The sequence below is a fragment of the Rhipicephalus microplus genome, chromosome 8, assembly GCF_043290135.1.
Source record: "Rhipicephalus microplus isolate Deutch F79 chromosome 8, USDA_Rmic, whole genome shotgun sequence".
NCBI lineage: Eukaryota > Metazoa > Arthropoda > Arachnida > Ixodida > Ixodidae > Rhipicephalus > Rhipicephalus microplus.
The window spans coordinates 127,482,494-127,770,851 of record NC_134707.1 but is presented as its reverse complement, the minus strand read 5'-3'; the positions used below and the strand labels follow the sequence as shown (position 1 = coordinate 127,770,851).

Sequence of the window (288,358 nt, the reverse complement as noted above, 5' to 3'; positions counted from 1 at the left end):
GGTCTCTATGAATTCAAGGCTCTCCCTTTTAGTCTCTGTTGAGCGCTGGCAACGTTCCAACGCATGAAGGACACTGTACTTTCCGGATTGAAGTGGCAGTGTTGCTCAGTGTACCTTGACGACGTGGTCATCTTCGCCGCTACAATATAGCACTGTGGTAGTGGTGCGTGGCTGTTGCCTCCTTTCTCGTATTTCCCCTTCTCGTCCGTTATGGCACCATCTTTCTTTGTTTTCGCCAGGCTTGCTCCACCCTGAGCATCCAAAAACTGCTCTGCCAGCTCAAGCATGTCTCCCCGGGTTTCCGCCCTCCTTTCTTTCAAATATAATGCCAGGTTCAAACCACATCCATGCAAAAACCTCTCTCTAATAAACAATGCGCGGAGGGACTCGAATTCTGTCTCAGTTTTGGACAGCTCAACCCATTTATCGAAGTAATGTCTTAAGCGAGCCGCGTACTGTGTTGCTGTTTCACCCCCTACTGGCCTCTCCTTATTAAACTTGTCTCAGAACCCATCCGCCGTGAAGCTAAAGCACTTCAGGAGGGCGGTTTTAACCTTGGTGTAGTCCGCTGCATCTGTAGGCGGTAGCCTGCCGTAAACACTTAGCGCCTCTCCTGTAAGACAGGTCGAAAGGGTCGTCGCTCATTGGCTTTCAGGTCACTTTTGGCCTCTGGCGATTCTCTCAAAGCAGCGTATAAACGCATCTAAGTGGTCCCTTCCTTCGTTAAAGGTGACTAGCAGTCTACCTGTGTGTATTCTCAAACTCGGCTCCTCCCCGCCATCGCCGTGCTCACTGCTGGATCGGCTAACACTGCTACTCTCACTGAGGCGAATCTTTAATTGCAGTAACTGCAATTCCCGTTCTCCGGCTTCCCTTGCCTCTTCTCGTTCTTTCTCCCTTTCTTCGCGCCCTCTCTCTTTTTCTATTTCCTTTTCCTCCCGGGCCAGTGCCCGCTCTTCTCTGGCTAACGCCTGCGCCTGTTTCTGCTGCTCCTTAACCCATTGTCTCAGTTCAGCGCCCTCAAGGCCTAACTGCTTACCGTGCGCGATACACTTATCGAATTCCATACACTTCATACTGCAAACTGTCACTATAACGCCACTATAAAAACAGCGCAATCATAATGTCTTGATGAGTCACAAGTACTGGGGGATTTATTGATCGACCGAGTAGCTAGCTCTAGGACGTTGCGTCAGTCGTGGCTGGCTCTCGAGCCGAGAAGAGGCACGCAATCTTCTTTCTTTCCTCCAGATGGTAGAGGCGCTCTTGCAGTCGACCCACTACGTGTAGGTGGCATTATCCCCCCTTTCGAAAAGAAGAAAAAAGTCCCAAAAGGGGGAAAGAAAAGTACATAGCACCACCACGATGTTACGACATGGGCACGTGGAAAAAAAAGAAATTGGAAATTCGGATAAAGTAAAAGTAGAAATTAACGAGCGTGCCAATATAGAAAAAGGAAAAATCAGTGAACGAAGAAGCAAGTTCACAAAAATAAATAAATAACACAAAGAACAGTGTACGGCAAGGAAAAAGTTATGAACAACGCGCAATAAATGGTTTCATGCGCAACACATGAACGACATCCGACCTCGGTCGTGTCCTACTCCGTGGCCTGCGATATTGAGTCCGGAACCACTTCGTAGTTTACGTCACTGACGCGACGTAACACTTTATATGGGCCAAAGTACCGGCTCAGTAACTTTTCACTAAGGCCATGGCGGTGAACGGGCGTCCACACCCAAACTCGGTCTCCGGGGTTGTAAAATACTTCACTGTGGCGGATGTTATAGCGCCGTGCGTCTGCCTGCTGTTGCTGGCGGATGTGTAGTCACGCGAGCTACCGGGCTTCCTCAGCGCGCTCTGCGAATTCATCGGCGTCAGTTGCCAACTCGTCTTCGTCTTGACACGGTAGCATAAAGTCCAGCATGGTCTGCACTTCGTGGCCGTAGAGAAGCCGAAATGGCGTGAATCGCGTGGTCTCTTGCACGGCGGTATTATACGCGAAGGTCACGTAAGGTAAGATCCGGTCCCATGTTTTGTGCTGTACGTCGATGTACATTGAGATCATGTCTGCGATGGTCTTATTCAGTCGCTCGGTAAGTTCGTTGGTTTGCGGGTGGTACGCAGTTGTCTTTCCGTGTCTGGTGTTGCTCAGTTTAAAAACCTCATCCATAAGCTGCGCCGTGAATTCCGTCTCTCTGTCTGTTAATATACTGGAAGGAGCACCGTGTCGTAACACGATGTGGCGCATGAAAAATTGTGCTACCTCAGAAGCCGTGGCTCGTGGGATCACCTGCGTCACAGCGTAGCGTGTCAAATTGTCGGTCGCGACGATCACCCATTTGTTGCTGGCCACAGACAGGGGAAATGGCCCGAGAATGTCCATGCCGACTTGGTCGAATGACGTGCAAGGTGCTTCAATGGGCTGAAGCAAACCAGCTAGATTAACAGATGGTTGCTTTCGGCGCTGACATTCCCGACAGCTCTTGAAGTACTTCTTGACGCTTGCCGAAAGTCCTGGCCAATAGTACCTCTCGCCCACTCTGGCAAGTGTCCGTAAATAGCCCAGATGACCGGATGTGGTTTCGTCATGGCAAGCGAAGAGGACGTCCTCTCGCCTGCCTCGAGGAACCACTAGGAGGTAGGCACGGTTGTTCGAACGAGCGTTCTTCTTGTACAGCACACCATCTCGAAGGCAGAACGACGGCAACGAGAGGAATAAATGACGTGGTATGTTTTTGCCCTGGCCCTCTAAATGATCAATGATCGGACGAATTTCTGCGTCATCCCGCTGCCGTTTACTCAAGTCTGATGCGCTAATGGCGCCCAGGAAGCCTTCGTCTTCCTCTGCTGCACGACTGACGACATGAAGCGGTGCGCGTGACAGTGTGTCAGCGTCATCATGCTTACGGCCGGACTTATGGACGATGGTGACGTCAAATTCCTGCAGCCGCAAGCTCCACCGTGCAAGCCGTCCTGAAAGGTCGCGCAGGCTTGCCAACCAGCAGAGGGCGTGGTGGTCCATCACTATCTTGAAGGGACAACCACAAAGGTACGGGCGAAACTTCGTGATTGCCCACACGACTGCGAGGCACTCTTTCTCTGTAGTGGAATAATTCGCCTCGGCACGGGATAGAGAGCGGCTGGCGTAGGATATCACCCTTTCGATGTCCTCTTGACGCTGAACGAGCACTGCACCAAGCCCAACGTTACTAGCGTCAGTATGAACCTCTGTGTCAGCATCATCGTCGAAATGAGCGAGAATGGGTGCTGATTGCATGCGCTGTCGCAGTTAATCAAAAGCTGCTTGTTGCTCGTTTTCCCAGACAAACGGCGTGTCATCCCTTGTGAGACGAGTCAGAGGTTCTGCTATCTGTGAAAAGCCATGAATGAACCGGTGATAGTAGGCGCACCTTCAGTTTTAAACAAGCTCCGCGCGGTGGCACTCGCGACCAACTCATTAAGAAGTTAAGGAAGTTAAGAGAGCCATAGCAAAACGTCAGGAAGCCTCTAAGGAACACAGACATGCTAAGCAGCGGGGTGAGCCGACAGATGATGTTGAAAGAAAATGGGAAACCTTTCTAAGCTGTAGAAGAGATGCATCCCTTCTGATCAATGAAAAGATTAGAAGAAAGGGAGCTCAGTGGCTGGCAGAAGTACATAAAAAAGATAAAAAGGCAGCTGCGAAATTTTGGAACCATCTAAACTCCCTAAGAAATGAGACGAGCCTCGAGCAGAATTTCATAACTACAGACCAAGGTGCTAGGCTAGAAGGGGACGAAGCTATTGAATATATAAGAACAAGGGTGACAGAAGAACGTCAACAAAGAAGTACTTTATGCACCACAAGAGACAAGGATGAATCAAGTGGTGCAATGGCTCCATTTTCCCAACGAGAGTGGGAAAGGGCTGAGAAAAGGGTTCCTAGTAGTACATCAACAGGCCCAGATGGCATTCCAATTATGCTGATAAAGACATTAGGTCCGAAGTCTAAGCAGGCTTTGAGAGAGGCAGTGAGCAAAATAATAATCGATGCTAAAGTTCCCGATGGATGGAAACTTAGCAGGATGAGCATGATCTATAAAGGAAAGGGGGACAAAGCTGACATGAACAACTACCGTCCTATAACAGTGACATCAGTGGTCTACAGGCTGGCGATGCAGATTATAAAGGAAAGACTGCAGGCATGGATAGAGGATGAGGGGGTGCTGGGGGAACTGCAGAATGGGTTTCAGAAACACAGGAGGTTGGAAGACAATCAGTTTTCACTGAAGCAGTGCATCGAAATAGCAGAAAAGGAACACAGGCCCCTGTGGCTAGCATTTTTAGATATCAAGGGAGCGTACGATAGCGTGGTTCAAGAGGAATTGCGGGGAATACTGGACACACTAGGCGTGGAACATGTAGTCACTAATCTTTTAAAGGATATCTACAAAGGTAACAAGGTAGTTATAAAGTGAGAAAAACAGGTATCCAAGCCTGCAGGGGTAAAACGGGGGCTTAGGCAGGGGTGTCCCCTGTCACCTTTATTATTCATGATGTGCCTACAAGGATTAGAGGCCAAATATAGAGGGAAGTGGACTGGGCTTTAACCTCTCTTTAGTCAAACAAGGAAAACTCATTGATCAGGCACTACCAGCGTTAATGTACACAGATAATATAGTGGATATGGCCTACAACAAGGAAGATTTGCAGAGATTGATGGACATCTGCGGTAATGAGGGAGATAGGTTAGATTTTAGATTCAGTAAGGAAAAATCAGCAGTCATGATTTTCATGACAACGAAGGTAGTGAGCTTAGAATACAGGAGGTCACACTAGAGATAACAGATAAATCAAATATCTGGGCGTATGGATAAGCAATGTGACCGAGTACCTGAGGGAACACGAAATATATGTGACGACTAAAGGCAATAGGAATGCAGCAGTGGTGAGAAATAGAACACTGTGGAACTACAATAGGTACGATGTTGTGAGAGGAATATGGAAAGGGGTCACGGTTCCTGGGCTGACGTTCGGCAATGCAGTCTTCTGCATGAGATCAGAAGTTCAAGCAAGATTAGAAATTAAGCAACGTGGAATAGGCAGGCTTGCTTTAGGAGCACACGGGAATACACCAAATCAGGGAGTACAAGGTGATATGGGATGAACATCATTTGAGGGCAGGGAAGCTAGCAGCAAGATAAAATTTGAGAAGTTTGAGAAAGTTGATGAAAAACTTTTATTACCTTTTAAAAAAAATAAATCTAGTTTTTGGTTTATTAAGTATTAAGACTTGGTGGCGCTAGCCACCGCCCGATCTAAAGGGTACAGCCTAATCCATTCATTCATCCATCCATTATCACGGCGACGGGCGGTACCAGCCAACGCAAGGAGGAAGGAAATGTAAGGAGAGAGCATGCCCAGCCGGCGCAGGGGCGTAAAAAATGTGGCGAAAATGACATCATGGCGGCCATATTCACTTGGCTATGGTGGCTATAACTAGGCACAATGGGGGCGTTGCTAAGGTTACGTGTTGCGCAGTGGAGCTGGTCTAGCAGTGAGCGGCTGTGGCTGGCGGCGGAATGTTCGCCTTCCCAGGTCTCGTGCTGAGCCGTGGCGGACATTATCTGTGCTCTGCTCCGCGTTATTGGTTACGCAGTGTTCTCCTGAATGTTACATTACTCTTAGCAACGTTTACAAATCCCTTTGTCCAGCACGGGGTTTCAACAGTGCGTAGAACAAGTGCATATTGTAACGCACTTTTCAATAAACTCTTTTAATAAGCTAACGTAGGCTGGGCGAACTTGTGCCCGAGAATTATAGCACAGCTAGATTGTCTCAAGGATTGCCTTCTGCCTCTTCTTCTACGTTCTTCTTTTCTTTCAACCCGGTTCGCGCGCAGCTGGGTCCCGCAGCCTCGTGCATCGCAAATCATCTAGAAAGCACAAGTATTTGCTAGCGCGCGTAATTTGAAGTCACATTGTGTCATTGCCCCCCTTTACAGAGTGCATCGTCCCGATGCTTGTGTTAAACTGGTTGCATGGCAGTCATTCACAAACCCTCGTCGGGGATGTCGTTAACGTCAGAGAACGTTGTATCTTCAGCGTTTCATTGCCTGTCGTGATATGGTTTCATCCTGACGACATGCACAGTTTCCGTGCGATGCCACCGTCGGCATGAAATATCCTGTCCCTCTGGCGTAACTTCGTTGTTGAGCGAGTCGACGCGGCGGAGCACTCTGTACGGACCGAAATAGCGGCGAAGCAGTTTTTCTGACAGGCCACGTATTCGTACAGGAATCCACACCCGTACTCTGTCTCCTGGTGCGTACTGGACGTCTCTTCTTCGCAGATTGTATCGATGCGGGTCGGTTTTCTGCTGTTGGAGAATGCGATATTGTGCCAGCTGTGTAGCCTCTTCTGCTCTTTGTATGTAGTCGTGAACGTCATAGTAATTCTCGGGCGTCTCGTCAATAGGTAACATTGCATCTAAAGGTGTCGTTACCGTCCGGCCAAAAAGAAGTTGGAATGGCGTCATCCGTGTTGTCTCTTGCATCGCAGTGTTATAAGCGAATGTTGCATAGGGTAATATTTTATCCCAACTACGGTGTTCTATATCAACGTACATTGACAACATATCAGCCAGCGTTCTGTTCAGTCGTTCCGCTAGACCATTTGCTTGAGGATGATATGCCGTCATTTTTCTATGACTGGTGTGCGTCAATTTCATGATACATTTCATCAGGTCGGCCGTAAATGCAGTCCCTCGGTCCGTGATCAACGCTTTTGGAGCTCCGTTCCGCAGTACTATGTTGGAGACGAAGAATTCGGCTACTTCAACGGCTGATCCTTTAACTAGAGTCGCTGTCTCGGCATATCTGGTTAAATAGTCGGTGGCAACTATTATCCACCGTTTTCCCGATGATGACGTAGGAAATGGCCCAGTAAGTCCATTCCCACTTGTGTGAATGGGGCTTCTGGTGGTTCTATCGGTTGAAGGAGACCTGCTGGTTTTAGCGGTGGCGTTTTACGTCTTTGGCAGTCCCGGCAGGTTCTGGCATAGTGTCGTGCAGAGCTAAGCAACTTCGGCCAGTAGTATTTAGTGCGGATGCGTGCTAACGTTCTCCTTACTCCTTAGTGTCCAGCTGATGGATCGTCGTGGCAAGCCTCCAAAATCTCTGGTCGCAGAGGTGAAGGGACGACAAGCAGGAATGTCGCTGTATTGTTGTCAAAGTTCCTTTTATACAGGATGTTGTTTCGTAGGACAAACGCTGACAAGGCGCGGACAAAAGGTTGTGACATCGACAGACTGTCCTTGTAGGTACTTGATCAAGAGGAGTATCTCAGGGTCGGATCGCTGCTGATGTGCCATCTCTGATGGTGTCACAGCTCCCAAGAAAATAAAATCTTCACCATCCTCGGTGGAAGCAGAAGCAGCAGGTTGAATCGGAGCACGTGACAAGCAGTCCGCATCACTGTGCTTGCGACCTGACTTGTACACAATCGTGATATCATACTCCTGTAATCGCAAGCTCCTTCGTGCAAGCCGTTCACATAAGTCCTTGAGATTAGCCAGCCAGCATAGCGAATGATGGTCGCTTATAACTCGAAAAGGCCTACCATATAAATATGGTCGAAACTTGCTGATAGCCCATACCACGGCAAGGCGTTCTTTCTCGGTCGCTGAGTAGTTCACCTCAGCTTTCGAAAGAGTGCGACTGGCATACGCAATGACTCGTTCTTGTCCGTTTTGCCATTGGATGAGCACGGCCCCAAGACCTAAATTGCTTGCATCCGTGTGGATATCGGTTTCCGCTTCCTCGTCAAAATGCGCCAGAACAGGATGGCTTTGAAGGCACTTTCGTAGTTCATTGAAGGCATCCTCTTGTTCGGCAAGCCATACGAAAGGCATTATCTCTTTTGTCAGCCGTGTCAGTGGTTCAGCAATTCGTGAAAAATTTTTAACTAACCGTCAATAATAGGCGCAGAGACCTAAAAATCGCCTAACAGCCTTTTTGTCTGTTGGCTTCGGAAATCTTGCTACGGCCTCAGTTTTTGCAGGGTCTGGGCGGACGCCTTCTGCACTGATGACATGGCCGAGAAAAAGGCGCTCACGGAAGCCGAAATGACATTTCTGTGGTTTTATCGTCAAGTCCGCTGATTTGATCGCAGTGAGCACGGCCCGGAGCCTTTCCAAATGTTGCTCAAAGGTAGCAGAGAAAACTACAACATCGTCGAGATAAACCAGACATGACTGCCATTTAAGACCACAAAGCACTGTGTCCATCATCCGTTGGAATGTGGCGGGTGCTGAACAAAGGCCAAAAGGGAGTACCTTGAACTCGTATAAACCGTCCGGTGTCACAAACACTGTCTTTTCGCGATCTCTTTCGTCCACTTCTATCTGCCAATACCCACTTTTAAGATCCAATGAGGAAAAATACCTGGCATTTCGCAGCCTATCCAGAGTGTCATCAATTCTTGGCAGAGGATAAACATCCCGTTTGGTGACGGCATTCAGCTTCCGATAATCAACGCAGAAACGTAAGGTTTGGTCTTTTTTTTTCACAAGAACAACAGGTGACGCCCATGGACTTGATGAAGGCTGGACTATATCGTCTTTGAGCATTTCTTTAACCTGATTACCAATAGCTTCTCTTTCTTTTGGTGACACTCGGTAGGGATGCTGGTGTATTGGCCTCACTGACTCGTCGATAATGATGCGTTGTTTAGCGACAGGAGTGCGTCGAACGTTAGATGACAACGAGAAACATTCGGCGAATTCCCTTAAAAGACGCTCGATTTGCTCTTTTTCGCTTGGTAGTAGGCCTGGCTCGATGTCGATGGCTGCAAGGACAGACTCCACGTCTTCGAAATCAGAATCATTGGTTTCAAAAGTTCGCAGCTCCGTAACCTGGACGAAATCAATCAGACTGGCGATGACGGTTCCTTTTGCAACGTGCTGCACCTCATTTCCAAAGTTTGTGAGTAGAACATTTACACATCCGTCACGTAACTTAACAAGGCCTCGTGCCATGCAGATTCCTTTTTGGAGTAGTAAGGCAGTGTTGTTGTCAGCGAATCCTTCGAATTCACTGAATGCTTTGTTGTTTACTGCGACAGATATGCTCGATCTTGGCGGAACCATGACGCCATCATCTGCAATACAAAGGTCATATACGTTTTCTTCCGTTTCAAAGGTACCAATCGCGTGCCTAGTCGAGAATGAGACGGAAGATTCTCGCAAGTTAAATACAGCGCCATTAGCTCGTAAGAAATACATGCCGATAATCAAGTCTCTTGAGCATTCCGGCAGCACAATAAAACTGGCGACGTACGTGAAACCCCGTATTCTGATTCTTGCTCTGCATATTCCAGTAGGGTCGATGAGGTGCCCTCCTGCTGTGCGAGCTTGTGGTCCCTTCCAAGGAGTCAGCACTTTCTTTAGTATTTTAGAAAGTCCGGTACTCATCACTGAATAATCTGCGCCGGTATCTACCAGTCCGATGACTTCGTAGCCGTCAACGAACACACGTAAATCGGAAGCAACGTCACTATCGAAGCACCGGTTTCTGAATCGGTCGCCGTTCAGAGTCAGCAATGGAGGCTTTTCTGCATTAGCGTCGACAGCGGCCTTGCCTCCACAGGCCGCTGACTCTAGTTTTCCCGACGCGGGCTTGGGGAACGAGACCTTGGGGAGCTTGCTGAAGGTCGGGGGCTAGGCGATCTATACCTCCCCGTTGTCGTTGCCCGAGGTTGGTGTCGTTGGAAGCCACTTGAGGTTTGACGACCTGACAGGTATTCTTCAATTTCGAAGGGACGTTCACCATTTCGTGGTCGAGGTGCATTAACAGGAAAACCACGGAGTCCTGCCTGGCGGTAGTGGCACGTTTGGCAGAGATGACCAGGCTCCCCACAGTGGTAACACAGCGGTATCTTGTCAGGAGTGCGCGAGACGTCGCTCTTCCTTAGTCTCCTCTCTGGCGTTGGCTGCAGGGTGCTCGGCGGCATCGGGTACTGCATAGGTGTAGCCGCCGCGACGTCCGCACGTCCTGGAGGTCCTCGTAGTAGCACATCAGCGTACGTCATTCTCGTCTTCTGTTGTAGTGGCGGCCCTGGCTGTGCGTTGCTCGAAGGTTCGCGTACCACCTGCCTGACCTCCTCCCGGATCACATCGGCCAGAGACGAAAGCATTGGAGCGTTCTGGTCAAGACGCTGCCTCTGCAGCTCTTCTTGCACAACAGACCGCACCAGCTCGCGTAGTGCTTCCATGCCGTTACCGAAGGCTGGTGGCAACATGTCCAAGGAAGTGACGATCGCATCCCGGTTGTATAACCTTGCTCGCTGTTGTAGCGTCCTTTCCATTGTAGTCGCCTCGGAACGAAACTCGGCGACGGTGCGTGGCGGGCTTCGAATTAGTCCGGCAAAGAGTTCTTGCTTCACGCCTCGCATCAGATGGCGCAGCTTCTTGTCTTCGCTCATATTTGGATCCGCTCGGCGGAATAAGCGAGACATGTCTTCCAGATACATGGCGACAGTTTCGTTATTGCGCTGATTTCTTGTCTGGAGCGCAGCTTCAGCTCTCTCTTTGCGGTCTCTGTTCGGGAAAGCAGCGAGCAGCTCCCGTCGAAAATCATTCCATGACCGGAAGGTGGCTTCGTGGTTTTCATACCACGTTCGTGCGCTATCTTCCAGTGCGAAGTAAACACTTCCAAGTTTGCGCTCTTCCCCATATTCGTAAGCCTTTGCGACGCGTTCAAAGTGCTCAAGCCAGTCCTCTGCGTCCTCGTAGCTTTCATCGTGGAAAGGCTTTGGTAGCATTGGCTGGTTTACGACAATGTTGGCTGGAGTGACCTGAGCTGTCTTGTCAGTTGCGTACCCGTTCAGAGCCGTTGATGTTCCAAGCAAAGTCGATAAAGGTGAAAATTCAGGACCCTCACCACGTAGGCGTCGACTGCAGCGCTGATGAACAGGCGTCAGCTCGTTGGGTCGAAATCGCTGTGGTTCTCGACCGTGCTCCGTCACTAGAGAGGGGCTTGGCCTCACACCCAGCACTTCCACCAGATTTGTAACGCACTTTTCAATAAACTCTTTTAATAAGCTAACGTAGGCTGGGCAAACTTGTGCCCGAGAATTATAGCACAGCTAGATTGTCTCAAGGATTGCCTTCTGCCTCTTCTTCTACGTTCTTCTTTTCTTTCAACCCGGTTCGCGCGCAGCTGGGTCCCGCAGGCTCGTGCATCGCAAATCATCTAGAAGGCACAAGTATTTGCTAGCGCGCGTAATTTGAAGTCACATTGTGTCAATATCCATGTGTCGTGCGGCGGATGACGCGGATGAAGCAGTTGGTGTTCAGCGAAGTTGCGTTTGGCACATGACGAAGCTGAATGACGACGAACGCCTTGCAGGTCAGTGACGGTTGAGCAGTGCTCCTGCTTGTGACAACGGACCACGCTGTTGAGCCCAGCAAGACACCGTGAGGACCATGTGCACATACGTAGTTTCGTGTTGTGTGTGTACAGTAACAACTTGCATGTGCGTATTGAAACACCTTTTCTGTTTCGCTTGGTACACTCTCCACCAGCATTGCATGTAATCTCAACGTAACAGTAACCACGTTCAACTGTCACTAGCACCGTGCTCAAAGTCACCATGGTCGCAGAATGCTGACGCCGGTGAGTTTAACGCGGAAAACGGACACAGTGGCAGGACGCTGCGTCGGCCGCGTGGCGGAATGCAACCGTAGAAGGCGCACGACCGATCGTGTTGTCTGTACAGTTGCTGGATTATAGACGTGAAAGCACTCGTCGTTGTCAGTGCATCTAGTGCGCCTTTTCTCGTAGTTGCTTCGTTGTCGGCGAGCTGTTACTCCCTGTTATTACTCGGACGAAGCGATTTCGCTGAAGGTGTCCCGCTGGCTCAGAGAGATGAGCCCAGTTCCATTAGTTTCGGATCGTCACGACCCACGCGCTGCGCAGCCCACGTGCTTTCCGAGCCGGAGAGGGAGTCGCGCCTTCTGCTTCGCATTCATTTGTAAACAAGAGAGGAGAATTCGCCTAGTCAATATGGCCGACTTCCGTGAGCCAACGCCTCCTTTAAACAATGCCTGGGAAATGGCTCGCGCTCCCAGCGGAGTTGGCATGCCTTCAGTTTTGAGCAAGCGCCGCGCAGTGGCGCTCGCGACGGGGACAGTTAGCCACGAGCGCGCGACCGTAGCCACGAGCGCCGAGCCAATTCAGACAAAGGATATATTAACATGCAGGGTTGTAGGAACAGGCTGAAGTGGGAAGAGATAGAAGAACAGCTAAGGGAAGAGAGGCCGATGGTATACGGTTTTGTAGAAACACATCTCAGGGACATGCAACAATCTCCGAACAATCCGGACTACGCGTGGGAATATTGTAATAGAACAGAAAGCAGCAGAGAGGGGGGTTGTATTGAGGCATTCATTCATAAAAGTAAGGACTGGCAAAGGGTCAAGCAGGAGTGAAAGGAACATTTATGGCTAAAAGGGAAAGAGGAAGGTCAAATGACACTCTTTGGTTTCGTGTACTTGTGGACGGGAGCAAAAGGCAGAGAGCAAAACCAGGCAATGGTAGAGTGTATATCAAAGGACATTCAGGAGTTAGGAAGAGAGTGCGAGATAATTATACTAGGAAACATGAATGAGCACATAGAAGATATAGATGGGTATATTGACCCGACAGGCAAAATGATCATAGATATGTGTGAAAGGCTTGATTTGATCATTTGCAACAGTACCGAGAAGTGTGAAGGGCAAATAACAAGGGGGGTAGGAAGGCTGCAGTCGGCGATAGATTATGCACTAATGTCACATAGGATGTATGATAAGCTCAGGGGAATGGACATAGATGAAGGTTGCTCCAGAGGTCTGGGTAGGGTTCACAAACGTATCAAGCTAAGTTTTGGAAGAGCAGTGAAAGTGGGAAGGAGACAACATGAGCAACTACAAGAAAATTTTTATCCAGAAAGGCAAATTGAAATAGCCACTAAACAAATTGAGAATGTAATCACGGAGGATAAGAGGACAGTGTGGACATACACGAATCTAATTAGACTCTTTGAGCTAGAGCTTGCTAAGAGGCGTGACAAACCACCGCGGAAAAGAAGACACAAACCCAAAAGTTGGTGGGATGAGGAAGTTAAGAGAGCCATAGCAAAACGTCAGGAAGCCTCTAGGGAACGCTGACATGCTAAGCAGTGGGGCGAACCGACATATGATGTTGAAAGAAAATGGGAAACCTTTCTAAGCTGTAGAAGGGATGCATCCCTTCTGATCAGTGAAAAGATTAGAAGAAAGGGAGTTTAGTGGCTGGCAGAAGTACAAAAAAAGATAGAAAGGCAGATGCGAAATTTTGGAACCATCTAAACTTACTTAGAAATGAGACGAGCCTAGAGCAGAGTTTTATAACTACAGCCCAAGGTGCTAGGCTAGAAGGGGACGAAGCTATTGAATATATAAAAACAAGGGCGACACAAAAATTTCAACAAAGAAGTACTTTATGCACCACAATAGACAAGGACGAATCAAGTGGTGCAATTGCTCCATTTTCACAACGAGAGTGGGAAAGGGCTGAGAAAAGGCTTCCTAGTAGTACATCAACAGGCCCAGATGGCATTCCAATTATGCTGATAAAGACAATAGGTCCGAAGTCTAAGCAGGCTTTGAGAGAGGCAGTGAGCAAAATAATAATCGATGGTGAAGTTCCCGATGGATGGAAACTTAGTAGGATGAGCATGATCTATAAAGGAAAGGGGGACAAAGCTGACATACACTACTACCGTCCTATAACAGTGACATCACTGGTGTACAGGCTGGCGATGCAGATTATAAAGGAAAGAGTTGATGCATAGATAGAGGATGAGGGGGTGCTGGGGGAAGTGCAGAATGGGTTTCGGAAACACAGGAGGTTGGAAGACAATCTGTTCTCACTGACGCAGTGCATCGAAATAGCAGAAAAGGAACACAGGCCCCTGTGGCTAGCATTTTCGGATATCAAGGATGCGTACGATAGCGTGGTTTAAGAGGAATTGTGGGGAATACCGGACACACTAAGCGTGGAACATGTAGTCAATAATCTTTTAAAGGGTATCTATAAAGGTAACAAGGCAGTTATAAAGTGGGAAAAACAAGTATCCAAGCCCGCAGAGGTAAAACACGGGCTTAGACAGGGGTGCCCCCTGTCACCCTTATTGTTCATGAAGTACCTACAAGGATTAGAGGCAAATTTAGAGGGAAATGGACTGGGCTTCACCCTCTCTTTAGTCAAACAAGGAAAACGTATTGATCAGGCACTACCAGCATTAATATACGCAGATGATATAGTGCTAATGACCAACAACAAGGAAGATTTGCAGAGATTGATGGACATTTGCGGTAATGAGGGAGATAGGTTAGATTTTAGATTCAGTAAGGAAAAATCAGCAGTCATGATTTTCAATGACAACAAAGGTAGTGAGCTTAGAATACAGGAGGTCACGCTAGAGATAACAGATAAAAACAAATATCTGGGCGTATGGATAAGCAATGGGACCGAGTACCTGAGGGAACACGAAATATACGTGACGAATAAAGGTAACAGGAATGCAGCAGTCATAAAAAATAGGGCACTGTGGAATTACAATAGGTATGATGTTGTGAGAGGAATATGGAAAGGGGTCATGGTTCCTGAGTGACGTTCGGCAATGCGGTCTTGTGCATGAGATCAGAAGTTCACGCAAGATTAGAAATCAAGCAACGTGGAATAGGTAGGCTTGCTTTAGGAGCTCAAGGGAATACACCAAATCAGGAAGTACAAGGTGATATAGAATGGACATCATTTGAGGGCAGGGAAGCTAGCAGCAAGATAAAATTTGAGAAGCGATTGAGAGAAATGGGGGAAGAGCGTTGGGCTAGGAAGGTTTTCAGCTACTTGTACATGAAGAATGTCGATACAAAATGGAGTAAGCGAACCAGGAAGTTGACTGGTAAATTCTTAGAAAACAGCAGGTGGCCAAACCAAAAAGAACTATCGGTTAAGAAGAAAGTGAAGGAAACAGAGACTGAGATGTGGAGAATGGGCATGATTAAGAAGTCCGCACTAGAGATTTATCGAACTTTTAAGCAGAAAATTGCCAAGGAAAGGATCTATGATAATACTCAGGGTAGTTTTCTACTGTTTGAGGCCAGGACGGGAGTACTGTGAACCAAGACATATCGGGCCAAATACGAAGGGGTAGACACAGTATGCAGTGCGTGTGGAGAGGAAGAAGAAACTGCCGAACACTTGATAATGTTCTGTAAAGGGCTTCACCCTATAGTTCAGGATGATGGCACAGAGTTTTTCAAAGCACTAGAGTTTAGGGACCGGGAGGGCAAAATAGACTTTAAACGGGTAGACTTAACTAGAAGGAGGTTATCTGATTGGTGGCTAAAGTCAAGGCACGAGTGAAATATTAACTTTTCACTGCAAAGTACGAATCCTCAATCTCACTTTTTAAAGGAAAAAGAAATAAATCTAGTTTTTGGTTCATTAGGTTTACCGCTTGGTGGCGCCACCCACCGCCCGATCTAAAGAGTACAGCCGTATTCATTCCGCCATCCATCCATTATCCCGGCAGCGGGCGGTACCACACCGCGTCGGCTGCTGCTGACGTTCGGCCGCGCGCTTTTTTTCTGCGCGCTGCGTGAGCGTCGTCTGCCAAACATTTTTCTCCGGCGGCCCATAGGGGCGCGTTAGTTGAGAGTTGTTTGAGACCTGCAACGGTACACCGCTATTTTGGAGGCTATGCAAAGTGTTGCGTTGTTGCACTGTCCGCCACAGGTGACGCTAGCGACCGAGAACATTTTAAAATAAAGGAGAGAAAGGGTGTGGCAGCCGTTTTTCTTCTCATGCGGCAGGTATCTTTAAGAGGAGGTGTTGTACTAGCTAAGCGTTTTTCATCTACGGCCCATAGGGGCGCGTCAGTCGAGAGTTGTTTGAGACCTGCAACTGTGCACCACTGTTTCGGAGGCTATTCAAAGTGTTGCGTTGTTGCACCGTCCGCCACAAGTGACGCTAGCGACCGAGAACAATTTAAAATAAAAGAGAGAAAGGGCGTGGCAGCTGTTTTTCTGCTCATGCGGCAGGCATCTTCCTGGAGGAGGCGTTGGTTTATTATTTATCACTCATCAAAGCTGCCCGCGCTTGTTTGATTTGACGTTCGGTCAGCGCAGTTCGCTTTCGAGTCTCAACAGAACGCTCGAAAACGTGCCGTGTCAACATGTTCACGAGTTTCGACATTCGCGGCGTCGAGCGAACGCGGTGCACGTCGAGCGGCTGCGATTGCGACGCCTTCACGCGACCCTCGGCTCTGGAGACGTACTGCACGCCAGCAGTGCAGTGCGGTTGATGCTGTTACTGCGGTCACTCGCCGGTCACTCACTGCCTTGAATCGTCCATTAATGGTGTGTCGCCGTTGCTTTTAGTCCCATATTTCTTTTACGATTGACACGCTGAGAACCTGTGTCATTCTCGGCGAGCGGGCCGAAATGTCACGTGGAAATGACTGCGGTTTCAGAACTTCCCGTTATCAGTATCTGGGGTTTTGCGTGCCGGAGCAAATGTGCGATTATGAGGCACGTCTTAGTGCCGTTGTCAGATGGGAAGAAGACGCGGCGCGAAAGCGCTTTGTCCCAGAGTCTCACGTAACTCATCAACTCATCATCTTCCGTACGTCTGTCCCGGCACTTCCTCCCCCCCCCCCCCCCCGCGGTCGTGTGAGGGGGACGCTTTGTTTTGGGCAGAAGAGACGGCCATGTCCTGGCACTGGGGCCACTGCTCGACGCCAGGTGCCAAACAGACGCGGCCTGCCTTCCGGCGTACAAACCAGGAGACCTGACAAAGGGACTATCCTTCGGCGAAGCAACTTCGGTTGACAGCTGCAGAAATGTCAAGCAGCTGGTTTTCGTGCACTGACGTCGTACGATGGGCGCTAGAATTCCGCTTCATCGAAATGCGACCGCTGTGGCCGGGATCGTGCTAACGACATTTCGGTCGGCAGCCGAGCAGCATAAACACCATAACCCTTTCCGCTGCACATTGTGACTTCACGGCTCACTAAAGGTGTAGCTTTGCTCAACACAAGAACGCGGGTGCGATCACTAGCAGCCGAATGTTCCACTTCTGTGGGATTTAAAAATCGAGAAAGTGAGCAAGCTTGTTAACGGTAAAAAACACCAGGTGAATAAAATGGAGCTGGAGTCGTCTACAACGATTTGTTTCATAATCATATTATGGCTTTAGCTAATACAACGCCAGGAGTTGATATAGGGAGCTTGCATGAACTGCGGCGACGCTGTGCACTCTGGGTAGGCAGCCATATTTTTGTCAGTGGCGGCCGGGGAGTGCAGCAGCGCAGTCGTGTTTCCAAGCGCTGGCGTAGATTAAAAGCGTGATCGAGTGCGAGCGCGACGCAAATTTAACTCCAGGAAGTATCGAGCAGGATGTCAGCCTCCCCGGAAAACTACACCGCAGCGCTGTGCCAGAAAGACCTCGAGTGGTACAAAGAAAAGACGGGAATTCACTCCGAGTGGACCCATTCACGCTTGGTACGGGCGACTGTGTTAGTGACGTCGACTTGTGACCATGCGTGGATAGCTCCGATATTCATGACTTTTTCGTTCCGAGGATGAGTTTGAAAACCCGGGAGCAGATGAAGTCCAGAAAGGCTCCCTAATCCACTCTGCTCCCTTCTTGTCTCTAATGGTTACCCCTACCATTTTTCTTTCCACTGTTCGCTGCGCTGTCCTCAATTTAAGCTGAACCCTCTTTGTAATTCTCCAGGTTTCTGCTCCGTAGCTAAGTACCGGCAACATACAGCTGTTATATACCTTCCTCTTGAGGGATAGTGGCAATCTACCTGTCATAATTCGAGAGTGCTTGCTAAATGTGCTTCACCCCATTCTTATTCCTCTAGTTACTTCAATCTTGTGGTTCAGCTCCGCGGTTATTACCTGCCCTAAGTAGACATAGTCTTTTAAAACTTGAAATAATGTACAACAGCCTCGGAAAAGAGCAGCGCTTCGAGATAGGTAATAGTGCACTTCAAGTTGTAAAAGACTATGTCTACTTAAGAACCAAGACATATCGGGTCAAATACGAAGGGGTAGACAGGGTATGCAGTGCGTGTGGAGAGGAGGAGGAAACTGCTGAACACTTGAAAATGTTTTGTAAAGGGCTTCACCCTACAGTTCAGGATGATGGCGCAAAGTTTTTCAAAGCACTGGGGTTTAGGGACAGGGAGGGCAAAATAGACTTTAAGCTGGTAGAATTAACTAGGAGGAGGTTATCTGATTGGTGGCTAAAGTCAAGGCACGAGTGAAAATTAAACCCTTCGCTGCGAAGTACCAGTCCTCAACTTCACTTTTAAAAGGAAAAGAAGAAGATCAATCTAGTTACGACTAGGTGGCGTTAGCTGCCACCCGATCTAAAGGGTACAGTCACATCAATCCATCTATAGATCCATCGTCACATTTTAACCACCAAAAATCATAAAACTATGTTAGCCACTTGCTTTTACATCAACGGCACAGCTGTCGGAAACAGGTGTGCAGCATTTTGGGGGGGGGGGGACCCGCTTTTGTTCATACTGTCCACTAACGTCTCTGACAGCAAAAGCTTTAGCATGAGCAGAGGTAGTGCTGAATATCTGCGGCTTCATTGCATCGAGTGCACAATTAGGAGGCAGCGCCGGAATGCTGATATTACAAAGCTGCCAGAATACACATTCACTGATGCATAAGTTGAGTGGCCCTGACTGGCAGCGGGGGTACGTAGTGCTGCTGTTGACTAACCTAATGTATAGATAGCGGAAAGGAGTGTCACTGTTTAAAATTTTAAGGATAACATAGAAAGTGTAGTGGGGAATTTTCAGTGTTTGTTTGGCCCGGCTATAATGAAAACCAGAAAGCCAGTGTAGTGTGTAGGAGATGTTAATTGCGCTGTTTCAAGTCTGTTGTCAATGTAATATAGATGAGAGAAAAGTAAAGTGGACAAAAAGATAACTTGTCGCTGACAGGAATTTAACCTGCAACACACGCATTGGGCACGGAATCCGAAAGATGCAGGTTGGGCCTTTGCCAGCAGCTAGCTGTCTTTTCATCGACCTTACTTTCTCTGCGTCTATATCACAATTACAATAGACTTAGCATACAGTACAACTAATGTCTTATATACTTATCTTTCCATCATTCTCTGCTCTTTTTCGTTCGGAGATATCAACTTTTATGTTGGCATTACCTGAGGTAGTGCCAATAAATGTATTTCTATGCTCAACTCTTCAATTTTCTGGGGAATCATTGCTTGTGAGGAATAACACACTGGCATGTTACCACCGCTGTCTTATTGTTTCGAATCTTGTGAAGCCTGCACATGTGTGCCTCTGCTTCGGGAGACCGAGAGTATCGGCAGGAGTAGTAGCGCATCGGTATGTCTGAGTAATTGGAGCCGTTTAACAGAAACACATTCTGTATTAGTGATACTACTGTTTGTCGTATTGCAATTGAGAAGCAGCTCTGTGATAGATGGCGATGATTACATTTTGCCAATACCAATGCTGTCGTGCACAAACTGTTTTATTCTCCAGGCTCCACTTGAAGTTGAAGTTTAGCATCCAACCTTTCTGTTTCCTACTAATTCAATCTTGAGCATTTGTTTGCCTTCATATTTCTAAAATATTCTTTTAATTCTTAAAACTAATTGTTTGAGAATACTCTGGGCATGTTTCAGCTTTCTCTTTGTGTTAACACTATCTTGAAAAGGAGTACCGTCACATGAATAAGTTTGGAGTGTGACAGAGAAATAGCGGGACATTGAGACGTGGATAAAGGAGGAGAGTCAGTGAAAGGGTTGTTGTCTTAGTTCTTCTGATGTGTCTACAGGTTTTCCCGCTCAATTTAATCCAAGCGCCAGCCAAATTAGTCTAGGCGCCAGTCAATTTATTCCAGCCGCCATTGAAATTAATCCAGGTGCCATTCATTTTAATCCAAGTGCCACTGAAATTAATCCAACCACCAGCCGATTTAGTCCGGACGCCAGCGACTTTAATCCTGATGACATTGTTACTTTAAAACGACCCAGAATTTTCGGGAATGCGTGGAGTGAATAGCTTTGCAGTGAATTTAACGGGGAAAAACCATGAATGAGTCACTCGTGACACAATGTGACTCGTGCGACTTTATGACGTCTATCACCCGCGTGAGCACTATTCACACCTTCGACATGCATATCACAGGAAAAGCCGTCCACACAGTAATAACTTGATAATTATTAACCAGGCCAATTATCTCATCACTAGTGACTTAGGTGACGTCCTCACGCATATCACCCACGCACACACTGTCTTAACCTTCCGTCATGCATATCAAATGAAACGTCTTTGAAAGGACGGGATTTTGATACCTAAAACTCGGCCAAGTCACCTGATAACCTGTTCCTCAGGGGACGTCATCACAAATATCACCCGCACACGTAATTTACTCGCCTGCCGACATGCATACCAAACGAAACGTCTTTGAGAGAGCAATAACGTGGTACCTATGACTCGGCCAACTGACTTGATCACTTGTGATTTAGGTGACGTCATCACGCCTATCACCCACGCACGCAATGTCTAACCTGCCATCATGTATACCAAACGAAACGTCTTCGAGAGGCTAATAAATTGAACGCTGTCAATCGGCAGAGTGACGTGATCACTAGTGACTCGTGTGACGTCATCGCGTTTGACACCCACGCACGCGGTGTCCAAACCTGTCTTCATGCATATCAAACAAAATGCCTTTGAGAGAGTAATAACTTGAACGCTGTCACAAGGCCCAGTGACGTCATCACTAGTGACTGGCGTGACGTCATCACGCCTATCACACGTGCACGCAGTGTCCAAACCTGTCTTCATGCATATCAAACGAAATGTCTTTGAGAGAGTAATAACTTGAACGCTGTCACAAGGCCCAGTGATGTCATCACTAGTGACTTGCGTGACGTCTTCACGCCTGACACCCACGCACGCGGTGTCCAAACCTATCTTCATGCATATAAAACGAAATGTCTTTGAGGGAGTAATAACTTGAACGCTGTTACAAGGCCCAGTGACGTCATCACTAGTGACTGGCGTGACGTCATCACGCCTATCACACGCACACGCAGTGTCCAAACCTGTCTTCATGCATATCAAACGAAATGTCTGTGAGAGAGTAATAACTTGAACGCTGTCACAAGGCTCAGTGACGTCATCACTAGTGACTGGCGTGACGTCATCACGTCTATCACACACGCACGCGCTGTCCTAACCTGTTTTCATGCATATCGAACGAAACGTCTGTGAGAGCAATAATGTTATACTTATGACTCAGCCAACCGACTTGATCACTATTGACTCACATGACGTCATCACGACTAACAGTCATGCAAGCAGTGCCTAACGTGCTTTCATGAATATCAAACGAAACGTCATTGAGAGAACATTAACTTGAAGGCCGTTGCAGGCAGCGTCTGCTAGTAAAAAACTAACTTCTCGCGCAGCACAGCCGTTCACCAGCTAACCGGTATACGTAGGCACCAGATCGCGCGTTTCGAATTCAGTCAAAGGCGTCTTTACATGGCTTTTGTTTGACGTGACGCTTTTCTTGACTCGTGTAGATGCGATGGAAGCAACAGTACCTTCAAGCAGCAGTGTGGTACAACCCAACAACAGTGTCACATCGCTCGTTGAGGGCAGCGCTTCTCCTTCATTCAATAAATAGAAATAATGAAGTCGAAATGACAAATAAGCATTTTACAAACCATACTCAATTACGCAACATTCAACCGATACCCTCACCTCCCTGCGGCACGTTTACTCCAGCTCGTCGTGTGGGTAGATGTACGCGTCTTTTTTGTTGCTTCTCGTGTTTTGTATAATGCCTTGAAAATGCGGGCAGCCAGGCCGCAATACTGTGAACGGACAGGCGTTCTACACTAAACAGGCAAGCTTATTCCAAGCACACTCACCTATAAGAAACGGCGTGGCGTAGAATGTAGAAAGGAAGGCACGAGTCAGTCACCGCATTGAATGGCGCATCAGCAAATGGCCAGTTGCAAATAGCAATAGTAGGTATCTCAAGAATGGGGACTGCCCTCTATTACAACGGATTTGTTTCACCGGATAACCAGATGAAATAATTGTTGAGCCGAAGGAGTGGTAGACAAATCTTTTTGTAGCAAGCTTTGGAGCAGACAGACCGTGCGTCTTATGCTTGATTAAGGATATACAGTGTTATGACTATAGCCGAATTATATGCAAACGCCTGTTTTGTTTCTTGTGCTCATATCGTGTCATTTTGACACGTGAGCACAAATCAGAGGGCGAGGAGAGCTTTTATAGTGCTTTTATAGTGCCTATATATACCTATTTCGGGCGTTGTAGAGTCAACTCGTATAGGTGCCTGTAAATGTCTGTTTTCAAAATCGATGCCTATATAAACGCTTTTTCACCTGAAATTTTGCTTTCAAGTACCACTGAGCTTGTATTCATGTTACCGGGCAAAATATAAGTTTCGGGACACTGTGTGGTGCAAACTACTCTTTATTTCACAAGTTACGTTTAGAACTGTCAAACTCAGAAGGCATTTTAGCCAAGAGGGAGGTAGACTAGCCTCTCCACATGTATACCATCCATGTCGCGTCGTCTGCTCAGCCTCTTTCCAGTGTGCGCTCAGATGCGTAGGGAGCAGGAGGTGCCTCTGTGCAGCGGCAGGAAGATGAAGACTGAATGCGAAACTGTGGAGAGTCATCAGGGGAAGTAAGAAAGTAGAGTGCAGATAAAAAAAGCAATATCTATGTAGCTTTTGTTTTTTGTTTGTCATTTACATGTGGTGCTTCACTGGGTCACCTGAAAATATTTATTTAGGCAGTGGAAAATGTTGCCTGCCCAATGAAAAGGTTTGTGTCACTAGAAATTTTAATTTGATCATTAGAAGCGACGAAAGCATAATCTCAGGATGTGAGCTTGAAACCTTCGCCGCTAACTCTAAGAAGACTTCGTAAGTTCAATTCCTTCCTCGCTATTGGTATGAAATTCACTCGGAGCTGGAGCATCACACGACGTGCATGAGCACGTCATGCACGCGTAACCTACACTCGCATGAGATGCCCATGTCAGCCCATGCGTGCAAGCGGTGTTCTGCCGTCTCGATGTTCTTTTGTATTGTACTTGCTAGTTTTTGTGGGATGGATCCCTATCTGCGCGCACGTTTGGAGAGGCTGGCTTGGATAACGTATCCTTACCCCGATACACAGCGTCACACCATTACATCTTCCGCTAGGGACGATACACCAAAACAACGCCCAGCGTTGTGCATGCTAGCCCCGACACAATGCGCAAACTGCGAGAACACCAATGCAAACAAAATGGAGGCACCTTAGTCTCGCGTCTCTCTCGATATGAAATTAAATAAATAAGGCGAATAGATTTCGCCTGTGTGTTCTAACATTTTTGTAAACTTTCATGCTTCTATTTAGGCAACAGGTTGTACAAATTACACACGTTGTCTCAAATAGTTCTCGCAGTGTCACGTACTACTTTGACATAGGCAGGACCATTCTATCACCTTCACCATGTTGGGGCGCACGCCCATGAGATGAAGGTGAAGCCGTGTTCAGTTTGGCCTATCACCTCTTTATGCCACGCGTAGTACTGGAAATCTTGGTAAATGAGATCTTGAGCGCTCAGTGCATTTATTCCTTACACTTCTCAAAACTCTTAAGTTTGTGTAACGACCCTTAAAGTGTTCACAGACAGAAGAAAAATTGAGCCTGTGTGGTTAGGCCAAGTTAATACGCCGCAAAAAAAAACCTTCTGGCGCCTGGCACTCTGACTATTTGCGCATGCATAGCCCTTCTAGCTATGGCACACAGAAAGAGACCCAGAAGCATATTTCTACGATGGTGCACACTTAACTGACCATGCAGAACTAGAAATGGAGAGACCGTAATCTGCGAACCCCGCGGAAAAACGCATGTTTATGCTAAATCATTACCCGTTTGTACAATTATAAACTAGAACATTTTTGCTTGCTTTCATGTCGTAGAGACAGATACCACACCTGTTTATTGGAAAATTTGAGTTTTGTAAAAGACTATTCTGCCTATATTCACAATTTTGGAAGCCTGAAAGAGTGTTTTGGCCACCTAATATTGGTGCCTAAATCCCGGTTTTTCAGTGCCTATAGAGCTGGCCTCTATAGTTACGACCTACCTGACATGTTTTCGCAACGCCGAAGCAAAGATGATGCCCGTTTAAAACATCTACCGTACCTCAACAAAAAAATTGTTGTTCTAATAACGTCGAGCTCGTCAAATCGGTTATGACATGGGTGATGAAAGAGATCTGGGGCAAGTCCGTGAGAAACAACATTTATTATTATACAGGCAAAGCAATTTTCATAAACACGCACCCATATATGTGCTGCTGAGCAGTGTTCTACATATCAAGGCAGTCGAGGGCAGCTTGTACAAAAGTGTAATTGTGCCTATCGTAAGCGGCACAGTCCACACGCTGGATGTGCTGCATAGAGCGCCCCGCGGCCTCAACCAGCAGAGGACGGCGATGTTCTTTCTTGGAGATCCCTTCCGTTGTCGTGAGGAGATCATCCCTCCGCTCGCTTAGGAATCCCTTTACACCTGCCTTGAACTTTGAGAAGAACTCCTCAATCGTATTGAAGAAAGGGCTGTATGGTGGTAGCCACTTGACTGTGTGGTCGCTTGCCGCGAGGACAGCCTGTTCGGCGCGGCGGGGCGGTGCGCTGGTGCGTTGTCAAACAGGAACACTGCCTGTATTCCTGGTTCCTGCTGTGAAACTTTACTCGACACTTCTGCAAGAAAGTCGTTGAAGACAGCCCAGTGGACCTTGTCGGCAATTGTCCAGTGGAGAAGGCCATTTGCTGACATGCAGGCTATAACATTTACGTTCGCCCCTTTCGCACTAGTTGACAAACGGCATGCTGGAGCACCTCGTTTCGCCCTACCGAAACTGCCTGAGCACCATACGTTGAAGTTGGTCTCGTCGATGTAGTATCGTGTTAGCGTAGTTCCCTCGCTCTGAAGCCACTGGGCATATCGGCACCGCAGCTGTTTCACGTCGGCGCGATTTCTATCTACTGGGCACGGGGTCAGCAGCTTTACCGAATAACCATGGCCATCGAGAAGCCGATCAATCGTCGACGTGCTCACTTCAATGTTAGACATCTCATCTTTGAGAGCTCTCTTTATTTGTTCCAGTGGGAAGGATGGGTTTCCCTGTACGATTCGTTGCAGGGCGTCCACCACGTCCGGTCCAAATTTTCTCGACGAACCACCACGTATTTTAGTTGTGTCACGATCACTAGCGGCAATAGAACGCACGGTATTTATATTGATTTTGAGTGTTTCAGAGAGCACTTTCAAATCACCTCCGCGCCTGTGAAGATCTATTTTACGGCAACGATCTACAGGAGAAACGCGAGCGTACTTTTTCTTCGGTTCATCAGGCACCTTCCGTGGCCTTCCGGGCCGCCGAGAGTCTCGGTCTTCCATAGCACCAGTGGTTGAAGCGCAAACTTTCTATTATTCTCAGGACTGCAAAAGCGCTCACCTAACGATGACTTGGGCGGAAACTTGAAACTACGCCGTCTTGTCGCTTGCGTCGCACAACGTCGTCTTGTCGTCTGCGCGAAAGAGACTTGCCGAAAACAGCTACGACACAATGTCGTCTGCTTCAGTTTTACTTAGAGCAATTGCTTTAATTCATAAATAACTAGCATTAGGGTATTCTAACACGAATTAAAACGTATCTTCAATTCTTCGATTCATTATTTCGTGGGATTGTCATCTGCATTGTAGAACGTCTGCACGTCGTCTGCATGACGACGGGCAGTCATGCAGACGACGGTGCACACGACAATCTGACGGTGCAGACGACGCTGCAGACAACGACAGAGGACGGTGCAGACAACGGTGCAGATGACTGCCCGTCGTCATGCAGACGATGTGCAGACGTTCTACAATGCAGATGACAATCCCACGAAATATTGAATCGAAGAATTGAAGATACGTTTTAATTCGAGTTACAATACCCTAATGCTGGTTATTTATGAATTAAAGCAACTGCTCTAAGTAAAACTGAAGCAGACTACATTGTGTCGTAGCTGTTTTCGGCGAGTCTCTTTCGCGCAGACGACAGGACGACGTTGTGCGACGCAAGCGACAAGACGGCGTAGTTTCAAGTTTCCGCCCAAGTCATCGTTAGGTGAGTGCTTTTGCAGTCCTGAGAATAAGTGAGAGTTTGCGCTTCGACCACTGGTGCAATGGAAGACCGAGACTCTCGGCGGCCCGGAAGGCCACGGAAGGCGCCTGATAAACCGAAGAAAAAGTACGCTCGCGTTTCTCCTGTAGATCATTGCCGTATAATAGATGTTCACAGTCGCGGAGGTGATTTAAAAGTGCTCTCCGAAACACTCAAATTCAATATAAAGACCGTGCGTTCTATTGCCGCTAGTGATCGTGACACAACTAAAACACGTGGTGGTTCGTCGAGCAAATTTGGACCGGACGTGGTGGACGCCCTGCAACGAATCGTACAGGGAAACCCATCCTTCACACTGGAACAAATAAAGAGAGCTCTCAAAGATGAGATGTCTAACATTAAAGTGAGCACCTCGACGATTGATCGGCTTCTCGATGGCCATGGTTATTCGGTGAAGCTGCTGACCCCGAGCCCAGTAGATAGAAATCGCGCCGACCTGAAACAGCTGCGGTGCCGATATGCCCAGTGGCTTCAGAGCGAGGGAACTACGCTAACACGATACTACATCGACGAGACCAACTTCAACGTATGGTGCTCGCGCAGTTTCGGTATGGCGAAACGAGGTGCTCCAGCATGCCGTTTGTCAACTAGTGCGAAAGGGGCGAATGTAAATGTTATAGCCTGCATGTCAGCAAATGGCCTTCTCCACTGGACAATTGCCGACAAGGTCCACTGGGCTGTCTTCAACGACTTTCTTGCAGAAGTGTCGAGTAAAGTTTCACAGCAGGAACCAGGAATACAGGCAGTGTTCCTGTTTGAGAACGCACCAGCGCACCGCCACGCCGAACAGGCTGTCCTCGCGGCAAGCGACCACACAGTCAAGTGGCTACCGCCATACAGCCCTTTCTTCAATCCGATTGAGGAGCTCTTCTCAAAGTTCAAGGCAGGTGTAAAGGAATTCCGAAGCGAGCGGAGGGATGATCTCCTCACGACACCGGAAGGAATCTCCAAGAAAGAACATCACCGTGCTCTGCTGGTTGAGGCCGCGGGGCGCTCTATGCAGCACATCCAGCGTGTGGACTGTGCCGCTTATGATAGGCACAATTACACTTTTGTACAAGCTGCCCTCGACTGCCTTGATATGTAGAACACTGCTCAGCAGCACATCTATGGGTGCGTGTTTATGAAAATTGCTTTGCCTGTATAATAATAAATTTTGTTTCTCACGGACTTGCCACAGTTCTCTTTCATCACCCATTTCATAACCAATTTGACGAGGTCGACGTTATCAGAACAACAATTTTTTTCTTGAGGTACGGTAGGTGTTTTAAACGGGCATCATCTTTGCTTCGGCGTTGCGAAAACATGTCAGGTAGGTCGTAACTATAGAGGCCAGCTCTATAGGCACTGAAAAACCGGGATTTAGGCACCAATAATAGGTGGCCAAAACACTCTTTCAGGCTTCCAAAATTGTGAATATAGGCAGAATAGTCTTTGACAAAACTCAAATTTTCCAATAAACAGGTGCGGTATCTGTCTCTACGACTAGAAGGCAAGCAAAAATGTTCTAGTTTATAATTGTACAAACGGGTAATGATTTAGCATAAACATGCGTTTTTCCGCGGGGTTCGCAGAATACGGTCTCTCCATTTCTAGTTCAGCATGGTCAGTTAAGTGTGCACCATCGTAGAAATATGCTTCTGGGTCTCTTTCTGTGTGCCATTGCAAAGAAGGGCTATACATGCGCAAATAGTCAGAGTGCCAGGCGCCAGAAGGATTTTTTTTTGCGGCGTATTAACTTGGCCTAACCACACAGGCTCAATTTTTCTTCTGTCTGTGAACACTTTAAGGGTCGGTACACAAACTTAAGAGTTTTGAGAAGCGTAAAGGAATGAATGCACTGAGCGCTCAAGATCTCATTAACCAAGATTTCCAGTACTACGCGTGGCATAAAGAGGTGATAGGCCAATTTGAACACGGCTTAACCTTTATCTCATGGGCGTGCGCCCCAACATTGTGAAGGTGATAGAATGGTCCTGCCTATGTCAAAGTAGTACGTGACACTGCGAGAACTATTTGAGACAACGTGTGTAATTTGTACAAACTGTTGCCTAAATAGAAGCACGAAAGTTTACAAAAATGTTAGAACACACAAGCGAAATCTATTCGCCTTATTTATTTAATTTCATATCGAGAGAGACGCGAGACTAGGGTGCCTCCATTTTGTTTGCGTTGGTGTTCTCGCAGTTTGCGCATTGTGTCGGGGCCAGCATTCACGACGCTGGGCGTGGTTTTGGTGCATCGTCCCTAGCAGAAAATGAATGCAGCGGTGTGACGCTGTGTATCGGGGTAAGGATACGTTATCCAAGCCAGCCTCTCCAAACGTGCGCGCAGATAGGGATCCATCCCACAAAAACTAGCAAGTACAATACAAAAGAACATCGAGACGGCAGAACACCGCTTGCACGCACGGGCTGACATGGGCATCTCATGCGAGTGTAGGTTACGCGTGCATGACGTGCTCATGCACGTCGTGTGATGCTCCAGCTCCGAGTGAATTTCATACCAATAGCGGGGAAGGAATTGGACTTACAAAGTCTTCTTAGAATTAGCGGCGAAGGTTTCTAGCTCACCTCCTGATATTATGCTTTCGTCGCTTCTAATGATCAAATTAAAATTTCTAGTGACACAAACCTTTTCATTGGGCAGGCAACATTTTCTACTTCCTAAATAAATATTTTCAGGTGACCCAGTTAAGCACCACAAGTAAATGACAAACAAAAAACAAAAACTACATAGATATTGCTTTTTTTATCTGCACTCTACTTTCTTACTTCCCCTGATGACTCTCCACAGTTTCGCATTCATTCTACATCTTCCTGCCACTGCACAGAGGCACCTCCTGCTCCCTACGCATCTGAGCGCACACTGGAAAGAGGCTGAGCAGACGACGCGATATGGATGGTATACATGTGTTGAGGCTAGTCTACCTCCCTCTTGGCTAAAATGCCTTCTGAGTTTGACAGTTCTCAACGTAACTAGTGAAATAAAGAGTAGTTTGCACCACACAGTGTCCCGAAACCTATATTTTGCCCGGTAACATGAATACCGGGCTCAGTGGTACTTGAAAACAAAATTTCAGGTTAAAAAGCGTTTATATAGGCATCGATTTTAAAAACAGACATTTACAGGCACCTATACGAATTGAGGCTACAACGCCCGAAATAGGTATATATAGGCACTATAAAAACACTAAAAAAGCTCTCCTCGCCCTCTAATTTGTGCTCACGTGTGAAAATGACACGATATGAGCACAAGAAACGGAACAGGCGTTTGCATATAATTCGGCTGTAGTCATAACACTGTATATCCTTAATCAAGCATAAGACTGCCATAAGTCTGCCTGCTCCAAAGCTTGCTACAAAAAGATTTGTCTACCACTCCTTCGGCTCAACAATTATTTCATCTGGTTATCCTGTGAAACAAATCCGTTGTAATAGAGGGCAGTCCCCATACTTGAGATACATACTATTGCTATTTGCAACTGGCCATTTGCTGATGCGCCATTCAATGCGGTGGCTGACTCGTGCCTTCCTTTCTACTGTAGCGGCCGGGAATGTCAGCTGCCGGAGGCAGCGAGAAAGGAGACGTGAAGCAGGTTTGGAGTTGCAGGGCAAGACTGTTTATTTCCACTCCGTGTGAGTGACGAGAGCTCCCCTCGACGAGGGAGAGTAGGAGGCACCCCCGCGTTCTTCTACAAGAAAGAGGAAACGGGGGCCACCAAGCGAGCAGACGTAGCATGCCGCCGGTCTAATCCCCGGAGCCGGCCCCGACAACACGTTGTTCCCCGAACACGGAGGAGGAGGAGCTGGCGCCGCGAGTAGGCGCGCTGTCGACGGCCGGCTGCAGACGGGATAGAAAAGAATGCGGTGGTGCTTAGCAGCTTCCGCTACAAAGGCTCCCCCCCTAGATTGCGGAGCTTTTAAAGAAGGACAGCAGTTACTGGCTGAATAGTGGAAGGCCACAGTCCAATGGTTAGCACTGAAATCGTACGTGAGAGGCTGCTTGAATGGAAACTTCAATATGAGCAGGCTTGGCGTGGTCAACGGCGACGACTTCTCGTTTCCCCCGCACGTCGATTGCGATGGTTTTGTTAGTACGTCCCAAAACTTTGAATGGGCCATCGTACGGCGGAGTAAGGGGCGGCTTCGTTGCGTCGTGTCGCATGAACACATGGGTAGCAGAGTCCATGTCAGGAAAAGTGAAAACTTTCCTATTGCGGGCGATGCGAGGTGCTGTTGGCCTGAGTTGCGCGAGCCATGCGCGCAGCTTCTCGATGTGATCGGAGGCTGTTGGGGCGGAAGGTGTGTGGTCGGAGAAGAATTCTCCCGGGAGGCGCACTGTTGAGCCGTAGACCATTTCCGCTGCGCTGAAGCCGAGGTCTTCCTTCACCGTTGAGCGTAGGCCAAGAAGAACGAGCGGGAGCTTCTGCACCCAGTGCTGGCGGTCGAGTTTCGCTGCCAGTGCGGCTTTGAGTTGCCGGTGGAAGCGCTCAACCATTCCGTTGCTGGCGGGGTGGTAGGCGGTTGTATGCTGCAGCTTCGTGCCGAGGAGCGTTGAAAGTACGGAAAAGAGGTTGCTCTGGAATTGCCGTCCCCGGTCAGTTGTTATGCGGGCGGGGCAGCCAAAGCGGGACACCCATGTTTGAATGAAGGCCTGCGCGACGGTCTCAGCTGAGATGTCCGCAATTGGTATAGCTTCGGGCCACCGGCTGTACCTGTCGATGCATGTGAGCAGGTACCTAAATCCTTGGCAGGGCGGTAGTGGTCCGACGAGGTCAAGGTGAACGTGGTCAAACCGCGACTCAGGAGTCCGAAATTCCTGTAGTGCAGCCCGATTGTGGCGAGTCACTTTCACTTGCTGACACGTTTCACATGTCCGAGCCCATCGTCGCACGTCCGCGTTGACTCCGGGCCAAACGAAGCGTTGCGTTATCAGCCGCTGGGTGGCACGGACACCTGGGTGGCTGATGGAGTGGAAAGTGTTGAATACCACTCGGCGAAAGTTCAGTGGGACAAAAGGTCGTGGTGCTGCCTGGGAGGTATCGCAGGTTATCGTGCTCTGGACGTAGGGAAGTGCAACCTCCGAGAGCACGAGTGAAGATCCCCCTCCCTTCAGTCTTGTCAACTCGGGGTCGTCCCGCTGAGCTGCGGCCATAGCTTCGAAGTCCAGGACTTCTGTGCTGGAAGCATTGACGCGAGACAAGGCGTCAGCTGCTTCGTTTTCGACCCCGGGAACGTGGCGGATGTCTGTAGAAAACTCGGAGATGAATGAGAGCTGACGGATCTCTCGTTCTGAGTAGGAGGAACTGTTGTTTTTGAATACGTAGGTGAGGGGCTTGTGGTCTGTCAAGATGTAGAACTCATGGCCTTCGAGGAAGTAGCGGAAATGCTTAATGGAACAATATATTGCGAGCATCTCCCTTCCAAAACTGCTGTACCGTGCTTCTGCAGGCTTCAGACGTTTCTAAAAGAAGCCCAGTGGCTTCCACTGGGCACCCTCCTGTTGCTGCAGCACTGCTCCGACCGATGTGGAGGAAGCGTCCACCATGAGGCGTGTAGGAGCTTCAGGCCGTGGATGAATGAGGAGGGTAGCCGTGGCTAGCTCGTCCTTAGCTTTCTGGAAAGCGTTCTGGTGTTCGTCAGACCAACAAAATTCTGGTGCCTTTTAGTCGTCTCGGCGCAGCAGGTCGGTCAATGGCTGGAGCACTCGAGCACAAGACGGAATGAAGCGCCGGTGGAAGTTTAAGAGCCCGAGGAACTCCCTCAGCTTGCGAAAAGATGTTGGAGCTGGAAACTTCTTGACGGATTCCACCCTCGATTCCAATGGCATAATGCCTTCAGCAGTGATGTGGTGGCCGAGGAAGTTGAGCGCCTCTACTCCAAACACGCACTTTTGAGGTTTCAACACCAGACCGTGCTCATCCAAACGCTGAAAGAGCTGGCGGAGGTGCTCTTCGTGCTCCGCAGGCGTTCTGCTGGCCACCAAAATGTCATCCAGGTAGACAAAGATGAAAGGAAGACCCCGGGTGACCTCATCCATGAACCTTTGAAAGGTCTGTGCGGCATTTTTCAAGCCGTAGGGCATGCGGACAAACTCAAACAGGCCGAACGGAGTTGTTATGGCTGTTTTTGGTATGTCCTGCGGTTCGACGGGGATTTGGTGGTATGCCGCTACAAGGTCGATCTTGCTGTATATTTTCGTACCTGCCAGCCGCGCGCTGAAATCGTGAATGTGTGGCAGAGGATACTGGTCCGGCGTTGTCGATGCGTTCAAGGCTCTGTAATCACCACACGGGCGCCAATCGTCGTCCTTAGGCACCATGTGTAGCGGCGGTGAATGGTTGCTAGACGAAGGGCGAACAATTCCCAGCTGCAGCATATGCTCGAACTCCCTGCGTGCAGCTTGAAGCCTTTTGCTGGACAGCCGTCGTGGCCGGGCGGTGACTGGCGGCCCGGTGGTGACGATGTGGTGAGTCACGTTATGTTTCACCGGCTGTTCCGTGTTGCGGGGCTTGGTGAGCGAGGGGAATTCGGCCAGGACGTGGTGGTAGGCTGATACTGGCTGGAAGGCGCAGATGCCAGATGAGCAGATGTTTGACTCCAAACCACGTACTTTGAGAGATGTGTTGTTATCCTTGAGGCAACGGTCACGTACGCTCACATCTAGGTTGAAGTGGCTGAGAAAATATGCTCCGAGTATGGCGAAATTAACATCCGCTACCACGAAGACCCAGCGAAACAGGCGCCTGAGTCCGACGTCTATTGTCAGCGAACGGAAGCCGTACGTAGCGATGGCAGTGTTGTTCACTGCCTGCAGCGACGATGTGTTCTTGCTACGTCGGCGATCCTCGGGGGTTGCCGGGACAATAGAGATTTCAGCTCCCGTGTCGACTAGCAGGCGCGAGTTGCTTACGCGGTCGACTACAAAAAACAGGCGGCTGGGTGGAGGGCCGATGTCGTAAGCCGCCGTTAACGACTGGCCGGAGCGTTTCCCGGAAACGAGCAAGGTTGAGTGCAGCGGCTAGCACCCGTGCCAAAACGACGGTGGTACCAGCAAACTCCGTCCTGTGTATCTCGTGCATGGCTTCTCTGGGAAGAGCTTGGGTGTATTGAAGGGGATCGGTTGCGTCGTTGCTCGTCCTGTTGGGGAGCGCCAGATAGCACAAGTTTCTGCATGGTCTCGGTAAGGTGTTGCAGTTTCTCCTCAAGGCGCGACAGTCGATCTGGTTGCTCATGTGTTCTTGCAGCAGCTATGGGCGCAAAGGTTGGAGTTGAGTATTCCGTGATGCGATCGGCAAGTTGCGCGAGTCGATCAAGGGACGTCTCATTTGAACCCGCGAGAACCACGCGAACCGACTGGGGGAGCCGTTGCAGGAAAAGTTCACGAAGAACTGGGAGCTGGCCGTCCTGACGCGCGTGCACACCGAGTAGTTGCCGCATACGGTGCAGCAGTTGGGAAGGTCGTTGGTCGCCCAGCTCTTCGCGACACAAGAGCTGCTGCAGTCTGCTTTCTTCAGGCGCCTCGAGGCGGTCCAGCACCGTCTTTTTGAGGGTGTCATATTCTTCTTGCGCGGGGGGTGAAACCAAAATGTCGTCGATAGCGTCGGCGATTTCGGGGGGCAGGGCTGCGACGACGTGAAGGTATTTTGTCGACTGCGAGGTGATGTGCCGGAGTTGAAAACGGGCCTCCACTTGGCTGAACCAAACTCTTGGATTTTTCGGCCAAAACTTTGGTAGCTTCAGTTCTGTGGCGATGACCGCAGGCGTGGAGGCAGCAGCGTTGTCGTCGGAGCTCATCGCGGCGTGTTCGTTGAAGCGTTCGGGTCACCAATTTTGTAGCGGCCGGGAATGTCGGCTGCCGGAGGCAGCGAGAAAGGAGACGTGAAGCAGGTTTGGAGTTGCAGGGCAAGACTGTTTATTTCCACTCCGTGCGAGTGACGAGAGCTCCCCTCGACGAGGGAGAGAAGGAGGCACCCCCGCGTTCTTCTACAAGAAAGAGGAAACGGGGGCCACCAAGCGAGCAGACGTAGCATGCCGCCGGTCTAATCCCCGGAGCCGGCCCCGACAACACGTTGTTCCCCGAACACGGAGGAGGAGGAGCTGGCGCCGCGAGTAGGCGCGCTGTCGACGGCCGGCTGCAGACGGGTTAGAAAAGAATGCGGTGGTGCTTAGCAGCTTCCGCTACACTACAATCTTCGCCACGCCGTTTCTTATAGGTTAGTGTGCTTGGAATAAGTGTGCCTGTTTAGTGTAGAACGCCTGTCCGTTCACAGTATTGCGGCCTGGCTGCCCGCATTTTCAAGGCATTATACGAAACACGAGAAGCAACAAAAAAGACGCGTACATCTACCCACACGACGAGCTGGAGTAAACGTGTCGCAGGGAGGTGAGGGTATCGTTTGAATGTTGCGTAATTGAGTATGGTTCGTAAATTGCTTAATTGTCATTTTGACTTCATTATTTCTATTTATTGAATGAAGGAGAAGCGCTGCCCTCAACGAGCGATGTGACACTGTTGTTGGGTTGTATCACACTGCTGCTTGAAGGTACTGTTGCTTCCATCGCATCTACACGAGTCAAGAAAAGCGTCACGTCAAACAAAAGCCATGTAAAGACGCCTCTGACTGAATTCGAAACGCGCGATCTGGTGCCTACGTATACCGGTTAGCTGGTGAACGGCTGTGCAGCGCGAGAAGTTATTTTTTTACTAGCAGACGCTGCCTGCAACGGCCTTCAAGTTAATGTTCTCTCAATGACGTTTCGTTTGATATTCATGAAAGCACATTAGAGAGTGCTTGCATGACTGTTAGTCGTGATGACGTCACGTGAGTCACTAGTGATCAAGTCGGTTGGCCGAGTCATAAGTATAACATTAATGCTCTCTCACAGACGTTTCGTTCGATATGCATGAAAACAGGTCAGGACACTGCGTGTGCGTGTGATAGGCGTGATGACGTCACGCCAGTCACTAGTGATGACGTCACTGGGCCTTGTGACAGCGTTCAAGTTATTACTCTCTCAAAGACATTTCGTTTGATATGCATGAAGACAGGTTTGGACACTGCGTGTGTGGGTGTCAGGCGTGATGACGTCACGCCAGTCACTAGTGATGACGTCACTGGGCCTTGTGACAGCGTTCAAGTTTTTACTCTCTCAAAGACATTTCGTTTGATATGCATGAAGACAGGTTTGGACACTGCGTGTGTGTGTGATAGGCGTGATGACGTCACGCCAGTCACTAGTGATGACGTCACTGGGCCTTGTGACAGCGTTCAAGTTATTACTCTCTCAAAGACATTTCGTTTGATATGCATGAAGGCAGGTTTGGACACTGCGTGTGCGTGGGTGTCAGGCGTGATGACGTCACGCCAGTCACTAGTGATGACGTCACTGGGCCTTGTGACAGTGTTCAAGTTAATACTCTCTCAAAGACATTTCGTTTGATATGCATGAAGACAGGTTTGGACACTGCGTGTGCGTCGGTGTCAGGCGTGATGACGTCACGGTAGTCACTAGTGATGACGTCACTGGGCCTTGTGACAGCGTTCAAGTTAATACTCTCTCAAAGACATTTCGTTTGATATGCATGAAGACAGGTTTGGACACTGCGTGTGCGTGTGATAGGCGTAATTACGTCACGTGAGTCACTAGTGATGCCGTCACGCGGCCTAGTGCCAGCATTCAAGTTATTACCCTTTCAAAGACATTTTCTTTGATATGCATGAAGGCACATTATAGAGTGCTTGCGTGAGTCTTAGGCGAGATGACGTCACGCCAGTCACTAGTGATGACGTCACTGGGTCTTGTGACAGCGTTCAAGTTATTACTCTCTCAAACACGTTTCATTTGATATGTAAGAACTCAGGTTAGACGCTGCGTGCGTGGTTGTCAAACGCGATGACGTCACACGAGTCACTAGTGATCACGTCACTCTGCCGATTGACAGCGTTCAATTTATTAGCCTCTCGAAGACGTTTCGTTTGGTATACATGATGGCAGGTTAGACATTGCGTGCGTGGGTGATAGGCGTGATGACGTCACCTAAATCACAAGTGATCAAGTCAGTTGGCCGAGTCATAGGTAACACGTTATCGCTCTCTCAAAGACGATTCGTTTGGTATGCATGTCGGCAGGCGAGTAAATAACGTGCGTGGGTGATATTTGTGATGACGTCCCCAGAGGAACTGGTTATCAGGTGACTTGGCCGTGTTTTAGGTATCAAAATCCCGCCCTTTCAAAGACGTTTCATTTGATATGCATGACGGAAGGTTAAGACAGTGTGTGCATGGGTGATATGCGTGAGGACGTCACCTAAGTCACTCGTGATGAGATCATTGGCCTGGTTAATAATTATCAAGTTATTACTCTGTGGACGGCTTTTCCTTTGATATGCATGTCGAAGGTGTGAATAGTGCTTACGCGGGTGATAGGCGAGATAATGTCGCGCGAGTCACATTGTGTCACGAGTGACTCATTCATGGTTTTTCCCTGTTAAATTCACTCCAAAGCTGTTCACTCCACGCATTCCCGAAAATTCTGGGTCGTTTTGAAGTCACAATGTCATCAGGATTAAATTCGCTGGCGTCCGGATTAAATCGGCTGGCGGTTGGATTAATTTCAGTGGCACTTGGATTAAAATGAATGGCACCTGGATTAATTTCAGTGGCGGCTGGATTAAATTGACTGGCGCCTAGATTAATTTGGCTGGCGCTTGGATTAAATTGAGCGGGAAAACCTGTAGATCTCGCGTTAGTGCTCTCTTACATGCCGACTTGAAAGCTGCTCTGTCCTAGGATTTAACTTCAGAAAGGAGGTCTCCACCCAGATAAATGAAGCACTGAAACTGATTGCCTCAGCGGCTAAAGAAATAGTCTCACTCAAACAAGGGTGTGGGCAGAAATTTCATTGGGAGGGGCACGACCCTGATCTGAAATGGGGGCCGGGTAAGCAGGCTTAGTTGAGAGTCATTTTGTGCTTCGTATGCTAAGGCAAAAATAAAAAATAAAAACAAAAATGGCTAGGGGGGGCGTCATAGTTTGCCACTTTCTGGCTACACCACTGCCCTCAAGTACTCGGCAAATGTTCTCCAAAGTCAGTATCACTGATTGCGGGGCTGGTAGTGTTTGAGGTCAAAAACGGCTGTCTTCTATTTTACCTGACTGTCGGAGTTATGTACTTCACATCATCCACAAGCATCGCTACCGACAGAGTCACCATATTGAAAGTCCGCGAACTTTCTGCTTGCGCAGAAAACTCACTCATGTCATGCCCAAGATGCATAGGATTATCTGGATGACCAGAGAGCTCCAGCACATCTCTTGCATACCAAGGCATGGACTGCACGAACGAACCTACAAAATGTTGCGGTGGTGGTGTGGCTATCTTGCATATCAAGACTCAGTGCGAACCCACTGTAGAGCCTTGCACTGTATCATTAGAGCACTTCGTTACAACTCTCTTCTCTTTGCACAGAAAGTCCTGTATTTGCAGTGCAATACATCTGTTGGGGAGATAATGTTGCATACTTAGTGTGCTTACACAATTTAAAAGATTTAGATACCTTACTGAAAATTGATAAACAGCTGCCTGTCTTATAGAAATTCAGACTAATACCCCTGTCATTCGTGGCAACTTAAGTGCACTTTGAGCGAGTGTACTTACATTCACGAGGTGTCATTTTGGCGGTTTGCTGCTGCATGAGAAAGCAATGTGTACTATGGAAATGATGGCAGTGGCAATTGACGGGTTTGTAGCACAACGTATATTTGTTATTTTTGCGCCTGTGCCTCGTCTTCGGAACACTTTGTCTTCACTCTGGCACATGCTATCTTAAATGACTGAAGAACAACTCACCTACAGATGTGAAAATCTACCTGGAAGTAAACAACGCGACGGTCACAGCCATTGCTGTGCATGGGCTGCCGCATCCCCCTAGCGGAAGTGGCCGCAAACAGCCCGACGATAAAAGTAGTGAGGTTATTGTTGTATATTATTACTTGTTTTATACTTAACAATATCCATAAAAAGAACAATGGCTTAAATATAGTATGCGTGCCGCTTTAGGCAACAGCGTCTTTCTGTACAAGCCACTGGTACCGAGGCTACACACTTCATCGCAGACGTCGCAGTGAAGTGACGTTGGGGAACGCACTTGCCAGCAAGTGTACTTTACAGTGAGTGACTCTAAACTTGCTCGTGTGACAGCACTCAAATGACACTCGAGGCTTAGTGTACTCGCTCAAAGTGCACTTAAATTGCTACGTGTGACAGGGGTATAAGAGTCCTGAAAGTCAATTGGCCATTATGCACTCCGTTTTTTAAATTTGTACTCTTGTGGATTTCAGCTGGCCTAGATGAAAATGGCATTGTTCAGATCGAATGCACGCCAGTAATCTCGAAAGTCCAGACGTATCCTGGAAATGTTTCGGCTTCGGGTAAGTTTCATAGTTCAATGATCTATACTCTGAGATAGCATGACATGAGATTTAGGAGCCGTACATTTTTAACGTTACATGCATCAGCCCACAGCACTAAACAGCACGTTTAATGCATAAAAGGCACAAATGGTATCGCAGCTATCTAAGTTAGTATCGTAAAACCTTCAGAGAAGCTATTTTGAACATCCATGTATATCAGGCTTGGAATGTGTTGATTTATAATTTCTATTTGATGCAACTTATGAACTAAGGGCATAATGAAGCCAAGGGCATTTTTTGTAGTTTCAATTTAAACGAAAAAGTGAGGGGTGTTACGGTGCAGTCACAGCCCTGTTTGGTTTCTGGTTCTGTGTGCAGTTTTTGCCAGTTTAACTTATTGTCGAGATGAACACCGAGAAATTTCATGTGATTAAATTCTTGCAAAGGAAGGCTATTGAAGTTCAACAGCGTAGTGTTCATTAGCGGGATGTTTTTTTGCAGTGAATAATATATAGTTACTTTTCATTGTGTTTGCGAGAAGGTTATTTGATAAGAGCCAGTTAGATAGCTTCAGCAGGACATCATTACCCTTTTTGTAAAACTCGGTCTCCATTTAAGCTGTGGGAAAGATATTGGTATCGTCCGCTTATAAAATGCAGTCTTCGGCGATAAGGCCGGGTAAATCATTTATCCATGTTAGAAAAAGAAATGGGCCTAAAATCGAACTCTGGAGAAATCTCCTGTTAGTTGTCATTTGGGATGATGCCATTTTTAACATTTGCACAGCAGATGATTCCAACCTCCACGAGAGAGCGAAGTCCAAGCCCTGACCATCCGCAAGCCGTGGAGCTTACGCCGGTGCACCAACGGATCAGTCGCCGTATTCGAGGGGATTCACCAGAATTTGGACCACTTCCCTCTGTGCCAAGGGCATCAGCGAAGGAAACAAGAAACGCCACTTTCATGACTAGCCAAGTTGCACCATCACAGCTCATTGCCAGCCAGCCCGTTACACCGAAGGTGTTCCATTATGACCCGTTCGAGAACGCCGAATACTGGCTGGATCATTTCAAGAAAGTGGCGAACATAAACCAATGGAACGAAGCAGGCAAGTTGCGCAACGTATACGTCTCTTTGGCAGAAGCAGCGCGAGTGTGGTACGAAAACCACGACGCATCTTTGACGTCCTGGGAAGAGTTCCCGCGGCAGCTACTGTGTACGTTTAGCAACAATGATCGCCGGGAGAAGGCAGAAGCAGCTCTTCGTGCACGGAATCAACGCACAATTGAGACTGTCGCTATGTACATTGAATACATGTCCCGCCTGTTCAAGCGAGCTGATCCCAACATCACTGAAGACAAGAAGGTGCGTCATCTCATGCATGGGGTAAAACAAGAGCTGTTCGTGGGACTCGTTCGGAATCCACCGCTCACTGTTGCTGAGTTTCGGTCGGAAGCAACAACAATAGAAACGACGCTGCAGCAGAGAGCCTGGCAATACAATCGTGACGTAGCCTGTACATCAGCAGGGGTCTTCTCAGCAAACGTTGTCAATAATCTTGACACTCTGCGGGAGCTCGTCCGGTCAGTTGTCAGGGAGGAACTACGCAAGCTGCAGCCACTCGTTTCACCGGAACTGTCTATTGCGGATGTTGTCCGAGGAGAAACTCGGCAGGCCATACGGGAGCCGCAAAGGGATGCACCACCGACACGACGCGCGGTAACTTATTCTTAGGTGCTCAGGCGGCCTGCTGTCCAGTGTGTGCCTATCGAGACACCTGGTACTTACGCACCAACAACACCTAGCCCGCGCCATATTGTAGAGGCAACTCGCAGCGCACCTCTTCCGACAGAGACAAGACCTCGGAAAAGCGATGTATAGCGAGATGCAGAAAGTTGGCCCCTGTGCTTCAACTGTGGAGAGGCTGGCCATCTTTACCGGTTTTGCCGATATCGTCAAGCTTGTCTTCGAGGATCTGCGGTCAACGCACCGTGTCCGCGGAACGGCGAAAGGCCGTCCGACATCGAGGAATACCTGTGCTCACGTCAGAGCTACGACCTGCATCGTCGTCATCAACCGTGGTCACCATCCTCTCTACATCAGCGCTCGCCAAGCCCACGTTTCTTTCCAAACGCACCTAGGCATCGTTCGCCTAGTCCAAACTTGGGAAACTGAAGTGGACGACCTGTGGAGGCGAGGCCGCTGGTGACTCGAAATACGAAGATCTTCCACTGTGATACCAGCGTGACGACGACGACGACTGTCTCAAGGTAAAGAAGTGCAGAATTGAGAAGATAACTTCAGACTTGCCGTCGGTAATTGACGGTTCAGAGCTCATGGCTTTAATCGATACCGGTGCGGATTACTCTGTGATAAGCTACAATTTAGCGAAGTGCCTCAGGAAAGTTCTGACCGAAAGGAGTGAACCTCAAGTACGTACGGCAGGTGGTCACCTTATTACGCATCTCGGCAGATGCGCCGCAAGAGTTGAGATACGAGGTTTCACTTACGTTGGTGACTTTGTTGTCCTGCCTGTATGTTCGAGAGAAGTTATACTCGGGATGAATTTTCTGCAAGCAAATGGTGCCATTATCAATTTGCAGAGGTCCAGCGTATCGTTTTCGACGGAACAAGCTATAAAGGTAGCTCGAGCAGACGAGCAATACACCACTCCACTGCGCATCGTCGATGATGATGTGACTGTACCGCCGCAGAGCAGTGTAATGGTTCTAGTCAGAAATGATACGTTTGGTGACTATGAAGGTGTGGAAGACAGCAATATGGATGTTTTCCTGAAAAAAAGGTGTTTGTGTGGCACGAGGAATTATCCAGCAAGGAAACGGGTATGCATACGTCCTCCTGACAAATTTTGGGAATGAATTTTAGCACATCGCAAAGGGGACAGCCATAGCCTTTCTTCATGAGGTTAGTGAAGCCACAGAAATATGCAACCTTGAAACAACGTCAACGGATATGAAACTAACATCTGATGTCTGCGACGTAATATGCGTAAATCCTAATGTTTCAGTGATCCAACGTCAACAGCTATACGACCTAGTACGGGAATCGGGCAGCTGTTTCTCCAATAGTTTAAAGATACGACGTACAACCATAGCAAAACACAGGATCGTAACAGACGAGACAACCAGGCCGGTATGCCAGCACCCGTACCGCGTTTCACAAAAATAAAGGGAAGTCATCAAGAATCAAGTACAGGAGATGCTTGAAGATGATGTTATTCAACCTTCTAGCAGTGCGTCGGCATCTCCTGTAGTACCTGTCAAGAAGAAGGATAACACGCTAAGGTTTTCCGTCGACTACCGGAAATTAAATGCTGTGACTAAACGGGATGTATGTCCCCTCCCGCGTATTGACGACAGATTAGATAGACTTCGGTGTGCCCAGTTCTTTTCATCACTAGATCTGAAAAGTGGATACGGGCAGATCGTAGTTGATGAACGTGATCGCGAGAAGACTGCTTTTTGTTACCCCGGACGGTCTCTATGAATTCAAGGCTCTCCCTTTTAGTCTCTGTTGAGCGCTGGCAACGTTCCAACGCATGAAGGACACTGTACTTTCCGGATTGAAGTGGCAGTGTTGCTCAGTGTACCTTGACGACGTGGTCATCTTCGCCGCTACAATATAGCACTGTGGTAGTGGTGCGTGGCTGTTGCCTCCTTTCTCGTATTTCCCCTTCTCGTCCGTTATGGCACCATCTTTCTTTGTTTTCGCCAGGCTTGCTCCACCCTGAGCATCCAAAAACTGCTCTGCCAGCTCAAGCATGTCTCCCCGGGTTTCCGCCCTCCTTTCTTTCAAATATAATGCCAGGTTCAAACCACATCCATGCAAAAACCTCTCTCTAATAAACAATGCGCGGAGGGACTCGAATTCTGTCTCAGTTTTGGACAGCTCAACCCATTTATCGAAGTAATGTCTTAAGCGAGCCGCGTACTGTGTTGCTGTTTCACCCCCTACTGGCCTCTCCTTATTAAACTTGTCTCAGAACCCATCCGCCGTGAAGCTAAAGCACTTCAGGAGGGCGGTTTTAACCTTGGTGTAGTCCGCTGCATCTGTAGGCGGTAGCCTGCCGTAAACACTTAGCGCCTCTCCTGTAAGACAGGTCGAAAGGGTCGTCGCTCATTGGCTTTCAGGTCACTTTTGGCCTCTGGCGATTCTCTCAAAGCAGCGTATAAACGCATCTAAGTGGTCCCTTCCTTCGTTAAAGGTGACTAGCAGTCTACCTGTGTGTATTCTCAAACTCGGCTCCTCCCCGCCATCGCCGTGCTCACTGCTGGATCGGCTAACACTGCTACTCTCACTGAGGCGAATCTTTAATTGCAGTAACTGCAATTCCCGTTCTCCGGCTTCCCTTGCCTCTTCTCGTTCTTTCTCCCTTTCTTCGCGCCCTCTCTCTTTTTCTATTTCCTTTTCCTCCCGGGCCAGTGCCCGCTCTTCTCTGGCTAACGCCTGCGCCTGTTTCTGCTGCTCCTTAACCCATTGTCTCAGTTCAGCGCCCTCAAGGCCTAACTGCTTACCGTGCGCGATACACTTATCGAATTCCATACACTTCATACTGCAAACTGTCACTATAACGCCACTATAAAAACAGCGCAATCATAATGTCTTGATGAGTCACAAGTACTGGGGGATTTATTGATCGACCGAGTAGCTAGCTCTAGGACGTTGCGTCAGTCGTGGCTGGCTCTCGAGCCGAGAAGAGGCACGCAATCTTCTTTCTTTCCTCCAGATGGTAGAGGCGCTCTTGCAGTCGACCCACTACGTGTAGGTGGCATTATCCCCCCTTTCGAAAAGAAGAAAAAAGTCCCAAAAGGGGGAAAGAAAAGTACATAGCACCACCACGATGTTACGACATGGGCACGTGGAAAAAAAAGAAATTGGAAATTCGGATAAAGTAAAAGTAGAAATTAACGAGCGTGCCAATATAGAAAAAGAAAAAATCAGTGAACGAAGAAGCAAGTTCACAAAAATAAATAAATAACACAAAGAACAGTGTACGGCAAGGAAAAAGTTTTGAACAACGCGCAATATATGGTTTCATGCGCAACACATGAACGACATCCGACCTCGGTCGTGTCCTACTCCGTGGCCTGCGATATTGAGTCCGGAACCACTTCGTAGTTTACGTCACTGACGCGACGTAACACTTTATATGGGCCAAAGTACCGGCTCAGTAACTTTTCACTAAGGCCATGGCGGTGAACGGGCGTCCACACCCAAACTCGGTCTCCGGGGTTGTAAAATACTTCACTGTGGCGGATGTTATAGCGCCGTGCGTCTGCCTGCTGTTGCTGGCGGATGTGTAGTCACGCGAGCTACCGGGCTTCCTCAGCGCGCTCTGCGAATTCATCGGCGTCAGTTGCCAACTCGTCTTCGTCTTGACACGGTAGCATAAAGTCCAGCATGGTCTGCACTTCGTGGCCGTAGAGAAGCCGAAATGGCGTGAATCGCGTGGTCTCTTGCACGGCGGTATTATACGCGAAGGTCACGTAAGGTAAGATCCGGTCCCATGTTTTGTGCTGTACGTCGATGTACATTGAGATCATGTCTGCGATGGTCTTATTCAGTCGCTCGGTAAGTTCGTTGGTTTGCGGGTGGTACGCAGTTGTCTTTCCGTGTCTGGTGTTGCTCAGTTTAAAAACCTCATCCATAAGCTGCGCCGTGAATTCCGTCTCTCTGTCTGTTAATATACTGGAAGGAGCACCGTGTCGTAACACGATGTGGCGCATGAAAAATTGTGCTACCTCAGAAGCCGTGGCTCGTGGGATCACCTGCGTCACAGCGTAGCGTGTCAAATTGTCGGTCGCGACGATCACCCATTTGTTGCTGGCCACAGACAGGGGAAATGGCCCGAGAATGTCCATGCCGACTTGGTCGAATGACGTGCAAGGTGCTTCAATGGGCTGAAGCAAACCAGCTAGATTAACAGATGGTTGCTTTCGGCGCTGACATTCCCGACAGCTCTTGAAGTACTTCTTGACGCTTGCCGAAAGTCCTGGCCAATAGTACCTCTCGCCCACTCTGGCAAGTGTCCGTAAATAGCCCAGATGACCGGATGTGGTTTCGTCATGGCAAGCGAAGAGGACGTCCTCTCGCCTGCCTCGAGGAACCACTAGGAGGTAGGCACGGTTGTTCGAACGAGCGTTCTTCTTGTACAGCACACCATCTCGAAGGCAGAACGACGGCAACGAGAGGAATAAATGGCGTGGTATGATTTTGCCCTGGCCCTCTAAATGATCAATGATCGGACGAATTTCTGCGTCATCCCGCTGCCGTTTACTCAAGTCTGATGCGCTAATGGCGCCCAGGAAGCCTTCGTCTTCCTCTGCTGCACGACTGACGACATGAAGCGGTGCGCGTGACAGTGTGTCAGCGTCATCATGCTTACGGCCGGACTTATGGACGATGGTGACGTCAAATTCCTGCAGCCGCAAGCTCCACCGTGCAAGCCGTCCTGAAAGGTCGCGCAGGCTTGCCAACCAGCAGAGGGCGTGGTGGTCCATCACTATCTTGAAGGGACAACCACAAAGGTACGGGCGAAACTTCGTGATTGCCCACACGACTGCGAGGCACTCTTTCTCTGTAGTGGAATAATTCGCCTCGGCACGGGATAGAGAGCGGCTGGCGTAGGATATCACCCTTTCGATGTCCTCTTGACGCTGAACGAGCACTGCACCAAGCCCAACGTTACTAGCGTCAGTATGAACCTCTGTGTCAGCATCATCGTCGAAATGAGCGAGAATGGGTGCTGATTGCATGCGCTGTCGCAGTTAATCAAAAGCTGCTTGTTGCTCGTTTTCCCAGACAAACGGCGTGTCATCCCTTGTGAGACGAGTCAGAGGTTCTGCTATCTGTGAAAAGCCATGAATGAACCGGTGATAGTAGGCGCACAAACCAACAAAGCACCGGAGGGCTTTCTTATCGACAGGAGCTGGTAATTCGGCAACAGCGGCAAGCTTGTCTGGATCGGGCCGGACACCTTCAGCGCTAACTACATGTCCAAGAAATTTTAGTTCTTCATAGCCAAAGTGGCACTTCTGTGGCTTTAGAGTGAGGTCCGCCGATCGGATAGCCTCCAGCACGCTGCGCAGGCGCTGAAGGTGCTGCTCGAACGTGGCAGAGAAGACCACCACATCATCAAGGTAGACAAGACAAGTCTGCCACTTGAGCCCTGTGAGGACAGTGTCCATCATTCGCTGGAAAGTTGCCGGCGCTGAACACAAGCCGACTGGGAGTACTCGAAATTGGTATAGGCCGTCTGGAGCCACGAAGGCTGTCTTTTCACGGTCTCGCTGATCTACCCCGGTTTGCCAGTACCCACCTTTGAGATCGAGAGAAGTGAAATAATGGGCACGACGAAGTCTATCCAACGAATCGTCGATACGACATAGCGGGTACACATCCTTTTTGGTCACGTTGTTAAGCTTTCGGTAATCGACGCAGAAGCGTAGCGCCCCATCCTTCTTTTTGACAAGCACAACCGGAGATGACCACGGGCTGTTGGATGGTTCGATAGCGCCATCGTCAAGCATCTCGCGAACTTGCGTACGTATCACTTCACGTTCTTTAGCCGACACGCAGTAGGGGTGCTGGTGTATTGGGCGTGCGTCCTCGTACGTGATGATCCTGTGTTGAGTGATGGACGTCTGGCGGATCTTTGAGCAACTTGCGAAGCAAGACCTGTACTCGAACAAGAGCGCTCGCCGCGCAGTCTGGTTATCGGTGGACAGATCAGGATTGATGTCAATGTTGCTCATTGATGTGGCTGCGTTATCCACTATTTCTTACGTGAGACAGTTGGTTACGTTTGCTACTTCGTGGGCAAACGCTATCGAAGTGCCACGGAAAAGGTGTCGATGCTCGTTGCTAAAGTTGGTAACGAGCAATTCAGATCAGCCGTCACGAACATGTATTACACTTCTTGCTACACATATGCCTTGCTGCAGGAGGTGTTCTAAATTTGTCTCGACCACCACATCCCCATCGCTCAAACCACAGTATCTTACGTCACCTAGAACAGTGGCTCGGGGAGGAAGCGTCACGCTCTGTTCAGAAATACGGAGTACGTCGACACGCATTCCGTCATCCTGCACGTTGATTGCTCGCTGGGCTGAAAACGTGACGCGGCGCTCTTGCAGATCAATGATAGCTCCATTTTCCTGTAGAAAATCAACTCCCAGAATGACGTCACGGGAGCATTCACGTAGAACAAGGCAGCTTGCTACGAATGTGTACCCTTGAATCTCTACTCTAGTTGTGCAGGCGCTCAGTGAAGTAACGACATGGCCACCAGCAGTCCGAATCTGCGAGTTATGCCACGGCGGGATTACTTTCTTCAGCTGCTTTGTCAGTTTCCCGCTCAGTATGGAATAGTCTGCGCCGGTGTCCACTAACGCATGAACTACACAACCATCAATTGTTACTGCTATGTCGAGTGAAAGCCGGCTATCCTTTGCAGCAGCAGGTGTTGTCGGACCAGTTTCTGTAAAATTCTGCGTCAATAGGAGGTCTTCAGCGCTTCGGCGTTCAGCGACACCGCCCCCAGAGGTCGCTTCGGCTAGTTTTTCCGGCGGGGGCTGGGAGATCGTGCGGTAGAATACCGCTGGGGCGTTGATGAAAATCGCCTCGGTGATGGCGAGCGCGACTGGCGCCCGGCAGACGGTGGTGCACGCTGCTCGGAGAGGTAGTTTTGGATGTCGCGTGGTCTCTGACCGTAACGGGGTGGCGGCGAGTACGCAGAGAAGCCGCGAAGCCCAAGACGCCGATAAGGGCCCTGGCGGTACAAGTGATCAGCTTCTCCGCAGTGAAAGCATAGAGGCCGGTGATCGGGTGTGCGCCAGACATCAGACTTTCGAGGAGACGAGTGCCGATCGTCAATGTACTGGACCGGTTGCACCGAACGATGGGCGACAGAAGCACCACGGACAAAGGGCAGGGGCGGTGGCGTGTGTGTGCCTTCGTAGTATGGTATGTGCTGCGCTGACTCGAGTGAAACTGCAGGAACAGGATGAACGAACAATGACGGCGATGCAGCAGGGCGCTTCAAGGCTTCCGCGTAGGTTGTCCCACGGTGGTATTCAGCAGGAGCTGACGCAGCTGTATCAGGAGGCAAAGTGTCCCGGAGGACTTGGTGCAGCTCATCCTTGATCACAGTTGCAATAGAGCTAACCGTAGGATGAGGTGTTACACCAGCCTTTTGAAACTCTTCACGTACGATATTACGGAGGAGTTCACGTAAGGAGTCATTGCTGGTCCCAGCGGCGGCGAAAATGTCAGCAGTGGACATGCCACTGACTTGCCTGTCGTATTGGTTTGATCGCTGCTGTAGCATTTTTTCCATTGTCACGGATTCAGACAAGAACTCCGCGAGCGTCTTTGGAGGGCTTCGCACGAGGCCGGCGAAAAGCTGGTCCTTGACACCACGCATCAAGTGACGCAACTTCTTGTCCTCCGTCATTCTTGAATCTACCCGTCGGAAGAGACGCGTCATGTCTTCGACGTACGCGGTCACAGTTTCGTTTGGCGACTGGACGCGGGCAAGAATAGCTCGTTCAGCTCTTTTTTGGCGGTCGGCTCTGGCATATGTCTGCAGAAGTCTACGACAGAATTCGGGCCACATCGTCAGCTGCTCCTTTCGATTTTGATACCACGTGCGAGCTCCGTCTTCGAGATAGAAGTAGACGCAACCCAGTTTCGCCGCGTCGTCCCACTGATTCAAGTTGGCTATGCGCTCGAAGTCCGCCAACCAGTCCTCAACGTCTTTGCGGTCCGTACCATGGAACGTCGTCGGTGCCCGTGGGCTTTCCAACGTATAGCGGTTCGACGACGTGCTTCCCGTGCCGGTTGGCAAGGTTTGTACCGAAGTGCTGGTCATGTTTGTTGAAGTGGTGGGAGCAGTATTGTTGACTTCCGGAGGCAATCCCCTGATTCGGCAGCTGGTCCGATCACGAAAGTATTGACTGGCACTGGACTCGTATTACGGCTTCCTGGGGGGGTCTGCAAAATCCATGAGACTACCCAGCACCTTCCACCAGTTTGTCACTATGAGTCACAAGTACTGGGGGATTTATTGAACGACCGGGTAGCTAGCTCTAGAACGATGCGTCAGTCGTGGCTGGCTCTCGAGCCGAGAAGAGGCACGCAATCTCCTTTCTTTCCTCCAGATGGTAGAGCCGCTCTTGCAGTCGACCCACTACGTGTGGGTGGCAATAAGCAGGATGCAACCGCTTCAACTGTGCGGCTCAATTCCCACGCTGTCCGCACAATTCTCGTTCACCCCTCCCTGTCTTACTTTTCTACAGAACGTCTTCGCCGCGGACGCCAGTTTTGTTACAAGCTGCCACTCTAGCGTCGCCAGCGCAAAGTCGGCGACGGGAATGACAGCAGGTTAGTTCGTTCCGTACGCAAGCAGAGACAGTGAAGAGATCAGAGACGTGAGAAAACAAAAGAAACTTTGTTCTAGTGATATTGCAGCACACGGGATCTAGTACAACACTTCAATACAACTAACAAAAAACATCAACACTTGATACAACTAAAAATACCTATAAAAACAATAAATCAGCTTACGAGAGAGAACTATTACAAACTACACAAACTAACAACAATAGAACTACGGAAGAGAAAGTTCGAAGCTATAAACAGGTGAAGGCTTACGTGTGATGACTGGCAGCATTGCGTCCCCGACGATCGGATGCGTGAAGTCGAAGAGAGTTCTGGCACGACTGCGATGTCGGCGGTGTTGCAACGCTGCTGGCTCCGGGAGGCTAGTGCTTGCAGGTGACCTCGGGCAGGTTGAGCTAACTCGAGGCGAAGTCCCGATGTCTACGTTGCAGACGTAATATCGCGTCACAATTAGACGAACGGCTAAGTTAGGTGGCCAGCCGATACAGAGCCGCAATAAAAACTTCTAGAAGGGATACTTGTTGATCTGTTTCTAAGCCATGTTGGTCAGCGACTAGCCTGCCTAGCAGAGCAAAATCTTGTGCTGAAATCCCCCTCGTGTCCCCTCGCTCTCTTCCTTGAGGAGAAGAGACTTCTACATGTGTCCAAATATGCGCGTTTCATTGTTGGAAACTCCGCCCCCAAGAAAAAGATTGACCCAACCCCTTTTTATTTAGGAGAGGGCCCTCAGCTAGCGAGAGTGACAACCTGTTGGGGTGCTGTCATACGGCTTGGCCACGAGAAGTTTTCCCGTGGGAACGGTCAGACTGGCTCTCAGCCGGTGCGTCCCGTAGTCTAAACCTTGTTCGGGGTACATCGCGGCCTTCCACGACCCTGCAGACGCCGCCGTAGGTACAAAGGATCAAACGTCGGCGGCGACGTTCGAAGAAGAACACCCCATTCTGCACTTCCCAACTCTCTTTCATGCGCCCGCCGTTCCCGCTGGTCAGCGGGGTAGTACGGCGCCCGCTAATTGCCGTGACGCCGGGTCGCAAAAATGGCAGTCCGTGACATTGCTTTCATGTGCCCACCGTTCCCGCCGGTCATCGTGGTAGTACGGCGCCCGTTAATTGCCATGACGCCGGGTCGCAAAAATGGCAGACCATGACGTTTCTCCCCACTTTCAGAATGTTATTCATAACATTTGCTCACACGGAGGGGAATTTTTCGACAAGGAACAAAACACCACCAACAATGGAGACATGAGGACTGTCCTTTTCATACACAACATAAATAGGCAGAGTGCATCAAAGTAACAACAAAAGGGAAGAAACAAATATTAGAGTACCAGCTTCAGTTACACGCAACAATATCAATGCGCCGTACAAACAAACAAATAGCCGTGTACGGCCACCATCAATACAGAATACACTGCACGAATGTATACTACGAAACAAAACGAAAAAGGTGCGCTCCTCTACTGTAGTGAAATCCTTCAATGTGCATTACAACATGTAAAAACAACTAATGCACCAAGCGAAAAGAAAATAACTCAAAATACACTTCTTATACAATGAAATACGCACATACAAACAGAAAACAAACGACGAAACGAATAAAAAAATAGCATGCTCCACAGACCTCAAGAACTATATCCGGCTCAAGTAATCGGCTTCCACGTTTTCGCTACCCTTAACATGCGTAATGGTAAACTGGTACTCTTGGAGGTACAAACGTATCAAGCAAAGCGTTGGAAGAGCAGTGAAAGTGAGGAGACAAGATGAGCAACTACAAGAAAATTTTTATTCAGAAAGGCAAATAGAAAGAGCTACTAAACAAACGGAGAAAGTTATCACTGGGGATAATAAAACAGTGTAGACATACACGAATTTATTTAGACTATTTCAGCTAGCACTTGCTAAGGCACGTGACAAGTCACCTTAGAAAAGAAGACACAAACCCATAAGTTGGTGAGAGGAGAAAGTTAAGAGAGCCATAGCAAAACGTCAGGATGCTTCTGGGGAACACAGGCATGCTAAGCAGCGGGGCGAATTGACAGATGACGTTGAAAGAAAATAGGACAGCTTTCTAAGCTGTAGAAGGCAAGCATTCCTTCTGGTCAATGAAGAGATTAGAAGAAAGGGGGTTGAGTAGCTGGCAGAAGTACAGAAAAAAGATAGAAAGGCAGCTGCGAAATTTAGGAACCATCTAAACTCCCTAAAAAATGAGATGAGCCTAGCGCAGAGGTTTATAACTAGAGCTCAAGGTGCTAGGCTAAAAGGGGACGAAGCTATTATTATATAAGAAAAAAGGTGACAGAAAAATTTCAACAAAGAAGTGCCTTATGCACCACAATAGACAAGAATGAATCAAGTGGCGCATTGGTTTCATTTTCACAACGATATTCGGAAAGGGCTGAAAAGAGGGTGTCTAGTAGTACATAAACAGGCCCAGACGGCATTCCGTTTAGGCTGAAAAACACATTGGGTCCGAAGTCTAATCAGACTTTGAGATTGGCAGTGAGCAAAATAATAATCGGTGGTGAAGTCCCTGATAGATGGAAACTTAGCAGGATGAGCATGATCTATAAAGGAAAGGGGGACAAAGCTGACATAAACAACTACGGTCCTATGACAGTGACATCAGTGGTCTACAGGGGGGCGATGCATATTATAAAGGAAAGACGGCACGCATGGATAGAGGATGAGGGGGTGCTCCGAGACTGAAGTATGGGTTTCCGGAAACACAGGAGATTGGAATACAATCTGTTCTCAAGGACGCAGTGCATCGAAATAGCAGAATGGAACACAGGCCCCTGTGGCTAGCATTTTGGATATCAAGGGAGCGTACGGTAGCGTGGTTCAAGAAGACTTGTGGGGAATAGTGTACACATTTGGTGTAGAAGATGGAGTTTTGACGTGCCCGCAAACACGGACTGAACGCCAGTCCTTTCAAATTGTTTACGGTCGTTTCTTGAACCCGTGCATTAAAAAAAGGGAAAAGAACATCTTCGGTGTAACGAATGGGCATTCCAGAGTGGAGTACCTGGAAGGACTATTTCTACTGTTCTCACCCCCCCCCCCCCGCAAACACGAGGACCTGGCGGCGGCTTGTGTTCTACAGACAGTGTGACAGTGTACGGTGGCAATATTCTGCGCGCACCCTTCAGATTTGTGGCAAGAGGGAGCAGCAGAGCACCTTTTGTTGGTTCGGGAATGCGACCCTGCCAGAGCGCCTGTGCCGGGTATGACTTTCCGTCAGCCTCTGTGGCTCCAGGGCTCATTACTGTGTTCTGCGCGGAAAGCCACCCGCGGCGTTGAATGACGAAGAAGCGGCGACTACGGAGAATTTCGCGGGAGACACCGAGCTGCATGGAGACGTCGAGACTCGTTCTGGACATCGGCTCATCAAGTACCAAAAACCGGGGAAATTGGTTTGGCCGAAAACTTTTCATCACAACACTGCAAACTCCGGATGTTGGCCATCATAGGCGACGCACTTTGTCCGAAGCATCGGGACCATTGTTCGCCCGTAATTAAAGTGTCTTGGGACAGCTCACCCATCTCGCTCTTTGAGGCTTGAGTTCACTGATGAGAAGCTCTGAGAGCAGAGATGGCATTTATGTGGTTGCTCGTCTTTTTGGACATGCAGTTGATGTACCAAGGTGTATCTTTCCGCAATGCTCTGACATCACAAGTTACAATGAAATGGCCGCTCCCCTGTCAGACTTTGACGTGCACTTTCATAGGGGACAAGAGATGAGTCTCATAGTCAAAGAAGTGACAGTGGCACCGCCAGCCATGACGCAAGTTCTGACCGTCCTTACTTGCTGGACGGCTGCACAAAAGAAAATGAAACATGCAAGTTTGACATTGCTTAAGATTTCGACGCTCATTAGGCTTTTCATTCTGCTGGTTGGTGTGACCAGCTCCACAGAAAGCAGGTACAATCCAAGCAGTTCCGAGGATGGCATAGTAATGCATAGTAAAGCTTAACAATGACATGGGAATGGGGAGACAAGAGAGTGATGTTTGAGTGAGAAGGAGGTGAGAGGGCAAACCAAAGCATAACCTTTTACACTGCAAAAAATGGGAAAGAAAACTGAGGGGAGGTTCAAGAGGAGGGGAAGGAGGGCACCATAGAAAGATATAGAATAAGAAAGCAAAATGAAAAAAAAACTAAAGAAAAATAAATATGTAAGAAAAGAAGATGACGGACCTCAATTTGTGCTCGCCTTTCGCCAGCTCCACTGTTTACTCAGACGGCACAGGCGTGGATATGGCTTCAATTTCTTTAGAGAAGAATTAAAACAATAAAATTGCATTGCTCGTTATAATAAACAAGATCGCCTTGGTTAGGAAGCATCTTTGACCATTTGAGTTATTTTCTAAGTACACATTAAAATGTAAAGTGCTTTCAGCTTTGCCTTTAAAAGTGATAGCAATATCCTGTCCATGTTGCTTCCATGCCTATTATCTTGTGCGAGCTTGTCAATGTGCAAAAAGAGCATTCTCCACCAAAACTAGAAACGAGCCCAAAATGCCTGCTCGGAATAGCAAATGCTGACGTGCAATCCAGACAGGCCTTGAGCCTTGGTGGTTGAAAAGGAAACGTGCAAACTGGGACACGCTTGCATTAGTCGAAGTGGCTTCAAAGCTCGATGTGGGTCGGGTTGTGCCCAGGGCCAGTGTCCATGAAACTCGTGGTGACATCAAAGTAGCGAGAGTCTGTAGGTTGTTTTCATGACGTTGCCGTTCCGTTTGCCATTAAGGCAGCAGGCACACCATAGATTCTGCTGGTGTTTGTGTCGTGCATCTTGCCCAAGCAGTGGTGCGGTGTCCCAGGAACTCTCGACAGCCGGCCTCCTGAGGGGGGAACCACTGCAGGAACAGCCAGGACAACTACAATGGGTTGCGGTGAATTCCCAGAAACCTTTCTTAATCATCCCCAGGGTGTCAGGGTACGCGCACACTAGCGGGAAGCGTGCCGCCGTGGCATGACACGCGTCTTCGCCGCCGAGCGGTGAAAAGCGGGACGCTGGCCACATCTGCGGGAGTCACGTGACAACAGTCTCGAGCGGTCTCGCAGCGGCTCGCGAGATTTCGCGCGCTTTTTAGTCGTCTGTTCTGAGCTCTCCGACTTTACGGTGCACTCGTGCGAACAATGGCCGGCGACGACGATCTCCTCGCAAGGCTCAACGTTACTATGATGGCGTGTCTGCTGTTGCTTCAGCGTCGCCGCTCTCGAAATGCGCCGCGAATATATTGGGTCCATCCGCTTTGGAGGTACAGAGATACTGAAGGACAGGCCCACACACTGCTTCCCCGTCTGCGAGCAAGAGATGAAGTCTATTTCCAATAGTAAGTAATTTATGTCATTCAGTGTTTAGTGCTGTTAAAAATCAGTTGACGGCAAATTTTCAGGTGCCAAGAAGGGGCAATCAAAACGAGGTTTTATGCATCCAACTTCGTCAATATAGGCATAATAAATTTCTACATAAATGCAAATCTTTTCAAGGACTGTACAGGTCGCGCATGACATCGCATGGCATTCATGGTCGTGTGCACGAGGGGAAGGGAGAGCACGGAAAGTCTGCCTCTTTAATTAACTGCATTATGGCCACTCAGGTTTCTGATGATAATGGTCGACAGCCAAAAGTCCGTGAATGAGGCGGCGGTCCCTTGGCTGTTTACTTCCCGTCTTTACTTCAGGAAGGCCATGGGCCAAATAGTCTAACGAGGTCCCCCTAGGTAACTGTACGCCTATGCGCACGTTCACTTTTCAATGGCCGCTGTTGATTACCCGAGTATTGCGTATGGTCAAACATACATAAAAAATAATACTTGAAAACTCGGAATACTGATTCAGAAGCACTACTTCATGTCTTACTGATGCGAGGAATTAAGAACAAATTAATTCATTTAAATACATGCAATACAATAAGTTCAAGAGATAATGATTTATCAAGAGTTTAACATGTTTTTGTGTGAGAGCTGTTAGGTCCACACTGGCGATTTTTGTGTGCACATTGACAATATTCAAATTGAACAGGGCATTCATCCTAACACTGCCCTGCCAAATACAGCCCATTTGATGTTCAAAAAAATACGTTCGGTGAGCATGAGGAACGTAGTCTAGCGATTGCTGTGAAAAGTGACAAAAGAATAGAGAACTGCCACTATTTCCCAATTTAATGTTGCACCTTCCATCACTGAAAACAAGTGCATACACTGGTGAAGTACGCACACTGTTAACAGATGCTGCTGAAGTGAAGTTGTATTAGGGGACATTGAATGACTGAACCTACACTGGGGTCCTACAGTGGTGAGGCTTAAGAACTTCTGTAGCTTATTTAAGAACAGGTCTCTAGTTCCTGTTCAAGACCCACTGTAACTTTGCACATGCCCTTTCAGGCACTGGTCATTCGGGAACAGTGGCTATTCTTTTCTACATATATACTGTATGCAATGTTTGCAATTGGAGTTCCTCCACAATGTCAGAGTTTCCTGGTATTGTTTGTGAAGAACATGTACATTTCGATGCACAAGTAGGCAACATCTCCTAGCAGGCTATCCACAAAGAGGGCAGCTTGAGCCTTCTGGATAATAGTTCTCTCGACACCTGAAAAGCTGTTAATACTGACGCGGATGTCCCAAGAGTTGCAGCTATAACACTCAAGAGCTTCTAGGTATGCTCATAAATGTTCGATGATGGGTGCTGACAGAATGGTTGCATAATGCAGCTTCTCATCAACTTTTAGCGTACTCTTAAACAAGACAGAGGACAGAATATGCTTGCTTAACAGTGTGCTAAAATAAAATATATTGTAAAATGGATTACTAACATCTCCAAGCCTATGCTCGGTCAGGTTACATTCTCGTTGTATGAGCTCGCATGAGAGGGTGTCCTGAGAAACATGGCCTTGTCCTGGCAAAGTAGTGTTCGTAGGAAGACATTTTTCATATAAATAATCGGTGAATAGGGGTTGTGTGCTCGAGTCGATGTTTTGACAAGCAAACTTGTCTTTTTCAAGGCTAGAATAGAACAGTTTCGGTCTAGCCTTGAGCAAGACAGGTCCACTTGTCAAAATGTCGGCTCCAGCAAAGTACCTCTATTTACTGATTTTTTCTATTTTTACTTCCCGCCATTTTCATGCATTTATGCCAAAATGGCCATATTTGGTATTTATATACACCATAAAAACTACAGAAAAGCCCTCAGTAGCCTCTAATTTATGATCTTTAATGAAAGCAGCACGATAGGAGTGCAAGGAACAAAAAAAACAACACCCTAAAATCCGGTTTCTAGTAATTAGCCTCATTTTTCAGTTTCCTCCGAATGCCACCAAGGAATTTCGACACATTGCTCAGTCTCGTTGGACCACTGATCGAGAGAAGAGTGACGCCGTTTCGGCTGCCAATTTCTGCACATAAAAGGCTGGCGATGACCCTGAGGTAAGGCACTCAAAAGAAAAGTAATAATCAAGTAACACGTTTGCAGCTCTGTACTGCATGCTAAAGCATAGCTACACCAAAACCTATGTTTACTGATATAGTAATATTCACGCTTTATGCTCAATACCATACACTCCAAGTTATCTCATAGAATAGTTATTAAGTTATGGTCTTAAAATAAAAAAACAGTTCCATGTTTATGTAACCTTAGCACATAGCATTGGTGAAAAACGACACCACTTGCCGAACGCAGATGAAGATATTCTGTCATCATCTCTGTCATTTATTTCATGCCCATTCATCTGTTTATACACATTCTTTATTGTTTCTTTCATCTTTGTTTATCTCATTACGTATTGCCCTCTTCCTTTTCCTAGGCGTTGAGCCGTGCTCCCTATCAGGCTGTTGAAATCAGGCGCTTTCTTCTTCTAATCATGAACACCTTTCCTTTCCCTCTTGTTCACTCCAACATCAGTCTGCTGCACCCACAGTCACTTTTCGAATCCCACATTTAAACTAGGTTATGTGAGGCTATGTCATACTCTATTTTCGTCCCATTTTGCTTTACTTCCTCCTCGCTTTTACAGCACTTCTCCGCAGTCAAGTAATTTTCAGGAATACTAAATGACAAAGTTTTTCACATGTCGTTTGACACCTAATGAGAACATACACTGAAAGCTTTGTTGAGATCACTAGAAAGAGAAAAATCACTAGTTTCTTTTGCTTGGGAAAGTGCCTGAATGACCTGCTTCTCTAGTTCAGCATTGCGATCGGTGTTTTGAAGCAAGAGCCATTCATTGTCTTCAGCAGCATTAAGCATTCAGCTCAGTGGAACAAAAGTAGATGTGTTGCCTTAAAAACTTTTCTGTATTTTCAGATTTCTTGCTAGTGGAGACACCTTCCGAAGTCTGTCATTCAACTTTCTGACAGGACAATCCACGGCAGGTGAAATAGTAAGGGAAACAACTGCCGTGCTGTGGCATGTTCTCCAACCACTGTACATGAAGTTTCCTCAGACAACTGGGGAGTGGAAAAGGGTAATGGGAGAACCATTCATACTAGATTTTTTATTTTAGTTGCTGATGTGTATCAGTGGCATATGAGGATTGCTATGGTTTCATCATTTTTCTTTGAAAAATAGATTCACAAGCAACTTATCTCATTGAACTTTTCATTAACTACATTAAGTAGTCTAAATTGGGTGATTTTTTTTCAAATAAAGAAGTCAGTGTTCCTCATGGCCACGTAACGTGCTGCAGTTACAAAAATAATCAGAAATGAGTTATTCCTCTCAGTCCACTGGAATTATGCAAGCAGTTGGCCACAGCAAGGAGAATGATAAAGTGGTTGCTTGGTAACATTAAAACATCAGCAAATGAGTGGCTGGCAGTGCACTCCTTTGTGAAATGACAACAGGAAGTATACATTTAGGTTGCAGTAATGGTAAAATAATTTGAGCTCGGCTTGCAAAGTATTTCATTTTCAAGAGTAGTACGTTGTTACTTGTCGAATTCATTTAAAAAATTGCTATAGAAATTGCTTGGTGCCCATTCAGGTTAATGACTCTGATGCAGTAACTGCTTTTTGAATATTTAAACATATTCAAAATTTAATTTCATTGGTTCTGTCCTGGTACGTATTATGTTTCAAGCAATTGGCCTATTTTAGTCCGACAGTGTTTGTTGTATAGCTGCGAATGCTTCAATTATCTACAAGCCACAACTCAGCTCCAACTAGGCATCTGCATAACTTTATGTTTAATTGTCATATTTCATGTTGCATTCCAGTGTTTATCATTAAACAAGCATTTTGCTCCACTGAGTTCATTTATATTGATTTTATTTTTTGTGGCTCTTTCTTGATGGATCTAGATTGCTGCAGATATGGAGGAATTTTCGAATTTTCCTAATTGTTTGGGAAGCATAGATGGAAAACATGTCATCATTGAATGCCCAAGGAATACCGGTTCAAGGAACTTAAACTACAAGAAAACCTTCAGTGTTGTTTTCCTTGCAGTGTGTGATGCCCATTACAGCTGAAATTCTTTTTCTTACTGGCCTTCTCAAGTAGTAATGACAACGAATAGGCAACTTGGTTGAATTTCCTCTCATTGTAATTCTTGACTTAATCATGTGGGCTTAAGATATCATAACAAGCAGATTGTCATACTCATTCAACATTATCCTCAATGGTGTTACAGTCACTTACGTTCATGCTAAACTGTGGGGTTCCACACTTGCAATATTACTTACACTCATAGATATTCATAACAATTTCCATTTGTTCAGATAGACTTTATTAATAGTAATACTGTTATCCCTTCCCTCTCTCTGGTACTCATTACCACTGCAACTGGCATGCCTTAAAACCTGTCGCCAAAAAGCAGTGTTGCATCTACGACAACACCATCACTCGCTCTTTTTTACACCTACCGAATGAGTGAGGAGGAAGTGAAGCCTGGGTGGTGTGCTGTATAACTAGGTCTACTAGATTTTCTTTTTGGTTCTCTCACTGTGTGTTTTTCCCTTTTTAGCGTGAATATGGCAACAATAATAATGAGGAAGTGAAGCCTTTGGCGGGGAGGCTATGCCTCATTATAAGACGTGATTAAAAGAGAGCAAAGTAGGTACAGACAAGTGTCGGATATCACACGTCTAAGTGGAAGGCTTCAAAGTTTCGGTTGCTTGGTGTTTAACCTTTCACATACCTTGACATCACACAGACACATACATGTAGCATGTAGCGTTTCACTTACATCAAAGCACTGCGACCACAGCCCTGGTCAAACACATGACTTGTACGTAAACAGCCACATGTAACAAAAAGGTGGATCATCTTGCACAATATTTAGGGTATTCATTTGCGGGGTGACCACTAAGCTTAATAAACTTTTCTTGTACACTGTATGCTCATTTTTAGAGGATAATTACATTCTGCAAGTTTTTACAGATGGCCAGTACATGTACTAGTGGACTCGCTATGGAAAACCAGTCCCTTGCACAAAGGCAACAATATGTGTTCTCATACAGCCTTACCTATCACTGTATTCCAGATTTACATACGTTGACATGGGCCACTTTGGAGGCGAAGGAGACAGTGGAATTTTTTAAGGTCCCGTTTGCTGGATTGCTTCAACAGAAGACTGTTTGGAGTTCCTCCGCCAGCAAATGCCGGAAGCATAGGACCTATACCCTATGTATTAGTAGGGGATGAAGCCTTTCCCCTGAAGACTTCATGATGCGACCCTACCCCCAGCGAGGCAAGTTTTGTTGTGCATGTGAGCACAATTTCTTTCTTGATGCTGGACAATTATACAAATACAAAGAAAATTCTTATAGAAGATTCTACAAAATAATAATATAGAAATAGAGTTAACAGTTCATAGACACTACACAAGTGAAATGGGAGTAGTTAGACGATATCTGCACTACTGAGGCGTATAGTTACTGTAAACTGTGCGGAGAGATAGGAGTAAAAAAGGTAGCGTATACTTCGGAAGTGTGTAACTATGCATACCAAAGCAGACTGCAGGAGCTGAGTGTATTTATCATGTCATTGAGCGGCTCTGCAGAAAGGCCTCCTACATTTATGGGGATTCTTAATTGGGCTGTATTAAGGAGATGTTGATGGTAGTGTAGTTGACATTGTCAGTGCTTTATTAAATTTTGGAGAACTGACTTGTGTTCAGCCATTTCAATGATATACGCAACATTTTGACCTTTTAGCTAGTACTTGTAACATATAAAAAGAACCAATTCTTGAGAAAAGGGCGGTGCAATCAAATTTCGAAGGTAAAGCAAGCATGTTGTGGCAAAGCATCGTCCGAATGCTTTGCCAGTTGCTATGTGGCAGAGGTTCTCGAAAGTTCTCGTTTGTTTTGTAGGTGCTTGTATGACGTGTGTGCGAGAAAGCCAGCGAGAGCAGACGATAATCAGCATGACATGCTTCACAGCCTTGTGTAGCCAAGTGACCAAGATACACAGCCATGTCACATGCTAATTCTGCGCCTAGAAACCGAAACCAAAAAAACATGTCCGCATAAAAAAATGATATTATTCTATTTAGCGAGAATAAATTAACATTGATGAGTATATCATGCTTGCTGGAGAGCAAACAAAGCGCAAGCCACAAAAATGGTGCCAGCAATGCAGCTTCTGCGTACTGCTTAACTGCTTGCAATATCGCAGCCAGAATAATATATTACAGGATGACACTATGTATAAAACTCATGCCGAGTTTTTACATTCAGCGCTTGTGCTACGTACACATACACGGAAAGTTGTTTGCACAAACATAAAGCTTCTGCTTTGCACTCCAATACCTGCTGTAATGAGTAATGATACCTCATTATTTTTCGTTTGATGTTCTTACGTGCGTTTCTTTGCTTACTTAATTTTCTTTAGAACTTCAGAAGCATCGGAGCAACCCTGCACAGCGTGCAGAGTACCTTCAGAGGGCCACCTTCAATTACAGGCTGAGCCGCGCACGCCGCCTCATTGCAAATGCATTCGGCATTAGGTCAAGTCGGTGGCGGATTCTCCGCAGAGCCTTTAGGGCCTCAGAGACTACCACCGAAAACATCATTCGGGCATGCGTCGTGCTGCACAATTTCATGCTCCAGGAGTCGCCACATGCAAGGCTGACATATAATCCACCTAGCTATGTGGACCATGAGGAGTGGCAGGGCAGCGGCATGTAAGGAGCTTGGAGGGATGGCGACGATGACCCCTCTATATTTAGGGAGCCCACTGCGTCTGGCTGTCACTCCGCTAGGTAAAATTTTGAACACCCTACCCTTTATCTTTTATACGTTTGGCATTATTATGTGCAATTCATTTTCTCAAAATAAGGTTTTTGCTGAAAAGCATCTTGCTGTCGCAGTGACACTTTTTCTTACATCTTAATTTTAGAAAAGTACTGCCATTATTTTTGTAGAACTCGTGTTCTAATTTGCAAATGACAGTTCAGAGGAAATGTCAATAATTCTGTTCACTTTTATATTGTGTGCATCTACTTTGCAGAGTGGCGATAGATGTCCGGGAGAAGCTCGCCTAATTCTTTGTGAATGAAGGCCAAGTTCCGTGGCAAGAGCGCATCGTCACTCGGGCAGGTCAGCTGGTAAACTGAAGCCTGAGTAAAGGCAGATACCCTTTATATCACTTATTGTTCAGATTGTATCGTCAGTATATATTGTATTGTTCCTCCTTAAAAAGAACGGGACAGCGTTATAGCCTCAGTATGGAACTGGCATCCATCTTGATTTGCTTTATTCCCAAATTCATCCTTCTTTTCTTTCCTGCTCCGGCTCTCGCGCTTTTTCTTCTCCTGTCCCAGGGCTCGTACCACTTCACCTATGGCTCATACCACTTCACCTCTTCCGGTTTCTTGTTTTCCGGTTTTTGCAAATATTACCCCTACTGGGGTAATATTTGCAGACTTTTCCAATTGAACCATATTCAACCGATCCACGTTCACCAGTGTACCAGACAGTCTTCAAAATTCCATTCTGGGGGGCTGTCTTGGTCACAGAGTAAGGACCGTAAAATTTGGCACTGTCATCTTTTATTCCTTTCCTCACTAATACGAGGTCGGTGACTTGAATGTCTGGCATGTCTGCTCGATGCCTCTTGTCGAAATTTTTTTTTTCATTCATTTTCGGTATCTCTCCTCCTGTGATTTTTCTTGCTCTCCTCAATGATCTTGATGTTTTTTAAGAGTCCCAACTCACCGTCTGCCTGCAAAATAGGGGTTTATACTGAAAAAACGTACTGTAGATTGCACCCAGAGCCACTTGAATAGAATCGATTATGATGAATCACGGCGGCTTCCAAAGAACATTTCCATCCACCAGGAAAACTATCGTACAACTTGATGTACTGTTTCACGTATCGTATGGCACGTTCTGCCTGCCCATTCTCTGTGGGATGGTGTGGAGCACAGAACTTGATCGATATATTGTGATCCCGAGCCCATCTTGCTAGCTTTCCGCTCTTGAACGCAGGGCTCTTATCGCATACTTTTGACCGCGTAGTCTTGAACATGCCTTTTTCGAGGAGGCCTATGACGCTATTTGCATCTTCTTTTCTTGCTTGTGCCACAACCATCCTCGTGTATTCATCTATGGTCAGAAGAAAAGCTTGCGTTTTATTGACTCCACCCGTTTCTTATTTAGTTTGGCAAATCCAGGTGAACTACTTTGGAAGGTACGTTCGAGTGGCAAGGTAGTATCATAGCATCCGTGGGCTGTTTATACTTGACTTTGTGTACTTGACACACATGGCAGGAATGAACGTACTGACTGACATCTTTCTTCGTGTGCGGCCACCGATTTGTTGTAGGTGCATCGAAATCCGTTGTGTCTTCCAGATTCTGGGCTATCGTGGTACAAACAAAGGACTCTGGAAACAAGTGTTGATGGGAGTTCATAACAACTTTCAGTAAAAACCAGTTATCCGGAGCCTTTGAACAGCTTCACTTCATTCATTTGTTCGGATTTTTCTGTGTTGCTTCGTACCATCAACCTTGATAGAGCATCTGCATCGGTTAAAAGTGGCCCTGACCGGTGCAAGATTGTAAAGTCGAATTGCTGCAAGTAATTCACCCATCTAGCAATACGTCCTTTAGTTTGGCTCATATGCAAAAGATTAGTGAGGGCCTGGTGATCGGTGAACAAAGTGAACTTAGTACTTTCCAGGTACAAATGGAAGTACTCAGTGGCCTTCAGAACAACCAGGACTTTCTTGTTTGTAGTAGTGTAGTTAGTTTCAGATGACTTAAACGTGTAACTGTAGTAACCTACTACAAGTCGCTTTTCTCGGCTGGATGCTTCAACATATCTTTGATACAACACTGCTCCAGTCCCATAATGTGAGGCGTCAGTGTTCTATTCAAAGGGTAAAGTGAAGTCTGGTAGGCATAGGACAGAGTCGGAAGAGATTCTGAGCACCAAGTCATGGTAGACTCTCTCACATTCGTCACTCCATTCAAAGGGAACGTCTTTATGTGTTAAACATGCGAGACATCTAGCTTTGACAGCAAAGTCCTTGATGAAAGTTCGGAAATGTCCTGCCCATCCCAAAAACACACGCAGTGAATAGACGTCATATGGTTTCTTCAACTGGGAGATCTTCTCAACGAACCCTTGTTTTGTGCTTTTGGTGTTCCCATCGAAGACTCATTTAAGAAACACAACTTTTTGTTGAAAGAATGCACTCTTCTTAAAATTTACCTTGAGACGTGCCAAGCTCAAGGCGACACCTGAGACAGATGGTTCTGATGCTCAGCCTTTGTTTGGGAGAAGACTAATATGTCGTTTAGACAGAAAACACCAAAGAATAGCTTCAGCACGTCATTCATGGTCTTATGAAACCATGCTGGCGAGTTTTTCTAACCGAAAGGAAGCCAGATATACTCGTAGAGATCGGATGGTGTGATAAAAGCTGTGCACATTTCTGTTTCTTCGGGTAGTGGGATCTGCCTTCCGAATGCGGTCAAAAGTTTCTTCTTCCACTGACTCCAAAAGCCACCACTGTCTTCCTGAATGCACATTTCATACCACTTGAGCACAACACCTCTCAAGTAAAAACGCATATTAGTGATTTTATCATCATCAGAGAGCCACCTGTTTTTTTTAGTGGCATATTCATAGAACTCAAGCAAACTTTTCGGATTTGAACATATACCGTCGAAGGCATCAGGCTCTGCGAATTTAGGCTCCGGTTTCTCAGCATTCAGAGAGCTTATAAAAGATGTTATTATTTCGTTCTGTTGCATAATCTGTTCATGTTGCAGCTGAAGAGCCTTCAAAACAAGGCTCACCTCTTTCGTCAAAGACCGTGATCCTGAGTCTCTTCGACGCGCTGGTTCAAGAACTTGGTTGTAGAAGGTCGCCACATGCAAGTTCTCTTTTACAGCACCTTTCCTTTGTAGTTCAGTAGCGTCCACAGCTGCCTTTCCCACAACCAGGTTTACGAGTTCTTCCGAGCAGAGCTCACGAGCTAGGTCCACCACTGCTTCATCTTGAACTTGGTACTTCGAAAAGATGATCTTGTCCGTGGAGGTCTCGTCAACGAAGAACGTCACCCACATGTTGGCTTCAATGGCCCGCTGCGCCAAAATAATGTAGTGTTTCAACCTAAAAGAATGGAGCAGCATTATAGCCTCAGTAGGGACTGGCGTCTATCATTCCCAACTTCATCCTACTGTTCTTTCCTGCCCCAACTTTTGTGCTTCTTCTTCTCCTGTCCCAAGGCTCATACCGCTTTATATATATGTACCTGTTTTTCTTAGCTAGGATTCTTTTTTGTTATGTTTTATGTCGCCTTATATATGCTTGTTTTTCTCAATAAAATTTATTTCTAAGTCAGCACCCGTACTGTGTTTATTATTGTTGTTCTGTGTGCGCTGTATCAACCAAGATTAACGCGTACCTACTCACTCAAGCTTTCATTCTTATGAAGATGCAGTTGTTTTATTCAAGCAACAGTTCTATTTTAATAATCTGCATGCTCTGAGAGTCTACAGTGTAGGTTCACTGTGAACACAAATACATGATACTGTGTTTATCATACTATCCTAACAAAGTGTCTGTGCTAATGTATATCGTAACATAGTATCTTCCAGAGCTAATTGTTATTTATATACAACGTGACAGACGTATCCCAAATAAGCATTTGAGAAGTGCCGTTGATACTGCCTATCCATGCTCTGGCAGCTCATTTTAGTGTTAATCGGAGACTGTTAACCAGGAAACGTCCGGGCTTGCCTTTCTAGCCACTCACTGCCAGAAAGGCAAGCATGGAACACATTTTCTGCCTGCTAGTATCATGTAGCACAAAGAGATATCTTATTACCAGCTGGCAAGTAACCAATACGCTCTCACGCACTACCTTAAAGAATGAAGTCTGCCATAACTAGACCTTTTCTAGCAATTATCGCGACAAGGAATACTTTAAGGGATCATTTTTTATTGTGTAAAATGTATAAAAGCATTTCAGTGATGCAGTAGTGAAGTAGATGTATCAATGGTTCTCTCATGTCTGCTGGTACTTTGTTCTTAAACATGTCTTTCTCCGCATCAGTAGCGCTGCCACATTGCTTTGACATGAAGATCAGAATGTGCTATATATAGGTTCGTGAGTGCTCCACCAATAGATATAAATGGTTTACTTGTGATTACTATGGCTGACCTTCTCTGCTATAGAAAAGTTTTGCACAAGGACTAATTCACAACTCCATGTTGCAAAACATCAATATGTTGAATTTATTCATATGTGAGAGAATCCATACGAATATTGCAATGAAGCATCAATGTGACTGCACAAATACAAAATATTGCACTGAAACACAATTGAAATCACAGAAATGCAAATGCTGCACTGAAACATAAATGTGACTGAATAAATACAAAACATTGCACTGAAACACAAATTTAAAGAGATACAATGTGAGCGTTTTGTACTTAACATTGACACAAATGGCATACGAAAGGAACAATACAGTATTTGCATTTTACCTCTGACTTTTTTTTGTTTACGTGCTTTAAGTGCGACTATTTGACCATATAAATTCCAAAAGTGCCATAAAAAAAGACAAAGAATTGCGAACATTGAACTGAAATGCAAACGAGCATACACAAAGACAACAAATTGGACAGATTTCGAAATCGTATCGATGTTGATGTTCCATTCGAAGCAGTTCCGAAGCTTGTACTTTCCATAATTCCCGTGGGGGGTACAAGCGCTCCTGAAGAAGCCCGCGTAGACACTAGTGCCAAATCTCCCTCTAAATATTACCACGGAACTCTCTGGTAGAGTACAACTTAATAAATATGCAGAGGCCTCATCTAGATGACCAAAGCACAGCAGCTGACCATCTTTACCACTAAAGAAGCAGTTGTTCTCATGCACCTTTCATTTTCCGAAATCGGGTATCCCGGCCATCCAACCCATGACATCAGTCTAAATTTCACCCCCATTGGTAAAGGCTTGTGGCCTTTGAGGAGTAAATGCTACAGACATCTAAAGCTATACCTGACTATATTGTTCGGGTTCTGCCTAAGCTTAGTGATGAGTGTACTGCCTGTGCAACAAAAAGGTCCCCATCGAAGAAATTATTGACAATAAACTCTAAACGGCTTATAAATAAAGGACACGACTTTTTGGAACGATTTCAAACAAAATACCAAACACGCAGTGGGACATCTATAAAAACAATATCGCAACCTTAAAATGCAAACTTACATTCGTAGTTCTTTTGAAAACTTACAAAAATGCCTGTGGTTTAAAACACATCTGAAAAGGAAGAATCCTCACCAGGAAGAAGCTTCATCACAAATCTAATGGGACAAGGAACTGCCATGAGCAAAATAAAAACAAGAACCCATCGAGGGAAGTATTCACTGACTATAAATTATGAATTGCTTATAAACAAAGTAGGTCACTTTTGACAACAATTTTAGAGAACATAGCAAACACTGTGAAAAATTGATAAAACATTAAGAAAACCTTGAAAATTGAATCTATACTCGTGATTCTTGTGAAAACACACAAAATTTACCCATGGTTCTCAAACGACAACAGATCAAAGCACTTTGGCAAATCTAGTAGGACAAGCAGCTCCCGCTAATCATAAAATCATGATTGCCAATGTGTGAGACAAGCAAAAACTGAATTCTTCTAGTTTACTCAGCATTGCATACAAACCCTAGACAATTCTGGAGTGTTGTTGTAACCGATGGTCACACACTAAGTTACGCTTATTAATGACGATATTGACATAATCAGATTTGAGCGATGCATAACAGCCACTGATAATTACTTCTTGACTGTTTTCACTGTCACTATCGGCTCTGAATTTGTGTTATTCCTACATCTGAAAACCAAATAAGTGTACATATTTTATCAAAACTTATAGATAAGTTAAAGGGGTACTGACACCTTTTTTGGGAGGCAAGTTTACTCTGGAATACAAATCTCCTGTATACAGAGACTGCTCTAAGCAAGTGTCACACTCAGCGAATGCTGATAAAATATTTCATTTTCATGTGAAACTTGTTTTTCTCGTGTCGAATCTAGAAACATTGACACAAACTTGACGTCGAGCTACAGTACTAATCCTGGTGACTTTACGTAGCAGTGTGGCTAGTTGTGATGATGTCGAGCACCAAAACAAAACAAAAAAGCTAGCTTCCGCCTCACCTTCTCAATCACCTGCTCGCGCCTTCCAGTCACTATCATTCAGCGTACCTGTGAAGCCAGCTAGTGGACTCTAGAACAGGGTATGCGCACGCGAACGCAAGATATACGCTTAGCAGAGGCCAGAGAAATCGTTTGATTTCGAATTGCTATGACAGCTGTGACAGGTGCAGCATACAGCAGACGATTGAAGAAGCGATCAGCATACAGCAGACGATTGAAGAAGCGATGTGTGGACAAGAATACATCGCAAAAACTTATGCACGCATATACCACCTGGTGGCGCTGCTCGTACTATGCCACGATGCCAGAATACAGTAGAATCAAAACTAGTTATTAAAGGCCTGCTGTAATTAATTTTCCGGGGGGCACTCATCCTTACCGGTACATTTCCTACGCTCTTGGGGTGTTGGCCTGTCATTTGACACATGAAACAATAGACAAAAAATTTCGTGTCAGTACCCCTTCAAAAAAATAGCATCATCAGCTTTTCACCAATTCATTCATTGTTTATAAGCCTAATCATTAATAAAAGAAGGAGAGTTGAAGGGCTAGTTTTTTTTTAACGGATAGTATAGAGGATATTTTTTGTAGTAGTTACAGTTAGGTGTGACAATAAAAGTGGACAAAAAGGCAAGTTGCTGTCTATAGCAACCGAGCCTGCAACCTTCGAATAAGGCACCTGATGTTGTACCAATTGAGCTAAGACAATTGCCCGTCGGGCCATTCACTTTATCAGGTGTAACTCTGCATGTAAACCTGGGATTGCTTGTCAATGCTGCTCGTACCGCGATGGCGACGGCGTGGTTTACAAGCACAGATACATCAATAAAGAGGACGGAAAAGACGGTATTATGATTTGGTCGACCTAATTGACATTAGGTTGACATAATTTCGATAGAATCGCTATACGATGTGATGAATGATTTATAATTGTACGCTTGTCCAAATTTGAAGTAATGCTAGTCTCATTAATATGTACCTAAATTTCAATCGTATCCTCCACATTCCATTTCGGCTTCATGTAGAAGCTTGTGGATCTCAAAAAGCACCTGTAAGTGCTTTCTCTTTGGTAATGCCTTGAGTTTGAAAGCTACAAGGCTTCCAGCTATGTCGCACTCGGCGGGCTGCAGTGCTTCTTTTTTCTTTGCGATCGCTTGAATTGAGGTGGAGCAGCTGCCAAGAAGGTCTTTAATGCTCGCATCCACGTCCTCACTGCGTGTTTTTTCTCTTCCTGCCAAACAAATTTACACTTACCGCTAAGTGCCATCAAAATGTTTGCAAAAAGTGTGGAGGGTGTAATTACCGAGATGGTGTAAAATCTGTGGGTTTTCCGGTGGGCCTGCAGAAGAAACAGAAACAAGGCACAGATTAGAAAAGCTGTTGTGAAGTTCATATGCAAGTCTTGGCAGCTTAGTTTCAGATGTTGGCACAGAGAGTGATGCTAAGGACAGGGAAAGAAACTGATTATTGCCAAGTGAGTGATTATGCCTGTAGAGTATAAGCGTACTAGCAACACAACATTAACAAAAACAGAAAATTAAGTTGAATTGCGTGATGCAACCATACATTGACAGCAATCTTACAAGCATGTGATTGCCAACCTGCAATAGGCAGTGCAAGCAGAGCATAGATGACACCTGTCCTACGCAAAAAAATTGCAGGCTGCTCATGCAGGATGACATAAAAGATATGTCCAAGCTGCTATTCATTCGTACAATCAAAAAAAAAGAATTAAAATGTGTGCTGCCAGTGTATTGTCATCATTTTTCTTGTATGTTATCTATCTCTTCTGACATCACAAATTTGTACTTGCTCAAGCATGATACCTCTAGCTTGAACAAAGCCTAGCAGATTTAATATTCAAAGTCTACATAGGCATTCTTACATTGAAGGCGTGGTTGATGGCACAGCCGAGCAGTTGTTTATGGTCGTATCCTGCGAAGACCTGTAAGAACCGTAATAATGATACGTCAGTGACATCTCGCATACTGCATGAAGTCAAACCTGAACTAGTACAACATGAAATTGTAATTATTAGAAAAAAGAAACAAACATTGCTAAATTTGCAGCGTATAAAAGAAACAGACACTTATCTAACCCATGTGATTAGATATTCATGAAAATCAACATACCGCAACTCATACAGTGACATATTCGAGCATAATTTTCATGAATTAAGAAAAAGTAGATGTATCACTTGCATTTATATGTTACAAAAAACATGGTACGTCACACAGCCTAGTCACGCTACACTGTGGCTTTGAACATTCGCTTAGCTGCATGTAGGCTGATGCTCTTATGTGCACCACAATTACTGTCCAAGATTGCAGTGTGTTGTTATTATTTCTTCCCACTATATTCTGAGCTGCTTACAAGGTAAAAAGAGTTGACACTGTAAATGGTCGCTGTGTTTGCGCCTACTTGTGGAACACGTCAGTTATAGTGTATGCGGCAAAGGTGTATAGATATGCAGGCAACTGCACAGCACAAACCCGAATTTCAATATTGCATTCACGTTCTACTGCTTCCAGCATGCATTTTGCATACAGCTTCCCGTTACCACTGAATGAGAGATTCTGATAAACGCGGCACATTGTTTTCCATGTTACCGTTCCACAATTAGATACTGACTGGTAGGCTTTCAATTGCACTAAAGAAGACAGGTACCAAAAGACTTACTTGGCAGTCCCTATAAAAGAGTTCTAGGGCATCTATTTGACGTAAAAGAACATGCTTATAAACTACTCAATGCTCCTCTCAGTATGTGGACCAAATATAGCACTTAAAACAGCAAGGATTCACAATTATGAGCAAAAGACAGCCACGATTTGCTTGCTGTGCCGTTAGCAAACTATGTTAGAGGTACAACTGTCACAGGCAGATTTTTGAATGCTTGTTTTTATTGGACATATAAAAACAGATAAGACTTTTGAAATGTGGCTTACCCTTCAGGACATTCTTCTTCAAGGCATATCTCTCTAATAAAAAAGAAGTAACAGAATCAGTATGTACCACTAGTGAAAAAGCATCTGTGCGTGTTGCTTGTTATTTTTTGGCATACAGTGTGGGAGTATGCAGATACTGTTTTTACAAATAAATATTCCAGACTTCTTCACGTCATTTTTTGAAATTTATGAAATGTCGCAGTGATGTCCAAATATCGCAGCCTACTCAAGAAGACAGCCGGCACTATGTAGTTGTTCACATTCACCTGTTGAACAATTATTGTTCCTTAAAACTTCAGACAAGTTCAATAAAAGATATCCTGCGTTTAGGTTAGCAGCTCAAAAACTTTACTTGTGAGCTGTGCCAACAGCACACAGGTTATAAGACAGAGAAAGCAGTTCTATTTCAATGTGCTTGGATTAGTAGAGAACTGCTTTTGAACACTGAAAAATATAAAAAGCAACTCACGGAGAAGCATAACAGCAGGATTCTTCACCCTCAATGGCGCTGGCATAGCTGCATGTTCAGAGCCAAAAGTTAGCATATTTATAGCAACATAAGCCTGGAGACCAAACTTGGCCCACCAAGAAAACAACTTGAGGCACTTACATTCCGTTTAAAATGCCTCGTGCAGTTTGTGAAGCGTCTTCACTGCTGCGAAGTAGAGAATGAAGTGTTGTAATGTTGCTTGACCTGCTGCTGCTAAAGTAGCATGTAAGCTTACACCCATGCACACAACCAACAATATCTCTTGCAGACACATAAATGTAAAGACTGTCTTATTATACAAGAATAGGATATGTATTCATGATAGCAAGAAAGAGTGGATGAAGTTTATATTTACCAATCTTCAGATGCCTGTGGCATGTTGGTAACAGGCCTGAAAATGAGCATTTGCTGCATCAGAATTGGCACACATGATGAATTATAACATTTTTTGTTTATTATAATTTATTTTCATTTCATTAATTTGATCATAACACGAGTAATATAAACAGTGTAGTTGGTACATGGGCGACACAGGCCATGGCTTAAAAGAAGACATTTGCAATGCTGTCCTGACATATTTTAGAGTGAAGTAAGCTGTCTATTTATTGGCAGTAAAGCAGATGTGATTTATTTGCATCCCTGTAGAGCTCCACAAAGGGACAGAAAAACACTTGGGATCCCGTCCTGAACAGCCAGCTGTTACTTCAAAGCAAGCGATCATTGAAAGGTGAGGGGGGGAGGCGCACCCTCCATCATGTACCTAATATGTGTGCTCGCAACACTCACTCACAATTATGAAATGAGATGTGCTGTGTCTCGCGACAGTTGGCGTACCCTCGCCGCCATTGTAGGCCTCACCGCATGATCCTACAGTATGAACCGGTCTGTAGCACGAATTCATTGCAAAAAGTAGAATCGATAAATCAACGTACAACGCTTAATTTACGTAGAAGCACTTTTCATGGCCTGCGGTGTTTGAAACAGCATTCGCACGAACGGCGGAAAAAAAAACGCTCGGCTATGAGTCGTAAATAGTTTTTTAGCAGCACTTCTCGTGTCATTTCTCGTTCGTGTCTTCGTGCTAACGCTGCCCCATTCAATTCATTATCAACTAGGCCACCTTTCCTTATTCTGTAAATAGTTTTCTTTGAGCGACAGCTCGGGAACGTGCACGTCGACCCGGAGGGTCAGTCAGTATTCAGGAGTCTCGCAGCAAAATCAAGATAGTCGGCAGGCATGAAACAGGTATCCTGCGTGCGCTGCAATATGAAACGGCACGTCACTGATCACTTACTTTTCCGCATAGTGAGGTGTCTGCCTCAGCATGCCATCAATAATTGCAAACAGGGGCCACTTAATTTTGCCATGATTGCCTGGCGCACTGCTCCGAGTGTTCGCCTCAACTCCCGACACGAGCTTCATCCACCGGTCCCTAATATTTTTAAACTTCAGCATGGCCTGTGTTCCTGCACAAGTGAGTGAATAAAACTTACAATTCATGCTCGCTCAACATGCAATGAGCCACGCAATCGCTACTTACCTGTCGATCCAAACATAGACCCTATAATATCCCATCTGTTCATCTCTGCTTCTTGATCTTTATAATCGGGCATCGTTTTGTCATATAAGAAGGGGTACAGTCTAATTTCCTCTAAAAAAGCTTTCGGTGTCCATGGTGCCGTTGTCAGCGTGCTTCAGAAAACGACGGCGTCAGAAAAATGACAGCCGGAAAAAAGGAAAACAAGCTCCGTGCGTTGCTATGGCGACTACCCCGCACGTCGCTGATTGGCGCTTTGCTTGGGCGGCGGCGGCAGAAATAGCGCAAGGAGCGATTGAGTCGGCGGCAGAAATTCCTCGACGCTCGGCGGGAGAAAGAGAGAAAAGCGGCGTCTCGCGAGCGGCACGCGGCGCGCGGCAGAGCGTGGCGCCGCTAGTGTGTTCGTGCCTTCACCGGCCACTTCTCCAAATGCCAGTGTCGCACGCAGACTTCAGGGACGGAACACCAACTCCTCCTTTTTCCAGCGCACATAAAACAGATGGGGCAGTGCATGTATGTTCACCTGAGGGAGAAGCATCAACTCTAAAGAAGTCTGTTGACCCACAGGTAGCTGCACATTGCCATCAGAACAAATGATTGCCGGAATTTAAAAGGCAAGACATTTTGTACACAAAGAGATGTAAAAGCAAGCATGGATGACGAGGCAGCACAAGTTGCACAAAAAAGCACAGCATGCCTCAGCCAGCCGCTGACTGCGCTATCCGATTGCATCTACTAATGGCACACTGCGATGACGGGAGCAAAGTAACCATGTGTAGGGTGTACCATACTCTGCTATTACGTCTTTTCCTTCTGTATTTTGAATGCCACTTAATCATTTTCCAATCATATGTGATAAAACATACTTGCAAGTGAGCACCTATCTGGTTTTCTTTTGAACTACAGGTTTTCCCACTAATTATTATCCATGCGCCAGCCAAATTATTCTAGGTGCCAGTCAATTTAATCGAGCCGCCACTCAATTTAATCAAGGTGCCATTCATTTTAATCCAAGTGCCACTGAAATTAATCCAACCACCAGCCGATTTATACCAGACGCCAACGAGTTTAATCCTCACGACATCATGATTTCAAAGAAACCCAGAAATTTCGGCAACGCACGGAGTGAATTACTTCGGAGTGAATCTAAGAGTAAATATTATGAAGATGTGTATAATAAACAATGAATGAGTCACTAGTGACACATTGTGACTCGTGCGACTTTATGATGCCTCTCCCCCGCGTACGCACTACGCATACCTTCGACATGCATATCAAAGGAAACGTCGTTCACACAGTAATAACTTGATAGCTATTGCCCAGGTCAATGATCTGATCACTAGTGACTCAGGTGACGTCATTGCAAAGAATCCCAACGGTGGCTGACGCCGGCCGATCCCGCTACTGCCATCCACTGTTGGGTATCGAGTGTCTCAGCTCGCGGCTGCATCTGCGCAGTGCTGATAGACAGAGCGAACAAGGCGACGGTGAGTTGAGGCAACATATATGTACAGTATAAACAGAGACGTTACGTATTCGGCACTGGGGCTGACAGCTTATGGAGCTCTCACTGAAGTGGGACGACGACCCAGGATTTCTTTGGTAGCCCTTCTCTCTCTTCACAAAGCTTAGTTATTTCAGCAAGGTTCTGTTTGGAGTTTTGCAATTCGGTTGCCAGACTTAGGTGTATTTGCTTTAACAGTTCTGGCTTTCCTGTATGGTTCCTTTGAAATTTGTTGAGTCTGTGCGGTCTGTTGACACAGTCGTTTTATTTGGCGGCCTGTGTTTGTTGCAGCAGTGTGAGCCCCCTTTTTTTCCTGTACGTCCCATTCTAATATTAACAGATAAAACTCGATCGTGCCTCAGAAGCAGGAAATTAGCGAGTTCGAACCTAAAGGAACCCATGCACAATGACGGATTTACCGGGGGAACTGAACAGCGTCGCAAAACTTCGCACAACGCCTGAGCAGCATACACCGTTGTCACCGAAGTAGCAATACCTCTGTTGCTGTGCGTAGTTGCGCGGTGACCCATGCGACTCGTGCTCATCATGGACATTGAGAAATAGTGACAACCCTGAAGCGTCACTTCTGTTGCTGATGCCCTAGAAACACGGGCACTCGGACGCTCGCGAAATACTGAGAACCCCGAAGTGGAACGTAGTTTACTGGCCCCCTAGTGACACTGGGACACCACGTACCCTTAAAAAGCAGTGAGTTCCAATGAGAAAACATTACAGGGAAGCTTAAAATGTATGAGAAAACATACCTGCCAGATTCAATGGCAGTCTGGGAACACTGACCCCCCAAGCTTGAACACGACTTATGCAACGCTAGAGTGTACTAGAAATGTTGAGTGGTCTGAGCGTGCCTCACCACCTGATTTCTTTCGCGTTACCCGTAAGTGGCGGTGCTGCAATCGAATAGTACTGAAAGAGTGGCGGGAACGAACTGCTATGCGCTTCAGCTCCTCCGGCGCACTTTTTTTACGCAGATTTCTTTGAACGTGCCCATCATTCATGTATAACACATGATGTCATAACCCTTAAAGTATGACACACCAACCTGCTAAATTTGAGCTCTATAAAAGCCCTTGTCATAGTTCGAAAATTACTTAGAAAAGGCATGTCTTGACTCATTCTTTTTTGGTTAGGTGTCTACAATATTCAGAATAACTGAGCCGATTTATTGGAACTTAGCTGTGCTCAGAAAGCTGCGAGATGAAAAAATAAAAAAAAACATGTCATACGCATTGTTGCATTCGAGGAGCCCTCCCCCTTTACGTGGGCGCCGGGACCGAAGAAAAGCAGCCGCTTCACATTGTGAAGATAAGGAGGAGCGCGAAGATGCCCGACTGGTTTTCATCTACTGGAAGGCAAGGCCAAGACACCGTGTTTCCGCCGAAGATGGAAGTTGGACCGCCATGCAGTGTGCCTCTGAATGATGGGCCGCCGATGCTCAAATCAACACCAGATGTCTAGGCGATGGCCCTCGGAGACGCCGAGCCCGCCACCGCCGTCTGACAGAGCATGGGTGGTCGGTGGACCCGAGTACCCCGCTCCCTTGAAGCAAGCTTCGTTGGAGGAGGCAGTATCGCCGGGACCATATGCGTGTTTGTGTTGTGTATGTTTAGGGCGGTGCCAGCATGAGGACGCTCGGAAGGATAGTAAGACCTGTTATTGGACAGCACGGTCTGGACCCATTCCCCGATCTAGGGATCTGGGGAGACAGTACTCCATATAATGAGCTCCCCAGTGCCTTCGGAGGCGCTATCAAAATGTATACTATGTAAATAAACTTTCTTCAAGTCTCCTTTTTTCCTGCCTCAACATCTTCATCCCGGATGTCCGGTGCCGCAACGGCCAGTCACAGCAGCTGGATGGCAGACAGTGGGATAAAACTCGGCGACGAAAAGCGACGTAAACGGGAGGTCAGCCGAAAGCCCTAGACCCCGAATTCGGCGAGATCAATGCAACACAAGAGCGCACAGTGTACGGTGAGTGCCTTGCATTGCTCTGAGGTATATCGAGGCTCTTGGCCCAGATCTGTTAAGAGTTTGATAATATATAACTGCCTAGCAATTGTGGTTATTTTCTCAGTAGAGAGCAGCTTTCATCATGGACCTGAATAAGGTAAATGAGTCAGACCTTACACTAATGTGCAAAGAGTTGAGTCTTGATGTAGTGGATTATGCAGAAAGCCTCAGCTAATTCAGGCTATAGGAGGTTTAGGCGCTGACGATGATTTGTGGGGTTTAACGTCCCAAAGCCACCATATGATTATGAGAGACGCCGTAGTGAAGGGCTCCGGAAATTTCGACCACCTGGGGTTCTTTAACGTGCACCCAAATCTGAGTACACGTGCCTACAACATTTCCGCCTCCATCGGAAATGCAGCCCCCACAGCCGGGATTTGGTCCCGCGACCTGCGGGTCAGCAGCCGAGTACTTTAGTCACTAGACCACCGTGGCGGGGCAACGTTCAAGACCCTGACGAAGATGAGTTCCCGCAGTGCTGGGAGTTGGTTGAAGAAAATAAGCAGAAAGAGAAAGAAGAGAATGAGCGTATGAAAAATGCAGAGGATCGTGAACTAGAAATGAAGAGCATGGATATGGAGATCCGTAGATTAATGAGCAGTTCGACAGAAGATCAGCAAGTGCCACACGCCACAGTAAAGTCTGCTCCTTTTAAAATTAAGGATTTAATGCCACCCTACAGATTTGGTGAGGGCATAGAACTATTTCTTGTCAATTTTGAAAGTACTTGTGAAAAAATTAGTTGTTCTAGTGCTGCCTGGCCTCAGCTTTTGTTGACGTTCCTTCCATGCGAGGCAGCCGACATCATTGCACGATTGAATGCTGAAGATGCTAACGACTACAAAAACGTCAAGCAGGCGCTGTTAGATTCCACTTGTCGGCTGAAGCCTTTCGGCAGCGATTTCGTAGTGCATCGGTTGGAACAGGCAAGTCCTACACGGACTATGCCTACAAGCTGAAAGCCAACTTGGTAGAGTGGTTGAAAAGTTCCGAAGCATTCGGCAACCATGATCGGGTCATTGAGTTATTAGGGCTGCAACAGTTCTATAAAGGAGTGCCGGATTCCATGAAATTTCGGATGAAAGATAAGACTCCTACGACCATTAAGGCAGCTGCCAGGTTAGCAGGAGAATAGGCCTCGCGCAGGCCAAATGAGCGTGAACGTCCAAAGTCAAAGGGACCCACAGGGTGGAGCGAGAAGAAAGGATACAAAAGCGGCGCCGTCGGGGAATGCCTGCGAGAAGAGCGGAGTAGAGGGGAGTACGTGTCCGCAAAGAGGAGATAACAACCTCTAGATAATTAACCAAGCGCGGGGGCACAAATGTAACAGGTCAGAAGGCATTCTGAGGAAAGGCGACCTATTATTTGCTATATCTGCAACCACCCGGGACACAGTGCTGCTGTTTGCGAAAAACGCAGCAACTTCTTCTCGTACGTTAGTGACACAGAAGAGAACGATAAACTATTAGCACCCTATAAGCATACTTTGACAGTCAACGGGAAAAATAGCAAAGTGCTGAGGGATTGTGCGGCGACACTAGATGCCATTTATCCGTCCCTAGTAAGCGCGGACGATTACACCGGTGAATACACGTGGATAAGGCAAGTGGTTGAGACGCAGAGTGTCTGTCTGCCGGTTGCTAAAGTAATTGTCGAGGGCCCTTTTGGTAGGTTAGAGACTGAAGCAGCAGTGTCAATGAACCTGCCTCTTCTGTACCCATACCTGTTTTCAAACAAATCAGGCCAACTCTTAAAAGACAAGGATTTAAACTTCTGTGAGGGGAGAGTCTGCCTAGCACAAGCGGCACAGAGAAATGAAGTTGGGCTCGGGCTCTCAGGCAACACCGCGTACATCACCTTAGAATGAACGTAACGGCAACACATGCAAACGTTGTTCTAAACTCCCTAATAAGACTTTAAGCTAGCGGGCTTTGTGGTCACCCGCTATTTCCGTCACTTTGAGGGAGCCCCCAAGCGGTTAGCGTTCGACACTTGCGATGTCAAATGAAGCAATGGCATTTACCTCAAACACCAAGCCCGGCAATTTCGAGCAGCAAATGCAGTATTCACGATGACACAACTAGCACAATAATCGAAGCTCACGATGAAACTCTGAGGAAAGGCGACCTATGATTAGCTATATCTGCAACCACCCAGGACACAGTGCTGCTGTTTGCAAAAAACGCAGCAACGTCTTCTCGTACGTTAGTGACACTGAAGAGAACGATAAACTGTTAGCACCCTATATGCATACTTTGACAGTCAACGGGAGAGATAGCAAAGTGCTGAGGGATCGTGCGGCGACACTAGATGCCATTCATCCGTTCCTAGTAAGCGCGGACGATTATACCGGTGGATGCACGTGGATAAGGCAAGTGGTTGAGACGCAGAGTGTCTGTCTGCCGGTTGCTAAAGTAATTGTCGAGGGCACTTTTGGTAGGTTGGAGACTGAAGCAGCAGTGTCAATGAACCTGCCTCTTCCGTACCCATACCTGTTTTCAAACAAATCGGACCAACTCTTAAAAGACAAGGGTTTAAACTTCTGAGAGAAGACAGTCTGCCTAGCACAAGCGACACAGAGAAATGGAGTTGGGCTCGGGCCCTCAGGCAACACCGCGTACATCACCTTACAATGAACGTAACGGCAGCGCCTGAAAACGTTGTTCTAAACTCCCTAATAAGACTTTAAGCTAGCGGGCTTTGTGGTCGCCCGCTATTTCCGTCACTTTGAGGGAGCCCACAAGCGGTTAGCGTTCGACACTTGCGACGTCAAATGAAGCAATGGCATTTACCTCAAACACCAAGCCCGGCGATTTCGAGCAGCAAATGCGGTATTCACGGTGACACAGCCAGCACAAAATTCGAAGCTCGCGATGAAACCAGTGAGTGATGAGACTCGCGAACATAACATCTAGCTCGCGAAAAATGCGCGCAACTCCAAAAAACACTGGAAGCATGAAGAAAAAAGTTGCTGGAAGCAGGGTATCCAGATGGCGTAAATCGAAAACTGCCAAATAATACTCCACAGTAACCCAAACCTAGCTAAATGAATAAAGATTATGTAGCAAAAAATAGCACAAATTCCCTTTCTTGAAGGTAATTTTCGCGCTTATGAAATTATTTTTGCAATATTTCGATCAATTAGTTTGTGGTACTTCAAGTACCGTGTTTGACTAATCACACTAGTTTTATGTATCGCCAAACTTGATTCTGGAAGCGGGTAGGCAAATAAACTACCAATAAAATGACTAATTAGGCTACAGAATTTTTTTGAATTTTTCTTTGCGTTCAGGTACGTTCGCGCATCGTTTCTAGACGTTGTTGGTTCGCGCTGCAGTTTCTCTAGCTCTGGGCCACGCCACTTCGTCCGATTTGGCAACACCGTTTTCACCACCTTCCTCCTTTTCACCGTGTTTATTCTCTATGGCCTCCTCTAGATAGATGCTTGAGGAATGGCTCGCGCTCCCAGCAGAGTTGGCCTACCTTCAGTTTTAAACAAGCTCCGCGCGGTGGCACTCGCGACCAACTCATTAAGAAGTTAAGGAAGTTAAGAGAGCCATAGCAAAACGTCAGGAAGCCTCTAAGGAACACAGACATGCTAAGCAGCGGGGTGAGCCGACAGATGATGTTGAAAGAAAATGGGAAACCTTTCTAAGCTGTAGAAGAGATGCATCCCTTCTGATCAATAAAAAGATTAGAAGAAAGGGAGCTCAGTGGCTGGCAGAATTACATAAAAAAGATAAAAAGGCAGCTGCGAAATTTTGGAACCATCTAAACTCCCTAAGAAATGAGACGAGCCTCGAGCAGAATTTCATAACTACAGACCAAGGTGCTAGGCTAGAAGGGGACGAAGCTATTGAATATATAAGAACAAGGGTGACAGAAGAACGTCAACAAAGAAGTACTTTATGCACCACAAGAGACAAGGATGAATCAAGTGGTGCAATGGCTCCATTTTCCCAACGAGAGTGGGAAAGGGCTGAGAAAAGGGTTCCTAGTAGTACATCAACAGGCCCAGATGGCATTCCAATTATGCTGATAAAGACATTAGGTCCGAAGTCTAAGCAGGCTTTGAGAGAGGCAGTGAGCAAAATAATAATCGATGCTAAAGTTCCCGATGGATGGAAACTTAGCAGGATGAGCATGATCTATAAAGGAAAGGGGGACAAAGCTGACATGAACAACTACCGTCCTATAACAGTGACATCAGTGGTCTACAGGCTGGCGATGCAGATTATAAAGGAAAGACTGCAGGCATGGATAGAGGATGAGGGGGTGCTGGGGGAACTGCAGAATGGGTTTCAGAAACACAGGAGGTTGGAAGACAATCAGTTTTCACTGAAGCAGTGCATCGAAATAGCAGAAAAGGAACACAGGCCCCTGTGGCTAGCATTTTTAGATATCAAGGGAGCGTACGATAGCGTGGTTCAAGAGGAATTGTGGGGAATACTGGACACACTAGGCGTGGAACATGTAGTCACTAATCTTTTAAAGGATATCTACAAAGGTAACAAGGTAGTTATAAAGTGAGAAAAACAGGTATCCAAGCCTGCAGGGGTAAAACGGGGGCTTAGGCAGGGGTGTCCCCTGTCACCTTTATTATTCATGATGTGCCTACAAGGATTAGAGGCCAAATATAGAGGGAAGTGGACTGGGCTTTAACCTCTCTTTAGTCAAACAAGGAAAACTCATTGATCAGGCACTACCAGCGTTAATGTACACAGATAATATAGTGGATATGGCCTACAACAAGGAAGATTTGCAGAGATTGATGGACATCTGCGGTAATGAGGGAGATAGGTTAGATTTTAGATTCAGTAAGGAAAAATCAGCAGTCATGATTTTCATGACAACGAAGGTAGTGAGCTTAGAATACAGGAGGTCACACTAGAGATAACAGATAAATCAAATATCTGGGCGTATGGATAAGCAATGTGACCGAGTACCTGAGGGAACACGAAATATATGTGACGACTAAAGGCAATAGGAATGCAGCAGTGGTGAGAAATAGAACACTGTGGAACTACAATAGGTATGATGTTGTGAGAGGAATATGGAAAGGGGTCACGGTTCCTGGGCTGACGTTCGGCAATGCAGTCTTCTGCATGAGATCAGAAGTTCAAGCAAGATTAGAAATTAAGCAACGTGGAATAGGCAGGCTTGCTTTAGGAGCACACGGGAATACACCAAATCAGGGAGTACAAGGTGATATGGGATGAACATCATTTGAGGGCAGGGAAGCTAGCAGCAAGATAAAATTTGAGAAGTTTGAGAAAGTTGATGAAAAACTTTTATTACCTTTTAAAAAAATAAATCTAGTTTTTGGTTTATTAAGTATTAAGACTTGGTGGCGCTAGCCACCGCCCGATCTAAAGGGTACAGCCTAATCCATTCATTCATCCATCCATTATCACGGCGACGGGCGGTACCAGCCAACGCAAGGAGGAAGGAAATGTAAGGAGAGAGCATGCCCAGCCGGCGCAGGGGCGTAAAAAATGTGGCGAAAATGACATCATGGCGGCCATATTCACTAGGCTATGGTGGCTATAACTAGGCACAATGGGGGCGTTGCTAAGGTTACGTGTTGCGCAGTGGAGCTGGTCTAGCAGTGAGCGGCTGTGGCTGGCGGCGGAATGTTCGCCTTCCCAGGTCTCGTGCTGAGCCGTGGCGGACATTATCTGTGCTCTGCTCCGCGTTATTGGTTACGCAGTGTTCTCCTGAATGTTACATTACTCTTAGCAACGTTTACAAATCCCTTTGTCCAGCACGGGGTTTCAACAGTGCGTAGAACAAGTGCATATTGTAACGCACTTTTCAATAAACTCTTTTAATAAGCTAACGTAGGCTGGGCGAACTTGTGCCCGAGAATTATAGCACAGCTAGATTGTCTCAAGGATTGCCTTCTGCCTCTTCTTCTACGTTCTTCTTTTCTTTCAACCCGGTTCGCGCGCAGCTGGGTCCCGCAGCCTCGTGCATCGCAAATCATCTAGAAAGCACAAGTATTTGCTAGCGCGCGTAATTTGAAGTCACATTGTGTCATTGCCCCCCTTTACAGAGTGCATCGTCCCGATGCTTGTGTTAAACTGGTTGCATGGCAGTCATTCACAAACCCTCGTCGGGGATGTCGTTAACGTCAGAGAACGTTGTATCTTCAGCGTTTCATTGCCTGTCGTGATATGGTTTCATCCTGACGACATGCACAGTTTCCGTGCGATGCCACCGTCGGCATGAAATATCCTGTCCCTCTGGCGTAACTTCGTTGTTGAGCGAGTCGACGCGGCGGAGCACTCTGTACGGACCGAAATAGCGGCGAAGCAGTTTTTCTGACAGGCCACGTATTCGTACAGGAATCCACACCCGTACTCTGTCTCCTGGTGCGTACTGGACGTCTCTTCTTCGCAGATTGTATCGATGCGGGTCGGTTTTCTGCTGTTGGAGAATGCGATATTGTGCCAGCTGTGTAGCCTCTTCTGCTCTTTGTATGTAGTCGTGAACGTCATAGTAATTCTCGGGCGTCTCGTCAATAGGTAACATTGCATCTAAAGGTGTCGTTACCGTCCGGCCAAAAAGAAGTTGGAATGGCGTCATCCGTGTTGTCTCTTGCATCGCAGTGTTATAAGCGAATGTTGCATAGGGTAATATTTTATCCCAACTACGGTGTTCTATATCAACGTACATTGACAACATATCAGCCAGCGTTCTGTTCAGTCGTTCCGCTAGACCATTTGCTTGAGGATGATATGCCGTCATTTTTCTATGACTGGTGTGCGTCAATTTCATGATACATTTCATCAGGTCGGCCGTAAATGCAGTCCCTCGGTCCGTGATCAACGCTTTTGGAGCTCCGTTCCGCAGTACTATGTTGGAGACGAAGAATTCGGCTACTTCAACGGCTGATCCTTTAACTAGAGTCGCTGTCTCGGCATATCTGGTTAAATAGTCGGTGGCAACTATTATCCACCGTTTTCCCGATGATGACGTAGGAAATGGCCCCAGTAAGTCCATTCCCACTTGTGTGAATGGGGCTTCTGGTGGTTCTATCGGTTGAAGGAGACCTGCTGGTTTTAGCGGTGGCGTTTTACGTCTTTGGCAGTCCCGGCAGGTTCTGGCATAGTGTCGTGCAGAGCTAAGCAACTTCGGCCAGTAGTATTTAGTGCGGATGCGTGCTAACGTTCTCCTTACTCCTTAGTGTCCAGCTGATGGATCGTCGTGGCAAGCCTCCAAAATCTCTGGTCGCAGAGGTGAAGGGACGACAAGCAGGAATGTCGCTGTATTGTTGTCAAAGTTCCTTTTATACAGGATGTTGTTTCGTAGGACAAACGCTGACAAGGCGCGGACAAAAGGTTGTGACATCGACAGACTGTCCTTGTAGGTACTTGATCAAGAGGAGTATCTCAGGGTCGGATCGCTGCTGATGTGCCATCTCTGATGGTGTCACAGCTCCCAAGAAAATAAAATCTTCACCATCCTCGGTGGAAGCAGAAGCAGCAGGTTGAATCGGAGCACGTGACAAGCAGTCCGCATCACTGTGCTTCCGACCTGACTTGTACACAATCGTGATATCATACTCCTGTAATCGCAAGCTCCTTCGTGCAAGCCGTTCACATAAGTCCTTGAGATTAGCCAGCCAGCATAGCGAATGATGGTCGCTTATAACTCGAAAAGGCCTACCATATAAATATGGTCGAAACTTGCTGATAGCCCATACCACGGCAAGGCGTTCTTTCTCGGTCGCTGAGTAGTTCACCTCAGCTTTCGAAAGAGTGCGACTGGCATACGCAATGACTCGTTCTTGTCCGTTTTGCCATTGGATGAGCACGGCCCCAAGACCTAAATTGCTTGCATCCGTGTGGATATCGGTTTCCGCTTCCTCGTCAAAATGCGCCAGAACAGGATGGCTTTGAAGGCACTTTCGTAGTTCATTGAAGGCATCCTCTTGTTCGGCAAGCCATACGAAAGGCATTATCTCTTTTGTCAGCCGTGTCAGTGGTTCAGCAATTCGTGAAAAATTTTTAACTAACCGTCAATAATAGGCGCAGAGACCTAAAAATCGCCTAACAGCCTTTTTGTCTGTTGGCTTCGGAAATCTTGCTACGGCCTCAGTTTTTGCAGGGTCTGGGCGGACGCCTTCTGCACTGATGACATGGCCGAGAAAAAGGCGCTCACGGAAGCCGAAATGACATTTCTGTGGTTTTATCGTCAAGTCCGCTGATTTGATCGCAGTGAGCACGGCCCGGAGCCTTTCCAAATGTTGCTCAAAGGTAGCAGAGAAAACTACAACATCGTCGAGATAAACCAGACATGACTGCCATTTAAGACCACAAAGCACTGTGTCCATCATCCGTTGGAATGTGGCGGGTGCTGAACAAAGGCCAAAAGGGAGTACCTTGAACTCGTATAAACCGTCCGGTGTCACAAACACTGTCTTTTCGCGATCTCTTTCGTCCACTTCTATCTGCCAATACCCACTTTTAAGATCCAATGAGGAAAAATACCTGGCATTTCGCAGCCTATCCAGAGTGTCATCAATTCTCGGCAGAGGATAAACATCCCGTTTGGTGACGGCATTCAGCTTCCGATAATCAACGCAGAAACGTAAGGTTTGGTCTTTTTTTTTCACAAGAACAACAGGTGACGCCCATGGACTTGATGAAGGCTGGACTATATCGTCTTTGAGCATTTCTTTAACCTGATTACCAATAGCTTCTCTTTCTTTTGGTGACACTCGGTAGGGATGCTGGTGTATTGGCCTCACTGACTCGTCGATAATGATGCGTTGTTTAGCGACAGGAGTGCGTCGAACGTTAGATGACAACGAGAAACATTCGGCGAATTCCCTTAAAAGACGCTCGATTTGCTCTTTTTCGCTTGGTAGTAGGCCTGGCTCGATGTCGATGGCTGCAAGGACAGACTCCACGTCTTCGAAATCAGAATCATTGGTTTCAAAAGTTCGCAGCTCCGTAACCTGGACGAAATCAATCAGACTGGCGATGACGGTTCCTTTTGCAACGTGCTGCACCTCATTTCCAAAGTTTGTGAGTAGAACATTTACACATCCGTCACGTAACTTAACAAGGCCTCGTGCCATGCAGATTCCTTTTTGGAGTAGTAAGGCAGTGTTGTTGTCAGCGAATCCTTCGAATTCACTGAATGCTTTGTTGTTTACTGCGACAGATATGCTCGATCTTGGCGGAACCATGACGCCATCATCTGCAATACAAAGGTCATATACGTTTTCTTCCGTTTCAAAGGTACCAATCGCGTGCCTAGTCGAGAATGAGACGGAAGATTCTCGCAAGTTAAATACAGCGCCATTAGCTCGTAAGAAATACATGCCGATAATCAAGTCTCTTGAGCATTCCGGCAGCACAATAAAACTGGCGACGTACGTGAAACCCCGTATTCTGATTCTTGCTCTGCATATTCCAGTAGGGTCGATGAGGTGCCCTCCTGCTGTGCGAGCTTGTGGTCCCTTCCAAGGAGTCAGCACTTTCTTTAGTATTTTAGAAAGTCCGGTACTCATCACTGAATAATCTGCGCCGGTATCTACCAGTCCGATGACTTCGTAGCCGTCAACGAACACACGTAAATCGGAAGCAACGTCACTATCGAAGCACCGGTTTCTGAATCGGTCGCCGTTCAGAGTCAGCAATGGAGGCTTTTCTGCATTAGCGTCGACAGCGGCCTTGCCTCCACAGGCCGCTGACTCTAGTTTTCCCGACGCGGGCTTGGGGAACGAGACCTTGGGGAGCTTGCTGAAGGTCGGGGGCTAGGCGATCTATACCTCCCCGTTGTCGTTGCCCGAGGTTGGTGTCGTTGGAAGCCACTTGAGGTTTGACGACCTGACAGGTATTCTTCAATTTCGAAGGGACGTTCACCATTTCGTGGTCGAGGTGCATTAACAGGAAAACCACGGAGTCCTGCCTGGCGGTAGTGGCACGTTTGGCAGAGATGACCAGGCTCCCCACAGTGGTAACACAGCGGTATCTTGTCAGGAGTGCGCGAGACGTCGCTCTTCCTTAGTCTCCTCTCTGGCGTTGGCTGCAGGGTGCTCGGCGGCATCGGGTACTGCATAGGTGTAGCCGCCGCGACGTCCGCACGTCCTGGAGGTCCTCGTAGTAGCACATCAGCGTACGTCATTCTCGTCTTCTGTTGTAGTGGCGGCCCTGGCTGTGCGTTGCTCGAAGGTTCGCGTACCACCTGCCTGACCTCCTCCCGGATCACATCGGCCAGAGACGAAAGCATTAGAGCGTTCTGGTCAAGACGCTGCCTCTGCAGCTCTTCTTGCACAACAGACCGCACCAGCTCGCGTAGTGCTTCCATGCCGTTACCGAAGGCTGGTGGCAACATGTCCAAGGAAGTGACGATCGCATCCCGGTTGTATAACCTTGCTCGCTGTTGTAGCGTCCTTTCCATTGTAGTCGCCTCGGAACGAAACTCGGCGACGGTGCGTGGCGGGCTTCGAATTAGTCCGGCAAAGAGTTCTTGCTTCACGCCTCGCATCAGATGGCGCAGCTTCTTGTCTTCGCTCATATTTGGATCCGCTCGGCGGAATAAGCGAGACATGTCTTCCAGATACATGGCGACAGCTTCGTTATTGCGCTGATTTCTTGTCTGGAGCGCAGCTTCAGCTCTCTCTTTGCGGTCTCTGTTCGGGAAAGCAGCGAGCAGCTCCCGTCGAAAATCATTCCATGACCGGAAGGTGGCTTCGTGGTTTTCATACCACGTTCGTGCGCTATCTTCCAGTGCGAAGTAAACACTTCCAAGTTTGCGCTCTTCCCCATATTCGTAAGCCTTTGCGACGCGTTCAAAGTGCTCAAGCCAGTCCTCTGCGTCCTCGTAGCTTTCATCGTGGAAAGGCTTTGGTAGCATTGGCTGGTTTACGACAATGTTGGCTGGAGTGACCTGAGCTGTCTTGTCAGTTGCGTACCCGTTCAGAGCCGTTGATGTTCCAAGCAAAGTCGATAAAGGTGAAAATTCAGGACCCTCACCACGTAGGCGTCGACTGCAGCGCTGATGAACAGGCGTCAGCTCGTTGGGTCGAAATCGCTGTGGTTCTCGACCGTGCTCCGTCACTAGAGAGGGGCTTGGCCTCACACCCAGCACTTCCACCAGATTTGTAACGCACTTTTCAATAAACTCTTTTAATAAGCTAACGTAGGCTGGGCAAACTTGTGCCCGAGAATTATAGCACAGCTAGATTGTCTCAAGGATTGCCTTCTGCCTCTTCTTCTACGTTCTTCTTTTCTTTCAACCCGGTTCGCGCGCAGCTGGGTCCCGCAGGCTCGTGCATCGCAAATCATCTAGAAGGCACAAGTATTTGCTAGCGCGCGTAATTTGAAGTCACATTGTGTCAATATCCATGTGTCGTGCGGCGGATGACGCGGATGAAGCAGTTGGTGTTCAGCGAAGTTGCGTTTGGCACATGACGAAGCTGAATGACGACGAACGCCTTGCAGGTCAGTGACGGTTGAGCAGTGCTCCTGCTTGTGACAACGGACGACGCTGTTGAGCCCAGCAAGACACCGTGAGGACCATGTGCACATACGTAGTTTCGTGTTGTGTGTGTACAGTAACAACTTGCATGTGCGTATTGAAACACCTTTTCTGTTTCGCTTGGTACACTCTCCACCAGCATTGCATGTAATCTCAACGTAACAGTAACCACGTTCAACTGTCACTAGCACCGTGCTCAAAGTCACCATGGTCGCAGAATGCTGACGCCGGTGAGTTTAACGCGGAAAACGGACACAGTGGCAGGACGCTGCGTCGGCCGCGTGGCGGAATGCAACCGTAGAAGGCGCACGACCGATCGTGTTGTCTGTACAGTTGCTGGATTATAGACGTGAAAGCACTCGTCGTTGTCAGTGCATCTAGTGCGCCTTTTCTCGTAGTTGCTTCGTTGTCGGCGAGCTGTTACTCCCTGTTATTACTCGGACGAAGCGATTTCGCTGAAGGTGTCCCGCTGGCTCAGAGAGATGAGCCCAGTTCCATTAGTTTCGGATCGTCACGACCCACGCGCTGCGCAGCCCACGTGCTTTCCGAGCCGGAGAGGGAGTCGCGCCTTCTGCTTCGCATTCATTTGTAAACAAGAGAGGAGAATTCGCCTAGTCAATATGGCCGACTTCCGTGAGCCAACGCCTCCTTTAAACAATGCCTGGGAAATGGCTCGCGCTCCCAGCGGAGTTGGCATGCCTTCAGTTTTGAGCAAGCGCCGCGCAGTGGCGCTCGCGACGGGGACAGTTAGCCATGAGCGCGCGACCGTAGCCACGAGCGCCGAGCCAATTCAGACAAAGGATATATTAACATGCAGGGTTGTAGGAACAGGCTGAAGTGGGAAGAGATAGAAGAACAGCTAAGGGAAGAGAGGCCGATGGTATACGGTTTTGTAGAAACACATCTCAGGGACATGCAACAATCTCCGAACAATCCGGACTACGCGTGGGAATATTGTAATAGAACAGAAAGCAGCAGAGAGGGGGGTTGTATTGAGGCATTCATTCATAAAAGTAAAGACTGGCAAAGGGTCAAGCAGGAGTGAAAGGAACATTTATGGCTAAAAGGGAAAGTGGAAGGTCAAATGACACTCCTTGGTTTCGTGTACTTGTGAACGGGAGCAAAGGCCAGAGAGGAAAACCAGGCAATGGTAGAGTGTATATCAAAGGACATTCAGGAGTTAGGAAGAGAGTGCGAGATAATTATACTAGGAGACATGAATGCGCACATAGAAGATATAGATGGGTATACTGACTCGGCAGGCAAAATGATCATGGATATGTGTGAAAGGCTTGATTTGATCATTTGCAACAGTACCGGGAAGTGTGAAGGGAAAATGACATGGGAGGTAGGAAGGCTTCAGTCAACGATAGATTATGCACTGATGTCACATAGGATGTATGATAAGCTCAGGGGAATGCACATAGATGAAGGTTGCTCCAGAAGTCTGGGTAGGGTTCACAAACGTATCAAGCTAAGTTTTGGAAGAGCAGTGAAAGTGGGAAGGAGACAACATGAGCAACTACAAGAAAATTTTTATCCAGAAAGGCAAATTGAAATAGCCACTAAACAAATTGAAAATGTAATCACGGAGGATAAGAGGACAGTGTGGACATACACGAATCTAATTAGACTCTTTGAGCTAGAGCTTGCTAAGAGGCGTGACAAACCACCGCGGAAAAGAAGACACAAACCCAAAAGTTGGTGGGATGAGGAAGTTAAGAGAGCCATAGCAAAACGTCAGGAAGCCTCTAGGGAACGCTGACATGCTAAGCAGTGGGGCGAACCGACATATGATGTTGAAAGAAAATGGGAAACCTTTCTAAGCTGTAGAAGGGATGCATCCCTTCTGATCAGTGAAAAGATTAGAAGAAAGGGAGTTTAGTGGCTGGCAGAAGTACAAAAAAAGATAGAAAGGCAGATGCGAAATTTTGGAACCATCTAAACTTACTTAGAAATGACACGAGCCTAGAGCAGAGTTTTATAACTACAGCCCAAGGTGCTAGGCTAGAAGGGGACGAAGCTATTGAATATATAAAAACAAGGGCGACACAAAAATTTCAACAAAGAAGTACTTTATGCACCACAATAGACAAGGACGAATCAAGTGGTGCAATTGCTCCATTTTCACAACGAGAGTGGGAAAGGGCTGAGAAAAGGCTTCCTAGTAGTACATCAACAGGCCCAGATGGCATTCCAATTATGCTGATAAAGACAATAGGTCCGAAGTCTAAGCAGGCTTTGAGAGAGGCAGTGAGCAAAATAATAATCGATGGTGAAGTTCCCGATGGATGGAAACGCTTTTCTTGACTCGTGTAGATGCGATGGAAGCAACAGTACCTTCAAGCAGCAGTGTGGTACAACCCAACAACAGTGTCACATCGCTCGTTGAGGGCAGCGCTTCTCCTTCATTCAATAAATAGAAATAATGAAGTCGAAATGACAAATAAGCATTTTACAAACCATACTCAATTACGCAACATTCAACCGATACCCTCACCTCCCTGCGGCACGTTTACTCCAGCTCGTCGTGTGGGTAGATGTACGCGTCTTTTTTGTTGCTTCTCGTGTTTTGTATAATGCCTTGAAAATGCGGGCAGCCAGGCCGCAATACTGTGAACGGACAGGCGTTCTACACTAAACAGGCAAGCTTATTCCAAGCACACTAACCTATAAGAAACGGCGTGGCGTAGAATGTAGAAAGGAAGGCACGAGTCAGCCACCGCATTGAATGGCGCATCAGCAAATGGCCAGTTGCAAATAGCAATAGTAGGTATCTCAAGAATGGGGACTGCCCTCTATTACAACGGATTTGTTTCACCGGATAACCAGATGAAATAATTGTTGAGCCGAAGGAGTGGTAGACAAATCTTTTTGTAGCAAGCTTTGGAGCAGACAGACCGTGCGTCTTATGCTTGATTAAGGATATACAGTGTTATGACTATAGCCGAATTATATGCAAACGCCTGTTTTGTTTCTTGTGCTCATATCGTGTCATTTTGACACGTGAGCACAAATCAGAGGGCGAGGAGAGCTTTTATAGTGCTTTTATAGTGCCTATATATACCTATTTCGGGCGTTGTAGAGTCAACTCGTATAGGTGCCTGTAAATGTCTGTTTTCAAAATCGATGCCTATATAAACGCTTTTTCACCTGAAATTTTGCTTTCAAGTACCACTGAGCTTGTATTCATGTTACCGGGCAAAATATAAGTTTCGGGACACTGTGTGGTGCAAACTACTCTTTATTTCACAAGTTACGTTTAGAACTGTCAAACTCAGAAGGCATTTTAGCCAAGAGGGAGGTAGACTAGCCTCTCCACATGTATACCATCCATGTCGCGTCGTCTGCTCAGCCTCTTTCCAGTGTGCGCTCAGATGCGTAGGGAGCAGGAGGTGCCTCTGTGCAGCGGCAGGAAGATGAAGACTGAATGCGAAACTGTGGAGAGTCATCAGGGGAAGTAAGAAAGTAGAGTGCAGATAAAAAAAGCAATATCTATGTAGCTTTTGTTTTTTGTTTGTCATTTACATGTGGTGCTTCACTGGGTCACCTGAAAATATTTATTTAGGCAGTGGAAAATGTTGCCTGCCCAATGAAAAGGTTTGTGTCACTAGAAATTTTAATTTGATCATTAGAAGCGACGAAAGCATAATCTCAGGATGTGAGCTTGAAACCTTCGCCGCTAACTCTAAGAAGACTTCGTAAGTTCAATTCCTTCCTCGCTATTGGTATGAAATTCACTCGGAGCTGGAGCATCACACGACGTGCATGAGCACGTCATGCACGCGTAACCTACACTCGCATGAGATGCCCATGTCAGCCCATGCGTGCAAGCGGTGTTCTGCCGTCTCGATGTTCTTTTGTATTGTACTTGCTAGTTTTTGTGGGATGGATCCCTATCTGTACTACGCCTCGGTAGAAAACGACATAGTGGCAAGTCATGTTTTTTTTACTCGATCGCAACTAGAAGGAGAGAGGGTACAGAAGTTTATTGCCGAAATAAGGTGCATGACAGAAAAATGACGCTACCGGAAGCAGATTTTTTTATTTCAGCTCAGAACGTGGCCGCGAACGCTGGAAGCATGCAGTCTACCGATCAGAATAGCATCGAAGTTTTGCGTCAGAATCTGCCACGAAAAGGGCAGTCGAAGGCAGAAGGCATCACACCTTGCCATAAGTGTGGCAATGAAGCTCACTCGAACGAGCAGTGCTATCACGTCCGTACAGCCTGCCGCCTATGTGGTAAACGAGGACATGTCGCTTGAATGTGCCGAGAACAAACCCAGTTGAAGCCCCGTGGCGCTTACGCAGCAGCTGATGATATCTCGGAAGATGAGAAGAAGCTCTATACTACAGTGGCTCATAAAACGAGTACTGGGTGCGTGGTTAATCCAATTTTCAAGGAAATTACTTTGGATGGTGTGCCGGTTACCATGTTGATAGATACTGGGTCACCTGTTCTTTTTATTTCAATGAGCCTGTTCAAACAGAATCAACGCAGAAGGCTGCCTCCAAGCAGCTCCACTCTCAAATTGTCATGCGTTTTTTTGGAGAACTAGCAGTGGTTGGATAAGTGCACATAAAAGTCACCTGTGAGGGGCACGACGTACAGGGTACTCTGGTTATTGCCGATACGAATGAACCAGAGCTATGCGGAAGGGATACCATTCATGTGTTTCACAATGGTGGAGTGGCCATGCTGAGGCCAAATGTCGTCGCGAACCTCAACATGCCTATGTAAGACCGCACAAGCCAGGAACTTCGCACTTTACTCAAAGAGTTCGAAGATGTGTTGGCACTGTTAAGGTTTGGAAGGAGGAAGTAGCTGATGGCATGCCACCGCTGCCACTTGTTGCAGTCGAAGGAGGATCGCAGGAGGATAGGAGAACAAACAGGTTTATGGCATTATTTTCACGTATTTACAGCAAAGAAGGGTTGATGGTTCCCAAACCACGAGCGTGGTGGTTGAACGGTTACATGGTTAAGAGCGACGTCCAGCACTCAGCGGCGTCGTTTTAAGCCCTGTCGGGCTCCTCCTCTCCGAGTGGAACACTAATCGCACACACACAACAGGTGAGGGGGACGAGCATGCACGGTCCACGTGCACGTCCAATATTGAGTTGTGATAACTGCACTGCAAGGTGGTGCCAGCAAGGCTCTTCCTCGTCGTGTGTGTACCGCTAGTCGAGAGGTCCCACGATCCTGACAGCATACACCAAAGTGTCCACCAATTTGTTCGCTTAATTAGCGGGGCCATTTGCGGTGGCCGCCACCGTCTCTTCCAAGGAAGATGCTGCCTTTGTTGTCCTCTCTGGAACTGTTTACGATATCGTGGCGACACGACGTTTCATCCTCCGGCTAGCAGGGACAATGCCTGGCGGGCATAGGCAGCCGGCCAGACGGCTACTTGATTGAGGACTAAAAGAGCGCCGCTCCCCCGTCAGCTCTGGCGCCGGTCAGTCACAACAGCTTCCCCGTCGCCAGATGAGTCGCCGAGGTCATCAGGCACCGCTGCTGTTTGAAGAGACGACGAAAGGGTCCGCATTTGAAAGTCAGGAACTCGCCTTTGCTTGTCACATTGTATGGGTGATTGCCGAAATCTTCGACAGCGTATGGCAGACCGGGCGCCGATGGAGTTTGGAGTCTCCCCTGTAGACCAGCTTACGCACAATGGCGTCTGCCCAGACGAATCGCCGGGCCAAACGTAACAGCTCCTCCGCTGCCTGGAAAATCTCGGCTGGCCAGCGCTCCCAACCAATGGGCACGAAGAGAATGGCTGGTGACGAGGACGATGGCCTGGCTTTGACCAACTCCCAAACCAGCTCACAATGATCGACAACAGCAAGGCTAACCGCACAACACAATACCATGCTGCAGTCAAGCACATTAAACCCGCTTAACACCCTCTAGGCTTACAAGAAACAAACAAAAGAAACACCTGTACGCTAAAAATTAGAGACAATTTGGTGCCGCCAAAGTTATAACAATCATGCACATGGAGATGCTTACCAAAGATGGAACAAATTGCCGTGTGAGAAAATCACACAAAGGCAAATACAATTTGGCCCCATATAACCATAATCCCATTTTTACAAAACTAGCTTTCTTCTACCACCCGCACTACTAAGTTTTAACTTACATTTATTTTCATGACTAAATTCATGAAACACAACCAAATACAAAGGTTTCACATGAATGCTGTCAGACCCTATACAAGGTAACTGGAGGCATTCTCTAATCTCTCATGAAACTTAACGTAGTCGTGAGTGCCTGCTTGTAGGACACCCTGACGCCAAAGAAAACTCACTCACAGCAGATCAAACTGCGTCTTAAATTCTTAGAAATGTATCTCTAGCCTAAAAATTTGGTGAACGCAATGCTCTCAGCTCAAGTGATCATATGATCCTTATAAGCAATCACTAAAAGAACAGAATGAAGGGAATAAACCTCTCATACTTCCTGCTCATTTGTTGAATGTATAGCTTCATGTCAGCGCATGTTTTTAAAGAACGCACATGACTTTGCTGTGCGCCCTAGCACGACATCATACTATCATCCAAAGAGCGCTAGCATACCAACACAACATACCAACACGATATGACCTAATCATAGGTCATATTGCTATAACCTATAGCCGCCACTCTTTCAAATTTAGCGGGCGTACCAAATCTTCATCGCTTAACTACATGCTTTTATTTCGAAGAAAACTGATTTCACGCAGTCGGCAGACTGATGCGGGCCACTGCTTTCGCATAACAACTAAACGAAAAACACTTACAATGCCTAAAAAAAGATCTAGAGGGGAAAAACTGCTGCTACACGAACAAGCCAGGGAGATGACAAAGGAATATTACCTTAAAAACAAAAAATAAGCAAACAAAGGTGTTTGCCCGTAAATTTTTGTGTCACTTTCTCCAGCTTACAGCTGTACTTCTTCAGTCGTATACGCGGCGGTCGCGGTCTTGCCAGATTTCGAGAACTCCCGAGGCAACCTCGCGTCTGGGCTACAAGCTGAATGGCGCAGTCACGCATCATTCGCGATTTCAGCCTGCCTCTGTCAGGTTCGCGGAGTGGGCCCGAGCGATGCGTGGAAACGAGTGGCCATGCCCTTTTTGGGCTCGCTCCTGTGCTGTGTTTAGCAATTGTGGCCTTTCTTCAAGGACCACGTTGACATTCCTGTCAACGAAAAGCTCTAAATCTCCACTGCGCATTCCGTCACGAGGACTTGCGCCATGGTCTACCCTTTCGTTGTTGGAACCTTACTTTACGCCACAAATGATCTTTCTTTGAACTGGCTGGTAACCTACTCTTTGGTCGCTCACCCGGCTGATTGCCACCTCTTTCACCCCTTCGCTTTGTCGCCCGCGTACGCTTACCTATTTTGCGGCGACGTTTGCGACTTACCTGTCCCGCACTGCTTTGAAAATTGTCGCGGGTTGAGTCATCGACGGTACTACAGCTCTACGGCGCACCATGAAACTTGCTGCGGACGAAATCGCAAGACTGGCGCTTTACACGAGATACCATTTGTGAATTCGCTTTCTTTTTACTTTTCGTCCGGCGGGCTCGGACGCGTGCAACACAGTTTTGACGCTGCTGCAAATCTCCTGGTCCTACTTGCTACGGTAAAATATTTTGTTTTTTTCCCGCGTAGCACTTTTTTTCTCTCTCCCGGCTTTCCGACGTCTCTTGCGTCTGCGCCGCTTCTTGCGACTCGTTTACAAGCTTCCCGATCGCAACTCCAGCTGGTCAACTCTGTCAAAGCTTTCGACACCTGTCAAATCTACGCAGTCTAAATGATGCTCTAAAGAATCATCTCTTTCGCACTCTAGACTGGTGGACAGCTTATCAATCTTAAGAACTGTGCGGCTGCTTTCCTTTGAACACTCTACAATGTATTGCTGAGAGCTGTCTGCAACTGCACTAATACTATTCTCTACTTTCGCTGCTTCTCCTGAGCTTTCTCCGGTGTCCTTGACTACTTCCACATTGTCTGCAAGATTCACCGTCGCTACAAACACAGTTGAGGTCTGTACCAGCTTTTTACAACTATCCTAGCTGTTTCACTTGTATTCAACTGACACAGCACCTCGTCACACTCGCTCTGGCCTTCGTCAGCCTCTCTATGCAGCGCAGCATCTTTAGCAGCACTCGAATTCGGTTCTTCATTGAACCTGCTGCTGTCTTTAAACGTGCTAGCCTTATCTATGGCTATCAGCTGCACCTCACTTATTTGATCATCGCAATTCTCGTGCGCTACACTTACGGATGGCTGAACTTTCCGTCTCATTGCCTCGATTTTCTGTTCCAATGGTTCGATCACCAAGTTGCGTGCTCGATCACGCTCTTTTCTATCCCTTTCATCTTTGTCTCTTTTCTGTTTTTCCGAAATCTCTACCGCGTTTTTATTCTCCTCCTCACTGGCTTTTTGTGCGATCAGCCTCACAATCGCTGTCCTGCCCATTCCTTCCTCTACTTCAATGCCTAGATGCTTACTCATGCCGTTGTACTTTGGTCTTGCATTTCACACATAATTAGGGGATCCCTACAACTCAAAACTCACAAACGGTAATCTCCCTAATTCACACACAATCCAGCTTCTAATAAACTCTCACAATTGAAGCCTAGAAAGTCAAAGCAAAACCCAAGCACTCACCACAGCACAGCACCACGTCGTGAAGTTCATCTCACCGCTGCCAACAAATTGTTAATGTTAAGGGTCGGAAGGAGGAAGTTGCTGATGGCATCCCACCGCTGCCACCAGTTGTCAAGGTTGAAGGAGAAAGTTGCAGATGATGGTATCCCACCGCTGCCACCGTTGTTGCGAATGGGGGTTTACCCAGTCTCTTGTGGTAGCATGGTGTAACCGGGTGGAGGAAACGAACGCTGACAAGAAGAGGATACGAAAAACAAACAGGATTATGGCATGATTTACACGTATTTACAGCAAAGAAGGGTTGATGGTTTCACAAACCACGAGCGTGGTGGTTGAACCGTTACAAGGTTCAGAGCGACGCCCAGCAATCTGCGGCGTCGTTTTAAGCCCTGTCGGGCTCCTCCTCTCCGAGTGGAACACCAATCACACACACAACAGGTGAGGGGGACGAGCATGCACGGTCCACGTGCACGTCCAATATTGAGTCGTGATCACTGCACTGCGAGTTGGCGCCAGCAGGGCTCTTCCTTGTCGTGTGTGTGCCGCTAGTCAAGAGGTCCCACGATCCTGACAGCATACATCAAAGGGTCCGCCGATTTTTTCGCTTAATTAGCGGGGCAATTCCAAGGAAGATGCTGTCTTTGTTGTCCCCTCTGAAACTGTTTACGATGTCGTGGTGACACGACGTCTCATCCTCTGGCTAGCAGGGACAATGCCTGGCGGGCATAGGCAGCCGGCTGGTCGGCTACTTGATTGAGGACTAAAAGAGCGCCGCTCCCCTGTCAGCTCTGGCGCCGGTCAGTCACAGCAGCTTCCCCGTCACCAGATGAGTCGCCGAGGTCATCAGGCACCGCTGCTGTTCGAAGGAACGACGAAAGGGTCCGCATTTGAAAGTCAGGAATTCGCCTTTGCTTGCCACATTGTATGGGTAATTGCCGAAATCTGCGACAGCGTCTGGCAGACTGAGCGCCGATGGAGTTGAGAGCCTCCCCAGTAGACCGACTTACGCACATTGGCGTCTGCTCAGACGAATCACCGGGCCAAACGTAACAGCACCAGTTTAGGACCATAGAAAGGTTCACCTATGAAGGTTGTCCTGAAGGAAAATGCCAGGCCTAGCTTTTGCAAAGCACATACGGTACCATACGCTTTGACAACCAAGGTGTCTGATGCTTAAGACTGAGTGGTTGCTGACGGTGTTATATCACCAGTTATGACAGCAGAATGGCCAATGCCAGTAGTGCAAGTTGTCAAGACTAATGGGTTCATTCGACTGTGTGGAAATTTTCGCCTAATAACACAGCCACAGTGACTGAACAGTACCCACTACCTCGTGTGGATGACATCTTCGCGCGACTGAATGGTGGTGAAGTATTTAGTACACTAGATTTGACTCGAGCGTACAGCCAGGTGGCTCTGGACGACTAGGCCAAGAAGCTGACTGTAATAAACACTCTCAAGGGCCTATTTTGATTCACCAGGCTTCCTTTTGGGATTGCCTCAGCTCCGGCCGTCTTCCAGAGTCATATGAATTCCTTACTCAAAGATCTCCTGGGTGTACAAACCTATCTGGATGACATCATAGTGGCTGAGAAGCGCAGATATTTCATTGCTAAAGCAAGTTTTGCTGCGTTTACTGAACTATAGTCTCGGGCCAAAGAATAACAAATGCAATTCATAAAAGAAGTAGTCACCTTGGACATAAAGTTGATGCTAATGGGCTCAAACCAAAGGACGACAACATTGAAGAGTTCTTCAAGCATCGGCTCCCAATTCAGCGAGCGAATTAAAATCTTTCTTAGGCCTAACCAACTACTATGCCCAATTTTTACCGAACGTTTCTATAGTAGTAGCAATATTATAAAATCTGCTAACTAAAGAATTTATGTAGAAATGGCGGCAGGTACACGAGGAAGATGTTCGAAAGAATAGGCAGGCTCCACAAAGGTCAAAGTTTTTGACACACTTTGACCCTGACAAGCCTACCAAGTTGGGATGTGACGCTCATCTGTAGGGGGGGGGGCATTATTTCACATCGCATCAATGACACAGACTATTCGATTAGATTTTGCTCCTGAAGTTTATCCAAAGTGGAACGAAACTACTCCCAGCTAAAAAGGAAGCAATTAACCTTGTATTCGGCGTCATGTGATTTAAGGACTACTTACATGTGAATCAGTTTAGGTGACCGATCATAAACCACTAACGGGTTTGTTTAACCCAAAAAAGCTATTCCTTCAATGGCTGCGGCAAGGATTCCGAAGTGGGCTCTTCTCTAGGACAATTTTAATTATAATCGCAGTATAATTGCAGGCAACAATAATTGCAGTATTGCAGGGGAGCCGAAAACATAAACGCTGATGCCTTTGGTCGCCTGCTATTACCGAACAAACTACACAATACCAGCACAGAAAATGTGTCAGAGTATATCCTGTACTGGGGATGCTTGGAAAAGGAAGCGATTAGTGTCAGCGATGCGGTACATTTTACAGAAACATATCCTCTGCTGCAGCAAGTTAAATTCCAGATTAAGAAAGGCTGGCCAAAAATTTTGCCTGAAGAGCAGAGCCGCTTCCGGCCAGACTTCAGCAAGAAGGCTGAGCTCACTTACTACCAAGACTTGGTCTACTGGGGACTCCGCATCTTGCTTCCCACAGCTTTGAATTGACACACCTTGGACTTGCTTCATGAAACACACCCAGGCATGGCGATTATGAAGAAAAATGCAAGATCCCTGTTTTGGTTTCCGGGTGTAGATGGTTAGATCAAGCGACTGGTGTGTGGATGTCCTGCTTGTATACAGGCTGCGGCGATGCCTCTAGCGCAAACACCTGTACCATGGCCCATGATGGAAAAGAAATGGAGCCGGTTGCACGCCGACCATACTGGTCCTATTGAAAGCCAAATGATATTGGTAGCGAAACGAAGTGGATTCAAGCAGTTCCAATCCAATGAAATCCGCAACAGCAGAGGGGACAGTGGAGGCCCTGGGGGAAATGTTTGTAAGGTTTGGTCTACCACGTGCTCTTGTGACGAATAATGGACCCCAGTTCACGGGTCCATTATATATATATATATATATATATATATATATATATATATATATATATATATATATATATATATATATATATATATATATATATATATTGTAAGGCAACGTTTTGGCTGCAAAACATTTCTTTTACTTGCCGAGCCTCTGCCCCACAACACAGGTCAGACTGATGATGATAAGATGACATGCATGAATAATGCTCACACTTAATTCCTCCCCCCCCCCCCCACGCGTGAGCGACCAGCCCGGACGCGTCTTAAGCCTGTTTCACATGCGAGCGATTTTGCTCCAAGAGCGGAGCGGCAGCCACCGCACGAGGCCAACACAGGTTTCTACCGAGATGACTAGACGCCGTTGTTAAACTCGCCAGAGTTGGAAAAATTCGCTAGCGGCACAAGCGGCAGAGCGACCAGTGACGTGGTTTGACACGTGATGATGGCGGTGGAGCCGAGAAGTGGACGCGCGCGCTGCGAGGAACTGGTTCCACAGAACAACTCGCTCCGTCTGAGTAGCAGACGACATCCGTCCTCTCCCCGGCTCACAAATGTTTCGCGCTGCTTTCAACAAGTCGCTGATAGAAGTTGTGAAACGACCTCTTCTTTGGGACGTCAAGATGGAGGATTTCCGCAAGAACCATAAGAAGAGCATTCTTTGGGAAGAAATTGCCGAAGTCGCATACTTCCGTAAAGTAAACGTCGTGGCTTGAACTAGTCATGTTCACTGGTGAAGTCGAAGTGCAGCTGTTTTCCTTTCGTTGCTCTCGATGATGCTTTCGCCGTAGTGACAATCGCGTGCGGTGCCTTTTTTATTTCAATAACATTATTACTACTTTCTTTTTTCTGTTTTGCGTTTTCATCGAAAATAATTCCCACGTAGAGGAGCCCCATGAAACGCCGTACTTCTATGTCGCAGCAATTGTTGTTGGTTTAACAAGTGATGAAAATTGGTGACGCGGTGCATAGATGAAAGGCTTCACACGAACGAGAGAGCAAGGACGGCTGCTACGGTAGTCGACTTGAGAAGTAGCATTCTACACAGGTCACTGAAAAAGAATTTCGTGATATGACTCTACAAAGAATGGGCGCGAAGCTTGCTGTCATAGTTTGGGGGAATAAGGCACGCATCAGGGGCCTTTATTTTTGTTCTCCCCTTCAACAACACCTCGATTTCTCACTAAAACCCTGGCTGACTTGTCCGCGTCCTCTGCGACGCTTTTCTCGCAATGAGCGATTGCACCGAAGAGCGCTCAAGTTTGCAGGCTGTCGACAGGTCGTGCCACACTGGCCAGCTGCTCTCCGTGACACTCAGTGCAGGAACGCGCTGCTGGCTAGGCGAAAATAGATGTTCGGTCACGAGCACAGCGTACTCTGCGTAGATAACAAAGAACAGCTGTTGATTTCAGGCACCAGTGCAGCAACACATGCCTAGAAACATGCATCTAAATTACACGGTGGAATGCTGCCAATTGAATGTCACTATGTGCCGACGGCAAAGGTGTGTTGTGTAAAATGATGTGATACTTCAGATTTCCTGCTCACCACCACAGCATTTATGGACGCAAATGCAAGCTAAAGCAAGAATTGCTGCGTAGTCCCTTACCTGCGCCGCGCACAAGTGTATATAGAGCAGCCAAAGATCCAGGACAAAGAGCGTATCACGTATATTATGCTATCTACCGTTGGTGAAACTCTTCCTGGAGTGCTTTATTGAATCATTGAAAAATCTAAGAGGCTTACTGATAGGGTGGAAGCATATGAATTCGAGAACCAGAAGAGATGTAGACCATTCAGAAAACCCCAAATGAAGGATTTGTTCGCATGAACCAAAGGGTGACCACAAACACTGCCGAAGCTCACTACAGAGTTTTTATAAAAACTCTTATTTTGACTCGAGCGAACAGGTACAAAAACTTAGGTATAAATATAGCGAGTTGTGTATACTGGGCCGACAGAAACCTCGTTTAGCGTCCCAATGTTGAATCGCTGAAAGCAAAAGCAATGAATTGGAGAAACATGGGAAGTGCTGCGCAAAGCACGCTCGCTGTTCTTAAGCATTCACCTAGCTGGAACAGCTGTATAATAAAACCATACAAGCAAACCTTTATTTGCTTCTCCATGGTCAGTTATATCAGTTATGAGCGCGCAATAAGAATTGTACGTGAAAAAGCCAGGACAAAAAAAGCAACTGCAAACGTTGCTTATTTGTTGTAAGATACATGTTAAAACTAGTTCAATCAGAGTACAGACGCGTAAAAGTGGAGCGGCAATTAATGATGAACCTCGCAGCACACGGGTGCGAAAGGATGAACACTTGGAGGAGAGCGCGGCTTTTAGCTACCACTGAGAACAGTGGTTAACCGGCGCCTTCCGCGGACGACACTGCCCACCAGAGCGGCGGGCGTCGTGCAGCAGCAGCGGTAGCAGCGGCGCCTGTGAAATGAACGCGCGTCCGCGCGTCCTCCCGCCGCTCGTTCGCTCGCATGGGAAACAGGCTTTAGACAGAAACGGAACGTCGAACGAATGGCTTCAGACGCGATACGTGGACAATCTCTGAACCACGACAGCGACGATCCGAAGAAAGGTCACTGGGAGTGACACGGTAGTTCACTGGTGACGTTTGTTCATTGATTTTATAGGTTCCAATGAAGCGTGACTGAAATTTATCGCACAATCCTGGAGTACGAATGGGCGTCCAAAGACACTTCATCCCCCGGACTGAAGAAGACGTCGCGATGAGAGCTGTCGTAGCGTTGCTTGCGATCTTGGTGATAGGCTTCTGTATTATGGCGAGCCCGTTGCCGACATTCTTTGAGCATTGTGATGAACTGCTCTGATAAGGTTGCCGAGGCGTCAGTTGGAACATTTAGGAAAGAGACGTCGATGGCGAATGTTGGTGAACACCGTACACGTGTTAGAAAGGCGAGTAGCCAGTAGTTCTTTGAACAGCGGTGTTATGGGCAAACGTCACAAAAGGCAAAATCGTATCCCACTTGTCGTGGTTTGGTGCGATGTACATCGATAACATGTCTGTTAGTGTCTGATGAAACCTCTCGGTCAGCCCATTAGTTTGGGGGTGGTAGGCTGACGTCATCTTATGTACTGTACCACAGGTTGTGAGCAGGGTTTCGATTATGGTGGTCAGGAACGTCTTGCCGCGATCCCTCAGGAAGACGCGAGGTGCACCATGACGCAATACAATGGCGTTGAGAAAGAAGTCTGCGACGTCTGAAGCAGAACTTGTGCGTAGTGCAGCACTCTCTGTATCCCATGTCAGGTGATCGACATCAGTCACAATCCAACGATTACCTGCTCGCGTGATGGGGAGAGGTCCTAGTAGGTCTGTGCCAACGATGGCGAAAGGACCCCAGCACCTCCACCACTTGTAAGGCGTTTTGGCTGCAAGACACTTCTTTTACTTGCTGAGCCTCTGCCCCACAACACAGGTCAGACTGATGATGATGAGTATGTACATATGATAAGATGACGCACATGAATATTATATATATATATATATATATATATACAGCAGCGGCAACCGAAGAACAAGCGTGCACTGACCTCACGCCCGCATGACAAGATGATTATTCGGCGCTCGACCCTGCGAGCGACACTGACACAAGCGACACTGACGCCCATGCTGAACCACAAGACGCCGGAGATCTGCCTCTTCTGTCTGAGAAAGCCTCGTCAACCCTTCACGCCCCGTCCAAGACCAGCGACTTCTCGCTGGACGCCTATGAAAACACAGCTCAACCAAAGCTGAAGCCCGAGGGCCCGTACTTAGCAGAGAGCACGCGAGCTACAGCTCTGACACAGTTGGCACCACCAGTAGCTGCGAGGCGCCGAGAGCTTCGATGGCACGCGGCACCCAAACAACGGAACGTGCAGACGCTCTGGTCATCGGCCTAGACAAGACAAAAATGGTGGTTATGCCACTGACAACGATGAGCGCCCGCGCCAGCAAATACTCGGCTCAGACCCGCAAACTGAGCCTGTCAAACCCGATTTACCAGGTTACAGGTGCGGCCACCGATGCGAATGTCGGTGCCAGCACCATGGAAATAGACCGTCCAGCCACCAAACGAGCCCACCCACCGACCACGGATTCCGAGGGCTTTACGGACAGTAGTAAGCACCAACAATTCGCTAATGCTCTGACGACGTCAGAGCATTTCCCTCTTTAGTCATGTTCACTCGTTGAGCACTCGCCCCACCCTCTGCAAGGGGTTTTTCTGAAGTTTGCGCGCACTCTCCTTTTTTAAAAATGGCTACGGCGCATTTCCTTTCCTTAAACGTCAGGGGTTTCAGATGCCAGGATAAGAAGAGAGAAGTCATGCACTTCGCAAGGTCACGTCAGGTCGACATCTTCTTCTTACAGGAATGTAATTTTAGAACCCCTTTTGATGTGCAATCCTTTTGTTCACATTTTGGAGTCGAAGCCTTTTTTTCGCTGACTGATTCAAAGATGTGCGGAGTCGGAGTTCTTTTCTTGACACTAGCGTTACGTCGAAGAGCACACTGTGTTTATGGTTTTGACGGCCGCACACTAGCAATAGACTTTGACCTCCACGGCAAACGAGTAAGGGCACTCGTAATATATGCCCCAGCTCAACGTGGGGGCACGGTTGATTTTTTCAATTCACTCGACTCATTTATGTTTGACAGCTACCCTACTTTCTCAGTAGGGGATTTTAACTGTGTTGAGGACACCGACAGAGATGCGCGCGGACGCAGACAAAGCAGACAATATAGCGGAGTTAGCGCATTGCGACAACTCATCCGCAATTTCAAGCTCAGGGATGCGTGGATCGACACTCATGGAAATGACATCGTTGCAACATGGCAACGGGCTGCCAACATGACCCGGCTAGACCGCTTCTATTTTCCAGAAGTGCTAGCCACACATGTCCTTAGTTGCGAGGCCCTACATTTCCCACCGGACGTTCCATGCATTACAGACCACTTTCCAGTGTCTGTAAAAGTTTTCTTTGAACAATCCATCACATTTCGAAACCATTGGAACATTGACACAACACTCGTGCACGACCCGGAAAGCGTAGTATTACTGCGCAATGCACTAGAGCAAGCATGCAAAAGGCCGCCTGAACCACGTAACTGGGACGCATTGAAACACAGTTGGCGCGCCGAGCTTATCAAAGCTGGGCGCGAAAGGAAAGCACGCCTGACGAGAGAGATAAACGACACGCTTCGAAAAGCGCGCAATGTACGCATAGGCGAGACGCTGACATTCGCAATGCACGACTATCTCGATCAGTTAAAGGCGCGGTACGAACTTTTGCTACGTCTTAGTTCGCGCACGGCTGCGCAGTCTTTTATCAACGGACGACCGGTTTCAGATCCAGCTGTTCTTCGAAGTGTTCGCAACGACTCCTTGGGTGAACAAATCCGTGTCCCTTTCGTTCAGTTGCCAAACGGCGAACAGTCTACACGAGCAGAAGACATAATGAGGGTCTTTGAAGCACATTTTTCGAATCTTTTGAGGGCGGAGAACGCAAACGACGTGAACTATACCACAATGGTTGAGTTTTGCGAGGGAATTTCCCGCGTACTGGAGGAGCTCCGCGATGGTCTGTGCAGCCGAGTGACGCTGGATGAATTACGCATCGTGCTTAAGCGCATGAACACAACCGCCGCCGCTGGCCCTGACGGGATACCTTTGGGTTTCTACAAAACCTTCCTTGAAACAATACAAGACAACCTTTTGACGATGCTAAATGGGCTTCTTGCTGACGGAATCAGACCGAATACGTTTCGTGAGAGCAGAGTTATACTCTTGCTTAAAAGCGAGGGTGAGCCGTCCGATCCAAGGGCGTGGAGGCCTATTTCCCTACTTAACTCGGATTACAAGATATTGACAGCCATCCTTGCAAACCGCATAACAACCATTCTACCGGGAATAGTAAGCGACATACAAACATTTCATTCATTTCATTTATTGGTACCCTCAGGACCGGGAGGTATTACAGAGGGGAGTGGTATTACCACATGGAGAAAAAAAAAGAATACAGAAATGCAGCAATGGATATACAGTTATTACAGTGGTGCGGCTTCTACTGATACAGTCTTAGCTAATGGCGTTTTTAAACAGTTCACGATCTTGGATAGTTGCTATTGATGCGGGAAGGTGATTCCATTCGATGCTCGTACGTGGTAGGAATGATGTGTGGCAGCCATTTGTTCTGCATGATGGGACTCCGACCTTGTGACGATGATCTAGACGAGGTGATACATAATCTGGTAGTGAAATAAGTTCATTATGTAATTGGGGATGGGGATATATTTTGTGAAAAAGACACAAACGAAGAATCTGACGGCGAGATGCTAAAGATGGTAGATTCAAGCTAGATTTCATTGCCGATATGCTTGCGGTACGGTTATAGTTAAAAAGAATAAAGCGGGTAGAAATATTTTGAACCATTTCGACTTAGTGTATTAGACTGGCATATACAGGATCCCAAACCGAGGCAGCATATTCTAATTTAGGGCGAATCAATGTTTTGTAGAGGGTGAGTTTTAGGGAAGAAGGAGCTTAGCAAAGTTGCGACGTAGGTACCCAAGCATTCTGTTTGCTTTTGCAATTATGTGTTCAGCGTGGATTGCCCAATTTAAAGTGCTGGTTATGTCTAAGCCTACATATTTACAGCTAGAAACGGTATCCAATGCGAGATCATTGAGAGAGTAGGTAGGAGGTGGATTAGTTGTTCTAGACACTCTCATAACCTTGCACTTGTTGACGTTGAGTTGCATTAACCATTTTTGACACCGAATTGAGACAGCAGTAAGGTCAATTTGAAGAGCAGTTACGTCGGCATCGGAGCTTAATTCACGGAATATAACACAGTCATCAGCAAATAGGTGCACATGAGAGGAAAGACACGCAGGTAAGTCGGTAACATAAATAAGAAAAAGAAGAGAACCAAGCACTGACCCTTGCGGTACTCCAGATGGAACAGCAGTGTGGCGGCTATTCACCCCGTTAGCAGCAACATACTGAGGAATATTGTTAAGAAAGAATTCAATCCAAGTTAATAATTTCCTGTCAAGGTTTAGTTGAAGTAATTTGTGCGTTAATAAACTGTGGGAAACCTTGTCGAACGCTTTAGAAAATTTCAAAAGATATGCAGTCGGCCTCAGAAGAAGAGTGATCCAGTATAACGTTCAGTTTATGTGTGAAAGATGCCAGTTGGGTCTCGCAGGAGTATGTTTTTCGGAAACCATGTTGTGCTAGGGTAAAGAATGAGTTAGATTCGAGGAATTTTACAAGGTTCGACAATAAAATGTGTTCTAATATTTTGCACGGTATACTGGTAAGTGATATAGGTCGGTAATTAATTGGGAAATGGCAGTTACCAGCTTTGTGAAATGGAGTCACCTTCCCGATCTTCCATTCAGCGGGCAGGCAACCTTGGTCGAGTGACTGCTGAAAGATCATTGTTAGTATGACCGATGAAGAAGCACACGTACTCTTTAAGAATTTCGGGTCAATTTGGTCACAACCAGGAGCGGAAGACAATCTTAAGCACCTAATTATTGCTTCAACACCACTACAATCAATACATATTGGAGGCATAACGGGATGAGGAAAGGGTTCTGCATTAGGTAAAACGTCATTTGCATCGACGGAAAAGTGAGAGGAAAAAACATCGTTTAGAACGTTCGCACATAAGTCAAAAGGAATTTGATTTCCGCTAGCGTCTTCTAGGGTGATTGCGTCGTCTGGTTTGGGGTTTATTGTGCGCCAGAATTTTTTAATATCGTTCGTTAGCATGGATGGTAACATGTTTTGTAAGTAATAACTTTTGGCCTGTTTTTACTGCTGTTACATAATTTTTAGACGCGAGCTTGTAGGCATTCCAGCGTTCTTCATTCCCGCATTTCTTGGCACACCTGTATAATCGCTTTTTTTCGTTTGATAGGCGCTTTAGGTGTGCGTTAAGCCATGGGAAATTTTGGGTTATTGTTACTGCGTGAACAGGAATGTGTTTGTTTGCCAAGTTGGCAACGGCAGTTGAATACATGTCCTAATTTGCTTGCACACTGCGTTCGTGAAAGTTTTCCAAAAAAGTACTAAGAAATGAACCAAGTTCACTGTTATTGGCTTCAAAGTTTGATTTTGAATAGTTGTTTAATCATTTCTATTTTTTTAGGCTTCTTGCGACGCTGAATATTTAGCTGGAATGATATTATTGAATTATCACTTAAGCCAGGTGACAGTGTAATATCCGAGACAAGCTCTGGCCTCGACGTTAGTACGAGATCTAGGGTGTTCGAAGCAAGTTCGGTTAATCGTGTTGGCTTAGTAATAAGTTGGGTGAGGGAAAAGACAGTGCATAAGTCTAGGAACTCTTGGCTAATAGTCGAGTAAGGCTGCAGAATCGGTGTATCTGAAGTCCATGATATGTTCGGCAGGTTAAAATCGCCAAGCAAAAACAGAGGTAAATTGGGATATCTTGATGAGACCAGATTAATTACGTCATGTGGTTCATTCGCGAAGTTGCCGGAAAATTTTGGTGATCTGTAACAAACGCCGATAATAATTTTTTGAAAACTAAGTTTGGTTAGTGCCCATGTGATCTCTAACTCGCTGTTAATATGAATACACTGAGAAGCAAAATCTTTGGTAATTGCCAAGAGGACGCCACCACCTTTACGGGCAGTGCGGTCGCATCAAAAAGTAGGAAATGTATCCACGGGCAGAAAAAGTTCGTGGTCGTGAATTTGTGTGTGTAGCCAGAATTCTGTGAGAGCAAGTATGTCAGCGTTACAAGTATCTATAGCAGAAGTTATTTGGTCACGCTTGTTAATAACGCTTCGAATGTTAGTGAGGAGGATTGTGACGTGTGATAGTGGATGACCACTTCCCTTCGCGTTCACCTATGTAGCAGTGCGTGGCGATGCTGTGGCCCGATTGTTAGCAGTTACGTAGTGTGGCGCAAGCTCCTTAACGCTATCTGTTGCCGAGTCGTAGACGAATTGTGTTTTGTTAATCGTAAGTTTGTTTAGCGTACTTTATATGCGGGGGTGTTAGGCTGGCTTTTTGCGAATTCAAGTAGCTTTCTGCGAGCGTATCAGGTAGCTGGGCAAAAGTCTTTGCTAATTGTGATGTTCTCTTCTTTTAACTTCTTACAGGCAGCGGGTGCAGAGTCTTTCAATTTGTAGCTTGAGAACTTGACGATGATAGGGCGGCACTTATTTGGACGGTATGCTCCCAACCGATGAGCTCACTCAATGGCGTTTTGCGGGAGAGGGTCAACTACACCGCTGAGTGCCTCAACTATACTGGTTTCGGTTTACTCCCAGCTTTCGTGAGCGTCCGGAATGCCGTAAAAGAGTAGGTTTTCGTGCCGCGACCTATCCTCTAGCTTGTCTAATCGCGACTGCAGAGTTTCCTGCTGTCCGGTTAGGAAATCAATCGATTCTTCCATGCTGGTCATTCTTTCCCCGTTCAGATCGAGTGCCCTGGTTTTCTCTTCTAGTTCATCAAGTCGTTTCTGTATATTGCCAATTTCGGTCTCGATTTGCACTTGGCCTGCTTTAATTGATGTTATGTCAGTAGCTAATTTAGCCTGGCTTTCGGTGGATTGCACAGAACGGCACTGAAGGTCTTTGAGTAGCAGAAAAATCACGTTCATTTGCTGTGGTGGTTCTTCCGGTAAAGTTTATATTTCTAATGTGGTTACAGAGCGAGTTGTTGGCCCTGTGTTTAACTCTACATCACCCGAGCATAGCAATAAAAAAACCATCGAAAAACATTCATCAGCAATTTCACAGAGCACTTGTGGGCACGAGAACAGGAGCAGGCAGCGATTATCACTTTTTTTTAGAAAAGTGAGGTACACACCTGAGAAACGCGAAAGTACGGCATGTTAGCCTCTCTGCAGGCGCTGTTCCCGTGCCCACTGAAAGCTTGCTTCAGATGATGGCTGTATATGTAGTCGCAGGGGTCCGATAAGGCCAGCAAATGAGGTGACGTAGTTGCGCAGAAGACGGCAGTCTGCACGCTGGGCATCTCGATGAAGGCAAGGTTCGTGGCTTTATGCTGATTGCTGAACTGGTCGAAATCAGTCACTGTGTCCGAGGAATTCGCAGCGTAGAAGGGGGGCGACGACCAAGTCAGCAAAGCCAGCAGTGCCTGAGAAACGCAAGAGTACGGCATGTTAGCCTCTCTGCAGGCGCTGCTCCCTTGCCCACTGAAAGCTTGCTCCAGATGATGGCTGTATATTGCCACGAACGTAATAACAGAGAGCGACGAAACGACGTCTTGCTTGCCCTCAGACCAGGACGCAAAAGCCCTCTTCTTTCTTCACTTCCAAGGGATTCCCCCTACAGTTGATGGCTCATACCCATTACCTGTGACATTACTCCCTCTCCTCGAAAAGCATCGGCTCGATGCTGGTAATGAGCATTGAGAAAAAAATGCGAAAGAAAAGATGCTACCATGGAACCCAACAACTCCGTCGTAAGGGAACAAAATGGGCTGGCGTCGTAGAAGAACTCAATAAAGAAAGGAGTAAGTAGACAAGACAATAAAAAAAAACCAAAGTGGCAAAAAAATAGTCATTGCATGGTAAGTTAGTGCACGTTCGATGAATGACGCGAGAAATATGGCTTGAGTCTTGACACGTGCACCACATCACTTTGTGGAAACCGACGGGAACGTCTTGAGGTGCCCTCAGGGAGAACTTCATACGTAACGTCACTGAGTCGGCGCAGAACTTTGTAAGGGCCGAAGTAGCGCCGAAGCAACTTCTCAGAGTGACCACGCTGTCGGATGGGAGTCCACACCCAAACTTCATCGCCTAGTTGGAAGGTAAACTCTCGCTGTTTAAGGTTGTAGCGGTGTGCGTCGACAGTTTGGCGAGCCTGAATACGGCATCGGGCGAGTTGACGGGCCTCCTCGGCGCGTTGAGCGAACAATGCAGCGTCCGTGTTGAACATGCTCAAGTTGTTGGGAAGGAGCATTGCGTCGAGCATTGTGGTGACCTCTCGACCATGAACTAAGCGAAATGGGATGAAACCTGTACTTTCTTGGACTGCTGTATTGTAAGCAAAAGTTACGTAAGGGAGTATATCATCCCAGTTCTTGTGATCAACGGACACATACATAGACAGCATATCTGCAATTGTCTTGTTCAACCGTTCAGTGAGTCCCTTTGTTTGGGGGTGATAACTCGTGGTTTTCCGATGTTCTGTACCACTTAGTCTCGGCACTTCTTAAAGCATCTCTGCGGTAAAAGCTGTACCACGATCAGTAATTATCACAGCTGGCGCTCCGTGACGAAGTACGATGCTGGTGACAAAAAACTGTGCGATTTCCGCTGCGGTAGCTTTGGGCAAGGCCTTTGTTTCGCTGTAACGCGTTAAATAATCGGTGGCAACCACAATCCACCGGTTTCCAGACGAAGAGGTGGGAAATGAGCCGAGCAAGTCAATGCCAATTTGATGGAATGGTGTCTTCGGCGTGGCGATGGGCTGTAGTAGTCCTGCTGGTCGGACAGGTGGAGTCTTACGGCGTTGGCAGTCGCGGCATGTGCGGACGTACTGCTCGGCTGTCTTCGCGAGGCGGGGTCAGTAGTATGAGCGGCGAATTCTTTCCAATGTGCGCGTGTAGCCAAGGTGTCCGGATGATGATTCGTCGTGACAAGCATGTAAAATATCGTCCCGAAGCGAGGTCGGCGCAACCAGTAGGTAAGTAGCCTGGGTATGGTTGAAATTTTTCTTATAGAGTACTCCATCGCTGATGCAGAACGAGGCCAGCGAACGTGCGAGGTTTCGAGGAAGGCTGCGTTTTCGGCCTTCGAGGTAGTCAATCAGCGGGCTTAGCTCCATGTCGTCGCGTTGTTGTTGAGCCAAGTCGGTGGCTGACACACAGGAAAGGAATGTATCGTCCTCTTCAACGTTCGCGTTCGTACTTCCAATTGGTGCACGTGAGACAGTCGGCATCAGTGTGTTTGCGTCCTGATTTGTGATTGACTGTAACGTCAAATTCTTGCAGCCGAAGGCTCCAGCGTGCTAGACGACCGGAAGGGTCTTTGAGGTTGGCGAGCCAGCATAAAGAATGGTGGTCGCTAACTACCCTGAATGGTCGACCGTACAAATAAGGGCGAAACTTTGTTATAGCCCAAACAACGGCTAAGCATTCTTTTTCTGTTGCCGAGTAGTTTTTCTCTGCAGATGATAGTGTTCGACTTGCATAGGCAATCACGCGCTCTATGCCATTTTGCCATTGAACCAGTACAGCTCCAAGTCCGACGTTGCTGGCATCTGTGTGTAGCTCTGTGGCAGCGTTGTCGTCAAAGTGACCGAGTACAGGTGGGGCTTGGAGATGGTTTTGTAGCGTGTCAAAGGCGTGATCCTGATCATGGCCCCAAAAAAATGGTACGCCGTCTTTCGTAAGTTCATTTAGCGGTTCAGCGATTTTAGAAAAGCCTTTGACGAAGCGTCTGTAATATGCGCAGAGTCCCAGAAATCGGCGGAGGTCGCGCTTGTTCGTTGGGACAGGAAATGCGGCAACAGCTTTCGTTTTCTCAGGGTCTGGGTGTATACCGGCGTGGCTGACGACGTGACCAAAAAATTTCAGTTCCTCGAATGCAAAGTGGCATTTCTCAGGTTTGAGAGAAAGTCCAGCTGTTCGAATCGCCTGAAGAACTGCCTGTAAGCGCTGAACGTACTGCTCAAACGTGTCCGAGAAGACGACCACATCGTCAAGGTAGACAAGACACGATTGCCATTTTAGCCCAGAAAGAACCGTGTCCATCATTCTTTGAAAAGTAGCTGGTGCCGAGCACAAGCCGAATGGAAGGACCTTGAACTCGTAGAGTCCGTCAGGAGTAATGAAGGCGGTCTTTTCGCGGTCGCGCTCATCAACAGATAATTGCCAATAGCCGCTGCGTAGATCCATGGAAGAAAAGTAACGAGCATTGCGAATGCGGTCCAGCGAGTCGTCAATTTCTGGTAAAGGATACACGTCTTTCTTCGTGATCTTATTCAACTTTCGGTAGTCGACGCAAAATCGGAGAGTACCATCTTTTTCTTTACTAACACAACAGGGGACGCCCAGGGACTGGTCGATGGCTGGATGACATCGTCCTTGAGCATCTGCTGGACCTGTTGGCGTATAACGTCTTGTTCTTTTTGCGAGACTCTGTAGGCATGCTGTCGAATGGGTCTCTCGGTAGGCTCGGTGATGATACGATGCTTGGCAAGCGGTGTTTGGTTAGCTTTCGAAGTCGTAGCGAAGCAGTCCCGAAATGAGCCAAGTAGCTTCAAAAGACGTTCCCGTTGTGCAGACGGTAGACCCTGGTTTACGTCGAGATTGCTTGCAAATGTCATGGCGGAATTGTCGCACGACGAAAGAGCAGATAATGTTGAGGGACCAGGGACGTCGGCAATATCCTCAAGGTATGCGATCGCAGCATGTTTGGTTAGATGGCGATCTCCCTGATGAAGGGTTTTGCTGGGGTTGGCACAGGTGTCCGTGTGGCGCGAGTGGAATGAAAAGCCGAATACCGAACTTTCTGACAGTTAAAGGCTACAATGTCATGTGTGACTACCGGGGTGTCAACAAAGTGTGCTCTAATTGCAGGAATGCTGGCCACATCACCTAAGATTATGCCACTCCCCGTCGCACGCGCTGCAACGTGTTTGGACATGCCACAGAAGGATGCGCAGAACCGTGCCGCAAGTGCTTGGGCAGCCATGCAACAGCTGACTGCGTACGTCCGAAGACATTCGCAGCGGCTGCAGCAGTGGCAATCTAAGGACAAGCGTGCACCGACTTCACGCCCGCATTGCAAGATGATTATCCGGCGCTCGAACCTGTGAGCGGCACTGACACAAGCGACACTGACGCCTATGCTGAACCACAAGACGCAGGAGACCTGCCTCCCCTGTCTGAGATAGCCTAGTCAACCCTTCACGCCCCGTCCGAGACCAGCGACTTCTCGCCGGACGCCTTTGAAGAACACAGCTCAAAGCCGAAGCCCGAGTGCCCGTACTTAGCAGAAACCACGAGAGCTACAGCTCTGACACAGTTGGCACCACCAGTAGCTCCGAGGTGCCGAGAGCTTCGATGGGACGCGGCACCCGAACAACGGGACGTGCAGTCACTCCGGTCATCGGCCCAGACAAGACCACAACGGTGACTATGCCACCGACAACGACGAGAGCCCGCGCCAGCAAGTACTCGGCTCAGACCCGCAAACTGAGCCTGTCAAACCCCATTTACCAGATTACAGGTGCGGCCACAGGTGCGGCCACAGGTGCGAGTGTCGGTGCCAGCGCCATTGAAATACACCGTCCAGCCACCAAACGAGCCCACCCACCGACCACGGACTCTGAGGGCTCTATGGACAGTAGTAAACCCCAAAAATTCGCTAATGCTCTGACAACGTCAGAGAATTTCTTTCTTTAGTCATGTTCGCTCGTTGAGCGCTCGCCCCACCCTCTGCAAGGGGGCTTCTTTGAAGTTTGCGCGCACTCTCCTTTTTCAACATGGCTACGGTGCATTTTTTTTCTTAAACGTCAGGGGTTTCAGATGCCAAGAAAAGCAGAGAGAAGTCATGCACTTCGCGAGGTCACGTCATGTCGATGTTCTCTTCTTACAGGAATGTAATTTTGGAACCCCTTTTGATGTGCAATCCTTTTGTTTACATTTTGGAGTCGAAGCCTTTTTTTTTTTTGCTGACTGATTGAAAGATGTGCGGAGTTGGAGTTGTTTTCTTGACACCTGTGTTACGTCGAAAAGCACACTGTGTTTATGGTTTTGACGGCCGCACACTAGAAGTAGACTTTGACCTCCACGGCAGACGAGTAAAGGCGCTTGTAATATATGCCCCAGCTCAACGTGGGGGCACGGTCGATTTTTTAAATTCACTCGACTCATTTATGTTTGACAGCTACCCAACTATCTTAGTATGGGATTTTAACTGTGCTGAGGACACTGACAGAGATGCGCGTGGACGCAGAGAAAGCAGACAATATAGCGGAGTTAGCGCATTGCGACAACTCATATGCAATTTCAAGCTCAGGGATGCGTGGGTCGACACTCACGGAAATGACTTCGTTTCAACATGGCAACGGGGTCCCAACATGACCCGACTAGACTGCTTTTATTTTCTGAAGTGCTAGCCACACATGTCCTTAGTTGCGAGGTCCTACTTTTCCCACCGGACGTTCCATGCATTACAGACCACTTTCCAGTGTCTGTAAAACTTTTCTTTGAACAATTCGCTACATTTAAAAACCATTGGAAAATGGACAACACCACACTCGTGCACGACCCGAAAAGCGTAGCATTACTGCGCAATGCACTAGAGGAAGCATGCAAAAGGCCGCCTGAACCGCGTAACTGGGACGCATTGAAACACAGTTGGCGCACCGAGCTTATCAAAGCGGGGCGCGAAAGGAAAGTGCGCCTAACGACAGAGATAAACGACACGCTACGAAAAGCGTGCATGGTACGCAGAGGAGGGACGCTGACGTTTGCAATGCACGACTATCTTGATCAGGTAAAGACGCAGTATGAACATTGCTACGTCTTAGTTCGCGCACGGCTGCGCGGTCTTTTATCAACGGACGACTGGTTTTAGATCCAGCTGTTCTTCGAAGCGTTCGCAACGACTCCTTGGGTGAACAAATCCGTGTCCCTTTCGTTCAGTTCCCGAACGGCGAACAGTCTACACGAGCAGAAGACATAATGAGGGTCTTTGAAAGACATTTTTTGAATCTTCTTGGGGCGGAGAACGCAAACGACGTGAACGATACCACCATAGTTAATGAGTTTTGCGAGGGAATTGCCCGCGTACCGGAGGAGCTCCGCGATGGTCTGTGCAGCCCAGTGACGCTGGATAAATGACGCATCGTGCTTCAGCGCAAGAACACAACCGCCGCCGCCGGCCCTGATGGGATACATTTGAGTTTCTACAAAACCTTCCTTGAAACATTACAAGACCACCTTTTGACAATGCTAAATGGGCTTCTTGCTGACGGAATTAGACCAAATACGTTTCGTGAGAGCAGAGCTATACTCTTGCTTAAAAGCGAGGGAGAGCCGTCCAATCCAAGGGCGTGGAGGCCCATTTCCCTGCTTATCTCGGATTATAAGATATTGACAGCCATTCTTGCAAACCGCGTAACAACCATTCTACCGGAAATAGCAAGCGACATACAAACCTGCTGTGTCCCAGGTCGTACGATCTATTCCTCACTTGCGCTGACTCGCGATTTATTCATGTACGCTATAAGAACACAAATATCTGGCATTTTAGTTTCCTTGGATCAGTAAAAAGCTTTTGATCGCGTAGAATGGAACTATCTCTTCGCTATGCTGGAGTGTAATGGCTTCCCAGCACACTTAACCGACACCCTCCGCTTACTGTACGCAGACTTAAAAACGTCATTAGTAGTGAATGGCTATACATCTGAACCTATTGCAGTACGTAAGGGCATTCGACAAGGCTGTCCCCTCTCCGCACTTCTCTTTGTAATATGCATAGATCCATTACTGAAACAAATCCACAAATGCACTTCGATACGCGGTTTCCCTCTTCCAGGCTTGGGCGAAATGAAAGTAGCGGCATACGCCGATAACATCTCGTTGTTCATTCGGAACATAGATAGCTACAGAGCCTTTTTGCGAATATTCCACGAGTATAGTTACCTGTCGGGAGCACGTCTTAATCCCGGAAAAAGCAGGGCATTGTGCTTTGGGATGCACAGTAAAGAGTTCCCTGATGGCGTCCAAATCGTCCAAGGCGCTAAAGTCTTAGGTGTAACTTTCCTTTCGACTGGTGAGGTAGCCCGCACCACATGGAAGGAAATCCAACACAAAGTGGACAGACGCATTGAAGTCGCCAGAACGCTTCAACTACCTTTTATTGAAAGAGCTTACCTAAATAAATCCAGCATAACAGCGCCACTGCTTTATGTAGCAAGAATTTTCCGACCACCTCGACGGATTTTGCCGAAAGTGGCTACTACGTTCGGCTCCTTTTTCTGGGATGGCCACGCCCAAGCTGTTGCCAGAGCCTTGGTTCACCTACCAGTAAAATGGGGAGGGCTCAGTGTACCCAACTTTGATATAATGTGCCGCATGTTGGCTCTCAAAAACACCTCGGCACTCTTAGATATCTCATCGTATCGAGGCAGGCAACTTGTAGTGTACTGCTAGGAACCTCTAGAAAACTTTTTGGTTTAGCAAACGACACGGGACCAGCAGCTTAGCAGCCACCAGCGTATTACACACATGTTATAAAATCTTTGCAACAATGGCGAAATGATTTTTCAGTTCAAGAACTTATGGAAATGTCCCCCACCGACATGAGCGAATTAATAGCATTTAAAAGCCTATCTGAAAAAGAACGCCGGAAATGCCGGGCGAAAAGACGCTGGACTCTTACAAACACGTCTCTCCCCTAAAAACACGTCTCTCACCTTACAAACACGTCTCTCACCTAAACTGGTTCAGGGAATGGGGTGCTTTACCAACGGCCAACCGCCTTGCGGCGTGAGGCGTGGCGCCTTCCGCCACATGCCCCAATGCGGTCACGTCGAAACACTAAACCATGTCTTCCATGAATGTATGTTAGTGCGCACCTTTTGGCGCATGGTTACCAGGATGTTCCAAACAAGTATGCAGGAGAAGTCTAGCAACAGGGATAACTTTGTCCTACTCTTAATGGCTGTAGGAGCCTTCGTCTTATGGAAACGAAGGGGACTGGCCCGCCTGAGTGGACGCCCCCAGAGAGCCATGTTTCCCTTTACATCGGCTCAGAAACATAATGTTTATGCATGTTAACGCAGAACTAGTCATGCTGGGAGAGGAGGCTTTCTCCGACGGTGGTCTACGCGATTTATTATCGTAAAAAACAACAGAGTTTCCATGCCTTTCCTCCCTCATTGAGGAGGTGGGCTAGAGCTTGAGCTTGTACCACTGTGACATTACAGTGTGTCTTCTTCTTTTCTTCTTTAGAAACATGTATATTTGTGCAATATTGTTCTTGAGCGTGAGAACAAGTTGTCCTCACTGGTGAATGCGAAATATCACGCTACACTGTGAATGACCTCACCTTGTTTGTTCATATAGCCTTACTGTTCATTTAAGTTTAATCATCTCGATGTCATGAATGTCCTGTCTTTGTTGTACAATTTTTGCGTTGTACGTCACTGCATACGCTATAAGTTCTTTCGCTGTATATAACAGCTTGCATTGTACATACGCATTGTTCACCATTGTCCATTTTCATGTGTGCACATAAATTGTGTAAGACATATCCGGAAATAAAATTTTCTTAAACGCTACCTGTGCAAGACTGCTAGTGTAATCGGACTTTCCGTTTGCCGGGCACAGGTTCGCCCAAATAAACTGTTAAATCCCCAAACAAAGTATCTTGTCATCGGCCACGTCACGACCCCGTGACAATATATATATGCAACAATGAAAGCATGGATATCAAAATATCACAAAACCACGTGATATTACAGTCATATTGCGCGTCATACACACAGCTCAGTCATTGTGATATGAGTAAAATGAGTAGTTGATGCTTTTATTGCGCGTGCGCGTTCAAATAAAGTCTTGCATCCACATTCGGGATAGTTACGGCGATTAGTAAACTCAAGTGACTATAAACATTGAATACACAAATATACAGAATAACAGAAGCATTAGAGACGGTATCCAACAAGCTTAACCGACCAAGCTACGGGCCATGGGTTGAGGCTGATAATGCTTGGTGGGCACACTAGAAAGCGTGCTTTTTCTTTCGTTTATGCCTGAAGACACGGTGTTGAATTTGTAGATAAGGTACAATTCGCAGATTTCCCGATCGTGATGAGGATGAAAGCCCAAATCAAGTATAGCGACCCTAAATTTTTCGAACGAGTGTCCTGGTAAACGAATATGGTTTGAGAGCGGGAGGTTAGGTTGCGTATTTGTATGTGATTTAAGGTTGTTGAAGCGTATTCGGAACGATGTTTCTGTATGACCAATAGACTGTTTTAGGCAGACGGCGCACTCAAGCATGTATATGACGTTAGAGCTATCGAAATTAAAGGGGCCGCGAATTACAAGGGTGAAATTACACAACGCACTAACGGCTTCCTGGGTGGTTTGCATATGTAGGCAAACCTTGCAGCGTGGATTGTTGCAAGGTGCACAGCCAGATGTTGTGAGTTAGTTTTTTTTGACGATGTTAGCATATCGCGGAGATTCTTAGATCGCCGGTAAACTACGAGAGGTGGTTCAGGGAAGATATTTTTCATATGCTCTCCTTGGGTAAGGATGTTGTGGTGACATTTGAGTATAGGAAGAACCTTTAGCATTGATGCCGAGTAAGTTAATACGAGATTAGTGCCAGCACGGTGTTCAGGCAAACTGTTTGCGCTAAGATTGTCGGCTCTTCTCAATTGGTCTGCTTTGTCTATAGCTTCATTGACCAAGTCCGCTGAATACCGTCGTTTATTGAGAGCGCTTTTAAGTTGCTCGCGGTTAGATAGGAAGTCTTCGCGATCGGAACACAACCGCTTAAAACGGCGAGTCTGACTATAAGGTATACCTGTCTTGCAATGTTGCACATGACTGCTCTGTACATGGAGAAGCTGGTTTCTCCAATCATCTCCGGTAGGAACACTACAACCGAGAAGTTGTCGCGCCATGTTGATTCCGTTATTAAACATATTCCCGAGACATTTTCATCATTTGGCAAGGACACCAATAATTTTCTTCAAGACATATGAAATCTTAACATTTCCCCAAAATGTAATATATGTAACACTGGATGTCGCTTCACTCTATACTAAAATACCGCATGCCGATAGAATTGCTGCAGTGCTTAATGCATACGAGGATTCTTGCCTCTATAAACCAATCGAAAAAGAAGCCCTACAATTGCTATTGACGCTTGTCCTTGAACTCAATGCTTTTGAATTTAATAATTGTCATTACGTTCAGATCAGTGGCACATCAATGGGAACCCGAATAGGCCCTACTTATGCTAACATTTTCATGGGTATTCTAGAGAATAATTATCTGTCCAGCACTGACCTACAGCCTTTGTTTTATAAATGGTTTATAGACGATATATTTTTAATTCGCACTCGTGGGGAGGACACGCTCTTAAAATTTATAGATTAATTTAACAATATCCATCCGTATATCAAGCTTTCGCACAGCTATTCGACAAATTCTGTCAACTTTCTGAATGTCACCGTCGCGCTTTCCGAAGGAAAATTGCTCACAAAATTATACCACAGACCTACTGATAGAAACCAGCTTCTCCATTTTCAGAGCAGTCATGTGCGACATTGTAAGACAGGTATACCTTATAGTCAGACTCACCGTTTTAAGCGGATGTGTTCCGATCGCGAAGACTTCCTATCTAACTGCGAGCAACTTAACAGCGCTCTCAATAAACGACGGTATCCAGCGGACTTGGTTGATGACGCTATAGACCGAGCAGACCAATTGAATAGAGCCGACATTCTTAGCGCAAACAGTTTGCCTGAACAACGTGCTGGCACTATAGTCACAGAACACCAACCAGTTTAGAGAACGGAAACTGTACCTTAGGACTGTTGTATCAAAATAACATGCAAATACGTAGCGGCGGCGTACTGAACTGCAATACCGCGAGGCGAGATGGCTCTAGTAGTACTATCATCATCAATAAACAGACACATTTTTTTTTTTTGCTGCAGGTGGGGGGGGGGGGGGGGCTGCGGCTGGTTCGCGCTGCTCGCTTCCTCTGTTTTTTTTCTTTTGTTGCCCAATCGCGTTTCGCGTCTGTAATTATCGCCAGGGACCTAGCTGGCCTCGAGTGGCAAAAACAACGTCGATCAAGTAAGGTTTGCATCGTTTATTGGGAGTGTCAAAGCCGGTACAATCAAAGTATACGGTCGGGTCCGAACAAAACAAGTCACTCCGACATATCGAAAGCTTTCAGCCCATGTGTAAAGACTCTTGAAAGCTAACAAGCATATGCATATAACTGAACATAGAAATCGCTGAATGAACGTCGCTCTCATTGTGTTGCGGCGCTCGAGTTTAATAGCGTGGCTTCAGGACAAGGGTTTGATACTGCCGTCAGATGCGGTGCTAGCCCCGTAGTGTTGATCTTGAAGCGAATGCATAATGTGGAATCGGGAAGGAAACTTGCACATTGCCGATAGATAGCTCGCGCAGTTAGAGCAATGTAGTTTTGCTAAATTTATAAAATAAGCAATTGCGGATGTGTGCATTTCTGAATCTTTCTCGCTCTGCAATGCTACATTGAGTACTTCATAATTCTGCAATGTCGCGTTGCGTCGAGAGGGTAGGCACTATTTTTAATACTCAGTCATGAGCCCATATCATAGGTAATATGTATTTAGGGAATGGGCCTAAAATATTTCAGGCTTGCTACATTTATTGTTAGAGTTGAGTTACACAGTTACCACAGCTAGAATTTCTCGTCGCAGGTAATGACAAGTCTGCTAAGTATGCAGCGAACATGTATGCTAAAGGGACACTTATGAGGTGTGTGCTTACAGATCGAAAAGGCCCAATTCTAAGACAAAGCTTCAGGTATGCATTGTACAATTTTGTCGTCTGTACATCTTTGTTTGTACTATTACATCACACTATCTGCTCTGCACTGAGCACAATCTCTTTTTTTGCATAGACATATCTATAGAACTTGAGTACTCTCTTGCAAGCAAGCACTCCTGAAATCAATTGGTGGTACATGATGTAAATCTGTCCGAATACTGGATCAATAAAGGTCACATTTATTACACACTTCTTACTGTGTTTGCTTTTTCAGTATACTTGTGCTTGAAAATGAAGTTGTTTTCTCCCTGCTACTTTTAGAGGTTAGGGCTTGAAATACGTACTATCTTGCAGTGTGGCTGTAGATAAGTGAAGATCATGTATGTTTCAGCTACCTGTGCAATTTCCTAGATTTTTTTTCATGACCGTAGTGCACAGAAATTCACTTCGTAGTGGTAGACACTATTGTTATGACAACTTAATTTAAACAGAAGCAGATGTGCACAAAGAAATCTGGAACGTTTTTCTGACAAAAAAAACAGTACCACATTCAATGAACACAATCTTGCTCTTCATGACAGCATTCACATATTTGAGGAAGCTGTGCTGCAACTGCTCATCACCTTTATGATTTATGATTTTAGGAGTCCATTGAACATATGGGCAAAGCTAAAGCAATTGAGTGCGGTCTTATGAGCTTTGGTGAATCTTTTTGTAAACTTGTATGAGCTAAACACAGTTAATTAAGACAACACAGTTCTCGGTGTTGATTGTAAACTGTCACAAGGCACAACAAAATGTCGGAAAGCCTGTTAATGGCCATCACTGTGGGTGTGTTCACTATGTAGTGCAATTAACAATTTCCGACGATTCACATGCCAACTAGGAAGTGATCGTGAGTCGTACAGTAGTGGGCAAATATAGATTTATTCTGGCTTCCAAGGGTTCAAACAAATGACATTGTAGCCTAGCAGGAGACAAGACTGCTTGTCGAAAAATTTGCTTTGATTCCTTATGTTAACATAATTTTCATATTTTCAAGCTTCCATCTTTTAAGGCTCAGTTTAGTTCACCTGCACCAATCCCAACTGGTTCACAGCTGTGCACGAGGAGTTCAGAACTTGTGTGGCAGAAGTTCAGTGGTGCTTGTGCGGCAGAAGTTCAGTGGTGCGGCATCACAAGTGAATGACAAGGTGCCAACAAGGTGGAATCCTTATTTTTGTTCGCTTAATTTAATGAGGTGCAAACATCTTGGCAAAACACGCCACATTTATAGGGGTGGGTTCAGCACCTACGTCGAATGCTACGTTGTTTGTTAAGCTATGCGAGCGGCTGCACCAAACCAGCGCCGTAAGAGCAGAAGGTACAGGAAAGTCATGAAATAGTTTTGTTGCTGTACCTCTCCTGTGCTTCTCGAAATGAATGGCAAGATTTAGAAGATGACATTGCTGCACCACTGAAATGAATGGCGAGGTGCAGCACTTTGTAAAATGGATCATGTGGTGCAGGCGAATCGAACAAACCCTTAAGCACACAAGCGTCTTAGCGTTTCACCCCCATCGAAATATGGCTACAGTGGCTGGGATCAAACAGTGTGTTGTTGAGCTCAGCAGCGCCACACAATCTAACTAATAGTGTTACAGTTTCAACATTTTTGAAGTGTAGATTCCATGCCACGGTAGGCAGGCAATGCTTGTAGCCAATCTAAAGCACCTCTCCACGATATGCGCGGAAAAACATTCACAAATACAGCATTACATGTGTGAGGTCAGAGATGACCTGTTGTAGTGGACATTCAGATGTTTCAATGTGCTTGCAGAGTGGACATTTGGGGGTAGTCATCCTGTCATTGCATGGCAGTCTGGAAAAACAAGTAACATCACCAGATACCAATGCATGAAATCAATGCATAATCAATGCATGAAATGTTCCAAAGTAAACAAATAAACTCCGTTAATTAGTAAACAGCAGTATTTTATACATATATGTAGTGGTACCTCATAACACGTATATCACTCAGGGCTGCTTCTTCACAAGGCATGTCATGTAGCAGGTTTTTTGCCCATTGTACACATTTGCTTCCATGTCAGGTGGGCCAGGAGGCTGTGGCAGAAAAAAAAAGAATTTCTCATTTATGTGACGCTTCCTTTGTCACACTATAGCAAAACCAGACCCATAATTTTGGGATGTTTCTCAAACGCAACTGCAGTAAACTATTAACTAGTAGGTTTTTCGCACTAATATATGGGCTAGCCAAGAAGACACATGTGAGGCTACAGTGATTTATTTGCCCTCTTTTATCGCAACGGCCTCGTTGGTGTTACCTGGTGATATAATTTCAGAATTAACTATTGAGTCAGCGACTCGTTTCCACGTGAAGCCATGCACAACGCAAGTAACGCACGTTTTTCCGGTTACAGATTGAGACATTCAACAATTTCAATATTTAATACTGCAATGCGCTGCCACCGTGTGACGCCTACGCAGTCATTGGAAAAAAAAACGCTACATATGTTGAAATGAACCAACTAGCCGCGCAAGCAACCGTCCTTAAAAAACTGAAGTGGTTTCTGCTCACCGGCCCAGGCTTGCAACGGGTGTTCATCCGATGAAAGCTTCAATGGTCGCTTCGTTCCCCGAAAGTAACTCGAATTCCCTTCGCGAAAGCATTTGAACGACTCAAAATAAACAGAATGAAAACCAATGTGTCGGTCGGCAGGGGCTCGAAATATTTACAGCGAAACGAAACAGTCCGAGACACATCCAAACGTACCGCGAGCCGTTACCTGCCGTCTCAGCCGTTAACCACCGCAAACTTTGAAATGAGGATAATGATGTCGATAGGCTGCTACTGACATCGAGTCAGCTGGAGCGAAAACTATTACAAAAAGTTGATGACGCAGCACATGTTTATGAAAAACTACTAGCTAGAAAAACAAAATGTTTTTTTTATGTGTGGCGGTATACGCAGACATGTTGTATTTGATCATTTTAAAATAAAACTTGGCCCCGACGAAGGCGCCTCTACAAGTAAGTGCAATAGCGCGAGTTGCGAGAGCGGTTAGTAGATCCACTCTGGGTGTTCGAAGCAGAACCGCGCCGCGGCTGATTTTTTTGCCCCCTACAGGTGAGCACTTGAACTTGAGAGTTTCCAGGGCCTGCTATAGTCTCGTAATAACTTACTCGGCATCAGTACCAAAATTTTGTTCTATACTCCAACGCCACCACAACATCCTTACCCAAACGGGGCATCTGAAAAATATCTTTCCTGAGCCACCTCGCGTAGTTTACCGGCGCTCTAAGAATCTCCGCTATATGCTAACATCGTCAAAACTAAACGAACCCACAACATCAGGCTGATTGATTTGTGAGGTTTAACGTCCCAAAACCACCATATGATTATGAGAGACGCCGAAGTGGAGGACTCCGGAAATTTTGACCACCTGGAATTCTTTAACATGTCCACAAATCTGAGCAAACGGGCCTACGACATTTCCGCCTCCATCGGAAATGCAGCCGCCGCAGCCGGGATTTGAACCCGCGACCTGCGGGTCAGCAGCCGAGTACCTTAGCCACTAGACCACCGCGGCGGGGCCACAACATCTGGCTGTGCACTTTGCAACAAACCACGCTACAAGGTTTGCCCACATATGCAAACCACCCAGGAAGCTGTTAGTACGTCGCCTAGTTTCACCCTTAAAATTCGCGGCCCCTTTAATTTCGATAGCTCTAACGTCATATACATGCTCGAGTGAGCCGTCTGCTTAGAACAGTATATTGGTCATACAGAAACGTTGTTCCGATACACTTCAACAACCGTAGATCACATACCAATACGCAACCTATCCTCCCGATCTCAAAACATATTCGTTTACCAGGGCACTCGTTCGAAAAAATTAGGGTCACTATATTTAAATCGGATTTTCATTCTCACCACGATCGGGAAATCTGCGAATCGTACCTCATCTACAAATTCAACACCGTGTCAACAGGCATAAACGAAAGTACAGGAACGCTTTCTAGTGTGCCCACCAAGCATTATCAGCCTTAACTCATGGCCCGTAGCGTGGTCGGTTAAGCTTGTTGGATACCGTCTCTAATGTTTCTGTTATTCTGTATATGTGTATCCAATGTTTACAGTTACTTGAGTTCATTAATCACCGCCGCTATCACGAATGCGGATGCAAGACTGTATTTGAACGCGCACGTGCAATAAAAACATCAACTACTCAATTTATACACATACATACTGAGCTGTGTATATGATGCGCAATCTGACTATAATATTGCTACGTAGCTGACGTATCAGCGGTCAGAATATGACAACGAGGTAGTGGTCTTATCGGTTGTTCGCGCTGTCTTCCATCTTAGTCGACGCCATACGCATCAGTTTGAATATAGATTTTAAATAGACACGCCTCGTGTCATTTTTACGTAACATCTTTGTGGTGGAGGTGCTGGGTACTTCCCCGTCTTCATCACGAAGCTCCGCAACGGCCACATCATCATAGGTCCAACCATGTCACAGGTTGAACAACCATCGTCTTCACCACCTGCCCCTACCGTGACTACTACATACGTCGTTCTAGCTCCTGCTCGTGATCCCGGTGTATTTTCCGGTCAGGATGGCGTTGACGTCGACAAATGATCAACCGGTACGAACGGGTCAGCGCAAGCTATAGGTGGGACTCGACTCTTATGCTTGCTAATGTGCTTTTTTGCTTCGATGGCCCACGGCGAGTGTGGTTCGAGACGCACGAAGCGGAGATTACGAGCTGGGACTCCTTTAAAAAGAAGATCCGCGACCTTTTTGGCGACACCGTTGGGCGGCAGATCGCAGCGCGGAATCAACTGGCGGCTCGTGCACAGACGTCGACGGAGTCGTACGTCACGTACATTCACGACGTCATTGCCCTATGCCGCCAGATTGACGAGCACATGAGTAAGTCTGAGAAAATGGCCCATGTGCTGAAAGGCATAGCAGACGACGTGTTTAATCTTCTAGTTTACAACAACGTTGCCACCGCCGACGCCATGATCAAAGAGTGCGGAAGTTCGAAGAAGCCAAGAGCCGCCGTATTACTCAGCGATTCACCCGGCTGCCCAACACGGTCGCAACCTCATCGTGTGAAGCCGCCCGCCAGTCCCCCGCGTATGACAACGTCACACGCATTGTTCGTCGGGAAATCGAAGCCGCCTGTCCGGCTCCTCTTCAGCCACCCGTTTTCGCAACGCTCGCCTCTGACCAACAACAGCCGTCAGTGGCGTTAATACAAGCTGTGCTGAGGCGGGAGTTTGCGAACCTCGGTCTTCTATCAGGATGTCCCTTGACTCGCCCTGAAGTCCCGTCCTACTTCTGAGGACAAGCTCGCCGTTCACCTCCAACAATGCCCTTCCGTAACCCTTCGGCATGGCGAACACCCGACGACCGGCCTATTTGTTTTTCCTGCCGCCAGCCTGGGCACGTTTCTCGCTATTGCCGCCACCGTTGGTCAAACCAACCACGTCAGACTTTCTCTACCTCGGCGCTCATGCATCCGACGACCCCTCGATGTTCAGTCGCCGCACCCTTAAATTTCTATTCGTCGCCATCTTACGAGCTTTCCACTGACGCCCCTTAGCCCGGTCGCCGCTGCCCTGACGCCCTTTCGTCCGGTCGCCGCAGCTCTCGCTCCTCGTCGCCGCTACGTCGCCAATCCCGCTCTCCGCCACCTTGGCACTTTTTTTCGCCGAGCTTCTTTGGACGACCGCAGCAGGAAAACTAGATATTGCAGCTTATAGAGGTGAAGCTGCAATACCAATGACGGCCGAAAATCCTCTACTGACGCTTCCCACGCACCATAGCCTGCTTGAAGTAGAAGTCGACCATGTTCCCGTGACCGCCCTCATTGACAAAGGTGCGCACCTGTCTATTATGAACGCTTCTCTACGCTGCCGCTTAGAAAAGAATATGACACCATCTACGACGCAGGCAATACGTGTTGCCGATGGCGGTACTGTACCAGTAATCGGAATGTGCACTGCTCGTGTCTGCATTGCCGGTCGTCACGCCGTGGTCCTTTTTGTCGTGCTAGCCTGCTGCCTTCATGACCTCATACTTGGCCTCGATTTCCTTTCGGGACACTCGGCCTTAATTGATTGTTCGTCTGGTACCCTCAGCCTTGATCCACCAATCGTTGCCGACTACTCTGCTAAGCCCACCAGCCGCTTGAGCCCAACCATTTTCGTTCGCCTGCCACCTCGAGCCGTCACGTACGTGCCTTTGTCATCGACCCCTTCCATTCCTGACGGTGATTATATCGTTACGCCAATTACGTACGTTTGGCTGACGCGCAGTGTTACTGTGCCCTATACCATCGTGACCATAGTGGTTAACTGTGTGTTACTTCTGCTCCTTAACTTTGGTTTCACCCCTCAAGTGTTGCCCTGCCAGATGTCTCTAGCCCAGCTAACTGCCATAACAGAGGACGATGACAGTGTTGTCGCTGTATCTGCTCTTGATCAAAGCGCAGTCTCACGGTCAGCCAGCACAGATGATGGTATTTTTCGAAACATGATTGGATCGGAGCTGTCGCCTCACTAGACCAACGCTCTCTGCCAAGTTTTGGCATCATACAGTGACATTGGCGACACAGACGATTGTCCCTTGGGCCAGACTAAAATTGTCACTCACCGAATCAACACTGGTGACTCTGCGCCCATTCACCATCGGCCGTACCGCGTGTCAGCGTCCAAGCGAGAAGTGATTGAGAAAGAAGCAGCCGAAATGCTTACGAAAAACGTAATCGAACCATGAACGAGCCCTTGGGCATCTCCCGTGGTATTAGTAAAAATGAAAGACGGCTCATGGCGTTTCTGCGTTGATTATCGCCACCTCAACAAAATTATCAAAAAAGACGTGCACCCTCTACCACGCATTGACGATGCCCTTGATTGCCTCCATGGCGCCACCTTCTTTTCATCTCTCGACCTCCGATATGGCTACTGGAAAATTGCTGTGGAAAACACGGACCGAGAAAAGACCACCTTCGTTACCCCTGACGGTCTTTACTAATTGAAGGTCATGCCCTTCGGGCTCTGCAACGCTCCAGCGACCTTCGAGAGAATGATGGACACGCTCCTACAAGGATTTAAATGGTCGACATGTTTGTGTTAGCTGGACGACGTGATCATTTTCTCACCTACCTTTGCAACCCACCTTGAACGCCTTTCGACCATTCTATCCATACTTCGACGGGCCGGCCTGCAGCTCAATTTCTCTAAGTGCCACTTCAGTCTTCGTCAGATTACCGTATTGGCTCACCTTGTAGACTCTGCCGGCGTACGGCCAGACCCGGCGAAAGTACGCGCTGTAACAAACTTCCTAGTCCCACGCTCTGTCCATGATGTTCGCAGTTTTGTGGGCCTCTGCTCTTACTTTCGCCCGTTCGTGAAAAACTTTGCGGCACTCGCACGGCCACTCACCGACCTTCTCAAACAAGACGTCCCATTTTCTTGGGGCCCTCCTCAAGCTGACGCCTTCTCTCAGCAAATCACCGCTCTAACGACACCTCCTATTCTTGCACATTTCGACCCCAATGCTCCTACAGAAGTGCGAACAGACGCGAGTGGTCACGGAATTGGTGCAGTTTTGGCGCAAATTCAGCGGGGCAACGTCCGTGTAATCGCGTACGCAAGCCGTCTGCTTTCTAAGTCTGAACGCAATTATTTTATAACAAAACGAGAATGTCTCGCTCTTATTTGGGCGGTTTCGAAATTTCGTCCTTACTTGTATGGCCACCCTTTCCGTGTCATCACAGATCATCACGCGCTGTGTTGGCTTTCTTCTTTGAAAGACCCCACAGGAGTATTCCTACTCGGTTGCTTATAAGTCTGGACGTCTCCATCTGGACGCCGATTGCTTATCCCGCTACCCTGTTGATCAGCCCGACGAACCAGACATTGAGCTTAGCCTCAGCGTCATGTCAATGTCCCAGTTTCTTCAGATTGGTGATGAACAACGTCGCGATGCTTCTCTGCGACAACTTATTGAGCGTCTCGACTCTGCTCCGAACGACACGTCACTTCGCATGTACGTCCTCCTGAATGGCACGCTGTACCGTCGTAGCCTCCAGCCAGATGGCCCTGAGCTCCTTCTTGTCGTGCCGAAAAATTTGCGTTCAACCGTTCTGCGCGAGCTTCACGATGAACCAACTGCTGGTCATCTGGGTGTACCTCGGACTTACGACCGCGTGCGTCGCCGCTTCTTTTGGCGCGGTCTCCCCCGGTCTGTTCGCCGTTACGTGTCCTCCTGCGATAAATGCCAACGTAGGAAGTGACCTACTGCGCCCCCGGCTGGACTTCTTCAACCGATCTCGATCCCAACTGAACCTTTCTTCCGTGTTTGTATAGATCTTCTCGGTCCTTTTCCCGAGTCGAAATCGGGCAACGAGCGGGTCGCCGTTGCTATAGGCTACGCGACTAGGTATGCCATAACTCGAGCGCTGCCCACCAGCACCGCTACTGACATTGCGGACTTTTTGTTCCACGACGTCATTCTACTCCATGGCGCTCCTCGCCAATTACTCACGGATCGTGGCCGCGCATTTTTATTCCGTTTGATCGACGATCTTCTGCGCTCTTCCTCGACGCACCAGAAGCTGACCACTTACTACCATCCCCAAACAAATTGTCTTACCGATAGGCTCAATCGAACCCTAACGGACATTCTAAACAGACACTCCGTTTAGAATTAGACTCAACAACCATCGGGCACATGTACGATCTCTTCCAGGCCTTCCACTTTCAAAACACTGCACATTAAAAGACCACAGCTTTGATGACATCAGGGTTACACTACTAGAAAACAACTTTCGAACAATCAGAGAACGGGAACAACGGGAATCTTATTTTATCTACAAATTTAACACGATAAAATACGGAATAAATGAACACCCAGGCACTCTGTCTGCGTTACGACCGCTAAAAGACGCAAACGCTTCTCTCTAATCAGTCCGGTTTCATTACGACAATAATACCCGCTAACAAAGCTTTTGGCCTATGCATCTGACAACATAGAAATGATTTGCCTCAACAAGCACAGCCGGAACGCACAGATAAGTGGTCCCGGAGGTCGTACGGTCCCCCCCTCCTTTTCTTTTTTTTTTCTTTTTTTTCTTTCTTTTTTTTTCTCCTTTTTTTTCCTTTTTTTTCTTCGTCAAGCTTCAACGCACATTCTGTTCCTTCACTGACAAGGAGCTGACAGCTAGGTGGTTTCGTTAACTTTTTCCTACATGCGCGCATATCTTCCCAGTGCGCCGCAACTGTGTGGTGACTGTCCCGGAGTGGTACAGTCTCCCCCCCCCCCCTGTTCTTCTTCTTCTTTTTTTTTCGTTAATCCTTTAACGCACATTCTGTTCCTTCACTGACAAGGAGCCAATGCATATAATGAATATCGATGGGGGTGCCTCATTCACCGGCTTTTTCGCTCCTCCCGATGCCACCAGCATGCACTTAAAGCGCTTAAGCCCTCCCCATTAACTTGTCATACACTTCAAAGAGGAACGAGCCGCCAGCGGACTACACGGAAAGGTGAAATACAAAAACGGTGGCTCCCTGCCCACTTGGGGAAGTGTGGGTGCGGGGGAGGTATTGTTGACAATGATGACATTCCCATCTACCTCTGCCCTACTCTGTTGAAATGCTGCCCCTTTCTAATTACGCCATGTCGGTCTTGCTTCTTCTCCTAGATTTTCTATATTTTATTTAATGTTTGTCCTCCCGTTTCACTGTTTCTTCTTTTTTATTCTTTTTTTTTCTCTCTCTCTCTCTCAATTGACCCCTCCCCTCCTATCTCGACAGGATATAAAAAGGCACGGAAAATGTGTAAATAGTATTATGCCTTGAAAAAGACAGGGTTCCTGTCGAAACGTCGGCACAATAAACAGTTGTTATGTGAAAGCGCATCTACTTTCATATTTGTAACCTTGCGGCAACCGAAGTTATTCTTCTGCATATAAGCCTTATATATATATATATATATATATATATATATATATATATATATATATATATATATATATATATATATATAGGTATGGTATGGTATATGGCACAACGGGAGCGTTTTCAACAAGGATAAATATATTTATTTCCCAATAGTTTCGGGAGGGGTCCTCCCTTCATCAGGGGATGAGTATAACTCATTCCCTGCTGAAGGGAGGACCCCTCCCGAAACCGTTGGGAAATAAATATATTTATCCTTGTGGAGAACGCTCCCGTTGTGCCATATCCCATACCTTCACAAAGACTAACTGGCCCATTGAATTATTACACCCACTATATATATATATATATATATATATATATATATATATATATACATATATATATATATATATATATATATATATATATATATATATATATATATATATATATATATATATATATATATATATATATATATATATATATTTATATATGTGTGTGTGTGTGTGTGTGTGTGTGTTGGGGGGGGGGGGCGTATTGTTAAAGTGGAGGACGGTCTCTGTCAAGTACTTGTGCATATCTGCACATATGTATGGTCCACTGTGTAGCTTTGTGTTTATGTTTTTTTTCTGGGAAAACGACAGCCTGGTAAGACTGTGTTCTTTTGTCGGGAAGACACCATCAAAGACTGTTTCGCCGGCAATCTTTCATTGTTGTGTGGTGGAGCAGAGACTTTTCTGACATGATTTTATTATAAGCAATCGTATTACAAAGCCGAGGAACCACTTGGTACGCAAAAGTTGTGCATATAAAAGGTTCAGTCTAACATCGAACGTCTATGAAAGGGGCCGTAACACCCACTCTTCGATCATAATCTTTATTATGTGATTTAATCCTTGCGCATTCGCAAATGAGCGGGAAAAGGCTCTGCGCATTTCGCCGAGTACTTCTTTTAGAATGGAACGTTCCTATAAGTACGTTAGTGGACTGAGATCCGGGAACACTGGTGAATCGCGACCCGTGGCGCAACAAATAGCTAGCAGTGCGAGCGTCAGCGTTCCGGCGAACGATATTTTTATGTAATCACGTACTCTTGAAATGGGGAACTTTAGCCTTCTTCAGTTTGGCACTGAAATATAATGATTTGCTGAGGTTTAAACGTAGATAGAAGCTGACGGCTTCCCTCCTTGCTGAGCATGGAGCCACACGCTCCATGGCAAAATGGCGGTCACTGGCGGTGGGCGCAGTTTGAAGCTGGTGACTTTTAGTTTTTGCTGAAAACTCTAAATAATTGGGTGAACGTGTTATGGCCCCTTCCACACCATCTCAATCTTTTCTTTTGCGTGGATTTTGTACGACTGATTTCCGCCAAGAAAGTACGACCACATCAAAGTTTTGTCAAAAAATACACCAACTCACCAATGAGAGGGCAGTACATCTAAGCAGTTCCGAAAAGAGGCAGTGACGGGATGTTTAATATATCTGAGAATGGGAGCGGCGCATTATGAGTACTGGCGGAACGTTGCGGACTGACTACAACATCGGGGTTGCGAAGACCCAGATGCGATCCACAACTTACGTTGTTCAGTAAACGCTACATGTAGTACTGTTCCTCGGCGATGCACCGCACGCTCGGACTAAAAGTTAGTATTTCCCTTACTGCAGAGCCTAATTTTTCTCAGCTATGTAATGAATGCGAACAGAACTGTAGCAAAACACAGAATTCTTTTTCGACGCATTGTAGCAAGCGCTTATAGCGAATGTAGAGAATACAGTTCCTGTATTGTCTACATTCGTTATAAAGGCACAATAATGGTAACAAGGCAAAAGATAAGGGCAAGATTGGTTTATGAATACTGGTCCAATTTGTTTGTCATGTGCAATAAAAGTTTAACACCGATAAGTAGAATTCGAGGATAGGTTGAGGTTGGTTTGTGAATACGGGCCTGAGTCTGAGTGAGTCCGAGGGCGTAATATTTTATTGAGTCGAAGTGAGTTCAGTATAGGAGCATCTTTATGTGGGCGAGTGCGGTTGAATCCTGCTGAGAAAAAAAAATGGTCGAGTCTGAGTGCGAGCGAGTCCGAAGGTCGAGAGATATTTCGTGAGTGAGTCGCGGTGAGTTCTGAAAGATTTGCGGATCAATGCTTGGCAGCGAAAAGCACGAGGGTATCTAGATGTTGATTAGTCGGAGAGCATACTCAAGAGAGACACAGTCCAAGGGTTTTTTGCTGTTCAGACAGCATATTTGGTTGGTGACAACTTTATTGGAAGTGCGGGAGAGCTTTCGCAAACGGGGCCTTACGTCTCCCGCGTGGGGACGTCCCGACCTTGCCTGACCGCCACCTCACGGGCCTGCTGGACGGCCCAGAGTTGGTCACCGAGGCTGACGCTGCACAGGGCAGCGGCCAAGCATGGCAGAAGGGTTCCGGATTGAGCACCTTGCGGATTTCTGGCGCAGTCCCAGAGCATGTGATTTATTGTTGTAATCTCACTATGGCATATCTTGCATATATTCGTCGAATATATATTGGGGTATAGTCTGTAAAAAAACAGCGATGAGTTGGGATGCGTGTGCGTTTGCAGCTGTCGTAAAGACACCGCCTGCATCCTGTTCAGCTTCTCGCTGGGTGGAGGAAAGGTTCGGTGGGCCATGAGGAAAGCCTTGGTAATTTCATTATGAGTTGTCAAACGGTCTTTGGTGTTTCCCCATAGAGGACGGTCGCCGGCGCGGTTCACAAGCTCACGTGCCTTGGCGTGTGCCGTCTCGTTTAGGTTGCGGTGTGTCTTCGATACCTATCCCATATGAGCCGGGAACCACAGGAGTCTGGTTTCAAGGTCTGCCTTTTGATAAATTTTTCTATTGCGCAGGACTTTAACCGCTCGTTGTGAGATCCATCTTTTGGCGAAGTTTCTTACCGCTTGTCTCGTGTCACAGAGGACAGTGGTGCATGACGGATCCGTGAGCGCGAGTGCCACCGCTACTTCCTCCGCTTCTTGTGCGTGCCACATCGAATAGTTGCCGATATTCTCGTTTCGCCTTTCCAATCGACGACCATGACTGTGAATTTCGAATGGTCTGCGCATGGAACGGCGTCAACGAACCACGTTCCCATTTCTTCGGCGTTATAAGTGCGCAGGAGACCTCTTGCCCTGGCCGCCCTTCTGTCCGGGTTGTGTCCCGGGTGAACGTTGCGTGGAATTGGCTCAACCTTTATCGTTTGTCGGGTGGCGTCTGGCACAGCGACTTTCTGGCTTTGTCTGGTGTAGTAACGAATGCCAAGACTTGCCATCAGACGGCATATCTTTGACGCTAATTACCAGTGCAAAGCTCCACCTGACCAACAGACGCGTTCATGTACATTATGCTGTTCGCTATGCAAAAACAGTGTTGTCTGCCGAAGAAAGGCTGCGTTTCAACCACTTGGTTTTACGAACGCCAGACGCGCGCTCATGACCTGTCGTTGCCAAGATTTTTTCTACCTCGTTGATACCTTTGCGTCGCATAAAAATAACGTGAGAGCATCCAGAAAGTTCTTGAGTCCCCAAATAAAGGAAGACAACCGTGCCGACTCAGTATTTACAGAAATTTAGGAACTGTTTTCTTGCCTTCGCATAGTTTTCTCAATAGCCCAGTTCCTGCTCGAGCGTGCCTTTGTTTTCCTAAATAAATCGTTACGCTTCAATAAAGCATTATTGTTCTTTTCTTCAAAAAAGGTGTACATTTTCTGGATTTCCTCTCAAAAATGTAACATTTATTGACTTGGGCTCGTGCGAAAGCGTACATGTTGGATGCGCTCGCGAAACGGGAATGAACAGCACATGCCAAAGAAATACTTTGCGTAGCTTCTGCACACGCGTAGTAACGCGTGTGCAGAAGCTCCGCCTACGTATCTCTGGCAGTGCCAAAAAGAGTCGTATAGTTACAGAGAGTTGCAGGGTTGTAAATTATAGGCACCTTTAACACCGTCCCGGTCTGTGGCTTACTAGTGTTTACAGGCCTTGAACACAATGCTTAGCCGCTTAGAACTCTTGAACCAAGTAGTACTCAGCATGGTGCGGCACATAAGTGGTTAAGGGGTTAAGGTACTATGCTGCTAAACTCAAGAGTTAGTGTTTAATTCTAGACTCGACAACCAAATTTCAGTGCACCACTGTGCAATGCCAGCGCACGTTCAAGGCTCGTCTATTTTAAATAGTTTCCAGTGGGTGAGCCAAAAAGTGAGCTTTGCATCAATAGCAAAGCAATAAATGCAATGCAGTAAAAACGTGTTAGTTCGAACTGACCGTTATTTGAACTGACACCCTTGTCCTGGAAGCACCCTTTGTAATTCTGCGTAGAAAACTCGCCATAGTTCAATATCGTTGGTCTCAGCAATAAGGAGTCATTGATTTGAACTTAAGTCGCTGATTTTTTTTTTGCTCGTCACCTAAGTAGGCTCAGAGTAATCATATTGTGCATAAAATCAATCCAAGCCAAGTTTAATGGAAAGGCAAAGCAGCAAAACAGCAACCTTCTTCCGCATATATTAATTTAGATGCTTAGGACCAAACTAGATAGCACTTATATGTGCGCTTGAACTTACCTTCACTTCAAGTCTAACCCCCGTATTCTAGAACGTCCCTTCACTCAACGCTTCTCATCCACTTGAGAAAGCCCATAGAAGCGCCGTCTCTAGGCAAGGCAAGTCACTGAATATCAGCAATAATCTGCTGCGATTCTTGAGTAGTGCAGCATCATTTTCAGCCGAGCAGCAGCGCAGTGCTCCACTCTGTCAAGTGAAGGGTGAAAGTTGAGTGGAGGAGCGTTTCTTCATACGGGAATATCTAGCAGTGCAGGCATCAATGAGACAGCACGTTAAAATTGCCAAACTCACACAACAGCGCCACACGTGACTTAGTGACAACTTCATAACTAAAAACAATGCCTAAAGCCCGTGTCTTCACGCCTTTTATCACATGAACGCATGCACAAACGAGCCAGTCACTGCTGTCGTAAAAGCCGAGTTCTTTAATCATACGAGTTACGATACTTCACAAACTTCATAACTAATTGTGCAAATACAAACGAACAGAAGAAGCAAAAGCTTGTCACCTCGACGTTTTATTTTTATTCAATATCTTTCCTCTGTTTTTATTGAAAATATCAAGCAATGGGGGCCACTAAGGAAGGCACTGATAGCATTTTTCATGAGTTACAAATGCTATTGCTTTGGGTTTGTTTCTACTTCTTCGGAGTAATGTATTCCGTAGTGACAGATTTCACGGTACTGCATGTCCGAACGCTGTGCATATAACAGCCGAGCGGGCATGCAGTATATAAACAATAAAATAGAAAAAAGTGATACGGCGTTTAGGTTCCTCACACAAAAACTAATATATTTTTATGTGAGCATCAGTAAAGGCTTACATAAAATAAACAAATTAAAAAAACAGAAAGTTTTAATGATTATACTGCTATAAATTTCTCCTTCCGAATATACAGTACATGCATTCTTGTTAGGATTTTCTTTTTTATAATGTATTGTCAGGCAAAGCCCATATGGGAGCTACACAGAAATATTTCGCATAAAAGGGAGCAAAAAAATGAAACAGTCGTCTTCTGTCAAAAAACTGATCTATTTTGTCACGGCTGGTTCGCTTTGACGAGGCGTATTTATAAATCTTCATAATCAAAAGAAGAAAAAAAAGTGAGTAGATGACATACAAACAATACACTGAACTGTGCTGACGACCTTCGCCGCGTCCACCACCTGTGTGACCCTGTGCCAAGAGACGTCAGAAAAAATATTTCTGTACGTGTTTTGCAACAATTCATCACACAAGAATTCGGTTCGCTGTTTTGCTACAATTCTGTACGCGTTGATTACATCGCGGAAAAAATTAGGCCCTGCAGTAATTGGAATACTAACTTGCAGTAAGGGAAATAATACGAGCGTGCAGTGCATCACTGAGGAACTAAATGCAGCGTTTACTGAACAACGTGCGTTGCGGATGGCATCTGGGTCTTCGCAACGCAGATGTAGTCAGTCCGCAACGTTCTGCCAGTACTCATAATGCGCCGCTCCCATTCTCAGATATACCGAAGATTCCATCACTGCCTGTTTTCAGAAGTGCATGGATGTACTGGCCTCTCATTGGTGAGTAGGTGTATCTTTTGACTAAACTTTGATGTGGTCGCACTTTACGTGCAGAAATCAGCCGTACAAAATCCACGCAAAAGAAAGGATGGAGATGGTGTTGAAGGGGCCATAACACGTTCGCCCAGCCATTTGGAGTTTTCACCGAAAACTTACATGTAGATCCTACTATGCATATAAAGGAATGAAAAGTGGACCGCAAAACATTATTTCAGTACAAAACAACTACTAAAAGTCACCAGCTGCAAACTGCGCCTACCGCCAGCGACCGCCATTTGCCATGGAGCATGTGGAACTATGTTCAGCAAGGAGGGAAGCCGTCAGCTTCTATCTACGTTTAAACCTCAGCAAATCATTATATTTCAGTGCCAAACTGAAGAAGGCTAAAGTTTCCCCATTTCAAGAGTACGTGATCGCAGAAAAATATCGTTCGCCGGAATGCTGACGCTCGCACTGCTAGCTACTTGTTGCGCCACAGATCGCGATTCGACAGTGTTCGCAGATTTCAGTCCAGGAACGTACTTATAAGAATGTTCAATTCTAAATTAAGTACTCAGTGAAATGCGCAAAATCTTTTCCCGTTTATTTGCGAATGCGCAAGAATTAAGCCACATAACGCAGATTATAATAGAAGAGTGGGTGTTATGGCCCCTTCAATAGACGATCGATATTAGACTGAACCTTCTATATGCACGTTTGCATACGAAGTGGTCCCTCGGCTTCATTACACGAGTACGTATAATGAAATACATGTCAGAAAAGTATCTGGGCCACCACACAACAACGGAAGATTGCCAGCAAAACAGTCTTCGATAGCCTCTTCCCGACAAAAGAACACAGTGTTGCCATACTGTCGTTTCCCCAGGAAAAACACAAACGGAAAGCAAAACAGCAGACCATACATATGCGCAGCGCGACTACTTGACAGAGTCTGTCCTCCATTTTCACAATACGCACACTCCCACGTATATATATATATATATATATATATATATATATATATATATATATATATATATATATAGTGGGAGTAATAATTCAATGGGCCAGTTATTCTCCGTGAAGGTATGGGATATGGCACAACGGGAGCGTTGTCAACAAGGATAACTTTATTAATTTCCCAACAGTTTCGGGAGGGGTCCTCCCTTCATGAGGGTATGAGTTATACTCTTCCCCTGATGAAGGGAGGACCCCTCCCGAAACTGTTGGGAAATAAATATATTTATCCTTGTTGACAACGCTCCCGCTGTGCCTTATCCCATACCTATATATATATATACATATATATATATATATATATATATATATATATATATATATATATAAAACTTGAAGGGAAGGCACGACAGGTCCGGGTATTTTCTATATTGAAATAACTTGAAGATAGCACATAAGAAAAGGATCGTATTTACTAATGTTTCGGCTGTGGCACGGCATTCACTCTGACGAAGGCCGTGCCACGGCCGAAACGTTAGTAAATACGATCCTTTTCTTATGTGCTATCTTCAAGTTATATATATACATATATATATATATATATATATATATATACATATATATATATATATATAAATGGGTCATTCCACGCCAACTGTACTTGCACTTAAAGGGGTCTTCAAGACGTCCGTACTCACCCCGAAGCCAGAAAATTGCCGCCTCACGTACGAGAAACTTTTGTTCTTGGGCCACGTGATAAGCAAGTCCGCTGTGATTTCTGATCCATAGTAAACAGCCGCAATCGCTGCATTCCCGCCGCCCGCCGACAAGAAGGCTGTGCGTCGATTTCTTGGCCTGCGCGCCTATTACAGGCGCTTGGTGAAAACTTTCGCGCGGATCACTGAGCCACTCACTAACCTTACGAAAACCGACGTCGGATACAAGGGGGAAACGCCACAGGAGGAAGCATTTGGGGAACTGAAACGACGCCTGCAGATTTCTCCATTACTCACGCATTTCGACGAAAATGCCGAAACAGAAGTGCACACTGACGCAAGCAGCGTGTGACTCGGCGCCGTCCTTGTGCAGAGAACTGACGGACGGGAACAGGTCATTAGTTACGCTAGCCGGTCGCAATCCAAGGCAGGAAGCAATTATTCCACAACTAAAAAGGAGTGCCTTCCCGTCATCTGGGCTACGTCAAAGTTTCACGCCTACGTCTACGGCAAATCCTTGAATGTTGTGAGCGACGACCGGAGCTTGCGTTGTCTAGCTGCCTTGAAGAACGCTTCCGATCACCTCACACTTCAGGAATATGACATTGCCGTCGCCAGCGCGGTATAAAACACTCCGACGCCGAGTGCCTCTCTCGTGTCCCTGTCGACCCATCATCGCCCGATCACCTGGATGACGACAACTTGAAGGAAAGGATAGCTGTCGGCAACGTCCCTGAACGACAGCGAGCCGAACCGGAGCTTAGGTGCTTGATGGGTGGTATTCCCCTCCGAGCAACCCTGTGCTGCCGCAGCCTACGCTTCGGCTATCCGCGTAGCATGCAAGCAATGCGAAGAAGGCACTACTTCCGGCCGCTATGGCTGGGACATGTACATTCGCGTGTGCCTCTGCGCGATACTCAAATTGAGCTGTTTTTTGCGCTCACCATCCGTTCTCACGTTTGACTGTGCCCTGTTTGTGCTCAGCCATCGCACAAAATAGAAGGGGGACGAGCCTGAAAACTTAAAACCGGTGGAATTCTATTCCTTGCTGAACGTTATTCGCGGTCATGTAGCCGCATACGGCAGGTTGCGGCAAACCGTTGTGGTTAGTGATTCAGCCGTCTTCGCCTGGCTGATTTTAACGAGGCTGTGGGATAAGTGCTTGAGAGTAGTTCACCTTCAAATGGATACTCAATTGAGTTTGGATTCTGAGAGCTTTGAGTAGTTCAGATGCGAACAAAACACGAAAATAAAAAAATCACAATAACACAGTAATCGCTGTTCGTTTTAATGCTCTGACAGAGGCGTCTGCGAAAAACACAACACGACGGAGTAGTCAACATTGGATTGTTCATATTAATACATTCACGGTACTCAGCGAGCTTCGATGAGAGGCACACGCGTTTGTTTTTCTCGCTAAAGGGACCTGGCTCAGTACACATAAGTGTCGAAGCGCAAGTGGCTTGCAATCGTGTTACGATGAATAATTTAATGCTCCTGATACCTTTCATTTGATTGATCAAAGTTGTGGGTGAGCCAACCACGCCAAGGTTTCCGTCTCATGTGCACTTCACCCCAATATAATCTGCCCTATTTTATGGTGTTGTCACGCGCATGTTCGTGAGCGCCTTTAAGCCCGCTGCTTCAACTATATTCGTAAAACGTCGCTCTAGTATCCGATTCATGGGTAAACTTAACTTTAGCGGTTACAGATGGAATATACCTTCGCATTATCTTACCTTCACGCCTACAGCGACGCAGTCACCATCACGTTTCAGCAAAGGTTCGTGGACCAACCCACTAGTCCAGCATCCAACATTTTCGTAGCTTTCAGTCGTTCATCCGTCACAACACTTGTATGTGCACCAAACAGTCCTTTTTGTCTGAGTTCCACCCTCGAAACAAGTCTGGTGTCAAATGCGGCCTCCTCGCTCGTCAGAATGAGTAGGTCAACACACACTGCTGAGATCTACTTTTTCCGTGTATCACTGTTAAGCATCGGCGTCGAATTTCTCGGCGTGTACACGCTCAAGCGAGCTCAGCACGCATCGCTCATTGCTGCACAAATGGTAAATCTCGTACCTTCAAAATCCAACTAAAATAAAACAAGAGCAACCTGCCTGCAGTAACTTGTGTGCATTTGTTGGAACCACCGAACTCAGCTGTCGCTATGCCGCCAGCCGCCGCTATGGAAGCCTTCAAAATGGTGACCACACGGTTGCGAGCACAGTTGGCGCACTTTTCGCTGCCGCGCTCGCCAAGCTAACGTCACGTGAATACAACCTATAGAATACTCCGAGGGCAGGATCCCCGCTGTTCCGAATGTAATCAAGGGCACACTCACCTTCTTGTGGGGCCTTCATCTCCGTGACCGAAACTCCTCCAGGCTCTGCGCGGCAATGCGACGGCAGGCCATAAGGTGTTTCTCGTACGCTCGCGCCAATACACGAAAGGAACTACTAGCCACGCCCACCGCCGACTTCACTCTTTACGTGAGGACATGCCGGGACTGCCACCGACACAAGACACCACCGTCAAGGCCAGCGGGACTTCCAGAGCCCATTGAACCTCCTCGCTGACCATTCCAGCAGATCAATACGGACTTACCAGAGCCGTTTCCGATATCAGCACAAGCAGCTCATCGTAGATACCAATTACTTTACCCGCTACCCCGAGAAAAAAGCCTTGCCTTTGGGCAGGACATTTGAGGTATAAGTTTTTCATCGAAAACAATGTCCTACGTCACGGCGCCCCGGCTGTCCTCGTCACTAGCATAGAGCAAGACAAGCCACCGTCGGAACACAGTGTATCACCCAAGGACCAACGGCCTCGACGAGCGGCTAAACAAGACGTTAGCCGATATGCTAGCCATGTACGCTAATGTCGAACGCAAGACGGGGAACGCCATCCTTCAGTACTTGACTATCGCTTCGAACCCGGCGGTGCAAGATGCGACGCAGATGTCTCCATACAGAGCTAGAGGAGGCGCTGCTCCATTCAAGGAGGTCTACGGAAATAACACGGCAACGACGCTCAATGCCATGCTCCTAAGCACCACTGATGAAGAACACCTCGACTTCAGTATCTACATTCAGCGCGCAGAAGAAGCTCGTTAACTCGCTCGCCTGCGCATTAAGAATCAGCAGACTACCGACAAAACTTTGCGGAATGCCAGCGCGGCAACCATCTTTAGGTATGAACGCCGATACGCCGACGTGGCCTCAGTGAAAAAAACTGGCCCCGCATCTGCATGTAATCTGCAAATGCCGTCGAAAGGCGATAGTCTTGCGTGTGGAGAGAGTGAACAAAACGTTTATTTGATGTTCTGTGCAAAAAAGTGGTGAATGGTATTCCGGAGGCGCTCGTTAGAGTGCCTCGAGCCTGCAGCGGAGGCGAAGGAGCGCATCAAGGCACTCCACACGTGAGACATGAGCGCCATCTAACAGTCTTATTTAGAAAACAAAGCGCGTGGCCCTGAGAAAGGCGTGCGCGCGCACCTCAGAGGTGATAAGGTGTAGAATGCAAGGCGTTGGGTAGGCGCTACCACCGTGTCGTCTGAGCAAAGCGTTCTAAACACTCGCTTCTTCGTGCAAACGTTGTATGGTCAGCGCAGCGTGATAAGCGCTACAGTCCTTAGAATTACTTATGTATGCCTCTTCTAGTAAAAGACGAACATGAAGAATATATAGGTGTTGTTAAGGTGACACAGATATGCGCAATAATTGCTTTTTAATTGACAATCGCACACGTATGAACGCTGATCTTTGAGCAACATTGGTGGGTGCTGCGGTTGGGGTCAGCCGTTCGTGGTATCAATTGGTGCTGTTTAGAGTACCCGGTTTGCGGTAACCGTGGACAATGAGACCAATGTACAGACAGACAGACCAAAGTTTTTGCGTCAAAGGTCCCCAAGAAAGATTATCGCCTTTAAAACTTCGGAAACGGCACTTCAGACCATATGGGATAGTTAGACGTCTCAGCACACTCGCCGACGAGGTTGTCTCTTATTGCATCACGACCTCTAAACCGTGGCGTACGCTAGCTGAAGACGTTCATGTCGTGCGCCTGAAACCACCAAATGAGTGTTAACAAACTTAAAGACTATATTGTTTGTTGTTCTTTCTCAATTACTGAGCTGTATTGATTGTGCTTATTTATTACTGTGGTATTTTTTTCTTTACAGTTGTCACTCATTATTCGTGTACTTTTTTCCTCAGTGTCTTGTTTTAAGCATCGCGGTGTTGCTTTTTCAGAGGAAGGCAATATCACGCGCGTTCCTTATTTTCACTCTTGTTCTATTCAGTTTTCGCCCGTTAAGCGTGTGAAGATTGCCAAGCACAAACTTGGCAGCGTTGTTCGAGAATGTTCGTGATTACGCGATTATTGTAGATCGTTTGGTTAAGATTGCTCGCGAGATGCGAATACTCGAGACTATTCTAGATCTTGCGCAACGACCAGTGATAAGGCTTGAACTTTCAAACTCGCATGTATAAATACAATCCGTTTACGCCGCTTGCCCATTGATCTTCAGCCTACGCTCTGTTCGCCGCTATCAGTGCCAGACCGTTGCTGTAATCTGACTTTCCGTTTATGGCTAAATAAACAGTATTCATGAGAACATCAAATACTTGCTCTTAGTCTAGGTCACTACCCCATGACAATATACATGAAGATTGTATTGACAGAGTTTGATGAAAGCGCTCTCTGAGGCCGCCAGTCTGAGGATGGTAGCTGGAAGTTATTTTATGGATGGCGTTAAATGCGTGAAGAACGTCTTCAAATAGTTTCTGAAGAAGTAATTCGCCGTGGTCACTCAAAAGTATGCGCGGTGCCGCCGTGTCGCAGAAAGATTGGCTGCAGGAAGACGTAGCAATGTTCTCCGCTGAATATGAAAGAAGTCAAGCTGTTTCAGCGTACCTTGTCAAGTGGTTAACTGCTGCGACAATCTAGTGCTTACCACTAGTTGATATTCTCAGTGGTCCGTAGAGGTGACTCGCAATGACTTCAAAAAAAAGCGTTAGGACACAAAAAACTTGAAGGAGTCTGGCTGGAGAAGGAGTGGGTCGCTTAAGGCGCTGTCAGAGTGAGCATGACGCAACGTACTGTGCTACGCAGGTAAAAAGCCCGGGCACGACAAAACGACTGCAGATGCGCTCATTGAATTTGGGAAAACCGAAATGACCAAACTTCAGGTCAGCGTAAAATGCTGCAATAATCTGTGCCTTTGAAAAACGGAGAGTGACCGGAACCGAGCGCTGTACTTTAGGGTGGCATACAAAGCGGTAGAGATTGGAGTTTTTGATCTTGAAGTTCTGCAACTGTCAATGAGTTCGGGCGTTGTGAGGATCAGATGAGCCCTGGAGGCGCTGCAATATGGAGTGGGAGTAAGCGTCACTGCGTTGGTGGACGCAAACGACTTGTTACAGAAAGCAGGAGTAAAATTGATAGGGGCGAGTGAATGAACTGACGAAGATGCTTCGACGGGGTTACTCATTGATGATGACGGCAGGCAAGGTGTTTTGACGAGGATGGTAAAGCAAAACGGCTGAGGACATCGGCATCGTTTCGTTTCTTGCCGGATTTATAGGTAACGTCGAAGTCGTATTCTTGAGGACAAAGAATCCAACGACCTAGACGTCCAGACATGTTCTTTAACGTGGACAACCAGCACAAAGCGTAATGGTCAGTTTACACGGTAAAGTGACGACAGTGGAGACACGGTCGAAATTTTAGAGGCGAAAGCTTCTTAATGCGGCACCCGTTCGTCCCTCGTCGCAGTATAAAACATGTCTTACGTTTTGACCCACAAGGTGGTGCTGGTGGAAGATTTCTCCTGTGCGTTGCTGAACAATAAAAAATTCGCAGCGTGTGTGTTAAATGAAAGCCTAATTCTGTCTCCCATTCCCCATCAGCAGCCATTGGCATGTACTTCACCTAATTATTATTTGCTTAATCTGGCTGTGACGCAATTGAGTGAGTCCAGAAAACATTCATAAGCATTTACAAGCATCGCTTTGCAACAGAGCCTCTGGATATTGTTCCAACACTGCCAGATAATTATCATTGCCATCACTTTACTGCTGACCAGAATAACTCTGTTGCTGACGAAATCGCGCTGACTTATTTTTTTTACAAAATAGTTCACGGTATGATATTCTGCCTTTTGCTTCTTAGTTATCAAAACTTTAGGGGTGAAGCTCCTTATGGCGTGGCTTGTGCGTTCTCGTAATACGTAACCACCAGTGGCACATACCCGAAATAGCGGCCCTTACGATTTTGAACTCCAAGGTGGTTCCGGTGAGAGATTTCTTCTGTGCGTTGTTGAACAATAAAAGATGGTGCTCAATGCACATGTTAATGGCTGCTAAGGGGAAATGAGAGACAGGAGCATTCGGCCTTTAGGTAACGCGCACGCCGTGACCCCATTAACAGCTATTGACGCGTAAATTGAGCACGATCTGACAAGAAAGGGTTGCTACGTTATATTCACTGGGCATAACCTCCTTGGTTTTAGAAAGGTTTAGCAAGCGTTGGGCCGCTTTGCCATGAATACAGTGAACTAGTATATACCATGAACTCGGGGTGGTTAAAGGTGGGAAGTAGACACGAAGCGCAAGCCGTAAGAAAGTGTGCGTGTGCCACATCTCGTTTAGTCCTTGGAATGTCCGATGGATGGCGGTGCTTCTATATGCGGAATATATGATTAAAAGATGCGAGATGATGGTACTTGAACTGTTGAATAGATGGACGAACGGACACATAGGCAGATGTATGGACGGACGCACGGATGGCTGCATGGACGAATGGACGCATGGACGGACTCAGGGGTGGATGCATGGGCGACCGCAGGGACGGACGCATGGATGGACGTGCGGATGCACGAACAGACGCACGCACGGAAGTGCGGATGAACGCATGGATGGTCACACAGACGGACGCATAGGCGGACGGAAGCAAGAACGAATGGACGGACGGATGCTTCATCCCACTCTTCATCATTGACCCCGTGGATATGCTTTTTGTATTGCCAGACAGCGACGAGACACCCCTGCTCGATGATGGTGTAGTATTTTTCGGCTGCTATGAGGATGCGACTTGCGCATGCGATCATGCGTTCGGAAGAACGCTCTGATCGTTGCAAAAGTCCATGTCCCTGGCGTCGGTATGAACGAGAGTGCACGCGGTCTTGTCGAAATGGCTAACCACTGGCTTGGACGTGCGGGCACGTTTCATTGTGCTAAAAACCATTTGGCCCTCGTGCGAACACACGTACGACGTCCTCGAAAAAAGCAGTTGGTGAAGTGGTGCAGCTAGGGTTGCGAAGTTTCGTACAAAGCACCGGAAATTGAAGCAAGGCCAAAAAAAGATTTGGAGCTTTTTGGAGCGTTGAAGCACCAGGAAGGTAGGAACGGTGGTAAATTTGTCGGGATCAGGCCGAATGCCATAATGGATGACGACATGACCTAGTGCTTTTATACTTTCGCTTGCGAAGTGGCACTTTTTGCTGTTTATCAGAAAACCAGCAACGGTGATAAGCATAAAAACTTCGTCTAGGTGCTACAAGTGTTGTTCCAGTGTTAAAAAATGAGAATGTTATCGAGTTTACATGAGCATGTTTTCCACTTAAAGCCTCGCAATACAGGGTTCATCAATCAGTCAAACGCAGTCGGCGCATTGCAGAAGTTGAAAGGCTTCACGTTAAAATATTAAGATCCATCGGGTGTTGCAAAGGCAGCTTTTTTTCTTGTCATCCTCGGTAATTTGTTTTCGCTAGTAACTGGAGCACAGGTCCGAATAGAAAAGTATTCCTCTCTTTGTAAGGATAGGAAGGCATCATCATTACGAGGCAAGGAATATATGCCCTTTCCAGTTATTTTGTTCCATTCGCGGGAATAAACGGAGAGTCGCACCAACCCGTCTTTATTGCGCTCGAGAACGGCAGCTGACGACCAAGGGCTGGAGAAGGGGCAGATTATATTTTCTTGGCCATATCAGCCACGCGCGTGTCGACCATTTCGCTTTCGCTGGAAGAGACACGGTATGATCGGCACCGGACAATAGAAGTTCCGTCGGCGTATATGTATGTGATGAGCTGCCGCTTAATTTTGCCTTAGAGCAGGGGAATGTAAGTCGAAGGAAGATTTATGCTTCGGCAATAATGCCAATGGTTCGTCAGCTTGTGCCGCAGTGAGATCTGTGCTAATCGCATTGACGAGAGCCGTAGTATTTGGAGCATCTGTTGATGAGCATGTTTGCACACTTGTACTCGCAGTCACTACTGAGACAGGTTCTGTATCCAAGCTGCGAACTATTACAGTGCCCCTGGGAAGAAGAATCGGTTCATTGGTGATGCTGTGTACAACGGAAAAGGTGGTACACTTGGTGAAGGGGACACGACTCGATACTAGAGCAATCTCTCTGGATAGAGAACAGGCTGATGGAGCGACTGGGACGCCACCCCAGTCAATGAAATCTGATATGACGGTGATAACGTGGTCGTAGCCTCGTGGTACTTGGAAATTGTTGACTGTTCTTAGCCGGTGACGTGACGAATAAATTTCGGATAAGTATCATCAGTGTCTCGCATATATATGGGTGGTTGTCAATAATAGATGGAAGCAACAGCATCAAAACGAAGGTCCCGCCCTACTGTAAGTACATAAGCACAAGAACACTACGCGGCGAACTGAATTTGGTGCTCGATCCCATCAATATAATTTAATGGTGCACTATGCTGACGCCCGTATCTGCAAGTCGTTTGCGCTACGTAAGACAGTGCCCTATAAGGTGTGTTAACCTTACGTACACTAGAACGCCAATTCGCACGAATAAGAAAAATAGCAGCCCCTGTGTGCATCAATGCTTGAACTGGCACCCCTTCGGCATACACTAATAACAAATTGGCCGGGCACTCTGGAGGTCTTGGTGTTCGAGCGATGCAGCTTTCCCTCCATAATCAGAACCACCTAGTTTCCCGAGTGGTAGTCAGAGATAGGGGCAGCTGATTTCACAGGTGATCTTGAGCGTGGCAGAGGAGAAGGGGAGCGGTGGCGTCGCGGATAGTAGAAGCGAGGTACGATCTGGTGGCGAGGGCTTGGAGAAGAAAGGTGTCGTAGGGGGGTGCTTGTCTTTGCTTAGAGGGAGCACCGAATCCATTTCGTAAGCTTCGTAGCCGTGGCGTTCGTCCTGCTGGTATTTGTGGCGAAACCATAAAATATGGCCCCGAATGCCACAGTAGTTGCGTATTTGGTGAGGTAAGCGCAAGGGGGCGTGAAATGCTGGAGCTTACACAGGCGCTGGTATAAGCGAATGAGGTGCAAAGGCTGCTACGTTGGACCGCGCAACGACCGGATACACGTGTTCAACCAAGGCATGCGGCACTTCAACGACTTGCGGATACGTCGCGGGTGGCGTTAGTAGAGTCGGGGCGTGTGATGTGAAGGCGCTGGCCATCGACCACAGCTCCTCTTCAATCATGTAGTGAGGATCAGCCGACAAGGAATGAAGTCAAGGGACGGGGGCACATGACAAGCATTGCGCTTGGAGCTCCTCGCGAATCAGAGCGTTTGTCAGCGTGCGCAAATTAGCATCCGCGGAAGGCCGGTTGTCACAGGCGTCTGGGTAAATCGGATGGCTTGTAGTTCGTTATTACGTATGCAGGTGGGGATGACGTCGTCGACGGTGAAGGGGTTTTTGGGCGCCAGAGCATTGAACACGACGTGGCCTATGTGTCGAACATTACCAGCTTTGGTCATCGCCGAGTCCACGCGGCGGCAAAGGACAATTACATCTTCGACATAGCAAGTGTACGTCTTAATTAGATGTTGGGCACGCCCGTCGAGCTTTGTTTTTGATACTTTGGAATTAATGTTCGGTTATTCAGAAATCCTCCTCGCTTGTTGAGTGAAGGTAGGACATTCAATAAAGCTGCACTCGTGGCTAAAATGTCATGTTTTCGTGACAACGGACCAATAGGAGGCGACGTGACAAAGCTTTTGAGGTTAGTGTCATCGGTTCCAAACACACGTCATGTCTTACTCCTCCAGCCATACCTTGACATCGTCGTGAGGAAAAGCAGAGAAGATAGATGGGTCTCGCTACCAGGCGTTGATGATTCATGCAGGAATGGTTGGTTGGGCATGGTTCTCTATGGTCCGTGCAGCGTTTCTTGGCCATGACAGCGGATGGGTGGAGCAAGGGGCGACTCGAACGAAGCTCCAAAGAAACGTGAAGTTGGAGAGGACTTGGGGATGAAAAGCAGCCTCCAGCTATCTGCAAGACAGTAGCGGCGTTGGGATTGCAACGATGTGTTTTAGGCACAGTCACCCGACCACCCCTTTAAACGAAGAATACGGTCACTGTGATTGCAGAAAAATAAGCGTAGTGATGAAGAAAGAAAAAAGAAAAGCAGATGAGCCTGAGACCCCACAAATAATCACACAAGTATGTCTCACCGTTTTCAGTGATATATACCCCATGCAAACTTCCTGAAATATTGCGATTGTCTATAGTATATCGTAAGATCAATTCTACCACCCGCATAATAACTTCTCGTTGTTGATTGTCACATCAGTGGGTATAGACGTCATTCGCGCAATAAATTTCCATTGTCATTGCAGGCAGGTACGATATACGTGACGGCAGTCGTGCTGCATGGGACATTTATCAAAGATATGGACCAATCGTGGCCCAGCAGCTACCTGGACGAAGGGTGATTATTCGTCTTTTTGACGCAAATGACATTCGGACGCTATACCAAGAGGAAGGAAAGACACCGAATCATGTTGGATCTCTGCCTCTTAAACTCTACCACCGAAGCCGGAAGCCCCAGTTCTTCGCCAATGACGGGCTGCTACACGCGTACGTACCTTTCGCGTGCAATTTAGTGCACATTCTTTCACAGATAAGGGTAGTAGGTGCTGTGCTGGCTTTTAAAGCTTCTGTCCACTAAACACTCAGCGTGCTTCGCGATGCGCAATAGTAGATAAAAGGGTCAAACAGCCTCAGCAACAACACTTGGAATGTACGTGGCAACATATTGTTTATCTCTATATTGCCCAATAGAGAGCGAACAGACCTTGTTCCAAAGCTTCGCCTTCGGTGTCAGCACCTTCTTCTCTTATTTTGCAGTTTATATATATTCCCGGTGCTTTCTTATGCTCCACGACAGTGTTTTAGGCGTAAGAAAAAGTGCCCAATAAACAGGATGTCGTAGTGGTAGGCTGTCATCGTGGCTGCCCTATTGTTTTCACTCTTTGTTAATAGACCTGGTTTATTAAAAAAAACACTGAAGGGCTCGAATTCCTCCAACGTGAAAAAGAGCATGTATATTTGAAAAAAGAGGATGTGTTTATTTAAATTAAGCCCGTAATGAAAAATGCCTTACATTTCTTCTTACATCACGGGTTTCGCAAACAATTCTTCCATGGTCATGAGGGCGACTGTAGGCTTCTTTTTTCATTTGAAATAGGGAAACAAACAAGCGCTGTAGCAGTGAAATATTTAACGTCAGAAGGACAACTGACCTAAAGTAATGGTATAGGCTGTGGATATGTAGGAAAACTGGAGAGCACGCTTCACGGTAGAACCTTAGAAACGAGTAGCCAAACAGATGAGGGCCCTTCAAACTGAAAGGAGGGAGTTGTGCTGCGCATGAGTAACATATTTTGTGCTGTTTATAGGGTTAGGCACAATATTGAAAGACGCGTCTTGATGTGCAGTTGAATAAGAATGGCAGCGCACAAGTAAGAGGCATGCATTTATTTTTTTAAAGAAATAAGTCCTCCGAGAGCAGAGAGGTTATAATTATTGCAATTTCATGTACAATTTAAAATGCCACCGCGATGCTCCTACATTATTCAGTCATCTCGAAAGTGCTGAACTGTAGCAAAAATAAGAATTGATTACAGATTTAGTTCATGCTTGCTAGCCCAAGTCAATTTTTTGTGTCGCTGCACGTGGTCTGGAGTTCGCGATAAATTATCAAAGTCAGCTAAAAATTCCTTTCTCTTCTCTCGACGAATCATGGAATAAGCCCGAAAATCACCCGTATTAAACCCATGTATCAGCCATTGGCCGATTTCAACAAGGCGCGCTTGGCCGTTACAGAGATCACTGCGGGAAGCCGCTAATTAAAAACGCATGCGCACGTGGTCACACTGAGAAAGGCGCGCATTTGAAGAAAAAGAAAAAAAAAGAGCTCAAGGTCACGAGGCACGCTGACGTTTTTCTGTGGCCCTGCCATCCCTCTCTGCTTAGTTTCCAGCGCTTTCATCGGCACGAGAGAAGAGAGAATGCAATTGCAGCATGCGAAAAACCTTTTAACTCCACTCGCACGAACAAATTCTTAAATTTTTTCAGTGATGAATTCGAGAGAAAGTAAGCTCTTCCATTGAATTCATTCCATGGTTACTCGAAAAAGTGTTTCAGCGCCCCTTTAAGTGGTTACGAAATGAAGTGTTCTCTTTCATACCTACTTCTGAGTTACGTTGCACAAAGTATTTTAATGTACCATGAATTGAAGATTGTTGTACAATCATAATGACAGACAAGCTGGTTCATCCCATGAAAGCGTTCAATGAAACATCAGGTTTGAAGTGACATGCATTAGTGGTCAATGAGCTGTCCTGTGAAGTTCTTATGACGCGTGATTGCATACTTGCGGCTTCCTCATGGTCAGTGCTACGATGTTTTCATTGAAGTAACCATGTGATCAACCATCAATATTGAAAACGAAAGCGTTTTGTGACATGGTTGACCAAAGCTTCAGCGACACATTTTCATAACGACAATGAATTAGGATGAGTGCACCATTAAATATCAAAGAAAGACGTTCCGTCATCGGGCGTCAAACCAATAACATCTCAGCCGTGAGTAACGGATGCCAAGCAAGCTATCCACTGCGCCACGTGCTCAGTCCAGTGGCTGTTACAAACATGCATTTTATATCTCACATTTTTCTCTGCCAATGATTTTGGTCAGGGGAGTGGGGACGCCCTCTTGGAACAGTCAAGTAATGTAATTCACTGTTACTATGGTCTCTGTGATCAGCAACTTCCGCGCGTGCCGCTAAGCATCCATTCATTCAGCACGTTTTCAATAAAAGTGCAATTTAGTCAACACTTTAGCACACTGCGAGCTATTGACCGCATGCACTTGGCCCACGCAATAAAAAAATTTTTCTTCATCCTTGCCTCAGCTTAAACATCGGTTTTCGTCATTGAGTCCATTCAAATGACAATAAAGCTCTTAAATGCGCATCTGCATCAGGACGTGCTTATGCCAGTTTCTCTGTACTGCGGTCGTGGCGTTCTATCACCATTTCTATGGCAGGGTTAGCAATCTTGGGCCAAGCTCTCCGTCGAATATTCGTCGCTCTCTTGGTTATCACTCTTTTTTCTCTCATTATGATCTATACGTTAACATCTGCTGCTACAACAATGCTTTTTTTATGTCAATCACGATGGATGGTAGTCGTAAAGACGGCGAAGTACCACTAAGCGTCAACGTGGGTGCGTATTCGATAAATGGTGCTATAGATGCAAATACTAATGCACAACGTGCAAACTTACCTATTTATCAACGTACACTAAACGTACCATCATATGTGTAATGACACGCTTCAATCTTGTGCTATACGAATTCCTTTGACGGAAGGATCAGTATTTCTTGTTTTGTCTTTTGGTTTTTGTTTTTGACACACGATCACTCACTTCAGTTTTTGTATCCGAAAGGCTGTTTTAACACTAAGTTTCCGGTATCATGACGCGTCACATCAGTTTTTGTGCACCACAACAAATGCCACGTTACGTGTAATACTGGAGGTATAGTAAACACGTGAATCTTCACATCTGCTTGTTATTCTTAACTTGAAGTTTTAGTAATGTATGACATATATTTCACAGGACTTAAGTGCGTGCATGTAACTACTTTGTTAAAGGGTGCACAGAGTGGTATTTACTCATGTGAGCTTGCCGCTCAAAACCCGCTTAACTATTTTTGCAGAAAGGGCGACGAGTGGCGGCGGATCAGATCTATGACGCACAACAGTGTTGCTGCACCAAATACGGTGCAAGGATACGCCGATAGTGTTGCTCACGTTGTCGACGACATTATTTCTCTTATTTCTTCGGCGCGGGATGATAAAGAAGAAGTGGAAGACTGCCACGCCTTGATGAAAAGATGGGCTTTCGAATGTAAGTAGGCAAATTTAGGTGCTTTTGAAAGCACATTATTAGTGCGGGCACGTTTGGCTCATAATGAAGTGTCTCGGAAAACGTGGATGAAATACAAAGAATGTGGTTAAAAAGATAGATGCTGACGTGACTAATGCTTATTGCCAATACCCGTAGAAATATGTTGTCACTATTCTAAGAACTGTGAAATCACGAAAGGCTTTGAAAAAAGAAAGATCAAACAAGTTAGATAAAACACAGATAATAATCACCATGTTTGAATCATACTGTGACAGAGCCATTGGGTGAGTTAAGACGTATAAGAACTTGTCAACGGAATATTTTTACTAGTGAAGCAGATGAGTGCCACTCAGAAAGGCAGGGGGTATGACTCAGTCGGTGAAGAAGACGACGTTTGGCTCGATGGGTACTCAGACTGGTTCCGCCATTACCACTTGACGTGTCGTGACCACTCTCCTGTTTTATAAAAGAGTGCCACTCTAAAACGCCTCCTTTTAATTGGTGAAGGTGCCGGGTAACGCCTAATCCTGGAATTGCGAAACCACACGTTGCCTCCAGTTGCTACAATGTCCACGGACGACGATCAGCAGGCGGCCGCCTCGGCTCCAACTACTGCATCTCCTGTCTGTCTCAGCTCCTTTCGGCAATGCGATCCGCCTACCTTCAGTGGAACCGATGACAAAGACGTGGAAGACTGGCTCGACGAATACGACCGGGTGAGCAAGCACAACAAGTGGGACGATGCGCACAAGCTTACTCTCGTCCAATTTTATTTGACCGACGTCGCCAGTCTGTGGTACCGTAATCACGAGAGAGACCTCCCCACCTGGTCGGCCTTCCGAACGGCGTTTGCGGACTTGTTTGGCCGTCCAGCGCTTCGCAAACTATGGGCCGAACAGCGCTTGCGTACTAGGGCTCAGCAGAATGGTGAGAATTACACCAGTTATATCGAAGATGTGGTCGACCTTTGCCGGCGTGTCAACTCGGCCATGACAGAAGCCGGGAAGATCAAACACATTTTGAACGGCGTAACTGACGACGCATTTCAAATGCTTGTCGCCAAAAGCCCGCAAATGGTAGCGGAAGTGATCCAACTTTGTCAGAGGTATGATGAGCTCTGGAAACAGCATGACACCACGCGTCGTGCCAACGCGCCATGTGCAACAATCTCCGCTTTAACGTCGGCTGGCGCTGCTACAGACCACACCTCTTTGCTTCTCGAGATCAAGCAATTTGTACGAGAGGAGGTCGCACGCCAGTTGTCCCTCGTGCCTTATACCTCCGAAGGTGCCCCATCCACTTTAGTGTCATCAATACAGTGAGTAGTCCAGAAGCAAGTGTCCGAGGCACTACCAACAGCTCACGCACCACCTGTGGCTGTTTTATTGTCCTATGCCGAAGCATTGAACGAAACCCGACGTCCGCCTGTCGCGAACGGCCACGTTTCTTTGTCGCGAACGCCTACGTCCACGCGCCCTTTTGTCGTACCGACTGAGCCAATGTACCAGGCTGCCCGTCCTTTCTCCCGACCACCACCTCCGCGCTTTCAGAACCCTTCGGGCACTCAAGACAACCACTCCATATGCTTTGCCTGTGGAATTGCGGGTCACATTGCACGATTTTGTCGACGACGTGAGTTTTTCCTGCATTACGACGTCCGGCCCAACAATTATGATTTCCCACCACGACCAGAGCCTGCTGTATCTGGCGAGACTGCGACCATGGACACATCTTCACCTCGCCGGAACTTAAACAGACACCGGTCACCTTCACCTCAACGCCTTTCCCTTTCCCCTATGCTACGTCGACCTCGCCCTGTCCCTGAGGAAAACTAGGAGCCGCAGTTCCGGGGGAAAGAACTGCGGATCTTTCGGACTCCACAAGACCTTGTTTTCCACCGTCGAACGTCGTTGCTGTCTCCGTTGAAGGTATACCTGTTTTTGCATTGGTCGATACTGGCGCCGCAGTGTCTGTAATGACTGAAAAACTTTGCCGTCGACTAAAAAAAGTCACAATGACTCTTCACGGCATTGTTTTCAGCACTGCGAGCGAGCAACGAATTCACCCTTTTGCTACATGCACAGCACGTGTCGCTATTGCTGACGATATTTATGTCGTCAAGTTTGTAGTGTTCCCGCAGTGTTCCCATGGCATTATATTATGCTGGGACTTTCTCTGCACTCATCATGCCGTCATCGACTGCGCTCGCGCCGAAGTGAAGTTCGCGCCGTTATGCGACGCTGCTTCACTCGACTCGTCCCTTTCACCTGCAAAAGTTTTCGTTGCCGCCGACACTTCGATACCCCCGTTCTCATCCACCCTAGTTCCGCTTTCCTGTGACGTCTCTAATGGCTCAACTGTTCTTTTTACGCCTTCTGAAATCGCTGTTCACCGCAAGTGCTTCCTGCTTCCTTTCGCCGTTCTGAATGTTCACGATGCATCAAGTGCAATTTATGCTTCAAATCCGTTTTTCCCTGGCCTTCGAAGTTACTGTGTGGAGAGTGCCTGGGTTTGCCGATGACATTGATCCATCAAGTGCACGTGTAGTTCCTGACCACTCGACTATGCTGCCTATTGACGCTGTTGATTGCTGCGCGTCATCTTCTTCCCCATCATTCAGCGACGCAATTTCTCGCTGCATCGACACGAACCTTACGGCCCAGCAGCGCACCGACATCATCGCCCTCCTCGAGCGCTTCCGCGCCAGCTTCGACCAGCAGCAACTGATTTTGGGCCGTGCTTCCACAGTATCTCACGAAATTGACACTGGCCATCACGCTCCTTTACGTCAGCGTCCGTATCGGGTATCGGCATCTGAGCGTCGCATAACCGCGGAGTAAGTTGACGACATGTGTAAGCGAGCTAGGTTTTATTGAGCCCTCTAACAGCCCGTGGGCATCCACAGTTGTTCTAGTCAAGAAAAAGGATGGCTCAATAAGATTTTGCGTCGACTACCGCCGGTTGAACAAGATCACGCGCAAAGATGTTTACCCACTACCTCGCATAGACGACGCCCTTGACTGCTTACAAGGCGCGAAGTTCTTCTCGTCTCTAGATCTGCGTTCAGGTTATTGGCAGGTTCCCATGGCTGAGGCTGATCGCCCCGAGACGGCTTTTGTTTTCCCTGATGGCTTATACGAATTTAACGTCATGCTATTCGGGCTCTGAAATGCTCCCGCCACTTTCGGGTGCATGATCGACAACATCCTCCGTGGCCTGAATTGGCAGACTTGTCTGTGTTGTTTAGACGATGTCGTGATATTTTCAAGCGACTTTTTAACGCATCTTCAGCGGCTCCAGACAGTGCTTACTTGCCTCACCGCCGCCGGTCTACAGCTCAATCTGAAGAAGTGCTGCTTCGGTGCTCGAAAACTGTTAATTTTGTGCCATGTTGTATCTAGAGATGGCATTCTTCCGGATCTGACGAAACGCCGTGCCGTTGGCCAAATTTCCTAAGCCGAAGACCTTAAAAGAACTTCGCAGCTTCCTCAGTTTATGTTCATACTTTTGTCGTTTTATTCGCAACTTCGCCTCCATCTTATCGCCCTTGACTGACCTTCTTGCCGGGAACGACGACCTTTCTAGTTGGTCGTCAGCTTGTAATGATGAAATTGCCACACTCCGCCACCTTCTTACGTCACCTCCTATACTGCGACATTTTGATCCTCTTGCCCCGACGGAATTACACACGGATGCTAGCGGAGTTGGCCTCAGTGCTCTGCTCGCCCAGCGTAAACCTGTATTTATTGAGTACGTCGTCTCTTACGCCAGCCGTGCACTCACAAAAGCAGAAGCCAACTATTCAGTCACCGAAAAACAGTGTCTAATCATCATATGGGCCATAGGCAAGTTTCCACCCTATCTTTACGGGCGCCCATTCAGCGTGGTTACAGATCAACACGCCTTATGTTGGCTCTCCTTGTTAAAAGATCCCACCAGCCGGCTCGCCCGTTGGGTGCTTCGTCTAAAGAGTACGACATTAACGTTGTTTACCAATCTGGCCGAAAACATTCCGACGCAGACGCTTTGTCCCGATCACCTCTACGATGTAGTGACAAGTTGCCGTCGTCGCTTGCCCCCAACGTTTCTGCACTTAATGTCAGCGACATGCTACAGGAGCAACGAAAAGATCCTTGGATCGCTTCACTTATCAACTTGTTGAGTCGAACTCCCTCACAAAATATCCCTAGAGGTATGCGCCGTCAAATAAAGCGCTTCGTTATCAGAGATGGTTTGCTATACAGACGAAATTATCTCTCCGAAGGACGCCAATGGCTCCTAGTCATTCCCAGTCATCTCCGCTCAGACATATGCGCCTCCTTTCACGCCGACCCACAATGCGCCCATGCTGGAGTGTTAAAAACCTACACCCACCTGTCCCATCACTACTACTGGCGTGGAATGTATCGCTTCGTTCGTCGCTACGTACGTTCCTGTCTCGCTTGCCAACGCCGAAAGAATCCCACTCCAAGTTCTCCAGCTCCACTACAACCCTTACCTTGTCCTGCCCGACCGTTTGACCGTGTTAGTATCGATCTGTATAGACCTCTTCCGATTACACCGGCTGGAAATCGCTGGGTAATCGTCGCTATCGATCACCTTACGTGCTACGCAGAAACTTCACCACTCTCGGCTGCGTCAGCCAGTGACCTCGGTCGTTTTATATTGCATCAGGTTATTTTACGTCACGGTGCACCTCGCGAACTCCTGAGTTACCGAGGGCGTGTGTTTTTGTCGGACGCCGTCGAATCGCTTCTCAAGGGATGCCAAGTCATTCATCGCACCATCACTGCGTATCATCCTCAAACTAATGGCATTACGGAACGATTCAACCGTACATTAGGAGATATGCTGTCATTGTACGTCGCAACCGACGACGCCAACTGGGACAGTATTCTCCCTTTTGTAACATACGCGCATAATACTGCTGTCCAGACAACCACTGGTTTTTCTCCATACTTCCTCCTTTATGGTCCCGAGCCCTCTTGCACTCTAGACACCATGCTTTCTTACCACCCGGATGTTGCTGAGTCGACGACGATGTCACAAGCTGCTAAATACGCGGAAGAGTGTCGTCAGCTTGCCCGCTCCTTCACAAGTGCTGAACAGCAACGCCGGAAGCACCACCGTGATAGCCCGACGCCTCCGGCTTTTTATGCATCAGATGACCTTGTCTGGCTTTGCATCCCTTCAACCAGTCCTGGTCACTCAACGAAACTGACGTACAAGTATGACGGCCTTTACCGTGTGGTCAAGCAAACTTCACCCGTCAATTACATCGTCAAGCTGCTAGAGCAGCCCCATGATCAACGATGCAGTGGACGTGAGACCGTCCACATAGACCGTCTAAACCCGTATTATGATCCCTCTATTGTCTCCTGCCCATGAGTCGCCAGGATGGCTCTTTTCCGGAGGGGAGGAAAATGTAGTGAAGAAGATGAGTGCTACTTCGAAAGGCAGGGGGTATGACTCAGTCAGTGAAGAAGACGACGTTTGGCTGGATCGGTACTCAGACTGTTTCCGCCATTACCACTTGACGTGTCGTGAACGCTCTCCTGTTTTATAAAAGAGTTCCACTCTAAAACGCCTCATTTTATTTTAGTTTTCGCTGAAAAACTATGTTCTGTTGTACAACTAGGGTTACCAAACAAATCTTTGTTTCACAAAAAAAACATTCGGCGTAAGACAAAAACAACTGACCCGTACCGCCTTTTCCAGATTCCAGAAAAATGACATTTTCACGAGATCTTAGCAGATACATTTGCAGCTGTGGGTTTGAAAATATTTCTTTGCATACTACAAGTAATGGGCATTGACTGAATGTTATCTCGCAGGCTTGTAGCGTACATTTATTGAAAAATGAAGAAATCGAAATAAGGCAAGAAGCTTAATATCACTCCTTTTAAAATTTTTTGCTCCACGTCTATAATACCCAGACCTTCCGAAATTCTCTACAAGGTCGCCACACATTACGGTTATGATTTCACAAGGTATTACTGGCGAGACTATTGTCGAACCCAAAATAAAAATGAAAAGTAAAAGCATGTTTTTTAAAAAGTGATACCTTCCTAATTATTAAGAAAACAAGGCCACCCACTGATTATCTTTTAACTCTCCCGAATCAACGACAAGCACTAGTTATATCTTAATCTGTGAAAAGATGTCACTTTGTTTTTTGTTGGATTGGTGTTGCAAACGCAGTATATTGTCCAAACTGATGTTCACGACGATAACTTAAACTAGCGAGCATATAGCTACAGCTGACGTCATGGTTTTCAGCTCTCAAGTATGTTCTGACATGTTCACAAATCATGCAAATGGCAGAAAAAACACAAAGTTGCCGTAAAGTGCGAATTTGTGGCAATGGCTGTTTGCACTCGTAGTATTGTTTCTTGCCGAGCCAATTACTTTAAACCTCACTATTTCTTCTAGTGCAGGCTAAAAGCGTCCTTCCTCCGAGGCCTAAAGCTTCCGTCAGTAGTTAGAACGGGCCTAGGCGGCGTTATACATGACAGTGAAAGAACGTAAATAGTTTAGTACAAAATATAATTATTGGCAGATGCATAATTGCTTAATTAACATGTGAATGTTGAACATCCAACAATATTTTGCCCGAATATCGAAGGAAAAACAAACAAACATAATTTTATATGTACGTTGTTATGCAAGAATATTTCGTGTACATGTTTACCGGTTAGCGAAATATATCTTCACTTTCTTCCGAGATAGTTCAGTGGCCTGAACATGAGTATTTCAAACTTTCAGAAAATTGTGTTTGATTGATTCGAGATTCTACTCTGTGCGAAAACGCGGTACAAACCAAGATTCAGAGCTTTTCAGATACACAGGTATGTCTAGGTGTTTCCAGCTTATTACGGATGCAACAAAACTTCTGTATTTTTCTTTGGAAAATGAAGCATCTGTAAATCTCAGTGCTTGTACTACTAATTCCCTTGAATAGTTTCATATTCTTGTGACAATATTTGTGGTTGCTAAGGTTCAATATTTGTAATGTACTGGAAAAGTGCTTTTTATAATATGTGTTTTACCTATGTTTGTTCACCTTGTGGTTGCCCATACTAAACTGCAACCATTCAATTGCAATGTGAATAATTCATAAAAAATTCTCAGCTTGTCTTTTACAGTTTCGGCATTTACGGCACACACTTGATTAGTTAAGTGACCGGTTTCATAAACTCGCTTACAACGTGCATAATACCGATAGCTCCGCTTTGCTGATGGGAAATCCGAACGCGAAATGAAAACATTCGCAAGCCGACAGGACGGGGCAGGCACTAGAGTGCTACGCAGTTTACTTGCTACATGGTCACGAAAAATGGAAAAGATTATCTAAACATCACAAACACCAAACGCGCGAGACAGACGAATCAGTGAACATTGCTCTAACTATGGGAAGAGGGGGGTGAAAGGTTTTGACGCAAAATTTTCAATGCCTTAACTTGCGGGGTGATACTAAAATAGTTACGCCTTCACAATTACCCCCAGTTCGCGAAATTATCCGTTCGTCAGTGAACCTAATTAGCCCGGTCAATGAACCACTTCCAGCACAGCCAACGCAGCCTAGCCGAGGTTTCGTGCAGTGTGTTCGGACCATCAACAGTGTATTCCATGGTGCAATCCGTTCCTTGTGATTATTTGATTACACGAACATTTCAATAAAAGTGAATTCTGTTCAAATAATCCGCAAATAAAAGTAGGTGCTTGTCTCTACCTTATCTTGGTATGTTCTCTGTACCTTTATTTCGCGTCAAACGGAGTTATGGATAATGAACATAGTGTATCCCACGAAATTCATCCTATAAATTTGAAAATACGCTTCCTTTGACAGGAACCATATATAGTTTATGTAGGGTTATTATACGTGTTAGCATCATTGAAATACCCAACGTGACCTTTCCACCAACATTTTATTTAATTGCAGCTACGGTTTTTCTGGCTGTGGGCAGGAGACTTGGACTTCTGGCTCACCATTTCGATGCACGCTCCTCGGCTGGAAGTTTGTTTGCCCAAATTCAAGAGGCTGCTGGCATAGTTGATGCGCTGTCCACCCATTTTCCTTATTACCTCTACATTTCAACACCCGCATGGAGGCGCTTCATCCTCATTGGAGACGAAATATTAAGGTATAAATTTGCATTCCTATCTTTTTTTACACACAGAGTTTAGAATAGCTGCAAGATTGTGAATCTTGCGAGGTACCACCAGTTTGACATAAAATATAGGCTCGGTAGTGTGTTCACAAGCCGAAGTTGGGCTTGGCTAAGAATTAAGCAAAAATGGTTCACCAAATGATAGGGAATATTGGATCCAATCTCTTGTGCTCACCAAGTATGGAGATCTATACTTTAAGAAGCAGTCCATCAGAAATTCCGAACACAGCAGTATTTTAACACTAAAATATTTTAAGCCGGGGTCTTACAAGACACCGTTGATGTATTTTCTTTTCAGAAATTATGTCACAAAATGTACACGATGTGATGTCAAAGAGAAAAAGCTCTGCCAACTGGTATCAAATCAGCGATCTCTTGCTCCGCAGCGACATATGCTGAATACACTGCACCACGGCCACGCTTTTTTTCCTCTTTGTTGTCTTTTTCACTGCCGCTCAAAATAATGTGATAACAACACACCCTAAAGTTATCACACCTTCATCACAGTCAGTTGCGTTATACATATCTCGTACATTCACAAAGGCTTCCACCAAACACTCATTGTGCAACTTTAACATCACACTGTCTATATGCCAACGTGCTGTGCCATACTCAATAGAGACCCAGTGAAAAGATAAGATCCAGATATTGAACTTAACTTTCACAATGCGAAAATCAAATACTATGTGAGTTCAAAAGTGAATCGACCTTTAAGGTCCTCTGTAATGTATCCCTCCAAAAATGGTGTTCTTACAACCAATGCTCACATGCTCAATGGTATAAAGTTTATCAAAAGGCCAAATGGGGCTTCCAAATAGTACGTCAACTCCTCTCTCTTCGAAGCCACGTCTTCACTGCAAGGGTACATGAAGCTTAAAAAATATTGTTTAATCGCTTCAGTACAACTTAAGTACTAAAGAAGATATCATGCGAAGTTGTGTAGGACTATTAAAAAAAAGGGCAAGGTTTTCTATGGCTTACTTATCTAAAGTGAAAAGAAAGTCCCTTTGAAGAGGCTAGTTGAGACTGCGCCACAACCACGAATTATATCGTCTTTGTAAACGCGTCTTCTATATCTCGCACTTTCCTCTTGGTCAACGGGGTGGTGCTGCACACATGGAGCATTAACGTAGGGTAGTTATCATTAGTGTGTCCTTCACAAATAGTACTTGACGTGTGGTTTCACAGGTCCGTACCATTCGGCGTGTTTTTAGTGGTAGTGTAGTCTTGTCAACGTTATAACACACCGCGAGATTGCAACCTTAGCTTAAGCGATGGCCTCGGCCTTAGCGTTTATGCAAGCCGAAAATACCTATTCGATGTGCGTACACCTCTCCTCGCTGTAGAACCTTGCTATTGTACCTCACTTGAGCAAAATTTCGGCCGCGCTACTGGGGCGACACGACGTGCTTAACGTTTCTCTTAGTCGAAACGTGGTTTTCAATCACTCTTTAAGATGCCGTGGGATGACAACCTTAGCCCAAGTTCTGCGTAAAATATTCAACTCTCTTGCGATCTCGCGTCTTGCTCTCTCACCGTTAGAATCTACAGCTACAGCAATGGTGCGCTTAAACTTTGTTCACTGACGTCAGTCATGCCAGTCATCGGCATGGAGATATACTTACGAGCATCAAAGTGTGTGCATCGGCGTTACACAGTTGTATAATTGCCAAACACCAATATACGTATGTGAAAGCTCTCTTGTGGTGATGTAAATTAAACATACAAGTACCTCTCTAAGAAAAGGCTTTTGTTTCGTGTCATACCGATTCTCTGTGCGGAGAGATTAACTATGTTTTTTTTTTAATCTTATCGACTACTCTCCGCTTTTTCATTTATTTGTTTTAGCATAGTCTTGCGGCACAGAGTTTTATAGAATACACCTTGCCCCAACACTCTCAATCTCAAACGCTAGACAACCCTCGATGTGACAACGCTGAACAATAAATTGATTAAGAGGCAAACTTAGCGTTGCATAACGGACTATTGCAGCAGCATGACATGGAAGTACATGCTGTATAGCCAAACGAGGGTACCTCTTCACGCTTATTCCTATATTTCTTGGTATCATTTCTCATTAGGTACCTTTAGAAAATGTCGAAAATGACATCAAATACGTCGGAATGCCTGAAATGTGTTTGAGTGAGGAATTTCATGCTGTGACTGACGCCAATAACATTTGTGTAACTCTACTTCTGACCTTGTTCTGCGCAATCCGAATAGAGGCTTGACATACGAATTGACGCGGGAAACTGATTTTGCGCAGTCTGACATTTCATGAGTACTGTACATTGGCAAGCCATTTAAAATTTATTGCTGCTGTGTAGTTCTCTTATTCTATTGACACAAGAATGAAAAGGCAAGTGACTTTTTTTCAAGCTAACCTTCGACTTCAGTGACTAGACAATGCACCTTAACCTTTCTTTTTCTGTTAGGTCTGATGTCATATTTGGGAAGATATGACAGAATATCAGATTCATTAACGTTCAGTTGATGACTGATATTTCGAATTCAGGCAGCTTGACATTGAGACATATTTGAGGGAACATTTTAACTGAGCCTAAATCATTCACGCTTAAATGTTCAATTACCTAAAACGCCTTTTACCCAATGAGGCAGTTCATCATGCATCGTGAAGTTCAGTAAGATTTTACAACGTGTACAACAAGCTGAAAAGAAAAAGGCAAAACAAATTTATGTAGAGTAGAAAAAGGACTGGGAGGCTCACAAGTAAATATACGGCTGGCAGTGTGGGAGACACGGGAACTAAAATCATTACGCGAAAAGTCAGAGAGGCGGAGATGATTTATTTGATGACAGCCATGACAAAGAAGGCGGCTCTCAGTAACTTCTGAAAGGGCAAGGACGAAAGAAGGCGGGACATGTTTTACGACAATTGAGAAGGAAGCGCTTTGCTGTTCGAAGCGAGGTCGGGTGGCTTTAGAAAGCGCAGTCATAAAGCGAGATTCAGTAAAGAAGAGCAAAGCACATGCTGTGGGGCAGTTAAGGAAACTATGGAACATTCTCTGATTGAATGCTGCGGATCCACCCACGTATACGTGCGGGTACAAGCATACATGAGGTTTCGGGTTTCAGAGACTAACATGGAAAGCTGAACACGCCCGCGATAGAAGCAAGTAAGGGACGATTAGAATACTTGTGGCCGAAAAGTACAGATAAAGAACAAAATTAGCAGAAAATCAACGTCATTTTGCCTGAAGAGGCAGGAAGATAGAACAGAAGTTTATATTTTTTTTGTTATAATAATATTGATTTAATCGAAGTAGATATGGCATTAGGCCGACATAAAAAGAAAGATTTCGTGTTTTTTTTTCTTGCGAGCCTGGTGGCACAGATATGATCACCGTTATAAAGAGGACGCTCATAGCATATATTCATGCAGCAGGGTTCACGTGATTACAAAGTGCGTGTGGTGTTTTAAATGCAAAGCATCTCTTTTACTCACGTGTGTGACGCCGTACAGACGAGCAGTACGTATACGTACATACGAACTGGAAAGTGGCCCGGCTCAGTACACATGCGTCAAAGCACATGCGGCTTGTAACTTTGGTCTAGTAAATATTTTTACACTCAAGACAGTTTTATAAGATATATCAAATATGTGGGTGAGCCATTTATGTAAAATCTTGAGTCTCGTGTGCACTCTACCGCAATCGAATGCACTCCGTGTAATGGTGTTTTTACGTGCAAGTTCGTAAGGGCTTTTAAGCCCGCAGCTTATATTCACAAAGCATCGCACTAGTATCCAATTATTGGGTAAACCTTAACTTGGCGCACAGATGGACTATACCTTCACATTATCTCAGCTTTGCGCGCAAGGCGACGCAGTCACCGTGACTATTCAGCGAGGGTTCGCGGGCAAGCCTACCAGTCTAGTGTTCAAAGATTTCTTGGTTTTCAGACGTTCGTGCGTTACAACACTTGTAGTATGCACCAAGTAGTCATTTACATCTCAGAGTTCCACCTTCTAGATGAGTCCGTGCCTGATGCGGCCTCCTCGCTGGAGAGAATCGTTCATCGTGTGTCGCTGATTGCCTTCGGCGTTCCATTTTTTGGCGTACATGCTCAAGCGAGCTGAAAGCGCATCACCCATGGTTGCAGCAGCTCCAAAAATGGTGAACCTCGTACTTTTTAAAGACAAATAAAACTAAAGCAAGAGCAACGTGCCCGCAGTACCTTGCGTGCTCCTCTTGCCACCCGCCGGCATATAGTATCCTTCAAAATGGGGGCCATCTAGCACAGCTGGCGCACTTTTCAATTCGCTACTTTGGCCGCCAACCTGACGTGACCTGAATACAACCTATAAGTGCAGCGTGAATAAACAGGAAAAAAATAAAAATAAAACCGAGTGCGAATATACGGGGTGTCCCAATTATCCCACAGCACGACTTTTTTTTTTTACCCGCAGGTCACGGAATCAAATCCCGGCTGCGGTTCTGCATTTTCGATGGAGGAGAAAATGCTGTAGACCCGTGTGCTCAGATTTGAATGCACGTTAAAGATTGATTGATTGATTGATTTGTGGGGTTTAACGTCCCAAAACCAGCATGTGATTATGAGAGACGCCGTAGTGGAGGGCTCCGGAAATTTCGACCACCTGGGGTTCTTAACGTGCACCCAAATCTGAGCACACGGGCCTACAACATTTCCGCCTCCATCGGAAATGCAGCCGCCGCAGCCGGGATTCGAACCCGCGACCTGCGGATCAGCAGCCGAGTACCTTAGCCACTAGACCACCGCGGCGGGGCTGCACTTTAAAGAACCCCAGGTGGTAGAAATTTTCGGAGTTTTCCGCTACGGTGTCTCTAATAATCATATGGTGGTTTTGGGACGTTAAACTCTACATATCAATCAATCAATCAGTCATGATTTCTTCATATGCACCATAGACAAACAGGAATTCTGTTTCGCGCCATTCTTGGTTGCATTTGGTGCCCGGTAAAGTGTAGTAGCCACTACTAATTTTTTTTTGTAAGTGAGATAAATTATTTGTCAAAGTTATAATTGCAAGTCAATATGCTCACCTCTTCAGCTACTTGTCGATGAGCCAGGTACGCGCGTGTTGGCTACTTTCTACAACCTATTATTTCCTGCCTATTTTTTCATGCGTATAAATGAAGCACACAAAATACGAGAAATATTGCCTGCCTTGATTTTTGCGCGCCCCTGTAAGCAGCGCCATCAAACAAGGTCACTTTGAGGTGGCCAGTATCAATGAGAGAAATGCAGCAATAAAAATTACGGACCGCGTTATGTGCCACTTTACGTCCGAAAAAAAATGCACAGTTGTGATCATAGACAGTCAGGCTGTAACAAGAACAGTCTTCTTGCCGCTTTATCAATGAAAACAGTTGGCCTTGACATATGAAAAATGATAGTGATGCATAATGAAGCGAAAGAAATCCTGCAAGATTCCGCCACATGTTGGCGCTTCCAATGTGCGGAATGCTGCCTCTGGCAACGAAAAAGAGGCAAAACGGCTGCTTGCAGTGAGCTTACTTGAGGCCACTGTGTTCTTTTGCAAGTGGAAGCGCAGTCACATGCTATTTTTCATGTTTATCGGGCGTTCTTTATTGAAAGAAAAAAATTGAGCACGCAATTAGTACGTTGTTGAAAGTAGCACAGACAGACGTTGGTTCAACATGCGCACATCTTCCTCATTGGCATTTAGATAAATAGGCGAGTATTTTTTGCGTTGCAAATATAACTATCACTAATTAGTTAATTTATAATAACCAGTATTTGTAGCTGTTACTACACACTAAGAACAATAATCACCAGGTTTAGTTCATGTAACACCATTCCTATTTTCTTAAAATCACGCTGCCTGCTAATTGGAACACCCAAGCATCGACTTTACCTCTCGTATACCTTAGCCGACATTCCCGAATGAGCACGATGTTATACAAAAGCGTAAAACCATTTTTCCACGCAACATGCAAGCGAAGCCAACATTGCGGCAGCCTTTTGCACCTTACGAAGGAGAGTCGCGGTGCAGAGACAAATGTGGGCCACGCCCACCCCTGGAAACAGCTCGCCCCAGGTGTTTGGGACGGCTGGAGAGAACGCCGTCACGCGCCCACCATCGCAGAGGCCATGACTAGTAGTAGTAGCTGCACCTAGTATTTAGAGCACTCACTGGATTGCATTGTGGCTCTCACACGGCAAATACGAAGGCACAGACACGGTATGTAGTGCGTGTGGAGAGGAGGAGGAAACGGCTGATCATTTGATAATGTTCTGTAAAGGGCTCCACCCTATAGTCGAAGATATTGGCACGGAATTTTTCGAAGCTTTGGGGTTTACGGACAGTGAAGGCAAAATAGACTTTAAACGGGTAGAAATAACCGGGAGGAGGCTAACTGATTGATGGCTGCAATCGAGGCGCGAGTGAAATTCAATCCTTAAACCCACAGGGATACTAATTAACTTTATGGCTAGGTGGCTTGAGCCATCACCCGATCTAAAGGGCACAGCCGGATACATCTATTTATCCATCCGGCTAACACTAGGATTGTTCAATAGATGGTGCTGCGGCGCTCGCTCCACTAAAGTGCTTCAGTGCACGTGCGGGCATCAAGGCACCCTACGCTCCACTCCGATGAGTGTTCTCGTGTGATAGGAGACCGCGTTCGCTCTTGCGTTAAAAAGAGTTCGCTCTTGGCACGCTTCGTATTTCGCCGGCAGTCTGTGTGTTTTGAGTATGAGCGACGAAGACAAGGCGGTGAAGCGGAGAGCTGTGAAACGGCTGCCGCGTGCGCGCCCTCTTTACATGATTCTCGACTGGGCAAGATTCACGGAGGATTCATGGTTTAGCAATGAACCCCCAAAGCTTCTCCCACTCATCATCCTTCACGCAGGAATATATATGTTGTGATATCTTAAAAATATTTTATTATTTCTGCAATGAAATGCTCTGTACAAGACACCAATAGCGACAAGCGAGCATCATTTTTCAGGATGCTCTTGCCACTCATTATGGAAGCAGCGGAAAGGTATCTTGAAGATCAGAGCAAAGGAAACGCAACTATCATCGCCTCTCTGCAGCGTGATGGAAAGTTGAGCTTTAAGGAAACATTCACATTCATATTTGACGTCATCGTCACGGGCTCAGACACGGTGAGTTTGAGAAGTTTGTACAAAACAATCCATTTATTTACCAAAACTTCATAATGCCCTTGCGGAAATTCTCTCAGTTATTCATCATTTTAACTGGTGTGCGTAAACAAAGCTTCCGGAGTTGAAAATAACTATGATTTTGTACTGTCTAAGCATGACAGAGTTCCATTAAAAGACTTGAAAGACGCTGTTTGTATTGAGTGAAGAGGAGAGCTGCAAAGGTACTTTGAATTGCACCGCAATGCGGTGCAATATACTCAGGCAAGAAGTGTTGAAGATACGAATCCAAGATACTTCCGGATGCAGTGCAATCGATGCAATATTTACCAGTGGTATCTTAAGATGCTTCGATCCACCTGCAATTGTGCTATTTTACATCTATATGAAAAAAGGAGCATTGGGTCTACTCACAAAGATATTTATTTCCAAAATTGTTAGTGCGGTCAACTCTGTTAACTTTTAATGCAGCTCGTGCCCTTTGGTATCCCAAATATTTTTCCGTTCTAGCTCAAAGCATACTAATTTCATACCAGAGCAATCTATACACTTTGGCCGTTTAGTACGACAGCTCTTTCTTTATACAATGCGCTGAAAGTGGCTTCTGCTTGACACTTTTCTTAACTGATTGGTGGCGCTAGTTTAGTTCACTCGCTTTTAAATCACTAGTTATCATCACTTGCAAGAACGTAATTAATAAACATACACATGATGATGCAAATACTACTGTGGATTAACCTTATTCGTAAGTGCATTCCTCGTCTTCGTAATATCGCATCACCTGAAGAATCTAGAGCAGCAATGACACCTGTAGCGAACTTTTTTTGGCACGCATCGCATGAAAACAAGAGCGTCTGGGCTCAAAATTTTTTAGAACATAGAACTGCAATACTTTCTCACATTCCAGTTATTTTCTGGAGCAAACCGTTCGTTAGCAACACATTCGCGAACACGCCATATTTCACTATTTATTTTGCGAGTGAACTTGTGCCATTCAGTAACATCTATAATGTATTGTAGTGACTTGAAGCGTCGCAGCATAAAGTGCAATTCACAGCATTACAACTGCTGGCTCTTACATACAGGTATTTAACAGTAAAAAAATAAAGTAACCTTTACCGTGACCCAGGAAAAATTAAACGAGTATATCTAACTGGAATCGCCATGTGGTTTCATATTCAACAATAACGGTGAATAAGTACACAGGTCTATTTCTGTAAGTAAAATTCAATATTAAAAAGCAGGTGGTTTACCACACTGAATGAAACCAATGGCGAACAGTGTACCGGCATGTGGTGCTCGTCTTGTTATGTCATTTTGTATAGTGAATAAAACGGCGAACAGTTAACCGGCATGCACTGCTCTAAGGTAATTTACATGGCATATAATGGGTTGTTGATGCCGATGATGAAAAATAATTACTTCTAGAAGTTATCCTGAGGGAGGGTGGGGAGTGGTCCTTAGGGGCCGCCCCATACAAACAACGCTCCACCACCGGCTGCTCTGACCTGACGGCAGCCGAGCAGGGCTTCCTACCAGTTTTCCCGGAAAAGATTTGGTAGAAGGGTGAAGCTTGGAGTATTTCGGCAAGTTCTTACCATGTGAAAAATATCACATGAATTTTCCTCACAGCACGGGCCTTTCCTCGTGCAAGTGGGCTCGAAGTGTGTAAAGATTACCAGCCGCAATAGAGTTTTGTTGTGAAGGTGAAGGAGGATTCGGTTTGAATGGTCAATTATGCAACATTTCAAGTTTTATTTTCAGGTCCAGTGCGCTTCGTCCCAAAGTTCAGGGCATTTGAAATTGAGTGATTCATTTTTTTCGCTGGCGTACGTGTTTCGCAGTCAATATTTTGCGTCTTTTAACGAAAGTGCGTGAAATATAAAAAATAGAAATGCACGCATTCACATGAAGTGATCGGTGATGAGTTAAAAAAACACGGTGCTGAGGTCTGTAATGTTACGTTGAAGTTGCCGACTAGTATGCAGAATGAACAGATGGATGAATGCACTGGTGGACGGACGAATGGACAGATGGAAGGCGCAGCTGCGTTAGTCTATTGTCAACCCAATACGTACGCATATGCCTTGCGCACACATGCTACGACTCTCCACTGCGGAAAAGGTTTGAAGCTAAATCGTCCCAGTGAGGTTTTAAGGTGCTTTGTCCATAATAACGTGAGTGCCATGATGGGATACGTACTGCACCACTCTCATACGTGCTTCGAGCAAAACAGTCATTGCGCACACGATCAGCCTCTTACGTACGATGGCGATTGCTTTACGTGTAGGGGTGTCGGAAATAATGACGCAGCAACGGCGCTCACACCGCTAGTGTGTAGACGCCACTTGTTTCGCTCGAAGCACTTTTGAGAGCGCCGCATTATAGCAGTATGCAAGCGCAACAGCATGGCCATATTTTTCTTTTTGTTTTTCTTAGGGGGGTTTAACGTCGCAAAAACCACCGTCTGATTATGGGAGACGCCGCTGTCAAGGACATGGAAAATTTCGATGACCTGGGGTTCTGTACCGTGCCCGCAAGTCTAAGCACAGGCGCCTTAAGCCTTTTTACTTTCTTCAAAATTAGTGGTCACATTTTTTGGCTGTCGTATAAGGCAGAAAAGAAATCACTACGGAACGTGTAGCCTTACACAAACTAAAAAAAACTATCAATCGTTTCGAAATGCCCTATACAACAGAACAAAGCATACTTGGCCCTGCAGTGAAGTTTAGAAATGCTGCAAAATTTGTCTAGATGATTGCACGCAGTATGAAATAGCCTGACAAAATCCACGTTATGGGATATCAAGGTGTTGGTCTTATAGAGTTTCTGGTGACCACCTTTTCGTAGATAATTAGTTTTAATTACGTGAACTGCACAGTATAACTTAACTCAAGCTGCACCCCTAAAAGCTAGGACAACAGAACCTGATATATCGTTTGCTTAGATAGTAAAGTAGGGCAATACAATGAAGCTCAGTGCCGATAGAAAACAGCATAAAAGGGCTCATGGGCATACTTATTGAAAAAGCAATATGTTTGTACCATATTCGTTATTTACGTTATTGAAGTTCTCTTATAACACTCATTGTGGAAATAGAAACTGAATTTCGATTTTTACTAAATCACAAGCATAATTTTTCGTACTGCACAGTATAGGCCCGTTCTTATTATTTTACCGTTGGCCACAATATCGCCCTGACGTAACTGCAACCTCACATGGATTGCAGATAGGTAAACAACAGCAGGGACGCAGACAGCACAAAATAAGAATAAACAGGAGAATGCAATTATTTAGTAGGTTGAAACACACATCTAACAATAAAAAGACGGAAAAACAGTGGCCATAGATTTGTATGAAGTGCGAACGAAAAACAGCTCAGAGGGCACTTGTGCTTACCAATACCAATAAAGGAACCGCTTACGTTAACAATAAAGGAACCTCTTGAATAATTTTGCAGAGAGAAGAACGGTGAAGAACGACAGAGTATCTTCTATCACGTAAATGCATCTCCTGTTGCAAAAAAACGGGTGGTGCTATAGCGGTTTACATATATTTGCATAAAAATCTAGAAATCGTCCTCACAACACACAACTCAAGCACTCATTAATGAAGCTCCTCCAAATTGCTGGTGTTTTAATACCGTGAGATGCAAAGCAACCCACGTCTTGCAACCTGCGCACTTTGTAACAAAGCAACATGTAATAGAAAGTCTAAAACAGGCTATATAGTGGCATAAAATTTTGATCTAATTGAAGTACGCAGCATAACGCAGTAGCCACGAACAAGCGTCATGGCAGCGAAACAAAAAAAAAACAGGAAGAAAACACCGAGAAAACAAAACGATGGTTGCGCGTAGACGTTCGCGCGCTTGTTCTTACCGAGATTGCTCAAGTGATATCCCGTGACGTAAACACCTAGACGTAATCATCTCTGCCATTAGTGTTATTCGCAGTGTCACCTTTAGACTCAGAGTTCAGCTGACGCTTACTTTTTCGTTTGGTGGCGTTTGTATCGTACTCGTATACCGCAGGAGTATGGACATTAGCGTGTGTTGGGCTCAAACTTCGTGCGTTCCCCGAATACCTTATGTTACCCACCCCGTGGCCGGCGACCCTTCGCCAACAAGGAAGCAGAGCCACCGGAATGCGGGACGATGACTGTCTGCTGGCCACAAAGAACGCGACAACTCCCGTGCCCCAAGGGGTGCAGTTATGGCGCCTTACAGGAGACCAAGCCAGGCTGCAGGTGGCCGGTACACGTGGAAGGTACACGTGCGCGTCCGCCGGACAATCAGAATCAGCGGAGGTGACGGCATTGGTGCACGGGCCAATTGTATTGACGGCCTGTCAGTCCGGCATTGCGGGAACTTACTCGGAGGCGCTTTTCCATGACCTGGCAACGCCCGTCGTCGATCATTCCGGGAACCAGTGTGAAAGAAACCTGAGCGACGGCGGAGAACCGATGGGTGGGCAAGAGGCGGTGGGTCTTCGAGGTTGTGGCGAGGAGAGATACATCCGTGCGTTCCGATTGGACTGTAAGAGTGGTGCGTTACGATTGGACTGTAGGAGTGGTTGAATGGGGAGGCAGGGGATAAAACCAGGGATGCAGGGACAGAAAAATAAAAGAAGCGAATAAACGTCTCTATATCCAGATGATGTCGGAGCGGTCGTTTCCTCAAGGTGCCAGCAGATGAAAAGTTCTCGTCTTCGGCTTCCTTGGCGGCAGCAGCAAATGTCGCGCAACAAGCGAGAGGCGAGTGGAAAGAACCAAACGGAACGTAACTGGCGCACTCGGCAGGATCTGCATGGCTAAACTGAGGAAGACAGCGGGGAGCGACATCGGACGAGACTGACGACAACCACCTTCAACTGACTACCACGCTGCGGGATCAACGAAGCAAGGCTAGTCCACCGGATTCCGAGGAGAAAGAGCGCACCGCAAGGCTACTTCAGGCGGGTACCTCTTGAATTTCTGTTGGGCGCAGGCGATGACAAAGCATTACAGCTTGCGAGACAGAGAAAGGGACAACTCGGAAATGAACAGGGACGGGGCAGGAAACTTTCAGGCGTTGGGAGTCGCCGACAGCGGCACGGGGGGTCATGGTAGTGGCACGTCAGATGCGGCGTCGAAACAGCAACTACCGCTGCTTCAGCTTCAAGTAAAAATTGCTGAGGCGGAAACGGAGAGGCAGCGCTTGATGCTGGAAAGCCAGTGGCTACGAGCCCGTAATGGGGCAGAGTCCAACGAGAGCGATGACAGCGTATCGCTTGGCGGAAGGTCAGAGGAAGACAGGCGACTGAAATTCGCAAGCTTGTTAATGGGTGCACTGGCACCAATGCCAAACCAAGAGGCGCTTGCGCCAATGTGGTTCGAGGATGTTGAGGCAACGCTCGAGTCGTATGAAGTTCCGAGCGAATGGTGGGCCGGGCTAGTTTTGCCACAGTTGAGTGAAAGGGCACGCGGGCTGCTGTGCAGGCTTACAGCAGAGGAGCGCAAAGCTTATTTATTTTATTTTATTTGTAGATACTGCAATCCCAAATGAGGGATTATAGCAGGGTGGGAAGTACAATCATAAATATTCCTAGGTGAACAAGAACAAAAATACGGAAGCAAAGTACAGTTCTCGGAAATTACAAAAAAAGGAAAAACTGATATACAAAATTCACAAATACATGATCAACCATGGCGACAAAATACAATTCAAAATGTAGAGGATAGTAAATATTCCAGAAACAGAGTCACATACGCAAGGATTGGAAAGAAACACGGGTGATAATTCTACACAATTTCAAATATATACACATATATACATACATATACATACACACATATGCACACATATATATTATGCAGTTAAACACAAGGCAAACTTTTCAAGTGATGGCTGTAAAACAACGTCATTAGTTAGGTTGTTCCATTCCACGACTGTTCTCGGGAAAAATGAATACGTGAAGCAGTTATTGCGTGTTTGAAAGGGCGTAATGGAGAGGTTATGGCGATGCCTTGTCGGATACCCAGAGGAGAAAGACAATAATTTGCTAGTGTCTATCTTATAGTGGTTCTTAATTAGTTGATATAAAAATTTGAGACGAGAAATTCGGTTTCTTTCAGTTATTGGTGGAAGATTAGCTCTCGCTAGCAGTGCACTAACAGATGTGCGACCATAACTGTTGTATATAAAACGGGCTGCCTTTCTTTGTATTTTTTCAATCTTCTTTTTATTAGTCAACGTAAAAGGATCCCATATAACGACTGCATAATCTAGAATGGGTAGAACTGTTGATTTGTACGCCAGCAAGTGCACAGTGGGAGTGGAGTGCTTGAGAACTCTCCTAAGAAATGAAAGTCTTGTGTTAGCACAAGCTGCAACATAATCGATATGTTTATTCCACGTCAAGTTGTTTGTAATGTAAACCCCTAGATACTTGTAATACTGCAACTTAGCAAGGTATATATTGTTACAGCAATATTGGAACAAGAGGGGCTCTTTTTTGTGTGAAATGCGCATAAATACGGTTTTTTCAAAGTTTATGGGCATCTGCCAACTGTCGCACCAAAATTTAACTTTTTGAAATGCGGCATTTAACTTTATTTGGTCATTAGAATTTTTTACCTCGCAGTAAATAACGCAGTCGTCTGCATAGAGTTTTATGTTAACGGGTATGTCATTCACAATGTCATTTATATATAAAAGAAAAAGAAGCGGTCCAAGTACCGAACCCCGGGGGACGCCAGATTCCACAGAAACCCTCTCAGAGCATTTATCTTTAAATACAACATATTGCTGACGGCTATGAAGGTAAGATAAAATCCATTTAGTTAACTGCTTGTTTTTGAGTATGTTGTCTAGTTTGAAAATTAATTTTTTGTGAGAAACCTTATCAAACGCCTTTGAAAAATCCATAAAAATCGCGTCAGTCTGCTCACCATTAATTATTGTCAAAGCAAAATCGTAAACGGTCTGAACTAATTGGGTACAAGTAGAGTAGCCTCTTCTGAATCCATGTTGAGACTCGGATAGGGCATTATGGGCAGTTAAAAATACCGAAATATGATTATGAACTATATGCTCGAGCAACTTACAAACTGTTGACAATAGTGATATTGGCCTATAATTACTAATTTCATCTTTCTTACCCTTTTTATGAAGTGGTTTCACTTTGGCTGTTCTCCAATCGATTGGCAGCTGTCCTTCTTTCAACGATTTTGTAAAAAGAATGCAAAGATATTTGGCGACCCATTCAGCGTACCTTTTGAGAAAAGCATTGGGCATTTCGTCAGCACCACCAGATTTTTTTACATCAAGTTTCAAGAGCATGTTGAAAATTCCCTTTTCACTTACGGTAATGTCAGGCATCGGCGGTAATGGTGACACAAAATTAGGCAGTTTTCCATCATCATTAGTAAAGCAGGACTGAAACTGCCTATTGAATGCATTTGCAATTTTTGTGGCATCAATAATTTGGACACCATTAATGGTAAAAGCATCCACATCAGTATAAGACGGGGAAATTGCTTGCCAAAACTTCTGCGGTGAACTAGTAATGAAACTAGGTAACGAAACTGAAAAATATTTATCTTTGTCAGCTGCAACTTGTGTTTTAACTTTGTGAGACAAATCTGAAATTTTGGATTCCAGGTTTACGCAGTCGCCTACAGATCGACGTTTTTCTTTAACCTCTTTAATTTTCTCTGCAAATGTATAGTAGAACGACTTATGTTAAGCTTAAGTAAAGCATTTTGGAGGGTCTCAGGCTTTCGGCGGCGGAGTACAAGAGGCTGTTTGCGGGATCGAAAAAGGGAGAAAGGGAGTCCTGGGATCAGTTTGCCGTGTGCCTTGAAAATTATTTCGACTATTAGGTCCAGAGTTCAAAGGTAGGCCCGTTCGAGGAACTCAAGCAACTAGTCGTCGCGGATCGCTTGAAAGAATGTTTGAGCCCGGAAGCGAGGGCACATGTCATTTGTAAGCAACAGGAGTCCTTTTAGCTGCACAGTGGTGTGGCTAGGCTCGCGGAGAGATTCGAGGAGAGCGAAAAGTGCAAGGCAGCACAAAAGAAGGCAAATGTAGAGGAGTGGCAAAAGAAAGCTAAAACAGCGGTAGATACACCCAAGAACGGAAACGGGAAAAGGCGATGTTTTGAGTGTAAGGGTGCCGACCAGGTTGCCAGGAATTGCCCCAATAAGGGCTCAGGTGCAAGGCAAGGCACTAGGCCAGCAGGACAACAAAACGGTCCAGTGATCGCGAGGGTGACGGCTTCTGCATTCGGGTCAGAAATAGCAATGACAAACAGGTGGTCGCAGCGTAAAGAGCAGAAACAACCCTCACTGGAAACGGTAACGCTTAAGAGCTCAGGTGGATCATTAAACGCCGTGGTAGACTCAGGAGCGGAGGTGAGCGTCATCAGAAAGGCAGTGGTACCTGAGTACGATGGTACGGGTTCGCCGATAAAGTTGACGTGAGCGTTCGGGCAACAGGTAACCGCTGAGTTGGCTTACGTGCCGCTCATAGCTACTGAAGGAAGTCCTTACGTGACGTCCGAGGCGGTGCAGTCGGCCGTGCTTTGTGCAATGACAGATAAGCTGCTAGACGGCACCGACGCGCTGATCACGCCCAACGATTACGCACAGCTTCTCGAGGAAATGGCTAAACTAGACATAGTGTCAAACGAGTGTTCAGCAGTCGAAGAAACCGAAGCTATAGTAGAGCTGTCAGATGAGGCATGCGAGGAGCAATGGGCGATGGCAGGCGTCATAACCACGGAGAGCAACAGCAAAGGTTCCGAGCCGGTCAAAAGCAAACGACAGGAGTTTCGTGAGGCTCAGGAAGCAGACCCTCCATTGCGAGATGCTTGGGCGCAGGCAAAGGCCGGAACGCATGGCTTGGTCGTTCAAGACGAGCTATTGTATCATCAGGAACACCTCGCGCGTCACATCTGCAAACAGTTAGTGCTACCATCACACAGGCACAAAGAAGTGCTGAAAATGGCTCACGATTCACCATGGGCAGGTCATTTAGGAGAGCGGAAAACACTCCAACGAGTGAAAAGCTCATTTTACTGGCCGCAGATATCGTGAGATGTAAAGAAGTACTGTAGGTCATGCCATGGATGCCAGGTGAAATCGCCGACGAGGCAGATAGATAGGGTTCCGATATAGCCCCTGGCCTGGCCCAGCGCGCCGTTTCAGACAGTAAACATGGGCTGAATCGGTCCTATGGTACCCCCTTCGGTTAGAGGTCACCGCTATGCTCTTTGTGTCGTAGACTTACATACCAGATGGCCAGAGGTGGTATGCCTCCGTTCACTAACGGCAAAGGCTACATGTGACGCGTTACTGCAGATATTTTCTCAACACGGGGTGCCACAGACAATTTGCTCAGATCAGGGCACGAACTTTACGTCAAGGTTGACACAGGAGATGTTGCGTAGACTGGGGGCAACACCGAGATTTTACACGCCCGATCACCCGAAAAGCAACGGCTTAGTCGAGCGCTGGAACGGCACGTTCAAAAGAATGCTTTCTCACATAGTCAGCGAACATGAATGCGAGTGGGATAGGATGATTCAGTTTTTGTTATGGGCATATCGTGAGGTTCCACATGCGACTACAGGGCAGTCACCGTTCGAGCTCATGTACGGGCGGGTGCCGAACGGGCCCCTATCCATTCTCAAAAGGACTTGGTCAGGAGATTGGGAAGTGCCGGATCCATTAGGTATGCCAGCAGCGGAATATCTTGCGAAGCTCCGAAGTAGTTTGGAAGAAGCTAGCGAAGGAGCCGCCCGACAGAGTGAAGTCACTCACAAGGAGTACGTAGGACGCTATAACTTGAGGGCCACAGACAAACAGTTTGTCACAGGGAACCAAGTACTATGACTCGAGAAAGAAGGAGAGGGGAAGCTAGTGGCGATGTGGAAGGGACCGATCACAGTGGTCGCAAAACTGCGACCGTACAGTTATTTAGTTGAGCTCGAGGATGGTTCACGCAGAACCATTCACGCTAACAAGCTTCGCGCATATCACGCCCGAGTAACTGCAGTAGGAGTGATATTCGAAGGCGATCAGGAATTTTGAGAGGCTCCGGTCCCACCACGTGGGCTAGAGATGCCAGCGACGCTGCAGCTTGATGAGGTAGCACACCTGGAGCGCACACAGAAAGAACAGCTGCGAGACTTAATCGCGAGGCACCCGAGGGTATTCGCAAACAAACCCGGCAACTGCAAAGTGGGAATCCATAAAATACGATTCAAAGCAGGAGAGCAACCGAGGCGCGCATACCCATACAGAGTGCCGGTGGCGCTGGTGAACGAAGTAGAGAAGCAGGTAAATGAGCTCCAGCAGTGCGGATTGATATACCCGGTTGAAAGTCCGCACGCTTATCCACTGGTCTGTGTATCAAAGAAGGACGGTGGCATCCGCATCTGTTGCGATTACAGGAGACTCAACGAAATAACACAGACAGACACATTTCCAATGAGCGTGGCGACTGATCTGTTATACCAAGTAGCGAAGGCTAAGTACATAACTCTGCTAGACATGTTCAGGGGTTACTGGCAAATATCTCTCGACGAGGACGCACAGGTTTGTACTGCTTTTGCCACTCCCTCAGGCCAGTACGCATGGAAAGTGATGCCCTTTGGGTTAAAGAATGCCGCCAGTACCTATCAGAGGGTCATCAATAGTGTACTGGCTCCGCATAGACATTATGGTTGCGCTTACATTGACGATGTAGTGATATACTCTGAGAACTGGAACGAGCACCTGGAACATTTATACAAGGTGTTTGTGTCCCTAGCGAAGGCAGGGTTGACGCTCAACGTAAGCAAATGTCGGTTTGCACAACAAGAAGTAAAATTCTTGGAGGATCAGACAAGCACGGGGCAGATCCAGAGAAGGTCAGGGCGATAAAGGAGATCCCGGCTCCCGAAACAAAGGGACAGCTTCGTAGTTTATTAGGGCTAGCCAACTATTATAGGGACTACGTGCCCGAGTACTCCAAAGTCGTTATGCCTCTGACTAACCTAACTGGCCGACGTATTCCGCAGAAATTACCTTGGAATACGGAGGCACAGGAAGCTTTTGACAAGGTGAAAAACTGTCTAGTGAAGGCGTTGGCGTTGCAGGCATTAGACCCGGGGAAAAAATTTATCCTCGCCACAGATGCATCCGATTACGCCGTTGGTGCGTGCATGACACAGCAGAGTCTGGTGGGCAAGGAGCACCCTATCGCTTGACCTGATGGGCCACAATAGAAAAGGAAGCTTATGCAATCATTTGGGCAATGAGGAAGTTGGATGTTTGGCTGTTTGGCGCTAAAATCAAGGTGATTACCAATCATAATCCACTCAAATTTCTGACTCTAACCACTCCGCAGAGCGTTAGGCTGACACACTGGGCGTTGGCACTACAGAAGTATAACCTGGAAACTGAACACAATAAGGGGTGTCTAAACGCTAATGCCGACGCAATGTCGCGGTTAGTGACTCCTAACGATGACGCATAAAAGAGACGGCGAGTTGAGGGGGGTGCATGCTTTGTTGGCGCGTGCGCGCGACACAGTCAACGAGGTACGAGTGACTGTTGGTGCCTCACGTGTCGAGCCAGTGAACATGTGTGCATATGCGATTGTGTTTGTGTCGCATGTCATAGATACACTGCAACACAGTTGGAGGGGAGGTGTTGTGCTCGAACTTCGTGTGTTCCCCGAATACCTTATGTTACCCACCTCGTGGCCAGCGACCCCTCGCCAACAAGGAAGCAGGGCCACCGGAATGCGGGACGATTACTGTCTGCTGGCCACAAAGGACGCGACAACTCCCGTGCCCCAAGGGGTGCAATTATGGCGCCTTACAGGAGACCAAGCCAGGCTGAAGGTGGCCGGCATACGTGGAAGGTACACGTGCGCGTCCGCCGGACAATCAAAATCAGCGGAGGCGACGGCATTGGCGCATGGGCCAATTGTATTGATGGCCTGTCAGCCCGGCATCGCGGGAACTTACTCGGAGACGCTTTTCCACGACCTGACAACGCCCGTCGTCGATCATTCCGGGAACCGGTGTGAAAGAAACCTGAGCGACGGCGGAGAACCGATGAGTGGGTAAGAGGCGGTGGGTCTTCGAGGTTGTGGCGAGGAGAGATACATCCGTGCGTTCCGATTGGACTGTAAGAGTGGTGCGTTACGATTGGACTGTAAGAGTGGTTGAATGGGGAGGCAGGAGATAAAACCAGGGGTGCAGGAACAGAAAAAAGAAAAGAAACGAATAAACGTCTCTATATCCAGATGATGTCGGAGCGGTCGTTTCCTCAAGGTGCCAGCAGATGAAAAGTTCTCGTCTTCGGCTTCCTTGGCGGCAGCAGCAAATGTCGCTCAACAAGCGAGATGCGAGTGGAAAGAACCAAACGGAACGTAACTGCGTGGGTTCGGTTTTAGCGAGTCGCAGAGCCAAATTGACCGTCTCCTCACGTGACCAACGCTGCTCCACACGCGTGTCTGTGTGATGCAGCGCGGCTAGTACACGGCGTAGCACGGCAAGTACACAGTACTGCTCTCAAACAAGTCACAACAGTTTATTGCTTGCGGCAACACCAAAACGCAGCGCAGATCTCGCTGCTAAGGGCGGCTGGAAAGCAAAAGAGGCTTATCCACAACACGGGCTAAAGTACAACACAAGGGGTGCTACGAGCACATCTTCGTGAGCAAAAGGGTTTATGGTGACACGCCTCTGAAATAAACGTGCCCTCGCGACTTTTCGGCTTGCTCTCCTGATCAGTGACCACAGGGCCCGATCGCTCGAGTAAAGGCGATCTCCGATCACGCTGGCTTTGAGAGTTACAGGTCGGCGTAGGACGGCCCCGTGCGAAGACACCGCACCGCTTTTCGAAAAAAAGCAATGAATGGGCGCAAGGCGCCTTTGGCGAGTTCCAGTGAGCTTCGAAAAACAAAGGAGCTAACGGACGGAAAATAAAACCTATGCTCATATTTCGTGGTCCTCCGAGCATCTCTCACTCCCACCGGGCGCGCACTCAGAACGTTTCGTGAGACTCCGAGGGTGGCTTTACAGTCAATATCTGGTACGATTCAGCACTGGGCAAGAGTAGTTAACGTCACTCCCACTTGGCGACAGACCATGTTAGGACATGAAAACTGCTGAAATAGGCGCAAAAGCCCGTGCAATGGCGACGGGCTAGCCTCAATCCCCACTCGTTTCTACAAAAGCACTTTGTATCTCAACATATACGATACATTGTTGAATGTATCATAAATAGACATACTGAGTTTTTAGACGTATTGCATTAGAGAGACAAGATACCCAAGCGGTATCCAAAGCAGTGTCTAAGATACACGTATCTTCAAATACCACTCAGCAGTGATTGATGCCAACTACGAGTACAATACAATAGAATGCAAAAATTCTTAATAGAAAAGCTCAAACGTTGACCAGAAGCAAATTATTTAGAAATGATTTTATACACACATAGCGCGTCGGCCGATATTTCAACGATGGCGTGTCTTTCAAGTGTGCATCAACCGCTTCATATCCGTATTCTTAACATATGGAGGATGGTATAGCTTCGAGATCAAGAGTAGGATGTCACGGAGTAAGCAGGCCCCGAGCCTATCGCCTACTCAACTACTAGCTTCGCTTCAGTTCTCGTTGCACACATCCACCACGGCGAGAACAAACTAGTGACGGTGAGTGTATCCGTCCTCAAGAGCCAGGATTTTATGACCACCGGCACAAAATCGCACAAGATCCGCAACTGGCAAGTCGCCATCTTTCATCTGGCACGAATAATTTTGCGCTGGACTCCTTTTTCAAAGAGAAACAAATGTTTGAAAACCGTAAGCGGTGGTCACAACATTAAGCCTAGACGCGCCCCCGCGGCAGCGGCTCGGCGGACGCGCCAGCCGCGTTGGTGCCCGGTGCGCTGTGCGACGTGCCCTGCAAAGCGCCTCGCAGCGCAGCGAACTGGGCAGGGGCCCGATTCGCGGAGACGACCAACATCAATTCTGACGCACCAGACCATCTGGAGTGCATGAATGCTGACGACTTCGAACCCATGGACAATGTCGGGCCCAGCGACTCTACCCCCGGTGCGAGTGGTGTTGCCGAAGCGTCCAACAATACATGCCTGTGGCCATTCATACCTCACATTCCTTGGTTTCGGGTGATCGACGCTCGTCGAAAGAAGGTTCATGCCGAGGAGGTCTCCGCGACGCCACCAGCCACATTCCACCAACGCGAGCACAGACGTGGAACTCGCCGGACCCGCATGCCATGCCTTCCCGTAGAGGACCACAAGGTGATCTTTTGTATAAGCGGAGGCATATCTCTGCTACCAGAAGTGGTTTTAAGGGCGAACCTCCTTAAAGCGGCACCCGTTCGTCACTCGTTGTCGAAGTCGTAGTGAGTAACCAGTGTTACATTTTGACCTGCAAGGTGGTGCCGGTGGGAGATTACTCCTGTGCTTTGTTGAGGAATATAAAGTTCGCCGAGTGCGCGTTACCTAAAAGCAGAATGCTCCTGTCTCTCATTCCTCATTAGCAGCCATTGGCATGTACATTGAGCCCTATCTGACAAGAAAGAGATGCTACTTTATACTCGCTGGGTGTAACCTCCTTAGTTTTGAAAAGGTTTAACGAGCGTTGAGTCGATGTGCCATGAATACAATGAACTCATTTATACCATGAACTCGAGGTGGTTAAAGGTGGAAAGTAGATACGAAGCGCAAGCCGTAAGAAAGTAAAAGCCGAAGTCTCCTGTCTCTCATTTCCCATTAGCAGCCATTGGCATGTACACTGAGCACTATATGACAGGAAAAGGTTGCTATGTTATACTCGCTGGGCGTTACCTCCTTGGTTTAGAAAGGTTTAGCGAGCGTTGGGCCGCAGTGCCATGAATACAGTGAACTAGTATATACCATGAACTTGAGGTGGTTAAAGGTGGGAAGTTGACTCGAAGCGCAAGCCGTAAGAAAGTGTGCGTGTGCCACCTCTCGTTTAGTCCTTGGAATGTCCGCTGGATGGCGGTGCTTCTATATGGGGAATATTTGATGAAAAGATGCGAGATGGTGGTACTTTGGGTGTTGAATAGATGGACGAATGAACACACAGACATGCATGGATGGACGCAGGAACAGACGCAGGAACGGACGCAGGGGCGGATGCATGGACGAACGCAGGGACGGACGCATGAACAGACACATGCATGGACGGGTGGATGGACGCATGCACGGTCACACAGACGGACGCATGGGTGGACGGAAGCAAGAACGAATGGACGGACGAATGGTTCGCCCCACTCTCCATCATTCACTCCGTGGATATGCTGCCATTTTTACCCTTGCGCGCTGCTATACAAACCGCGCTCCGAGCCCCCTTGACCATGAGTGCGCGGATACGAGTATGCAAGGAGCAGAACATCGCCCTGATCAGCACCTCAGACCCAGACCTCGCGGTACAACTGTGCCATGTGCAGACGCTCAAGCTCGGCAGCAGATCGTTTGAAGTTTCCGCTTACCCAGATAATTCCTGCAAGGGAGTAATCACACGAGCCATCCCTTTACCCACAGAGGACGCCCTCATGAACGACACCGTCACTTATCCCCAAAGTATCAATATTATCTAAGCGCGACCATTCGGAACAAATCAAGCATGCCTCTACACCTTCTATGGAAAGCGTGTTCCCCAATACGTTGACTTCTAAGGCGTGGAATTTCGATGCAGACCTTTCCGACCAGTCACCCAAGTGTTCCACAGCTGCCTCAGAACTGGCCACCGACACGACGTCTGCCCATATGCACATGAACGCCGGTTCTCTACCTAGGCGAACACCATGATGGTTGCGACCCGCACTGTTTAACCTGTGGTTCCGACGAACACCCCACCATGGGTGTCCTACCTGGGTTTTCCAGCCCGACAAAGGAGATCTGGGCCCCATGTTTTGAGAAATAAACGCCAGCTCCTAGAAAAGCCCATTGACCCTCCACTGAAACAACTTTCTGAACAATTGGCACCAAAGAACCAACTTCGCAGCAGTCCTCAGCACGTCAGCAGCGAAGGCCACGGTAGAAGTGCTTGATTCAAGCGCTGAAAAACCCCAAAGCGTGGAAAGCAGACCTCGCAACCTATTGAACCCCAAGCACCTCCACCCATCCAGGCATCTGCGCATTCATCCAGGAACTACCAACCACCTTCTTCGCAGTGCAGTGCGAAAAGCTGCAATACGTGGCCAGTACTCCCGCAACGACAGCCCACCAATGCACCTGGCTTGGAGGTCAGGGCAGCGGCCTCGAGTTCATCTGGCTTGGTTGCAGGAGGTCACCTAGATCAACCCCACAGTCGCAGCTACAGCGACGGCAAGACCCCCTGGCCGACCCTGGTAAGTCGCCCGTGGAGCAGGCCTCCCAAAATCCTTCACAATCAACACCACCCCATTTATCAGCCCTCGTTCAACAGACGTGTGCCCAGTATTTCCAAACCCCAGAATTCACTCAAGGCCTCACACGACTAGTTCTAAAGTTCGTAAGTGATAGCCTCGAGGCTGTTAAAACCCAAGTGATTACCGAACAAGACGAGGCCCTCCAGAGAATAGAGACCACGTTTAGTCACTGCATGGAAAAAATTGAGGCTGCAATTAATCACCTGTACTATATGGAATCTCAACCATCAGAAACCCATAAGCATAAACAACGCTAATCTGCCACCGCTTCCTTTCAGCACACGGAGCAAATTAACAGCTCACAATCGGGATTTTCCTCTCCCATAACGACCCAACATGGCGAATTCTTGTAATCGACAAAATCCCGGCTGAGCAGGTTTGCCTTCTCCATCCAGAAAACAAAATTCATCTGATATCAACATATGGAAGTGGAATTGTAGAAGCATCAGAAAGAAACACTCAATTGGCCGCTGTTGCGACTCCGGGTCCTGCGGGTCTCAGTTTGGTAGTGGGCCCCCGTCCTAGGACCCCTCGTCGAACAAGTCAGATGAGGCGCTCGTAATAACGACAACGATTTATTTGCATGGTTAGTAACTGAGAAGAAGAACGAGAAGTCAAGAACTGTACATGAGAGCTGTTGCACTGTAGAACTTGTAGAACATCAAAATACACAAGAGTTTTCTGTTTATATAGCGCCACGTTGCCAACGCTGGGCTCACTGTCCGCGGCTTCAGCCAATACGGCGCTCCATGGTCTAGATGCTCCACCCACGAAGGAGAGGAAAAACACCACACAATTCATCTGGAGAGGACACAGTCCGCACGATGCCCAAATATGGTCGCCAAAGCACTGCACCAAAGTTTTCGCACACGTCACCAAGTTTCACGCACGTCGGATGATTTTGGTTTCCAAGATTCTTCAGGCAGCTGGGTGAGGTTTGAAAAACCGGCTGCCAGTACACGTGTCAAATTTGCTTGACTGTTTGGGTAGAGCAATGTCGTGGTGGGCCCGCATATCGTCAAAATATGCCATTCCATTCAGCTGATCCTATGGAGAAAGGGGGAAGGAGGAGTGGTCGACTAATCCCTCGTCCTCGAGGCGAGCTCCGGCAAGGGCTGCAGTACATAGTGCATTATCCTTTTCTTCACCCCCACATTCCATTCCTGGTTGTTTGCCAGAAGCTGTGGCTTAGCTGCGAATATCCTCGTTTGCCTGAAAAGCTTTGCATAGAGTCGAGCTCACAATGGCCTTTCTTGGCTCGTGTGCCTTCCTTGCGCAGACCGGTCCTGGCCCCTTTTCACGTTTTGCTGACAGGAAACCAACCCGTCTTGACAGCACACCCTCGCTTGGAATGCGTCGAAATATTTTCGCCCCTTTCAGAAAGGCCGAAAAACTTCAATATTGATGGCGGTCGTAACAGTCTCTCGCGCGGTGGGGTGAAGATATCGATGGGCTGAGGTTTGCAGCCACAGTTAGGAGAGGTCAGCGCTGACGTCTGGTCTAGTGAAGGCTGTCCTTGATGAAGTAGTGACTACCCACTTCATTTTAACTCCACAGACATCACATACGCATATGAAACACAACCACGCACCTAGTGAGCGCCAGACTATTCTGTCTAACCCCACCAGGCATATTTACCTTTTTACAACAAATCAAAAGAAGTACACTAGTTATTCTAAATTCCTCTCCTACTTTTGAGTGAAACAGAATAACAACACTGGAAGCACACCGAACCTGAAACCTTGGATAGCGGTGTCTTCAATGTACCCACCATGAGTTCAACGAACTGTAAAACGCAACAAAACAACAACAGAACCTAATCAATGGTCCTCGTCTAGGTCAGGAAAAAGAGTATTTCAGAACTCTCGAGAATGCCGTTCGCTCCAAGGACAGCGACTTAAACACTCAGCGTTGCGATGGAGTATCCCTCTTCCCCAAACGTATGTTGAACGTACACTGTTTCAAAACGAGGCTTCAACACAGCAGGCGGCCATTCTTATAGAACAAATGCAGTAGCTCCGAGAGAGGACAATGCTCCACCTCGATAAAACTCAACTGGTAATCTAGTAAGCTAGTTTTCCAAGCTGCCTTCACTAGGCTTTTCCACCACCTAAACAGGACTCTTTCAAAACAACGAAGAGCTCAAAACAAATAATTCTCACATGAGTTCCGTTTACGCACAAAGAAAAACTTAAGTCTTCGTGCAGTTCCCTGCGGACGCTATAACCCAAGCTCAAACGTTACCGTTATTCACGTCTTTAGTAGGACACACCTTGACAGACTCAAATCTTTCAGATTAGAGTTATCTGCATCCTATAAATGTCCGAAATGTGGCTCTAACCTCGACTTTCGGTAACGCGTAACGCTCCGCTTAAACTATCGCACGATACCCAAGCAAAAAACTGAAGTGACGGAGCTAAACCTTGCGTAATAGTCTTGTTTGGTTAATGTTATATTATCAAGCCAGACGCTTGGATAAAGAACGCGCTAGGTTCTTTTAGGTCCTTTAGCCCTTTTCGCACTTATAGAGCGCTGTAACATCTCCCGACTAACCTACGCAGCCGTACCATCTAAAAATCTTCTAAATGCGCGTTTGTTTGCAAATGTTCACAAAAACCACAACATACCACGTTCGGCACGAACCGTTTGAAACCAGTTTTTTTTTTACCTTCCTGACAAACGAAAACTTTACTTCAAAGGATCGAAAGTAGAAGAGTATTCAAATAATTACCTTCCAGAACTCTACAGGTCGCATTCTGCAAAAACTTGCAATTGACCTTCACGCTTTCAGCCTTGCACGTGGCGGTCACGTTCTCTGCAGCTTTCGCGATCGCCACAGGCCACAATGAGCGCGAGCTCCTAGCCCAACTTTGCTATCTCGCCTCAATCGTGATTTTGAGCGGCTTTCTTCGTAACACCGAAGATTCCTGAAGTGCAGGTGAAAGACACGCCATTGTCCTTTGTCAATTGGTTTCACCCTCAATTTAGGACCAACAACCTTTCTTTTAGGAACCTATCGACATAGTTGTCGATGCACACCTGTTCCTTTTGACCGCGCCTTCTTTCTTGGGGACGCGCGTCCCTTTCTGCTACTACTCTCTCGCCAATTTCGCCTGACCCTACGCGTCAAAGGACTTTTTATTGAATTGCCGGATGGCCAACCTTTCCGTTTTCGCTGCGGCGTGCCCTTTTCCTCCTCCTTTTGTGGTGCCACACTTCCCCGCTTCCTTCTTTTGCGGTGACGCTTACGCAGAACCTTTCTTTGATTGTTACGAATTTCTCTGGTTTCGTCATCGGCAACCCTTCAGTTCAGGTGTGCCTGTGCACCAACCTTTCTACAATCTTTTCCCTTCGATTTCTCTGCTTCATTGCTCTTTCGGGCTAATTTATCTGTGCTACCCCTCACAAAACCAGACGCTGGGCCCTCCACAGATCAGAACTCCTAGAAATCAGCGTCCTGCTTGATTTCCGGGTAGTTTTTACCGTCCAGCCGATCGTGTACGTGCCGCTGCACGAGGCATGTCTCTAACAACACACAATCTCTGTTCATGCTGCTGGGTTTAGACTTTTCCTCGAAATAATCCTCCACCGAACTTGCGCCTGTTTGTACACCTACGACAGCCTCGCAATGTACTTTTTCACCTTCTGAGGTATTTCCCACACTATCGGTAGGAGATACTTTCAACAGTAGCTCGCCCTCGCTGGCAGTACTGTCGGGTTTCAGTAGCGTTATGTCTTCGCTACAGTTAGGACTACCTTCGTCGTCCTTTCTTTCACCCTCCAAAAGGTCATTCCCTTGCTGAGGCTCAAGCGTGGTCTCCAGCTCATCCTTCTGTTCAATGACGCCACCAGGGCTACTGGAACCAGCCTCGGTCTGACAAGGAACACCTTTTGGACTTGCTACAGTTTGCATACCAGCCACCGTTCCGCTCTCTACATGCACCACCTTTGCACCACCGGAGAGTCGCGTACTTTCCCTAGGCGCGATTTCACTAACAACGACCTGTTGCTCCTTTCTCCCCGCCGAAGGATCACTTTGCATGTCGCACTGATAGAGACGCGTACCTTTCTCGGGCGGTACCTCGCAAACAGTGGCTTTCTCAGTGACTTCACTCCGCATCATACTCGCCACTTCACCGCACCTTTCGGGCTCTACACATACTGAACATATACACGACCAAAGACGCTTTTGATGCTGTGCCCTAACTTCAAGTTTCCTCCTTTCAATGTCTTCGTCGAAGGCTCGTATTTTAGCCTCGTGTATACGTATTCTCTCAGCTTCTTCTGCCTCTTCTCTCTGGTCTTCTACCCCTTATCTCTGTTGAATGCTCTCGACATACTCCGAGAGGTCCTCATCGTTTCTCCCCGTCCCGACGATCCGCTCAATCAGTTCTGTTCTGTTTGGGGAGTCCGACACATCCAGTTTCCACTCCTCTGTGATCGCTAGCAATACGGGTTTTCGCAGAGCTTTCAGATTCATGACTGCTTCCGGTACCGTTCTCTGTTCTACAAATGATTCCTGTCTTGCAGCTAATTAACCCTGACAACAACGACAGCCCTAGTTTTCTGCCTTGCCTCAAGTTACCTGTTAACTTAGTCTGCAAAAGCTTCCTTCCTGTAAAATCTTCCTGCAAAAGCTTCCAAAAGCTTCCTCTTACACGGAATCCTGTTCTGTCACTGTTAACCTTGCCGTCACCCACAGACTATAGCTTAAACAAGCTATCTCACAATTATCTGCCTGACGCAATTTATCTGTTAACCCAATGAGTAAAACAGCGCTGTCACCGTTAACCTTGCCGTCACCCACAGACTATAGCTCAAACAAGCTATCTCACAATTGTCTGCCTAGCGCAAGCTATTTGTTAACCTGATGACTAAAATAGCTCTATCACTATTAACCTTGCCGTCACCCACAAACTATGGCTTAATCAAGCTATCTCACAATCTGCCGGACGCCAGTTACACAATGACCAAAAAAGCCATGCTTTTTTGGTCATTTAACAGAGAAAGTCGGCACTCACCCGGCTCGCAGTTTAACAGAGAAAGTCGGCACTCACCCGGCTCGCAGTCGTGCCTCCAGCGTCGTGAATCTCAGTAGCGCCTTCCGGTTGCTTCTTGCAGTCGATGACCTCATGTCATCCCAGAAGTGTCGTTCAGCTGCCTCTCAAGTCGATGAGCTCGGGGCATCCGACCGTTGCCGTCCAATCGCCTCTCGAAGTCGATGGGGTCGTAGCATCTGACTGCTGTCATCGAGTCATTGCTAACTGGGTTGACACTGTCTCTCCACTGAATTCAGTGGTTGTGACCTGGGTTGACGCAATCCCACCGCTGCCATCCAGTTGTTGCGACTCCGGGTACTGCGGGTCTCAGTTTGGTAGCGGGCCCCCATCCTAGGACCCCTCGTCGAACAAGTCAGATGAGGTGCTCGTAATAACGACAACAATTTATTTGCATGGTTAGTAACTGAGAAGAAGAACGAGAAGTCAAGAACTTTACATGAGAGCTGTTGCTCTGTAGAACTTGTAGAACATCAAAATACACAAGAGTTTTCGGTTTATATAGCGCCACGTTACCAACGCTGGGCGCACTGTCCGCGGCTTCAGCCAATATGGCTCTCCATGGTCTAGATGCTCCACCCAAGAAGGAGAAGAAAGACACCACACAATGCATGTGGAGAGGGCACAGTCCGCAAGATGCCCAAATATGGTCGCCAAAGCACTGCACGGACGTTTTCACACACGTCACCAAGTTTCCCGCGCGTCCAATGATTTTGGTTTCCAAGATTTTTCAGGCAGCTGGGTGAGGTTCGAAAAACCGGCTGCCAGTAAACGTGTCAAATTTGCTTGAGTGTTTGGGTAGGACAATGTCGTGGTGGGCCCGCATATCCTCAAAATATGCCATCCCATTCAGCTGATCCTATGGAGAAAGGGGGAAGGAGGAGTGGTCGACTAATCCCTGGTCGTCGAGGTGAGCTCCGGCAAGGGCTGCAGCACATAGTGCATTATCCTTTTCTTCACCCCCACATTTCATTCCTGGTTGTTTGCTAGAAGCTGTGGCTTAGCTGCGAATATCCTCGTTTGTCTGGAACGCTTTGCATAGGGTCGAGCTCACAATGGCCTTTCTTGGCTCGTGTGCCTTCCTTCCGCAGACCGGTCCTTGCCCCTTTTCACGTTTTGCTGACAGGAAACCAACCCGTCTTGACAGCACACCCTCGCTTGGAATGCGTCGAAATATTTTCGTTTCTTTCACAAAGGCCGAAAAACTTCAATATTGATGGCGGTCGTAATACCGCCTACATTCAAAAGTCCGCTGAACCACGTCATATAGTGGCTTTGCAGGAGACAGGGTCTGTGCCTTTCTCTCTGCAAGGATATCAGGTGGCATCGGTAACATTGCACACCGCTATTCTTTTTCATAAAACCCTTCCAATAATAGATCGGACCCCTAGGAGAAGCTCTTGAAAGAAAGGATCCGAGTACACTGCTCTTGAGGTAATCCACTCGAATCACACATCGGGTAAAGGATTCTTGGTAATCAACATATACAGCACCTCTAAAGCACCCGAAATTCTTGCTCAAACGTGGTCCACACATCGAATTACAGTGGGTGATACTAATGCACGCCATACCGCATGTGGTTAGACCGGTAACTCACCGAAATGTAACCTTGTACATAACCCTATGATGCACCACGCACTTACCTTAATTACTGATCCTACTGTGCCAACGCGAGTAAGCACTAGCACCGCCTGGGATACCACGCCTGACCTCACGATGGTGAGTGCACGTGTAATAGTAAAAATACATGAGGTTCGGCCAGATATATTAGGTAGCGACCACCATGTGACTCGAACTGTCGAAACGCAAAATTCCAAAATTATCCGACCTAAAATTCAGACCCTCGTTGACCGGGATAAACTCCGCACATATATCGCCACGGAGGATACCACTCCGCAATCTATAGAGTCCTGGACTCAAAGCATACAAGATGCTGTTGATAGGTCCGGTAAAAAGATTAGGAACACGCGAAATGTGCCTCAAGTTAACCCCCACCTCCTCCATTTGTGGGAGGCCCGACGAAGCCTTTGTAAACGATGGAAGCGTCAGAGACTAAACCGCACACTTCACCTGCGTATCGCTGCAGTCGCAGAGGAGGCTGCACAGTATGCCACCCATTTAGCGAAAGCAAATTGGGAAAACTTTTGTGGGACCCTTAAAGCAACACTTAGCACAAAACGTACTTGGAACATCCTAAGGGACCTTCTAGATCCCACGTCGACCAAAAACCACATTCACATCGCTACCCAATGGCTCATTTACCTAGAAGAGCAAAAAGGCACAGACAATATGACACACATAAAAAACCTTTACATTCCTCAGCCCCAACCGGCGGATTCGAACGCACTCCTTTTAACACCCCCTGATCCGAACGAAAACTTGGATGCAGATTTCACGTTTTCAGAGGTAAAATAGGCCTTTGCTTGTATTAACCCGGACACTGCACCAGGACCGGATCGTATAACATACAAAATCCTCCGAAACTTAGATGACGTGTCTCTACAGGAGCTCACGGATTTCTTTAATGAACACTGGAGCAAGAGCACACTGCTCCGTGTTTGGAAACATGCACAGATTAATCTGATTCCGAAATCAGGCAAATCAATACTTCTTGAAAATTTACGACCCATCTCGCTCACGAGCTGTGTAGGTAAACTTTTTGAGCATGTTGTTTTCCGTCGACTGCAACCACAATTTGAAGCTAGCAATTTCTTTCCCTACACCCAGTTCGGCTTTCGCCAGGATGACCTGAGACATTGTCCTGAGACATTGGCCACAGCCAGTTGTGGCCAATGTCTCAGGACATTGGCCACAACTGGCTGTGGTCGTAGGACCTGGCATTATGTCAAAGCTTTTTTGGAAAAGCGCACCGCCGAAGTTAGATTAGATACACTCACATTCGCCACGTTTTCTCTCCCAAACAGGGGCACACCACAGGGACCTGTCCTATCACCACTCCTATCAATGTAGCCTTGGCTCCATTGGTCAAAGAGCTCGATGTTATTCCTAAACTACAGCATGCATTTTACGCCGATGATATGACTCTGTGGGTGTGCCATGGCTCTATTGGGGAGGCACAAGACGTTCTACAAACTACCATCAACGTCATCGAGCAGCACATTAGTAGAATGGGCCTCCGCTGTTTGCCAGAAAAGTCTGAGTTACTTGCAATTACACCCCGCACGCACGACCCAAGCATTGGCCTGCACGTGCATGGTCAACTTTTGCCAAGAGTACATAAAATCAGGGTATTGGGTCTACACATACAATCAAACGTAGACGCAAACTACACCTTGAACATTATTGATAAGCAGATAAAGCAAATTTCAGGACTGATCCGCCGAATCGCGTCGCGCCATCATGGTCTATCTGAAAAGGACACCATGAAAATTGTTGAAGCTTTGGTGGTAAGTCGCCTCGCTTATCATCTTCCGTATCACCACCTCCCTCAAAAGCAAATGGAACAGGCTAACAGTCTAACCAGGCGGGCGGTTAAAGCCGCATTGAGGTTGCCGATGCGCACCAACACTACTCTCCTCCGAGAGACAGGTCTGTATAATACAGTGCAAGAAATAATAGAGGCACAGAGAAGGAATCAACTTCTGTGCCTTTCTCGGACACCTCAAGGGTGGAACCTGCTCCAAAGCCTGGGACTCAAATCAAGCGACACGATGCATAATGAAGAAGCATGGTCTCCTATTCCAATAAGAATCGCGGCACACATGCAACTCAAACTATTACCGCGCAACACGAATCCACAACGCCATCCGGGTTGACGCAATACACGCGCTGATTATTACATACGAAGGTACAAAAATCGTGAAGACGACCTCTATGTCGACGCTGCGGTAGGCCCACTTGAAGGAACGGCCACGGCTGCTGCCAAGACAGAAAAGGGGCGCATTAGCATTTCCGCGTCCGTTAAAACGGCACGCCCGGACGTGGCTGAGGGGGTGGCACTAGCCCTAGCAGTGGTGCATTCGGCCGCAGATTCTACCATTACAGAAATTTGCACTGATTCCCTAAGCGCTTATCAATACTTTCGTCAAGGCATAGCACCAAAGACAGTCTCACGCATACTGAGCAACATTCCTTCACTTCTACATCAGGTGACTATCACGTGGGTGCCTGGCCATGAAGGTATCCCCGGGAATGAGCGCGTTCATGCACATGTCTGAGGTCTTTCCATCCGGACCCAGCGGGCTCGCTCATCGGAACCCGTGAGAAAACCACAAGAAGGAATCTGTACTTATCATGAGATTACGAGGTATTACCGAAACGGCAGACGAGATTTCCCTGCCCCACACTTCTCCCTCACCCCTAATCAGAGTTAAGTTTGGCACCAGCTGCAGACAAAAGCATTGATTTCTTCCTATCTGGCACACCTATTTTGCCCCACTCTTCACCAACCACATTGCACCACCTGCGGGACACCCCAGGCTGATATTTTGCACTGCTTGTGGAACTGCCCAAAGCCCGTGGCGGTGGACACTATACCTAACCTTTCCCTTTTCTCTTGGGAGGCCGCTCTTCGGGTCATTGGCTCGGACGACCAGTTGTGGCTGGTGCACCGGGCCTGCCTGGAAATGTCGGTCAGGGGGCTCCCGGACGTCTAGGGGCCCAGCCACATTTACTTTGATTTTTTTTTCAAATAAAGTTGTATCGCCCTCCTCCTGTGAGTGTAACATTGGCCGCCGGAAACTATACAGCGTGTAGAAATACTTTGCAGTATATTTCTACACACTGTAAAAGCTACCCTAGAATGTCCACTGCAATTATAATTGCTAAGTACCCACTACAGCATATTTGGTCTTTTTTGCGAATCAGGAAAGCGCCCACTAGACGGCCATTAGGCAACATGGCGACATACGCGGCTTCCCACTATCATGGTATTTTCGCAGCGAATGTGACAAAATATGTCTAGCTCTTTGTACTTGGAAGTCTTTAAAACACTGACTCACTGCCATTCCCATCTTTGGATATCTGCTGTGATCCCACGTCTCTGCGACGCAGTATTATATGCCTTAAAGGGGCCTATTCCACCACGAGGTAACACGTAGTTTTTTTTTTGAAAGCTGTTTGGAAGAATGGCATAGCTCTTCGGCTAGAAACCTACTTGTCACACAGATAACCTCTGTTTTATTGTCACTCAAATTGTGTATTTTTTATATTTATCTAAATGCAAGAGTGTTAAACAACTCGCCTAATGAAAATTTCGGTGCTGGTGTCGGTTGTTGTGAGGAAAAAAATGTGCGTTTATGATAAAAAAATTGAAGAATATGCCAATAAAACAAACAATTAAAATTTTCAGCACCAAGTGACGCTCTAATCAAGGCCATCTGTGTGGGAATCAGGAGTTCTAAAATGAAGCCACACCACTTGTTCGCTGTGACGGAAGAAAACAATATGGGAATATTACGTAGAGTATGTAGTATGCTTACGTATATAATATTGCCTAGCAGAAGCATAGAACTACCCCGAGCATCAAAACTTTTGGTATAAGCAAGGAGTGAGTGTCCTAAAGGCTGAACATGACAAACCACGAGTTATATTTAATCACCAACAGCAAGAAAATCTTGAAGAAGGTGAACGATGGCATGTATTCACGTTTCGCTTTACGGATGCGTAGTGGGCCTTTCGTTGATTGAGAGAAGTAATAACTACGACGTCACGGGAACTTCACAACTGTACCTGCTGTAGGCAGTCGATGGTCGTCTGGTACAGTCAATGTTACGGACATAGTCGTTTGTTTTCTTACGGCATGCTTGAGGCGTGCACCCAGAACCGAAGCAGGCTAGCACTTCAGAAAGCATGTCGCGTGAGATCCGATTACGCTGCGGCGATCTGATGCTGATGCTGATGACCTCTGATGGTTGGCACTTACCCACAAAGGGGGATGGGCCAAGAACCGGGCGGCAGGATACTTAAATGAAACTAAACTGAAAATGAAGCCAATCTGAAAAAGTAGCTTAAAATATTACTACCAAAAAAACAAAAATGTGTGCTGATCAAGCGGTCAAACCATCTTTTGTTTTTGAAAAACATAACTATGAATTATAAACTAAAGATCTTAAAAGGTAGTGGTTCACTAGCATGGTAATCTTTTAGTTGCGTTGATGTTCTCAAACACAGCTATGATAGATTTGTGGGGTTTAACGTCCCAAAACCATCATATGATTATGAGAGACGCCGTAGTGGAGGGCTCCGGAAATTTCGACCACCTGGGGTTCTTTAACGTGCACCCAAATCTGAGTACACGGGCCTACAACATTTCCGCCTCCATCGGAAATGCAGCCGCCGCAGCCGGGATTTGAACCCGCGACCGGCGGGTCAGCAGCCGAGTACCTTAGCTACTAGACCACCGCGGCGGGGCAATCAAACACAGTGGAGCATACATCCCTGTGGCAGTAACCAAATGAAGTTCCGCCAAGTGATAAAATTACTGGTAAATTTACTTGTATTCCTAGCTTTTGTAAAGGGGCTACTAAAAATCTTTTTCTCTGATAAGAATAATGATGACAGAATAAAAAGAATGTTCAATCGTTTCAATTCCGTTGTACCAAATGCATAGCGGTGACGCCTTGAGCTGAGCTTTATTAAGGTAATAATTTAGTTGTGGAACTGCACAGCGCAATCTGGTATAAGTGACTTATAACTGGCGAGATACACACCACTGTTTATTCCAGCAATAGCTCAAATGCTCGAAATCTTTGAATTTATCCAAATTACCTTTTCCCCATTGCAGGCAAGCATTTCGGAACCTTAGCGCGGTTACATAAGCCGTATCTGGCAAAACTGGGATGGTGGGCCCACCCAGGGATACTGCTGCTAAAGAGTCCGCCATTTCGTTCAAATATAATTCGCGGTGGCCTGGTACCCATAGCAAATGCAGTTTTTTTACGTTTTTTAGTACTAAATGCCGAAACGTAATCATCGGCTCTGAATTTACTGCCGCAGAAAGTGCATTACAAACTGATAACGAATCTGTAATGATAACTGCTAATGATTCGCTTGAGGGTAGTTTGCGTAGGGCAAGAACAATGGCCAATAATCCTGCCATGAATACCGGGGTATAATCTGGGAGTCGAATCGAAAAGGACCAGTCCAAAGAAGGAGAGAAGATGCCAACCCCAGCCTTTTCTTTTGACACAGATGCATCAGTCACTATGATATTCCTTATCTCTAGGTCGGCTACATAATCTGCTAACTGGTCATTTAAATACCTATATGCCAATTGTTTCGCGTTATGAGGAAATATATCATCGAATTGTATGCTAAGCATTGACTTTAGGTTGTGTATTGGACCAATATGCATAATTTTTACATTCAGTTGCTTTAGTAGCGCTTGTGCAAATACTATTTGCGGGGTGTGTAGTCGCGACCAATGGGTTTCGAAAAATAAAGTCGGTTCTTGAATGAAAGCGTAAAATGAGAGTCTTTAGTGTGAACTGTTTATCTTTAAGAATGCTTGCACAGTAAGAATTTTAAACCTATTTAGCAGAGAAGGTAGGCGAGCTTCCATATACAACACGTTATTTGCAACAAACTTTGGTAGACCCAGACACAAACGCAACGCTTCTCTTTCGAGCAGTATTAGGGGTCTCATTTTATAGGCTGCGCTGCCAGAAAATAATACACATCCGAATTCCATGATGGGCCGCACATAAAGTTTATATATTATTATTAGCACATCTCTTCTTAAACCCGCTTTACGGTTTGCAAGCTTCCGTAGCCACGCCATGGCCCGTGTTGCCTTGGAGTACACATCATCAATGTGACTTCTCCAATTTAATGTGTCATTATATATGATACCCAAATATTTAAGGGAATTCGCCTGCGGAATCAGCTCATTACTCTACATTAACGAGATGTTGATAGGCTGCAGAAAAGAGAATGCAAGGAGCACACTTTTCTTTACGTTCAGGGTCATATGAATATTTTTAAGCCATCTTTCTATCATATTGAGATACTTTTGTAGACTCTGGTATAATGATTGAAGGTCGGTATTACTTGCGAAGAAAGCAATATCGTCCGCGTACACATATAACTGAATATCCTTAGTTGATAGAATGGAGGTTAAGAAAATGTTAAATAAAACTGGCGACAGGACAGCCCCCTGTGGTACGCCACGTGTCTGCTTATATCTATTCGATGAGTACCCCTCTTTAAAGCAGTAATATTCTCACCCTCTTAAAAACTCCGACACCCACGCAGTGATGTAGTTGGGAAAGTGGTGATATTCCATCTGTTTTAATAAAATTGAATGCTCAACCCTATCGTACGCTTTGGCCAAATCTAAAGTAACTAAAGCACAGTATTGGCGCCGACGCCGAGCCAGTTGTATTCGGCTTTCTAAATCAACATGCGCACACCATATTGAGCAACCGGATCTAAAACCAATTCGACTGGAGTTTAATATTGCGTTATTATTAATATATTTTATTACCCGGGCATTCAAAACTCTTTCAGTTAGCTTAACCAGATTTGACGTGATTGATATCGGCCTTACATTGTCCAAGGCGAATCCTTTTTCCTGCTTTTTAAGAAGTGGAATCACTTTAGACAGCTTCCAATCCGCAGGTATCCAAGCTTTTGTCAAAGAAAAATTCACCAGATTAAGTACTTCAGTTGGAAAAATCTCGAATATTACTTTTATCATTGAATTTGTTACCCCGTCTGGTCCAGGTGCCGAAGGAGATAAGTGCCTTATTATCTCTGCCAGCTCATCTAAAGTAACCTCCTCGAAATCCTCGCCTGCCATTGGGTTACAATGTGCAGTGGTAGAGTTGACATGAATCTATCTTGGAGCCCTTTCGCAATATTTTCTACTAAATCAGAGAGCTCACAGGGGGAAAGAACAGAAGAGTCAATATTTTCAGCGGGTGGTAACATCTTTTGAGATCTTAAAAATCTGAAGAGCGCTTTTTTTTGTTTTTAGCCCTAGAAAGATACTCATGTCGTTTTATATTATAACCATCTTTTGCTGTACTTACTGTGCGTTTGAAGTCTGCTGCTGCGAATTTATAATCACACCAATTTTTTGGACATTGGTTGACCAGCAGTTGTTTTCATGCAGCTTTCCGTTTTCTATAGCTCCTCGTGCACTCTTCAGCCCACCATGGACTAAAAGAACCTCTTGTTGCCGAGTCTAATTTAAACGTTGCGTCTTTTACTGATCTCTTTAACACTGCACACAGACTCATAGTCCTAATGTCACCTTGTATGTCCTTGCGGTGATCAAAAGTAGCCCTCAAGTCTTTTTCTAATTTTATATAGTTGAGGAATGAGCGGGCCTTTTCGGCGACATGTATTCTAGGAAAGGTCAGTACAAAACTAATAGGCAAGTGGTCACTGTTAGTAGCACAGTCTAAAGTTTGCCACGAACATATATTTAGAGATGAGCTTGAAAATGTCAAGTCAATTACAGATTTGGAGAGACCTCGGACAAAAGTAGCAGATTGTGAATTTAAACAAGATAAATTCTTGTCAATAGCCCATTCCCACAATCGTTTTCCGCTTAAATCTGTTTTAAAACCCCAGGCCACATGATGTGAATTGAAGTCTCCAGTGAATAATATATTCTTTCTGCAGGCAGAGAACATATCGTCTAGACTTCGTGTGTCTTGCACCCCAGCTGGGAAATACGCATTTACAAACGACAAGGGAGAAGCGTCTGGTAATATTATGTCTACAATCAAAATTTCACAATCTGGAGTCACACAACAATAAGAGATCGTAGCTTTGTGACTAAACTTAGTTGCTATCAAGACAGCAAGCCCACCACCTCTGCTAGATCGGTCCAATCGAAATAGCCGATAATTTTTTAGATAAAACTTCTGGCTAGTTGAAAGCCAGGTTTCTTGCAGTGATATAATATCCGGGGAAAGTTGTGAAGAAAGGTATGATAGGTCTGTGGCTGCGGAAAATATAGATCTGCAATTCCACTGTAATATGGTTAGTGAACCTATTTTGACGACAGAACCGTCGCAGAAACTGTTTGGTCCAAAATGTTCTTTCGCAAAAAGTCTTTCTGAGACATGTTCTCAAAGAATTCTTTTTTGGATAGATACTTTTTATATTTCGAATTATGCGAAGAGTTTTTTTATTGGGGAGATCGGGTTCGCTTCAGAGCCTTATGAGAGTCCATATCCATATCTGCACATGCTTCCGAATTATTCGTAAAATCACCGTCTTCCGTTGTTTTGGAAGTCCATGCCTCAGGAGAAACCGCTCGCTGACGTGTTGTCGCACTTGCTATTTCCGTACGCTGCGATACTAATGATGTCTGAGGAGCCCAATCGTTCGTAGATGCTACACCTAGAATTTGAGATAGTTGATTGGAAACCAATTGTGCCAAGCTTTCAAAAAGGTTGTTTGCGAGGCGTTCCATTGCCTTTTCCATAGCCTTCTCTACGGCCTCTGCGATAGATGTGGCGAGAGATGCATCCATGGCGGTGGTATTACGTTCTGCAACACTGGCATCTCCTTTGGATCTCTCCTGCATTTCTGCAACGGCTTCTCTCCGAGAGCACCTCTTGCGTTCTACAATATCCAGTATGGCAAGCTCCCTTTATTTTGCTGCACAGTCTGTGGAGTCTGCAAGGTGCGCCCCATTACATAGGCAGCAGCTCTCTTTCTCAAAGCTGCACTCGCGGCTGTCATGATTTTCACCACACAGACGGCATCTAAGAACTGATCGGCACCCTCTGACGCTATGTCCATATCGCCAACATTTCAAACACTGCAGGGGTTTGGGGGAAAGTGGCTCTACCTTATAGATCAGTGGCCATGCCTTAATTTCGGAAGGTCGGACTGTTCCCTAAAAAGGTCACTATCACCGATTCCGTTGGTGATTTTATGTTGTCAATTGTACGGGTGCACCTGTACACAGAAATTACACCCGCCACCGAAAACAAATCGAGCACATCTGCAGGTGTCAGGCTTGTGTCTACACCGCGGACTAATCCTTTCGAGCATGCGAGGTGTGCCGGAATAAATGGGCTTACCGGATGCGCTGCGAATTCAGAACAGTGCAGGAGCTCACGAATGCATTCCTGATCTGCGGAACAGCACAGGATGCCTTCGCGACCAAACTGGCGCACCTCAGTGATCTCCTGGGGATGCGAAGTGGCGTTTCGAAGCTCCACTTGAATCGCATTTGGGTTCTTCATCGAAATACTGCCCCCATCTGTAGGTACCAGCGCCACAGGGACACTTCTCGCTCCACTGCGTAACAAATAGTCTATCGGCCAATTCATGGCGGGAGTGGAAACTAACCAAGGGGAGTGCCCTTGGCCGGGGGAAGAAAATGACATCAAAATGGAATGACTCGCTTCAGCTGAGAAAGACCAATACAGTTGAATAAAGAACTCTCAAAGAACAATAAGGGTACTGCCGCCCGATCCTGAGCCCGGGCAGCTTCTTCACAGTCGAGCCTCACAGTCGAAATGCGACGTGGCGTTCCAGGCACGCTGTTGATCGCAAAGCCTGCTCTTAAAGTCAAAGCACGAGTTTCCTTTACTTCTTCTATTTGCATCTTGATTTCCGAGTTACTGACAAGATGATGCTTTTTCGCTCACAACCAATGACGCGGTCAGCGAGGCCGACGCCGGAGTTTGCTGCGAAACGAGCTTTTAATTCACATGCTTGAAGAAGCTTAAGATTCGAAATTCGCATTGACGTGCTTTGTCGGTGTATCACTAGTTTTCGGTAGCTTTGCTGAAGCAAAGTTGCCTTCTCTTTAACGAAAGTTGCGTTTCGGAATAAGTTGAGGACGCACTTTTTAAGGGGGGACACGGGTGTTCGAGGGCTGAAAATCGCAAAAAAATGGACTTTTTGAAGCTGACCTTTTCGTATTATAACTCTATTTTTTCTCTTATCTGTGAAGTTTCGAGCTCCTTGTGTCATTATTTTTGGTGAAAAATCAATTTAGAGCAGCCATATGAGGTGAATGTGAGCGCAAAACCACACTAAAATCGCGCGTTTTTTGGGCCCAACCGTTGCTGTTTCACATGAACTGCCAAGACTGTTTCGGTCTCGTTTGGAAGAGCCGTGCTGCATGCTCAATTTGCCACCCTCCCGAGCTCACTTTTCTCATTCTTTTCTAGAAAAAACGCGTTATCGAGAAGTACCAGGGCGTGATTCTAATGCCAAGTAGGGGCACGTGACAATATCTAAGCATCCGATTGGACAAGCGGTCTTCATATTGACTGCTTCACCATCGAGGCGCATTTGAGTGTGCGCCATTTCGTCTTGGTGTTGTTGACTGCCCACAGCTATGGGTAGTGCTATCAAGAAGTTCCGCACAAAATACTAATTCGGGAAGATGGCGGGATGATCGCTAGCCGAGAACTTCAGGAAGCACCCCGAAATGGCCGAGGCTAACGAAGATAACGAACTCGCAGCGGCCAGCGGAGTGGTCAACAACGCCGGCGCGGCCAGCCTAATGGACGTGAGACCTACGACTCCGTCAGTTGGCGACAACGTCGCGGAGAGCGGCCGTGTGCGTCATGACACGCAGATTTTGCAGCCCCTACAATCGCAACATAAGAACAAGAAGGCAGGGGAGAAGCAGCAAGAGACTGCAATCCGTTTTGGCGACGAAACGGAAGCGCAGCCTTATAGTAAACATGCCGGCGCGGCGGGTGACGCGCTGATGAAACAACCTTCATCTTTATGGGCTTCGAAGTGGTACATGCATTGGTTTTACTGCACTTGATGTGCGACATTCGCAACGAAGACGCCGAGGAAAGAAGAAGCGAGTGGGGATACGACCTAGCCGTCAAGCTTGACCTAGTGTATATGAACTGTGGTGACAGGTCGTCAAAAGGGGAGTCGCCGAGTGTGAACGGCCAGCAGAAAATAAATCTATTCGCAGTGAACGTGCTCTCAAACCGCGCTATGCGGGCTACTGGCCACAGACAAACTGCTTTCAACGACGTATTTGCAATGATGAACATATTGTCGCGAAGGCAATGTCTCTCGCAAAGCTTTTTTTTCTTTTTCAACTACAGCTGGAGTTCTTTCTTTGCCAGATGCTCTTGTTAGAGGCACTATTTAACGACTTTTCTCGAGGAGGGAGCCTGTAGGAAGAATTAGAGTTTGAGGGAAAAAAGCTGCATCCCGTCGGTCGCTGTGCCCCCCGCGACCCAAACCAGACACTGCGCCGTGCTCCCGACCGGGCTGCAGAAATCAGGTGCCTTTCTCCTTTTCTAAACACTACAACCACCACCACCAACGAGCGAGCCGCCACTTGGGTTCTCCGGGGATATCGGGGACCGAAATTTAAGTACTTTCTCGCGCGTCAAGGCTGTTTTAGAGAATGTGCCAGCTGCTACAGTTTTGTTGCGAGGCAGTATTCACGCGACAATAAAAACTCGTGCTGGGATTGGTTATCCTTGGCTTGCCTGATTGGTCCGTATAAGCCATTTTCCAATTGGTGCAAAACAGTGGTGTTCCGCGCTGTCTGCGCACCCGTGTGTGCCGGAAAACCTTATTTAAGTAGCGACTTGAATAAGGTTTGTTTCCGAGTCCGCTCTCCCTTTTCGGAGAGAGCAGACTAGGGGTCAACAGCGCATCTCACCACCGGAGACCATTGTCATGCAAGCTGAGGGGTATGCCATCATTTTCCATGTTTTGCCTTTGTGACTTAGTGCATTGTGTTAATTTAAGTTGTATTAGATAAATAAACACCCAATGAGTGCTTCCCGAAATTATAGTGTCGACTTGTCATCACTTGCTTTTGCGGAATCACTCCCACAAATCTTCGTCTGGATGGTAATCAGATGTGTCTAGCTTAAACAACACCGAAGTTTCACTACAAAATGGTGGAGGTTGCTCGGTAGCGATATTACCGCTCCGCAATTATGCTTCGAGTCAGTTCAAGCATCAGGAAACAACCTCGGACTTTTCTACTATGACGGAACCCCCTACCTTCCTCTCCGCTATGTCTATCCCCCAAGGAAATCTTTTCGTCGGACCCCCAGTGTTCAGAGGCGCGCCGGCGGAATCTATTTCTGAGTGGCTACTTTGCTACGTGCATGTAGCGTCATTGAGCAATAAGGACCAAGCCACAAATGTTAAATTTTTACATTTGGCACTAGATAGGGATGCAGAAAAGTGGCACACGACATAAATTCTAACGGGTGCCCCAAATTCATGGGAAGAGTGGGTGACGCTCTTGAAAACTTCCTTCACAAATCAGCACTAGATTGAGATCACCCATTTTCGTCTGAAAAACCGGACACAGCTGCCTTCCGAAACCCCCGAGCAGTATTATTACCATGCCGCACAACTTTGTTTATGCACAACTTTATGTTGACCCCGTTTATGACAGAAGATGATTGGTTGTGACGCTTTTTGCGTGGTTTGCGTCCGGATATTCCGGAGAAAATGATAATTGCGAACCCGGAAAGCTGCGCTGCATTCCTCAATAATTTGCAGCGCATAATCCAAGCAGCCCTGGTGAGCGGTGCGTCAGGGCTCCAGCCAATCGGCACGTACTATTCTATAGGCATGCAGTCATGGACGCAAAACATTGCGCCCCCGGTTCGAATAGCACCCACCGCAGCAACAATACAGCCCCCTCCGTGTGTCACCAGCTGCGTCGCCGCCGAGCTGCGTTGCCCGAGGGAGGCCCCCAACCGCGAAAGACCTAAAGACCTAAAGGCAATCGCTGACTTAATCGCGTCGCTTTCTGACCGGCTCAAAAACATCGAGGACGAGATGCGTCGCCCTCCAATGCCTTGGCCTCCGGGAAATTCCCGCACCAACGACGGCCGTCCCCGATGCCAAATTTGCCGCCGCATAGGCAACATAACGCTACAGTGCTGGCAGTGGTTTCAAGATGGCAGGAATGATCAAGCGGTGCCCGTTGAGAACCAGAATGGACAGCACAACCCTTTGGGAAAAGAGAACGGCATGGCCTAGGGGGCTAGATAAGCACATTGTCGGAAAGTCAGCTTCTTGCAGACCCTACACGAGCCAATGGTACAGATGCACAACGTGTAATTGACACCGGCTCCTCCGTAAATGTAATCTAAAGAAGTTTTGCCGACAAAATATGTCGCTACATCCAAATTGAGAAAAGACATATTCATCAGAGATATTGCCGGACGTGTGCTCAACCCCCCTCGTGAAGCCGAAGTAAGACTTGTATTTGGCACCACCAATATTCATGAGACGTTTTTGGTAGTTAAGGATTCTCCATACGAGCTGCTAGGTGGGCTTCCTTTCTGTAGAGTAGCGCGACTTCTTATTGATTTCTCGAAGAAAGAGCTCACACTTAGTGGGGAAGTTTTCCGGCTACGTGTAAAATCAGGCGCCCCTGAACAGAATGATGTCCTTACAGTGCGGTGCCACGAGCAAATTCGTATTGAATCACGCACAGAGGTGGCTGTTGAAGTGAAAGTCGCAAGAGACGGAGTTCACCTTGACGAACCGAACAGCACGTTAAGAAGTGGACTCCAAGTGGTACGCACAGTAAGAAGGATTTGTATTGCTAATCCCACCTTGTGGCCAGTAAATCTCCTCGGTGGAACAAAGCTTGGATGAGCTTCGTCCATTCGTGACGCACAGCTGGCAATTACGGCTCCACAGAATGATCGAGTGCACCAAGAATTTGACATAGAGACTGGGGTCACCTACAGTTATCTGAATGAGAGAAGCTTCTGTGACTCATCGAGAAGTACCGTCATCTTTTCACAAGCACTGATAACCCCATCCGGCAAACGCATGTTATTGAACACGTGGTTGACACAGGCGATTCTCTACCTAATAATCAGCACCCATATCATCATTCCCCTTCTTCAACTTGTTGCTAAATTTGTTACCTTTTGAAAGGCAACAAATTTAGCAACAAGTTGAAGAAATGCCTCGCGATGGGATCATTAGAGAATCACACAGTCCTTAGTCATCGCCTGTCGTCCTCATGAAGAAGCCAAATGGGACTTGGAGTTTCTGCGTCGACTTCCGAAGGGTTAATGAGGTCAGTAAAAAAGATGTGCACTCCCTGCCGCGAATCGATGACATTCTCGTCGTGCTTCAGGGATCAAAATACTTCACCACACTTGATCTAACATCAGGCTACTGGCAAGTGGGTATCAAGGAGGAAGATAAGTGAAAGACCGCATTTGCCTGTGCACCCGGCCTCTACGAATTCAACGTTGTCCCGTTCGGCCTGTGCAATGTCCCTGCCACATTCCAGAGAATGATTAACAAAGTCGTCAATGGCTTCCTCTGGAGGGTTTGTTTGACCTACTTGGACGACATTGTATTTTCTCCAAAACCATGGGAACTCATTTGGAAGATTTAAAAAGTGTTTTTTCAACGTTGGACTCAGCAAATTTGCGATTGAAGCCCGAAAAATGTAGCTTCGCCCATGAGGAAATTAAATATCTCGGACACATACTCACAGGCGAAAGCAACCGGCCAGACCCAGACAAAGTATCAGCCATCGAAAAATTCTCCTAGCCACGAAATAAAAAGGGTGTGCAAAGTTTTCTCGGAATTTGCAACTACTATCAGCGTTTCATCAATGATTTTTCTCACATTTCTCAGCCTCTGACAAACTTAACTAAAAAGAATGTTCCTTTCGTCTGGGATGCGGCTTTCGAAGCCATGATGCAATCCCTTAAAGAGAAGCTGATCACAGCTCCAGCTTTGCGTCAGTTGGAGCCGGGTAAGCCAATAGAGGTGCACACTGATGCCGGCAATTACGGCGTTGGCGCCGCCCTTGTTCGAAAAATTGGAGCTCAAAAACAAGTCATCGCCTATGCCAGTCGCCACCTTAACAAGGCTGAGATGAACTACAGCACGACTTAAAAGGAATGCCTCGCCGTCGTGTACACCGTCATGCACGCCGTACATCTTTGGCGCTAAATTCACTGCCATAACTGACCAAGCGAGCCTGGCTTGGCTGATGAAAGTAAGGAATCCAAACGGTCGTCTCATGCGCTGGTCACTATTGCTTCAGGAATTCGGCAATAACTTTGCGACACCACCCTGGCCTCAAGAATGGAAACGCTGGCCCGCTGTCCCGCCTTCCTCACTATCCCGCACCGGTAAGCAAAGAAAACCTTTTATTGTTGCAGGTCCGGGATCAGCAAAAAGGAGAGGGCAGACCCTTGGATGAGAGATATTGTACAGCACCTCGAGCACCCGAATGCCCCCGTATCATGAAAACTAGAAGAACGGCACGGAGCTTCCGGTTGATCGACGGTGTACTGTATCAGAGGGCGAAAGGCTTCCAGGAAGATCGCGCGGCGCTCATGGTCCCTAAGTGCTTGAGGTCCGAGATTTTAAGACACTGCCATGACGACGGCACGGCAGGCCACTTGGACGTCAAGCGCATATGGGAAAAAGTGCGTTCCCGCTATTTCTGGCCGAAGAGGTTCTCGTTCGTCAGCAAGTATGTACTCTCCTTTCCTGACTGCCAGACGCGAAAGCAACCACCTGGAAGGCCGGCCGGTTTTCTCCAACTAATCTTACTTGCAGGTAGACCCTTTCAACAAGTGGGCATAAACTTTATTGGACCTTTCACTAAGTTCAAATCAGGGAACCGCTACAGTGTCGTGATTACTGACTACCACAAAAAATGGGTCGAGGCTGTCGCATGTCAGGCGGCTACTGCCACAGAGGCAGCAAGGGCGCTCGTCGAACAGGTTGTACTGCGTCACGGTGTACCGGAGAAAATAATAAGTGATCGCGTACAACATTTTGTCGCCAACAAGACTGCGGAAATTAGCGAACATGCCACCTCAACCGCATACCACCCACAGGCCAACGGCTCGTGCGAGCGTTTTAACCGCACGTTGGCTGACATGCTCAGCATGTACGTTTTCTCGCACCACCCCGACTGGGGTGGATATTTGCCGTACGTCCTCCTTGCGTACAATTCTTCCACTCACGAGACGACCGGATTCACGCCCTTCTTTCTGCTTCACGGACATGTGCCGATGCTACCTGTAGATGTTGGGTCGGGCGCGCAACGTGCATTCGACTACACCCTGAATGCTATCAAAGTGGCTCGACGACTCCGGCAGGCTCGAAGACTGGTAAAATAACGAGAGAGGCGTCAGCAGGAGAAGAACAAACGCAGCCATGATGCTAAACGAAGGAGTGTTGTTTACCTCGAGGGCGAATCGGTGTACTTGTGGACACCCTCCCAGGTCAAAAGGAAGACAACCAAGCTTCTTCACAGATACCACGGACCTTTCCGTCTCGTCCGCCGGGTAGCCGCGAATAACTGGGAGGTGGTAGGCCAAACTGGAAGAAAACGTGACGTTGCTGATGTGGAGTGTTTAAAACCATGCCGCGTCTGAGGCTCTTCCGATGCCGACGACGCAGACGATGAATCTGGTGATAATCAGTAGGTGCGCGATCGAAGTAGTGATATGCGCGGGTGCCGTGCAAAGAGTGATATCTGTGAACAACGTCAAGGTGGTTACGTGCGCGGGTGCAGTGCGAACAGTGATGAACAGGAATTGAATCCAAGTGTTGTGCGCGAGTGTGGTTCGCGAGTGGGCCAAGAACTCCGTTTGCGACATGGCGTGCGTGGGACAGAGGCCAGCGTTCCAGTAAAACAGCGCGAAGGCTCCGACACTGACACTGAACTTTACACCGGCTGGGAGACATTTTCAAGTGGTAACAACGCACGACAGAATGCTGGCGCTTATGACACGGACACTGACTTGTATTACAGCGCCGACGAGTGAACTCCCTATATTTCTGTTTCCGAATATTTTTTTTGCTTTTCATTTGCGGTTTTAAATATGTCTTTGTTTTAACCTTTTCACCTTTTGGACACGTGTATAAGCATCTTTATATAACCCCCTCACATTCTTGTTGAATATAAAACTTTTTTGTGTTTTTAGTCTATTTGTTTTCGCGTTTTGCAGATAAAACGAGTGGGTCACTCTTTTTCGCAGCGGAGAGGAAGGCAATGTCTCACGGGAAGCTTTTTTTCTTTTTCAGCTGCAGCTGGAGTTCTTTCTTCGCCAGATGCTCTTGTTAGAGGCACTATTTAACGACTTTTCTCGAGGAGGGAGCCTCGAGGGAGAATGAGAGTCTGAGGGAAAAAAAAGTTGCATCCGGTCGGTCACTGTGCGCCCCGCGCCCCAAACAAACCAGACACTGCGCCGTGCTCCCGACCGGGCTGCTGAAATTAGGTGCCTTTCTCCTTTTCTAACCTCTACCACCACCCCCGCAAACGAGTGAGCCGCCGCTTGGGTCCTCCGAGGTCATCAGGGGCCGAAATTTGAACAGTTGTTAGTGCGTCAAGGCTGTTTTAGAGATTGTGCCAGCTGCTACAGTTTTGTTGCGAGGCAGGACCCTCGCGACCATAAAAACTCGTATTGGGATTGCTTATCCTCGGCTTGCTTGATTGGTCCGTATAAGCCGTTTTCTAAGTGGTGCAAAACAGTGGTGTTCCGCGTGGTCCACGCACCCTTGTATGCCGGGAAACCCTATTTAGGTAGCGACTCGGGCCCTTTTTGGAGAGAGCGGACTAGGAGTCAACAGCGCGTCTCACCAGTGGAGACCATGGTCATGCCAGCCGAGGAGTATGCCATCATTTTCCATGTTTTGTTTTTGTGACTTAGTGCATTGTTTAAATTTAAGTTGTATTAAATAAATAAACCGCCAATGAGTGCTCCTCGAAATAATCGTGTCGACTTGTCATCATTTGCCTGTGCGCAATTGCTCCCACACTTCTTCGTCTGGATAGTCTTCATATGTGTCTAGCTTAAACAACCGCGAAGTTTCGCTACAATATTGCCACGTTCCTTCCTCAAGCTTTTTATCACCCCGTTACGCTGTACGCGATTCTCAGCGCAAAGCACGCTTACAGTGTTCGAGAAGCTTCAGGGCTGCAGTATATCATTTTATGAAGACTACGCCCACTTAAATCGTATTTCAGATTATTCTGGAACCTAAGTCACCACTAGCGATAACGCTAGAATGTTTGATGGCAAGCGTATAAATGCCGGCGCACGCCGGCATCACCTGGTGCTTCAAGCTGACCGTAAGGGAGAGACGGGAGAGGGAGTGGCGTCATGTCCGAGAGTTCATGAGCGTCACCCGTGGTACTCGTGAAGAAGAAGGACGGGACTCCACGTTTTTGTGTCGATTACCGCCGCTTGAACAAAATAACAAAGGACGTGTACCCTCTCCCACGTATAGACGACGCACTGTACAGTCTCAACAACGCGAAGTACTTTTCTTTGATGGACCTCAAAACGGCTATTGGCAAATCGAGGTTGACGAGAGAGATCGAGAAAAGACGGCCTTTATCACACCAGACGGCCTCTTCGAGTTTAAGGTCATGCAATTTGGTCTTTGCTCCGTGCCTGCGACGTTCCAGCGCGTTGTGAACACCGTACTGGCTAGATTGAAATGGAAGACTTGCCATGTGTATTTGCATGACGTCCTCCAGCTTCGACGAGGATCTCCGGCGACTTGATGCGGTACTTCAAGCTATCAACACCTCAGGACTAACATTGAAGCCACAAAAGTGTCGCTTCGCGTGCGCAGAGCTGGTTTTCCTGGGACACATGATATGCAAGTCTGGAGTCCATCCAAAACCGCGGAAAACCACCGCCATCACTGATTTTTTGCAGTAAACTTACAAGAAGGCTGTACGCAGATTATTCGAATTGTGCTCCTATTACAGACATTTCGTCAAACGTTTTCACAGATCGCCGCACCACTTACTCACCTCACGAAAAGCAACGTCGAGTTTAGGTGGGAAGTAGTACAAGAGAAAGCACTTCAGGAACATTAACTCCGTCTAGACTCCACCGATACTTGCTCATATCGATGAATGGGCCGAAACAGAAGTACACACCGACGCAAGCATCGTAAGACTCAGCGCCGTCCTTGTTCAAAGGGCTTGCGGCATGGAAAAAGTTATCAGTTATGCTAGCCAGTCGCTCTTCAAGACCAAAGCCAATGATTCCACAACAAAAAAGAAGTGCCTTGCCATCATCTGGGCAGCGTCAAAGTTTCGGCCCTTCCTATACAGCAGGCCTTTCAAAGTTGTGAGCGACCACCTCGTTTTGTGTTGGCTAGCTAATTTGAAAGACCCTTCAGGTTGCTTCTCATGTTGGAGTCACACATTTCGAGAATTGGACGTGACTGTCGTTTACAAGTCTGGAAGAAAACACTTTTACGCTGACGGCTTGTCATGTGCCCCCGTCGAACAACCACCGCCCGATGGCTTGAATGTGGACAGCTTCTTAGGAACAATAACTGCCGACGACTTCACCGAGCAACAGCGAGCTGACCCGAAACACAAAAGCTTTAATATCTCGAGGGTAACAGCGCGACTGTTCCGAATGTTTTCAAGAGGGCACTGGAGTCGTTCTTCTTGCGAAACGGAGTTCTTCTAAATAAAAATTCTCGTCCATTAGAGCCAACCACCTTTTCGTGCTTCCTTCAGCAGTAAGACCAGAAGTACTAGAGGCCCTACACAATAACCTAACGGTGGGACACATCGGTGTTTTTCGTAGCCTAGAAAGAATACAGGAAAAGTACTATACTGGCCACGACTTGCCACTGACATCACTCATTACGTTAGAACCTGCCGCGACTGTCAGCGACGAAAGACACTGCCGACTAGACTAGCCGGACTTCTCCAGCCCATCGAGCCACCTCACCGGCTGTTCCAGCAAATCAGCATGGTCTTAAGGAGCCGTTTCCGATGTGGATTTCCGGAAACAAATGGATCATCGCATCTTCTGACTACCTCACACACTACGTCGAGACAAAAGCCCTGCCCAAAGGAAGTATCTATGAGGTAGCAAGGTTCTTCGTCGATAACATCGTCCTGCATCACGGAGCTTTGCAGGCCCTTATTACTGACAGAGGTATGGCCTTTACGGCGGACCTAACTAAGGTGATTCTTAGGTACAGCCAGACAAGTCAACGCCGGACCACCACCTACCATCAACAGACCAACAGCCTCACCGAACGTCTTAATAAGACCATTAGTGATATGCTGGCCATGTACGTCCACGTCGAGCTCAAGACGTGGGTTGAAATCCTTCTGTACGTAGCCTTCCCGTACAATACGGCTTTCCAAGAAACGATGCAGATGACGCCGTAAGGGTTGGTCTAAGGAAGAAACCCGGCAACGATGCTCGACGCTATTTTACTTAACATCAGCGGCGAAGAAAACATCGACATGACTGGCATCAAAGAAGCTCGACGAAGCTCCCGCCTCCACATCAAAAATCAAGAGACGACCATCAGCCACGATTACAATCTTCGGCGACACTTCTTGGAATATCAGCCCGGTGAACGTGTTTTAGTATAGATGCCGATACACCGACGAGGAATCAATACACCGACGAGGAGCAAAACTTAAAAAAAGGCATGCTTAGATAACAATAAATATAGTTTAGCCTGGTGCATATTAATTTGCCTGAAGTATGTCTGTCTTTCATACTTTTTAATGTGTAATGGTAAATAAAGTTTTAACCTTTTTTGCTCATTTTCTTAGAACATGAATTTTGGCGACTTCTCTCATTTGTTTCTTCTGTTAAGTAACCTAGGACAGCTACAGCTTTTAAATGTGCGATTGAAGCTAAATTTGCATAAAAAGCAATGCTGCAAGCATATTTTCAATGTGCAGTCAAATAGCTTTTATTTTAACTTGCAAAGTTTCTTATTTTTAACTTAGTGTAGACCATGAATTCGTTAGTGCTGTAAATTGAGAACTAGTTGCTCGATTCCCAATCAGCTTGCAGCGTTGCACTTCTTCAGCTTTCTGCTATAAATATATGCATTGGTACCAATGTTATGTTACAAAAATAATTTGTCATTAATTCGGCAAGCAATAGAATGTTACTACTAATTTTTTCTGAAAATAATTGACCTCGTTAAAATATAACTGGACAGTTATTAATAGCTCAAGAAACTGGACAAGACAGTGCAGTTTCATCTAATTTAGCCTAGAAATAATTATATGTTAATGCTAAAAGGCAATAATAAAGGGATAAATTACATGGCTGCAAAATCGGCCTCTCAGTTGATCAGTGAACTTAAAGTAAGACTAGTGTACGTAAGTACCAAATTCTTAGGCCGGTCGAAATACTTTGGTAAAGACGAATCCTGCATAAACTTTTTTTCTTGATTACTACAAGTCAGAATCTTGCCACTTGGTATGTAGTTAGGAGACCTCCTTGATTTCAGAAATTATTTTTATTGAAATGACCAGGGCACTTTGGACATGATTTCTCTTGTATCTCTAATACTCCCAAATTGGCGTATGATTTTACGTTGTTGCAATGCCTTTCTATCGTTTACTCTAAGCTTTATTCGAAATTATTATGGGTCACTGTTGCTAGTAATTCTGTTTTTTCATCGTGTTATTTATTTTTCAGTTCCTGTTCATTTCTCTCGTTGAATAAGATTTGATGTGTGCTGTGGCAAACTCGTTAAACTGTACGTTTGGGAGAAGCAGAAGTTTGACAAGCTGCTTCTCAGCCTTTTTTTCCGAGCGCCATTCGTCTTCTTGGTAAAAAATAAATGACTTATTGTAGTATTTGTAATGATAATAATAATATTCTTAGTAATATTACATTTTATTATTATTACTCAAAAATGTTTGATCAAATATCTTAATACGGAAATACCTGAAACATTTAGTGTAATTTAATAACATTGAAGGTTCGAACGCGCAGAGCACTGCTCTTGCGAGAAAAATACTAAGCAGCTGCGTTTGTTAGTTTTGAAACAATAAATATTTTTTTGTAATAGACCCAAGCATACTTTACAAGGTTTCTGCCGCTGACGTATTTCCTTCATTTTCAATTAAAACGCTCGAATACTGTTGATTATGCGCTTTTAAAATTAGAGCTCATCGAATAAATACGGGTTCTCGGAAATTTCGGCGGCGAGTCAGTCTTTATTGATAGGAATAGGAAGGAAAGACACGCCTGAGACAGTTAATGAAGAAGACACAACTCAGACGAGCGTTGATTTCAAACTGAATTCACTTGACACCAAAATACCTTGGAAATGGTATATACTTGTGATATGACACATCTGTGCGCAAACAGAAATAGTGGTGCTTCGTTTGTCAAGCAAGTGTTTGTCGTTGTATTTTTGCCCATTTATCCAAAAACACAGAGCGTCATACATAATTAAAGGAGATGAATTACGGCAGAGAAGAAGCCGTTCCGTTTTCTCTCGTGGCTTCTGACGCTCTAGCACGGGTCGATTATCGCGTTGATAGGTGGGTTAATATTTCTATGAAATGTTACTTGTCGTTTTTGCTTATAATAGAAAAAATTATGAAATGATAATCACCCGCAAATATTCTAACTCCGCCCTTATTTGTTGTAGGTCGCGTCTGCAGCGACATACTGCTTATACTGCCTTGCAATGAATCCAGCCGTTCAGAAGAAAGCCAGAGAGGAAGTTATGTCCGTTCTCCCGACCCCTGGGAGAGGTGAAATGAAATTCAAGTATACCGAACTTTCTTACCTTAAGGCCTGCATTCGCGAATCACTTCGGTAAGTCTTACTGTGCCGGCAGTATTGCTTGGCTATTATGAACAGCTCGCTCAATTGCAAGCATTCAAGTTACAGTCACCAAAATTTCAAAGAGGCTCAAGTCGACATTCAGGAGATAGCACGCATACTAAGAAGTATGTTGTGACTGGTGTATGATACTGCATTGTATGAATACTACAGACATGTTAGGAGGAAGTAAAAGTCTATCTCACTCTGTGTTGAAATAACAGTGACTGCTACAATTTCCGCGGTTACTTATTTCAAATAAAATGAATATATGTGAAGCGACCGACTCATAGTTTCTTTGATGGACTTCCATGCATTTGTAAAGGTGTAGCTCTTCCATATCGGTTAGTTGTGATCTTGTACGACCCCGGTAAAATGTGCTAACAACTCTTAGTTCCACGAAAACTGATCGGTGTGCAAGGTTGCATTTGGGGAAAGACAATACCGAAATTTCGCAAGAGCTGCATGTATGTAAGAGCAAGACCGGTATTTACCTGATGGGAACACGCTAGATGGATAATAAAATATTTCGCGGTTCACACAAAAATGCACGTGCTCAATCATAACGTAACTATCTCAAGCACACCGCGCATGTGATTCCGTGGGCGCTCGGCCTACTACCCAATTTTTTTTGTTAGTAGGCCGGCATTCGCTATGCTATTTTTCGTCATTTTTCTGAGATGCGTGGTATCCGCTAAACACTTCAGAGGAATTTTGTGCGAAATGTTTATGCAGTGGCTGACGACGATGACCAGTTATGGCCGAAGTGGGTATGCACGGAAGTTAATAGGAGTATAATAACCAGCTTTTGTAATGTGTTCGAGCATAGGACGTCCACTCGTTACGCTATTCGCATTGTGCGACGATTGGTTGTTATTTCGCTATTTTAAAATGCTCTATACGTCGAATTAACGTGATTTCGCTATCCCGACATCAAGCATGTCTAAGGCAAGTTTGCCAACAAGTCACAAGCACCGGCGTAGCTCAGTGGTCGAATACTTGACTCGCACCCAGCGGACCCGGATCAAGCCCTACTGTGTCTTTGGTGCTAGGTCTGCTAACAAGTCACAAGCACCGGCGTAGCTCAGTGGTCGAATACTTGACTCGCACCCAGCGGACCCGGGTTCAAGCCCTACTGTGTCTTTCGTGCTAGGTCTGCTAACAAGTCACAAGCACCAGCGTAGCTGAGTGGTGGAATACTGGACTCGCACCCCGTGGACCCGGGTTCAAGCCCTACTGTGTCTTTGGTGCTAGGTCTGCTAACAAGTCACAAGCACCGGCGTAGCTCAGTGGTGGAATACTTGACTCGCACCCAGCGGACCTGGGTTTAAGCCCTACTGTGTCTTTGGTGCTAGGTCTGCTAACAAGTCACAAGCACCGGCGTAGCTCAGTGGTCGAATACTTGGCTCGCACCCAGCGGACCCGGGTTCAAGCCCTACTGTGTCTTTGGTGCTAGGTCTGCTAACAAGTCACAAGCACCGGCGTAGCTCAGTGGTAGAATACTGGACTCGCACCCAGTGGACCCGGGTTCAAGCCCTACTGTGTCTTTGGTGCTAGGTCTGCTAACAAGTCCCAAGCACCAGCGTAGCTCAGTGGTAGAATACTGGACTTGCACCCAGTGGACCCGGGTTCAAGCCCTACTGTGTCTTTGGTGCTAGGTCTGCTAACAAGTCATAAGCTCCAACGTAGCTCAGTGGTCGAATACTTGACTCGCTCCAGCAGATCCGTCTCGTCGCGACCGCCGAAGAGAGCAGACGTGTTTTTCTGTCGGTCCCCGACCGGTTTTCCTGGAGGAGCACGCGAGCGTCTAGTGAGGCGCCGTACCTTACGGGCGCTTCCATGCTTCCATTTTTTTTTCTCCCCCAGTTTTTTATTTTGATAGCTTTTGCGCACACCCGTGCGCCGTTTTAATTTTTTCTTCCCTCCCTTGTCCTATTGAGCCATTTTTTGTCTCAAGCCCTGTTCAGGGCTATCAAGATATTGAGGAAATGTAGAGCCCTCTCATCTCCCCTTAGTTCTTTTTTTTTAATCTGTAATGACCTCGCCTAGTACGGCCCATCGCCTCTACCAGTAATGACGGACACCCCTTCTAAGGACGCTCCTGACGAGATCACCCTCTGCGCGAGCCTGCATGCTACCGCAACGAGCCGCCCCAGCTCACCCAAACAATCGCCTGCGGCCCCGATGATTACCCGGGCTCGTAAACTGAAGGCTGCTGCCAATCGTCTTCAAAAGCACTCATCTACCAGCACCCCAACTTCTCGGCCCCATGTACGAAGGATCGGGAAACTGTTGCCACCACGCCGGCGTCAGGCACCAACAATCAAGGCCGCCACCACGAAAAGCGCGAAGCTAACGGCCGCAGCCGAGGAGGCCGCCGCCGCCATTTCCTTAGTACCACAGCCTTCCCAACTCCATCTTGTACCCACACTACAAGAGGGAAGCAAGGCTGAGCTGCAGGACTACCAAGAATCGGTCGCATCAACACCGGCAGACAGCGAGGAACAGGCCAGTACCGATTCCTCCTCGCCCACATCATCCTCCTCTTGGGAGCACAACACGCCTCCGTCCTCCTCTCCGTCCCTGTCGCCCTCCCCAAAGGGTCTGGCCCTTTTCAGAACCGGAATCTGCGCTGACGGACCAGGCCGCCAACGAGCAACACAACAGGCGTCGTTTGCAGCTCCCCCCAAGCGAGCGCGCGCTCACTCTGCGCCGCCGGCAACCACTTTCTGCCCTTGCCTGCTGGCCGGGCAAGCCTGCCGCGCCGGGCGTCAAGAAGACCTGTTCGGAGAGGGGTGTGCACGCAGTGCTGTCTCTCCCCTTTTTCCAGGCGAAGGAACGCGCATGACCTCTACTGGAAGGGCAACCGAGGCAACATTGGAGTCTCTTGCGCAAGCGGGAGCCTCCCAGACCGCCACAGGAAATCCCACCCTCCTCGAGCCTTCCCCACCTTCTTCCGGTCACGCAACCCGTCCGACCCGTCCTCCAGAGAGAGCGGCCTCTCCGGTGTCTGATGGGGTGGTTTGTTTACCTCCCACCTCCTCGCCACAACAACAGCACTCTCCTCCACTCTCCCGCTCAAAGGAGAGCACGGGCGCGTCGTCTGCTACGGCCGCAGCTCCTCTGAACTCTGCCGCTAGCACCGCGCCACACCCTCCTTCTGCTTTCGGCCCCATGCGCCCACTGACGGTGGACGCCTCTACCGAAGCAGATTATGAAGAGGCCCGACGCAAGCATCAGCAGAAAAACGGATTTCCGTGCCAGGCATCAACAGCTACAAATGCCCCTTCCAGTAGGCAGCCAGCCAGTGCAGCTCCCCCAAGCAAGGGAAAGGGGCCCCGCCAGAAACCAGGTCGCCGCCAGCACCAACTCGATATTATCGAACACCTGGTCGCGAATGAGCCCCGCCGCACCTCTGCCACCATCCTCTACCGCCCCAAGGGCAGGAAGAACAACTTCCTCTCCCTCAGCCGCGACGCAATTGCAGCACAGCTCTCGAAGGTGCCCGGCACGAAGCGTGTGCGCATTAACTTCAGCGGCAACGTTGTTGCGGTTGACACCACACCCGGAGCTGACACCTCCACTCTCCTGGCAGTGGAAAGCATCGGGAATGTGGCTGTCAACGCCAAGACCGCCAACAAAGGAACCTGTACCGGCGTACTTCACGGCGTTGACGCGGCTTTTGACGAGGAGGTCCTCAAAAACAACATAGAGAGCTCTGCTCCCATCCTCTCTTGTGCCCGTACCGGACGCAATGTCCTTCTCCGATTTGTGGGTAACGCACCGCCACCTGAGGTGGCGTTATTTAAGCAGACCCGCCCTGTACGTTGTCGTCGTCGCCGCCCTCTCCAGTGCGCTGGCTGTGGCGCTTTCGGACACACTCATGCGACGTGCACCAGCTCCCCACGCTGTTCGCGCTGTGGCGGCGACCACGCCCGCGCCGACTGCGTTGCACCCGGCCCCAAGTGCCTACACTGCGGCGGCCCACATCCCGCCACCGAGCCCCGATGCCCTCGCTGGCAACACGAGAGGAAGGTGCTAGAAATCATGGCCTCTGCGGACCCGCCCCTCTCTCGTCGTGAGGCCGAGAGGAACCTTAAGAGCGAGGGAAAAGCCGTGCCTGCTCGAGCACCGTGCACTGGTAGTGCAACCGGGCCGGACGTACAGCGCGGTTGTTTCGCCCCCGGCCGCCGAACCCTCGGCCCCCGACTGCGAGGTGCAAAAGGACATGGTGATTAGTGCCCTGGCCGCTGCCGTGCAGGCCCTCATTGGGACAATACCGCGATCCGGCCCTGTGTTCGAGCTGTGCAACGCGGCCCTGGCCGCCCACGCTGCCCTCAATCAACATGGCTAGCGGCAAGGTGTTTCGGCCGCGGATTCTTCAATGGAACGTTCGTTCCCTCCGCTGCCGTCACGCCGAGCTGTCTACCCAACTCCTCCGACGCGAGTACGACGTCTTGCTGCTGCAGGAAACCTACGCTCGCGTCGGAACACTCAACCTACCTGGTTTTGTCGGCTATCACAGCACCACGCAGTGCGAACTTGAAGAGTGTAGCGCAGTCCGGTGCAGCACTCCCTCGCATCCTCCCGGCACGTCGCGGGCTTCGGTTTATGTGCGCGCCGACCTCCCTCACGCTGCAGTGGACATCGAGGACATTCTCTGTGACACCCTCGAGGCCGTCGCCCTGACTGTGCGCATCGGGAGCACGGACACCAGTGTCGCTAGCGTGTACGTGCGCACATCGAACTACTCGGCACGCTTGGACACCCAATTCGTGTGCCGCCTCGCAGACCGCCTAAATCGCGACGCGGTCATCGGTGGCGACTTTAACTCTCACCACACCTCCTGGGGCAGTGGCGTGACGAACCACCGTGGGCGCGACCTTCTCGATGCCGTGCAAAAGGCCGGACTGCTCGTTATAAACACGGGTAGCTGTACTCTCGCGCGCCGTGGTGTGTCCGACAGTGCCATCGACCTGACTCTCGTGGGTGGTACGTGTAAATATGAGTGGCAACGTGCACCGGACTCTCAGGGCTCCGACCACTACCCCATCGTGGTCACACCCCCCTCAGCTTACATCAGGTACACTCGGACCTACAGTGTTGTGAAGTGGACTCGCTTCAGAGAACTGTGTGCTAGAGTGCCAGTCTCTGCAGACTTCTTCACCGCGCTGGCCGAGTGTCACGACGCAGCTACCACCCACTGCACCGTGCCTGCGGGCACCCCCGCACCAGACATCAGCCTCCTCAACCTTCGCGCCGCGCGTCGCAGGGCGCAGATTGTGGCGGTGCGCTCGCAGAAGGCGGAACATTGGCGTGCCTATAACTGTATTGACGCGGTGTGCCGCAGGCACGCCAGACGCCGTCGCAACCAGAGCTGGGGGAGCCTCTGCTCGTCACTAGATGACCCTCAGAACCACGCCCAAGCCTGGCGCATTTTCGCTGCCGTTCTTCGCACCAGAGAGCCTCGCTGCCCGGTTCTCTGTGTTGCTGTTGCAATGAAGATCGCCACGCAGGAATTGGCTGAGCTGCTGGCAGACAAGTTTGCCCCTCCTGCTTGCCCACAGCCTCCACAGGGACTACCACCTGTGCCTGCACTCAACAGGCCTGAGCTCTTCGCTCCCGAGCGGTACTTTCCCACCGAGGGCATTCTGCTAGAGATCCGCGCATTGTGCACGGAGGAGTTTACTCTCAGCGAGCTGACCGCAGTGCTCAACAACCGCACGAAGCGGTCTGCCCCGGGAGTGGACGGCCTCACCTACCAGGTGCTGCGCAACATTGACCCCTCCACGCGGCCCCGGTTGCTGGAGGCCTACAACGAAGTGTGGCGCACAAGTCAGGTGCCTCCTGGCTGGAAACAGGCGCTCGTGGTGCCCATCCTGAAGCCACGGAAGCCGGCCACGGAGCTTTCATCCTACCGGCCAGTGTCACTTACCTCGGCCGCAGGGAAAGTCATGGAAGCCATGGCATTGCGACGCCTTCGCTGGATTGCCACCGCAACCAACGCATTCCCTCCCGAACAGAGCGGATTTCGCCCAAGGCGCTGTACGTTCGACTCACTGGCCGACGTGATCGCCACCCTCGAGGAGGCCAAGTACCGCGGCGATTACGGCATCCTCGTGCTGCTCGACGTGAGAAGTGCGTTTGACTGTTTGCCCCACGCATCAATTTTGGACGCACTTCGTGACCTCGGTGTGTGCGGGCGGATGTTTGACTACCTGGAGAGCTTCTTGGGCGACCGCACTCTTCGCGTTCGTGTTGGCTCCACAATCAGCGGTCCCCACTCCGTCACCGCAGGCGTACCCCAGGGCAGCATACTGAGCCCTTTTCTGTTCAATCTGGCTCTTGCCAAGCTGCCCGACTACATCCCGTGCAACACGGCGTGTGAAGTGCATGTGGCGATTTACCCCGATGACATTGCGCTGTTTGCCTGCGGCCCCGGTCGCCACCGGGCAGCCCTTCTCGAGTCCCTCCAGGTGGCCATCGACGCGGTTGACGCATTCCTGAACGGGGTTGGACTGGCGCTCGCCGCCTCCAAGACGGAGGCACTGCTCGTCCACCCGCGAGCGTCGACACGCCGCTCCACGCCTCGGCTCTCACTCCGGGGCCTCCCCATCGAGTGGAGCACGAAGGTGCGCTACTTGGGTGTGACCATAGACCACCGGCTCAGCTGGCGACCGGCCGTCAACGATCTGCGGACGAGCAACCGCAAGGTACTCGGCGCCGCACGCAGTCTCCTCGCGCGAAGGCACGGCTGCACCCCTGCCCTTGCCCTGCGAGTCTACAACGCAGTCGCATCGGCACGCGTGATCTACACTGCAGCAGTGGCTTCGTTGAGTGCTTGCCAGCTAGCTGCCTTGGACGCGGACCATCGCAACGCCGTGCGGGAGTACTACGGACTTCCCCAAACCTCCCAGGTGGGCCCCACGCTCGCCGAAGCGGGGGAAACTCCCATCTCCCTGCGGGTGACCCAGCGGACACTAAATCATGTACTGCGGCTGAAAACCACAAGGCAGGGGCAGCTCCTTGTGAACAGGCTATATGCTCTACCTCACTCATCCATGGGGCAGCGGGCGAGTGAGCTCTTGACGGTTGTGCCAGACATGCAGTACCCCAGCTGGCTGGCTATCCCACCCTACCGCCACACCCCTCTGGTGATCACCAAGACCATTGGCGGCATCAAAGCGAAGGCGCGCACCCCGCTGGCAGCGATGCAGCAGGAGTGCTCCGCCCTCCTTCACGAACAGCTGAACGGCCGGCTGCTTGTTTACGTCGACGGGTCAGTGCTTCGCGACGGCTCCGCGGCCGCCGCCTGCGTTGGGCCATCAGTCGGCGCGGTTCTCAAGTGCCGCCTCCCCTCCCTCGCCTCCTCCACTGTGGCGGAACTCGCCGCTATAAATTTGGCAGCCGATTTCCTCAATGAGCGGGCACCCATGAGCGCTGCAGCCATCATCTGCGACTCCCGGGCGGCCTTGGCCGCGATCTCGCGCGAGGAAGACGGCAGCCTCCTTGCGCAGAGAGTTGCCCGGAAGCTGCACGCCGTGCAGCAAACGGGGTGCGACCTTTCGCTGCACTGGGTGCCTTCGCACATCGGAATACCTGGCAACGAGGCGGCCGACTGTGCCGCGAGGGATGCGCACGACCCCGACACCGGCGTCACCAACTTCGTGTGCTCCGCGGATGCCGGCCGTCTCCTCACCGCCCGCTACGTGCGCGAGCGTCATCCCGACCCTCGCGTAGCAGCTGGAAAGCCGCCGCGGCGGCTCCCTCTCAAGGGACTCCCAAGACGAGACCGTGGTTTCCTTCTCCGTCTCCGCACCGGAGACAACTACACCGCCGAGCGAAAACATCGGCACTCCGGGCGTGGCAGTCCATACTGCATGGACTGCGGCGACCTGGAGACTCTGGACCACCTTTTGCTTCATTGCCCGGCTGGTGACGCGAGCAGACAGGTGATGCTCGCAACGTACGGAGCTCTCGGCCTGCCTCGGACAACAACTGAGCACCTCTTGTTCCCGAACAGTGGCCGCGCGCATATCAAGCGTGCCCTTTCAGCGCTGCTCGACTTTGTAGACGGAAGCGGACTGCGTGAGCGAATTTAGAGAATTCGCGCCCCTTGATTTTGGTAGACGATCTGTGCGTCCCCCCCTTCCTTTGCTCGCTCTCTCCTTTCTCTTTCCTCTCTTCGCTCAAGTCTATTATCCCCCATTCCCCTTCCCATGTGAACCACTGCTGAGGTGTCGCACTTAGCTGCAGACAGTTGCGGGGTTCACTTTTCTTTTCTTTTCCAATTTTAAGAACCACTTCCCCCAGCAGATCCGGGTTCTAGCCGTACTGTGTCTTTGGTGCTAGGTCTGCTAACAAGTCACAAGCACCGCCGTAGCACAGTGGTCGAATACTTGACTCGCACCCAGCGGACCCGGGTTCAAGCCCTACTGTGTCTTTGGTGCTATGTCTGCTAACAAGTCACAAGCACCGGCGTAGCTCAGTGGTAGAATATTGGACTCGCACCCAGCAGACCCGGGTTCAAGCCCTACTTTGTCTTTGGTGCTAGGTCTGCTAACAAGTCACAAGCACCGCCGTAGCTTAGTGGTCGAATACTTGACTCGCACCAAGCGGACCCGGGTTCAAGCCCTACTGTGTCTTTGGTGCTAGGTCTGCTAACAAGTCACAACCACTGGTGTAGCTCAGTGGTAGAATACTGGACTCGCTCCCAGCGGACCTGGGTTCAAGCCCTACTGTGTCTTTGGTGCTAGGTCTGCTAACAAGTCACAAGCACCGCCGTAGCTCAGTGGTCGAATACTTGACTCGCACCCAGCGGACCCGGGTTCAAGCCCTACTGTGTCTTTGGTGCTAGGTCTGCTAACAAGTCACAAGCACCACCGTAGCTCAGTGGTCGAATACTTGACTCGCACCCAGCGGACCCGGGTTCAAGCCCTACTGTGTCTTTGTTGCTAGGTCTGCTAACAAGTCATAAGCACCGGCGTCGCTCAGTGGTCGAATACTTCACTCGCACCCAGCAGACCCGGGTTCTAGCCCTACTGTGTCTTTGGTGCTAGGTCTGCTAACAAGTGACAAGTACCGCCGTAGCTCAGTGGTCGAATACTTGACTCGCACCCAGCGGACCCGGGTTCAAGCCCTACTGTGTCTTTGGTGCTAGGTCTGCTAACAAGTCACAAGCACTGGTGTAGCTTAGTGGTAAAATACTGGACTCGCACCCAGCGGACCTGGGTTCAAGCCCTACTGTGTCTTTGGCGCTAGGTCTAGCTGCTAACAAGGCATAAGCACCGGCGTAGCTCAGTGGTCGAATACTTGACTCGCACCCAGCAGACCCGGGTTCTAGCCCTACTGTGTCTTTGGTGCTAGGTCTGCTAACAAGTCACAAGCACTGGTGTAGCTCAGTGGTAGAATACTGTACTCGCACCCAGCAGACCCGGGTTCAAGCCCTACTGTGTCTTTGGTGCTAGGTCTGCTAACAAGTCCAAGCACCACCGTAGCTCAGTGGTCGAATACTTGACTCGCACCCAGCGGACCCGGGTTCAAGCCCTACTGTGTCTTTGGTGCTAGGTCTGCTAACAAGTCATAAGCACCGGCGTAGCTCAGTGGTCGAATACTTGACTCGCACCCAGCAGACCCGGGTTCTAGCCCTACTGTGTCTTTGGTGCTAGGTCTGCTAACAAGTCACAAGCACCGGCGTAGCTCAGTGGTCGAATACTTGACTCGCACCCAGTGGACCCGGGTTCAAGCCCTACTGTGTCTTTGGTGCTAGGTCTGCTAACAAGGCACAAGCACTGGTGTAGCTCAGTGGTAGAATACTGGACTCGCACCCAGCGGACCTGGGTTCAAGCCCTACTGTGTCTTTGGTGCTAGGTCTGCTAACAAGTCATAAGCACCGGCATAGCTCAGTGGTCGAATACTTGACTCGCACCCAGCAGGCCCAGGTTCTAGCCCTACTGTGTCTTTGGTGCTAGGTCTGCTAACAAGTCAAAGCACCGGTGTAGCTCAGTGGTAAAATACTGGACTCGCACCCAGCAGACCCGGGTTTCGAGCCCCACTGTGTTGTTAGTGCTCCGCGCAGGTCTGGCGTTTTTTTTTCAATTTTTGCGTGTTGTGGTTACAGACACCAGCGGCGGTGGCAGTGGACAACTGCGCGGGACCCCAAGTTGTGATGTCATAACAGCTTCCACTGTAAAAAATCGGTAGATGTCATGTACAGTTAGAATTAATGATATTCGAAGCACGGATGACGGGGGTTGATTTGTCACAATAAAATCAGTACAAACGTTATAAGGCGGATGGTAATTTTTACGTACATGACTTCCATGTCTTCATTATCATGTTTAACAGCATTGAAATTTGGGTGAGTTTGTACTTGAACGTGCGTGATAGCTCTTAGGTGATAGCTGTCCTCCAGAGTTTTTAGATTGTAGTTTCACGTATGTGTTTCCGTGATCCGTGTAGGATTAAACCTGTTTTTTGTGTGAATAAACATTAGTTTAAAGTGAGCGCTCGTCTGTATGCCTCTGTCTGTCGTTTTTTGTCGGTTTACGCGCTCGAAATGCCACCATAATTATCATGCTTGCGCCTATAATTGGAATCAGTCGTCCAATCGCATCACGTAGTATGGATATAGGTACATCAGAAGTTAGAAAAACGGCCGCAAGCATGCTCTGAGCGTAGCATGCAATCATGTTTTACGTGACACGCTTGTCATGACTATCAAGTTTTAGCCCCGCCATGGTGGTGTAATGGCTAACGCACTAGGCTGCTCACGCGCAGGTTGCGGGATCGAATCCCGGCGGCGGTGGCTTCGTTCTCGATAGATGCGAAAATGCTGTAGGCCCGTGTGCTCAGATTCGGGTGCACGTTAAAGAACTCCAGGTGGTCGAAATTTCTCGAGTCTTCCACAACGACGTCTCTGATAATCATATGGTGGTTTCGGGATGGTAATACCCACATATAAAATCGATGATGGTTATGTTTGGATGTGTCTTTAATCTTGCTCCTCTATTCACGTGACGTAATACCAAATTTGGTATATGTCAAGCTGGCGAAACGACCGCGAGCGCACCATGAGCGTGGCGTGTAGCCATGTTCTTACCTGACACGCATGTTATGATGCTCATGTTTGCTTCAGTATAAGCCTTGATCATTCATTCACGTCCCCGATTTGGTGTATGAGAAGCTACCGAAACGACAGCGAGCCCCTCTTGAACGGGGCATGTAGTCATGTTCTTATATGACACGCATGTTACGATTTCCACGTAAGGGCCTGCCACTTATGATCTTCATGCATTCATGTCAAACCATACTACTTTTGTAATATGACATGTGAATGAAACCACCGCCGGAGCACAAAGACCATGGCATGTAAACCATGACATTCATGACATGCATGTCATGATTTTCTCGTTGAGACTTGTCACGTATGTTCTTCATACAGTCATGTTATGCCGTATTAGTTTTGGTATAGATCCCTTTACGGAAACGGCGAGGAGAGTTAAAAGCCGTAGGTTGCTAAATAGATAGATAGACAAATACCGTGAAACTCACCGAAGTTCGCTGATAAATGCTTCGCATTAAAAACGCTAATCGTTTATTCCACTTGCGAAGCGGGAGCAAGTTTTCTTGCTCCACTGCATTCCGCTGGTCAATTCAGAGCAAGCTTGTGTTTTTCTGTGGCACAATGGGAGCAGTTTACTCTAGTACGAAGTATGCTGCGTTATTCCGTCTTGTGGACGGATATTTCGCCAGAACTCCGGCAACGCGGTGCTGCCATTTTCGATGCTGTAGGGTACCTCGCTGTCTTCATATTTTTTTAGGCGGGGTCTTATCACCCTGTGTGCTTGTTTACATTACCAAAATGTGTCGTTTGTCTTTGCTTCCTGAGCTGCTAATTTGCGTTTTGCTCGAAGCGATAACGCGAACAGAAATTCTGACAGCAGTAGCAGCGGCAATGACGACGAACCGTTCGTGAAAGTGAATGTTAAAGAAACGTCCCTGACCCGTTGTACGCCCAACAAATATCATCGGCTTCTTTTAAAAAGTTCCTGAGCTGGTTTATGTGGTGTGTTGGTGTACAACTTCCGAAACTACCTGACGCGGAGCAGTTACGTGCGCCACTGGCACTAGTCGAGGTCTTGCTGTAGGATTTTGGCGGCTGCTTCAGATCTCTAAGCATAACTCGCCACAAGTGACTCATTCAAATATTTTAAGCAAGGAGTCATCCGTTCCAAAGTTGTGGGGCGCACCTTCGACCGAAGGGAAAAGTTTGATTTCCAAAAGCCCGTCGGGTGTTTCAATGGCTCTCTATCTACGGCCGATACACTCGACAGGATTTTGTGAATTGACGGCCTATAAATAAAGTAAGATTAGGGGCCTCCTACAGCAATCAAGTGCAGTATGTGTGGGTTGTGGATTATGTCGTACATGATGTACATATTCTTTTCGTATTAAGGTAAAGAGCTGACAATCCCGCAGTCGACTTTATTAAGATTCCAACAGATTCATGATCCAGACCCATGAGCAGCGGGAAAGCTGCTCTGTGGTGTTATATATCAGAAAAGCTTGTGGGGGGGTAGTTGGAACATACTGCAGGAAAAGTCTTTGCAGCGCAGCCTTTTTCTGGAGTATTATATTGTTGATTGATTTTGTACTTTGTGAGATTTCTATTACGTGCTTTCAATATTATCAACAGCATTGCATTGCTTATGCAATAAACTAGTAGCCAGAGATGAATGACGGCTGCTTTCGGCAGTACCAGTTTCTACAGGAACCATATCGTCCGCGGTAGCAAATATTTTTGGACCCACGAGAATGCTCAAGTGTGTTTGCGTGATTATGGGCTGTACAATAATGTCTTGCTGGTATATTATCAGCATACCTTGCAAATATAAAAGAAAAAAAGTAAAAAAAAACGCATATCTTCTTGAAACTGCTCCTGTTTTCAGGCTTTACCCCACCATTCCCGGAGTTCACCGCAAACTGGATCACGATGTGGTGATGTCTGGCTACGCAATACCGAAGAACGTGAGAACATATTTTATTTATTTTGTAAAAGTAGCCCAGTATAATAGCCCTGTTTTTGTGTCCTCATACCAATGTAAACTACTACTATCACTTGCTTCGTCAACTAAAACTATATTATTTAGTTTGTGCCGTTGCAAGAGAAAAAATGCCTCGGTTGTATCGAATAATAGGGCCCGAAATCCTTCAAAGTGCTGAAAATTCGAGAATCGTAAGAACCTTGCGTATTTGTCGGCGGCAGTTCTTAAGACAATTGTTATACGAATGAAAACAAACAATATCTTATTTCGAGAAGACAGGCGGTGAAGTAAAATGAGAGTCTTTCTGGCATACACCCTGCTGCCCCTTTGAGGTCACGAAAAAGCAGTCATTCATCGCGTTAGCGAAAGCTGGGAATGAGAACTATTCAGTGGGCATGACAAATACCAAGCAGCTGAGAAGACCACGCACACCGAACGTTGCTTTGAGCGAGTTGGCTAAAGGTCAAACTTTTGGGCTTCAGCTCTATGAAACACGTGGACTGTGAGGTACACAGAAGATATGAGACAGCGCCCGTCATGCCTACTATTATTTTATACCTCTTTGTCCTTGTGTTTCATAGCGCTGCACCCCAAAATTTTGACATAGCACGTCATGCTCTTTCGAGGCCTGTAAAATGATGAATCAATCTCTAATAGCGGACACGATGGGGTTATATATCTCCCTACAACAAAGCGCAAGGTCGGGCTATTGGGTCTTGATTTATATCGTGTGGAATTGCACGGCGAAGAACACTACTATGAAACACAAGAAGCACAATCGTATAGCGCTGGCACTCGGTCATTCGGTCAGCCAGTGATTCAGTCAAAAAATCTTATTCGGGTCCTAAGGAACTACAGAGTCGTAGTTGCGGGCCTTACCCACATTGGGGCTGAAAGACCATAGTCATCCGCCCATTCGCGGGCCCTTTCGACAACCCTTAGTTGTTGCTGGAGATCGCCGCTTTTGAAGGCTTCCCCCAAGTCGTTTTGTTTATGAAGGCGCATGCTGTAACACCGACAATCGCCAGAGCATGTGCGCTAATTACCTGTACTATTCACGGCACTCAGGGCAGAGTGGGTCGAAGTTCAAAGCAAAGCGACTAGATCTTTTTGACGGGAAAGGTCCCGTTTGTAACATTCACACTGTGGACGACTGCAACTTCCCTGATGGGCTCCAGAAAACCAAGCGATTAACAGCAACCGAAGAAAATTTCAAGAGTCAAGACATCGGCATCCGCAACCCAAGGAAGAGACTCGCCTGTCCTCCTTTTCTCTTGAATAGTTTTGGTGTTCATTTACTTTCATTTCCTTTTCTTCTTTTAATTTTTTTCTTTCTATCTTTCTCGCCAACAAAAGTGTACTGACTCTTGCCCTATTCATTCATTCATTTTTGTTGATGGACGCTCTTTGTAATGTGGTATGGGTCGGGGGAATTCCATTTGTTTTTTCGTTTAGCTCCACAATGTATGTATGTATGTATGTATGTATGTATGTATGTATGTATGTATGTATGTATGTATGTATGTATGTACATATGTATGTATGTATGTATGTATGTATGTATGTATGTATGTATGTATGTATGTATGTATGTATCTATGTATGTATGTATGTATGCGGACGACTGAGGTGTAGTCAGCTCTCAGTGTGGGATCGGTAATTTCCTCCACCCAATATATGTCAATATTTCGTGAAAAGAGAGTAAGGTTGTAGGAGTTACGCTCACAACCCGGGTTGTCAAATGAGGTTTATAACCTTAAGTGATGAAGAAGATTCATTAGTAAAATCCACACACAGGCGGCAAGCAGATGAAAGCAATTTATATTTTCTTTTCTTTCGTTACTACAAATATTTTCTGTGTGCAATATTTTCTGTGTGCAAACCTCAGTTGAGAGTCAATGCTGTCCCTATGCGCTTCTTCAAGTGTTTGGTACTGTTTGGTACAGCATTCGGCGCAATAAAAGCTCTTACGATATAATTATATATTTACGCCTGTAATTATAAACGTGAACAACGCGCGTTTGTATCGCGCGGTATATATAACAGCGACTGTTTCATTTCGTAGAGATTACATTCAGATGGTTAAAGAACCCCAGGTGGTCGAAATTTCCGGAGCCCTCCACTACGGCGCCTCTCATAATCATATGGTGGTTTTGGGACGTTAAACCCCACATATCAATCAATCAATCAATTACATTCAGATGTTGCAAAACTACGACATAAAACTCGTGGATAGTCGTAATGGTCCTGGTAAATTCTTCTTATTATTATTAATATCACTTTTTGCGGCTTTGCGTCCAAAAATCAAAATACGATTTTAAAGAAGTGACCCTGGAGAGCGGCGTAAATTTTGACCACCTGGAATTCGCGAACGCGGAGCTAGATCCAAATGGAGCTATATCTATGTTTCATGAACGTGGAGCAAAATTTGTTTATGTCAACTTCATACAGATGTGTTCCCCATGGTAGATATTCAGCCTCAGTACCGTTGTCTGAGCAGCCAGCTTCATAACAAGTAGACAACCATGACGGGTGATGTGGGCAATATATATTTTTGGTCGTCTTGATAGGGTACGAGACTTGCATTCTTCACCACTCCAGGTCCTTTGTTTTCGCAAGCTGCTGTGCCGACCTTTTATCGTTGTGCAGTCGCTACCGGTGGCAGTTCTTAAAGCATTTAGCAGACACTCGCAGAGCTTGCTTCGCCGAAATTTTGGTGTTGGCGTCGTAGTTGTAGACGAAAATTCGACGTTGTCCGTGAGAGAACATTCGAGATTCAAATAAAAGACTCGCAAGGTCTCTTATGCACTCGCCTTACACGACTGGAACGCGAAATTCGTCTTTTCCCCCTTTAGTTGATGTAGAGTTTCTGCTTGCTACTCCAGCCCCCAAAAGCTTCCTGTGCCTTAAATTGTTTTTCATTGCCCAAAGAATCTCAGGCACTTCACCTGATTTTCCACATCGTCCACCATCAACACACCGTTGACCAAGCTACCATTTGAAGTGATCAAACCGTCGTTCCACACGACATCTCCTGACGTAACTATGAAGTCATTAGGACATCATTATGACGTACCACGGTTTGTGGTTTTCTGACGGCATAACTTAATTTCTCTTCATGACTCGTGTGGACGTCGATGTGGGAGGGGGGGGGACATGTGGACATCGATGGCCACCTTCGGTAAATTTTCGCATTTGATGAGGCGTTCAAGACTTTCGCCTTGTAAACTTAGGTACGAATGGAAATTGAATCCAGGGCGTGTGCGAGGCATTCAAGTATTCTGCCATAGAGCCCCGCCATAGCTTCGGACTTCGTCTGAAAGTAAATCTTATACGAGTACCATACAATAGGTGGAGTCTCGTCAACGCACATAATGTTGCGTGAAATAAGCGCAGAATCGCAACGAGTGCCGAGATATGGGAATCGCACCTTGACTGAGAGGTATTTAGATTCCCACATATTACAAAGTGCTTAGACATAATTAACCATAAGCAGCAGCGAAAACACATGCAAAGTCAACAGCTGCGAGGGTTCACGCGTTAACTCGTGAATGCGTGAGCGTTACTTCACTGAAAAGCAAAAATAAAGTTTTTCATAGCCGGCGCTTTGGAACTGGCACTAGGTGTATGCATGAGCATTGTACCTAGATACGTTTAAACGGCCGATATTACTTGCACAGAGCCTTGTTTCCTTGCGGCACGGTTGAGGCGTCGAAGAGGTGAAGCGAGGCCACCTATTGAGAATGAGATGCCAAGCGGGCTCGATTACGCAGTCGCGTTCTACTCTTCAAGTAAAGTTCAAGCGCTCTTCAAAATTGATTGAATATATCAAAGCGATTATCGGCTCCCCGCAGAGAGGACTACAGTAATCATTCTTGACTCAACCACCCGCTTGTTTCCCTAAGAGCCGTATAATGTATTTTAGAACTTCTGTAGTACACTCTCTCTTCATAATTATATAGTTATCACACAAATATACGTGTGTTTAATTCTCATACAGTTTTGAGAGTGTTTTGAAACGGCTAATGCACAGTATTATCATGGTCTATTGTTCAGTAGCCTGTACGAAGTACAGTACCATCGAGCAGTAGCCTGCTTGATGGTTTTGTGGAAGGCTGGGAGATGCGATCTTCTTAATGCTATTCACCTCTCGCCCCGCCGCTGTGGTCTAGTTACTAAGGTACTCTCGGCTGCTGACCCACAGGTCGCGGGATCGAATCCCGGCTGCAGTGGCTGCATTTTTGATGGAGGCGGAAATTCATTAAACTCATGTGCTCAGATTTGGGCGCACGTTAAAGAACCCCAGGTGGTCAAAATTTCCGGAGCCCTCCACTACGGCGGCTCTCATAATCATATGGTCGTTTTGAAACTTTAACTCATTGACTTCCGCGGCCGGCGATCCGCCGGCCGCTACGGCCGAGGCCAAAAGTTCTTTGACCGGCGAAACGCCGGCCACTTAGGAAATTATTGTTTTTCATGATCTTTCATAGATGGCAGCACATTGGTTGGTGTTTGCCTTTTTTTTTTTTGATGTGCTCTCCGCTAGATGGACATAGCTGTCCACTGTTGGAGTTATTTTTGCGCGCGTTTGGAGCTGTTTTGTGTGCGAAGTGAGCGAGGCGATTGCGACCGGTCTTGTTCAAAACATGGCATCGCGGCGAAAGCGTGGTTTGACAGAAAACGAAATTCCGCAACTTGTGTTTGACAGCGACGCCGAAAGTGACATTTGTGATGATGAAGATGTTTCATTAGACGATGGGGAGGATCATGGTGATGAAAGTAGTAGTGATGAGGAGGAGGAGGAGAACGTGTGTGCAGCAGAAGATCCACTGGATACTTTGCCGCCTTCTCCAAAGGCGCGAAAGATGGAAGAATGGCAATGGGAAGAAGATGACAGTGTGGAAAATATTGTCAAGCACTCCTTCAGCGGCCAGCCTGGCATCAAGAGATCCATCGAGCTTCAAGTAGGAGGAAGTCCAACTGCTCTTGGAATGTTCAATGCACTTCTTGGAGTGGCGATTTGAAGCATCATCGCTTTGCACACAAACGCCTTCGCACGCGAAAGGCAGCTTTTGCATCCTGACTCCTCATGGCATGATCCATCCAGGCTTTGCTTAGTTTGCAATTCACGTGGCAAAAAGTCCGAGAGCCGGTGGGAGTGCGAAAAATGCGAAGTTGCGCTTCACATGCCTGTGTGTTTTAAAGAATTTCACACACGCCAATTATACTGACCGATTTGCCGCAGTAAAGCATTGCAAACAGAATAAAGCAAGAAATGTGGTTCTATGACGTTTCTTGCGGACTTTATTGCGATTTTTATACACCGCCCCATGCCGCCCGCTGGCGCGAAACTTTTGCCGCGGAGTGGTAGGCAGGACTGGGCGCACAGTGCGTGGAAGCCAATGGGTTAAACCTCACATATCAATCAATCAATCAATCAATCAGCCATTCACCTCTTGCTTACAGGAAGTTTTCAGGACCCTATATAAGAAGAGTTAGAGATGAGAGCTAACCTGCTATAATAGTAACCTGCTATTCACTGACGATATTGCCCTAATGAGTAGTCCCTGAAAACTGAACCCGATTCACAGCAGGCTACGTGTCAGATATGGTGGCTTGGTCGTGGACTTTGCGCCTACCGCGTATAAACCAACTGCGCTATTCCCAGCTTTGCTGAGTGTCTTAGTAGGATACATTGGTATCGGTAAAGTGGTCATTGGATACTTACCGCCACACTGATGTTATCGGTAAAGTGGTCATTGGAGACTGACCGCCCCACTGAAAGTGGGTCATCATCCATAACAGACGGAATGACACACTTAATTTACGCAATGCCATTAGACTGTTTTAGACTCAGGACACCTATTTCACCAGCCGAGAGACCTCTAAAGGAAAGCTTAGATTCATGATAATGATATGTGGGGTTTAACGTCCCAAAACCACCATTTGATTATGAGAGACGCCGTAGTGGAGGACTCCGGAAATTTTGACCACCTGGGGTTCTTTAACGTGCACCCAAATCTGAGTACACGGGCCTACAACATTTCCGCCTCCATCGGAAATGCAGCCGCCGCAGCCGGGAATCGAACCCGCGACCTGCGGGTCAGTTTAGATTCATGAAGTTGAGGCTCTTTGCCGAGAATAGGAAAAGTGAATGCCTGAAATAGACATGGTCGGAGACATATTGAAGGGTGTACAGTATGACACTTTAAACGTCCAGACTTTCAATGGCTGTGTTGCCTGTAAGTCTATCATTAAGAAGTGTGGGTGAATTTAGCGTTCTATATGAGATCCCGTTCGTAACATTCACACTGTGGACGACTGCAACTTCCATGAAGGGCTCCAGGAAACCGAGCGATCAACAGCAACCGAAGAAGTGTAAGCGAATTCAGTGTTCTATATGAGATCACACTCGTAGAGTGCTTAGTTTGCCTTTTCATTACGACTGTGACTAAATTTCGTAACGAGCTTCTTTCCCAATACCTTCTATCACGAAGTTATCAATCACGAACTTGAATATTCGACTCCTTCCATTGTAGGATCAAACAGTTTGCCAGAATGAATTGTTTAAGCAGAGACTGAATGCCAAGTTTCTGTGCCATTTAAGGACACAATTGATAAGTGATATCGCTTGCACGATCCAACATACGTAGACATCCTAACGAGTGCCACTGGCTGAGTGTCAAGTCACGTGAACAAAGATGAAGAACACGCTCTTTAAGAGAAGTAGTGCACACTGGACTCATTGGCGAACGTAAACCTAATAGCACGCTCTTAAAAGAAAAAGGCACTGGTCTTTCTCTATGTGTACTTCTCTTTATACCCTTCTAGACTTCATCAAGCTGTCTTACAGTCTATGCCCGTCGCTTGCTGCTTCGGTAAAAAATAGGCGTAAAAAATAAATGGCGCAATACTTCTGGGCATTGGTAAAAGTTCGAGTATAGTTGTTGCGAACACTTGAAAATACATTAGCAAATAATACATTGAGAAAAGAATACCGAAACGATCAGTTATTCCCATTCTCTCATTGATGTCGCGAAGTAATGATTACAGGCTGCCAGTGATTGCTCTTCGACTACATTAAGTCCTGTCTAATTGCAATCAAGTAAACAAATTGCGAGAAGACGGCTTCGATTAATCCAGATTGTCGATGCCATGCGTCGGCAACGTTGGAAGGTGCAGGGCAAGTTAAATTAAGCCACACGAGGGGCTGGACGGTATATTTAAAGCCGGATGTAGGACTTGCCTGCGAAGCGGCAAAACTGGGTGAATTGGCCAAAATTAGCAAAAATTGGTTAGAAATCCTGTTTATTTTGAGCAAGCATGTCCCGAATTTGCAATCAGACATACATTAGAAGCAAAAATTTCTGTACAGCGCAATGTGTATCTTAGAGCACCACACTTAGGCTAACGTTTCTACAATAAACTCAGTATGAGAGCTCCGCTACAATGAAGGCGGAAATGTTGTAGGCCCGTGTGCTGAGATTTGGGTGCACGTTAAAAAATCCAAGGTGGTCGACATTTCCGGAGCCCTCCACTACGGCGTCTCTCAAAATCATATGGCGTTTTTGGGACGTTAAACCCTACAAATCAATCAGAGCTCCACTGGAGAGGCAGGCCGGGTGGCGGTAACGATAACTAGTGGCGCTGCTGTGAGATTTCGCTCCTGCTGCCAGGGGCGTGCGTGTCGGCGGTGACGTGCAAGCGGTTACCGCGATTGGTGCGCTGTATTCACACGTCAATTCTTTGGCGGTTGTTGACACGGCGTATTTTCTTGTAAGAAAACGCGTTTGTCATGAATGAAGCGTACCGAGTAGGAGCACATTTATCTGCAGTGATGTACGCCGACTTGATTTGCGCCGTGCTCCAACAGCGGTGACCACAATGACGATTACGCTTTGCGCAACGTAATCATAGGATTGTTTGTTGCTTTATTTTTTATTTGTAAATATAGTTAAAAGTCGCAGCGACAAAGATAAAATCTGCCATAAGTAGCTTTAGGAGCTCCTATAGGTAGCCCCCGGTCTATTTCGCCCTGCGGTAGCGGACTAGCAGACGGACGATCGTAAAAAAAATTTCTCTCTATTCTTGCACGTTACCAGAGAGTTGATATTGCTAGGCAAACAAAAATAATCATTAAAATATCAATATTATTATTAATACATGGAGCAGTAATTGGCCGATATGGTAAATAGGACGCCGTTGAGTATTATGTATATATTGGATGAAACAATTGCACAACAGTTACAAACACAGCGATTCCATAACATGGATGACGCTTGAAGTTCGTCTTCAGAGTAGACCGTGATAGCGTAACTCAGCCCTGTGCGAATCACCTTGTCAATTACTAGTAGCCTAGCTTCGGTCTCTGTATATGCCTCAACTATGCCGTGAGAGAACGGACGACTGTGCGTGCAACACCGGGCATCTCAAATTCTCGTAGAATGTCTACTGAAAGCACATCTGTGAGGTGCCAACTACGAGTCTATGAAGAGCCCTCTGTGCGTGCGTAATGCAACACGCGAACATATATGTTTCAGCGCTCTGTTGATGGTCTTAAATATAGTGCGTATAAGTACAAGTGAAAAGACTACGTATTTTGAGGGAAGGATCAAGGGCCACACTGAAAGGTAGTTGTAACCTCCAACAACAATACCCCAGGAAAGTGAGCGTACGAGCTAAACAAGTTGAGACCATGTTAATTTAACCGAGTTTTTAAATCTGGCTTGGTGAGGTAAATCATCTGCATGCAATAATTTGTTCTTCATTGGAGTACAAATTATAGCTGTACAATGTTGACTCTAACAGACCCGAAAAACTCCGACGCACTTGAAAGGTGGGAGTAAGCCTTGCTTCGCAGAGATAGAAAGCTAACTGAAAAACACAAGGTCTAAGACATTCAATTTGAGAATGATGACATGTTAACGCACTACCGTAATAGTTTTCTGGACGAGAAGTTTTGTTCTCATGCAGAAACTGGGAGCTCCCACACGTTACCCTTCCGCGCTTGTTCCCAGCAATTCCACGCCATATATTGAAGCCAAAATATCGATAACATGGGTGCCAATACCGGCTGGCAAACAGCATGGACAAGAACCGTTGCGTGTCTCTCTAGTCGTGCAGTGGCATTCAGCACGCTCAAACAAGCTGTGCACTAGTGACCTAGCTCAAGTTCCTTCAGTGATGGCTTTCCTGGCTGTCACATCATTATCTTTAATGCCGCTCTCATCGTTAACTACTACAACTGCCATATGCGTTTATGACCACAAGTATTTGTTTACCGATTGATCATAAGCGATAGTCGTTAAAATAGGGATGAATCACTAAGCGTAATTATGCGCGCCTTCACCTGGTATTGTGCTTTGGCCGTCAAACCTTAGTAGGCATTGTGAAAGGTGTTCGAACGTTCAACTACTTCTGATGATGATGATATGTGGGGTTTAGCGTCCCAAAATCACGATATTATTATGAGAGACGCCGTAGTAGAGGGCTCCGGAAATATCGACTTGCTAGTGCTCTTTAATGTGCACCCAAATATAATCACACCTAACTAAATCTTATCTAGAGTATATTGAACTGAATACTTCAGTGAAAAGAAGTTTCACATTCATTTTGCTCTGGGATAGGCGATGTTCATTTTTGTGTGTAAACGACGTTCATTGTTGTGTGTGAGCGTGTGTCTTTCTTGCAGTAAATTACTGCTTCTCGTAGATTGACTGATCAATTCACATGAGATAAATAAGGAAAATCATAGAAAACTCATAGTAACTACCAGTGCTGCAGAGTCTCGTTGCCTAGTTTATTTCTCTTTTGTACTGTTAGTCAAAAGAGCGAAAGTTGAAGACAGAAAAATGTACACAGCAGCCACACACAACACTGTGCTTTTTTTATGTCTTTTTGGCTGTTGAACCAACCAGACGAAAAGTCTATTCTTCTGCACTTGACTCTCTGTCACCAGTTTTCCCCACTTTACATATCATCGCACTCGTTTCATAGGGCCAGAAGTATGTGGCATTTTATAAAAACGTTTGGTTTGAATAAATTAGTTAAAAATATTGCCACGTTCCATTCCTCAAGCTTTCTTATCTCCCCAATACACCACACAATTCTCAGCGCAAACCGCGCCTGCCATTTTCGAGAAGCTTCGAGACTGTAGTAGATCATTTCTATAAGATCATGCCCACTCCGCGAACTGTACAGATTATTCTGGAACACTCGTCACCACCAGCGATAACGCTAGAACATTCGATGGCAAAAGTATAAATGCCGACGCACTTCGCCGCTTGTGAGTAGTTGATCGACGGCCGACGCTCCGTTCGCCGCTTACTTGGAGCCGGGATTCCCGCGACCAGGCACGCTGTTAGTCGTCGACCCCAGCTCATAGAGCATCAAGCGAACCCCTGGACAACCCCCTGGCTCTGTCCAGGCTTTCATCGTGAGCCAACGCCCGGGCACCACAGCGCAAGCCGTGGGAGCCAGGGCCAGGACGGAAGTGTGATGGCTTTCGCAGCGCCACCACCGAAAGCTCATTGCTTCAACTTCATCGCTCCAGAGGGGAGCACCGTCGACGACATCATAGATGCCCTCGAGGCAGTAACTGGCCCAGCCAGTATCAAGTCCCTCCAGCACATGGGAGGTGCAAAGTTCGGCGCCGCAGCCGCAAACGTCCATGCAGCCACCAAGATGAAGAGCCGGGGCGCCATTCTCTTGAACGGCGAATCAGTTCCACTAGTCGGCGTAGGTCCTGAAATAGTCCACGTCACAGTCTTCCGGGTACCGCTGTGGGTAGGCGACGCAGCCCTTGCGACTGCTCTCTCCGCCTACGGCAACGTGCAACATATCCACGAGCCAGTGTTCAAGGGCCGTCCTGGGGTTGGCACAGGTGTCCGTGTGGCGCGAGTGGAATGAAAAGCCGAATACCGAACTTTCTGACAGTTAAAGGCTACAATGTCATGTGTGACTACCGGGGTGTCAACAAAGTGTGCTCTAATTGCAGGAATGCTGGCCACATCACCTAAGATTATGCCACTCCCCGTCGCACGCGCTGCAACGTGTTTGGACATGCCACAGAAGGATGCGCAGAACCGTGCCGCAAGTGCTTGGGCAGCCATGCAACAGCTGACTGCGTACGTCCGAAGACATTCGCAGCGGCTGCAGCAGTGGCAATCTAAGGACAAGCGTGCACCGACTTCACGCCCGCATTGCAAGATGATTATCCGGCGCTCGAACCTGTGAGCGGCACTGACACAAGCGACACTGACGCCTATGCTGAACCACAAGACGCAGGAGACCTGCCTCCCCTGTCTGAGATAGCCTAGTCAACCCTTCACGCCCCGTCCGAGACCAGCGACTTCTCGCCGGACGCCTTTGAAGAACACAGCTCAAAGCCGAAGCCCGAGTGCCCGTACTTAGCAGAAACCACGAGAGCTACAGCTCTGACACAGTTGGCACCACCAGTAGCTCCGAGGTGCCGAGAGCTTCGATGGGACGCGGCACCCGAACAACGGGACGTGCAGTCACTCCGGTCATCGGCCCAGACAAGACCACAACGGTGACTATGCCACCGACAACGACGAGAGCCCGCGCCAGCAAGTACTCGGCTCAGACCCGCAAACTGAGCCTGTCAAACCCCATTTACCAGATTACAGGTGCGGCCACAGGTGCGGCCACAGGTGCGAGTGTCGGTGCCAGCGCCATTGAAATACACCGTCCAGCCACCAAACGAGCCCACCCACCGACCACGGACTCTGAGGGCTCTATGGACAGTAGTAAACCCCAAAAATTCGCTAATGCTCTGACAACGTCAGAGAATTTCTTTCTTTAGTCATGTTCGCTCGTTGAGCGCTCGCCCCACCCTCTGCAAGGGGGCTTCTTTGAAGTTTGCGCGCACTCTCCTTTTTCAACATGGCTACGGTGCATTTTTTTTCTTAAACGTCAGGGGTTTCAGATGCCAAGAAAAGCAGAGAGAAGTCATGCACTTCGCAAGGTCACGTCATGTCGATGTTCTCTTCTTACAGGAATGTAATTTTGGAACCCCTTTTGATGTGCAATCCTTTTGTTTACATTTTGGAGTCGAAGCCTTTTTTTTTTTTTGCTGACTGATTGAAAGATGTGCGGAGTTGGAGTTGTTTTCTTGACACCTGTGTTACGTCGAAAAGCACACTGTGTTTATGGTTTTGACGGCCGCACACTAGAAGTAGACTTTGACCTCCACGGCAGACGAGTAAAGGCGCTTGTAATATATGCCCCAGCTCAACGTGGGGGCACGGTCGATTTTTTAAATTCACTCGACTCATTTATGTTTGACAGCTACCCAACTATCTTAGTATGGGATTTTAACTGTGCTGAGGACACTGACAGAGATGCGCGTGGACGCAGAGAAAGCAGACAATATAGCGGAGTTAGCGCATTGCGACAACTCATATGCAATTTCAAGCTCAGGGATGCGTGGGTCGACACTCACGGAAATGACTTCGTTTCAACATGGCAACGGGGTCCCAACATGACCCGACTAGACTGCTTTTATTTTCTGAAGTGCTAGCCACACATGTCCTTAGTTGCGAGGTCCTACTTTTCCCACCGGACGTTCCATGCATTACAGACCACTTTCCAGTGTCTGTAAAACTTTTCTTTGAACAATTCGCTACATTTAAAAACCATTGGAAAATGGACAACACCACACTCGTGCACGACCCGAAAAGCGTAGCATTACTGCGCAATGCACTAGAGGAAGCATGCAAAAGGCCGCCTGAACCGCGTAACTGGGACGCATTGAAACACAGTTGGCGCACCGAGCTTATCAAAGCGGGGCGCGAAAGGAAAGTGCGCCTAACGACAGAGATAAACGACACGCTACGAAAAGCGTGCATGGTACGCAGAGGAGGGACGCTGACGTTTGCAATGCACGACTATCTTGATCAGGTAAAGACGCAGTATGAACATTGCTACGTCTTAGTTCGCGCACGGCTGCGCGGTCTTTTATCAACGGACGACTGGTTTTAGATCCAGCTGTTCTTCGAAGCGTTCGCAACGACTCCTTGGGTGAACAAATCCGTGTCCCTTTCGTTCAGTTCCCGAACGGCGAACAGTCTACACGAGCAGAAGACATAATGAGGGTCTTTGAAAGACATTTTTTGAATCTTCTTGGGGCGGAGAACGCAAACGACGTGAACGATACCACCATAGTTAATGAGTTTTGCGAGGGAATTGCCCGCGTACCGGAGGAGCTCCGCGATGGTCTGTGCAGCCCAGTGACGCTGGATAAATGACGCATCGTGCTTCAGCGCAAGAACACAACCGCCGCCGCCGGCCCTGATGGGATACATTTGAGTTTCTACAAAACCTTCCTTGAAACATTACAAGACCACCTTTTGACAATGCTAAATGGGCTTCTTGCTGACGGAATTAGACCAAATACGTTTCGTGAGAGCAGAGCTATACTCTTGCTTAAAAGCGAGGGAGAGCCGTCCAATCCAAGGGCGTGGAGGCCCATTTCCCTGCTTATCTCGGATTATAAGATATTGACAGCCATTCTTGCAAACCGCGTAACAACCATTCTACCGGAAATAGCAAGCGACATACAAACCTGCTGTGTCCCAGGTCGTACGATCTATTCCTCACTTGCGCTGACTCGCGATTTATTCATGTACGCTATAAGAACACAAATATCTGGCATTTTAGTTTCCTTGGATCAGTAAAAAGCTTTTGATCGCGTAGAATGGAACTATCTCTTCGCTATGCTGGAGTGTAATGGCTTCCCAGCACACTTAACCGACACCCTCCGCTTACTGTACGCAGACTTAAAAACGTCATTAGTAGTGAATGGCTATACATCTGAACCTATTGCAGTACGTAAGGGCATTCGACAAGGCTGTCCCCTCTCCGCACTTCTCTTTGTAATATGCATAGATCCATTACTGAAACAAATCCACAAATGCACTTCGATACGCGGTTTCCCTCTTCCAGGCTTGGGCGAAATGAAAGTAGCGGCATACGCCGATAACATCTCGTTGTTCATTCGGAACATAGATAGCTACAGAGCCTTTTTGCGAATATTCCACGAGTATAGTTACCTGTCGGGAGCACGTCTTAATCCCGGAAAAAGCAGGGCATTGTGCTTTGGGATGCACAGTAAAGAGTTCCCTGATGGCGTCCAAATCGTCCAAGGCGCTAAAGTCTTAGGTGTAACTTTCCTTTCGACTGGTGAGGTAGCCCGCACCACATGGAAGGAAATCCAACACAAAGTGGACAGACGCATTGAAGTCGCCAGAACGCTTCAACTACCTTTTATTGAAAGAGCTTACCTAAATAAATCCAGCATAACAGCGCCACTGCTTTATGTAGCAAGAATTTTCCGACCACCTCGACGGATTTTGCCGAAAGTGGCTACTACGTTCGGCTCCTTTTTCTGGGATGGCCACGCCCAAGCTGTTGCCAGAGCCTTGGTTCACCTACCAGTAAAATGGGGAGGGCTCAGTGTACCCAACTTTGATATAATGTGCCGCATGTTGGCTCTCAAAAACACCTCGGCACTCTTAGATATCTCATCGTATCGAGGCAGGCAACTTGTAGTGTACTGCTAGGAACCTCTAGAAAACTTTTTGGTTTAGCAAACGACACGGGACCAGCAGCTTAGCAGCCACCAGCGTATTACACACATGTTATAAAATCTTTGCAACAATGGCGAAATGATTTTTCAGTTCAAGAACTTATGGAAATGTCCCCCACCGACATGAGCGAATTAATAGCATTTAAAAGCCTATCTGAAAAAGAACGCCGGAAATGCCGGGCGAAAAGACGCTGGACTCTTACAAACACGTCTCTCCCCTAAAAACACGTCTCTCACCTTACAAACACGTCTCTCACCTAAACTGGCTCAGGGAATGGGGTGCTTTACCAACGGCCAACCGCCTTGCGGCGTGAGGCGTGGCGCCTTCCGCCACATGCCCCAATGCGGTCACGTCAAAACACTAAACCATGTCTTTCATGAATGTATAGTAGCGTGCACCTTTTCGCGAATGGTTACCAGGATGTTCCAAACAAGTATGCAGTGAAAGTCTAGCCACAGGGATAACTATGTCGTACTCGTAATGGCTATCGGAGCCTTCGTCTTATGGAAACGAAGGGGACTGGCCTGCCCGAGGCGACGTCCCCAGAAAGCCATGTTTCCCCTACTACATCGGCTAAGAAACATAATGCTTATGCATCTTAACGCAGAACTAGTCATGCTGGGAGAGGAGGCTTTCCTCCGACGGTGGTCTACGCGATTTATTATCGTAAAAACAACAGAGTGTACATGCCTTTCATCCTCTATTGAGAAGTTGGGCTAGAGCTTGTACCACTGTGACATTACAGTGTGTATTTTTCTTTTCTTTTTTAGAAACAAGTCCTTTTGTGCAATATTGTTCTTGTGTGCGAGAGCATCTCACAGGGATTGCAAAATATCACGCTACACTGTGAATGACCTCCCCCTGTTTGTTCAATAGCCTTACTGTTTATTTAGGTTTATTCATCTCGATGTCATGAATGTCCTGTCTCTGTTGTACAATTTTCCATTGTACGTCACTGCATATGCAATAAGTTCTTTTCGATGTATATAACAGCTTGCATTGTACATACGCATTGTTCACGATTATTCATTTTTATGTGTGCACATAAGCTGTGTAAGTTATATCCGGAAATAAAGTTCTCTTAAACGCTATCTGTGGAAGACTGCTACTGTAATCGGACTTTTCGTTTACCGAGCACAAGTTCGCCCAAATAAACAGTTATATCGCAACATAAAGTCTCCTGTCTTCGGCCACGTCACGGCTCCGTGACAATATAATAATGCCATCTAACACACAATGATGCCAAGGAAAGTATAAGGGATGTTATGTGAGGTAATTGTTATATACATGTGAAGAAAGAAGAGTGCGTGAAAAGATAACTCGCCGTGGGCAGCAACCAAACCTGCGACTTTTTAATAATGCGCTGGATGCGCTACCATATGATCTACTATGTACGCAGGCTATCCGCCAATCCTCTTTGATGCGTATATATGTGAAATAAATGTGGATGGATATATTTAGGTTGAGAGCGTCCCCCTTGTCCCCCTTAAAACGGGGCGATTACATGTGTACCACCGGGCTCGCAAGAAAATAAGTAAAAGAAAACTTTCTTTTTATGTTTGCCTAATGCCTTTTGTACTTAGATTAATGTAAATTTATGTTCCATCTGTCTGCCTCTTCAGACAGAATGACCTTGTTTTCCCACTATTTTCTTTCTTTATCTCTACATTTCTGCCTCCAATACTCTTACCATCTCTTAGTTGCTTTATTCACGAACGTGCTAGGCTTTCAACGTTTGTCCTTAAAACGGAAAGCCCCATGTAAGATTGTACCCGCACGTATACCTTACTGGATATCACCGAATTCAAGCAGAACACCTTGCATTGTTTCTTTAGCTCCCCCGCAGCATGTACATTGTTGTTCCTCTTTATGGAATATCGCTTTATGACTGTGTGTTCTAAGGCAACCCGACCTCACTTCTAACAGTAAAGCGCTTCCCCTTGCATTATACTAAAACATCTCCCTCCTTATTTCATTCTTGCCTTTTTGGTAATTGCTGTGAGCTGGCTTCTTTTCATTGCTGTCATCTAATTAATCCTGTCCGCCTCTCTGACTTTTCGCTAAATACTTCTTGTTGCTTTATCGCCAACATTGCCAGCCGTATATTTACTGGTGAGCCTTCTAGTTCTTTTTTTTTCTCACTTGTGTCCGCGCTCTTCCTATACAAATACCTAGACACTTTCTCTGCCAATCTACTCTCCTTCATTCTTTTAAGCCGTTCCTTCGAGCTTCCCTTATTTCAAAGGTTGTGCATCCTATATTCCCCTTAACAGCCTCATTTGTCATCTTCCTGTGAACGCCCAAGGCGAGGCGTCCCGCAGTCCTTTGATTTAGATCCATTCCTGATTGCAACTCTGACTTCATGCACACCACTTAGTTCCCAAATGTATGCCCCAAAATCATTTCGCATTTCCACAGACCTCCGTACCCATGTTATCCTCATTACGCTATGTGCTTCATCATTGCCGCATTCGTATTTCTCTTTGCTGCTGATGTTTTTTGTGTACCTTCAAATATCTATCTACCTCATTTAACCATACCCCGAGCAATATGTACTTGCTTACCATCGGTATTTCTTGGCCCTGTATTGAGAATGCCTGGTTCGGTCTCGCAATCATTGAATGCCATCAATCCACATATTGTTGCACAAAAATCTAGTCCTGGAGCCTCGCCTTCTCTTCCGCCTATTTCTTCCAACCAGTGTATATCGTCTTGTCTGTCCGCAAATAGGACGATATTATCTGCATAAGAGAGACCTGGAAGGTTTCGCTTCATCATCACACCAGCCTGTTTGTGTGACAGAATGAATCAAATATTGCTACATTCTAGCACTCTTTCAACCCTAACCATGTACAGCATGAATAACAGCGAAAAAGAAAGACATTATTGTCTCATCACCATGTTGATTTGTACCCCGTCATTGCTACTAATTCCTTCTTATTCTATGCAAACAGTATTTTCTCAATATATTTCTCTGAAAAATCTGAATAAAGCCGTCAGCTATGCCCACTTTCTTCAATATGTCCCACAAAAGTTTCTGGTTAACGTTGCCATAGGCCTCAGTGATGCGTAGACAAGCTATATATGAAGGCCTGTTTTCTATTTTAGGTATTTCTACATATCTAAAATAGAGTCAGCCATCGTCACCTGTTGCCATGGCAGCGAGTAGTCAAAGGTTTATTGATTGATATGTGGAGTTTAACGTCCTAAAACTCCCATATGATTATTAGAGACGCCACAGTGAAGGTCTTCGAAAGTTTCTACCACCTGGTGCTTTTTGACCTGCGCCCAAACCCTAACACATGGACCTACAGCTATCTGGCCTCCATGAAAAATGCAGCCGCTGCTGCCGGGACTTGATCCCCCTAACGGCCGGTGAGCAGCCGAGTACCTTAGGCAGTAGAACACCACGGCGGGGCGAGTTGTGGTAGGTTCAGTTCCTGACTCTGCCGTAGTGGTCTAGTGGCTATGGTACTGAGCTGCTCATCCGTAGGTCGCGGGATCGCATTCCGGCTGCGGCGGCTACATTTTCGATGGAGCCGAAAATGCGGTAGGTTTGTGTGCTCAGATTCGGCTGCACGCGGAAAAACTCCAGGTGGTCGAAATTTCCAAAGCCCTCCACTACAGCGTCTCATTCTCGTGAGCCGCTTAGTTCATTTTTTCTTGATTTTTGTCAACGCTCTTCCTATACCTGCGAAACGCCTGAACGCTTTCCCGATAGACAAACATACTTAAATAAAGAACAGACGCTTCTGTAGGGCCCTGCGGCCTAGCTTTTGCGCTGCTTTTAGCGCCTCGAGTGGCTGGTCAGACTTGATAATCTCTTCGGCATAAATAAAACAACAAAAGTTTTCTTTCTTTCTGACACTGTGATTTGAACCCTTACCCTCATGCTCCCAAATAGAGGGTTCCTATCATTCGGCTACACACACATGCTTGTATAGCAGGCGATACATGTGTAGCACATCAAAACCACGTAAAGGTGCCTCTTTGTGCAAAACAAATGCAAAAAGATAACAATTTTTAGTCAGATTTTACTGAGTTTTGTTGCAAAGCAATAAATGCATTCAGCGGCACACGATGTAGAGCGGATATGGAAAATTGCACAAATTAATAAAACTTCTTTTTTGCAAAAAGAATGATGGCAGTCTTCGGTATGCTTTGTCCTCCTGAAGCAGCTATGTCCTCCTGGGGCAGTCTCAACAAAATAGTAAAATCAAGCATGGGTGTGCCATCTAGCGGTTGGTGAGGCCCTTTTTTGCTGGGCCGTGAAAAGGCTCCAGTGGCCACTCTTCATATAGTAAATTTCTTTTTTTCCCTGCACATCTACAATCCTTCACTGTCAGAAACCTGTCTTCCAATCTCATTTTACTCTTCCCTACTTCAAATGGTGGTTTTGGGATGTTACACTCCACATATCAATCAATCAATCAATCAATCAGATTCGGTCCCTGCCGCCGACAAGTCATCTTTCAATCCACTTTTTTTTCTTTACATTTGCATCACAATTATTACATATAACATCCTATCCAATTTCATTCACATCATTGCATGATAGATGTCGTTATTATTGTGTTTAACATGGAAAATGAACCCTTAATTGTACACTGCTTTCCGTCAAGAAGGATGAGGCTGAATATTATGCAACGCGTTTGTTTACATTACTTACAGCTCAGTTAAGGAGCCGAGAATGTATGGTAGGTCGAAAGATTTCTTTGGCCTCCCTCACCACCAACTATCTATCCCTTTCTCTGTCATCGCACCGTGCGGTCTACCAAAATGTGCTTTTTTTTCTGATCCTGTCAGTCATCCCGTTCATACAAGATACGCAGGCGTCCTAATCATAGCGAGAAACAGTGTTCTTAGGCGAGAGAAAAAAGTTGCTTTCACCTGCGTGAAGGGTATCGTGAGGAAATTCGAATGAATTTGTTGCACCGAGAACACACGGCGTATAATTTTATAGGCGTTAATAATGAGGAGACGAGGATTTGTACCGTAACCATTTATTTACACATTCATCAGCCAGCGAACGGTCTAGAGTGAGCTGCACGCTTCACCCCCTTTGTATAGACGGTTTCAAGATGCCAAGCGTTCTACCCAAAAAGACTCTTGGTCATTTTACCAGCCCCTAACATCGAAACTCAAAGCTTGTATTTGAGTTTTTTTTTTCAAGAAAAAGAAGGTCTTTCTTTAGTGTTTCAGATAAAAGGAATGTGTGGACAGTCGAATTCTCTTCGTTTATGTACTGGAAAGGACATTTATTTGAATATATTTTGCCAAATGAGGAAAAGAAGCTTTAGAATATCGGCGGGCTATTTTCTAAAGTTTCTGCCCACCGATGCTACTAGCGCACATCGGTGGACGAAACCGAATGTTATCAAAGGCCCGTGTTAGTAAACAGTAAAAGGCTCTGTATACGTACGAGTGAGTGGACGGGGGAGTGCTTGAGAGCAAACGGCTTGAGAAGGAGCGGCGAAGCACTGCCACTGTCGTGGTACCGGGTGGCTATAATGCGATCTTCTTATCAACACAAACGCTGGCAGCGCAAACGAGTTTCAAACACACTGCATTCAGGTGGTGGCAAGTCACGTTCAAGTCAAGGAGGGGGGTGGCTCCGTTTGCTAGGGGTGAGGATAAGCGCGCACGCCAGTAGTTGTTGCTGACAGCTGCCGATGCCGAAGCGTGACATGGTGGAGGGTCTGGTTGCTGGGGACGCGTGCGACTGCAGCTGTTGCTATGGGAGAGGGTGGTGGACAGATCCCGATGGACGCCTGACATAGCGTGACTAAGAAATGCATTCATATTTAAAAGTCAGAGGAAGCACTCATACGCACGGCTCTGGCTGTTATGTGGCCTGGTATGTGCGTTATATGTGCAGCTGAAAATATGTTTGCTTCTTGTAACTCTTTTTCCCACCTAGGCATGCTGTTTCTCGCTCCGTATGTACCGACTGGTCTACCAACAATCATCCTAATACCTCACCTTTTAAGTGGGAGGGCTGGTCTTCATGGGAGACTCCGGAATGCTTCTTTAACATAGCATCGCTGGAGTGCGCGAATAATTAACCAATGAAGTTGTTCACATTTGGCTACTTACCCAATGCTTTACAGACCGTTTTGAGGACTGAAATGTTTGTCAGTGGACGACTGGAACAGAACTTCACCAGAGCTTCAGAATTCATACCAGACCGTTGGCTACGGGCTAATGGTGGCCGAGCCCCCGAGCTTCTGGAAAACTGGGCGATGCACCCTTTCGCTTCGCTGCCCTTCAGCACTGGTATTCGCATGTGCATTGGAAGACGGATAGCCGAGATGGAGCTCTCTATTCTTGTTGCAAAAGTGAGTAACTTCATAAGGTGGTTGGACACATCACCAAGAATAGAAGTATACTTATAGTTCCTTCCAGTGACTTCTAGTACTGTCTAGCTTCGGTTCCTCCTTGTGTTGTGTCTGCTGTGCAGTTCACTTAAACATGAACCTACACCAAGTCGCCCAGCTTTCAACGCTTGTTCACACCCCATTTTCAGCCTTTATATGTCATCACCACAGAGCTCCTTTTTGCATGATGGTGGTGACGCATTATTTATGTTGCTTTCATTAGTAATATTGTTGCCAATAACTCAATAAAACACGTGAGACTGATTGTAGTTTGTAATAGCAAAACGAAATTTGTCAGTAGTATGCATTCCACCCTCCCCTAGCTGCTGTAATGGAAGCGTCTTCCATAAGCTTTTGTGATCGTGCCAGCACGTGTTGTCACTGTTTCATTGGAGGTTGTTTCTGCAATTCATTGTGTCACGCAGCAAATAGCGTTGATTTTTATGTACTTCACCAAACACTCAACTACAAGAGCATTCACAGAATTCACCTGCGGTATTCATATGAACCCATCCGTTTGTCTTGAACGGGCAGAGTACAAAGAAAGGCTCATTTCGCATCACTTACAGGGTTCCTATATACAGTCAAATTAAAAACCTCTTAAAACAGCTATTTCGTGTCCTCAGCGTCACATATTAACAAGCCGATCTACCGTTACATTGTAGGCATTTCGCATTTACAAATCACATCGGAGGGTAAAAGCATGCCTAATGAAAGCATGCTCCCAGAGACACGTGATTTTATAACATTCGCCGTGAGAAAGAGTCCATGAGCACCAAAACGACAACTGAGATGAGCACCAAAACGACAACGGCACCTCCCTCGCACTCGGCCACGGCCGCGCGCCACTCGCCGCCGGTGTGCGCTTTCGAGAGGAGTGCCGTCATAGCCTTGGTAGACATATGGATGCCGACGCGCGCGCCTTCCCTGTGCAGTCGCCATCTGACACTGCACTGGAGCCGCTTGATAGCGCCTCTGACTGGCGTTTGCCACTGTAGTATAGCCATGCAGAAGAATAGTGCAAATGCTGCTCAACGGTGCAGTAGAGCGGAGAAGCTTAACTCATTGGATCCCCAAGTAGTTGCCCGGCAAAATAAATGTGCATGTGCCACATAATAGGTATATCGTATGTCTGTCATTGGAGCAGCTGTAAGCATGATATCTGGAAAGCTAAGAATAATCAGCTGAACCTTTGCTAGCGCTACATATATCCTGGCATAGCTGAGCTAAGCCACTGCCATTTTTTCATCTAAACAACGAAGGATACTGCGGGGAGAGTATCGGCCGTGCGATAGTGAATTTATTTTCGTTGTTCGTCTATATGGCTTTCATTAAAAATTTTTAAAGAAGTGCAATGCGAGTTTTCTATTATATTTGCATTCGTGATGTAATGCTCATGAAAGCTTTCAGCGTACTAAAGTAGAATAGCCTAATGGAACGGAAATGTACAGTTCCACCACAAAGCATTTAGCAGCACAGTCTGTGACGTATAAAAAGTCTTTGTTGGAAGAGTTCAAACTAGAATGCTTTATATTCCACTTTCTAATTCCCTGAATGGCCGTACTGAAAGAGCACAACGTATTCATGAATTATTGAGCATGAATTATGCTCAATAATTCATGAATACGTTTATCTCCTTACTGAGTCGCGATAAGTTGTTTATTACTCGCGCGCAGATGTACGCGTTTGTTGTGAGAAGTGGGATCTGCGTGGTCGCCTGTGAGTATATTGCCACAGGTTTATTTCTATGTATACGGATTTCACCCGTAAAGACTGTTACCAACGCTCGACGCATTTGTTTATTTATTTACAAATACCTCACAGGCTCCAAGTAGGAGCATTAACGGAGGGGGACTATACAATAGTTATTTGAAAAGAACACAATGCAAACGAAAATAATTCAAAAGCCGCGTTTTATACAATTGCTAAAAGGCTCGATAGCATACACTGTAGTAATATGACAATATTATGCGTTATACATTTTTGAACGGTTCAAGATGTGAGTGTACAATGAATGAACACGAATACAAAATACATGCTTAGGAAATAGTCATATATAGTTAGTATATTATTCCTAAACGCCACGCGATCACGAATGCTTACCACAAAATCAGGAAGGTTATTCCATTGAACTATGGCACGAGCAGGTGTGGAAGCTTTAGATGCTTGGGTGCGGCCGAAATGACGAGCAAAACTAGGCTGATTATGAAGCCTGCAAGATTTGCGATGGGGCTTTGTTAGTGGCAATATAATGAAGGAATGATGACAACAAAAGGGAAGAGCAAGCATCATCGCAGAGTAAGGCACCACGAGATCGGCGCTGGAGCTCCTCCATGTTCCTCGTCCTGTCGATATCTCCAATCTCCCACCTGCCCGTTTGGTTCGCCCAATAAACCTCTTTACATTTGGTGGATCATGCTGGGTAACCATATCGCCTACAACCTGGAACTCCGATCCCGCACCCTGCCGTCGACCATGCAAGTTGACGCTGCCCAACAAACAATACCTCTCGCGGCCGCTACTTGCCCCGGCCCGGTTCATCAGCGAGACCCCCCGATCTTTGCCGGCACCGAAGACCAGGACGCCGAGGACTGGCTGTCGTCATACGAGAAAGTCAGTGGACCCAACAGGTGGGATGACGCTGCTAAGTTAGGCACTGTCAATTTTTATCTCACCGACGTGGCCAAGCTGTGGTATACGAACCACGAAACAGAGTTCGCGAATTGGTCCGCCTTCAAGGAGGCAATATGTGCCGTTTTTGGTCGACCTGCCTTACGGAAGCTACGCGCCAAACAACGTCTGCGCACACGGGCACAGGAGCCTGGTGAAACTTTCACATCATATATAGAAGATGTGATCAATCTCTGCCGGCGCGTCGATGCTTCCATGAGCGAGAGTGCGAAGATACAGCACATTATGAAGGGCGTCGACGATGACGTTTTCTAGATGCTTCTCGCGAAGTCTCCTAGCACTGTGGCAGAAATGGTGACTTTGTGCCAAAGCTATGATGAATTGCTGAGGCAACGAGCTCAGACGCGATGCTCATTCCAGACAATCCAACCAGTGACCGCACTGGACGCTATGACTGACCAGACAAACCTTCTCGCACAAATGAAAGGCTTCGTGCGAGAGGAAGTGGCTCGGCAGCTTTCTCTGCTGCCTTTTGCTCAACGCCAGGAACTCTCGCACCAACAGCCACTGCGAAACCCACCACCATTGGCTCACATGCTCCAACATGTGGTCCAGGAGCAGATTTCCGAGGCTATGCCGGTGTCCTTGCAGCAGCCACCCGTCACCGCACCTCTTACTTACGCTGAGGCACTAAAGCGGCAGCAGCGACACCACCCCCCGCCGTTCCAGGGACTGCCGTATACCTCAGCCCCGACTCAGCCGTCCACCGCCTGGGTTCCTCCCATTGCCAACACAGCCTCGACTCACCCGTCTGCCGCCTGGACTGGTCCCCTCGTTGCCAATACTTGGAGAACGCGTGATAACCGGCCCATTTGTTTTGCGTGCGGCGGCCCTGGCCATATCACCCGTTACTGCCGTCGTCGCGTGCCGGGATACACAGACGCCCGGACACAGAACAGCTTCATGGACGTTTCTCCATGCCGTCTGGAAAATTCTGACCCTTAGTCAAGCTCGTCTTCACGGGAATGTCCGCGTACTATGTCTGGTCGCTCACCTTCACCCCGTCGTCGCTCCCTGTCACCCATGCGTCGTCGGCCAGCTCCTGAACACGAGGGAAACTAACCGCCGCAGTTCAGGAGGCAAGAACTGCGCTGTCGAAATGCTCAAGTCCTCGGACATTGCCATCGAACATTGTCGAAGTTTTTGTAGAAGGTACTCGAGCATATGCTCTAGTGGATACTGGTGCTGCCGTTTCCGTGATAGACGCTAAACTTTGCCGCAAGCTTCGAAAAGTGACGACGCCTCTTAATATGATGTCCTTGCAAACAGCGAATGGGGACCCGGTTCAGCCTGTAGCCGCCTGTAATGTCCGGCTGATGATCGCGGAGGACCACTACACTGTTGAGTTTATTGTCCTTTCGTCATGCTCACACGACATCATACTTGGATGGGATTTTTTATCCCGTAACCATGCCGTTATTGATTGTGCAAGATCGGAGCTTGAACTTTTCCCGTTTTACGGCCAACCAACCAGCCGCATTCAGCCCGCCTTACACAAACTCGTCGTCAAAGAAGGCATTGAAATTCCTCCGACAGCAGCTGTGTTGCTCCCCGTGTTCTGTGACGCCATTTGGAACGAAGCTGCATTCTTTGAGCCATCAAGCCTCTTCCTTAGTAGAAGATCACTTCTTCTGCCTTAATCAACCCTCTATATTTCTGAAGGAAACAGTGCTCTTTGCCTCATCAATCCCCGTCCGTATCCCGTCGAACTGTTTCAAGGTGAATCTCTTGGACACGTGCATGCCATTGATAAAGAACAAATTTTTACCATGCCACCAGACTTTTTTGGTGACTACGACGCCATCAGTGCCCTCAACCCTTCCAATATACGGCCTTGCGAGCTTTTCGATTCATCGATTGACGACGGACTATCGCCATCTGAACGCTCTGAGCTCCTTCAGCTGCTCTACCAGTTTCGTGAATCCTTTGACGTTGATCAACCTACCCTTGGCCGAACTTCCAGTTTTTTCCACTGCATCGACACAGGTTCCAACGCGCCAGAACGACAGCAACCATACCGTGTTTCCGCCGCGGAACGTCAGATTATCACCGAACACGTTGACGATATGCTCAAGCGCGACGTTATCCGACCTTCCCAAAGTCCATGGGCATCACCTGTCGTTCTTGTTAAGAAGAAGGATGGTACAATTCGCTTCTGCGTTGTTACAGGCGCTTAAATAAGATCACTCGCAAAGACGTATACCCTTTGCCCAGGATTGATGACGCCCTTGATTTCTTACAAGGTGCCGAGTTTTTTTCGTCGTTAGATTTGCGTTCGGGGTATTGGCAGGTGCACTTAGCAGATGGTGATCGTCCGAAAACAGCATTCGTGACACCGGACGGGCTATATGAGTTCAATGTCAAGACCTTTGGTCTCTGCAATGCGCCGGCCACATTCGAGCGCATGATGGACTCGGTTCTGCGGGGTTCGAAATGGAACACATGCCTCTGCTATCACGACGATATCATCGTCTTTGCACCCGATTTCGCTACACACCTTGTACGCCTGAAACATGTCCTCACGTGTCTGAAGAATGCGCAGCTCCAACTGAATCTCAAGAATTGCCACTTCACTGCTCGGACGCTCACCATTCTCGGTCACGTCGTATCAAAAGATGGTGTTCTTCCCGACCCGGCTAAACTACGCGCTGTTGCTGAATTCCCCAAACCAACGACTGTAAAACAGTTACGCAGCTTCGTAGGATTGTGCTCCTACTTTCGTCGGTTTGTGCGTAACTTTGCCTCCATAATTGCCCCTTTGACCTAACTTTTAAGCAGTGCCGACGACATCTCATTATGGTCTTTCGAATGTGATCACGCATTTACCACTCTTCGCCGTCTCCTGACATCACCGCCTATAATGCGCCACTATGATCCCACGGCTGCAACTGAAATCCATACAGACGCCAGTGGTGTCGGTCTCGGTGCAGTTCTTGCTCAACGCAAGCCTGGATCCCCTGAGTATGTCGTCGCTTACGCCAGCAGAACGCTCAACAAGGCTGAGGTAAACTACAGTGTTACCGAAAAAGAGTGCTTAGCCATACTTTGGGCAATTGTGAAATTTCGCCCATACTTATATGGCCGTACCTTTGCTGTAGTTACAGACCATCATGCCTTATGTTGGTTGTCGTCACTGAAGGATCCATCAGGTCGCCTTGCTCGTTGGCTCTGCGACTTCAAGAGTATGACATCCGCGTCGTGTACCGTTCGAGGTGGTCTCTTGTACCGGCGCAATTACTTACCAGACGGCAGGAAGTGGCTGTTCGTTATACCCCGAAAGCTGCGCTCAACAATCTGTGCATCATTTCACTCCGACCCGCAATGCGCTCACGCCGGTGTCTTCAAGACCTACGAGCGTTTAAGCAAGCGGTACTACTGGCGTGGGATGTTTACTTTTGTTCGACAGTTTATTCGTGGCTGCCACGAGTGTCAGTGACGAAAACAGCCACCGAATGCAGGAGCAGCTCCACTACAGCCGCTTGCGTGCCCTGACCGCCCATTCGATCGCGTCGGAATCAACCTTTATGGACCACTGCCATTGACCACAGCAGGTAACCGGTGGGCTATCGTTGCTGTAGATCACCTGACACGGTACGCCGAAACCGCTGCTATTCCTACGGCGAGCGCTCAGGACGTCCCATCTTGCATCCTCCATTGGTTTGTGTTGCGTCACGGCCCTCCTCGCGAGCTCCTCAGTGACCGGGGCCGTGTATTTCTATCCGACGTAATCCAAGCACTTCTCCGTCAGTGCCATATTGTACACCGGATGAGTACTGCTTACCACCCTCAGACGAATGGCCTAACTGAGCGGTTTAATCGGACCCTGGGTGACATGCTCGCGACGCATGTGGCATCTGACCAAACAAACTGGGACCTGGTTCTTCCGTTTGCGACCTACGCGTACAACACCGCTACCCAAGTCACCACCGGCTTTTCTCCATTCTGCCTTCTATACAGACGTCAACCATCGCACACAATTGACACTTTGCTGCTATACACACCAGATGTATCTGAGTGCACGACCGTGTCTGAAGCCGTTCGTCACGCCGAAGAATGCCGCCAACTAGCGAAGCAGTTTACTACGGCTGACCAGCAACGCCAGAAAAAGCCCGCGATGACGACCACCCTCCTGTCGCCAAGTTCGCCCCTGGAACCCTTGTATGGCTGTATGTACCACCCTGTGCACCTGGTTTGTCTACCAAGCTACTTTCAAATTACCATGGCCCATACCGCGTGGTAGAACGCACATCGCCCGTCAATTACGCCTATGAACCGCTTACGCCACCCGGTGACCGTCGTCGGCGTGGACACGATATTGTTCACGTAGACCGCTTGAAGCCGTACTTCGACCCGCTCGTTCCCACTTGTTAGATCGCCAGGATGGCTTGATCTTTCTCGACGGGGGCAATTATAATGAAGGAATGATGACAACAAAAGGAAACAGCAAGCATCATCGCAGAGTAAGGCACCACGAGATCGGCGCTCGAGCTCCTCTATCTTCCTCGTCCTGTCGCTATCTGCAATCTCCCACCTGCCCGTTTGGTTCGCCCAATAAACCTCTTTACAGCAAAGTATTTACGTGCGTGCTGTAGATGACTTTATGGAATAAACATAGAGTAGCTGTCTTCCTGCGCAATTCCAGGGATGGTAGTAATAACGAAGCCTTCACGTTAGTCACACTGGAATAGCGATTGTAGTCACGCGCAATGAAACGTGCAGCGCGGTTTTGCACACATTCTAGTGAGTCGATGAGATATGCTTGGTGAAGTGACCAGATGAATGATGCGTATTCGAGTTGTAGACGGACAAATGATTGATATGCTAGTTTACGTGTTATGGATGGCGCTATATGAAGATTACGTTTCAGGTATACGAGTGTGCGCGACGCTGTGGCATTAAATTTTTCAATGTGTGTTGACCTGGATAGATTCGAAGTGAAGTTAATGCCAAGGTACTTATAGTGGTCTGTTGCCAATGTAGGTTTATGTTGGCAATGTAGGTTTCGGCTGAATTTCATTAAACTACATTTCGCAGTGCTTACCGTCATTTGCCATTTTGAGCACCACAATGTGATTTGGTCGAGATTCTGTTTTAATGCCAGATGGTCTGCTGGACTAATAATTTTGCGGTATATGATGCAATCATTGGTGAACAGACGAATGTATGATGAGATATGAGATGGGATGTCAATAATGCAGACGAGAAATAATAAAGGAATCAGGACGCTGCCCTGAGGAACTCCAGAAGTAACGTCAGAAAATGAAGATTAGGTGTTACTGACCCATGTAAACTGCTTGCGTGACAATAGAAAGTTTCGGGGCCAAGATATGGTTAGAGAATCAAGATTAAGGGAAGACAGTTTAGTAATTAAATGACAATGTGTGACACGATTGAATGCTTTAGAAAAAAACAACGTATATGCAGTCTGCCTGTGAGTTGCCATCCACATTAGAATGAGGATCATGGGTGAATTTAAGAAGCTGGGTTTCACAAGACGAACACTTTCTAAAGCCATGCTGTTGGGGAAAAAAGTAAAAGTTATTTTCTAAATGCTGAGCAATATTAGGCGCAAAGATGCGATCAAGTATCTTGCAAGGAATGCTAGTGAGAGATATGGTTCGGTAGTAGTTTACATCACTTATATTTCAAGATTTGAAGATAGGTATCACCTTGACAATTTTCCAATCATGTGGAAGTGTACCAGTGGATAATGATTGATTAAAGATGTGATGAAGGATCAAACTGCAAGAAATAATGGTTAGTTTGAGAATATTATAGTTGATATCCTAAATACCAGAGCTTGTGGACACCTTAAGTTTCTTTATTACGAATGCAATATTTTCGACTGTTATTTACCAATGTTAAATATTGGTTTAGGACTTCGGCACACTTCTCTTTGATCAAATTACCCTTTCCATCTTTTAGTGCTATGTTATTTGGAGAGGGAGTCGGGGAAATAGCGCCACATTGGTTTTTGCGCTTGCAAATAAGTTCTCCGGAGACGCGCAAAGTGGGGAACGGTTAAGCAAGGGGACGAAAACAATTACCCGTGACAACCACTTAAATTACACCAGCGATAAGGCTGGAACGTTTGATGCTTCACGTGCAGTAAGCAACAAACGTTTACGGACTGCGCGAGCACATGGCAAAGAGCCTGTGAACGATATTAGGGGCGAATCAAAGGGAAGTTTATTGCACTTCTGACAAATAATCAAATACATAATTCTTCTCCGACACTTATCACGGACACCCGCGGTAAAGACACCGATGAACAGCAAAAACACGTTTAGACTCTACACTGCAACAGAAGCGCGATCATTCGAACACTCGTTATACAAAGGCTATAAGAGCGCTGTACGGCCCGTGCGCAAAAGAGCCCGTTTCCGTTTACAGGCGAAAAAGGGTGCAATAATGGTCGCCGCTGTTCGGGCTCCAGAGAACTAAGGGGTTAATCCGTACAGAGAACAGATTCGAGACACATAATTATACAATTGACGGGGGGGTGGCATTGGCACTTTCCGTTTGCCGGTAAGGAAACAGTGGGACGCAGTGAGTGGCGTGCGCTTAAAAAGGGGTTATCGGCAGGGGTAACTTGCCTTTTTGCAGGAGAAAAAACCTCGTATGCCAGCGGCGGAGAAACTTTTCCTTGCCGCTGGCTTCAAGTTGGTCTGAGAGGGGCTGCCACACCATGTGGCGGATACGAGCTACGGTCGGGAAGGCCGCTCTGACCGGAGAGCGGCTAACCTCAGCGAAGCACCGTCGCTTCCAGACCATGAATATGGTGCAGAGGGCCACTAACTTTGCAAAGGCGCCTTTGTTTCTTTTCAGGGCTGAGAGAGGACGGATTTTAAAATCCCTCCCAGTCAGGCGCCGAACCGGTTTGACCGCTGGGCACTAGAATAAGGCATGCGCCAGGGTCTCATCCGCGCGGCAATCGGGACAGCGGGGTGTAGGCGTGATGCCAAACTTGTGGAGGCGCTGGCGGATTGGGAGGACGTTACAGTTTTTTCTCCATGCGAAGTCTTGGGCGGACGAAGGGATGGCACGCCCATCTGTTTTGCTTTTCCGCTTCCAGTTCCACGACCGTCGTCTCTCCTCGGGGGTTATCTTGTTGCTGGCGATTTCTTCCACAATGCGAGCAGGCGGGGTCTCCTTTACGTCGCACGTAGGGGCCTCCTTTTCTAGCATCCGCATGGTGTTGGCGCCTGCCTTATAGAACGCGGAGGAAGTCTCGGTGAGTGGGGTGAGCGGCCGGTCGGCAATCAGGAACGATGAGTTTCTACTCCCCAGTAACGCATTAGGGGCCTCCCCACGTAATCAGGTGCGGGAAACAAGGCCCTTGCGGTCTTCAAGGCAAGCACTTTGCTCGCCGTCAGGACATGCGTGAGCCCGAGGCCGCCCTCTGAAGCTAGGAGTTGCAGGAGGGTTCGACGTAAGGGCGCGGGTTTGCCGTCCCACAGGTAGGCACCGATCATACTTGTCAATTGCGTCGCAGTCTTGGTAGGCATCACTCCTATTCGGCTTACATACAAGGGAAAGGCGCAGATGGTTGTCATTGTGGCTATGGCCCTCTAACGAAGCGTGAGATCCTTTGGTTGGAGGCGTGCTATTGCATCCTGTGCCCGCTCGAGCGCTCGTTGCCAGGTTAGGTCGGTCGGCGACGCCGCCGCAGCAAAAGTATATGTCGAGCACCTTGACGGCGTCGACCCTTTCCAACTCTCCCAGAGCGCCGTGAGGGAATGTTCCAAATGGTAAGGCCTTGCTCTTCCTCATGTTCAAGGCCGCGCCTGAGACTTCAGCATAGTGTGCGAATGTTCTCCAAAACGCTTGCAGGCTTGCCGGGTCCCTGACGAACAGGGATACAACATCAGCGTAAGCGAGGACCTTAATGTTGGGCTCCCCCGTTAGCGGGAAGCCTCTGACGTCCATGTTCCAGTCGATGTTCACCAGCAACGGCTCAAGCGAAAGTACGAAGAGGGAGAGCCCTAGCGGGCACCCTTGGCGGATTCCTCTCTTGTATACAAAGTTACTCGTCGGGGTGCCGTTTACTACTACGTGGCATGTGAGGTTGCTGTACAGGATGGCGATGGTGTCTACGAAGCATGTCGGGAACCCGAACTGGCGGAGTAACTTGATCATGTATCCATGGCGCACCCGGTCAAACGCCTTTCCCTGGTTCAAGGAGACAAAGGCTCCGGACAAGCACTTGGCAGACATGTATTCGAAGGCATCCCTTGTTGCGGTAAGGTTTGCAAAGATAGAGCGGCCTGGAACCGCACAGGACTGCCAGGGAGCGACGATTGATGGCAAGAGGAGCTTAAGGCGGCTATTAAGGATGGAAGCAACCATTTTATAGTCCACGTTCAACAGGGTTATGGGGCGCCATGCCGACAGCTCCTCCTGCGGGGCTCCCTCTTTCAGTAGGAGGACAATCCTCCCCTCTCCAAAGGATGCGGCTTTCAGTTGCTTCGTAACCACCATGTTCGCCAGTGTGACAAGCACTCCCTCTAGATCGTCGAAAAAAAGTGGCGTAAAAGTTGGCTGTGAGACCGTCCGTGCCGAAGGCCGAGTTCGGAGGCATGCTTGTTATCGCGCCCCTAACCTCTTCTGCAGACACTTCCGTGCTCAGTAACGCAACCTCCTCTCCTCCCAGCCATGGGAGGTGCTGGCAGACCTCTCTAATCTGATCTTCTCCGCCAGTTTCTCCGTCGCTGTCGGCGTCCCAAAAAAGGGCCGAGAAGTACTCACAGAAGACATCGCGGATTCCCTCTGGTTCAGTTGCGAAAGAACCGTTCGGGTGTTTCACTCGGGTAATTCGTATGCTTCCATTCCCAGTTGTGTCACTGGGGTGCGCTCCAAGGTGGCTAATGGGTGCGCCCCGCTCCCCAGGCGGTCTGCGCGCGCGCTGTTGGAGCAGCCGGGCATACTCGACCTCCAGGGTGTTCAGGTAGTCGCGCAAGCAAGTCGTCATTGTCTCTGACCCCCTGACGATGCGTATGCTCTGCAGGATCTCATTCAGTTTAGCGGTTATGCGGCGTTTCCTTGCCTTGCCTTCGTCTTGAAGGATTCCCTTCCACTCCACTTTCAAGGTTCCCACGAGCGTGGGGTTAGGTCCGGGGCGTTCGCCACGGAGGCCCGCCGCCGCGCCCTAATGCGCTCGATGCTATCATCGTCTTGCAGAAGCGCTGACTCCACTCGCCAACCATGGTCATCAGTATGGAGTCCAGGAGAGCCGCTAAGCGTAGTGACAAGGAGGAGGTGATCTGACCGACTCGTTAGGTCTGCCGGAGGGGAAAGGACTTCGCACCCCACGAGCGAGGAAAGGAGTAAGTTGGGGACATACGTCCGATTTAATCGACTGGCTGTGAGGTGAGAGGCTCGAGTTGCGACAAAAAGGTCGCCGTGGGCGATGAGCCGCGCGTCGGATAACCGAAGGTGTCGAAGAGTCTTCACGAGCTCCCTAGCATAGTACGTGGACCCCCCTCGACCCGGTCCCCTGACGTCGCGCTGCGATTCCATGACGCAGTTGAAGTCCCCCAGCAGGACGTGCGGGACGGGTTTCGAAAGAAGGTCGTGCAGCTGTTGGAAGAAGATGTTTGTGTTCTTCCGCGTCGCCGGGGCGTACACGTTCACGAACCGAATCCTTCTTTCGCTGATGTAGAGGTCCAACATGAGCGACCTGCCGTCAGCACCGAAGATGCAAAACGCCTTCTGCCGGAAGCGTCGCGTAGTAAAGACGACTCCGACTACACAGGCCCTTGACTTAGTTAGGGAGAAGAAAGCGTCCACCTGGAACTCGCGTCTGAAGGTTGAGACCTCTAACGGCGACCGCAAGTTGGTCTCTTGTAAAAAGAGCACATCAATACCCTGTGCTTGGGCGAAGGTCAGAATGTCTCGCTGTTTCGGTTTGTCACGAAATCCGCGGACGTTCCAGGTGGCAAACTTGAGAGTTGACATGATCTGCTCTAGTGGGCGTGGGGAGACGACTTGGAGTGAAGGAAGGGGTCGGGGGCGACCGCCTGGGCAGGGGCGGCACGCTCGAAGGAGCCGAACTTACATAAAGGCGCGAAGGCGCGTTTGCTAGTTGGGCTAAAGCCCTCCGTGGTTTAAGTGATGCTTCATAGGAGCCATGGTGCCGATTAGTCGCAAGCGCAGCAGACAGCTGTGCAACAGGTAAGCATAAACAAAAACCATTGCCGTGGCTTCGGCTGGTGAAAGGAGCAGAGGGGGAAAGGGAGTAGGCGGCGCGACCACCGCTGATAGCAGAAACAAGCGTGGGGGGAGGGGTGTGTTGCGTCATGTTAAAGAGCAGAGCGTGCGCGAGGAGGCGGAGGGGGGGGGGGGGGAGGGGGAACTGTGTTGCCGTGTCGCGGCGCCCGCTCTTGTGTTCGCCTTGAAGCAAACACGGAGAAGAAAAGAAAGGGAGGGTGCTTTGGCGAAGAGCCTATCTTTTTTCGCCTGCGCTTGAGGGCAAGTGTCCTTTCGCTTCCGGTACTGCGTCCAATTTCGGCGACTGCGCAATGGGAGGGGCATTGCTGTCGCTGGAACAGACGGGTGCTTTGGAGCGCCGAGGCTTGTTTTCAAGGTTCGCGGGTAGGCTCGACGACACGCCGGGTGACTTGTCCTCGCCTCTTAAAGGGGACCTTGATCTCGAACGCTCGCGCCTATCGGTCGGGGCTGCGCCGGCAGTTTGCATCTCGATGGAGGTGCACTGGTCCGTGCTCAAGTGGCCAGTATCCGGAAAGACGTAGCGGCCAGAGCTTACGATGGGCACCTCCTCAGGGTTGGGGGGGAGAGCCGTCGGAAGTGGAAGTGGCGGGAAACTAATCTCGTCAAAACCAGAGAATGCAGGCTCGTCGTTCTCGGGGCTCAGCGCCGGTGTTCGTACTTCTTGTTCCTCGCTTGCACGTTGCGACAAATCCTAGGAGTCGCGGGTGGATTCCGGAGAGCCGGATTCATGGCCGCTCGACTCGTCCAGGTCGCCTTCTGAACTATTATTGCTCGTGTCGTCCCCCGCTTCGGAGCCTGCGTTCAAGGGAGCGAGGGCGCTGATACGGTGCGGGCGTCTTCCGTCTCTCGGGGTTCTTCGAACTGCCAGTGGTCCGGGACACTCGTTGTCGTGTGGGGCCGAGTCTTGGGTCTTTGGACCTGAAGCCCTGATGTCGGTTCAGTCCCGGTAGGCGGGCGAGAGGTGCTGGGGTGGTCGTTACCAGTAACTGGCCGCGTCTCGGGTGGAAGGCCGCGCGCTGCCGCAAGGTACGAGCGTTTGCGGAAACAGTCGCGTGTGCCATGCCGCCCACCGCATCTCTTACACTCCTCAACACACCCTTCGGTGTCATGCCCAAAAACACCACATCTCTTGCAATAAGCGGCTGCGCACGCCGTGGCCATGTGCCCCGGTTTGTTAGACCTTGCGCACACTCTGCGCATGTGGTATTCACACATGACATGGTGCCCCGCAATGGTTGTGAAGTTTGGGACTGGCCTGCTCCTTTCCATGCGCACTACTCTAACCCCATTAAGCTTGTTTTGTTGGTTAGGAACTGATGCAAAGGAAACACTTCTTATCTTGCCGTACTGTGAAAGAGTGTTAATCAAGACCTCGTCTGCTATATATGCTGGAAAGCGGTATACGTTAACAAACGTAACTGGGGGTTCTACCGCTTCTACTGTAACGTGCTCCCGGTTAACCTTGAAGCCCTCTGTGACCATAAGCTTTGTGGCCTGACTCGCGTTTCGGGAACCCACAAGGAACTTCGCGCCCCTCATGTGTTGCAAGACTAACACACTATCAGGTCCGGCTGTCTCTTCAACTGCATCTATAAGGTCGTCAATAGACACGTCCCCATCGGGGGCGGTGAACAGAAAACAGTTCTTCCTCACCGGGAGGTGGCTTGGGCTTGCCATGTCTGAAGGGGGCGTGTCCGCTGGTCTCGCGGGCGCTCAGCCGGCGGGACCAGGGAGGGCGACTTGTTGGTCTGGTAATGTGCAGATTTCTTTGCACTCTAGTGCACAGGGCGGCTCAGAGACCGCTCAGCCTCAGGTGGCACCAGGGCAGGAGGCTTCCGGGGCAGCAGAGGGCGTCCGGGGACCTTGCGATGCCTGGCATGGGGGTCGGAGGGGGGCTCCGGGCGGGAGGCCCGAGTCCAGGGGGTGGCGGCCGCTCGCGGTAAGGTGCGATGACTCTGCCACAGGTTGCTTCCTTTTTCCTTGAAGGGGACCGGTGAGGCAACATCAGCGTGACGTGGCCCCGGGTCCAGCTGTGCGACTGGCGCGGCGAAACGGCTTGCTCGGACTTTTATCTTATCGGCATTTGTTCGTCCCTCGTAGTCGTAGGAGTAGTCATAGTGTGTAACCAGTCTTACATTTTGACCTCCAAGGTGGTGCCGGTGAGAGATTTCATCTGTGCGTGGTTGAACAATAAAAAATTCGCAGCGTGCGCGTTAACTAAAAGCTCAATTCTCCTGTTTCTCATTCCCCCTTAGCAGCCATTGGCATGTACATTGAGCACTATCTGACAAGAAAGGGTTGCTACGTTATACTCGCTGGGCATAACCTCCTTGGTTTTAGAAAGGTTTAGCGAGCGTTGGCCGCTGTGCCATCAATACAGTAAACTAGTATATACGATGAACTTGAGGTAGTTAAAGGTGGGAAGTAGACACGAAGCGCAAGCCGTAAGAAAGTTTGCGTGTGCCACCTCTCGTTTAGTCCTTGAATGTCCGCTGGATGGCGGTGCATATGCTGAATATATGATGAAAAGATGCGAGATGGTGGTACTTGGAGTGTTGAATAGATGGACGAATAGACACACAGACAGATGCATGGACGGACTCACGGATGGCTACAGCGACGGATAGACGCATGGACGGACTCAGGGGCGGATGCGTGCACGAACGCAGGGACGGACACACAGATGGACGTGCGGACACACGAACAGACGCACGCACGGACGGTCACATAGACGGACGCATGGATGGACGGAAGCAAGAACGAATGAACGGACGAATGCTTCGCCCCACTCTCCATCATTCACTCCGTGGATATGCTGCCATTTTTTCCCCTATACGTAAACACCGATAGAGAGCAGCGCTGCACACAAGAAGCGTCCATCTCTTCGAGGAATGCCTAGCTGTTTTTTTACTGGGCACATTTGACTTTTACACGCAACGCTATCTTCGAAACGCGTGCCTACGTGAATTTTGTTTCGAGAGCAGCCTATCAGCTCACTCTTATCGGTCCCGATTTTTCTTACTAGTTATCTACATGTAACCAACGGCACAACCTTCGCAGTCCGCCGTGGTAGCTTTAACTCCGCAATAAATGTAGCAGCGTGATGCTCATACCGCAGATAAGTGCATTGCGGGAAGACAAAGAACAGACAATGTGCTGCAGAGCAGCCGAAATGTTTACGCCAGATAATAAAACACCCTTTTCTGGTCCAGTGCAGTGGTCTATGGCTTGCACGGCGCACCGCTAGGTGTTGTCGACAGGCAGTTTGGAACGCACTCGCGTGGTCTGTAAGAATTTGTGACTGCCTATATACAAGCCGACACTGCTCACCGGAGATCAAATTACTGGGTAGCTTTAGAATAGCGCACAGCGAGCCCTTGCGGTCCAGTCGCTGCCACTGCGCATGCGTCGTAACGCAAGTGGGCGTTCGCGTTCGTGGACCGCACGCGGAAAATCCGAAGTTGCGTGTGGTGATGGCGGCCCGCATTGGCCCGCAAGCGCTGGTTTCGAGGATACGAGTGGTGATGGCGGACGATAGTTATAGCGCGAGAAGAAAACGACGACACAGAGACAAGAAGGACACGAAAGACACCAGCGCTTCTCTTCTTTGTGTCGTCGTTTTGTTCTCGCGCTATAACTATCGTCATGCCATACCAACTAGCCCAAGCTGCCATACTTCTAAGGTGATGGCGGCCCACATGTGGCCTGCAAGTGCTGGTTTTGAGGTTACGGTGTCGCTGCGATCGTGCGTTGCGGTTCGCAGCAGGGCAAACGCTATTCTAAAGCTATTATGGCACCCGCGTCGCCCGCAACGCCCGCAGCGCTTGAAAAAGGCATTATAAAACTCCCTATTGGCGGCCGACGTTCTGATAGTCACTATCAGTGCACAGTACGCACTGCTGTAGCATGAAATTTTGTTTCTAGAGCACAAGATTGCCTAAAAAAAAAGGAGTCTTAACATGGAAAAGCCGACTGCTGCGTTCGTCAGCGTCACGACCACGTGGCAATTAGTTCGTCATTATATACAAATTCTGGAACTTCTCTTTCACAGATACTGAAAGAATTCAGAGTGGAAAACCACCATGGCGACATTGGCTTCCTTTCACAGCGTATAAGTCGGCCACAGAAGCCCGCCAGGTTCCGCTTCATAAAAGTTGAGTAGCCGCTACATAAGAAAGTCCTTCTTACTGGTGCTGATGAAATGTATTGATGCTGATGAAACTGTTTACTGTTGTGCTTCTTCAGGTTGAATACACACTACAGTGTAAAACCATCTTTTACTTTTTGCAGCAGCTAATACACTTTTATTTTTTATTTGGATATGAAAAATTATGGGAAAAAAAGCTACGTTACATTTTCTGGGCCGCCATATGACTTTGTCGGCTCAACGCTTTACTAATGCCTTTGTTTTTTACACAAAGTAATGGAGGGATATTGTTCAGCAGCGCCGTGAACTGGATAAGTTCATATTGAACAATTATGTCACAGTGCCAGAACAAAAAAAACTTCATAAGGCACGCATACGACAGGACACAACGGTCACTGTCTTTAAGTCACTGGAAGTGAATCAAAGTTCTAATCATATAATTGTGTTTGCAACATTTCTTTCTGTTTAGAGTCTCTTGCTTTAAATAATATATTCGTGAATCTTCGAGTTACACTTCTAGTGAGCTGGAAGGGGTCGGCACCTGAAGCGTTTAGCATTTGCATCTGCCGGAAAGACTCCGAATTACTTGATATAAAAAAGGGTGACTCCAAATTACCAAAGACTGATAGGAATATGACTGTTTTCAATAACGATATTTGAAGTCAATTTTATTGTCTCCGAGAACAAGCTAAGAAAGCTCGAAATATGAGTAATTAAATGACAGCAAGATGCCATGCGGAACGGTTTGTTAGAAAAGTGCCAATATGTTTCCTAATTTAAAGTATGCAGCGTACAAATACACTTCTGTACTTTCACTAAACACGATAGAATTAAAGAATCATAATGTAATATTTCGAAAGGTTAGCTATACAGCGGGAGTTTTCTGCCCAGAGAGCAATGCGTCATAATACACAAATCTATTCCAAGTAACTCGGAATGCCCGTATGTCTTTTTTTTTTCTTTCAAGAAGACTAAATATAGCGTGCATATAAAGCTTTGTGGATGGGTCATAGGACATACGTGTTTTGCGCACCTGCGTCTACCAAGAAAGACCACAAAGACGTGCGACTACCTTCAGAAATCGCCATTTATATCTGAATATATAAAAACCTGGCTGTCCCGAAAGAAGATGTAGAGAGCTTTCACTTATAAAAAGGGCTCGTTGGCTTGCAGCCGGGTTTCTTGCATTTTTTTTTAGAACTTACACGCGTAAACATTTGTAAACGTGAAGAGGCGGATAATTAAAAAAAAGATTAAGTATGAGCTCACTTCAGTGATAATTTCATGAAAACAACAATAAAAAAAGCATACCACTTGCTGCAAGAGCGTCATGCAGGACAGTCGGGATTTCGAAGAGTGCGGCAAGACCTGCAAGTAAACCCGATCGCACTCGAAAAGGTGAGCCATTTGTATAAGGTTTCTTTCTATACATGCCTCTTTATCCTAAGCACGCAAACAAGTGCTTCAAGTATTTTGAATAAGTTATACTTTTTTGCGTACTTCTTAGCCCATTTGTAGGCAGTTTCTAGAATTGTGTGCCAAATATTTCTTGCCTAACCCTTGCAATACACTAGCGTGTATTTTGTTGTGCAGTGCAAACATGTACCTCTGAAGTGCATATAAATTTCTCAAGATATTATTTACAAAATAATAGTGAGTTCAAGTAATAAAAGCTGACGAGTTCTTTGCAGTTGATACTTGAACAAACCGAGCTTTTCTTATTGTAATATGGAGGAAACAAGTTGCCTGTGCAGACTATGTTTAGCAAGTGGTCATGGTGCAGGTAACATGCAAAACATGAATGAAGTTCTTTCGTCGTCTGAAGGGACCAAGTCCATTTATGTGAAAATGAGGAAAACACAGTTGTTTAGTATATAGACTGGGGTCGGACCAGCATCAGCAATATTGTTACGGGGAGAATAACTTTACTGGACAAAATACAGAATGAACTCGGGATGGACAAGAAGGCGTCAAGCTGGGTCGTAGAGACTGACCACGTCGTCTTTTTCCCTGTCCTCTTCGTCATTCTCGTGCACCCGTTACACGATTTCCCTGGCGGCGGGAGCACCAACCCGGTGCTAATCAGGAGGCACTGAAGTGATATTGTTTGAATAGCGTAACATGTACAATGTCAGTGTGAGCGTGAATGACGGCGGAGTCCCTAGGGGCGATTTCGTAAGGGCGTCACTTACTTGGCGTAATATGTGGCAGGTACTTGAATAGCGTGGGAGTAACTTTTGCGAAAGTCCAAGGTGGTGCGAGGGGTACCAGAGCATAACGAGATTGCCGGATGTGAAGTCAACATCACGATGGCGGGCGTCATATACATTCTTTTGATGGTCCTGAAAGTCCAGTGGTCGTCGTCGAGCAGCTTCACGTGCCACTTGCACCTTCAATAATGCATCCCGAGCGTACTCAGATGTGTCATTTAGTCCAGTCGGTAGAAGCGTGTCGAAAGGTAGCGCAGGGTTACGGCCGAACAACAAAAAAGAAGAGAACCCAGTGGTGTCGTCTCTAGAGGAATTGTACGCGAATCCTACAAATGGTAACGTAGTATCACGGTCGCAGTGATCGGTGGAAATATACATAGATAGCATGTCGGTGAGAGTGCAATTGAGGCACTTCGTTAGACCATTTGTTTGTCGATGGTAAGCGGTCGAAAGCTTGTGTTAATTTGCACAAGAGTGGATGAGGTTTCCAACCACTTTGGAAAGGAAGCAGCTGCCTCGGTCGGTAAAGAGTTGTCGAGGGGAACCGGGGTGTAGGATGACGTCCTCCAAAAGGAAATCGTCCACATCACTTGCACAGCTGGTTGGAACGGCCCGCGTGACCGCGTATCGGGCAGTATATTCGGTTGCTACTGCAATCAACAATATATCTTTTCCTTTCTTTTGCTCCTTCCCGTCCTGTATTTTTTCTGGTGTTGCGCTGTAAATAAGTTCACGATGGATTTACTGATTACCCGCAGCTGACGTAGGAAAATAAATGGCCAAGCAGGTCCACGCCAACATAGTAGATTGGGGTTCGTGGGATGTCCAGTAGCTGATGACGTCTGGCAGGAAGGATTTGGTTTTTTTTCTTTGTTTGGAAGGGTCACAGGCTGCAACACAACGGCAGACGTCACGGTACATACCAGGCCAGAAGAAGCGCCGGCGAACTCTGTCGTTGGTCTGTGACACGCTGAGGTGACCTGCTATCGGTGCATCATGAAGGTGGGTGAGAAGAGTCTGATGCAATGGACGGGGAACGACGAGCAGTCTTTTTGCGTTGTCAGGACGCATAGTGCAACGGTACAATACACCATCACGTACCTCAAACATTCAAAAGAAAGGGTCGGGCGTCACCGATGTTAACCTTCGGATAATACCGTCCAAGAAAGTATCCCGTCACTGCTCGATTCAGTTGTCATGAAATGCGTATAAACAGAGAAGGTCGGCAAGAAGGGTGGTTGTAGAGGAGTTGCCGTCGGAAGCGTCGACTATCGGGACAAGCAGTCGGCATGTTGATGCAAGTGGCCGGTTTTGTACAGGACTGAGTAGTCAAATTCTTGAAGGCGCAGCACCCAATGGCTAAGACGACCTGAAAGGTCTTTCAGGGACGAAAGCTATCTCAAGGCATGGTGATCAGCGATGACTGTTAATCGCCGACCATACAAATAGGGACGATGTTTCCGGTCTGCCAAAACAAGTGCCGGACATTCGCGTTCAGTTCTTGAATATTTTCTCTCAACAGGCTAACGAAGGCGGCTGGCATAGGCAACAACACGGTCATGTCCTTGCTGTTTCTGGGCCAGGACTGCACTGATGACATAGCAACTTACGTCTTTACGAACTTCTGTTGGAGCTGAGATGTCAAAGTGAGCGAAGATAGGAGGAGAAGTAAGAAGCCACGCTAGATTTTGAAACGCATCTGCTTCCTCGGGGCCCCAGATGAAGCCAGTGTCTTTGTGAGGAGTTGGATTAGAGGGCGTGCGACGTCGCCGAAGTTTTTAACAAAGCGGCGGAAGGAAGAACAGAGACCAAAGAAACTGCGAACGTCTTTGTTTCAGATAGGTACTTGGAAATCTTTTACTGCCCGTATTTTATTTTGATCAGGGCGCAGCCCTAGGATTTAACCAGATGTCCAAGCACGAAAATTTCACGACAGCCGAAGTGGAACTTTCCTTAATCGTGTTGCAGTCCCACCGTACTAAAAACAGATAAGATTTTTGATAGCCTTTCAAGGTGCATCAAAAAAAGAAGTAGAAAAGAAACGATGACGTCGTCCAGGTATAACAGGCAGATGGACCACTTGAAGCCGTGCAGCAGGCCGTCCATCATACGTACGAAACCAAATGGCATCACTTCAAACTAGTAAAGGCCATCGGGAGTGACAAACGCGATCTTCTCGCAGCCCATGTTGTCAACGGCAATTTGCCAGTAGCCGGAGCGAAGGTATGGAGAAAAAATATTTTGATCAGTGAAGGCAATCAAGGGCATCATCTATGCGTGGCAAAAGATAGACGTCCTTCTTCATGACCTTGTTTAAATGCTGATAGTCGACGCAAAATCTCCAGCTGATGTCCTTCTTTTTGACAAGCACTACAGGGAATCTCAAGAACTGCAGGGAGGCTCGATGGTATTTCAAGAAAGCATTTTGTCGACCTCCTGTTGGAGGATGCACCGCTCAACATGGGAAACGCATTAGGGTTGTCGATGGATGAGACTCGTATCGCCTGTATCAATGTGATGCTTGACAACAGACTTCTGGCCAAGGGAGTGATCCCCGAGATCGAAGATGTCTCAAAAAGATTCAAGGAGGAAAGGCCGTTCATAAGTTTGTTGTTTCGGTAAGTTGGGTGCAATCGTCTTTGTTGAGACACTGTGAGCTGATGGAGAAATAGGTGAAGTTTTATCTGCAGTCGAGATGCTGTCATAACTTAGAGTGCAAATATGGCACTCGCCCTCCGGCATGTGTTCAGCGAGGGATAAACCACAAGGGAGGACTTGTGTACATAGGCCGAAATTCACTAGTGATAGGCAAAATTCGTTGACCGTTATAGTGACGATAGTGTGAGGAAACGCAACGTTGCGCGAAAGCAGGACGTCAACATTGGGGGACACAATATAAACATCATCTGGGAAAGGTGGAAGAGAGAAGACGCCTATGCAAACAACTGTTCGTTGAGGGAGAAGCAGGTGTTCTGTGGGACAGAGCTGACTTAGAGGGCAACTTGGAGGATCGACAACAGTAGGTAGAGTGAGTTGCACCATAACGGCGGAACAATCTATGAAGGGTGAATGTTCAAACAAAAATTCATGGTATTCACAGTATGGCTGCCAGTGGCCCAGTTTTTATGATTTATTCAACTTTTGAGAAACAGCAGTAAACGGGCGTACTTGTATAAAAAAACTGGATGTAGTCGTGTTTCTATGCACAGTTGCGGTTGGAAGAACACTTCCGGCAGGTGTGTGCTCAGAGATATCACGCGAACCATTGAATTTGTGCATTGAATATTCACTGGTGAATTTTAACGCGATAAGAAGGGCTGGAAATTCTGCTACTCATGATGTTGTTGCGTCGGCTGTCTTCAATTTATTCGTCGTGACCAACTTTCGTATCACAATTGCTGCGGTTGGGCAGTTAGGCAGGACGGATGCGTCCGTGTATGTGTGTGTGGAGTTGTGATACTTTTCATGCATGAGTACTAGTGTGAGCTGTATAAGTGCCGGCGACGACAAATAGGTTTTTCTGCACTCCAGCTATGGTACTGTTGAAATTTATAGCTGGTAAATGCACCATGGAGGAGTTAGAGGCCCAGCGGAAGGAGAGAACGAAGCTGGAATCGACTCACCATGCACGGTCACTGTTTGGCAGTGAGAAGTGTAGTCGTGCCGATTAATTCTGCCGTCGGCTACTAGACACGCGCACCACACCTATTGACATGAACGATCGGAAAGAGTGATTCATGCCAGGATCCAGATGCCCAACAAAACTTCGACGGCTTGAGTCGTAGACACGACACGCCTGTTCAAGCAAGGTGATCAAAAAATAAAGGAGGCAAAAAAGCTGCATCATATTATGCAAGGAGTCCAGGAGCAGCTCTTTGTTAGTCTTGTTCGGAGCCCCCTGAAAACTATCGTCGAATTCCTAGCCGAGGCTGTCACAGTGGAATAGATGCTTCAGCATCGATCCACTCTCTATGATCGGCAAATCACCTGCTCGTCCGATACTTACATTTCTCAGCAGTCGGGAGTAACACCAAGAGTCTAGTAGAACTCATTCGCTCTATAGCACACGAAGAGTTGCAAAAGTTGGCCGCCCCGTCATTACCTACGATAAGCTCGATAGTGTCACGGGGTCGTGGCGTGGATGACAGGTGCAGAATGCAGGTCTAATAATAAACTGTTTGGCCCCGCCGCGGTGGTCTAGGGGCTAAGGTACTCGGCTGCTGAACCGCAGGTCGCGGGATCAAATCCCGGCTGTGGCGGCTGCATTCCCGATGGAGGTGGAAATGCTGTTAGCCCGTGTGCTCAGATTTGGGCGCACGTTAAAGAAGCCCAGGTGGTAAAAATTTCCGAAGCCCTCCACTACGGCGTCTCTCATAATCATATGATGGTTTTGGTACGTTAAACCCCAAATATCAATTATAGACTTTTATGGAGGCGGAAATGTTGTAGGCCCGTTTACTCAGATTTGGGTGCACGTTAAAGAACCCCAGGTGGTCTAAATTTCCGGAGCCCTCCACTACGTCGTCTCGCATAATCATATGGTGGTTTTGGGACGTTAAACCCAATAAATCAATCAATTATAAACTGTTTGTTCGAGCCGAACTTGTCGCCACGTAAAATGAAAATTACATTACAGCAAGACACTGGCACTGATAGAGGCGAGCAGAGCGAAGGCCGTCAATCAACTGACAAGCGGTGAGGCGCGTCGGTATTCTTACTCTTGCCATCGAATGTTTAAGTGTTATCGCTATGGCGATGTAGGTTCCAGAATAATGTGTGATGTTCACGAAGTGGGCATGATCCGAAAACACGAATTACTACAGTCCGAAGCTTTTCGAACATCGCAGGCGTGGTTTGCGCTTGATGCAGTGTAACTGGGTGATAACAACACTTCGGGAAAAGAACGTGGCAATACGAAGCTTCATGCAATACGAGCCACACTAGGCGCTCCGTGACCATATGAGTCATCACAACACTACGGTGCAGACTGAATACCGCTGTGCAACATACGCGAACTTCTCCACTGTTCGTGCATGTGCCACTTCAGCTTCCATTCAGTCGGTGCAGCCACTGCAGTACTACGAATATCTACGCCCGCCTCCACATGTCGCCTATGCGAGCCACTCATTGTTCTGGGCTGAGACGAATTACTCTACCACAGAGATAGAGTGCCTCGCAGTCGCATGAGCGTTCACCAAGTTTCGCCCTTGCCTCTATGGCCGTCCATTCAAAGTGTTGACGGACCATCAGTGTTGGTCGGCGGACATATGTGATCGCTCAGGACGGTTTGTCCAGTGGAGTTTCCGTCTACAGGAATTAGGTGTAACCATCGTCTACAAGTCTGGACGGAAGCACGAAAACACCGACACACTACCACATACGCCTATTTGTTTTGTCAGTCAACAAGCAAAAGATGACGATGGTTTTCTAGGCGTCCTTAGCTCATCGGGCTTGAGCAAGCGGCAGCGAAACAGCGACGAGATTCGACCGGTCATTGACTATTTCGAGAGTCGTACGGCTGTTATACCACGCAATCTGTCCCGCATGTTGACATCTTTTTTTGTCTTTGGTACAATGTCATGTATAAGAAAAACACCTGTTCTACAAGCCACGCCAACCTTCTCGTGGCTCCTAGGGACATGCGAGACAACGTCCTCTTTGCTTGCCATGACAAGTCCACATGTAGACACCTGATAACCAGACAGCATTGCGGAAGCTCCTGTTTGAATTCTAACCATGCTTCGCCAGCTCTTCGAGGCTACGTCAGACTTCCAGAACCGGGATCAGCATCATAACTTACCCCTAGTTCCCACTCTAGCACACGCTTTCTACACCTAGCGAAAATCTCCGGCCGCCTAAACGCAGCGTCGTCCTCACTGGACGCACCCCGCGCCGCCGAGTATGTTATCTACCACGGGGCGAATGCATGATGGATGCGTGGTCACCCGGTTGTTGAGGCGGCTCGCAAACGCCACTGCACTGTTTGGTCGAGTAGAATTCGATGATTCTCGTACGCAGGAAGCAAGAAGCGGCTCTGCTTACTTTGCTGGCAAGTCGCTGTTGTAATGCATGAACAGCAGAAAACAAAATTGGCAGATGCCACGTACTGTGGAAATTGATGATATGCGAAGCACGAATGAGGAAGGTTGACACTGTACTTCACAAGCAGCACAACGTCACGTGTGGGAAATAAATTACGCTGTACATGGCTTCCACGCCATGATTATCATGTTTGGATGTGTCACTTAGCTTCGTCGCCCATTCACGTCACATGATAGCAAATTTAGCATCACAGGACGTGATATGTGGAGCTAGCGAAACGGCCGTGAGCATGCTGTGAGTTTAGCATCTAGCGATGTTTTACAACACACGCATGACATGATTATCAAGTTTGGACGTGTCATTTACTTTCATCGTATATTAACATCAGGCAGTACTAAATGGGGTCTATGTGGAGCTAGCGAAACGGCCGCAAGCGTGCTATGAGCGTAGCATGTAGTCTTGTTTTGCATAGCGCGCATATCCAGATTATCATATTTCGACATGTCATTTACACTCTTCGTCAATTCACGTCACGTAATACCAAATTTTCCATACCTGGAGCTAGTGAAACAGTCATGAGCATGCTATGAGCGTAGCATGTATTCACGTTTTACATGCCATGCATATCATGATTATAATGTTTGTACGTGTCATTTACCTTCATCGTCCATTCACGTCACGTAATACTAACTTTGGTATATGTGAAGCAAGCGAAAGGGCAGCGAGCGCATCATGAGCGTGGTATGTTGTCATGTTCTTATATGACACGCATCTCATGATTATCATGTTCCTACCAGTTATGTACTTTCGTCGTCCATTCACGTCTCGTAATAGCAAATTTGGTATATGTGAAGCTAGCGAAATGACCGCGAGCGGACTATTAGCGTGGCGTGTAGTGATGACTTGTCATAACATGAAAATCATTACATGCATGTAATGGTTTCCAAACGGAAGAGTGCGTCCTGTGGCGCTTCCAGGCAAACACACCGCTCTGTCCAGCCATACACAAATATTACGACCCAACAATAAGCGGGCAGTGTTAGTACTGTGGGTAATTTGCCCAACACTAACCATATAGTCTGGGTCTGCCAAATGAACCCTATATAAACCCACTTTTCCTACATCAGCAATAAGGACTGGGAGACAATCCTACACAATAACTCCACACTAATATTAGTCCAGCGGCCTCGGGTGGAGGCTTCGACTAAAGACGCCCCGGACTAAGGATGTATACCAGCCCAGCTTATAAAGGTTTTTTCTTCTTCCCCTCGGTGGATCTTGCCGTCGGCAAATTGGATTCGACAAACTGTCTGCTGCCGGAATGCCCAATGTGAACGAGCACTGACGACGACGCATGCCGACACACCAGAAGCCTTACCACGAGTCAATAAAACAAAGCGAAGCAAATTGTACGCAAGTTCAAGAGATACTTGCCGACGGAATTATCAAACCTTTCAAAAGCTCCTGGTCATCCCCGGTCATTCTGGTTAAATATAAAAGATGGACCACTGCTCTTCTGCGTAGACTACCGCAAGCTGGACAACGCGACTAAAAAAGACGTCTACCCACTACCACGCATCGACAATCGACGAGATAAACTACGGCACAACCAGTGTACTTCGTCCCTTCATTTAAAAAGCGGGTATTGGCAAATTGAGGTAGACGAGCAAGACCACGAGAAAATGGCCTTTTGGACCTTACTTGTCATTACTAATATTGAGTCTTTCAATTCGGTTCGTGTCGAGCACTGGCAACGTTTAAGCACATGATGGAAACTATACCTACTGGGTCGAAGTGGCCGACTTGTTTCGTTTATTTTGACGATACAGTCACGTTCTCCCACACTTTCTAGCAACATCTGCATCACCTGCGAAGTGTGTGAAAGCAAGTTAATCAGCAGTTCTAAGACTAAAACCAGAAAAGTATCACTTCGGTTACGAAGAGCTGAAGTTCCTTGGTCACGTTGTGAGCTCCTGAGTAGTATGTCCCTATCTTGACACGCTTACCGCCGTCGCCACATGTCCAGTTTCTACCGACAGAAAGGCTGTTCGGCATTTTCTAGGCTTGTGCTTCTTCTATCGATGATTCATTCAAGGCTTTTTGAATATCGTAGAACGCTTGACTCGGATTAAGACGGACGACATGCCATTTGCTTTTTCCGCGCTGCGCGATTTATTTTGCTTTTTTGCTCACATCTTTCCTTGAGCTTTGAGGCGCTGTCCTGTTTTGCGAAAGGAAAATAATGCCACCAGTAGTAGTGGGTCAAATGCATGGTCAGTGTGACGGTTGCGATAGAGAGAATTGCACGCACTATTTTTTTCGAGAGCAAGCGCAACCGACAGGTCTTGCCAAAAGCCCTGCGGCTCTACGACCAATGAACCTCGCCTACACCTCTGAGGTGCCACAACAATACTCTCTGAATAATTGGTTCATTTTTCCGTTTATTTCACGAAAAAAATTGGCAGATCCCACGTAGAGTTAGAATCGACAAATAATGCTTGATATGTCACTTTAAAATCAGCACAACGTTAAGAGGTGGAAGTGAATGACACCGTACAAGACTTCCGTGTCATGATTATCATGTTTGGATGTGTTTTTTACCTTCGTCATCTATTCTTGTCACGTGATACCTAATTTAGTGCATGTGGAGCTAGCGAAACGGCCGCAAACACGCTAGCAGCGTGGTATGCTGTCATGTTCTTAGATTACACGCGTGTCAGGATTATCATGTTTGCAGCAGTCATATATTTCGTCATCCATTGACGTCACGTAGCACCAAATTTGTTGTATGTGGAGCTAGCAAAATGGCTGCAAGCGCATCACGAAGGGCCCACTATACTTCAATGTAGCGTTGACGCGCGCTTACGCTGGGCACAGCGACGCGACGGAAGCAAAACGCGAGCACTATGTAGCCTAGACCCCAGGCGTGACCGACGCGACCAGCATCCGTCTGCGCGGCCCGACAGCATCCGTCTGGGCGGCCCGACAGTGGTCTGATGCGTTACCCAGACAACATTGCGTCTTCCTCTTTTCGTGACGAAGGGACGCCGGACGCGCTGAAACGGGCATGCGTCAAAGCAACGCAGCGCAGCGCGCGCCTGCGAATATATGGCAGTACCGGGGTCGCCTGGCATGGCAACGCCGGCGTCACTCGACAAAATGAATGCCGGCAAGCGCGCGCACCGCGTCACGTTGAAACATATTGACACTTTGACTGTGGCATGAAGACATTTTTCGCATGACACGCATCTCATGATTATCATGTTTGTACCAGTCGCGTACTTTCCTCATCCTCTGACGTCACATAATACCACATTTGGCATATGTGAAGCTAGCGAAACGGCCACGAGCGCATCATGAGTGTGGTATGTAGTCATGTTGTTACATGACACGCATATAGGGAAAATTATGTTTGGATGTGTTATTTACTTATGTCGTCCACTCGCGTTGCGTAATACCGTGTTTGGTACATGTGAAGCTAGCGAAACGGCCGCGAGCGCATCATGAGCGTAGTCATGTTCTTACATGACACGCATCTAATGTTTACCATGTTTGCACCAGTATCATACCTTCGTCATCCATTCACGTCTCGCATACAAAATTCGTATAAGTGAAGCTAGCGAAATGGCCTCCAGCGCATCATGAGCGTGGCATGTAGTCATGTTGTTACATGACAAGAATCTAATAATTATCATGTTAGGGCCTGCCGCTTGTGTTCGCCATGTAATCATGTCATATCATACCAGTATTGCAACATGCCATGTGAACGAAACCACCGCAAGAGCAGCACGACCATGAAATGTAAATCATGACATTCATGACATACATGTCATGATTTTCATTACGTTACTAGTCAAATATGTTCTTCACACAGTCATGTTATGCCATACCAAGTTTGATATCGATACCATTATCGAAATGTCCAGAAGAGCTAAAGTCATAGGCGGCTAGTTAATTAATATGTGGGGTTTAATGTTCCAAAACCACCATATGATTATGAGAGACGCCGTAGTGGAGGGCTCCGGAAATTTAGACCACCTGGGGTTCTCATAGATAGATAGATAGATAGATAGATAGATAGATAGATAGATAGATAGATAGATAGATAGATAGATGGATAGATAGATAGATAGATAGATAGATAGATAGATAGATAGATAGATAGATAGATAGATAGATAGATAGATAGATAGATAGATAGATAGATAGATAGATAGATAGATAGATAGATAGATAGATAGATAGATAGATAGATAGATAGATAGATAGATAGATAGATACGCTTAAAGTCGCTGAAGTTCACTTAGAAATGCTTCGCATTTAAAACCAGACGCTGAAATGATATCTATCATTTCGAGTGATTTGTTAAAGGTAATACTACGTGCTGAATAGTTGAACTGATTTAGCAGTGCCGTCGTTGTTTTAGTTTCTAGCCTAGTTAGTACCCATGATGGCACACTCTACTCTAAGCTCACTGTTGCTACATTTCACACATCCGTTTTACTGTGCGCAGGATGCTGAGCATGACCACAGCGTTTGGAAGAAAGATCCTCTGCAGACGATTGACGTCGCTATTGTTTCTTGCTCTTTTCCTAATATGGAACACGCAGGCCATAGAAGCTCCTTGTTTTGCGTGGTGTCGTCCCTACTGTAAAGCTTTGGAGTATAGTTACGGGCGATGCATGTTCGGATTGTGTTTCTGCTGGATGCCCTGAAGCTCCTCTCCACCGTCCGTGGACACACACTGCATTTACAAAAGTACACTCGAGTGCACAGAAACCTGTATGGAATGGTAAACTTGTTATCATTGGTAGTTATAAAGTTTTATAAAATAATTTAGTTGTTGTGTATTCCCAAGATTTCCCTTTGTATGAACAGCTGAAGATTTTATTGTAAAATATTCCAACACTCCCAGGTTATTTTCTTCGCGACGCTAGTGTGATGCCAGACCTGCAACAAAGTTCCAACTGATTCACAAAATATTATATTGCTGTCACATCGCCAAAAAGGTCATGATTATGCAAGTAAACATTCGCTGCTACGTATTGAGGACGAATAATAAAGGCCGCGTTTGTGTGGAGCGTGGTAGATTTGTGTGCCGTGAATTTAGTTGTTTTACTTTTTTTCAATTTCAACACCACAATGAAAGGAAGAGACTACATGCAAGCTCGCTAGTATGAATCAATCTGTATATTCATATCTAATTTCAACACGCACTAGCAAACATCCTAGAAGGGTGGGCGCTGTTTCATCCCACAAGAACAGCGCCTGTCCACATGTGGCAATTTTCGCCCGCGTTTGAATGAGCTTCGTTTTTACCGATAGCACCAATGGGGTACTGTATTTAAATGCACAGTCGTCAGAAAACGCCAGACGGTATCTCCGCCGCATGCCTTGAAACAAGTTCATATACGCTAACGCCCCGTATAGCTTCACGTTGAATTGCCGAGATGTTACCCATGTATATCGACATACCATCCAAATGCAACGAATTAACGTTCACTAGCTTTATCTTCTTTGCATCAACCTTATTCTGTTCGTGTAGAGTTTTATCAGTCCAGAAGCTGGCCAAAATATTTTCTCGGCCTACTTATCCACAAATATCTAAATAAAAAGCTTCCCATTCTTTTAGTCAAATCAAACCAGTCCTCGGGTGTCACCAATGCATTCTGCAAAGATTAATAACTTCATTTTTCTCAAACTTGAGACTAATTATGGAAATATACCTTAAAATTTTCGCCTCTATTCATGAGTAAATATTCCATTTGGAGCTGAAAAATAGATTCCTTTAGATGTTTAAAAAAGGCTTGCGTTCGCACTTACTAAATTTAGAGTATGTTATTGAACTTTGTACGGTCATTTTGTGCTTATCTGCATGTGTTGTATGACTCGTGCATATTTGTATTTTGCATTTTTCCTGTTTTTTCTCACCGTCATAATGCTCGATATTTCACTGAGAGAACGTTCTTGCATTTTTGTATCAATTTTTTTCGTCCAAATCTACACATTTTTATAACTTATTGCTATTTCACGGTTATGTGTAAAATTTATATGCCCTTTTTTGTATTCTTACCACTGTTTACTATTGTGTTGTGTCTCTGATGACTTATTTTTAGGGGCGAGGCTCCTTTTAGCGGCACCCGTTTGTTCTTCGTAGTCGTAGTAGTAGTCGTAGTGTGTAACCAGTCTTACAATTTGACCTCCAAGGTGGTGCCGGTGAGATATTTCTTCTGTGCGTTTTTAAACAATAAAAAAGTCGCAGCATGCGCGTTAACTAAAAGCCGAATTCGCCTGTCTCTCATTCCCCCTTAGCAGCCATTGGCATGTACATTGAGAACTGTCTGACAAGAAAGGTTTGCTACGTTATACTTGCTGGGCATGACCTCCTTGGTTTTAGAATGGTTTAGTGGGCGTTGGGCCGCAGTGCCATGAATACAGTGAAGTAGTATATACCAGGAACTCGAAGTGGTTAAAAATGGGAAGTAGACACGAAGCGCAAGCCGTATGAAAGTGTGTGTGCCACCTCTCGTTTAGTCCTTGGAATGTCCGCTGGATGGCGGTGCATATGCAGAATATATGATGAAAAGATTTGAGGTGGTGGTACTTGGAGTTTTGAATAGATAAACGAACGGACACAACGACAGAGGCATAGACAGACTCACGGCTGGCTGCACCGACTGATGGACGCATGGACGGACGCAGCGACAGCCTCACGAACAGACGCACGCGCGTGCAGGTGAATGGACGCACGGACAGTCACACAGACAGACGCATGGACGGACGGAAGCAAGAACGAATGGACGGACGGATGCTTCACCCCACTCTCCATCCTTCTCTCCGTGGATATGCTGTCATTTTTTTAGAAGGTCTCGCTTACAGTCTTGTGATTTTGAGACCTTCTCTATTTGTATTCAACACATGCAATTTATCACTTGTACTTCAATTTCAAACAAATTTTGTATTTCAAAGTATGTTTCTTCAGACCACTCCGACTGGCACGTTCCTATACCGTACGTGGGATTTGTGCATGATTCTTCGCGCCATCTCACGGCTGGTTATTCCTCATTTTTCCTGTTGTTCAGCCGTGAACCCACATTGCCCCTCGATACAGTCATTCTGTTGTCAGCAGCTCCGACCATTGAATATGCCTGGACGCCACAGACCGGGCTGCCCACGCACGCAAAGCCGTTTGTTTTGGCCTTCTGATCTCCCAAGAAAAATAAAGGCGTCGGTGTAGTACGACACCGTGGCCTACACTTTTCGCTCAGCTTGTTCGTTCTGTTGGGGTCTCGGACCAGGCCCATTGGCATATCTTAAAAACTGCTCTCTCGGTACACAGGACCACATCGAGAGTGGTGACTCCCGTTGTTGTTGTCGTTGTTGTCATTGTCGTTGTCATTGTCATCGTCGTCGTCGTCGTCGTCGTTGTCGTCGTCGTCGTCGTCGTCGTCGTCGTCGTCGTCGTCGTCGTCGTTGTTGTTGTTGTTGTTGTTGTTGTTGTTGTTGTTTTACTCTGCACATGTCTCGTACCTAAAAGAGGGGATTGTCCGATTATAAGGTGAATGTGCTTGATACGTTCTACATTGCTTCATTCCTAAAACGCTAGTTACTCAAGTTTGATTTGAACTGCCCATTGCGAATTAAGAAGAAAGCAGTGAGCCCACAATTTGGCAGGAAAATCATTTCGTAGTGATATATTCCTGAACGGCAAATGAAACATCCCTGTGATTGTACCCAGGTGGAGAAGCTCCAAAAGAAAGAAGGTCAGGTACTGATAATTGCATGCGCAGTTTTGGAAAAGGTGCTGCTAGTATGCTTTTCCTGAAGAAATGGAAATGGCGACAATACAATGAAAAATCGCAGCATACATCCACGGAGAGAATGATGCTGAGTGGGGTGAAGTGGCCTTAGGCCTGTCCATCCGTTCATTCTTGCTTTCGTCCATCCGTGCGTCCATTCGTGCGTCCATTCGTCCATCTGTCCGTCCGTCCTTGCATACGTCCGTCCGTCCATGCGTACGTCGATCCATTCGTCCGTTTGTGCGTACGTTCATCCGTCTGTCCGCCGGTTTGTGCGTCCATCCATCCATCCGTCCGCGCATCCAACCATCCGTCCGTCCGTCTGCAAATAAGTCCGTCCATCCATCGTCCGTTTGTGTGTCCATCGAGTGAAAACTCCAAGTACCGCCATCTTGCATCTCGCATCCCCTGTGGCACATACCGACTCTAGAGCGTGTATGTGCCAAGAGTGTCACGCCGATGAACAGGGGACGTCGCCCGACCCTGAGGAGCTTCGCCTCTAAAATGACTAATCGTTTCATCTTGATTACAGCCAATCCACATAGAGCAATTCAATAAACCAGATCTATGCAAGTAAAAATTGTAGGAGGTAACGTGGCAACGAAATTTTCTGATGACAACTTCCACCATCCTTGAATGGGACAACTCACTGCACCAGGGAAATAACAAGTGGTTGTACTTCTAAGAAGCCGCCACTGCAGGGTCTGATAAATGTTGTCTGGTTTAAAGCGTGCGAAATCGCGCCATCGTAATGTGTACAGCAGGCGGAAAAACAGGAATGATCAGTGCCGAAAGCAATGTCTTTGCAAGATAATCAGCCATTTCATTTAACAACAAACCTTTGTGCCCTGTTGCCCAGAGTAAAGGAATACGTCGGAGAAGACAGAGAACCAATGATTTAAGAAGTTTCAGTGTGGGTGAGAAACTGCATGTGGACAGAGAAGAGCACACTAATAACGAGTCAGTTATGATTGCTACAACTGGAATCGAGGTATTCACCTTGCGCAAAGCTAACATTATAGCCGTGTTTAATTCAGCCAGAAAGACAAGAAAAAATATTGTAATCGATGTTAAAATGACCAATCAAGTACAGGCAATTTATTCGAACGCCTGTTTATTCATCTTATTGCGATGCGTCCGTTGCAAAAAATGAATTTGTTGGCAGAATACTTATATGTTCCTGCAATAAACCTTTTAAAACGTCACTTATGAAATCGCTCCTGGTGTCTCGTCGTCTTCATCCACACCTAAGGTCAGCGACATCGTACACGTCGCACTCCTGAAGCAGTGCCACTCACCCAATGACGTTGACGTCTAGATGCGACGGTGGCTATGCTTCATGTAGGCTGCCGAAATGCATATTGTCATCACCGCCCGTGTGCGCCTGACAAAGAGGACGAAGGTGGCTGGCTGCGCGAGCTCGGAGCCGGACTGAACAGCGCTGCAACCGCTCTTGCAAATATATCCTGCGAATATCCTGCAGCGTAGGCGACTCGTTACTTACGTTACAATAATATTACATAGGCATTTGTTCACATCAAACGTTAAAACACAATTCCGGTCATACACACCCTATTTGTTTGTTTATTTTATTTATTATTTGTTTATTTATTTGTTTATTTATTTATTTATTTATTCACATACCCTAAAGACCCGGGAGGGCATTACATAGGATGGGATTTGGAAGATTTTCAACATGTGTAAGATACATTAAATCTTCAGAAGCATCATTATATAAAGCTCAAATGGAAAAAAAAAAGAGTACACACAACAGTAGTGATAAGGGAAAACGTATATATAAACTCGGCAGCAGGAAAGGTACGTTAATAAAGATACCATTGGCTCCAGGTAACCAAGTGTAGGCGCAAAAAACGCAAACAAAAATATTCAAGTAATTCACATGAGCAACACTACCGCATAACTACTATATACTAAGTTCTAAGTTCTAAGAACACTTTTACCGCTTTCAGAAAGGATGAAGATTCTGTTAGGTTGGCTACATCAGCTGTCAAGCAATTCTAGTTGGTTATTGACAGGGCTGAGAGCAAGTTTTGGTATTTTTTTGTTCTCCAGAAGATGGAATTAATTTTGTTAGGGTGATCAACACGGGGTGAAATGTGTGATGGCAAAGGATATGCTTGCGCGCAAACTGGGAGTTGCTGTAGAAGAGTGAGTGGAAATTAGATAGCCTTGCAAGTTTACGGCGCGTGTAACCATACATGTAACCGAAGAACTGCCCCTATGAAAATTAGTAGCGTGGTTGTTCTGCACGAGATGCGTCACTAAGCTACTACCCTTTGGCTTTGGTGAAGTGGTTTATGTACTTTTGAAGTTCTCCATGCCTTTGATGATATCTTCTTTATAGAGCATTCATTTTAACTCGATAAAACTATGGAGATGCTTTTACTACGTCGAGGAATTACATGAATGAAATGAAATTTCTGAAGAGGGAACGGGCTAAGTTTGTCATTTCGGGGAATGGAAGGATTGAAATTACGGCAGCACTGTAATTCTTTGTCCGTCCTTCCGAATGAGAAGGAAGAAGGCTTCGTCATCCTGATTCAATGCTGTTTGGATCTTAGGCTCACACTGCCATAAGCTCGGTCATCTCCTCTTGCGAGGACGCCCGCATTAATAACGTTAAATAAAAAGCACAAAAGCTACGCAAAGACCTAAATATTTCACGGAGTGTCAGTGGCATTACAAATAGTAAGCACGAATTTCTAAAAGTGTTTTTTATAGCAAAGACTCACTAGATCAATATGCCTTTTAGGGTAATTGTTTCATAATGTGATACATGACAAAAATCGACTCCTACATTTTTTGCAAGAACAGTTGAACGGGCTTAACGTTGACGATCCTTTCATTGTAAAAAGTTATGATAAATCATAGATTTTGTAAAAACTTCTGCGATGAACATGTTTATGGTTTTTCAGTCGACGTGACTGATTTGTATTAGTATATTCCCCATATTCAGTTCATACCTTCAGTTGAAGAGTGCATAGATTTGTTTGGCTCTGTTAGATTTCATACTGAGTGTGGTGTTCTTGTCAGCCGGTTTTTTGAACTTTTATCATTTTACCTCAAGTTGACCTACATTTCATTGGATAACAAGCCTTTTATTCAAAAGGACGGAATATATAACGGCTCATGCATAGCGCCCCTGTTAAGCGACATATTATTAGGTAGAATCGACAGATTGATTAACCTACATTCTGATTATTTGAATACAAAAAATTGTTCCGGTATGTAAATTACTATGTTGTTTTGCCAACTTACGACAGGGCAGCGGGTGAGGCAAGTTTAGCAAAACTAATTTCGCAAACGTCTGAGTGTTATTGGGCATACCAACCACGTATGAACAAACCGGTCTTTCTTTACCATTACGCTCACTCCAAACTAGTGAAAAGAGGCATTCTTAGTAATTGTTGTCATCATGCACTAAACAAATCTTGTGAGCACGAAGTCGCTAATAGTTTTCATAACCAGTCAGATTGATTGGCGAAAGCAGGTTATTCTCTGCTCGTTCAAACTTCAATAGGAGAAGGCTTGCATCGTAGGCTTCCCAACCCAAGACGTACAGCGCGTCATGATCCCTAGACACCGAAGCACCTGGTCGTCATACCATACTATCACAAGATATCGCACCGCCTAAAAAAAGTATTCAAGTGCTCTGAAGTTAGGGTTGTCTTTTCGGCTCCCAACAAGTTGGCCAGCCATTGTGGCCTTCATAACCATGACGGAAAATACAAAGGTTGTAATACCAAGCATGGAACTGCTTTGATCCCTGGATCACGTGCGTTTTTTTTTCTATCCCGCTTTCTTGTGGTAAAGAGTATATTGGACAGACTGGTCGTTACCTTAATGGTAGAATAAGAAAACATAATAATACGAAAAATGACCAGGGGAGTTGGCTGGCCATTCATTGTAAATCCTGCAGCACCGATATTCCATGCATGCACAAATAAAATGTTTGACAGGCTTACTAGAGAGATTATTGGGGCTGAGGCTATCGCATTACTGAGATCTATGTGCGCCAGCACTCTCTCGATTATGCTCAGTGATAATTATATGTATTTTCCAAAAAAATATTATTTCTCCGTGTCATACATGCCATGTGATGTTCATCCGGTAACATAGGCGAGCGTTGTGGTGGTAATAAAGATTATGTTGTAAGTTAGCGGCTGTGTCATGTGTCCTCTTCTTGTGTCCCCATCTCTTAGCGCTATTTTGCAATCGTCAAATTACGGCAAATTTTAATTCCCCGAAATGTAATATAGGTGTCCATTTTACTGCATAACTGCTTCGTTGTGCATGTTTTCTTACTTTGTCGAATAATTTTAATATCAGTGCCATCAATCTAAAATGAAGCATCAGTAAAGCGTATTAAGCTGATAGAAAAAAGTAACACTAATTTTCTTGAAAAATTCATGATAACTGTTGGAATTTCACATCCCAAAATGACGATGCGACTTAGGGGTGTCGTACTTGACGACTACAAAAATTTCGGCCAGTTGGAGTTCCTAGGAGTACGTAAGCAAATCACACAAGCTTCAAGCCTTTTGGCCTGCATCGAAAAGGCCCGTGACCTGCGGCTGCGCTGTTGGCACCGTATACCACTAGAACACCATGCCGGATTTTGTCTAATAATTTTCTAGTGTTACATTACATATAGGCACTTGAAGTACGCGTCATAAAAGGTGGTTAGTAAAAAAACGGGAACGAGAGATAATTGAAGCCACCACAAACACATTTTATGGGGCCCTCACTTTGTCCGGGTTTGAACGCCCTGTCTCTCAGATGTATCACACGCAAGAACAAGCTATTCCTTGAAATCACATGCCGCATTGTGTGCTACCATCTTTGCCTAAAACTATTCATTAACTGCCATAGTAGTAAAGTAGAGAGATGGGTGATGTGCTTATGCATGCTTGAAAACGTTTCAGCGCGAGCAACAGGGAGCACAAAAAAGAGGACACAAAAAAGTGCTGTCTAACAACTGAGGTTCACTGCAGAAAATTTACACCTCCTTAAAAACATGAAATTCGTGCGTTATCCTCTAGCCTCGTCTGAGTGCAGTAGTCTTTTCCAACTTTCTGGAAGCAGTTCATGCAAAGTCTAGTGAATCGGATCTAGGGGGGCACCTGTTTCGAGCGATATTTTCCGAAGTGCTATTGACAAGCTTCTAGATTGTGAAGCGCGTGATCTGATGGTGAAAATATGTTACTGCGTCGATGACTACCATATGCTGTTTCGAAAAAATGGATGTTAAAGTTGGACATTTCCGACATGCGGTTCAACCATTCATCCAAAAGCCACTTCAATGCCATCAGTGCTTCACGCTAGGACAGGTCAAGGGCGTATGACCCAACTAACGACAGTGTCCCCGTTGCGCTGAACCTCACGCCGAAGACACCTGTCGGGAGACTACTCTGAAGTGCGCCAACTGCAGCTGTCCTCACGCTGCCTCGTCGACAGACTGTCCTCGAATCCATGAGGAGCACGCATTTTTCAGACGAATGGCCCGAGAAAACAGGGAGGCAGCCGAAGTAGTCCAGCGTCGGCGCCAACCTCGGCATCATTGAAAGTTTTCAAAGAAGGCACATTCCCGAAATGCGAGTTCCCACTCTTTAGCGGTCCCACTCAGTAGCGCCAAGAAAGGACCCACCACTTCTACGTAAGAAGCGGAGAAGCCTCCTTCTCTGGAGGAATGGCCCACGCGCCCAACCCGCTCTTCTGCCAAGGAATCTCAGCAGGTTGCAGTCACACCTTAGCCGTCTCCAGCCATGGAAGGTTTGCCTAAAACAGATTGTCAAGTGATCTCAGTGCTGCGTTCCCTCATTGGAGCCATCCGAGCGATATTAGTCGACATGAAAACAGCACCTGCTCGAAGCGCACTTGGAGTATTGGACGCCATAAGCCCAGTGCTTAAATCTCTCAACTAGGAAGATGGCTGCACACAGCTCATCATTTCGTAAAGAAGGGAAGGCTGCATCCGCCATCCAATGGGATGCCAGAGGACTTAAATCACGCCTTTCAGGTTTTGGTCAGTTTGTTAACACCAACGTGTTTCCACTCATCACCATTTGTGAACCCAATTTGTCGAAACCAATAAGACGTTCGGGGTACGAAGCTATAATGTCTTCAGGAAACGGTGCGTGCAGCGAAATAATGGTCTTCGTCGTGAACTGACGTATGTTGTGCAACTGACTGTGCCTCACGATGACAATCAGTATGTCTGTATAACTGTTAAAAAGAACAAACTCATGTTTACTTTCATTGGCGTTTATATATCGCCTTCGAATAAACTCGATTCCAGGTGATTAGCGGATATTTTGAGAGTGTGTGCTGCACCGTGGGTCATCATAGGTGATTTCAATGCGCACAATCACGCATGGGGAAGCACGCGGACAAATGCAGGAGGATGCAGATTGGCTTACATCGCCTATACAACTATGGTCTTACTCTCCTGAACGACGGTAGCCTCAATTTTCTTCGAGCGGTGACATATGGCAACTGTCTCGATCTTGCTTTTGTCTCCAACTCCCTCGCGAGACACGTCAAGTGGTTTCCAGATGTTGAGACGCGAGGAAGTGATCACATTCCACCCTACCTTAACATCAAAGGCTTGTCTAGTTGTGATCCACGATATGACCATTCAAGCAGTCCAATGGACCAACTTCAAATCTGACATGGAAGATGCTTGCAGTGACGGCCTACGATCTGAGTTAGAGCTAACAATTATGAGCACACTGCAAAACGCCACTCACACGGTGACGATATCTTCCGCGCAAAACGACTTTGACATAGTGTTGGAGCGATTCCGAGCACTTCGACGCTGGGTGGATTGTCG

General features: G+C 47.1%; 2 protein-coding genes and 1 long non-coding RNA gene across 3 annotated transcripts in view; 2 read left to right on the top strand and 1 right to left on the bottom strand.

Moving 5' to 3' along the window:
• Positions 1–121,992: 121,992 nt before the first annotated feature.
• LOC142769380 (uncharacterized) lies at positions 121,993–139,062 on the bottom strand. The gene is made up of 3 exons (XR_012885810.1): positions 138,814–139,062; positions 123,070–123,175; positions 121,993–122,933 (listed from the first exon to the last, which is right to left on the bottom strand). It is a non-coding gene; the product is annotated as an uncharacterized LOC142769380 (long non-coding RNA).
• LOC119165485 (putative cytochrome P450 301a1, mitochondrial) lies at positions 136,767–265,528 on the top strand. The gene is made up of 9 exons (XM_075872592.1): positions 136,767–137,179; positions 149,451–149,691; positions 152,836–153,026; positions 160,969–161,170; positions 168,178–168,337; positions 214,179–214,348; positions 227,305–227,383; positions 248,120–248,347; positions 265,359–265,528. Exons 1-9 carry the CDS (start codon positions 137,002–137,004, stop codon positions 265,467–265,469), a joined length of 1,560 nt encoding a protein of 519 aa, XP_075728707.1. The 5' UTR covers positions 136,767–137,001; the 3' UTR covers positions 265,470–265,528.
• A 21,687-nt stretch (positions 265,529–287,215) lies between these two features.
• Positions 287,216–288,358, top strand: part of LOC142768371 (uncharacterized) — a 12,208-nt gene continuing 11,065 nt past the window's right edge. The window contains exon 1 of the mRNA XM_075870341.1: positions 287,216–287,298. Coding sequence (XP_075726456.1) covers positions 287,216–287,298 — 83 coding nt within the window. The remainder of the gene's footprint in view (positions 287,299–288,358) is intronic.

What these genes read in the sequence shown, in the direction of transcription:
- LOC119165485 (XM_075872592.1), top strand. Translation starts at nt 137,002, where the DNA reads ATGCAGCGTTTACTGAACAACGTGCGTTGCGGATGGCATCTGGGTCTT. An exon ending in AATGACGGGCTGCTACACGC is followed by an intron (nt 149,692 to 152,835) that starts GTACGTACCTTT and finishes CTATTTTTGCAG; the next exon opens with AAAGGGCGACGAGTGGCGGC. An exon ending in ATTGGAGACGAAATATTAAG is followed by an intron (nt 161,171 to 168,177) that starts GTATAAATTTGC and finishes ATCATTTTTCAG; the next exon opens with GATGCTCTTGCCACTCATTA.